Source organism: Panulirus ornatus, chromosome 50 (genome assembly GCF_036320965.1).
Source record: "Panulirus ornatus isolate Po-2019 chromosome 50, ASM3632096v1, whole genome shotgun sequence".
Lineage (NCBI taxonomy): Eukaryota > Metazoa > Arthropoda > Malacostraca > Decapoda > Palinuridae > Panulirus > Panulirus ornatus.
The window spans coordinates 3,627,734-3,867,252 of record NC_092273.1 but is presented as its reverse complement, the minus strand read 5'-3'; the positions used below and the strand labels follow the sequence as shown (position 1 = coordinate 3,867,252).

Sequence of the window (239,519 nt, the reverse complement as noted above, 5' to 3'; positions counted from 1 at the left end):
CCTTCCCTTTAGGTGCAATTTCTCTATACTGTATAAATGTTTATGGAGTACCAGATTCGTTTGGGTTGGTTGACTAACTGTATTATGTTGAGCGCTATTCGAAGTGACGGACGCGTAGTCACTTTAGTGAGATCATCCAATACTATATAACAGGAAGAAAGTGGCAGGCGAGTTAACGAAAGCTAACCATGGCTAGCCAGTATTATATTAATGTATAACGTTTTAATAAGAGGGTTCTAGCAGTACTTCACGAGGGTAGCAATATGCAAGGATAATGCAAGGCATTTACATAATGGAAGTTTGTTAGAGTCCTTAGATGGCTCTAAAGGAGGATGTTTACAATGGTCATAAACTACATTAATCCAATTTAATGGACTTTAATACTAGACCATTTCATTGCCAGTACCGCAAGCGTAGCCGATATGACAATGTGGGCTTTTCAAGCCTTACTTATATGACTAGATGATTACTTCATTATCCGCATGTATGACTCAAGCCTTGCCAGTGAACGAAGTCGATATAGTTTCCTCAACGTTTGCAGCAGAAGCACTGAGAGTGACATCCAAAATATGTACTCTTGCCAATATTTACGGGTCCAATGAATTAACAAGAGTTGGCCATACAACTGAATTGGGATCATTCTAATTCAGAGGTAAATTACATAATCTACTGAATATTATTAGCCGTCTAAAACTACCTGCGTTAATTTGTTGTGTAATATTTTTTAACATATTCCCGATGAATGCAGCTTCACTGTATTTGTTGGACAATGGCCCAGTTCTAAGAGGTAACATTTCATGGTCAAGGAGTAACACTTTTTCTCCGAGTTGATAAGCATGACGAACTATTGAGTATTTGATAACGTTGTGGGTCATCGTGATTACGATATATTATGAAAAAGAAATTAATACGTTAATTTCTCTTGTGTAATGAAAATCTAGCACACCCTTGTAAAATTATTTCAAAGTTATCCTGGGTGACAGAGATGAGAAGACCTTTGATGTAGATAACCTGCCTCATACCTTCTTAATTTCGCTATATTGAATGATTGATTGATGTACTTCTATCGAAGCTTCATAAGTCAATATTAGGTTAGATGACATACTCTAAGTTAGGTTACAAACAAATATCCCGAGCGTGCTATACGTCACATTGCCTTGAAAACGAGCGAAATCATTATTAGTATAATAGTCTCAAAAGACTATTATTAGACAAGTCGCGGTTCGTACATATAATTATCAAACTGTATGATATCCCTGGAAGATTTCAGATCGCCAGTGTAATGATAGTGTAACAAGAACAAAAACAAAATAGGGAGAAAATATCAGAAGCATAATTATATAGAATCATGGGTGTACACGCTAAAGATCAGCAGCCTTCAAGCGGTTTAACAGAAAGAAAAAGTAGAACTTTACCGAATGAGAGAAATTTAATAGTGGGAGAAGGATGCTTAATCAATGCCAACATCTGTGGCAAAACTGTCACTTTCCTTTCCGTTTCAATCATTTTATGACAGCTGCTCCTGTGCATCTGTCAAGTTCATAACCCGAACATCGTCTGGCTGCGTCATAGTTCCTGGTGGGTTTTCGTTGAGGGGGGGGGGGGGGGGGGGACAAAGTGGTTAATGCAAGGGAGCATTATCTCCGCATTACTCACAACAACATCCTGGTGTTTACATTGAACAATAAAATATCAGTATCACAGACAGTTCACTTCACATACCTTTGGAACTCAGCATTACTAAGCAATATACATCATCATGCCTTATAATCTAAGCATATATACCCACTCATCTTTGGTCAGGTATTATTTCTTGAAGTTTAATTTCCTTACTGATCTCTGCGGAACAACCCCGTAAATCCTGTGGCCTTAAAATCGTATGTGGGCATCGAAGCCGTCATGTTAGCATTTATACTTAAGGTGATGTGTCCCTGGTAGGCTAAGGTGTGCGCTCCACCACGCAGCCACGGCCTGCTCGTCAACCCCATAAAGCTCAGTTGCAACCACCTTAACGACAACGCCTTAAGTCTTTCAACTCCGAGATGAGTGTTCCTATTCTGGTAAGAGATATGGCCAATATACAGATTTTCATAGACGAACAGCTGATGAAGCCCAACCTGACAAAATGCAAAGTGACCATGTGAGGCAAATGTAAGAAAACCTGGATATCAGCACCACGTTGCAAGGAACGAATTACAGGTGATGGACACCTCACAGGAAACCCTTCTGCGGAAAGTAACGAATACCAATTCTGGAGGATATGAAATTTCCTTTCTTCATTGGTTACCATCTGTTTGAAGGTGTCGCTGGTGAATTATGAGTAACGGGCTAATCGAAGTACCTGACGTATTCCAAACCATAATTTCAAATCACGCTTATTTCTAACCAGTGGCTCAACCCAAAATCCACCTAAGACTGGTATTCGAACGCCCAAGAGTAGACCATAAAAGCTAACAGAATTTCATGTAGTTCCGTGCCACTTGAAAGCACCCAGATCAGCCATAAAGACTCCACTGCAAAGGTCATACAAACACCAACACGAACACAGCTACGTAGTTAGAGAGGCCTCAAACAGCTTAAAGCTCTCTTCCCGTGCTGTACAAATAATTATTCAACTGTTAAATATAGACAAACACACTCATTTAGAAACAATAATAACAAAACCATAGCCAGGACATTATTACTGACAACCACAGTGGTGAAATCATCCATACGGACACATACATGAAAAAGGATGATCCACATGCATAATGCAAAGAAGCATACAGATGGCCAAAGACATATCGCCAGAACTGAATATTTTGAAAACCATGTTGCAACAGACAGCTATACAAACTAAAATCTGCATGAATAGCCACGCAAAGTTTCTTGCAGTTGTCCAGCCATACAGACAGGATAGCCTACGGCTTAGACAAGATAAAAATATCCTGGCATGGTGGCGATTCGTAACCGTTGGTGGGTCTTCCGCCTGTACCCAACACTACCCGGCGTGGTCCACCGAGTGCCCGGCCAGCATCATCTGCCAAACCTCCTCCCCCTACCTGCTAACCAGTTACCTTGCTACCGCCAACCCCAAAGATGTACCCACTGTACTCAACTCTCCACACCATCCCACGCTGGAAGACGCCCTCTATCTTCATATTCCTAGGCACATTTCATCCCAGAACTTTCTCCTAATTTCATCAAGGGCCTTCTCGACGTAAACCCTCCATTTTTAAAGGTCTCCCATACTTGCCCAGTTTATCCCTGTTTATCGAGAACTGCAGTGTAAACGTCCGAAAGTTAAAACTAAAAAAGTTCGTCGGTAAAACTGTTCTCCCTATTTAAACGTTGATGTAACAAATCGGGTCAGTAGCCTACAATGTGTGGCCTCCAACAAGGAAGTGGGTTTTGGAAGGCCGCCTGCCTACCCACCCGCTTAGCCTGATGACTCACCTCGCTGCCACGTTCGCCTAGACATGTTCTTTACTTGCCTTCTGTTTACTCACAAAGTACAACTATATTACAGATATTAAATAATTCTGTTGAGAATGTACGATACACCGTACAACGTTGTTGTCACTCACCAGATAAGACAGCATTACGACTGAGTCCAGTAGAAATGTGTGATACCTTTTGTTCTGAATGGTTCTTTTGCTCTTTAACTCTTGAGGGTAGTTAAGAAGAGGACATATTGTAGCTTATATGATAATGGACGCCAATTAGAGGTTGTTAAAAAATCAAATTTCTACATATTAGTCACAGGCTCTGCGGAAAAAATGTTTGAAAAACTTGAAATGCTGGGGAATGTTTACATGGGAATGTTTTTAGATCTTTTGATAACAAGTGAGACTTTGAGCAAAGTTGGTAATACGAAAACGGGGATACTAAGTGTCCTTGTTTCACTGTTACACGCACCAGAGCTATTCTGTTATTTCTTGCTAATTTCCTTCATATAACACAAATCAAAAAGCGAGCGAAGCGAGCAACGTTAACACGGCAGGCCTTCGTTAAGACAGCATCGCAAACAGAAGTTAAGTCGGGTACTTAATGTTGGATTTATCGTATGCTAGGTGTTAGTTTAGGTGCATAGAAGGTTACATAGGATCAGGCTTAACATATGGTTTGTCAATAGACATTACAAAAATTTAGAACCTGTATAATATCACTATAAAGAGGAAACCAACATCTGATCACACGAGAAGAAAGGTAAAATAACTATTACTGATTTCCGATGATAAACAACGATTTCCTGAACTGTGGGTATTGATTCTGATGAAAAGCTATGCATATTTGACTCTGACATTCTTAAAATATATTAACGTCTATGAACCTGATTTTCGCACAGGATATGTCGACTATCTGAGAAACCAAACTACATGTGCTACCTCCTGCCAGCCAAGATTACCGGCCTTCCATTAGCACCTCCATGTCCTTAGTGTAGCCATGATCTTGCCTGGAGCCACGATGAAGTCCATGGATCTACATAAAGGAATTATGAACCCCTTACACAATCAGATAAGCCTTGAATCATTTAGCTTAAGTAAGCGTGATTTGGCGTATAGTGATTAAGAAATCTGAATATGCTGTTGGGTGATGCTCATTCATCCACGTCTGACGTAGGGTGGACCTTTAACGTCAGAGAATCAGATGACGTCTATTGACGTACTGTGGAGAGTGGGTTCGCGTCTGTCATCGTATTTATCATCTTTCAGCTGTTACCCGCAGGCAGAGAAGCATTTTTCTCATACCTTCGGTTATGGCCCACCTTCAGTAAACAGGCAACACTCCATTATGATACGCTAATATTCAGTGGGGCATGGAAATCACAGTTGAACGCAAAGATTACTGTGGGACAAGAACTTAAGGATATTCTACAGATGGATCTAGCAACCCTTTCCTGTTGGCAGCTAGAACCATTCCCCGCGACGCTGCAACAAAAAAATCCAAACAAAAATGAACACAGCAAACAAACTTATATGACAAATAGCAGTCCTCTAATGGCCGTAAAAATGCATTTTCTTATGGCATAATAAAGGTAAATTCCATCAGGGTGCGCTGGAAGATAAGTGGTGTTTAGATTGTTCCTTCCTACACGTAAACATGTTCAGTTTGTAGTTACAGCGAAAACAATTTGTATAGTATACAGGCGTAAGTAAGGTGGGGAGGAGAAAACTTTTCCCACCAAACAAGATGATTTATACCAACACATATGTACACCACTATCTAGACGGACAGAGGGTTGACACAAATTGGAAAACTACTGGAGAACGGAAGCATGAAACGCATTTTTTAATGGTCAGTCACACCACGGGTACAAAAACTATGAATGTCATGTTGTTTACTACTGAGGCGTAAGCGCTACAAATAAGATTTTCCATCATTCAGCACTCTTAACACAAGAATTCGCACAAAGGAGTAAGTTTTTCCTAGTGTGGAAATTAATGCAGGTACAAGTTCCAATACTTGATCTGCAAGTCACCTCCACTGGGGTTATAAAAGGTGTATTAAGTTTGTATCGTCTACTGTTCTTGAGTTCTCGTCCTGACAAGAATGTCCATAAACAGACGGGGGCATGGTGACGTCCCAAATGCACTTATGTAGAGGCGGGACATTAATGAGCGTTTTAGATCCCGATTCTCAAGTAACTAGTGTTTAGAGTTTATTTCTATATCGTAAATAATGCTATGGGTTCGATCTTAATCATGCAGTACCTGTATTAGCCAACAGTATTATAGGTACCCTGGAAAACGATAATAAGAGACGAAACCCTTTTCGAAGGACTGTGTCACGCTCAGTAACGATATATATATATATATATATATATATATACATATATATATATATATATATATATATATATATATATATATATATATATATATATATATATATATATATATATTTTTTTTTTTTTTTTTTTTTATACTTTGTCGCTGTCTCCCGCGTTTGCAAGGTAGCGCAAGGAAACAGACGAAAGAAATGGCCCAACCCCCCCCCCCCATACACATGTACATACACACGTCCACACACGCAAATATACATACCTACACAGCTTTCCATGGTTTACCCCAGACGCTTCACATGCCTTGATTCAATCCACTGACAGCACGTCAACCCCTGTATACCACATCGCTCCAATTCACTCTATTCCTTGCCCTCCTTTCACCCTCCTGCATGTTCAGGCCCCGATCACACAAAATCTTTTTCACTCCATCTTTCCACCTCCAATTTGGTCTCCCTCTTCTCCTCGTTCCCTCCACCTCCGACACATATATCCTCTTGGTCAATCTTTCCTCACTCATTCTCTCCATGTGCCCAAACCATTTCAAAACACCCTCTTCTGCTCTCTCAACCACGCTCTTTTTATTTCCACACATCTCTCTTACCCTTACGTTACTTACTCGATCAAACCACCTCACACCACACATTTTCCTCAAACATCTCATTTCCAGCACATCCATCCTCCTGCGCACATCTCTATCCATAGCCCACGCCTCGCAACCATACAACATTGTTGGTACCACTATTCCTTCAAACATACCCATTTTTGCTTTCCGAGATAATGTTCTCGACTTCCACACATTTTTCAAGGCTCCCAAAATTTTCGCCCCCTCCCCCACCCTATGATCCACTTCCGCTTCCATGGTTCCATCCGCTGACAGATCCACTCCCAGATATCTAAAACACTTCACTTCCTCCAGTTTTTCTCCATTCAAACTCACCTCCCAATTGACTTGACCCTCACCCCTACTGTACCTAATAACCTTGCTCTTATTCACATTTACTCTTAACTTTCTTCTTCCACACACTTTACCAAACTCAGTCACCAGCTTCTGCAGTTTCTCACATGAATCAGCCACCAGCGCTGTATCATCAGCGAACAACAACTGACTCACTTCCCAAGCTCTCTCATCCCCAACAGACTTCATACTTGCCCCTCTTTCCAGGACTCTTGCATTTACCTCCCTAACAACCCCATCCATAAACAAATTAAACAACCATGGAGACATCACACACCCCTGCCGCAAACCTACATTCACTGAGAACCAATCACTTTCCTCTCTTCCTACACGTACACATGCCTTACATCCTCGATAAAAACTTTTCACTGCTTCTAACAACTTGCCTCCCACACCATATATTCTTAATACCTTCCACAGAGCATCTCTATCAACTCTATCATATGCCTTCTCCAGATCCATAAATGCTACATACAAATCCATTTGCTTTTCTAAGTATTTCTCACATACATTCTTCAAAGCAAACACCTGATCCACACATCCTCTACCACTTCTGAAACCGCACTGCTCTTCCCCAATCTGATGCTCTGTACATGCCTTCACCCTCTCAATCAATACCCTCCCATATAATTTACCATATATATATATATACTGACAAGATGAGTACTCTAAACCGCTAAACCCTAGGTCTTGTAGTAACCTAAAAAGTAATTGGTATCTATCATTAATAGACTACTGTTGGTATGGTTTGAAACATACTGGACTAGTGTATTTTCATTTCTTTGATAGCTTTTTCCATTTAGCAATTTTTTCCACTGAAAATATACAACAATAAATGCACTACATATATCATTTCGTGTTGAGACATGATTTTAAAAAAATCTTACGAATAGGTCATATAGGTCTAGGGTTAAACACTTATTGTCTTTGTTAATGCAATCTTAATCTTAACGAATCCAATTTCATGAGTCAATATAATGTTCGTCCTCATATGAACAGAAAAAAAATCATATGGCAACTGGTGCGCTAACGAAACCATGAACGTCATCGCCAAGGACGAACAAAGTCCATACGACTTAAAAGAAAAAAAAAATGGAAGTATTCATGTGTATTTTACGAAAAACTCTCTTGGGTGGAAAAGACCCATTATACCGAGATACAACTTGTTTCATATTTTACTTTTGTTCTTTCATGAATAACATTTTCACCATTTCCAGATATGAAAAATCTATTAAAAGATCAAAAAAATTTCATCGGAGTATATATAATCATGAAAATGTGCGTCGTCTCTGTTCAAATATTAAAGGTAACATAAGATATTACATCAACATGAGGATAGCCATGTTTCTCAAACAACTACAGATAAAATCTAACATTACAACCTCTGAAAACACACCACTCAAAACTTTATACATCACATTTTTCTCTCTTGGGACATGAAAAAAAGTGATATATGTAATGGTAACGGGGGTGCAGTACATCCGCACCAGGACCCGTTCCTTCCACAGCCTAGATCACCACCAGCCTAGCTACTAGGGTCTACAGACACGTATCCATGAACAAAAGTCACATATAGAAGTGACAAACATAACTGAAAACAAAAAAAATAATGAACTCTGCACAGAATACAAAAATCAGTTCATATCAAATTTCAAATGAAAAAGTCCTATACTAGGAACAGGTTATCTAGAATTATCAAATCGGTATCTAAAGCAAAATCGAGGAAGGTAAACAGTGGTTGCAAACTTACAATGAATCTCCCTATGTGGAAGACCCACTGTTAAACAATACAAGAATATATTTACCAGTATGAAATATTACGCAATGGATGTTGCCTAACCTTGACCAGAGACAGGTGTATGTACCGGTGGCCAGGTGAATCGATGCACAACACCTGTGTATGTATGTATACTGTGTTGTGGAGATGTGTGTGTGTGTGTGATTACTTATTTCATCAAAAAGCAGGTTAACGCTTGCAGGGACCATACCCACCATTAGAATACATTAATAAATTCCTTGGGAGGGGGGCTCCACATGACGTCACCACAAGCCATTTGTAGGAAATCCATAACAACTATAGAACCTAAGGCCACACTTCGAGGCTGGACACTGAACACGGGCATAACAGGAGGCGAAGCACGGAAAAGCTCCAGCAACAGAAAAGAGGGTATAATGTTTGGTCAACAATGGAAGTACAGTTCGCTCTGGGAATTTCAAAGGTCAACATGACAGATGAAGTTAGGTTAGAAGTGGCCACCAGTGTAGGCCTCCTTTCCACGTACGTGAAAAATGAAAACAAAAACAAAACACGCTCACAAATACATATGTAAAGCACCCTACAATATATATATAAACATATGCAAATGATAAGTCCATATACATACGCAGCGCAAACGCCTCTAATGAGATACTTCAAAATACGTTTAGACCCAAACTCGGATTCCATAAATTTGCCTTTTATTATGAGGAGCGTCAGCTGTAACATTCACATATCTGACACTATTGAATCATAAACCCATATCAAAACTAAACTTCGTATCCCATACAGTACACAGTATATAGTACGAGTTTCTCAAAAAAAAATTTATTCCCAACAAGTGACTTAAGTGAAGTTGGATCTAATGGCTAGCAATGGCTGAAGATACTACCCATCAAGCAAAAAGCACAAGTTTGTAATGACGAGTCAGAATGAGTCATAAGTATCAGTGAATAGGTTACTGTGCTCCTGGCGACACCTGGCATTCGCTCTGACCTTGACAGCTTGGTTGTTGTTGATATGCTTACGACATGCTGCTATTGGCGGCAACCAAATAATTTTCCGACCCCCCCTTTTTGAAGCAATCGGGCATCAACCATCTCGCTGCTTCTCCACTTAGTTTCAACGATGTTTATCACTGTCTCGTGTTTAACTGAAGAACTCTAGCCTGAATTTTTTCTAACGAATTTCGTGGCCGCAAGTGATATTCTACATGTTTGATGTGGCACTTTTTTTGGGATCGCACATCACTGTTGGCCCTATATAACACTGTTGCTCCATCTTTTCAACATATGTGGTTCATGCCGACGACAAAAACTAAGAGACGCGTTGTGGAAAGATACAAAAATGTCGTGTGGATGGAAAGCCCTTAAAAGCGCTGAGGAGATTTAACAGCAGAGGAAGGAATGTGTGCAAGTAGGTAGAGGTTCGGAATGATGAGCGGTTCCAGATGAAGATGGGTTTGTGGCAAGGGTGTAGGATGTCACCATGGCTGTTTAGTTTGTTTATCGATGGGGTGGCGAGGGAGTTAAATGCAAAGGTTTTGGAGAGCGGAGCAGATATGCAATCTGCAGGGAGAGAGGAGATATGGAAAGTGAGTCAGAAATTGCTTGTGATGATGACACGGCAAGGACGCATTTAAGTGAAAAACTGCAAAGGTTGATGTCTGAGTTTGGGAGTGTGTAAAACGACGCCGAAGAGAGTAAATGTAAATAATACAAGCAAGCTTCTTTCTTGTTTTGAAGTGCAAAGAGACAGGTTAGTTGGAGGTGGAGTTCGAACGTAGAAAAGTTGAGTGGTTTTGTATATCTGGGAGAGAACATAACAGCGAATGGAAACATGGGTGGGTGGGGGAATGAAGGTTCTGGGAGCACTGATGAATATGTGGAGTTCACAATCTAGGGGAGCGAAAATGAGTATTTTTGAATGGTCAAACGATCTTTTTTTATGGGTGCGAGGCATGGACTATACAGATGAAAATGTATAGAAGAGGGTAAATGTGTTGAAAATGAAACGTTAAGGACAATATGAGGGTCGATCCAGTATTTAATGACAAGGTAAGGGAAGTGTGGTAATAAGAATAGTGTGGTTGAGAAAATTGAAAAGGGTTTGCTGAAATGACTTGGAAATATGGAGACAATGAGTGCGGAGAATTTGACAAAGAGAATATATGTATCAGAAGTGGAGGTGTCAAGGGGAAGGGGGAAACCAAATTGGAGATGGAAGGATGGAGTGAAAAAGCTTTTGAGACCCTCAGGCCTCAACAAAGAGAAGGGCGAAAGGCGCGCAAGGGACAGAGTGAACTGGAGCGATGTGATATTCAAAGGGAGACGTGCTGTCAGTGGACTGAACAAGGGGATATGAAGCAATTGGGATTAACACGGAAAGATCTATGAGGCCTGGTTGTGGACAGAAAGCTGTGGTTTCAGAGCATTGCACATGATTGGTAGAAAACAGTTGCGAGTGAATGCTGCCTTTTCGTCTGTTCCTCGCAAACGCGAGAAACAGCGAACTATGAAAGAAAAAGATCAAAATCCCAATATTCTCTCAATCAACGCCCAACACCATGGGACTTGTTTCTGTACATTATCTGTAAACATCGTCAGACGGCACTTGTATTAGGTAACACACTAGGATATTTTGATGTCACCAGAGCAAGGTCGGCCACATCGGCGCGTGTTAACCCCAGTGGTGATAACGAACGACCCGTCAGGGGGTAAGAACGATTCTTTGGAGTGACAGTGTGACCTTGAAAATAACCCCTTTGGATGAAGTTGAAATCCAGGGTTCAAGGGTTTTCCGTCGTTCTCATGGGAGCCCTAAGAGTGTATAACTTCCTCTCCGTCCTATGCAAATACGTAATTCCAAGGGACGTAACCCACCGCTGACTACTCTCATGAAGGACTGGTTCATGCACTGCCTCAGGAAACTTCCTCAACATCCATAGTCACATTAAAGAATTGGAGCACGACGGTCTTTCCTGCATACCTCTAAAGCACTGGATCTTTTTTATATTAACACAAGCGCATGTGTATTTTGCCACGTATTCTGAATTTAGAATTTGAGGTAGGAGTTGGTAGGATAATCGGGTTTTTCCATATGACAATCCACAATGTAACTTTTCTCTTTGTATAGCAAGATGCAGCACAAATATCTACATAGCATCCGTCAATGTATTACCTAATGTTACAAGGCTTAGTCTTCAAGTCAAGGGCGTGGTATCCAGCAAGATAATCAATGAACCTATAAAGATATAAATGAAAATACACAAGCAAATCTGGGGGTCATTATTTTACTGAAAATTAAATGACGAAATTCTGCTCGTTGTTAAACCATATTACTAGTTCACCTAAGTTGAAAGAGGGAAAAGTCATATATATTCCTCTTAGTATAAGTCATCAGATAGAAGTAATAGCATAGCCTACACGTCAGCCGATGTGTACATTAAGGAGTCTGAAGCCATACCCATACTCTATATAGAGAACAACAGTTCCAACAAACCTGAGAGAACGGTTTCTCGGTAGGCTATCCAGGACTGTGGTGCAATGTCTGCTTTCTGTTGTATGATGTACTAGTCACTTGAAATCAAAGTTTAAAAAGTGGTACGTCTCAGGTGTTTGAAAGGCAAGGCTTTTAAGAGTCTCGATATACAACTGTTGATGGGGATACGAAGAACAGGCCGTAGGTGTCTCGAACGAGATGCTCCCAACCTGAGTTAGGATGTGTTACCTTGTCTATGGTTAGACCTGGTGAATATCTTACTGTCACAATATTAAACAAGAAAAATCACGTTTCTCACGGGTTACTCTTACAACACAAGATCAGCCAGTGGGCAACAAGTTTGTCTGCTTATTTCTGACACCAGATGCCGTTTAACATATCGAGAGACAAGGTAATCGAACCTGACATAATCTAGGTCAAGTGCATCTGGAGGAACTATATCACCCTAAATAGCATACTCTATTAACAATGGTTGAAAATCCTCCACCCATGATCTTGGAAAGTCATTAGTGAGAATAAGCGATGGTTTTTGTTCGTACGTTTTCCACTACGAGCGGTGAAAAAGGACGAATAGAGAGATCGGGACATTCTTTTGCAATTAAATAAACCTTAACCAACCTCATGTAACTTAACGTGCATGACAGAAAATCTAGATGGCGCTTTACATAACATTAACTACTTCGATAACAAATAACGTTTTCGTTTAATCCTAGAATTAGGACACAATTGTGAAATATGTTCAGTGCAGTATATTTTCCCGCAGTTCAGTTTAACAATATCACGGGTAAAACAAACCTTTATTTTCTGTATCTCACTTACATAGCAATCAAGCTACACGTAAATCGTTAAATAACTATGTTTACTTAAAAGATTTATAAAATTAACTGCAGCTCAATGTTTCGGCATTTCTAGCACGAACTTCGATACACTTGTATACGTGATAGCCAAAGTTAACATGACGCCTAATCATTTTTTTTTTTTTTTTTTTTGTATTTACTGCAGATCACTTAAATACCTACCTGTGAGGTGCTGCTATTCCCAGGTTTACTAAGATCCGTGAATTTACCTACACAACACGAAGGGTACATCTCTACAATCACTTTTACATAAAAATATACGATCCCGCTTTGACAGACAACACGTCCAACGCCATCTTGATCACTTTCAGATTTACCGGGTTGGGAAGTAGGTACCAGCCCATGCGCACTTGATACCTAGTATTGACATTTGCAATTGCACTTTATATTCATAATGAAAAAATATTACGTCGTTAACTGTGAAAAAATCACATTATCAAATAACAGCAAAGAGCATAAACTTATTGTGCACATCGGGTACTCTGTGAAAAATATGCTTTTGTGTACGTACAATACTTCCAGAGAACAACATTCATTTACTATTGTGTGTCCTTGTACAGAATATTATGCATTTCAGTTATTTAAGAACATAGTTAATACCAAGTACTTAATATTGTAAATGAAATATTTGTTCGTACCTGTTCATGCAGTGCCGTATATTTGAATATTGTGCATTTAAAGCGTACATAAAGTACCTAAGCGAACACCATAATCTTACTGTGCATTAGTACTTAATTATGTACTTATGGTGGATATGGAATTCTTTAGAGAAAGTGTCCTCCACTTGTAGGGTACCCTATAAGTTTACTAAATGTACAAATTCTGGTAAAAAACTATTACTTATAAGTGTGACACATTAAACTCTCCCCTTCCACACATTCTTCCATACTCGCAACCAGATTCAAGAGTTTTTCTTTCTAGTATGCCACTATAGATATGTCATCAACAAACAAGAAATGACACATTTCAAGCCCCCTAATCCTCAGCATATGATTCACTTCCGTTTCCTTTGTTCCATTCCCTGTTATGTCAACTCCCAGATATCCAGACCATCCCACTTTCTCTATTTCCTTAATTCAAACACATATCCCAGCTAAACTGCTAAACCTAATACCTTTGCTTTTATTCACATTTACCCTCAACTTCTTCCTATCACACACGTAAATTAAAGCACCAACTTCCGCAATTTCTCTATCGAATCTACCCCCTTTTCTCCAAGACCCCTCACATTTATCTTTATCACCACCCTGTCCATAAACAGATAAAACAGTCATGGCGATCTCACAACCTTGACCCATACCCATACATGCCCTCCTCTCCTGATAAAAACTCATTGCATCAAGTAGCCTTCCACATTGTGTATTCATAGCACCTTCCACAAAGTATCTCTATCAACTATATTTTGTTTTCTCCAAGTCTATAAATCCTACATTCTCTTCCTAAGAGTATGCATTACTTATAGTAATTTTTCAAAGCTAACACCTGAGCCACACAACCTCTTCCAGTTCTGAAGCAGTAATGCTCCTCCTCAGCCTGATGCCCTGTGTGCACTACCATCCTCTCAAAACACCTTACTATAATTAATCAGCACACCCGTACAAGTAGTCACATGTATACTCCTTGCCTTTACATAATGGCACTACACCGGCATTCTGCTAGCACTTAGGTACCTCACCTTGGGTGACATGTACCAAAAAGCCTGACTATTCAGTCAACTTTATGGTCACAACCTTTCTTGAGAAACTCACCCACAATACCATCCACTCTGCCACACTACATCTTACACAAGGCATTCATTCCCTCTTCTTACCCCACTTCCCACCTTGTCCCAAACACTCTTCTTTGCCTATTAATACTATGCCATCTGCTGCTCTTACTGATGCTCCTACTCATTCTTTTTTCAAACACTGTTCATTTCCTTATTTTTCCTGAAGTTCACCAATACCCCTCACCCCATCTCTCATTTATTCTCTTTTTCAGTTCCTGCACCTTCCTCTTGACCTCCTGCTACTTTCTCTTGAACACCTTCCAATCACTCAAACGCCTTCCCTAAAGGTACCTCTTTCATTAGCAAGTTAATTTTCTCATCCCATTACTCATCAGCCTTTCTCATATGTCCACACCCCACCTTCTGCCTACCACATAATTCACCCACTAAAGTAAGCAGTGCTTCTATAAATACCTTCAACTTCTTGTCTACTCCATTTGTTTCATTTATTTTCACTTTCCTACTCTTGAGTCAATGCTCTTGGTATCTCTACACACAAGCCTCTTTCTAAGCTCGCTCACTTTTACTAACTTCTTCCCAACCATGTTATTTCCTTTTTCCCTAAAGCTGCTACAAACTTTTACATTCCCCTCAACCAAAAAATGATAAAACATCCCACCTGCTGCTCTGTTCAGCACATTCCTATCCAACAGCCTCTCAATTATTATTTATCCACACGTTAGCCATTTCCTGCATGAGCGACATAGCATCATGAACAAATGACAAAACCTTATGAGGGAAAATTCCTCACTAGGCTCCTTGTTCTATTCCTTCTTTTGAAAAGTATTAAAGGAAGGGAGGATTTCCAGCCAACCACTCCTGCCCTGCTTAGTCATCTCCTACGACATGCCAGAAACATTTGGGCAGTATTCTTTCTCCCCTATTCTCTACGATTCAATAATCCACAATTGTTAACCCCCAACCCCACTCATCCAGATATACTTTTTCTGTGCCTTTTTTAAGACAGGCTCTCCCAGTCACCAATCCTTTTTCAGCACAGAACTCTGCCAGCCGTTACTCATATTCATGTACTGGAATTAAAAACATCATGTATATGAATTAACAGTAATCAGATCTCGGCATTCCTGAGAATACAATAAAATAATACCAAATAAAGTGCAATAATGTCTGCAATGAAAATGGAGAAGCCATTACATGTTTTACCTCAGGAAATAAGGAATACTATACTCGTGAAGTAAGCATCAAAACCTTGTAAAGAAAAGTTGAGATGCTTAAGTAAAGAAACAGATCAACCAAGAACTGATGTTTTCAAAGGAACAGATGTATTGGAAGAAAACAGAATAACAACGGAAGCAAGATATGTGATCATTTTAGGTAAAATACTTGCAGGTACATAGGTTCCATTCACATTATACCTCCTTTTTGTACTGGAACATCATACATATGCTGGTGAAGTTTTTCTTAGGAATAATTTACTTAAAACTCTCCTTTGTCATGATCCTGTTTAATACCATGAACAATTACACGGACAATAATAAATGACATGTGAGAGGATGCATGATTAAGTAAGTCATTCAGATGTTCCAAAAAGAATATTTTCAATTCTACATTAAATTTAAATATGCATTTTTTCTTTTTAATTCTATTGTCAAGTAATAACATATCCTTTGGCTAAAAAAAAAATGCACCCTAATTCTTTATTAAAATAAAAAACTTTGCTAGTATACTTTATGATCAAAATCATCAATCTCTTCACATGCATTCTGTGCAGCTGTCAAGAGTATTCTCCTTCCTTAAAATTACATACAAATGTTGACTACAGTACATACAGCATTTTGGCCCAGATTCCAAACAACATTCATGGCTAGTTAAGCAATTCCTAACAAAATATCTTTGGGATAATTATTGTTACCTGCTCTGTAAACATAGCTCACCAACATGTGATGCTGAAGGACCTGATAATTGAGCACTTGCCAGTGTCACTGATGTTCAGGTAGTATAAGCATGTACAATAAATTCTTATATATATGTTACACAACACACTGATATAAACCTGACTTCACATACATATTATGGATGTTTTCAAGACAGTGAATGTTAATGTCAGCTAATATCGTAATTCAATATCCAGTAAAACATTTATTGTACATATGAAATCTTTGTAACTTTTCTGAATGACTAATTTTATTTCCATAAACATTCATCAGTAATTGTGGACACAAAAAAGGATAAATATCCCATTCATCATTATTGTTCCTAAGTGCTGCTTTGGAATATGGGCTACTGTTTCAGTACATACCTCCAAGATTGGTGATTACATGTTACTGTAGTTCTGGTTTAGAGGTAGTTGCATATTCTCATGAATACCAATCCCAATTAATGGGATCTAATTAGCTTATGATACTTATAAAGTGAAAAAGTAGCATTTTCAGCACTGCAGAATTTTTTAATCCCACTATATGGGAAGGCACCAACGATGAGTTTGTGAAAAGTGAAGATCTTCATGTGCAAAAGTATTTATTCCCCTCCCATTCTAAATCATTGGAAAAGTCTGATAGAACATTATCAAAAATGGTGTAAGGAATAAAGCTATATCTTAAAGAGAATAAACATCAATTCAACATTACAAAAGCATCAAACATTAAAGTAAAAAACAATGCTCAACTGTACAACTTTGGAAATGCTGAGAATATCTTAAGTGTTAAACATATATTTCAGTTTATGAGTAGTTACTTATAATAATTTATAAATCATCTATTTGTTCATCTGATAAAAAAACCTCCAAGATACAAAGAAAAATACAGTGTAAATAGGCATTTACTATTCATGCATCATTATATAACTACTGTAGTGTAAATGGCACCTTTTCAAAAGGGTGGTGTATGTACTAAAGTAGTAAATATCAACCATCAATATACTGTACTGAAATAACATCATAACATTGAAGTGTTACACATTATAGGAATACTGGCAAGTAACTATAGTTTGGAAATATGTAAAAAGCAGCAGTGATAATAATGTTGGCTCATTATAAAACCATATAATGGAACTTGCACAGGCACTGTTGGGATTTGTCAGAATAGATATTCCATTCTTCTTCCACTAGTCCATGGAATAAAAAGTTGAAAATACCTGCCTACTTCATCCAATAACCCTAATTCAAACGAACATTTTGTTTTATTACCCAAAATCTTTAAAGCTTCTTTTCTTTTATTTTATTAACCCCCAAAATAAGGCTAGTCTGTGGATAGCTTCTTTACAAAAATCTAGAAAGACATTTCGGCAACTAACTTGTGTGGTGCACTACACAGTAGTGATGATGCTATTAACTCTTGTGGTAAAGTCATAACAGACAATACGTTCTTGCAGATTCTTCTGCTTTAATTGTAAACAAAAACATATAATTCTTAAATCATAATCTCATCTACTCAAAAACTTTAATTGTTAACAAAAAAACATATAATTATTTCACCATAATCTCATCTACTCAAAAAACCTATCTGATAAAGTTTACCATAGATTTCTCACCTAATGATGATCATGTGCTTTGACGATTCTAGATGTAAACTAACTTTTGAGACAAAGCGTCATCTCAGTATAGTAATTAGGCTCATCTTAATCATCTTGTGACCTACATTTAGAAAATCAAGTTATACCAAAATCTGAACTTTTGTTTAAAATGTGAGTTTGGAAGTACTGCCCCTGCCAATCAGACCATGAATTATCAAATATCCCGATAAAAGAATTTTTGTTTTGTTACAATACAAATACTGTACTCATCCTAGTATTTACATGGAGAGCTAATGATCAGAATAATCATATATTGTGGAAGTAGAGGAATATTCTTAATTTTACACAAATAAAAGAGAGTAGCTGTGTTTCAAAATCTGAAATTATATATCTATGCACTATAGGCAAATACTATAATCTCCATGATACAAAAGTTACAGAAAATAATCTAAAAAAAATATATGCATAACCACTGTATCTTTTTAACAAAAAAGTACATTCTATCCTATAATCCAATGAAGTCAAGTGATTTGTATGGGCAGGAGATTTATGAATCTGTTAACACTTCAATAAATCTTACAATATATAATAAAAAGTGCACCAGATATAATTCTTTTTTCAAATTAACGTCTGAATGCAATTACTTTTAACACTTCTTGATTGGATGGTGTCATAACTTTTCCCCAATACCTAACTGATGAGAGCTTCATTCACAGCATACTATAGGATATACATCATTCATGACATCAGTTGATGCAGAGTACACCAGTGATCAAAATCCTATGTAAAAAAAAAAGTAAAATTTATGATACTTGTTGGATAAATGATGAACCATATTCAAGATCTACTAACTCTGAACACTTTAACAAAAAGGGAACAAATCAGAGTGGCTGATTTTCGATAAATGGGTTAATGATGCTATGAATATCTCAAGCTGTCATAATAAACTCTTAACCTATTTTAGTGCCAAAATTCTGTATCAGAGATTTTTGAGTCATCTTTTCATATGATATCTTCCCTAGGAACAGTTAGTTCAAATCACTTTCACCACGGACTATGTCATCAACACTTAATTATGAAACAATGAAGTTAATCTTCATGTAATGGCACTAAGTATAAATAAACATGCAGTCAAAGTCTTTTAACTTCATTTAAGGTTTCAAAAGGAAGGAAAATGCTTAAATTGCACAAGCATGGAGTAAATAATTAAAAATCAGCTAAAGTTTTAATCTCAAGAAACTTAACTAATATGTTTTAACTTATTCAATTCACAGCAGGATCATTTGTTTCTATAAACCATAACTAATATCTCTTATGGCCCGCAATAAAATTAAAAAAAGAGTAAATACTGGTCTCTAACATCATTTTAACACAAAAATACATGCACAACATTAACAAAATCTATCAATTATACAGTGACACTAACAGAGTCTAATAATTACATATTGTGTACAGGTATATAAAAACACACTACAGTTGGCAGTGATGGCCAAGTATCCTCTTGGCTAAACAAATATGTGTAGTACACCATTGGCAATGGGTGAACTGGGAAAACAGCTTAGAATAGATGGCTATCCATAAGATGACACAGTTACTACATCAGTAATAACTTCAATACATACACTAGTCAGTGACTGACTAAACTTCTTTGAGGATAAATGAACAAAGGTTATAGATTGATATTTTTTTTCATAATGAAGCAGTTAGACTGATCAGTCATCTGCTAGCACTATGAAACTAGTCAGTGAGTGATCAAATTGCTTTTTGAAATACAGCTGAGGTAGTTTCATTCTCCATCTTTCTCATCAAATGAGGCAGTCAGACTATCAATCATCTGCTAGCACTATCACACTAGTCAGTGACTGATCAAACTGCTTGTTGAAAAACAGCTGAAATAGGGGGTTCAATTTAATTCCTTTTTCTTAATAAATGAAGCAGTCAGATTGACCAATCATTTGCTAATGCTTCAAAGCTTATATTACTGACATTAGTAATGATGTTACCTATCACAAGATGGATAGTCCAATATTCGAAGGTTCTATTTTCTGGATCACCCATGATGATTGTATTATCTTCTCTTACTTCACCTGTTAATCACATTCAAGATTAGGCTATAACATTCCAATCATCAAATCACATATACATCTAACAATCTACAAAATCTGATCAATAATAGTAAATGCATTTACGTAAATTTACCTTGAATAATTTCAAGGGCATAGCCAGGGGTTTATCAAGTTCCCTGGAAACCCTCACTAGAATAGTTAAGATGGTTATATTAATAAAAAAAATTAACTATAATAATATATAAAAGAAAGCAAAAACTAAATAGAAAACAGTAAATTTCACTTAAATCTACAAAGAGGTCACCAAGAAAAAGGTCAAGAATGAGGTCCACACTCTGAGATGGACTCACGGTCATTTCATGAAGCAGAGGCCCCTTGTTAACTTAATGATGGTGGCATTAAAAGGAAGATACAGTGACTATATAAGGTCACTTAAACTGGAGATTATTGGTAGTTTGTCAAATGTTTCCTCATCCACTGATTCCAAGTCATCTTACATACACTCAAGGAGGAACCTTACTAACTGTCATATCAGATAATGTGGCAATGGCCTCTATGATATTGAACTAATCAATGCAGCTGCATTAATGATATGAAGTGATAAGATTACTAAAGTCACTGACTAGTGGCAATTTGATGTTTGTTCCCTTAAAAAGACTTCAATAATAGTTATGAATCTTATGAAATCTATCCCAAAGATCTCCCTTTCCTTAGAGAATCAATCATCAGTGAAAATACAGGACTAGCTGTCAATGAGAGTCCCATTATGCAATCAGTAACTATTAACTGAAAGCATGGCTATGTGCCCTTTGGATTTATATCAAACTAAACAAATGCTAAAATAATTCCAAAAGTAAAATTCTTTTTTCTAAAAGCCACAGTATCATTCCCATGTAAAATGCACTGTTCTGTACTGTAGTGATAACACTACTCTGCTGCCATCAATCATTATGCTGACATCAATATAAGATGACTGTCTGATACTCACTAATCTAACATAGTTCTTCAAACCTACCTTAAACTACAAAAGGAGCCTGCTTTTTATGGCTTATGTACATCACAGAGACCATTTCAAGTTTCATCACTAGCTTCCTTCTGCTTGTTACTGCTAAAAATGGAATGATGCTAATCATAACCAGAAGTCCCTCACTCTCTTCAACAAAGAGTTACTGAATTCACAGTGCAATCACAAAAGCCATCTCAACGTGCCAATGTAAAACACAAAAATCATGCAGATGATGGAAGGACAACACTTGAGCAGTCATCAACACCTCAATCACAGTATGGGAAACTGTGGCATCAAACCATATGCTTGCATCTGTTATCAAGGTCACTTTCACAAATGACAGACCAAACTAAGAACACCAATTTAGAAAAATGCTAAGGAACCCATAAATCATGATGCTGACAAAAAAAAAAAAAAAAAAAAAAAATCTGTGCTTCCCTAGACATTACAGTAGAAACTGGTGGTAGTTCTTGATAAGCACCTAAAAAACTGCAGCCAGCAATGTGACACATATATTGCAAATGTCTTAAACTTTTCTATTTGTTGGCTACTAAAGCATGGCATGGCAAATCTCCCTACACCATCTGACTTGGCCCTACAACACATATCCAAGTTTATCCACGTATCTGTACTTTCCTCACAATTTTATGTGTAGTCCAAGACACATTCTGCTTTCTGTGGAGATAATACAATAAGACCAATTGCTTCAAATCTCCATTCTGATCACCTGTCTTACTGACCTAGCACTGGCAAATTCTCATTGGGAAATCCAATCAACCCCTGTGTCAATCACCATAAATATAAGATGAAGTCTTTTGGTATCTATACAGATAACACACTGAAAGTGTAGCATACAATGAATTCACGAAATGGAATAAAAGCCTCTTGGTGGCAATGACAAATACTCATGAATAATTTGCTGAGTTTACTGACTGATGAGAACCTTAATATCAATATATGTCATTTTCTAAGCAAGAAAATGGTCTTCCGTTATCCATGTAACTACAAGAAATGGATGAGATAAATGATATTTCTCTAGAAACTCAATGAACTGTGATAATACCTATTAAGAGATTTGTAATGCTTTGCAGAGCTGTGGATAACATTCACATTATCAAATCAGAACAGATAACATCACGTACATATTTCTCCAGTACATGACAAAATGCTAAAATTATTTTGAACAAAGCCCCCGAGACCCTAGCTGTACAATGAAATAAAATAAAATGCACAGCTTGAATGTCTCAGCAAAAATACCTTGTAACTGACTTCACTAAAATAATACCCTAAAAAGAAAAAACTGCTCTGATTCAAACTAGATACACAAATCTTCCCTTGGTTTAGGGGGGAGGGTCAAGTAGTCTTTGCTGCAATTCAAAAATTTAGTAAATTCCCCGAACTTAATCCTGGCTATGCCCATGATTTTATCATAAGGACAGAAGTATGTTTCATTATACTTTCAAAATATGAAAAAAAAAAATGGATATTTTTTAAGAAACAAAATGTGTGCCTTCAACAATTCTTGACCTGAATTGCATAACATGATTTTCCCAAAAGTATAAAACTTGGCCTGAAGTGTAGTGGCAATGAGAACAATATAGTCTTGTGTACATTTACAATACAAAGAAATCCTCCATGAAAAATTATTCTAAATTCATACACTCAACGAGGGTGCAATCTTCAATGTATTGCACAAAAAAAGATGCTCGTGAATTTATCTCTGCAAATGAGTTCAAATCTATCTCCAGGTATTCTCAAGAATGACAAAAATGCTTGGTCATTGGAACTAAATAGATTTCTCAAAGACAAACAATCATCTTAGATATACTAATGAAAATGAAAAAGTAAATCTAAAATATAAAACTTAACACCCATATCAGAAGTTGGAACTTGGATTTTACAAAAAACATAATGGTTATGGTTCCTCTGTGATATCATGGCGAGTGGAGCAAGGAGAGTGGAATAAGACAAGCTTCCAAAGCTAGGAAAATATTTACAAAACCTCCTCAAACTTCACTCTCTCTGTATGTGAAATGAAGAATACAACAGTTCCATTAGCTGAGAATACAATAATCCTGAAAGTAATGTAACACTAAAGTCCATTTCCTGACAGTTGAAAACTTTAAAACTTTGAAAATAGCTTTGCATCAAAATTGCTTATCTCCTAAACTGAATTCACCTCATGCAAGTGACCTTATTTTCTTCTAAATTGATGAATAAAAAACAAGAGGAAATTTATCATCTAAGGTTTAAACGACTTTCATGAGGACCCAAATCATCATAAAAACTGAACTTCCTTAAAAAGTTTATTTTCTCTAACTGTATTACACATATGAGAAGATCTTATAAAAATGTGAGATACTCATCAAGCATTTTCATCACAAGTAGCCCAAAAACACATAAGAGATAATTAACAAGCTTGCATTCAAGTGAATTATTCAGTATTGCACAAAAAGATTTCAAAACGTCCTTAACTGAAGCATTTAGATACATGAGTTTTCAATGAAAATATTAATGTAGCTGGTTATCATGATTCATCTCATTTCTGAATAAATGTGATAGTAAAGAAAAAATCGGATGTCCTCGAAAATGTCCCTCACAACATCTTGCCTTTTCTTATATCATTACTGTCTTTCAACCTTGATTCAAGCTTTTATACGGCTGTAGGAGCAACTCGTGGTGCACCAGGTGTCTGAGTCACTGAAGCTCCTGGGACCTTTCCTAGGACCTGCAAATGAAGAGAGTGAAGTTGAATCTACTCAAAAATGTATAAAATATTCTACTCTTCCTACAAAAGGTTCAACAATGGAAATTGCATCAACAATTTCTCCTCTTATGAAAATGTGCCACATAAATTTCAATCTTTTCTGAGTTAAAAACGTCCAAATCAAAAGCCATCTCAGTTGAAACAAAAAAGAAAAAAGATGTGAGAACATACGAAGTCTTAAAGGTAAAAACATGGAGAGATGAGAGAAGGAAGAAGATTCAACAGCTTAGTTGTTTGAGTGAAGAAGGAGGTATCACACATTCCTTAAGTAGTTAGTCCTGAAAGAGAAACAGTGTAAAGTAGCAGCCTAATGCATTCCTCCAATGCAAGCCCAGGTGGCTGGGGCATTTGTTGACAATTCATAACAACAGTGGACCAAAATAATACATATACTTACAGAACATAGAGACAGCAGCAACATCATATCATACAGAGAACAATTGAAGAAAGAAGATACTAGGAGACTTAATGAGGCTGAAGGTATTTATACCACTTTTGTTAGCAGAAAGACAAAGGAATAACCATCCTATTCATAAGAAAAAACAATCACAGTATCTGCACATCACCCGTAGCTTTGGGAAAGCAGACTTTGTAACACTGATTATACAGGGTTTTCAAGACAAAATGGAGGTTATTCATGCCCAGCATGTTAGGCCATTGCAGGGGCGAGCAGCAGTGTTTTGAAAGTTAAAAGAGGAAAACAAGTGATGCTTGGAAAAAGGTATAAGGAAAAATTACATTACTTTTGTAACAGTGGCTTTACTGTGTAAATATATCCTAATACCCTCAGACCTTCCTTCCATCACCACATAGATCAAGCATTCTATACATTAATTTTTTCTATACTGTTTTACAAATGCTTACACACATTTTATACTGGTGATAGTGGTTACATGTAAAATTGGCCAACTTGGGTCTTGAGTTATTGATTTGATCATGTCTGGGAAGAATGAAAACATGTCTACCCTCCCATTTCACCCCTAAGGTGAGGCCTGTGCATATTATCACAAGTGATATATGTTACTTACTGTTTCATAGTTGTTTAGGTGTTTTATATTTTCAAATGATTATTTAACTAAAATTTCTCTCTGCACCATAATAGCACTGATGGAAGTATGAGTTGTATCTGCTGTTGCACAAAATAGGTTCATCCAATCAATCAGGCTACCACTATTCTGACAAATGGCATGTTATGATCTTTGATATAATCCAAATTTTCAATTGCCAAATCATACAGAGGAGTCCATACACAATACCCTTTTGATATCAGTTTATGATATATCTGGTTGAAAAGATTCTCACCTATATCTAAAATCTCACCATGTTCAATCATTTCTTGTTTAGTCGCTGCCAAAAATTATACTTGTATGTCAATCTCATATTTCTATCAACAACTTTTCCAACTCCTCCTTTGACTTTGAATCCTTTATGTGCTTGGGAGGGTTAAAAAAAAAAGTAACCAGTTTGGGCAAAATTAGCAAAATTTGAAATGCTATTGTAGATACAGATACACACATACACATGGAAAGTATGAGTGAAGAAAGGATGACTAAGGGAATATATATATAATGCATGTGGAGGAAACAAAGAAAACAGGGAAACCAATGATGAGATAGAAGGATGAGTGAAAGATGCTTTAAAAGTTCAGAGGATGAACACGCAGGTGTGAGGCACGCAAGGGGTAGAGCAAATTAGAGCAATGCATTTACAGGGTACTATATACTGTCAGTGGCCTGAAACATGGCATATAAGGAGGTCAGAGGAAACCAGACAGAGAATGAACACATGGCCTCATTATCTAAAATCCACTCCATACCTGTTAAATATACTGAATGAAAAATAACAGCCCCCTGTCTATACCTAGACCCTACAGACCTTTCCATGGTTCCCTCAGCTTCCTGTTACACATGCCCTGGCTCACTCCACTGACAGTACATCGCCCACTGTATACCTCATCATTCCAATTCACTCTATCCTGTGCAAGCCTTACACCTTCCTACATGTTCTGGCCCAAATCACTCTAACCTTTTTCATTCCATTTTTCCATCTCCGATTCAGTATCCCTCTTTTTCTTGTACTCTCCATTTGACATATATATCCACTCTGTCAATCTCTCCTCAGTTATCCTTTCAATATGTCCAGACAATTTCAGGACACCCTCTTCAGCTTTCTCAACCAAACTTTTTTACCTACCTTACCTATCTCTTACCCTATCATTTCTTAATCACACAATCCTCTTCACACCACATACAGTCCTCAAGCATTTCATATCCAACAAATTCCTCCTCCAAAATTTCTCATAAAAAGTGTACACCTCACATCCACAAAACATTGAAGGGACTACTATTCCATCAAAGATGCCAGTCTTTACCCTAACAAACAATGACCTCTCTTACCACGCTCTCCTGGAACCTTAGCCCCCTCACCCACCCTATGGATCACTTTAACTTCCACAGTTCCAATTGCTGCCCTGTCTACTCCCATGTATCTAAATCATCCCACTTCCTCTAGGTTCTCTCCATTCAAAAGCAAACCCCTGTCTCTCCCCAGTTCTATATTCATACACAAGTACAATACAAACTTTATAGTTACTTTTTCAGGTGCTAATCTATACTACACATACTAAACAAACTACACAAATACCAATTTTCTGTATTTACACCAATGTATTCACAAGAAGTTTATTTCACACAAATGAGCAACTTACATTAACAGCATTCTTATCAAATCATGGCATCAATACTACAGTAAGAGTTCTTTATTCTAAAACTAATGAAATTTTCATTAATTAGTTTATGATCTAGAGAGAGAGAGAGAGAGGGGGGGGGGGGGGTGAAGGAGGCGAATGCTTGTGATAACTATGGATAAATGTAGTCATATATTAGGTGACAATCTAAATGAGTGCAGGAACTGATAAACTGTCAACTGACAATGCTAGCAGTGAACTGTGCAATGTCCATTAATTATCATAGGTGTTTAACTGTTTAAAAGTTAACATAAATCCAGTACTCGGTTCCACTTAATGAAATTTGAGATCTTGAAGAACATACCTTGGTGAGGTCAACACCTGTAAGGGCATGGACAGCTGGTGGAAGTTCACCACACATCTTTGTGATGGCATTACTCATGGTGTCACCTCCACCAACCATTACGATCTCATCAGTCTTGGCCAGTGGAGCAGCAATTTCAGCAGCGATCTGCAAAGGGTAATGATAAGTGTTATATAATCTTTTTTCCAATTCATCTTTTAAAAGTGAACTTGTGACACACATACACACACAAACACAGTCTCAAAAAAATTGGATTCATCCTAAACATATCACAATATGATGTTACTATTTTGTACATGCAATGGAAATGAATATATGTTTAAAGAATAAACTCATTATCAATAAAACCTATGATACCACAAATAATAAGATACTAAATTACAATGACCCATATACCCTGTCAAAGGCTTTCAATACATCATGGGCTACAAAACAGGATTCTCCAAAGTCTTGCAAAGAGGATGATTTGTTATAAGTAACATATGAATATCACCCATAAATCTTGCCAATGTGAAAGCCACAGTGATGATCAGAAAGAAGGCTGTGAGATTCAATATGCTTAAGGAAATGGGAAAAAAGATTCAGACTCTGGAAATAGTATTAATCAGAATACCACATCAGTTGGAAGGGTTAGAATTGTTACAATTCTTTGGAAGAGGTTGTACCAATACAGACAACCCAGAAGAAGAAAAACTCTTGGTTATGCAGAAGCATAACAAACAAGCAGGTAAGTGCATAAGTTCAGAGGCAAACCCCTTAAACACAAAACAGGATGCCATTTTGATTCATACTACTTACTCGTATACTGGAAAAGAGATGCTTTCTGGACAGTCTAGTAAGATATTACATGGATGGGGAATAAGATTAGTAAAGGTATGTCAGGGGAATAGTGGGTGTTAAGTCACTCAAGATAACAGCGTAATACAGAGGTAAATGGACACAATCTGTCATTAAAAAAGACAGCTAGTGTATCAATGAAGTGGAATTGTGAAAGACTGGAAGTTATATGATGCACTATTGGAAAAAAAAAGTCAGTGGACTAAGAAGAAAGGTTACCATACATCCTCTGGATAAAGGTAACCTTTTGAACCTCATGAATAATACATCTGTAATGATCTCAAACAGAAATGAAAGTTTAATGAAAATTGAAGAAAAGAGATGTTCCCCAGGTCTAATATATGATGTCCCTTGCCCACTGCTTTCAGTACATCATAATGACAGCTAAAGAATGGATGTAAGTAAATGTGGCCACTGTCCACCTATTCCTGATGTTACCTTATACAACAGGAGAGGCAGATAGGTTAGAAATAAAAATAATCCAATTTTTTTCTTTCTCTCCCCACTTCCCTTCTCTTTTTCTTCATCAAATGACTGTAAGGAAAAGTATGAGAAATTCCTATCTTGAATCACTTTGAACAGATCTAAACAATCACCATACCTGAGGTAAGCTATCCAAAACCATGGACATAATTGCAGCTTCTCCATATTGTTTATATGCTATGGCCTTCAACTTCATGCTCTCTGCCTCAGCTTTACCAACAGCCTCCACACTATAGGCTTCAGCCTCACCAATTCGCCTAATTCTTTCAGCTTCAGCCCTGGCTGCCTCCACAGTCTGTAAGAAAAGTTCAAACAACATAGCATGAAAAACAAATGTAATGTACAAAGTAAATCAACAAGAAAATAGTACATAACAGTAAAAATCATAGAACACAGGCTTTTAATGCTGAAAAGAAAATAACTTGACATTAGAAAAGGAGTCGGCTAAAGTCCTGAAGGAGCTTGTGGAAAGAAAGGTCATTGTCTATTAGGGCAATGATGGGAACACTTGAAGGTATAATAACCCTAATAATGTTAAATGGATGAGTCTTGGGCCTTAAATGAAAAGGAAAGAAGAGGGTGAACAGCTGCAAACAGAATGTCTGAAAAATGATAAGTGGTGTAAAGTAAGTTGATTGTGTAAGGCATAAAAGTGTAAGAGAGCAATTCTGACTGGGAGGACCAACCAAAATATATCACAAATATATCACGGTGGTTCTGATATATAAAGATGATGAGTGAAGGAAGACTGACTTCGAGGATCTATGAGTCAGAAGTAGAAGGAGAAAATGGGATATGGAATCCTAGAAGGAGATGGAATGATGGAGATAAGAGGGTTTTGAGGTACCAAGGCCTGAACATTCATCAAGGTGAGAGTTAGGAATGATATATAATAAATTGACTGATGTGCTTTGGGAGAAGTACATGCTGCCAATGGGCTAAACTACAGTATATGAAATGGTCAAGGTATACAATGGAATAGTGTATGTAGCCTGACTGCATACAGTAAGCTCTGGTTTTGGTACATTATACAGAACAGCTGAAGTGTGGATGTGTGAAAATGAGGCCACTCCTATTTGCTCATTCCTAAAACTACCTCATTATGGTGGGAAAGGCATTTATGAAGATGAGAATCAAGTAGGATAGCTAAATAAATGAAAATACATTAAACATGGGTCGTCCTTTGTCTGTTTCCTGGCACTAACTTGCTGACATGGGAAACGGTTATCAAGTACAATAAAAAAAAATCAAATAAATATTAAATATAATACTAAATGACTAACAGTAAGAAAAATGCAAGTTATCAACGGTAAAATGCATTTGTGCAATATGGTCAATTAGGTATGTGGTATCTAGAGTTTACATTACCAAAAAGGACTTAAGGAGAAAATAAGGTATAGCCCATATATATGCTATTTCATGTGTGGCAGGGTGGCGACAGGAATGGATGAAGGCAGCAAGTATGAATATTTACATGTGTATATATGCATATGTCTGATATGTATATGTATACTTTGAAATGTATATGTGTGTTTAAGTGCATGTGTGGGCATTTATGTATATACATGTGTATCAGGGTGGGTTGGGCCATCCCTTCTCTGTTTCCCTGCGCTACCTCACTGACGTGGGAGACAGCGGTTAGGTATAATAAATAAAGTGTGGCAGGATGGCGACGGGAACGGATGAAGGCAGCAAGTATGAATATTTACATGTATATATATGCATATGTCTATGTATATGTATGTATACTTTGAAATGTATATGTGTGTTTCTGTGCATGTGTGGGCATTTATGTATATACATGTGTAGGAGGGTGGGTTGGGCCATCCCTTGTCTGTTTCCTTGCGGTAACTCACTAACGCGGGAGACAGCGTTAGGTATAATAAATGAATGTGGAAAGGGAGCTGTGGTTTCGGTGCATTACACATGACAATTAGAGACTGAGTGTGAACGAATGTGGCCTAAGTTGTCATAACCATATATCTTACTTCTGAATCACATCAAAGGCCTGATCTGGTAAAACAGAACTTACTTGTGTACGTCTGCCCTGCGCGATAGTCTCTACACGGTAACTCTCTGCTTCAGCTGGTAAGCGCACTGTGGCCATCAATTCTTTCTCCTTCCGCTTGATTTCTTGCTCCTCAACCTGATATCAAGAAAATATTAAAAGAAATTACATCAACAATAGTATAGAAAGAAACAATGCAAAGTTTCACGGATTATCTGATTACAAAGTCCTTATGACTCCTTCACGGTAATTAGACCTAAAAAGTGTTATGGAGAGGAAAGCAAAGCAGAACACCCCCTCTGCTTTGATCATCATAACACTTATTTACAGCCTGTCTGTACAGGTTTAACAACTCAGATTTTCCTAGTAGGCCTTCACTAATGTTCTGCATTACAAAAAATTCAAAACTTACAATTCCTAAAAGTTTAGTTTATAGTGGGAATTCTCATACAGAGAACAGGCTATTTCTTATGCTAAACTGGACCTAACTACTATGAGTTATGGGGTCTCCTTCCATTTTCCTCTAATTTTCATTGTCTAACATTTGCATTAAATCAAAATTTCCCTAAAATTACCTCAATCTGCTTTCTCCTTTCTACGACTTCAATAGCGATTTCCTCATTTCGGATCTTCTGTCGCGTTTTTGCTGCTTGGAGTTCGTATGCTAGTTGAGCCTCTGCTTTCTGAAATAAGGAAGTTTTACCAAATCAGAATGAACTATCAATAAAAGCAACCAAAGAGAATCACATACATAACATATAACTTATCAATGGTCAAAAAGATCTGTCTGTAGTACTGTACAGAGACTTCTCTTTGCTTAAGTAATGTGCCAAAAGAGATGAGCAGTAGCTTATGCAAGGCTGCAAGAAATCAGGGCTAGTTAAGATCTTCCTGCTACAAAAGCTGCCAACCTACTAAAAGTGATATATAGCAAATAGGTAATCTTCACCATTTTATCCATTCTTGGATTGTTTCATGGCATGAAATTTATCATGCATTCCACCAAATACTATGCAGGGGGTACCTGGGTAGTCCCAGGAGTCTTTAATCTATTTCCATAAGACTACAACACTTTCCAACTCAAGAACAGTAAAACCATTTCTCAGAAAACATATCTTATGATCAAGTATCAACTGATTCTTAACTCAAACTAATGCAGACATCACCACTTTATAGTTGGCTAAAACTTAGTTTAAATCTTCAGCAATCTGAGCAGGAAAAATATTGATAAAAAGTACATTACAGAAGTCATCACTAACAGCAAAATAAAAGGTTTCAAACTTACCGCAGTGTTGATCTCTTGGTCAAACTGGGCCTTTTGAAGTTTAAACTGTCTGGCATTGTCTTCAATCTTTGTGTCTGTATTATACTTCACATCCATTGCTGTTTTCTCGCATTCAGCTTCCTAAGGGTATAATAAGAATTATTCAAATAAAAAATAAGCAAGTACATAAGCCTAAATCTAAAAGATGAAAAAATGAGAAAAATATAGTAACACAAATATCCTCTCCATTCACATTTTACCACAAAATAGTACACAAACAGTACCATACTAGGAATTCAACACGCTCTAACAAAGCTTAGGAACAGAAACTAGTGTATGACACTACGCCCTCTCTTCATCTAAACACCTAATATGCGACTGATATCATTGGTTATCTCATCAAATTTGGTCAATATCCTACACAATGTAACAAAGCTCTTTGAGACCAAAAAAATAATACTAAGCATAAACACATGAACTGGCAAAGCTTTCCATATCTTTATATCTATTTGTACAGCATGGGGAGGGAGTTTTACAATCATGGGAGCCCCATCTCTTGAACATTTTTTTAATAGTATACAACCTCTAAAATTTATTAACGCTATCCACTTTGGGCCCTAGGGTTTTGGAATGCTTTATAGCAGCATCACACATCTACTTTTTTCAATAAAATATTTTCTAACTAAAAGAGAAATGCTATTGTTTTAACAAAATGACCCGGCAAAGTTTTTCTTGAATTTTTCTTTGATCATTATTTATAGAAATTAGATGTGTCTTTATGAAATCGTGTGAAGAAGTAAGTAATATGTTTTAATGTACAGAGGTAAAAACTTTATCATCTCTATTATTTTGTGGATTATCTTTGTCAATTCCTGGCACTGCCTTACTGCCATTAGAAACTGTGGACTAGTATGAAAGAAAGAAGGATCAGTTTCTGTAAAAGACTCCTGGTGTTGCCCAGGAGTTTTGTAAAGGCTCATGCAGTCCAAGGCTGCATTCCAGTGGCAGGGAAATGCGGACTCTTTGGAGTGAGAAATTCTCTGATGAGACTGTACTCCCAAAGATACAGCCTTGCCAAAGATGAATTTTCACTTACAGTGTAACCTCATGCAGGTGGAGCCTCAAAATACGAGGACCACTTTCACTTAAGCATACAAGACACAAGTTGAGGATGTGTATTAATGAGCCGAAATGCTATATGCACACAAATGGAAATGGAGTAGAACAGGTTCATGAATGTTTTCATTTGATGTTGAATTTGAATGGGCGGAACAAAAAATAATGTAACTTATAGTCTTGGTGATTCTACAAGCCCCATGTATAATACCATAGTCTGCAGAATCTGAAATAAGTATTGTGAATATTGTACATTTGTTAGTGTTTTATAATGAACTATCATTTATAAACAAGAAAATATTGTTACCATGTTTATGAATTTCCTATTACCAAATCCTGAATTTCAATCCACTTGATATACATCCATCAAAACCTACACTGATGAGACAGACATAAGAAACACTGGCATAATTGTGCTCTGGAAACCATTCATCTACTCAACATGAAAAATGCAGATTCAATACAACACAGCACCCTTCATACCCATGATGAAAGTTCTACAATGAGGGCAATGAACATCAGCTCATCAGATGCCCAGCTTTTACTATGAACACATAGGTATACATCATCACACTTAATGACCTATGGTCCTCATCAGATGTGTCTGATTTCAAGAGATCTGCAGAACCCCCATAAAAAGGGTCCTGGGGGTTGCAAGGTTCAAAACTCATGGTAATGCACTTACAAACAAAGGTAACACCATATAATCCCTGAAATTGTTGAAGTATGGATAATAAAGCCAAAAAAGAAACATATCCTACCCTGAAGATACTCAGTAAAGGTAAAACTCTTATAAATATCAAGTGTAACATGCAAGATGTGAAGAAGGTACATATCTTTTACACATGAAAACAATACCCTTTCCAACTTTTACTCAAATCCAAATCAACAACTCTAACACCTTCTCTTAAACTATCATACTGATTGCATACCATCAGTCAAATAAAATAAATCAAAAGACTTAAACAGGAAAGATCATCTAGCATAATAAAAGCTTCAGATATTGAAAAATACACTACATGATACAGTATCAGTGAATCAATTCATATCCTTTATCAGCTTTAAAGAGTCTCATCTACCTTGATGCCAGCATCCCTATTTGCCTGAGCGACACCAATGTCAGCATCTCTTTTGACTGCAGCTGTCTGGGACTTGCCCAAGGATGAGAGGTACTCCACACGATCATACACATCCTGCAAAAGTCAAGAAAAAGAATACATTATAGAACAAGATGAGGGAAAAAACATAAAAGCAAAGTGACCATATTATTTTGGATAACTTAATCATTAAAAGTTCATCATTTCCTTCTGCTATCTAGTTGTGGCAGGAAATGGCAACGAATATGAAAAAGAAAAAATTCATTATAAATATAGAGTATGATCTTGCTCCCAAGGAATCCATCAAATAACAGCTTCTGCATGGACTGTGGCCTCAAAGCTGTAGAAGCACCATAAAAGGAGTCCTCAGGCTTTATCATAATAAAAGAAAGCTGCAAACTATGCAAAGCTTAGCACTCAAGACAATCACCAGCAGCATACCCATCAAATGCATTTTACACCTGCAAAAAGAAATGAATATAATTCCAATTCAATCTCACGGCAACAAACTAGGCACCAAGTTATTCACAAAAGCATGAAAACACTCTAATCCAAACCACTTCTTAATCAACTAACAACTATCAATCCAGAAGTAAAAACAGAGCTTACCATTGCTTCACACTTCAACAGGTATAAGTTTGAGTAGTTTTTCATGAATATTCAGTTTAAGGGTATAGTTATTTTGTGGCAAATTTTTGAGAACTGTTTCATTAATATGTTTGTATATCCTTTGGGAGGGAAAACATTATCTTGGGTTAGAAGTGCTTTAGAAGTGCTTCATGTGTTAGGGCTGATGTAGGATGTATGGAATTTCTCTCCTGTTCTCCACAGTTAGTTGCTGTTGGTTTTGTGATCCACAGCGCAAAGGGAGTTGTGCCAGTTTGTTGTTTCTTTTCTACAGATTAGGTCGAATCTGCTCTATGGTCTCTTAGCTGAATGTTTTCAGTGCAAGCGAATGACCTATATATAATTTATATACAGGTCAAAGCAATTGTCTTTATCAGAAAGAAAATTGCGACAAAAATTCATAGCAGAAATAAAAATAAATAAGAAAAGAAATTACAAAGAACCAACATTCAAAATTCAAGGTTTGTTATATTACAACAGTATCTAAAGCAAGAAATTTTTGGTAAAAGCAATGGGTTGTTAAAGCCTGGTAGGATTGAGGTGTTAACATTTCCTCTTGGCAGGCTTCAGAAAATAGTTCTGTAATTTGGCAATACTTCTGATATAAGCGAAATAAGTACGAACATAGTCTACAAAATGTCAAAGTTTCATGTGTGCCAACAGCCTTTGTACTGTTTTCTTAATTACTGACTATCTGACCACGAGGTCACTGTCTTATGCTGGAAGGAAAAGCAAAGGTGCTATTGAGAAGTCCCTACTCCAATGAAATTTCGTTGAACTCTATATGATATCTTACCTTGATAGTAAAGGACAAGATTTCAATACCCATTCTGCCAACATCCATGCCAGCAACTTCTCGTACTAGCTGAGCAAATTGGTCTCGATCCTGGTACACTTCCTCCACCGTCAATGTGGCTATGGAAAAGCAAAGATTGTAAACATATTGGTGATTACTAAGAAAAGGGCTGGATTACCGGAACTTCATTTTTCAAAAAGTGAGAGATCAATATTTTCTCTGTCATCTAAACCAATGACTTACTGGCAGCATACTTATTTATAACTTATAATCTAATAAGACCCCAACTAGCTACTGCATATACATCAGGCATGTTACCAATCAATCATAAACTCTTTACCAAATTGGATCATTCACATTCTTTTCTCCTATGTTGCCTATACTCACTACACTTAAAGACACCCACAAACTGAAATTATATATCTGGAATCTCATATCTGCTGGTGCTTGTACTTCATTCAACCTACCTTTCACTATCATCAATTCACCCATAATCCCACAACATATATCACTACTACTGCATATCATATTCATTTAGTCTTGTCACCCTTATATTCATTTCATCCTGCCATCCATAAGATATGCTTCTGCCATTTAGTACCTTCCTCATCTAAATTTGCAAGCTGTCTCTAAAACATCTCTGTAACTCCATCTCCTTCACTTCTCTGTGCATATGCAACCATTGCAATCTATAAGGTATCATATGATAATCAGTGGTTTTGTGAAAAAATATTTGCATGTCAAATTTTTACATTATATTAGTCAAAGGTTCTATGGAAAATTGGGTTTAAAAATCTTGAAGTACTGAGATGTATGATGATATGGCATATGTTTTCAGATCTTTTGATATCTATATGAAAAGTAAGATCTTTGGCAAAGGTGGCAAAGAGAAAGCAGGGTTACTTGGAGTTCTTATACTTTACAAGAAAACAAGGATATTAAGAATTCTTATATTTCACTGTTACAGTTAACAAACCCAATCTTTAACATTACTTGTTCGTTTCCTTCATATAACCGAGGAAAGCTTGTATGTATATGTATGTATGTATACGTTGAAATCCATAGGTATGTATGTGTGTGTGTATGGGCGTTTATGTATATACATATGTATGTGGGTGGGTTGGGCCATGCTTTTGTGTTTCCTTGCGCAACCTCGCTAATGCCGGAGACAGCTCCTAAGTATAATAAATAAAATAAATAACTAAGGAAAGCAAAAAGTAAGAGAAGTAAACTAAATCAGTGCCACAGGTTTTATGGTGGTGCCAAAGCCACCAGCTAGCTTAGCCTAAAAGGCCTATATGACTTTTGCAAGGCTAGTCTTCTTAACTGATCACATTTGAATTTTCAAAGTTTATTCCTTGCTTTCACTTACAGCAATATCATCAAGAGCTAAACCCTTTTAAATCTCAGATTTTACCTGATATCAACATTCATAAGCATACTATATCATCATACTCCTTAGAGGCATATCAAACTTTCCAAAAGAGATGTTCCAAAGATTTTAACAGATAATGGCAGCATAAGTTTTGATATCCAGTTCACGCAATGCTCCAAAACAAACCTTACCTAGGATAGCCCTGAGGTGACCCTCAAGTGTCATGAGAATGGTGCCTTTGATTTCATCTGGGCTCATGCCAAGGAACTGCTCGGAGGCAATCTTGAGTACTTTGTCCTCCTTCATGACCTTGACTTGGGCAACACCTGTGACTGTCACCTGTACACCCAAAGAGGTCTCCACATTTTCACATCGTGGGTTCAGGGTAATCACCTGACAAGAAAACAACAAATGAAGTTCCTTTGTACAGTATACATCTATAACAGCAATAATTTAAGGCAAGCATTCCCAAACTTGGTACAGGTTGAGTATTCTTTATCCAAAATGCCTGGAACCAGAAGTGCTTTGGGTTTTGGATTTTTTTTTATGGATTTCGGAATATTTGCACATACATAATGAGATATCTTGGGGATGGGACCCAACTCTAAACATAAAATCCATTTATGTTTCATATACACCTTATATATATAGCCTGAAGGTAATCTATACCCTCATGAAATACACCACATCATACATTCAAACCCTCATTATGTGCCCACATCACACAGTAATATGCCCACATCATAAACTAATGACCATACACCCTCATGATGTGGCAAAATTATACACTTCTACCTTCATATCCTCATGACATGTCCACATCACACATTTCTATTACTCACACATGTGTGCCCATATCATACACTATAACTCTAATACCCTCAATATACCCCTATATCATACACTGCTACCCTCACGATGCACCCATGTCATACAGTAGACTACTACCCTCATAACTATATCATACACAACAACCCTCAAACATCATGATGTACCTAAATCACACACTATTACCATCATAACTCTCCCTGCATCAAACATTATCATTCTCATACCCTCACGATGCACCCATGTCATACAGTAGACTACTACCCTCATAACTATATCATACATAACAACCTTCACAACATCATGATGTACCTAAATCACACACTATTACCATCATAACTCTCCCTGCATCAAACATTACCATTCTCATATCTTCATGATGTGCCCATATCATGCACTCACTGTCCCTACACCCTTATGATGTGCCCATGTACACTCCTATCCTCATGACGTTCCCATATTATATATCATTACCCTCATACCCTCATGACGTGCCCTCATTATACACTATTACCCTTAACTTGTGCTAACACTCTTTCCCTAACACTCACATTAAACATCTCTACCACAAACCAATAAATCCAAAACCCAGAGACCTTTACAAGCAACACTACACGATTCTACAAAGAAGGATACACCCTTAAAAATAATGACTTATCACAATCATATTCTGTGCAACAATCCGAACTCTTGCTCAGCAGTTGGTACTACTGGTCATAACCACTAAGCCATGGGCCAAGCATTTGGCATTTGCCCCAGTGGCCATTCCTACTAGACGAAGCCTCAACCTGCAGTGCTCTCAACACGTCAGGAGGCACCGTGTGAAGGCCGCCATCGTAGGAGTATCCAACACGCACCTCTAAGGAGAGCCTCTGGACGTCAGTGACGAACCACCATGCCCACGCCCACCCGCCCACGATGGTCTTCTTGGATGTGGCGCCGCAACAGCCACCTGCAAAGGTAGAAAGAAAGATTAATCAGGTCTCATTTCGACGACTGCTCTCGTGAGGTATGTGTGAGTGACGACCACCGTGGTGAGCGCTTGACTACTGTTTCCCTCAATTTCTTTGATAAGACCGGCCACAAGAGGATTGATACGTTTTGTATATAATATTCATACGTATATCCTTTCCTCGAAAAGCGAAGCAGTGGAATTCCTCTCTCTCTCTCTCTCTCTCTCTCTCTCTCTCTCTCTCTCTCTCTCTCTCTCTACATATAAGATAAATATTCATACTTGATCACTGTGTCCCGCGTCAGTGCCAGGAAACAGACGAAGAAAGGCCGCAGCCGCTCATATCCATTCTCCAGCTGTCATGTGTGATGCACCGAAACCACAGCTCCCTATCTACAACCAGGCCCCACACACCTTTCCATGGTTTACCCCGGAAGTTTCACGTGCCCTAGTTCATTCTGTTGATAGCAAGTCGACCCTAGTATACCACATCGTTCCAATTCACTATATCCCAAGCACACCTTTCACCCTCCTGAATTTTCAAGCCTTGATCGCGCAAAATCTTTTTCAATCCTTCCATCTCCAATTTGGTCTCCCGCTTATCCTTGTTCCCTCCACTTGTGACACAAATCCTCTTCGTCAACCTCTCCTCACTCATTTTCCCCCATGTCCACATCATTTCAGCACATCCTCTTTTGCTCTCTCAACCAAACTTTTAATTACCACATCTCTCTTAACCTTTCGTTACTTGATCAAAACACATTACACCACATATAATAATAATAATAATAATATAATAATAATAATAATAATAATAATATTATTATTATTATTATTATTATTATTATTATTATTATTTATTGTTATAACTATCATCAGCTACATTATTGTTCATAAAGTATGACGAATAATGTGTATTAATGAATCAGGATGATCTATAAATAAAATACCGAAGTAAAGGATAGTACACATGACGTTCAAATGACAGTACGTGAACATTTACTGCGTTGCTGTAAGCGTCCTCAGACGGTGGTGGGCCTACACTCAGCTGCTTCAGCATGATAAACCAGGCAGACAAATAAAGTCGGAGGGGAACTTCGCAAACGTCGAAGATATTCCTAGAATTTGGGCTGGCTCGCTGAGCCGTGGTAATGAAAATAAGACGGAAAAAAGTAGGATTTCGCCATTATAAAGAACAACAAAATCCTAATAATATGTAACCCGAAAATTAAGCGGTGACAATGAGACTAAACTTCTCCCCAAGAACCATTTACACAGCACGAGACAGGCATGGCCCAAAAATGACCGTCAATGAATTCTCCGTTAAGAAATCCATTATGGACACAAGTGTTGCACTAAATTCACTCAAACAGGAGCAAGGACTGATTGTGTCTGTGTGCTGAAAGCCAAGTCATCGTGGTGCTATTCTACGCAAATACCATATTTAGTTTTTGTATATAGTGACATCCAACTACCCAAATCTTATTCAACTTAATCCTCGAGCAAAATGGTGCGACCCTGAGTATGAGCACGTTGGGTTGGACCTAACCCTTAAGGGTCAGGTCTAATGCCATATGATCATACCTTAGGTCCCTACCATTATGCTCAAGGGTCGTACTGTCGTGCACAAGAAGTTAATATTGTGCACGTGTCCTAACGACGTGTTGGTCCTAACATTAGGCTCCAAATGCTGAACCAAAATAACACTACTATGAACAAGTTTTATCAAACAATGAAATAAAAACGTACAAGAATCAATACTCGAAAATACCATCTCAGTTCTACAACTTACGTAACAGTAACTGAGTTGTCAGTGAGTCATCGGTATATTTGAATGGTGTCAATCTCTTGACCAATGAAAAATAATAAGCATATAATATTGAATAATCTTCATCTTTGTATAAGTAGAATACATTCCTCCACTCTTGTCCTAAAGAGTTATTTCACAATGTACTAAATTGCGTGATGAAAGAATACGCAAATTTACAACCATTTTTTTGTAATTTCAGGATCTAGATACGTTCTGGCACAATGTGCATCTCGTCCCACTATCAAATTATCCAGGCAACTCCACTTCCGTCTTCGGAGGTACAACTTTATCATTCCAATCACAAGATAACTACCCATTCTTTCCCTCCCAAACGTGAATATAATTCTGTACCCTTCCAGTTTGTCTGCCAATTCCATATCTACCCTCCCAAACACCAACATAACACCCCCCCCCCCCCGACTAATCACTAAGCTTTTCTCCCTGCTTATCACCAAGCTTACTCCCCTCTCGATCACCAACCTAACTCCCGTCCTCCCCTTCCAATCACCGACCCATTCAGCACCCTTCGTAACCCAACAACCCCCTCGCACCACCATGCGAAGCCCCTGACCTACCACGACATTGCTTCACCACTCTCCTCCACTACAGCAGCACGCCAGCTCTCGCACCCTCGGCCACCATCCCCACACCCCCCACAACTCCCTCACCCCACCACACACACCCGCTACACAAAACTACAGCCCCGCCCTAGGCGGGGATGGGGGAAGGGGAGGGCGCCGCAAAGTCTACACATCGACTCAGGAGGGACCTGCCGACCGATGTTGCCACTTGGTCTTTTCTCCCATACTCATCAAACAAATTTTCCACCACGGATATCCGGTCCGATATAGAACAATCCGTAGCACGTCACAAATGAACACACTGCCAATCCTCATTCTTCAATGTTTTAAAGGAAACGAAAACAAGATTTAGTTTACTGGTTCCTCGTGTTGGCTGTCACCTTACGAGGGAAACTACTAAACGATTCGTCTCAGTAAATCATCAACGAACAATATTTCTTACTCCTCAAAACAATGAAAAGAATTTGTACTAACAGATGTGAACTGAATTCTTCGATCTAAGAGAAAAAAACATATTACCAAAAACTAATCTGTCTTCAGCAGGTACATTTAACAATAAACTGTTCGTGTGAAAAATATCAATATAATTCAGGCTACCGAGTAATGCGTTATAACAGGAACTGTTGGCGTGAAACAGCCAGCCTTGGTGTGAATGATGAAACAGCTAGGCTTGGTGGGAATGATGAAACAGCTAGGCTTGGTGGGAATGATGAAACAGCTAGGCTTGGTGGGAATGATGAAATACTAGGCTTGGTGGAACTTATCGCTGAGCTTTCAATAAGCCACATGGTGCGTTGCCATGTTCGCTGACATTCCAGGCTTCAGGAAATCCGACGCACATAATATAAAAAATATAAAATACCTTAACTATTCTTAGACGAGACTTCTTGAATTATCGTATCCCATAAACATCATTAAATTCATGGTATACTTCAAATAGCCTCATCCCATAACGAAAATTTTTTGAAGCACACAACTCATACACCATATAGAAATATCTTGAAGGGTAATATATAATACATTATTTATTCCTAAAGAAACAAATTAAGCGACTGAGTTGTAAAAGATGATAAATGTTCTACAACTTATCTTTAACCAGTCCTCTGCAAACAACCTTGCTGGGACAATGACAACCAATTCAGATATAAGTTACCGTGATGACCTGGTCATGATAATTAAAATGTTCACAACAAACGGTAAGCGCTAACTCCCTGACACGTGACTGTTATCTATATGTTCCATGACAGTAAATACATCATCATATAAATGCAAAAACCCTTTCTCAGCGTGAAAATCGTTATCTCCGCTACTCTTCATCCGGCCGGAATTTCACTTTTAGCGAGCTAAATATTTCTGCGAAGCTGACGAACTTTCCAAATTTCGGTGGCAGAGCAGAATGGATGGTTGTGTGTAAATTACTACTATGACACAGGGTCATCGGTACTGCGCTGCCGCTTATCCTCAGAAAGTTGGTCATCTGTGTGTGTGTGTGTGTGTGTGTGTGTGTCGCTCCAGCACTCACTCGCTAAGAACATAAAACAAAAAACAGGCATACGTGCAGAGAGAGAGAGAGAGAGAGAGAGAGAGAGAGAGAGAGAGAGAGAGAGATCCTACAATAAAGCGTGAATTACTCGGTTCTTAAACATTGATCTCTCCCTCCTCAAGACTGGATGGCTGCCAATGCTGCAAATTCCGCGGACTATGCCAGGGCCAGTCGGTACCCCCTCTCTCCCTGCCTGGCCTGGCATGTCAGTGACCCTTCGGGTACACACGTAACAAGACTAACAATACCAAGAGTCACATCATGGCACTGAGGGAGTCACTTCCACCTTTCCGGGGATCCACATCATCTCACCAGAGATACTTTACAGATATGTGTGACGGTGTCGCTCCAGAGAGCGTTCTCTCTTGGATCACTCACAGCCGGCATGAAACACCCGTTATCACCTCATCAAGCATGTGACATTAACCTCGTATGACCCTATGTGACTCAAGTAGGTCACACACCAGGTACAATTACACCGAGAAGTTTACCCGCGTCAGACCTCCGCCAATAAATACTCTTCTATGATTCTCCTGGGGCCCAACGTAGTGGGATGCGGCTACGCACAAACATTTAACGCTATAAGCGTGGCCGACTCATCTCGTCCCGTCTGTGCCCGGGCATCAGTGCAATGCTGTGCATTCAGTCAGTCAGTCAACAAGGCAATTCGACTCAGATCACAAGCACGCCGCTCTGGTGCCTAAACAAGTCTCGGCCATAGGACTGAAGGCGCTCACCCCCCCCCCCCCCCCCTCAACTCAGAGTTCGGTGGGTCATCTCCTTCGGCATCTGCTTCAGCATACTATGGCTCCTGTAACTTCGGCAGGACACCTATGACCACACCAAAAGTATGTCCTAAGGCCGTTCGAACTTGGGTACCTGCGGCTATGCCTCCTGCAATACATTGTGATAGGGATTAAGAGAGTGCGGATAGAAAGAATGAGGAGGGTAGGATTAATGAGGATAGTGTTTCGGAGTAGGGATAATGAGGATGGTAAGCAAACAAGACAACTGCCCACTAACTCAGAATCTAGTCGGTAAAGCCTCCCTTCTACAGCAGTTCTGTGAGACCCGTCATCAACGCAACTCCCACCTCCCACCTCCTGCACCTACACCAGTGCTAAACACATCTCAACACGCCTCATCTTCATACCTAACGCTGCATCATCTGCACCAACCATCTGAGCTACATCAATCAACTCTGTACTTAATAAAAACAGTGTTTTATTACCCGTGTGTCCGTACTCCTCTCTGTCCTCATCATCACATAAGCACCAAGACACGTATATGAACATCAGTTGAAATATCAATGAAGTTTAATCAATGGATTAACCTACTGTGCTTACGGTTGTTACTAGCAGATTCTGGCCCTCCGAGCCCTCTTCTCCTTGCTTCTGCTCAGATACCACAATCTCCCTAACGACTGCCATGCCCTCCTATCTTGGCTTGCACACCTTCCCTGAACACCATCATGCCCTTCCACCCTAAGCACCACACCCTCCCTTACCACTACCACTTCCTCCCTGGTCAAAACATTCACATCGCCTGACAACAGGGTTCGGAGTTCCAAACACTCTCCCCTCCATTTTCTCGCTTCAAACCTCCCACATTGCCGGCACAGCCTTCCCGCTCAACAAAATATCTTCCCCAAAATATTTCTTCCCAGCTGCCAGTAATATTCATCCTGCTCAGGAAGTGGATAAAATATGAGCAACTGTGTACAGTGTTTAAAGTCGTACGTCTGGCAACTTCCTCGCAGTGTCTTTTAACGACGGACGGATGGACAGACAAGAGCGCCTTTTATTACATAAAAGTTGTCTTACTCAAAGGGTTAGGACAGCATACTCAAGAGGTGCTGTCATGTTCTACGGACTGTCATTGTGGGTTGTCACTGGAGTCATTAGGTTGTTGCAATTAAAGAGTTAAATCAATGGGCTGACTCATGACTCAAAGGGGATTAAGATATCAGATTTCACAGATTAAATCATCCGACTGCGGGTTAACTTTCAGAAAAGTTAAGGCATCCGACTCGTCAAAAAATCTAGTACATCATTAGACTAGTTAGGTCAGCTGTCACAATAATGGGTTTCTCATCGTACTCAAGAGTACACACCCGGACTCAAGGGGTTACGTAACAGCTGGGATGGTGATCTCCCGGAGTTAGACTAGAGCAGCGGCTGGTTTCTCTCCTTACACTTCCTGGGTTAAGCCACCGTACTCAACAATTCCAGCCAGCGTGTTCAACGTAAACAATTATCGCAACTCTGGGAGTCCAGTAATTGTGTTCGGGTCCAGGCATCATGTCAAACGAGTCTCGTAAATGTAATTAATAAGTGAAATCATTGTGCTCAACTTGCGTTCAGTAACTATGTTGAACAAGTGCAGTAATTGTGCTCAAGGTCATAGTGAACGAATCCTGTCGTGTTTCACAAGTCGCGTTCAACGAGATCAGTCATCACGCTCGTGGAATAAAGTTACGTTGATATGAAATTTACTAAATATAATCTATATAGATAGATAGATAGATAGATAGATAAAGAGGAAATGGATTAGCAATATCATAATAGTGGAAATGAGACGGTGTAAAACCAACAGGATATGGTGACATTAAAATGAGACATGTAATGTTAATCAAATTTGTTAAGACTGGATGGTCTATGATCTGAACCTTAAGCGCTAGCTCTTGTTACCTAATCGTCGTACGGCGGTACCACCCTCATGGGATGAAGCAAAGTCCCTGAAAATTTCGTGGAGTACAACGAGGATTAATACGAACCAACAAACTAAACTACAATGATAAAATGAGATAATGAATTCTCTTAAGTTGCTAAATCGTAAGAAATGTCTCCAGCCTGGAGTGGGAACTGCGTTACTAACATCAGCACCTCCCAAACCAGCGACGTTCTCACATCTACTCAGCACCTCCAAACCAGCGACGTTCTCACATCTACTCATCACAACAACTTAAAGCTACTTTATCATTAAAAGACTGATTACGTAACATTTCGTTTCTTATTGCCTTTTGTTCAAGTATCAAAGCAACGTTAATAGTTAGCATAACAATATATCAACACACCTTCTTTACGATTCCAATGACGTATACGAATTTACAGTGTTCATTACAGAACATGTCAACAGAAACTACACGCTTTAAAGAGGCAGCGGTATTCCCCACTGGTAGCGTGCGATGCGCGTACTTGCTGACCTTTTCCTACTTCAAATAACAAAGTCATCACGTTGTACCTTTAAAATTTAGTTATGCAAACATCTATACAATTGTAATATCGGGAATCAGGTATCTCTGTCTTTCCAGAGAATAATTGCGAACAATGTACAGGATGTGTGCCACAGCATGTCCACATGGTCCTACGCAGTGGGTTATGGGTTAGGTTGGGAAGGCGCGCACACAGTCCCGCCTTCAAGCCCGCTGGCCTTGGATACTGGCTAGCTGGCAACTACCCCTCCACACTCCTATAATTTGTTGAATTATGGTAATAATTACAGCTTGACGATGACTTGGCGACCTTCTTCTCTGGCAGGACACACGTCTACCATCCTATATCCGTACTGATCCAACTTACTGAATGGGGTTTACTTTTTATGAAAGCTGAAGGGCAGGGTGTAAATATGGCATACGACTTGCAGGATTGGCCACTACGCCATCATTCTACCCCTCGCTCAAAATCGATACATCGCAGAAAACTAGTAATACCTTTAGTTTTATGACGGCATAGTCAGTACACATTATTTTCAGTTACTAAAAACGATTCATCACTCATGACGCTAAAAATTTTTACTGAAATCTTACAAGTGTAAAGTTTAGGTAAACTACTTACTGGCAACTGTATGCGCTAGAACGCATTCCAAGATGCACACAGCGTTACCGCTCAATAGAACTTTCTTTTTTATATATAAATAAAAAAAACGCGTATGGTACAGCTCCTAGGTTTATGATTCATCTAGCAGTCGATGTTCGAAAAAATAGACAGTCTGGGGAACAATGGAGGACATGATATATTTTTGTATCTATTCAAACGATAACCCCCCCCCCCCCCACTCCACAGCCCCATCTAAGCGTAAATACTGGCACCTCAACAAAGATGAGTGGAATGACTTATGTAACTTCTTTTCTGACTTTCCTTGAGTAAATTAGCCTCTTATGTGTGATGCTTCTGTCTCCGCCAAACGCACAACAGAGGTTATTCTTGCAGGAATGCAAGCATTTATCCCCTCTTCCTCTAAGACGACTTCATCCAGTCCATGTTTCAACCGTTCCTGTTCTGAGGCCATTCACGAAAGGGACAAGGCATATCGGGCTTGAAAAAAATCGTCTTCCTCTGGCTCCCATTCAGCTTTTATCACTGCAATCACGTTATCCGGGAGGCGAGGCGTTCCTTTATTGAAATGCAGTGCGATAACCTCTCCTCGTCATCCACTGATGGGTCTTTCTGGTCTTTAGCTAAGGGCATCTCTAACAACTTCTGTCGGTCTGCCTTCCCTTCACTTTTCCGTTCTGACGGTACTATAGCTGTCTCTCCCGTAGAAAGAGCAACTTCCCGTTTCTCATCTAACTCCACCTTGGATGACAAACATTATTTCACCCCCTGATGATCCTCTTTCTAATCCTATGCCTCTTCCCGTAATCTCTTTATGGACTGTCCGTAAAGTGCTTTTCTCTGGACACAAGCAAGGCTTATGGTCCTGATGGAATCCATCCCCGTCTAGTGAGTGTGCCTCTGAACTTGAACCTGTGCTTGCTCGTCTGTTCAATTTCTTAAAAAAAAAAATCTTTCTTGGAAGCATGCACTGATACATCCCATCCCTAAGAAGGGTGACCGTTCTAACCCCTGTAACTATCGTCCTACTGCTTTGACATCACCATTTCTAAAGTAATTGAATCCCTCCTCAACTCCGACATCTTAAATATCTCGAAAATCACTCTTCTCTCTGATCACGTTTGACTTACGTAAGGCGGGAGCTACTAGTGATATTCTTTCCAATCTTACTAATGTCTGGTCATCATCCCTGAAAGATTTTGGAGAGTCATGCGTATTTGCCCGTGACATATCTTAAGGCTTTTGACAGGGTATGGCATCGGGGTCTCATCTCTAAGCTCCCTTCTTTTGGCTTCCCTCTTCCACTTTGCTCCTTCACATCTAGCTTCCTTTCTGGCCGATCTATCTCCGTGGCTGTTCATGGATCAGCCTCCCCACTTTTCTTCATCAACAGCGGTGTTCCTCAAAGTTCTGTCCTGTCCCTACACTTTTTCTCCTTTTTACAACGATTTCCTCTCCTCCACAAATAATCCGATGTGATGCACTCACACGCTGACGAATCAACGCTGCATTCATGTACAACCTTCAATTCTGCTTCTTCTTCTCTCACTCGATCTACATCTCGTCTTAACACAGCTTCCTCAATAAACTCAGACTTGGATAGGATATCTCAATGGAGTACACAAAATCTTGTTTAGTTCAATGCCTCTAAGACCCAGTTTCTAGCCATCTCTCTATCGCAAACTCACAATTTTCGTCTCTCAGACGGGCTACCTTCCAAACCTGCCCCCCTTGCCCTACACCGCAATGTTTTTTTCACTTTCCCTCTTCTATAGGTATTACTTTGGTTTTTGCTCCGGAGAGCTGGCTGCTTGTGATCCCAAACCACTAGCTAGACCACGCAATACTCGGCAAGCTGCTGCGTCACATGATTATTGAATGGCCGTCAGCAATTCAAGGGTGGGCCGTTTTGATACCTTCTTTCCCTACACGTCGAAGCTTTGGAACTCTACCCTCTCGTGTCTTTCCCAATAACAATGACCTGCCACATTTCAAAAGACAAGTTTTTCACTTTCTCAAAAATTCGTAATACATTCCCTTGTCTTCTTTTCCGTTTCATAATTCCCTCTATATTTTCATTAAGGCCCGGCCTTGATGTGGACTTTAGACCGTTACTGGAGCCTCCAACATAAAAAAAAAAAAGATGACAAACATATCATCTTAAGCCTTACCACTGACATGACGGTAAGACTCTGGAGCACAAGGCCGGTACGTCCCGGAGTGATGTTTTAACCTGACCCCTTTAGGATTTGGTCAAGGCAAAGCACATCATGGTCGTACCCAGACCCCTGCTTACAAATCGCACCATTAAGTTCAAAGGCCGTACCGTCGTGCTCAAGAACTTATCGTATGTATATAATGTGGTCTACCACTAGACAACTCATTGTAGTAACAGCCTGGCAACTGACATTACCCTCTCAGGGCTCTGTGGCACATATTTCCATTTTCTTAGCGTTACTTTCTCCCATCTTGCCACATTTCATCGAGATAATATCATTTAACTCCCAGCAGGTAGGGTTACTGAAAGTAGGTAATTGCAGTAATAGAAGCATAGAGAGTTAAGGAAGTTACGAATTAATAACTACTGAAATAAAGGAAAATGCTCACGTAAGTAGATGAATTAAAATAAAAGACCAAACACTTGTGGCTCAGCGACGCTCACAAATGACTCGTCGACGTGCCAAGTGTTGCCAGAGCGAGATGGTGAGGACCTTGAGCAAGACGTGAGCCAGACCAATGATAACCAATTACAGATAAATGTAAAGATAAACAACTGGGCATCTACTCTACAACATGGACTGTCTGCCATACTCCTCGATCTTGAGCTGGTAGAAATTACTACCACAGACGATTTAAATATCTATGAGTCTTCACCACTTGTCCTTGATCACGACGATACGACCCTTGACCAGGACGACACGACCCTTGACCAGGATGATACGACCCTTGACCTGGACGATACTACCCTTAACCAGGGCGATACAACTCTTGACCTGGACGATACGACCCTTAACCAGGACGATACGACCCTCGAGAAAGACGACTCACTGAGATTCGTAAGGTCGTAAAAACTGGAGCTTACTGTGGCCTGCGATAACCCACAGTCTGCTCAGATGATGTCAGAAGTGAAGGGTTCCGGCGCAGCATGTTCCAGGCTCCTCCTGACAGGGTTCGAGTGCAATATATTCCAGACTCCTCTTGCCAAGGTTCCAGCGCAGCATGTTCCAGTCTCCTCCTGACAGGGTTCCAGTGTAGTATATACCAGGCTCCTCTTGCCAAGGTTCCAGTGCAGCATGTTCCAGGCTCCTCTTGCCACAATGTAATAAACTGACGGTTTTCATGAGTGATCCAGTTGTCAGTCGCCGGTAATGATGCATCTTCAGGTACGCGGCAGAAGACACCGCACCACACGGATCTTGCTGACCTTGGAGGCTCCATAAGGAGCTGAATGACTGTATCACACTATATCTTGGGTCAGGATGACGATTGAGCCCTCACTACCGAAAGAACATACGTATCTGCCTAGTACAATGAGATGACACAATATATTTGAATAATAAAAACTGCCTCAGCCATCATAAGAATAAGCATAATGACCAAACATAATGACCTCTGACACATGAAAGGCTGACCGAAAGACAATAATTACACGACAGACGTAAGCTGATGGTTTATTCTGGGTACAAGCATATGAAATCATCGTACAACTGGTCACACAGACTGGTCTTTCGAAAGGTGTGAGAACCAGCAACCCGCCTCAGCGTGCCACAAGCTATCTTGAGGGAATGATGTACTATCTTTACTCTTTCAATTGAAAGCTGCCACTTCATTTTGGGAATTTCGCTTCTAGGCGCCGTGTTTCTTCCACCTGTGCTTCAAGATGGTTGGCTCTTAACTTTCTAACGAGTAAGACAGAATTTTCGCCTTGAAGGAAGAAAATGGGCGTGCACGTGAGATTTCTAGACGCACTGAGCGCTCACAGCGCACGATAAAGCAGTTGCTTCCTGCAACACTCAAGGACTTCGTTCTATTCAAGAGATCAAGGCCTTATGGATCCAAAACATGGACCTAAAATACTTTAGGAACCTTACCACTTCCATGCTCAGACGTCTGCAGATAGTAATGAAGGGCAAAAGGAGAGATGGCAAAGTTTTTAATAAAATGTAAGTGTGACATCGCCTTTAAAAATGAGAGAGAGAGAGAGAGAGAGAGAGAGAGAGAGAGAGAGAGAGAGAGAGAGAGAGAGAGAGAGAGAGAGAGAGAGGTGGCCAAGGTTTTTTGCAGACACCGTAGTGTTGGGAGGGAGCAGGATGTCGCAGTCATGGTGGAAACAAGGAGCGATCATGGAAGAAGCGGCACCTAGTATGGCGACTGCCCACGCTTTCACCCAACACATGGGGTCACACAGATGTGTAGGCAGGCAAGCTTGAGAGAGAGAGAGAGAGAGAGAGAGAGAGAGAGAGAGAGAGAGAGAGAGAGAGAGAGAGAGAGAGAGCTCTGGCTGGTCCGGCAGGTGAGCCTCGGCACACCAGCCATCACGCTCCATACATCAGTAAACACCAATCACACTACCACAAGAGTCCAACGTCCCTTCAGCCACATCACTCGAGGTCATATATCGCGCTGAGTGTAAGCTCCAGCCTCCACCTAACCGTACCCTTCACCCTGGCTATCAATGAAATCTTTTGTCCGTTTACACAAATATCTGAAAAGGTAAAATTAAAAATAATCTATGGCAAGAGTAGTGACACGGGCCTACGACTAATCCCTCGGGGGTTGAAACACGGCCCCTACCCCAACACCCGAGGGAGGGAGGGAGGGAGAGGATAATGACACGAACCCACGACTAACCCCGCGAGGTTTGTTACAAATGACACCCTGTACTTCTCCATGGGGGAGGTGGGACCAATATACCACCAACCCTCACCCTGCACTCACGAGGTGCAACACACGCCCTCTGACGTCACTTGTGTGGGGAGGGGTGACACGCCCACTATCATCCGGGGAGGAGGGGCTTTGGCACACCCCCCCCCCCACCTCTGGGCGAGATGGGCCAGGTCCGACCCAGAGCCGGTGGACATGGCTCTGCTCCAACTGATGCAAGTGGGGACACACGCACCGTACGTTGTCGCCTTGTACTGTCGGGCCTCCACTAACCTCACAGAGGAGGCACCCGGCGTCGACCAACCTCACGGAAGGAGGACATGGCGTCGACCAACCTCACGGAGGGAGGGCATGGCTTCGACCAGCCTCACGGAAGGAGAATATGGCGTCAGCCAACCTCACGGCAGGAGAATATGGCGTCGACCAACCTCACGGAGGGAGGACATGGCGTCGACCAGCCTCACGGAAGGAGAATATGGCGTCAACCAACCTCACGGAAGGAGAATATGGCGTCAGCCAACCTCACGGAAGGAGAATATGGCGTCGACCAACCTCACGGAGGGAGGACATGGCGTCGACCAGCCTCACGGAAGGAGAATACGGCGTCGACCAGCCTCACGGAGGGTGGACATGGCGTCGACCACCTTCACAATTCGAGGTGTGTGTGCCACCACCCAGAAAATGGGAGGTACCTCCCTGAACCCACCATCATACGGTGAATCTTTCAAAAAGGCGGGCTTCGTGGCCGTGAGGGGGCGTGGCCGTATGGTTCGTGGCCATGAGGAGGCGTGGCCGAGAGGGTCATGGTCAAGAGAGCCAATAGTGGGTGAGGTTCACATGAGCGAGCACCACCACAGCAGGAGGGACGTCCGCCACACAAGGAACACTGATCAAGGGGAAACATGGCCCGCCTAGCTGCCTGATCGCCCCTGCCGGATAACAGTGTGGCCCGGCAGGTTAGGCCCGTGTAACAAACCTGGCAGGGTATGGACGGGTAGTGGCTGAGGCTGGAAACAGTACTAAGTACGGCAGGGTGTGGGAGGTGGCAGGTGGTGGTCGAGGAAGGCTGGCGTCAGGGGTACTGCTTCAAAACTAACCCCATAAATATCACCTGACTACCTGCGACCCACTGGCCACACATCTGGCTACTAGAGCCGCTCTGGACATGCATCTGGCCACAAGCGGCCAATGGGCCACTCACCTGGACACCAGTACCTAATGACCACACTGGCAATAACGAAACATGAGAAATATCATGAAAAACAAAATATACATATATTCATAAACCATGTATGCAATAAACAAAGGAGCCACCATGTAATTACAGAAGAAAGTAATAAAGTACAGAGATACTGTAGTTATCATTTTATAACGTCGACAGCGTGAAGTGGAGGAGCTAGAGAAAGTACGTATTACTTGGACATTCCACAGCCAACAAACTCAATAATTCATTCGCGTTATTTTGAGTTTTGTTGTCAACCGTGACGCCCCTGTGACGCCCACATGTTGGGCCACGGAGTATGGTAGTGCGGGTGATGGCGGAGCGGTGATGGTGAGGGAAGGGAGTCATGCAGAGTGTTGCAACCAACACAAGATCTACTCACCACGATCATAACCCACCACCACAACGTACCATGTTAGTGAAGACAGACGGTACGATCCCAGGGTACGACAGTCTGGCCTACCACCTGACCCTGAGAGGCCAGGTCAACATTATCATACATGTCTGTATCACGTACTGCCATGAAGGTATGAGATATGAGGCGGAGTAATGAGTGAAAAGAAGAGTATAGTGTGAGAACTGTGAGGCAGGAGGGTGGTTGTGAGGGGAGGAGACCAAGTATGCGGGAAGGCTGGCCTCCTGCTTCCCAAGGTCTGCCACTCTACCACAAGGACACCCATCTGTGGTACAGTACACCCACTACACTATACCAGGATATACTACACACCCTCCACCACACCACTTCACTATACCAGGATATACTACACTACCCACCACCACATCACTACACTATACCAGGGTATGCTACACTATAACATGGTTATAATACACCAGGGTACACTATACTACCCTAAATCACACCAATACACCTATCAGGGTATGATATATCACCTTAAACTACACCTATGCACTGTACCAAGGTACACAACACCATACTACACTGTACTACACCATATTACCACACTATACCAAGGTATACTAAACCATACTACACCACATTACCACACTATACCAAGGTATACTACACCATACTACACCACATTACCACACTATACCAAGGTATACTACACCATACTATACTACACTACTATGCTAGACCAAGGTATACTACACCATACACCACATCACCACGCTATACCAAGGTATACTACACCATATCACAACACCCTACACCACCTTATAAGACACATAACTGTACTACATGAAACCAGACTACATGACAACAGATTTAGCATCCATCTGCACATGATCAATGTGGTACACCCTACTACGTACACCCTAAGGGGACGTGAGATACACTCAAGATAAACCTTCGTATTTAACACCACTACACACCTCATATCTGCCATCAGGGATTACAGTATCATTGACTACACACACACACACACACACACACACACACACAGGAGAGATAACAGGGAGATACGACAAACATGATGAAATATTCCGCGGAATCCCCAGCAATGTTGCCGCTCTCTCCGAAATCACTGTCACAATACATAAAAATCTTAGCTACGAAAAAAAAAAAATTCCATTCTACTTCAAAACCCTACCATGCCACAAAACCCCACCACATCATGTAACGCTTCCATACCACAAAACCCTACCACACCATGTAACGCTACCATACCACAAAACTCCACCACACCGTGTAACGCTACCATACCACAAAACTCCACCACACCATGTAACGCTACCATACCACAAAATCCTACCACACCATGTAACGCAACCATATCACAAAACCCCATCATACACACACCATATAACGCCTCACAAACCCCACCCGACATCAAAACTCATATCCAACAGCCTTGATCTTACCCCAGCAAAAGTTTCCCAGAAAGCAGTGGTTCGTGGAAGGCGGCTCAGGTAACAGACGATGCGTCACCCTTGACCAACATTCTTCAAACATTCAACAGATAACAATTGTTTCCCATTAAGAGTTATTAACATATACTGCAATTCATTCAGGCAAACTGACTTTTTCATCTATCTTATGTTTACATGTAATACACTAACGTATTATATTGTATTCATTTTGTCACTATTTATCATTTCTAAAATTAACCTTTATACAATTTAATCACAGTGTAAACTTATTCTTCTATTTATATAATTCTATAATTAATACCTCTCCATCTCGACGTACATGAGCCGGCAGGAGACACAGTGACTGTGTGTGATTCAAGGATCGTCTGTCTGTCTGTCTGTAAACCTGACGACGATGATGATAATCGGAAAGTTGGTTGGCAGGAATGGCGTGACACTGACGTCCTTGATCAGCCTGGCATGTGACACACACACACACACACACACACACACACACACAGCCTCACACAACCAACCAACATTATCTATTCAGTAAATCTAACTGCTTTACTTGTTTACAACTCACAATTTACTCAAAGAGTGATGTCATTTACAAAATTTTTTATACAAATATTTTAGCCCCAGCAGCGTCTCCTATATCCCCACCTCCTCTACCTTTTTTGAGCTACAGAGACGCTATAATAAAGATTAGTTCATTCATCCGTGACGAGAGAGCACAATTTCATGCCGAAAGGACTTCTTGGTTGATGTATTTACGAGTCTGTACTGTTCGAGGAGGGTCAATACTCGTGGGGCTCCATCTCTTGTACTGTCCGGGCAGGAAGTTCTACACTGTGAGGCCCCGTCTCTTGTACCATAACATACATCAGCTGGATGAAGAATTTAAGATTATGTATCACTTAAGGATTATCTTTCCATAAACCTGTCTGTTTCCTGTAAGAGAATGTTTACAATCTCTGTCGTTCGTCTTACTAAAACACTGCCCTTGCCAACCGCCCCTCCCTACAACCACCTGATAGCCATCCACCCCGCAACCCCCCAACAATGTACCACGCCAGGGACCATGCCAGCAGAGCAGTGCCCACCCAGCCATACTCAGGAACCTTATCGAAACGTGAACATTTCCTCGACGACTTACTGCGCCCTGGCTTCCCCCTGGTCTATATTTACTACAGTGTATTTATGGTTAGGTCTGGAGCGTACAGGGCGCGGGGCCTATACTGGGGGCCCCTTTAGTGATGGTACAAGGACGCCTCTAGTGATGAGACCGGGACGCCTCTAGATATAGGACCGAGACCACTCTAGTAATTGGAACGGGACTATACTCCTCTCCAGGCACCCCCTTCCAAATCTATCATCGTACCAATCTCTGCCACCTCCCCCTGTCAGGCCTGCCAATGGTGGGCACTCATGTCAACCAACCCAAGACCTACATGCACCCTACCTGCCCCTGGTCAGGCAGGTGAGCCAGTGGAGTGGCACCCAAGGTCCGATCCTTACCGGATATAGTTACCAGGCCATACATCTCTTCCACCATCCTCCCCTGTTGTTACATAACCCTATCTCCCCCACCACCACCACACGACTCTGCAAAGTCCTCCACAACCCCTTGAACACAACGGTCTGTCTCCCAAGCACTACAGTTCTATCCTAGAGCACAACGGTACGACCCTTGAGCATGGCGGTACGACTCCCAAGCACTAAAGAGCGACTCCTGAGCACGACACCTGACCACTACGGTACAATCCCTGGCCATTATCTGTCGTTCCCTGGGTATGATGGCCAGGCCTCTGACCCGATTCGTGAAGTTAAGGCCACAAGCTAGACAATCATTAACCAGCGTTGAACCGTCGTGCTCGAGTGTTATCACTGGACTTCCTGTCAGTACACTGTGCATCCTCCTCTAGTGTGCCACCGCCGCATGATGAGCTGGAGGGATACCATAATTACCATGTTCTCTCGCGGGAATAACAAACAATCAGTTCCAGCAACCGTTGCCATGCACAAATGAGGAAAGGAACAACTGTATCAGCTTCCACGGCCAATGGTGTCATTTTCTTCAACTTTTGAGCCAGGTTAAGTTCTAGGTGAAAAAAAATTTATAAATGGCATAAATTCGAGCAGAGTCCCAACACGTGAGAACGTAGAGGGAGAAGGGAGGCCATCATGAGAGAGGAGGTAGCGGCAGGAGGAGAGGGCTTGTCGTCCGCGCAAGAGGGAGGGAGGGCCCGCGGACATCTGGCCTTCCTAGGCTGACGGGTTACGTGGGTCGAGGGGCTGTGTCTGACAAGCTTCCTCATACCACGGGAGTCGAATGTATGCTGGGGTGTGGGGAGGTGTCCCGGGGAGGCTGTGGGGATTAGAGGTACACGGCGGACCTCCATAAGTTGTGATTACAACCCGAGGGTAATTGTGGTAGGCTTACCCGGCTGGTTCACCGGCACCTCCCAACCACCAGCCCGGCGGCCTCCACACCCCACACCCTGGGTGACACATATGACACTGACACCACCCGGGCAAGGTGTACGTACGTGCGACCAAACAGCACAGTGTGCTAGCACACCACCCACCCAGCGGGGGCAGAAACCTACTAGTAAAGACATCTTAAGATACCGTGATCTAGAAAAACAAAACGTACCTCTAACTTGGGGCGAGTGAGGGCGGGATAAGGGGTATAATATCTGACGCTATCTCTGGCTGGAGATAAGGTAGTCGAGAGAGTCGTGGTGCCGGACATGTGATGCAATAAACATGTGATAATATGGTCAACACTGAGATCATGTGATCTCGACAAACGGACACACCGCTTCCAGTCCTCACATAACTCACAAGTCAGGCGTCTTCCAGTCCTCATATTACATGGTTAACTTCACCTCTTCCTCTGACTATATGTATACAACTATGTGTACGTCTGTGTCTACGTATCCGAGTCTGTGTCTGCCTGTCTACCACTATGCCAGGTTGGCTGTGGTCTACAAGTCCAACGTCTCAACTCCCCCAGATGTTGTGGAGGGTGCAGTAGTTCGCTGTCAACCACCGCTCCCGCCACTATCGCGCTTCAGGGAGACACTACGCGCTGTCATCGATCTCCAGGATTCCCTCCGTCGATGTCACACCTGGTAATCCCCACACCTCTAGGTGTCCCGTCCCTGGCACTACGACAGATTACCACTATCCTGCCGCACGGTGTCTCAGCCAGCCTACACCAAGATAAGTGTTTCCCGTCAAGTTAAGCGTAGCCGGGGGAGGGGGGGGGGGGGGCGTCCAGCTGCCTCAAGCAGCTTTCTGTACCGTGCTGGACACGGTACCACCCACATCCCCTCCTGGTGTGAACGCTGCCCTTCTCTGTGGAGAGAAGGTACAACCCGCAAGCACGACGGTACGACTCGTGAGCAACACAGTACGACCCCTGGTTACTTATGATGGCCCAATCTTTGACCTGACCATTAACGATCAGGTCAAACTCCAAACCATTATATCCACTAGTCATGGCCAAGGGTCGTACCGTGTTCAAGGGCCAAGGGTCGAACCGTGCTGCTCGAGGGTCGTAAGTAGTGGTTCATGAGTGGCATGGCTGTGTTCATGGGTAGGTGGAGTGAGTCGTGCTTCACAACAGACTGTGGACATTATAAAGCCAATGTTTGGTGGTGGTGGTGGGGGGGGGGGGGGAGGGTTAAGAAGCTGCATCAATAAAGAAGCCGGGAAGGGAAGGGGGAGGGGGGGGGGGGGTGATACAGAATGGAAAGGTCATCGATCACCCCCACTGTGTACTATCCTGAGGTGCGGACCGATGGAGGGGTGTGTGTGTGTGTGCGTGTGTGTGTGTGTGTGTGTGGGGGGGGGGGGGCTCACCACCCTCACACCTGAAGGGTCCCACTCCTCCTCACTCCCTCATTGCTCGGCCCACCATTCACTCGGACGCCTCGCCACACACCTGCTTATTCCCTGGGTCCTCAGCACCCAACACTACAGGTTAGAGCCTACACAACCATTAGTTCTGACAGTTGCTCCCTGACCAGACAACAACTGCCCACACGTATCATTCTCATTACTTAAATAATTATAATCAGTATCATCATTATTATAATGATAATAATTACCATTATTCTCATTATCATTATTTCTACAACACAACCTCAGGATGCAGCTTGGAGCTACACTTCCCTCCGAAGATGACGGAAAGTCTTGGCACATCTGGACGAGGAGACCAAATTAGAGATGGAAGGATGAAATGAAAAAAATGGGCCTGAACATGCAGGAAAGTGACTGGCGTGCACGGGATAAAGTGAACTGGAACGTCGTGGTATACTGAGGTCGACCTGCTGCCTACGGACCGAACTAGAGCATGTGGAGTGTGGCCACTACTGGCTGTAATGGCCATGAACGAGGTGCAGAGCGAACCATGAGGTGAAGGGATACGAGGGATGAGGGGGTTGGGGGAGGAGGGGCCGTGTCAACACTGGAAGGGCGTGGCGGATTGTGTTTTGCCAAACGAGGAATGGAAGGGTGGAACAGTTCCCAGAACGCTACACGTCAACCATTACCCAGGACTCTCCCTCCACTGCTTGTATCGACACAAATGTCTGCTGGTCTAACACGTGTTCATTTTTTATAACGGTGCCCGAGGGGCAGGAGCTGCCTGAGGCACAAGAGGCAGCAGCAGCGGCAGGAGGAGGAGGTCCAGTCAATAAATCAATCATCATTAAGCGATAGTGTCAGGTCCCTCCCTCAACACATGACACCAACTCTCTCTGTCTTTTCCCCGAGTCTTGTCATTCCCCTCTCCTTAGGTTGTGCACCGCCGCCCACCACTACTCCCCTCTCGCCAATGGTAGCCATGACTGGTCCCCCCAGCCAATGGTAGCCACGACTGGTCCCCCTGGCTAATGGTAGCCACGACTGGTCTCTCTGGCCAATAGTAACCACGACCGCTCCCTCTGGCCAATAGTAACCACGATTGGTCCATGTTGCAACTGAATTAGTTATACGGTAGCAGTGGGGAGGTATCAAAATGCAATGATGCCACACATTACCGCTCTAATGATCACACTGGTATGTTTGTGGTGCATGACCTGATAACACCAACACGGGCAAGACTTTATGTATTTATTCTTTAGTTAAGAACGAAAAGATGAGGCTCTCAGGAAGCTGCGAGCGACACACTCAGACTAATGCACTTGCACTTAGTCTAAATCCGAGGCAAACAGGGAAGCCACTGCTTTACATCATCATTGTGTGGCCGTTGACAACTCGAGGATGGACCGTTGTCAGGGGTTTCTGCACCATACCCACTTTCTCCATACTTCTTGGATTGTTTTTCTTGTCTCTTTACCTTCCGACCTTTTAAGCCCTTTTCATATTCAATTTAAGGCCAGGGCCTTTTACGTATAAAACACACTTACCCTGCATTTGCGGCAGATGTGTGTGTGTGTGTGTGTGTGTGTGTGTGAATAAAGTTAATGAATAAAAAAGGATTTATTGAATTAATGCAGCTGAAAATATACAACTGAGTACTTGCATGACTTGGGGATCATAGGAGTAAATAGTTAATTAAAAAACAGCTTGATATCAAGTTGGGGATGGTCACTTTTACGCTCGTGTGACTGTGTGTGTGTGTGTGTGTTTACAACTTGCTCAGTATGCTGGAGCAACACATGTTGGGAGGAAGGTGGACATACGGGAGGTTCGGGGAATGTACAAAGTAAGGGTGAAAACCGTGTACATGTGCTGCAGGGCTGGAGCCGTCATGGGAGGGGAGGACTGGCCCAGAGTCCCACTATAAGAGTCGGGTCGATGGCAACCACTACACCACCACCCTAACAACTCCTTGAGCACCACTGTACCATGCCCTCCTGCTCCGGGGTCGTATCATCCACGCTCAAAGGTCGTGCCATCCATCCTGCGTGAGGGCCGTAAGGTAGTGCCCGAATGATATCTTGTCCAGCCTGGCTGAGGGCGAAGAGGGAGGTGGCTCTCCCCTGACGTGACGTGACGTAGGAGGGATGATGACGTGTGTGAGGCTTGCACCCAATCAACCAACGCTACAGACACAACCAACGTCTGATGGGCCAACTGGTAGTATCGACAGATCTAATGATTCCCGGTGTGTTGTTCAGTTAATCCTGCACTCCTGCTTTGGATGGGCGGTTAAACTACAAAACAGTTATGAAGGAGAGGTGGGGTGGGTTAAATCATGTTATTTACAGGGTAAGTCATGTATTGCAGGTCTGTAGGAGGCATGGTTACAGAACCAGGGTACTACACAGTGCAGTGGCTATTGCATGAGAAGGAGGTGAAGACGTGACAGAGTCATGGGAGATGAGCGGATGCCTGTTCAGGACCTCTCTCAAGAGTGGAGGTATTGTCCACATGAGTGTGTGGGGTTTGTTCTTACCGAGAGAACACTCGTCATATAAAGAATGTGGGTAGGGGCATGAGGAGGAGGAGGGAGGGATGGGGGTATCAATGGGAGGAGAGGCGGGACGATCTGTTCTATTGAGAACAACTGACTGAATGTGATCCATCGATCTGTGCGGTGATGGAGATAAGAGAAACGTGAAGGCCATAACACAGACAATGCGAGGGGAACTTGCTGCCCCACTGTCATTAACTACTGATACATCCAGCACAATGGCATACGATTTGGGAAATATCTATCAAACGAAAAATCGTATGCGATTGTGTGGATATCATGTGTGGCACTTCAGCCACCATCAAACTGTTCACGTTTTACCGGGTTACGAAAAATAATGAAAATTTGCATACTTTCAAAAGTCATTCTGGCTACGTCTTTTGGTCTGTTGTGTCACGAGAGGGATGATAATCATGTGGGCCGGGTGCTGAAGATGGTGACACCATCCACCCGTCACTGTACTGAAGCATCGATCTATATTTCAGCAAGATCATCCACCCTCTGGAGCAGCATCTGTGTCGGCATCTTCGTCTTGGTGAGCAGGAAGAATAATGCGGACCAGAAATTTACAGGTTAGCACTGGGGAGGGCAGAGGTGGGGAGAATCTCCCTCCATCATACTGTAAGTAGCAGCAAACATCAAGCCGATCTGTCGTGTGTCGAGCTACAGTTGGTATATTAAGACCGCAGCCTGTGTACGGTGGTCGGCTGAGGCTGAAGTTATCAGTATAGCGCATCAGGAACCACTTATGGTGCATCACCGCTGGAGGATGAAAAGGCCAGCTCTGGCATTTAATGGCATCATATACGAGTCTATCACAAATGTCGGCACAGAGACCCTTTGTAACCATTGTCATCACAGCGCCAGTGATAACCCGATGAGCACGGCGGCCGCCACAATAATCAGCGGGTGACGAGGGGGTGGAACTGGCCACGAGAGGCAGTCACACCAGGCAGTGTCCATCATGTGGCAGCTGGTGAGGGGATGTGGCTCCCCTGAGAACACTCATGACATGGTGAGGGACAAAGCTGAGGGGTCAGGCCTGTGACCAACTGCCACCTGATTCGTGACATCGGGTTCTTCTGGGCCGCAACAGTAAACGTCCTTCCCCAATGCTGCCCTGGTCTACAGGATGGAGCAGGCCCCCGTCCTAGGGAACACCCAACCCTTCCACCGGACAATGGTAGGGACTTCATCCGGTGGTGGGGAGCCTTTGTCCTTGTGTACGTCTTTAGTTCACGTGACTATCACTAGGGTCTCTGCCATAATGACACATGTCGTACAATGGGAAATCAAAAACTTGCGGTGTCATCAGACACTTGAGCACGAGGGGAGGATATGACCATTGGGTATAATAGCCTGGTCTTTGCGATGACCCTTACGTGCAGGTCAATACACCCACGGGTGGTACCGTGGTGCTCACAAGGGTAGGCACATGCTGGAGGCAGGATAATAATACTCACAACAAAACATGACCTAAACTGAGGTCATGTCACTCCTTGACCGCGAAGGTTGACACCGTCGCCCTCCGCCCTAGTTACCATCTTATACACATACACACCACATCATGCCCTCCAATAGTAAGGATCCGAACTGCAGCAGGCCAGTACAGGTTCCCTCTCCTACAACGTCTCTTTAAGTCTATTTCTTGACAGCCAGTTTACAGCTCACCAACGTCGGTCCCTCGTCCAATGAACACCTCCTTCTCTCATCCCCTGTAAACACCATTTCACTGATTGGATGAGGCCGTACGTCCCCAGAGCACCGTGATGACAGCAAAACTTCCCCAGACCCATCTTAATGTCCATACGAGAAACATGGCCTTCACAATACAACGTACCTCCATGAGTGTGAACGATAAGTACACGCTTACTCATATGTGAGTCGACACATGTACATGTTTCCTAACAGATATTTCACACCCAAAACATTGCAACATGAGGAAGATAGGGCAGGACGTGACGAGTGCCACACCCACCCACTGCGGCACTCCCCTGGGGCGGGGTGCCACACCTGGCCACGGTGGTAGCAGACCCCTGGTGCAGGGTGCCACACCTGGCCCCTGTGACAGTAGACCCCCTGGTGCAGGGTGCCACACCTGGCCACTGTGACCGCAGACCCCTGGGGCAAGGTGCCACACCTGGCCACTGTGACAGCAGACCCCTGGGGCAAGGTGCCACACCTGGCCACTGTGGTAGCAGACCCCCGGGGGAACTCGTTCCGACCTTCCTGACCTTCACAGGGGAAGTCAAGGGTGATTTCCGCCTGAGGGCCGGGAGAGCCGGGCCTGGAAGTAGTGTGATTTCCTGTCTGTCTTGTGTGCCACCCGGCATGTTCCCACCTCACCAGAAGAAGGAGAGCCCCCTTCCCTACTGCCAACCTCGCCCCCCCCCCCCCTCTAACCCTACCACACAACCAGTGCACATCTCTCCTACGCCTCCACACTATCGCTAATACAGTACTGTACAGTAAGGTACTGGTCTATCTCTTGAGGAAAGTACAGTACTGTACGGTAAGGTACTGGTCTATCTCTTGAGGAAAGTACAGTACTGTACAGTAAGGTACTGGTCTATCTCTTGAGGAAAGTACAGTACTGTACGGTAAGGTACTGGTCTATCTCTTGAGGAAAGTACAGTACTGTACAGTAAGGTACTGGTCTATCTCTTGAGGAAAGTACAGTACTGTACAGTAAGGTACTGGTCTATCTCTTGAGGAAAGTACAGTACTGTACAGTAAGGTAGTGGTCTATCTCTTGAGGAAAGTACAGTACTGTACAGTAAGGTACTGGTCTATCTCTTGAGGAAAGTACAGTACTGTACAGTAAGGTACTGGTCTATCTCTTGAGGAAAGTACAGTACTGTACAGTAAGGTACTGGTCTATCTCTTGAGGAAAGTACAGTACTGTACAGTAAGGTACTGGTCTATCTCTTGAGGAAAGTACAGTACTGTACAGTAAGGTACTGGTCTATCTCTTGAGGAAAGTACAGTACTGTACAGTAAGGTACTGGTCTATCTCTTGAGGAAAGTACAGTACTGTACAGTAAGGTACTGGTCTATCTCTTGAGGAAAGTACAGTACTGTACAGTAAGGTACTGGTCTATCTCTTGAGAAAGTACAGTACTGTACAGTAAGGTACTGGTCTATCTCTTGAGGAAAGTACAGTACTGTACAGTAAGGTACTGGTCTATCTCTTGAGGAAAGTACAGTACTGTACAGTAAGGTACTGGTCTATCTCTTGAGGAAAGTACAGTACTGTACAGTAAGGTACTGGTCTATCTCTTGAGGAAAGTACAGTACTGTACAGTAAGGTACTGGTCTATCTCTTGAGGAAAGTACAGTACTGTACAGTAAGGTACTGGTCTATCTCTTGAGGAAAGTACAGTACTGTACAGTAAGGTAGTGGTCTATCTCTTGAGGAAAGTACAGTACTGTACAGTAAGGTAGTGGTCTATCTCTTGAGAAAGTACAGTACTGTACAGTAAGGTACTGGTCTATCTCTTGAGGAAAGTACAGTACTGTACAGTAAGGTACTGGTCTATCTCTTGAGGAAAGTACAGTACTGTACAGTAAGGTACTGGTCTATCTCTTGAGGAAAGTACAGTACTGTACAGTAAGGTACTGGTCTATCTCTTGAGGAAAGTACAGTACTGTACAGTAAGGTACTGGTCTATCTCTTGAGGAAAGTACAGTACTGTACAGTAAGGTACTGGTCTATCTCTTGAGGAAAGTACAGTACTGTACAGTAAGGTACTGGTCTATCTCTTGAGGAAAGTACAGTACTGTACAGTAAGGTACTGGTCTATCTCTTGAGGAAAGTACAGTACTGTACAGTAAGGTACTGGTCTATCTCTTGAGGAAAGTACAGTACTGTACAGTAAGGTACTGGTCTATCTCTTGAGGAAAGTACAGTACTGTACAGTAAGGTACTGGTCTATCTCTTGAGGAAAGTACAGTACTGTACAGTAAGGTACTGGTCTATCTCTTGAGGAAAGTACAGTACTGTACAGTAAGGTACTGGTCTATCTCTTGAGGAAAGTACAGTACTGTACAGTAAGGTACTGGTCTATCTCTTGAGGAAAGTACAGTACTGTACAGTAAGGTACTGGTCTATCTCTTGAGGAAAGTACAGTACTGTACAGTAAGGTACTGGTCTATCTCTTGAGGAAAGTACAGTACTGTACGGTAAGGTACTGGTCTATCTCTTGAGGAAAGTACAGTACTGTACAGTAAGGTACTGGTCTATCTCTTGAGGAAAGTACAGTACTGTACAGTAAGGTACTGGTCTATCTCTTGAGGAAAGTACAGTACTGTACGGTAAGGTACTGGTCTATCTCTTGAGGAAAGTACAGTACTGTACAGTAAGGTACTGGTCTATCTCTTGAGGAAAGTACAGTACTGTACAGTAAGGTACTGGTCTATCTCTTGAGGAAAGTACAGTACTGTACAGTAAGGTACTGGTCTATCTCTTGAGGAAAGTACAGTACTGTACAGTAAGGTACTGGTCTATCTCTTGAGGAAAGTACAGTACTGTACAGTAAGGTACTGGTCTATCTCTTGAGGAAAGTACAGTACTGTACAGTAAGGTACTGGTCTATCTCTTGAGGAAAGTACAGTACTGTACGGTAAGGTACTGGTCTATCTCTTGAGGAAAGTACAGTACTGTACGGTAAGGTACTGGTCTATCTCTTGAGGAAAGTACAGTACTGTACAGTAAGGTACTGGTCTATCTCTTGAGGAAAGTACAGTACTGTACAGTAAGGTACTGGTCTATCTCTTGAGAAAGTACAGTACTGTACAGTAAGGTACTGGTCTATCTCTTGAGGAAAGTACAGTACTGTACAGTAAGGTACTGGTCTATCTCTTGAGGAAAGTACAGTACTGTACAGTAAGGTACTGGTCTATCTCTTGAGGAAAGTACAGTACTGTACAGTAAGGTACTGGTCTATCTCTTGAGGAAAGTACAGTACTGTACAGTAAGGTACTGGTCTATCTCTTGAGGAAAGTACAGTACTGTACGGTAAGGTACTGGTCTATCTCTTGAGGAAAGTACAGTACTGTACAGTAAGGTACTGGTCTATCTCTTGAGGAAAGTACAGTACTGTACAGTAAGGTACTGGTCTATCTCTTGAGGAAAGTACAGTACTGTACAGTAAGGTACTGGTCTATCTCTTGAGGAAAGTACAGTACTGTACAGTAAGGTACTGGTCTATCTCTTGAGGAAAGTACAGTACTGTACGGTAAGGTACTGGTCTATCTCTTGAGGAAAGTACAGTACTGTACAGTAAGGTACTGGTCTATCTCTTGAGGAAAGTACAGTACTGTACAGTAAGGTACTGGTCTATCTCTTGAGGAAAGTACAGTACTGTACAGTAAGGTACTGGTCTATCTCTTGAGGAAAGTACAGTACTGTACAGTAAGGTACTGGTCTATCTCTTGAGGAAAGTACAGTACTGTACAGTAAGGTACTGGTCTATCTCTTGAGGAAAGTACAGTACTGTACAGTAAGGTACTGGTCTATCTCTTGAGGAAAGTACAGTACTGTACAGTAAGGTACTGGTCTATCTCTTGAGGAAAGTACAGTACTGTACAGTAAGGTACTGGTCTATCTCTTGAGGAAAGTACAGTACTGTACAGTAAGGTACTGGTCTATCTCTTGAGGAAAGTACAGTACTGTACAGTAAGGTACTGGTCTATCTCTTGAGGAAAGTACAGTACTGTACAGTAAGGTACTGGTCTATCTCTTGAGGAAAGTACAGTACTGTACAGTAAGGTACTGGTCTATCTCTTGAGGAAAGTACAGTACTGTACAGTAAGGTAGTGGTCTATCTCTTGAGGAAAGTACAGTACTGTACAGTAAGGTACTGGTCTATCTCTTGAGGAAAGTACAGTACTGTACAGTAAGGTACTGGTCTATCTCTTGAGGAAAGTACAGTACTGTACAGTAAGGTAGTGGTCTATCTCTTGAGGAAAGTACAGTACTGTACAGTAAGGTACTGGTCTATCTCTTGAGGAAAGTACAGTACTGTACAGTAAGGTACTGGTCTATCTCTTGAGGAAAGTACAGTACTGTACAGTAAGGTAGTGGTCTATCTCTTGAGGAAAGTACAGTACTGTACAGTAAGGTACTGGTCTATCTCTTGAGGAAAGTACAGTACTGTACAGTAAGGTACTGGTCTATCTCTTGAGGAAAGTACAGTACTGTACAGTAAGGTACTGGTCTATCTCTTGAGGAAAGTACAGTACTGTACAGTAAGGTAGTGGTCTATCTCTTGAGGAAAGTACAGTACTGTACAGTAAGGTACTGGTCTATCTCTTGAGGAAAGTACAGTACTGTACAGTAAGGTACTGGTCTATCTCTTGAGGAAAGTACAGTACTGTACAGTAAGGTACTGGTCTATCTCTTGAGGAAAGTACAGTACTGTACAGTAAGGTACTGGTCTATCTCTTGAGGAAAGTACAGTACTGTACAGTAAGGTACTGGTCTATCTCTTGAGGAAAGTACAGTACTGTACAGTAAGGTACTGGTCTATCTCTTGAGGAAAGTACAGTACTGTACAGTAAGGTACTGGTCTATCTCTTGAGGAAAGTACAGTACTGTACAGTAAGGTACTGGTCTATCTCTTGAGGAAAGTACAGTACTGTACAGTAAGGTACTGGTCTATCTCTTGAGGAAAGTACAGTACTGTACAGTAAGGTACTGGTCTATCTCTTGAGGAAAGTACAGTACTGTACAGTAAGGTACTGGTCTATCTCTTGAGGAAAGTACAGTACTGTACAGTAAGGTACTGGTCTATCTCTTGAGGAAAGTACAGTACTGTACAGTAAGGTACTGGTCTATCTCTTGAGGAAAGTACAGTACTGTACAGTAAGGTACTGGTCTATCTCTTGAGGAAAGTACAGTACTGTACAGTAAGGTACTGGTCTATCTCTTGAGGAAAGTACAGTACTGTACAGTAAGGTACTGGTCTATCTCTTGAGGAAAGTACAGTACTGTACAGTAAGGTACTGGTCTATCTCTTGAGGAAAGTACAGTACTGTACAGTAAGGTACTGGTCTATCTCTTGAGGAAAGTACAGTACTGTACAGTAAGGTACTGGTCTATCTCTTGAGGAAAGTACAGTACTGTACAGTAAGGTACTGGTCTATCTCTTGAGGAAAGTACAGTACTGTACAGTAAGGTACTGGTCTATCTCTTGAGGAAAGTACAGTACTGTACAGTAAGGTACTGGTCTATCTCTTGAGGAAAGTACAGTACTGTACAGTAAGGTACTGGTCTATCTCTTGAGGAAAGTACAGTACTGTACGGTAAGGTACTGGTCTATCTCTTGAGGAAAGTACAGTACTGTACAGTAAGGTAGTGGTCTATCTCTTGAGGAAAGTACAGTACTGTACAGTAAGGTACTGGTCTATCTCTTGAGGAAAGTACAGTACTGTACAGTAAGGTACTGGTCTATCTCTTGAGGAAAGTACAGTACTGTACGGTAAGGTACTGGTCTATCTCTTGTATATGTGGTACGACACAAAGCGTAATACATGTGCATGAATGTGTATACCTTGTACTGTCTCACTTTGTACTCTATGAACACCATCAACGTTGACTGGCTTCTCATGTGAGGTGAACCCTCTGCACCCCAAAGCCCTCCTGCCACTCACTTGTTATGCACAGACACATGTACACACACACACACTGTGTGTGCTTGCTTCCACCTGTCTGCCGGTAAGAGACAGCCATCCACACTATCATTGACTTAATTTGTTTGTGTGTGTATTAAAAAAGTCAAAATCATAATGTTGCTGTTCTCACGCCACAGTCAATATCACTTTGTATCCTGTTTAATATGCACCATGTAATTGATGTACCCCAGACCCTGTATATTGTATATTCAGTATGGGGGTGTGTGTTCTCGCTCGCCAGTGTAATGCTTGAAATTTTACCCAGCCGAACCCTGCCACTCTGTACATGTATGGCCTATGTTACCTTGCTTAGTGTTACACCGAGGACGTTAGTGCCAGACCTCCTGTGCTGACGAGACAAGGACCCTCTGGGTTGGGTCCCTGGACCCTACTCGGGCCCACGTGTCACCCGCACCCAGCCATGTCTGGCGATATGTTGTACCCAATGTATACTAATCACTTGCCTTCACTTCCCCCCAGGCGTGGAAGCAATGGCACGCTCCCTCTGTGTATATATCCCCTCCCCCCCCCGCCCACATACACACACACACACATTTCAAAACATTAATATCATTAATATCATAAATATTAATATCATGCAGTAGGAAGTACCGAACTTCAGTAGGGCCCCAGCGCTCCTGGTCACTACCCTCCCACAGGGGAACATCCCCTCCTACCCCCGACCCACCAAATGAATGAGTGACACAAACACCGTCAATGAACGACACAGAGAGTGAACACCTGCTGGGATGAGAGAGAGAGAGAGAGAGCAGGAAAGCGCGACCGCAAGCGAAGAAAAGGGAGTAAGTGTGAGACTGAATGAATGAGAATGGAGGAGTGAATGACCTGGAGAGAGTATATGAATAAACGGGCAAGAGCGTGAGGAAGGTCCTTACTGTGTGTGTGTGTGTGTGTGTGTCTGAGGAGCAAGTGGGCCAGTCCATGGCTAACGTCTACCCCATCCCCCATGACTGACCCCCGGCCTGGCCTGCACCCCATAATACCCTCACAAATAAAGTCTTAGATGTCCTTCTTACTCCCAGTGACATTCTCTCTCTCTCTCTCTCTCTCTCTCTCTCTCTCTCTCTCTCTCTCTCTCTGCCTATCTATCTATCAATTTGCCTCTGCTTGTTTGTCTGTCTATCTATCTATCTATCTCACCTGCAATAGATCTTCATTTCTACTCATTCGAATTCCTTCCAATGTTTCTTGTGTCTCCTTTTCTATTCAGGACTCTTTCCTTTATTTTCTTGCCAACAGTTTTCAGTCACCACCATAACTACAACCAGTCACCACCACAACTACCAACCAGTCACCACCACATCTACCAACCAGCCACCACCACAACTACCAATCAGTCACCACCACAACTACCAACCAGTCACCACCACAACTACCAATCAGTCACCACCACAACTACCAACCAGTCACCACCACATCTACCAACCAGCCACCACCACAACTACCAATCAGTCACCACCACAACTACCAATCAGTCACCACCACAACTACCAATCAGTCATCACCACAACTACCAACCAGTCACCACCACAACTACCAATCAGTCACCACCACAACTACCAACCACCCACCACCACAACTACCAACCAGCCACCACCACAACTACCAACCAGTCACCACCACAACTACCAATCAGTCATCACCACAACTACCAACCAGTCACCACCACAACTACCAATCAGTCATCACCACAACTACCAACCACCCACCACCACAACTACCAACCAGCCACCACCACAACTACCAATCAGTCACCACCACAACTACCAACCAGTCATTACTGATACTCCAGAAAGTCAGTATCTCCCAGACCATCTCTACTGCCTCCTTTTCGCTACAATAAGCCACAGGTCACAGGCCAGGAGGGCATATCCAAGGGGTAGTACCGTCCTGTTCAAGGATCGTACCGTCGTGTTCGAGCGCTCGTACCGTAGTGTTCAAGGGTTATAGCGTGGTGCTCAAAGGGTTCATGATTCCTGTGAGCGCGAAGCCGAGGAGCCTTGGCCAACTAGGCCATGACGTCATCTATGTCAACAAGAACGTGGCCACTGAGCGAGCATGATGGAACGCCCGACCAGCCACGCCCGTCCTTCCTCATATTATCAGTTACACTAAAGTACTGTGCCAATTTCAGCCAACCTAGCATCAACCACTATCCCCGTCTATCCCTGGCTTCTTTCTCCTGCTAAACAAGAAGAAACAAAACTACCTTTAATATAAAAATAATTTCAGAGTTTTATTCAGTATATTTCATATGTTACCTCTCACTAGTCGAGATAAACTGCTATGTTTCCTCTATTTTGTGACGCTTCTTAAGCTCTCCACAGTAGATTTCCCTTACTTTAAGACACCTATTTCCCCTACCTGATTCTAAGATAGACATCTTCCCCAGCAAGCAGCATCCTCCGACACCACAATGTTTACCTAACCGCAACAAGATGGTAATGTGCCAGTAAAGATGACAGAGATGCACTTCCATCTCCCGTCCCACACCTGCCTTACTTCGACCCGAGGAAATGTGGTACAAACAAAACTGATACAAAATAATCAAGAAGCAAAGCTGGTAACCCATCACTGAGGAGAATTTCGAGAAGTCAACTTTTCCCTCACCCGCTTGCCCTTAAAACTTCCATGACAGAATATTTCCTCCATATTTCAGGGTCTCTTGTTATACCTTATGTTCCTGCAGACTTGATAAGCCGGAGGGGTGGGTAGATGCCTTTTGCTTTACTGTTATATTTCTACCACAAATAAGATCACGACAGCAGATAATCTCATCATGGACCATCACTTTTGTATCTGTCCATCCCATGTGCTACGACGCTAACCCTTTCCCCAATCTAACCCAAAAGAGAGCCACTTCCTCTAATCAACACTTTTAAGATAACAGTTCCCCTACCTGACGAGGATAACCAGTCATCATACTTCTCTATAAAGATAACCATATGCCTTAGGATATACTAAGTCATCATACTGGTCCATGAAGATAACCACATGCCTTACGTTACAGTAAGCTCAGCACAGGTGTTATGCACTGAGCCATGACTGAGGCAGACGGCAGGGGGGGTATGCACGTCTGGAGCGTGCCATGTCTGGCTTCCCTGTAGTGGAGGGGCTGATGGTGACGCCCTGCATCCACCGATCCCACCGCGTCAACCTGCGTCACCCCGTCACCTTATCAACCCGATCCCGGGAGCGTGACGGTACAACCCTTGGGTACGACGGCCTGGCCTCTGACCTGACCATGAAGGGTAAGGTCAAAGGCCAGGGTATCACACCTCAGGGTCGTCCCGTCGTACTCAAAGAGTCGTACCGTCGTGCCCTGACGGTTAACCTTCGTCCACCCAGAATCACTTCCCCGACCGACACACACACACACACACACACACACACACACACACACTTGACCACGACACAATAATCAACTAAGCCATTTGGTCATCAAAATAACGTCAGTCACAACCATATCAGCAGACGTCAGCGGCCATGAACATGTATGGCCGAGCCATTGAGCGTCACGTCGGTGGACCAGCTGAGACGCAACTGTCATGACCACAGATGCCCCAGGCGCGTTACACCTCCCCTGGGTGAGGGTTCTTCCCCTCACCCCTTCCACGACCAGGGTCTTCCCTATACATCCCCCCCACCCGCTCACACACACACACCACCCTCAACTCAAGCCTCAGGAAGGCCACCCCGCGCCCTTCCCTACCCAAATCTTGGAGGCTTCCCTAGCCCGTCCCCCACCCTCCCCTCCAGGGGGAACACTACCCTCTGCCAAGTATCATATTTCAGTTTGTCCTCCAGCGGTGCCGTCCGTAGGCCCGGGCCCTGCCCCGCACCACCCTCACGCACGACTCAACACGTACACACACACACACCTGCCTGCATGATGACTTCAACGTTACCTGTCTACGGCGGCTCGACAACCTCACTCATGTGTCTGTCACACCAACCAACCCCTCTCTCTCTCTCTCTCTCTCTCTCTCTCTCTCTCTCTCTCTCTATCTATCTATCTATCTATCTATATATATATATATATATATATATATATATATATATATATATATATATATATATATATATATATCTCGGCTGCTGACGACGTACCAAGGTTTTCATTCACTCTTGCTCAGCCGTGGTACCGTCCGCAGCCTTTATCACACCTCGCCCTCCACACGTCCCGTAACATTCCCCACATTCAAATGACCCTTAACATTCCTCCCCTTCAGACAACCCTCACCATTCCTCTCTCCCCTGGTCTTCCAAATGTTCCGCCCCTCACCCCAACCCTCTCCCCTTAAATCTGTGGTTGCAGCGAGCGCCTGGCTGAGGGGCGTAACCCGAAGGTGACCCACCCCCACATAAACACACCAGCTCACATCACTATAGTCTAACCTACAACATCTATACGTAGGTTTCAATGGTCATTATTACACTTTGTAACGTTGCGTTCTCCTGGTCATCACAGCAGTTTGTAATGATGGTTTCTACAGGTCATCACAGAAGTTTGTAAAGACGGTTTATGTGAACCAAGGCAGCAACAGCTTTTTATCCCACGTTAACATGTTGTAAGCTCGACGGTACACTCTTGAGCATGACGGTACAGTCTTGAGCACGACGGTGCAGTCTTGAGCACGACGGTACAGTCTTGAGCACGACGGTACACTCTTGAGCACGACGGTACACTCTTGAGCACGACGGTACAGTCTTGAGCACGACGGTACAGTCTTGAGCACGACGGTACAGTCTTGAGCACGACGGTGCAGTCTTGAGCATGACGGTACAGTCTTGAGCACGACGGTACACTCTTGAGCACGACGGTACACTCTTGAGCACGACGGTGCAGTCTTGAGCACGACGGTACAGTCTTGAGCACGACGGTGCAGTCTTGAGCACGACGGTACAGTCTTGAGCACGACGGTACACTCTTGAGCATGACGGTACAGTCTTGAGCACGACGGTGCAGTCTTGAGCACGACGGTACAGTCTTGAGCACGACGGTACACTCTTGAGCATGACGGTACAGTCTTGAGCACGACGGTGCAGTCTTGAGCACGACGGTACACTCTTGAGCACGACGGTACACTCTTGAGCACGACGGTACACTCTTGAGCACGACGGTGCAGTCTTGAGCACGACGGTACACTCTTGAGCACGACGGTGCAGTCTTGAGCACGACGGTACAGTCTTGAGCATGACGGTGCACTCTTGAGCACGACGGTACAGTCTTGAGCACGACGGTACAGTCTTGAGCACGACGGTACACTCTTGAGCACGACGGTGCAGTCTTGAGCACGACGGTACAGTCTTGAGCACGACGGTACAGTCTTGAGCATGACGGTGCACTCTTGAAAGCGACGGTACGAGCCTCGGATATGACGACCTCCTCTTTAACCAGACACTTATCGGTTCGTTTGAAGGCCACACCATTATACTCAGGGGTCGCAACAACGTCCCTAAGGGTCGTGCCCTCGCGCTGAAGGGGTTAATTACCTCCAAATGGAAGGGTTGCTCAGCAGTTGCTGACGTCAGCGGCAGAGGGACGCTCAGGATTACAAGTAAATGTAAACAAGGTGACGTCACAGAGTAAAAGCCAAGTAAACAGTGTTCTTAATATGGCAACTGAGGACGGCCCGTTTACTGAAGCTGTAAATCTCCCAACAACAACCCAATACACCTAAGTTCAACCTGTAAAAAAAAAATTCGCAGTATACTCCTTCCACCCTGTAAATGACGGAAAAAAATCCTCTACAGTGCTGCTAGTTCGTATAGAAAAAATACAATAAAAAAACACCAGAAAAAGTCTTAACTCATTTCCGTTCAGTAAAAAAAATCGTTCTTGCTCCTCCAAACTGGGGTAAAAATCCATATACTGCCACCATACTGCACAAAGGACTGGGAGAGGGTTCCATTAAGGACTTGGGTCGCGTGCAGTGTTAACACGGTTACTGGCAGGGAAGTACGAATGGTCGGAATGATTGTTGGGAAAGTATCTCAAAACCATCAGTGTAAGGTTCCTTAGCCAAGGTTGGAATATTCCTAAAGATACAAGTCAAGATTCAGGTTAAACATTATCATAAGTATCCTAAGTAAGTTCCAGGTTAAACACTTTTATAAGTACCCTAACTCAAGTGTAGTCCAGGCTTACGTTCTGGGACTTGTACCATTAAATTCCGTAGATGATAGAAAACATCAGCTGTGATATGATTTACGATGACCAAATAATGACCCCAAGTTATGTTACAGGTTACAGTGTGACTGGCAGGCCCCAGAGACAACGATTACATCACACAACCACACAACACTAAAAGCAATCAATCACAACCCACACAAACTTTACCCAACACCAAATGTAATCAATTACAACCTTTACAAACTTTACACCACACCAAAAGTAATCACAACTCACACAAACTTTACACCCCACCATAAGTAATCTTTCTATAAACAGACAGTAACGACAATATAAAAATAACAACAAAATTCTTGTTATAAGCTACAAAGAGAGGGTGTGAAGTGTAAACATCTGCCACACAGGGAGATGTGACAGGTGTCAGAGAATGACACACAAACTTTGATGTTGCTACCAGTACTTGTACAGTGATGGGTATGTGTGTGTGTGTGTGGGGGGGGGGGGGGTGCAAAGAGAGCCGGTAGCAGGGGTCTATGAATCCTTTCCTCCTGTATTATTACCTCTACAGATTACCCCCCCCCCCCCAACTTTCCCCGAAAAGAAAGATAACTTAAGAGAACGTCCGAGTTTTCTGGATCAACCCCCCCCCCCCACAAGCAAGTCTACAATTCGAGAGCACCCGGCCCCCTCCTCTATGTCTGCACAAGCCCTAATTACAGGACATCGCTCCCCTCCCCTCCATACAGGCGTAAACAACATAGGGGCGTCAACAGTGTGCCATACGGGTCGACCAGGTCACTACAGACCAGACCAGCTTGGTCTACAGTATACAACAGTTTCCAGCAGTAGTCTCTTCTTGATAGCAGTAAAAAAAAGAAATGGTTCACCGTTTACATCAGTTACAGACGTCTACACAGTATACTGTTTACAACAGTTATAGCAACAGGTTACGTATATTGTTTACAACAGTTATAGCAACTGGTTACGGTATACTATTTACAAGTTATAGCAATAGGTTACAGTATATTGTTTACAACAGTTATAGCAATAGGTTACTGCATATTGTTTAAAAGTTATAGCAATAGGTCACAGCATACTGTTTACAATTTATAGCAACAGGTTACAGTATATTGTTTACAATACTTATAGCAATAGGTTACAGCATATTGTTTACAAGTTATAGCAACAGGTTACAGTATATTGTTTACAAGTTATAGCAATAGGTCACAGCATATTGTTTACAATAGTTATAGCAGCAGGTCAATGTCTCCAACAGTAAAAAAAAAATTCTGAACGCATTTAATTTCGTTTTCCTACTTCACCTACAATGAATATGACCTAAAAGAATACTATTCGTTTGTTGGATACATGCCTCAGTAAAATAAATAACGAGAAAATTTCGTTTGTTTATAATGGCTGTGTATACACTCACTGAGGAAACTGGACTGACTGAATACAACTACTGCCAGTAAAAATGTTTGTTTTCACTTCCTCAATCCATCTGGAGTCAGTGAAGATATATTTTCTACATTCACTAACTACAACTATAACCGGTGGAAATGTATACTAACGTCAAAAACAGCCACTGATTTCTATTCAACAGCCAGTAAATACATCTATTAGCTCGTGGAAATGTCTACATACGCTTGGTAAATACGGTAGCAAAACTAGTGAAAAACGTTTCTAATTTGCTTAATAAATAAAACTGTAACTAGTGAAAATACACGTCTGCACCCACTGAATACAACTGTAGTTGCTGGGAACGTGGGCGACCTAGGCATCATGGGCGTGCCGGGAACGTGGGCGTGCCAGCCTCCATGGGCATCCCGGGAGCGCGGGCTCGCCAGCCTCCATGGGCGTACGATACATAACAGTGTGGCGCCACTTGGCAAAAATCAATATAGCCAGGAGGGAAGACGCCGCTCTACCACCAGTAACACCACTATTGTAACCACCATGTTACATCACCACTGAAACATCACTATCATTACGCCATCATATTATACCACTGCTGTTAACACCATCCTATACCGACAACCCAGTAAAATCAGATTGGAACACCACTGTAACAAGACCATGTTACATTACCACTGGAATACCACTGTTATTCAACCAATTCATTAAACCACTGTAACACCACCATTATGTACCATTCAAGGTCATGGCAGAGAGCGAGACTATCGCACCACAACTCAAAATTGCATTAACAGTTCACAAATCAGAAAGTATTGCCAGACGAAGAACCCGGGCAAATGTTGGCAAGGAGTGGGTTCACATGACCGACACCATCCCAGGGTATTTTTTTTAGCTTAAAAAAAGTTTTGTTTTAAAACTGAAAGATAAGTCTTCAAACATATCTATACTTGAAATAATCATGGGGGGCGCCACTCAACAGGTTTTTTTTTTTTTTACCTATGCTACCCGATTGACATTTTCAACGGTTTGCTTTTGTGAGATAAAAAAGAAACTCGTCTACTTTTCAATTATAGTAGTATTTTGCTACTCCCAGTTGTATTATCGCTTCTACGTTACAATTTTGATCAAATAAGTCTTTAAGGCGCTAAGAGTTTATACAAATTTAAGTTTGGCCTAACTCTTAAACAATTTATAATTACACTGTATATATTTTCATATAAATCCACTGTATGTACATTTCTAATCAAGCCAGGAACGCAATTTCAGTGCTTGCCACAGGCGCTATTTCCCCTAGACACGCCCCTGCCCCCACTCCGCCCCCCCCCCCCCCCACTTCAACATCCTTAAATTCCTTGCACGCCTTTCTGATGTCCCAATGCCATTCTCTCTCTCTCTCTCTCTCTCTCTCTCTCTCTCTCTCTCTCTCTCTCTCTCTCTCTCTCTCAAAAACCGTTTATGAAACATGAAACTATCTTTTAATTGTTAACCTTCCATACCAATTCCTCCGTGTTATCTTGATACATTGTTATCAACTTACTTATGATACATAATTACAGAATACTAAGTGATAATGGTGGTAAAATACGTTAAGAGAGTTTAACAATCACACATGGCATTAGCATAATACTTGTCAAGTTGATGTAGGACATACACAATATCAGGGCTCGTATGTGGAATTGTACAGACATTACAATGGGCAGTCAGATTACATCACATTACATATGTACAGTTGTTAACACTGACTCATACAAAGAGGTCAAAATACTTCATATATAGGACAAATTAAAATAAAAAATGCACTATGCAATTACATCACATGTCTATAAGCTCTGTGCATGGTAACTTCAGGATGTAGTGTCAGAATGTCTACGAAAATAGTACAATCTGTAACGTAATGAAAAAAAAAATCGAAATTGTAGGCCTGGAAGCATGCAGCAGTCACTGGTTTGGGGACGCGGAGTGAAAGCGAAAGTAGTCATGGGCTGGGCACAGCAGCGGGGCTGGCCCAGCCCGGACAAGCACTGCCCTTGGGGGAGGTTGTGTGTGTGTGTGTGTGTGTGTGGGGGGGGGGGGGGGGTCGCATCCAATCCTTGATTTGTACATTGTTTCTCAAGTGTTAATGTATCTTCGTCTTGCGTATTCTGTATTACTGTGACCACATTAACAATTACCATCCATACTGGGTGTGGTTGTGATCGTATTTTGACTATCTTCTGATCTAACCGTTGAGGAACAAGACCCAGGCCATCACTGTCAAAGATCGTAGCGTCGTGCTCATAGGTCGTACCGTCCAACACATGGGTCGTGCTGGAAGGGTTTACGGCTCAGGCTGCGCCAGGGCAATACTGTACACACTAGCAACTGCTCCTCTTTATGTTCTGCACCGACCGTCCGTCCGACCGACCGAGCCGACAGATATTGCTCACTGGATTAGATTCCCGGCAAAATACAGAGCCTTCCAGATATGCTGTCGTGACAATATTTCAGACAACTTCGTGGTATAAGCTTTATCATTATCATTATTATTATTATCATTATCATTATTATTATCATTATTATTATCATATTTACAACTTAAAATCATGACTATCATTACTATGTTATATTTATCATTATCATTTTTCAAACTAAAACAAGTATCACTATCATTATCGTTACTATCATTACTATCATCATCCCGGCCTAGCCTGCCCCCACCATCAGTGTGGTGCAAGAACCTCCGGGTCGTTCCTCAAGTGACGGAGGACCAGGCTCTTGTAGGAAGACGGATGGTAGGGGCCGAGGGAGACATGTAGGGGCTGAGGCTTTTACAGTCTGGCTGTGGGAGGGGAGCACACACAGCATCGACCACTCCTCCAGTTGCCAACGCTCACCCTATAAACTGTGAGCAGTGCTGGCCCGTCGGGTGCTGCGTGACCCAGGACGTGGCGGCCCGTCGGGTGCTGCGTGACCCAGGACGTGGTGGCCCGTCGGGTGTTGCGTGACCTCAGATATACTGGAGTACCGGGTGCTAAGTGACTTAGCTAAAGGAGTAGGAGGGAAGACAGCAGCCATAAATCGAGACCTCAAGTCGAAGTAATAGCTGCAAAATAGAGAGAGAGAGAGAGAGAGAGAGAGAGAGAGAGAGAGAGAGAGAGAGAGAGAGAGAGAGAGAGAGAGAGAGAGAGAGGGGGGGGGGGGGGAGGGGGAGCAACAATACGGTAAGCGATATTATCAACAAAAAGTTAAAAAGATGACGTCAAACTGATTCATGTGGACAGCTTCTGACGGAACCATATGTGAGGGAGCTGCTGTGTGACGGCTTCTGAGTGATGTGTGTGGTGCAGCAAGGTAGATGACCCGACCAGTACTCCCTAACAGAAGAGGATCAAACTCTCTCAGTAACAGGAGACCAACCAGTACTCCCTAACAGGAGAGCATCAAATCCTCTCAGTAACAGGAGACCAACCAGTACTCCCTAACAGAAGAGGATCAAACTCTCTCAGTAACAGGAGACCTACCAGTACTCCCCAACAGGAGAGCATCAAATCCTCTCAGTAACCGGAGAGGTCGCCAGACATATAAATACATACCAGACGCACCAACTCTCCCTAGCCTTTTATGTCAAGGCAGCCGAATCGGTGCCTCTATGTGGGCTTGACAAGAGGAATTACGTTACATTAGTCGTCATTATACACTTCGGTTCCTACTGATCGACCGATCAACTACTGAGAAATCTTAGGACATGAAAAAAAAAGTCCTTCGTGCAATACACTAAGCTTCTGAGGTGAGGAGATGAGTAGTGGCACAGCTGGTGTGTTACTATGTTACTGCTGCTGCTGCTGCTGGTGCATCAACCCACACGTAAATATGTCCGTCGGTCATTCTTGCCAACATTCTTCCTTAGGGTTCAATGTGCAGTGTCTGCTGGTTATATAAGACTTCCCCTCCCACCACCATCACCAGACATACTGCAGGTTATCCTCTCATGTGAAGTACGAGCGTGCCTCTGTGTGTGTGTGTGTGTGTGTGTGTGTGTACATACACACAAGCTAAATATGTGTTAGCATGTAGTTCTTGTACATGTAAATGCTCCCTGCCACCAACAACGTCATCCAACTCGTTGCCACACCAGTTCACACTGGCTCTTCTTACGCTAGAGGCTCCAGTCACGGACAAAAGTCCACATCAAGGCCGGGCCCTTACTGTCACATAGAAGAGTTAATGAAAGGGAAAAAGAAGAGCCAAGAAAAAAGATTTACGACTTGGGGGAAGTGAAAAAAATCTCTTTTAAAATGTGCCAGAAAACATTTACCGGGAAAAACATGAAAGGGTTAGTTCCAAAGCTTCGACGTGTAGGAAAAGTAAGTTATCAAAATAGCCCATCCTAGAGTTGCCAACGACCACACAGTAATCATGCGATGCAGCAGCTTGCCGAGTATTGCATGGTCTCGCTAGTGATGGGGGCAAACATGCAGCCAGCTCTCGGGAGCAAAACTCAAAATAATGCCTATTTCAAAGAAGGAAAGTGACCCAACATTGCGGGATGATGACCATACATTAGTAAGTTGGGGAAGAATATCACTTACGGAAGCCATACTGGTTGATCAGAAAAAAGACTGTGGGATTCAAGATGTTTGAGGATATGGGAGCCGAGGAGGAATCCAAACATTTTGGAAATGGTAGATGTCAAAGCGACAGGACGATAGTTAGAGGGGTTAGAACGGGTCACCGGTCTTTGGGATGGGAAGTACCCACGCATGCTTCCAAGAACGAAAAGTTCTGTTTTTTAAACAGAAAACGGAACAGACGACCAGCACAAGTGCAGGTTCAGAGGCACACACTTTCAGGATAAACATTCAACGGTAGTAGTAGTAATCAATAGTAGTAGTATAGTAGTAGTAGTAGTAGTAGTAGTAGTAGTAGTAGCTGTTGTTGTTGTTGTTGTTGTACCCTGGAGCTAGCAAAGAACTCACCAGCGTCATGATCCAGCCTGGGCCAGTATCAGGCATTAGGAGCAGCTCCTGATCCCTCTCAGGAGACCAAACACTACCTCAAAGACTGTAAGAAAAATGTCCAATATACCCAAGATTAAATGGCCGAGATAACCAGGGTTAAATGGCCAAGGAAGTCATGGTTAAATGAACTGCTTGGCAGAACCCCAATGTGGTCTGAAGGTCGAGTCACTACCCCAGGGTGAGTGTGAGGGTCGAGTCACTACCCCAGTGTGGGTCTGATGGTCGAATCACTAACCCAGGGTGGGTCTGAGGGTCGAATCACCACCCCAGGATGGGTGTGAGGGTCGAGTCACTACCCCAGTGTGGGTCTGACGGTCGAATCACTACCCCAGGATGGGTGTGAGGGTCGAGTCACTACCCCAGTGTGGGTGCGAGGGTCTGGTCTGGGTGCCGAGGTTACCACCAGATTGTGGGTCTAGGACGCCGGGACGAGTTGTCTGCGGCGGGTCGGGCTGGGCAGGGTGGCGCCCGTCTGGTGCCACGCCCCACCCAGCTATGACGCCCCCAACAACCACTCACGGCCTAACCCTTCCCAGCAATGAAGGCACCTAACAACCTCTCACGCCCCACCCCTACCCGGCTATGACGCCCTCAACAACCCCTCATCCCCCCCCCCCCACCACCAAGCAATGATGCCCCCAACAACCTCTCACGTCCTCCCCCAACCCAGCTATGACGCCCCCAACAACTTCTAATTCACCACAGTCTGGCAGAAGGCAACGCGCCACGCCCACTCCTCCCGTGAAGGACGACCATCATCCCTGCGGTTGTCGTCCAGGCAGAGACGAGGCTCCTCTGGCCACCACATGGGTCGTCTACCCCGCCCCCGCCTCCGTGAAAGCACGACACAATCCCACACAGAACCCCACCTATGACGTCATTCATCTCACTTCCTACGTCACAACTTTTCCTCTGACGTAAAAATTTTTCTGACGTCAACAATGAAACTCCAGCACAGCAAAGACATTCCTGAGGCGACAGGCACTGCTGAGGCATCGGAGGGGGAGGGAGGGGACTGTGACGTAACAGTGACATCAGCACATGGACCTTCCCTTCCCATAACCACCTCTCCCGTCTCATGGCCACCCCTCCCGTCCCGTGGCCACCCCACCACCACCTCTCGCGTACCATAGCCACCCTTCCTCTTGACTGTTCCTTCCCGTAGCCACCGTTTCGTCCCCGTTGCCCCGCGCTGTGATGGCCGGTACCCATGTTGCCCTCCCTCCCGCCCCCCATCCCAACCCCCACTTCCTCCCTTCCCACGGTCACTTACTTTCCATGACGCAGCATCTTGTGGTGGGACGCGGGGCCCCCCTCACCATCCCGCAGTCTTACACCTCACACACTCTCCTCTCTCACAACCTCAAAACTGACTCACTCATTCTAACAACTCGTCATTCACTCCCAAAATGAACCCATGACTGACAATTATGTAATGTGAGTAGCGGTAGAGACAGTATTATTCGTGAAGACGTGCAGTAAGCGCTACGCGCCAAATATTCCTTTCGCAAAATTTCGTTGTAGGTACCAGCGAGCAGGCTGCCTCACTCCTCTGTCACCCTCGCACAACTTTACTCATTCTATCACAGACTTTTGACTCACTCTCCTACAACTCTCTCTCTCTCTCTCTCTCTCTCTCTCTCTCTCTCTCTCTCTCTCTCTCTCTCTCTCTCTTAGCATCACACAATTCATCCCACCTCATGTCCCAATCAGCAGCAACAGATGGGTCTATCCTCCGAGCCTCAGGAAGTCACTCTGTCGTGCGAACGGCGGAGTCCAACTATCCCCCCCCAACCCCTCACACTATCCCTCCAGACCCCATCCACCACTGCAAGTCAAGCATCACCCCCCCCCCTTCATCCACCACTGCAAGTCAAGCATCACCCCCCCCCCTTCATCCACCACTGCAAGTCAAACATCAACCCCCCCCCACTCTCTATCCACCACTACAAGTCAAGCATCATCGCCCCATCCGGCACAAAACGAAAGCAATATGTACGATACACGTTCACCTGTTGCAAAATGAATGAGTCATTTACCATACTATATCAACAAATGTAATGCTATACATCATCAGCTCTAATTATTCACATAATTAGCCGACTTGATGAGTTCAATTAAGATATATCATCAAACGTTTTAGTATATCTATTCCCAATATTATTAACCTCTTTAGTGTTATCAATTAATAAGTATCAGCAGGCCAATCTAATTATTCATTATATCATCAACACCTTAAATATATTCAATTACGACAATGATTACCACTTTAATATCATTAATTACAGTTCAGTATCACCGCCTTTAGAATAATCAATTCCGTTGTAGTATCAACCCCTTTAATATAATCAATTCCGCCACAGTAACAACGCCTTTATTAAGAGTTTTTACGATAAAGAATCAAACTCTTTATCCGTTACAAATTACACAACATTAAGCTCTTTTGTTCAACGGTTTACGAGATAACAAGCAACGCTATAGCACGTTTTATGAACCGTCTAGCATAACCGAGTCACACATAATTTGATACAGAACATGGGAAGATGCAACAACGCGTTGAAACCCCCAAGCCTACCCTATATATATATATATATATATATATATATATATATATATATATATATATATATATATATATATATTTATTTATTCATTTATCTTGCTTTGTCGCTGTCTCCCGCGTTTGCGAGGTAGCGCAAGGAAACAGACGAAAGAAATGGCCCAACCCACCCCCATACACAATGTATAGACATACACGTCCACACACGCAAATATACATACCTATACATCTCAATGTACACATATATATACACACACAGACACATACATATATACCCATGCTCACAATTCACCCTCTCTCCCTCTATTCATTCCCATCACCACCTCGCCACACATGGAATACCATCCCCCTCCCCCCTCATGTGTGCGAGGTAGCACTAGGAAAAGACAACAAAGGCCCCATTCGTTCACACTCAGTCTCTAGCTGTCATGCAATAATGCCCGAAACCACAGCTCCCTTTCCCCATCCAGGCCCCACACAACTTTCCATGGTTTACCCCAGACGCTTCACATGCCCTGATTCAATCCAGACAGCACGTCAACCCCGGTATACCACATCGATCCAATTCACTCTATTCCTTGCCCTCCTTTCACCCTCCTGCATGTTCAGGTCCCGATCACACAAAACCTTTTTCACTCCATCTTTCCACCTCCAATTTGGTCTCCCACTTCTCCTCGTTCCCTCCACCTCCGACACATATATCCTCTTGGTCAATCTTTCCTCACTCATTCTCTCCACGTGCCCAAACCATTTCAAAACACCCTCTTCTGCTCTCTCAACCACGCTCTTACCCTTACGTTACTTACTCGATCAAACCACCTCACACCACACATTGTCCTCAAACATCTCAATTCCAGCACATCCATCCTCCTGCGCACAACTCTATCCATAGCCCACGCCTCGCAACCATACAACATTGTTGGAACCACTATTCCTTAAAACATACCCATATATCATATATATATATAATGATGTGTCGCCTCACGAAGATCAGGGACAGCCAACCAGTGCCTATTTCGCACTAAATTGAGTCAAGGTACTCTAGAGACATCCACTTAAATCTACAGCAAGTACTGACACATGAAATCAATGTAAAAGAATTTCACCTTTATTGGCGGGAAACATCATCGTTGGTGAAGGAAAAGACGGCTATGTCTGATGGTACAATATGTATGTGTGTGAGGCACGACCAGGGCACGTGAAGCGTCCGTGGTAAACCATACAGAGGTCTGTGGGGCCTGGATGTAAATAGGGAGCTGTGGTTTCGGTGCATTACGCATAACAGCTGGAGAATGAATGTGAGCGGATGCGACCTTTCTTCGTCTGTTCCTGGCGCTACCTCCCTAACCCGGGAACGGCGATCATGGATATATATATATATATATATATATATATATATATATATATATATATATATATATATATATATATATATATGTATGTATGTATATACAGGGTTCTTTCTATTAAGGTCCGAGTAATGTGAGACTGAGGGAAACGGTACACCATGGAACCAGTCTAAGCTTTAGATTAAAGCATAGATGCCAAAGCTTGAGGAGAAGAGCAGGTCAGCTTTAGTCAGGCAACTCTTACCACCTGCTGGGCCGAAGGTCTCAAGGAGCGATTTAAATTTTCTGTTAAAAGGAAATACTACATTGATATTTTCTTTTCGAGAGAAAACAATAACTCAATCTTCCGTCAAAGATCTAAATTTGTTCCATAGAATCTCAGTAACTATATTTTTATTAGAGGAAAATGAATAAATGAAAAAAAATATCAAAAAACGGAGTTATTACACGTCAACCACACGAATATCTTCCTCTGCAACTTTCCCGTGAAATATGAATATCCTAAAACATAAAATGAAAGACTACTATTGTGTTTGTAAAGTTACCAGCTGCATGATTATGGAAATCCTGCTTCCGCATGGAATGCTAACGCTGAGGGGGAAAATGGCATCATACACAATCATCATAAATTGAAACTGTTATTCCCATCACACTTCCACACGTCTGTATGGAATGCTAATTGGTACGTATGGAGTAATAACCTTTTCTTTAGCAAACATTTTGAGTTTCCAGTTGAATCTTCAACGTTTACGAAAACTTCCAACAGAGCAAAGCGACATCGGCCGGCAGTTTTAACATCCGTGGAGGAATACTACACGTCATAGGGGATAGGATAGGGGATTAAGAATACTTCCCACGTATTCCCTGCGTGTCGTAGAAAGCGACTAAAAGGGGAGGGAACGGGGGGCTGGAAATCCTCCCCTCTCGTTTTTTTTTAATTTTCCAAGAGAAGGAACAGAGGGGGCCAGGTGAGGATATTCCAAAAAAGGCCCAGTCCTCTGTTCTTAACGCTACCTCGCTAACGCGGGAAATGGCGAATAGTTTAAAAGAAAAAAAAAAAAAAAATATATATATATATATATATATATATATATATATTTTATTTTTTTTTATTATACTTTGTCGCTGTCTCCCGCGTTTGCGAGGTAGCGCAAGGAAACAGACGAAAGAAATGGCCCAACCCCCCCCCCCCATACACATGTATATACATACGTCCACACACGCAAATATACATACCTACACAGCTTTCCAATGGTTTACCCCAGACGCTTCACCTGCCTTGATTCAATCCACTGACAGCACGTCAACCCCGGTATACCACATCGCTCCAATTCACTCTATTCCTTGCCCTCCTTTCACCCTCCTGCATGTTCAGGCCCCGATCACACAAAATCTTTTTCACTCCATCTTTCCACCTCCAATTTGGTCTCCCTCTTCTCCTCGTTCCCTCCACCTCCGACACATATATCCTCTTGGTCAATCTTTCCTCACTCATCCTCTCCATGTGCCCAAACCACTTCAAAACACCCTCTTCTGCTCTCTCAACCACGCTCTTTTTATTTCCACACATCTCTCTTACCCTTACGTTACTCACTCGATCAAACCACCTCACACCACACATTGTCCTCAAACATCTCATTTCCAGCACATCCATCCTCCTGCGCACAACTCTATCCATAGCCCACGCCTCGCAACCATACAACATTGTCGGAACCACTATTCCTTCAAACATACCCATTTTTGCTTTCCGAGATAATGTTCTCGACTTCCACGCATTCTTCAAAGCCCCCAGAATTTTCGCCCCCTCCCCCACCCTATGATCCACTTCCGCTTCCATGGTTCCATCCGCTGCCAGATCCACTCCCAGATATCTAAAACACTTCACTTCCTCCAGTTTTTCTCCATTCAAACTCACCTCCCAATTGACTTGACCCTCAACCCTACTGTACCTAATAACCTTGCTCTTATTCACATTTACTCTTAACTTTCTTCTTCCACACACTTTACCAAACTCAGTCACCATATATATATATATATATATATATATATATATATATATATATATATATATATATATATATATATATATAATGTGTGTGTGTGTAAATCTAAACTGAGCCACCATGAACATCACGACTCTACACTTAAAACGAATTCCCAAAAAATTTACAGAAAGATGGGAGTGATTTCATGGTGTGCTACTTAAGGAACTGAGCTGCCTGAAGTCAATGATCCCTATCCCTAATTTCCCACTAAACATCCCAAAGCTGACATTCAAAATAACGTTCCTTTATGTCAGGAATTGCTAAAGGTATGTGCAACCCACAAATAAATTTGAATTAGAATTTCTGGAACCAAAGCACCACTAACGTAAATCATAAACGTTTTAAAACTGAAAAACTATAACAATGAGGAGGCACGAAGCAAGTCCAGTCTGGTACCGGAGACGGTAATGCCAAATACTCGTTTATCTCACAGAAAATGGTGTATGATAGAAAAACAAAGTGTGGAGTATATTTACTCTCTAGTCTGCCAAGTCCAATCGCCCACTTGTTGGACACACAACACTACCCACACATCTGTAACACATCACCATTACCCATACACCTGTTGGACATTTAACACTACCCACATATCTGTAACACAACAACATAACCCACACACCTGTTGATTACAGAGCACTTCTCACCGACCTATTGGACACAGCATTTCTCGCCCACCTGTTGGACATACAGCACTTCTCACCCACCTGTTGGACATACAGCACTTCTCATCCACCTGTGGGACATACAGCACTTCTCACCCACCTGTTGGACATACAGCACTTCTCATCCACCTGTTGGACATACAGCACTTCTCATCCACCTGTTGGACATACAGCACTTCTCACCCACCTGTTGGACATACAACGCAGAATACCCACCTGACGGACATACAAAACTACCCACCCACCTGTTGGATATACAACACGACGCACCCACCTGTGGCACAACACTACTACCCACACAAGATTACCCACCTACTTGTTTAACATACAAAACTATCCATCCACTTGTTGAACATACCTCACTACACATCCAATAGCCGTACATACAAGACTACCCATCCACCAGTAACACACCAACATTACCAACACACCTGTTGTGCATGTAACACTATCCACAAACCTGTGGGATATACATCACCACACATTTACCTGTTGCACATACAACGGTGCCTATCCACCTGTAACTTTCCCTTACCCATCCACCTGTTGGACATGACAAACTTTCTTCCCCCCCCCAAAAAAAAGTATACAAACACTACCCGCCAAACTGCTAGAAAAACAATACCCACCCACCTGGTGAATATACAACGCTACCCATCCAGCTGTTGGATATGCACCACCCACCCACCCACCTGTTGAACATACACCACCACCCATCCACCCACCTGTTAAACACACAACGCTATTCACCCACGTGATGAACATACAACACTACTAATCCATCTCTTGGACATACAACAGTACTCATCCACCCGTTGGACACAGAATACTACGCATCCACCTTTTGGGCACACAGCACTAACCACACACCTGATGATCCTACAACACTTGATACCCAACTGAAGCATACCAACACTATCCATCCCCATGTTAGACATACGATACTAACCATACACCTGTTGGACATACAACACTATCCATCCCCATGTTAGACACGATACTAACCATACACCTGTTGGACATACAACACTATCCATCCCCATGTTAGACACGATACTAACCATACACCTGTTGGACATACAACATTATCCATCCACATGTTAGACACGATACTAACCATACACCTGTTGGCCATACAACTCTATCCATCCACATGTTAGACATACGATACTAACCATACACCTGTTGGGCATACAACACTACCCACCCATCATACCCAACAGCTGTGCTCAAGAGGCACATTCTGTATATCACATTTACTATGCCAGTGAGAATATAGGAAGCATCTGCCAGACCGGTTTTCAGGACTTTCATTTCCTCCAGACTCACTCGGCAGGTCTGGCTGCTGAGTCGGCCTCTCGATGGGAAGGAACCCGTTTGACAGCCGCTCTTTGGCCGAGTAATATAATACTGATCTTGTGATCAGGGCTGGTAAGTTCGAACCTCACAGAAGTACAAGGATGGATTAACTTCATCATAATTCTTGTGAACATTATCATCACCATCAGTACGCCTTCGCTGAACTAGGTTAGGTGACGCCCATAGCAATACAGTCCAACCTTATCATGTCATATTATAAATTCTTAACCTCATCGACCACCTTGAACTCATAATAATATAATGTAAATCAGCATCTGCCGAGTTTAAAATCACATTCATTCATTCGCTTGGGTGCTTCGAATGACTACTGAAAAGGCGCGTCTCCTGGAGTTGTATAAAAGGTTGACACCGTAGCGGTATTTTCGCTGATCACCAGCACTACTGACAGATCCAAGATGTTCCAGTTATTAGGCTATTTGCATCTCAGAGGTGATAATGGTGGAATAGGTCACAAGCATTATAATCCAGCGAACTTAGACTAAGAATGTTCTTGTCACAAGTGCTTGACAGTACATCTAACCAGTACAACGTGTGTACATTCCGATGTCACCATGGCTGTTTAATTTGCTTATGGATGGGGCGGTGAGAGAGGTAAATGCATGAATCTTGGAGAGGTGAGTAATGCAGTCCATAGGAGATGAGGGGGAAGGTGGGGAGGCTGACAAGTGAGTCAGTTGTTGTCAACTGATGATACAGCATTGGTGGCAGATTCGTTGCAGATTCAAGTGAGAAACTGTAGAATTTGAGGGTAACTGTGAACAAAAACAAGGTTATTAGGTTTAGCAAAAAAAGAAAGACAGGTATGATAAGGCATCTGAATGATAAGGCATGGCATCTGAAAACAATTACATTCGAAGGCAAATTATATATCTATACACTAGCATATCCACGTCATAAACCAGTGTGTGGTGGCGCGTGACAGCTGTAAACCACATGATTATAAGAAGAAAATGAAGCTCAGTCCAAGATAGCATTTCCGGAGCAGTAAAAACCCTACTTAAGTATTCCCACAGATCATAGTAATTGCAATTTGAGAATTCATTAATTGCGCATGATAGTGGAATTTGCTGTCTGCTATCTGATCAGAAACCTAAAGTCGTGAGTTCAACAACCTAAACCTTTCCTATCAGAGATACTCTAGCTTATAGAAAAAAAAAAAAACTCCGAAATTGTAGTAAACCAAAGAACACATAAGCACGATCCTCAAGTCTGACAGCCTGATCTTTCAAGAGTCAGGTCAAAAATCAGACCATTATACCCATGGATTGCACAATTCTACTTAAGGGGTCAACCTAGTATAGGTTAACAACCTAACACAGCATATGAATCCTAGGCTGATATATAACCCATGATATAACAAAATAGAATGACCACGAAACGCGGCGAATTTAACAAGAAAATCGATGAGAACCATATCAATGGAATCATTACAAACAGCAGTAAAACTCTACGCTATGTGCTTGTCTCTACTCCAGACTACGAGTCCACACACTCACACACGATGAGTAAATGTTTACTTATAACCCTAAAACTAAAATTATCTCTATTCTACATGGAGCTAACACTTAGAGAAAGTTAGGTTCGCTTTTTTTGTGGGGTACTTTAAGCACTGTTGCTTGTGTAACCCTCCCCCTCCCAAACACTTGATTGCCGTTTCCCGAGTTAGCTTGGTAGCGTTAGGAACAGACGAAAAAAAGCTGCATTCTCTCACATACATTCTCGAGCTGTTATGTGCAACGTACATAAACCACAGCTCCTTATCCACATTCTCTTGTAATACAAGAAAAACAAAAAGTCAACCCATATTGGCACTAATGGAATAAAGTTCTACTAGCGACATCAATTACAATATGATTTTCGTCGGTTTCCGCAAGTTAAATTTGCCACGTCTCTGAAGTCAATAATAATCCTAAGTTACGATACGGTGGCACTGCAAAAGTTTGCAGATTAGTGAGGATGGGTAATGCGTATGCGCGCCCAACCCGACAGCACGGTCATCGTGCACACTGACATGCTCGTGGCCCACTACAACCAACCATTACAAAACATCATAAACTATGTCTTGCCTGATATCATTCATGCTCATTTTCACAAACAAATTATGTATACATTCTTCTTTATCTATTCCTATAACATTCACCCATACGGCGTAAAACATTCATAAATGTGTTCTTAAGTAATCTACCATTCGCTCCCGAAAAGGGGCGTGGTCATGTACTGCTCAACGATCTTGCAAAATGTTTCGCATAAACTATAGGCATAAACAATTTTAAGTCTTAAGGAGGTAATACTAGTATCTTTACTAGGTCATCATTACTTACTAGGGCATCATTACTATCTTCAACACTACCTTTCAAGTAACGGTTGTAATAATGGCTCCTACTGTAACAGTTACATACTGTTACCCAACATCATTCATAAAAAGAGGTAATTAATAGAATCAAAGTAAAGTCATGCAAATTCACTTACTCCAAGTGAGCGTCAACTGGATTCCCTTACGCTATTCAAAATGTCAACTACCAATATCGACTTACCAGAAACGACAAGCGCCTCGTTGGGTCCAACCGTATGTATATTCCCCATCTTGACAGACTGAAGCTCCTGTACTACTCGCTAGCGATCTGTGATCACAAGCACTGACACAAATTCTTGTATGGGTAGCGGCCTCAGTACTGCGCTACGTAAACATGCAGACGACGCCCTGCGTCTCCCCACTGCGCTCCGATCTCATAAATGTGATCTACGCTCTATCTCTCACAACTTGCTACCCATAATAATGCTGCACCAGTTACTATAGTAACACAGGGATACTTCAGACTTCGTGTAAAATGTACCGAATCTACTTCTTATCTTAAGGATTTATAGATCTCACAACACTGTCGGCCTCAATGGTACCACTCACGACGACCCCAAGCCAGCTACTGAGTGCGGCGGCACAGCTTTCGTATCCCTCTGGCGCGGGAGACATCTTCACCCAATATTTACTCATATATATTTGGACGATAATTATCCAACGTTTTCAGATTAGAGTGACAACACACCCTAAAGGAAATTCTGAAGAAAAACATAATCAAATTTCAGTATCATAAGATATATTTCTCAAGCAACAACGAAAAGTTCCTTATTGGAATGTCTAATCCAAACTTTATAGGTCTCACTTTGGGAAAAAAGTGGTCAATAGCGGCGGGAACGTATTGCATTAGCTATGACCAAGTAGGAAGAAATGGGCATTCCAAACGGGAAGGCTCAACTAATAATGATACAGAAGATAAATAAAAGCAAATGGCATAGCCTGTAAAAACGTTAATTAGCTTTTCAAGGACGAAAACTTATTTTTTCAAGAACTAATTTGCTTACATATTAGATTAAATTCAGTATATTTGAACAGTGATAAGTGATTGACGAATAATGATCGCATGTAATCAGTGACGATTTATGCCAAACACTGCAACATATCTCTACTAAGGCACAAGAAAAGTCAACATTCTTTGATTACTCCATACCAATGACGACTTTAGCATACAAATATTAAGGTTACAAAATTATGTTATCGCTCTCCTCTAACTTGTACAAATTACTCTGGAGTGAACTGCAAATTTATGAATTCTAGAATATCACTGTACGTCCAGATTTACTATTACAGCATTTTCACGGCCTTCAGATCAATAATCTAAATAAGTACGTTGGATGACTCCTGGTATCAGGTGATATCAAGATATATGTGTAGAAAAATTAAATAGACAAGAAAGGAGATCCACAAGATCCAAAACACATACTATAGCATCACCTCTCAGGCTTATTCTTTTCTATTTGAATATATCTGCTCATGACTCTGGATGACCCAAAAAGGAAAGCATGAAAGCACGACATTGTACTGACAGAACAAACGGAACCGAAAAACAAGAATAATAATAATTATTTCTTTTGACAGCAGCCTTGGCAAGGTTGTTTTGTAGCAGGGTTGACAAGGTTGTTTTGTATCAGCCTTAACAGGGTTGTGTTGAAGCAGCCTTGACAATGTTATGCTGTGGCAGCTGTAACTAGGCTATGTAGAACGTTTTTGAAAAATGCAACAGTAAAGATTTAATGGAGGAATATTTTCTTTTCTTTGGTGTCGTGAAGGTGGAGTAAGTAGTTTGAGTTAGGTTGAGTTTTGTGTAAGAGGTTATAATGATGATAGATAGTCTTTATGAAGCACAACACATTTATTTGTTTTAAAAAATATAAGATAATGCAACATTGATTTGCAGTAATTCTAATTCTACGTAATTTGCCACGTCATGCTTTTTAATGTTTAATCAAGTCTGGTCATCTTATGTAATATTTCCACAAAGAAAATATATCATCTTTCAGACATATATTATTCGCAATCAATTAGGTATCTTTTCATATCCGAGAGTTACTGGAACCCACATGCGAATGAAGTCACTTATGATGAGGAAGTATCAGTGGGAGTAGTCTTGTGAAGAACTTCTCGCTTCAGAGAAGTCCATTATTTCCTTGCTTTTTGGAAGTGGTGCGTCCCTGGGCTGCAGGGGCGTCTGAAAAGGAGGCTCTAAAGTACACCAAGATCCGTTTTCAGGAAAGGGATCTGGAGCAATTGTAACAAAATAAATACATGAGATCTGAGGGTATGTCTACAGCAGGGTTACGAAATCTTTTTGCTTTTGGGGCCACATCAGTAGACTGAATCATTATATGCCGTATTTGTTTCTCTGGTTATGATGTATTAATCTAATCTTTAATTCTTGGTGGAAATGGAGCTACAGTTTATAGTGTACATTGCCTATTTTAGAATTTTGAAACATTATATTATTGGTTATGCTTAAACGATGCAGCGAAGTAAATCATATTCATTCTTCGTATGAATTACATCTTCCAACTATAATTAAACTTCGTAGTCTCGGTACGGAGTGGGGACTGTCATCACTCAGTCTATTTCGAAACTTTGAATTAAGATTCATGAAGTTTCTCAGCGTCGCAAGTCAACGATAGTCTAATGATTTTCTGCTCCATCTTACACAGTGCATCACGGGTGCGACGCGCATCATGTAGTCAAGGACCGCAGGTTGTTCATCCACGACCTTAAGTTTATGTCTCTATTAAGATACCTTCCCAGGAAGTAGCACGAGAGATATGCAGAGCTGTGTGGCCAGTTGATGAACGGTGATCCCAGCCTTGCCCATTAGTACCTAGGAAGCAGGACTACACCTGGCCCATTAGTTCTGAGAAGCAGGGCTCTATACCTGGCCACCATTACCTGTGGAGCAGGATTCTACATCTGATCCATTAGTACCTGGAGAACAGGCTCTACACCTGGTCTGCCAAAACCTGGTGACTGCTAATCGATATGGAATGAAGAGTTTGAAGGCAGAAGCTGAATGGGCTAGGCTACAGCAGCTATTGTCCGTATTATGCAGGGACAATTTTTCAGATGTTTGGGAGGGCTGAGTTAGATTGGGTTGCTTTCTACAAATCGAAAGGAATGTGATTCACGGAGACCAAAGTGATTAGAATAAAGCGTTAGGAAACAATACTAGAAATGCTTCATAAGTGCACAAACTTAGAAACGGAGGAAACGGCACAATGGAGACGGAGTCCCGTTGGTTAGATAAGGAAATGAGGAAATACGTGAAGACTATAATGGTAAGTATGTATTGTTTGAGAGGAATCAGGAGGAGGAGAGTAGATGCATCATTAAACACAAAAATGCTCTTGTGCAGGCGCTGTGGAGTGGTACTTTATTTCATTTGGGTGGTTAGGATTGGGGGCGTGAGAAGTGTTTATCCAAGATTATTCCTCATCAGTCCCTCAACACAACTCTGTTGCTTTTCCAACACACATTCAACATTTCTGCAAAAGCTCAGCAACTCGCTCAACAACTCTCCAACGTTCGTACTACAAAATTTCCCCACCACTGCCGCAACTCTCGAACAGCCCTTCACATGTCCCACACGACTGTTTTCCAACATATTTCCCGACATTATTTCAGCGCCAGCTCCTCCACATTAAATCTTGGAGCGTGTCCCTAAACTTCAGCATCTTCCCATCACGTCTCCAACGTTGTGTCAACACTTTGACGCCTCATATCAAACCGCAAACATCTATAAAATTGTCCTTTACACCAGCAGCTTCCCATTTGGTCTCCAGCATATCTACAGCACTTTCCCAAACGCTTCAAGTTTCTGACATGACATTACTCAAACACCAGTGCTATTCATTAAAGCTCCCTGAATCCAAATTCCATTGAATAACAGCTCCATCACACCTTAACCCATTTTTAGCAAAGGAACCTTCAGTTTTCCCTATAATCCATGACTGAAGACTGCAGACGCAAATCCATGGGAAAATTAGAAAGAAAAAAATGTGACCAAATGGGCCAAGATCCTCAAGCCCTAAATTCACTAAGTTAATGCATAAAGTGAGGCGAAATGTTAACATAGACTTTTGGATGACATATAAATACATAACACAACGCCTACATGATCCAGTATTGATTTCGTTTTCATTAGATCTGATTAGTTTGTGTAAATAAAAAAAAATAAAAGAGATTACGCAGGAACGTAAGTAGGACTTTATGAAGAATACGATTTTTTCATTACTTTCAAGTACATGGCAGATTAGTTCCTGACTCTCTTATATAAATTCTTTATATATTTTTCAAACTATTCTTTGCTGCGGGAGTTAAACATCTCTTGAAGATAAGAAGAGTAGGATCTCATACAAAAACTACATTGGTTTGAATCATTTTTTCGTCCTTGAACTTAGCTTCCCTTTTTTCAGGGAGTTGCAATACATTTCAGCATATACGAAGAATATCTTACCTTCTAGTTTCTTCCTGTGTCCCCAGGGGTACAATATTCATAGGAATTATCCTCTTTAATTTTCACGAAGATTTATTTATACGCACGAAAATGTCGTCTTTCGAAAGATGTATCTCTCACATAGGTAATGAGGATCTATAGTCATTGGTAGAAATAAAATGGATAATTTTATGAAATGAGAAATGTTTTTATTAGATAAGCATATTTAGATTGTATCATTAATTGGTGATAAGTTACAAATCAATGATGAATCATTATTGACATAAATTTTCAATTTAGACTTTCATTAAATGTTTTGACAGAAAAGCCTTGCCAAGCCAGAAGGGAAACCTACGGGTGGAAAACAGTGAAGGTTTATCTTAAGGCGAGTCTTTTTACCCCTTTGCATGTTTCACTTATAAAACCAATATTAACTTCTTGAAATGCTACTGCATCACTTCGTCACGTGACGAAGTAGTTGCGTAAGTCTCATATGAATCACGCTATGACTAGAGCAATCTTATCAGAACGTCCTTAGTGATGGAATCGTTAGTTATAAAGGAACAGTCTTCCGGGAGTGTAAGAACGTGAAATTGTATCAGAACTAAATACTTCTTATTAAGTGAAGACTGCCAGTCAAGAAGAGTTTGGGTAGCAACTCAAAGGTTATAGTAAGAGCATGATCGTTTTTCATATGTTTTTAAGTATCTGTGAAGAAATTGTACGGTATTATAAGCCAGTGGATTACCAGTGGAAGCAAAATTGTTGTGCTTATGGGGTGAGCAATAGTGGCCCAAAATTTTTTTAATGGCAAAAGATGAGAAGTCTGTCGGATCCTAAAGGGCTGCTATAGCTTTAGTGTATCACTGAATTTGTGTTAATACATTTGTGTCCAGGATTTGACTGCTCTGAGTTACATCTGAGAATCTATTACGAGCCATTTCTCAACTTTCAGACTGGAAAACTGTTTGAGCACATCTTATCATAAGTTTCAAAAATTTGATGTTAAGTATGTAGTTAATGGCACCAATGAAATACAGGTAACTCAAGGAAGTTAAAGAAAATCATATCAATGTACTCTTAACATATGGTAGAAATGATGTAGAAGGGCACTGGAGGTGTAATTCGTTTCTTAATGATTAATATATTCACAGTGGGGAGGGTTATGGCAATCATAGAAAGTATAGGAATAATTTCTGAAAAATGTGAAAATATCTTAGAAATCAGTAGAATGGATGAAGACATCATTTGATTTCGCCTTATAATTGTGTTATCTTTTTTGATGCTATGGGTTAAAATCTACTAGATACACTTGGGATTTCAACACTGCACAAGCTATCAAGAAAAGTGTGATTAAAGCTCATTCAAGTTTCACATCAAAATTAGCTTCTGAAGGTGGCTATTGGTATGTTTTACTTTACTTCATGGTGCTGATAGCAGGCATTAAACCTAAGTGGTTAATATATTGTGATCTTACTAGAGACCCTGGCTCTGGTGCTCCAAAATGATGGAGTGTCCGCTTTCCACTCCATCAGTAATCCAAGCATTTCGTAAAACTGTCCAGGGATGGAACCTTGCTCATTGACTTTGGTGACTTATTCCACATTTATGTTTAGGTTCCACTGGTTCCAAAGCCCGGATAAGTCCAGGACCAGAACCAGTTTGGGAGACACCCAGCACATATTGTCATGGGTTAAAGATAATACTCCAAATAAAATAGTTTTTGTTTATTCTCTTGTGCTTTACATATGGAGATCATTGATCAATAAGTCATTGATATGGTGTCCCTAAACTAGTCCTGCTATGGTAACCTTTTTTTATCTGTTGATAATAAGTTGCTAGTGGCCAGAGTTGTGAAAACCATGGAAAATGAGTCAGTTATTGTGAAGAAATGTAAAGGAAATGATGAAACACACTCCTGATTTCCCAAGCAGATGAAATTTATGTTAATTTTGATGTTGTTTGATAATTTCATTTTATTTTACTATTCATTAGTGCAGAGACATCGAAGAATTCAGGATTTATCGTCAACCAGGATATATCTTGTTTCATTCCTATACAAAAGTTAACATGACTATGAATGGATTATATCACACTGACACTGTCTGTCTCTCTGAGGACAAAGCTTGGGATTATGAAGATGCTGGGATTACCTTACATTCCCAGATCTTAATGTCTGAACTTCATGTGGAGCAGATCCTGGAAATATTCAGTTTTTGAGTCCTGTGCAGGGACATTATCAGACTGTAGGCCATAAAGATTTCTTAGGTAAAGTTTACCTATTCCTTGGAGCTCTCCTACAACTTTTTTTAAGTGTAGTTGGACACGTCACATCAAATGTGGCTTCCATTCAACAGAAGGTTGTGTATCTGCAGGCTGTAGCTTACGCATAGAGAAATCCCACCTTATCAACATAAAAGAGTTGTTATTCCCATGGTTCTTATCTCTTAGAATGCTCTGATGAACAGAAGCTCTTGCAAATCCCTATCCATCTAAGAGTTAACCAAAAAAATCCTTTGGCTCTGTCCATGAACCTTTTTCCCAAGCCCCTTGTTTGAAATTAGTTTGCAGTACTGGGGCAGATGCCCTTTCAAGGTTAATCCCATTGGCAACTGGAGTATCATTGGGATTGAGGCTTTCAAGTGGATATCTTCCTTAGAATGGCACTTCAAGTGGATCTCTTTGCCATAAGCACCAGTACTTTACTCCCGGCATATGTTTCTCTAATTTTGGATGTAAGGGCAATTGCAACATATGCTCTTGGACTGGAATCACTTTAATCAGATTTATATCTATCCCACAATTCATCTTGTGGGCCAGGTTCTTCTCGGACAAACTGTGGTTGTTCTGGACCATCTCTGTCTTTTTGTTGGTCCTTAGACTTGAAGTCCTGGATTCTGGGATTTACGTATATGGATTTTTCAAACTTGTCTACAGACTGAAGTTTGGAGGTTTTTCTAACAGGTGACCTCTTACTCAACATTTGGACTTCATGTCAAGCTCTCTTAGATACAGTAAGCCTAAACCCAGTTTTTTCATCAAGAATGAAACCATTAAATTCAGAAATTATCACTCACTCTTGAATGACATCAATTGCATCATGCTGTATGTCCAGTTAACGTGCTTCAAGATTTTTTAGACCACCAGAGATTACCAAGAGAATCGTTTATTTTTGCACCCTGAAACCTTGAAGCCTCTTTTGGCAGGAATTATCTCTACAGGGACCAAGAAATTCATCTTGTTGCTCACCCTGGGCTTTGTGCTATAGCACAGTATGTGAGGAAAGTTGCTTGTACTTCGTCTTCCTCAGAAACCTTTCTTTTGAGGAAATCACAAAAAGAGGCCTTAGACATTCTTCTTCCACTTTTGCAATATCTTATCTTAGTTCAACCATGGTGGATCTACCTAGGGAGGCTGTGAGAATTTCTCCTCCCATAGAACTGGGTCCAGTAGTCCTTCGATTCACTAGTGAAAGTATTTGATTTTATTTAATCAGGTGAAATTTTTTCTAACCCTCCTCTTTCTTATGCTATCATTGCACATGGGACAACAGAGGAGATAAATGTAGGTTCTGAAAGCTTACATACTTTTTCTCTTTGAGGTAGTGCTCAGTGAGCAGTTTCTCTTGTTATTCTTTCCCTGCCTGGTCTCATCTTTTTTGAAAAACCATTTCTCTCTTCTTTCTATGACCATCTTAGGTTGGTGCCACAATCTGCAGAATATGAGCTTTGAATGGTAAGGAACAAACGTTTCGGTGACATTGTTGTGATGGCAATCATACATCGATTAAGAGTGAGCCTTTTTGTTGTGCATAAGGCTGTAGTAATTTGAGGATTGACTGAATAATGTGAGTGAATGAGAGTCTGAGTAACAATGTTAGTGTTGAAATGATCCAGACCTCACTGTTCCTGAAGAAATAAACAATTGCCCTGGGAACTCTGCCTTGCAGAGAAAAGGCTTTCCAACTCTCAAACTGTGCATTTTTCTTTTGTGAAAAGAAAGAAAATCATGTAAGAAAATAACAGAGAAACAACTTTCCCATGGAGAAACAAAAAAGACATAAGAACTTATGTGGGGAACATATTGCTCAGACAACAATAAGCACTATACACCTTGTTGTTGATATATCTTAATTATCACCACCTCATCTTTTTAGTGTTTTTTGATGCATATGGTCCTTTTTGTCATCACTAGATAGTTTTAATTATCATATAGATTATTGTATGCATTGCTAGGCTCCCTTTCGCTACTTGCCACGTACCGATTGATGTCATCTACATATTGCAGTCTGCTGTAGCATCTTCCCAATGCCATAGCTCAGGGTAACTGTTGTAATTGGAGGTCTTAGGCAACTTATGTCACCATTATAGATCAGCTAATATTCATTTGTTATAAAAACTTGAATTATAGATGTACATGAGTTCCCCTGTACATGGCAGTGTAGAATGACATGAGGTTTGGTTGTAGGGAAAATGCCAAAGACTTGGTAAGAAATCCTAATGTAATTTTACATATATCAATGCATATGATTTTTTTTTTAATCACAGGTGAAACACAAAATACTGAGCTGTTGGTGGAAAGAACACAATGGGAGATAGTAGTGACCTTGACCGACAGATTGAACAGTTGCGTCGATGTGAGGTCATCAAAGAAGCAGAGGTTAAAGCTCTCTGTGCCAAGGCTAGGGAAATACTTGTAGAAGAGAGCAATGTACAAAGAGTTGACTCACCTGTTACAGTAAGTAAAAATAGCAAAAATATTGTCAATATTTTGACTTTGCCTATTGATCCTTGTGACTTGGTCAAAATTAATAAATACTTTGAGATTTTTTTTTTTTTACTGAACTTATAAGAGAAATATTCTAATATTTTTACCTTGCCTATTGATCCTCATGATAAGGGTATTGTCTTGAATACATGCTGTAACAGCTTTAAGGATTTTCTTTATTTCTAATGGAATGCATTTTATACTTCAGGTATGTGGGGATATTCATGGCCAATTTTATGACCTTAAAGAACTGTTTAAGGTTGGAGGAGATGTTCCAGATACAAATTACCTCTTTATGGGAGACTTCGTTGATAGAGGCTTCTATAGTGTAGAAACATTTCTTCTTCTTTTAGCGTTAAAGGTAGGACTAAGGTATAGCATTAACATTGCTGTCAGATTTAGCACCTTTATATTAGTTGTGCATTGTATGCCTGTGAAGCATCTTTTGTCAACCAGGCATCTATTTCCCTTAACCATGGTATATTGGATGTGGGATATGGGTGATATATTGGTGTAAAAGATCAGATTAATTGTACAGAGAAAAATTATTAGATTGACATGGGATGAATGTAGGATATCCATTATTAATGAAAGAAGAAATTTAGGGAGAATCTTTATGTCTCTCCATAAGCTTTATGAGTTCATGTTGTGTGGGGGGATAACCACTCATTACCTGGATATTTATTCATATTTTGGCTTTTGTGATACCATTACTTGTATTATTGATCCATTCAGAAGGAAGAGTATATGTTCTGGCATTCAGGAAGCCATAAATGTGTAATAATACCATAATAAGTAATGTGTTCCAAGCTCTCCAATATAAAATTTTAAATGTGGGTAATAAACATTCATTACCTGGATTTAAGATACACTTTGTTTCTGGTAATATCATTACAGGTATATTTGCTCCCCTCTAGGAGTAATATATTTATCTTGGTATTGATAGAACTTGTAAGTTTAGTTAAACCTCAAAAGGTATTGAATCCTAAAGCCCACTTACATTAAGTGAATGATGTTATTCTAACTCCTGTCATTTATGAAATATAATTTGCACATTTTCTCATTCTTTGGCTATTTCAACAGGATTTTGATGTAGGCAGGGGATTTTAGGTGTCTGAAGATTAAGACTTTATCATCAAACCTTCTTTAGTATTGTTATCCTTTAAGTTTCACTTTCATGATGGCTACTTTGGTATAACAAAAGAAAAAATCTATTTTGTAACCTCCATTGCATATTACAGTGTGAAATGTTATGTTCATATTGTATTTGTATGATTCACCAGACTCTCTTGGATGAAGAGATGATAGGGTATGAGAAAAAATTTAGAAATGAATTGGAGCTCCTCTTGTGTTTATAGACCTGACTCTTAAGGTAAAGAGTTTATAGGCATAGATGAAAGAAGGAAGAGAATTCTGCAGCTTCACCTTTCAAGGAAAGGAGGTATCATAATGATCAATCCTTGTGTGGCAATGCTTATCTTTCCTGTTTATTTTATGCAGGTAAATTAGGCTTTCTCTGTCAGTAACTCCATTTGCAGTTGTGCATCACTTGTGCTACTAATTTTCATTGCTTGTATCCATAATGACACCCTTTTTTAGTAGAATCCAGTTTGTGCTTGCTCTTGTTACTCAACATTTTTTGTACCCAGGTTTCTCATGGTAAAGTTTTTTCATGCAGCTTTAGCCTTTATAGTCCAAAATTATTCTTCCATTTCAATACACTGGAATATGCCTGCCTCCACATTACATACCACATTGCAAAAACTGTCCAAATATTTCATCTTTTGAAACCCTATAATGTGTGTCAGTATTCAAGTTGAATTTTGCACTCTTGCCTTTTAAAACACAATGACCTTTACTTGATATGCCTTTGCATTCAGCATTAGCCTTCATGCTCCAGTAATATGCTTCCTTATCAATTTTTTATTTATTTATGAGGCTGTAAGGCATGTGTATGAGTAGGAAGAGAGGAAAATGATTGGTTCTCAGTGAATGTTGGTTTGTGGCAGGGGTGAGTGATGTCTCCAGGGTTGTTTAATTTGTTTATGGATGAGGTTGTTAAGGAGGTGAATGCAAGAGTGTTGGAGAGAGGGGCAAGTATGCAGTCTGTTGTGGATGAGAGGGCTTGAAAAGTGAGTCAGTTGTTGTTTGCTGATGATACAGCACTGGTGGCTGATTCTGATGAGAAACTGCAGAAGCTGGTGACTGATTTTGGTAAAGTGTGTGAAAGAAGAAACCTGAGAGTAAATGTGAATAAGAGTAAGGTTATTAGGTACAGTAGTGTTGAGAGACAAGTCAGTTGGGAGGTAAGTTTGATTGGAGAAAAACTGGAGGAAGTGAAATGTTTTAGATATCTGGGAGTGGATTTGGCATTGGATGGAACCATGGAAGCTGAAGTGAGTCACGGGTGGGGGAGAGGGTGAAAATTCTGGGAGCATTGAAAAATGTGTGGAAGGCGAGAACGTTATCTCGGAAAGCGAAAATGGGTACGTTTGAAGGAATAGTGGTTCCAACAATGTTATATGGATTTGAGGCATGGGCTATAGATAGGGTTGTGCGGAGGAGGGTAGATGTGTTGGAATTGAGATGTTTGAGGACAATATGTGGTGTGAGGTGGTTTGATTGAGTAAGTAATGAAAGGGTAAGAGAGATGTGTGATAATAAAGATAATAAAAAGAGTGTGGTTGAGAGAGCAGAAGAGGGTGTATTGAAATGGTTTGGTCACATGGAGAGAATGAGTGAGGAAAGATTGACAAAGAGGATATGTGTCAGAGGTGGAGGGAACAAGAAGTGGGAGAGCAAATTGGAGGTGGAGGGATGGAGTGAAAAGATTTTGAGCGATCGGGGCCTGAACATGCAGGAGGGTGAAAGGCATGCAAGGAATAGAGTGAATTGAAACGATGTGGTATACTGGGATGGATGTGTTGTCAATGGATTGAACCAGGGCATGTGAAGCATCTGGGATAAACCATGGAAAGTTTTGTGGGGCCTGGATGTGAAAAGCGAACTGTGGTTTCAGTGCATTATACATGACAGCTAGAGACTGAGTGTGAACAAATGTGGCCTTTGTTGTCTTTACCTGCGCTACCTCGCGCATGTGCGGGGGGAGGGGGTTTTCATTTCATGTATGGTATTTTTGGCAACAGGAATGAATAAAGGCAGCAAGTATGAATTATGTATATGTTTATATATGTATATGTCTGTGTATGTATATATATGTATACGTTGAGATGTATAGGTATGTATATGTGCGTGTGTGGACGTGTATGTATATACATGTGTATGTAGGTGGGTTGGGCCATTCTTTTGTCTGTTTCCTTGTGCCACCTCACTAATGCGGGAGACAGCAACAAAGTATAATGAAATAAATAGTAATATGATTACCCCAGGACCAATTTCTTTGAAAGAGTCTTGGTATTACCCAAGACCTTTCTAAAAGCTCCTGCAAACTAAGTCCCCTTTAGAGTGGGAAGTTCTTTGATGAGGGTGTTCTCCCAATGTTACACTCTTGCCAAAGGTGAATTCTTGCTCACATTGTAAGCTTGAACAAGCAGAGTCTGGGAATGCCTCCTTATCAATACACCACAGTATGTATGCCTCTAAAGTACGTACCAATATTGCACTTCTAACTCTGTCCAAATACTTTTTTCTTCTTTCTTTCTTTCTACCACTGTTTTTTTATTGTATTAAGCTCAGTTGTGAAGTCCAGGAACTGGGCAACAACTTTGCTGTTTCTATATTTTGGATCAAGTGCTTAGTCTTTCAGCTGCTGTTTCTATATTTTGGATCAAGTGCTTAGTCTTTCAGCTTGCTCATATATTCTCAGCAAGTCAGTTTTTCCATATTTTAGCTTTTGATGATCATCTTAACATTGAGTGTACATCAGTTATATACACATAATGCATTAATTCTCTCCTAACATTTTTTCTTTGAACTATCATGCTTCAAGCTGTAGGTTGACCTTTTCAGTATTTTTGCATTTTGTTTTGTAATTGTGAATTTCCTTTTCCTTTATTTTAGGTGCGATACCCTGATAGAATAACCTTGATTAGAGGAAACCATGAATCAAGGCAGATCACTCAAGTTTATGGTTTTTATGATGAATGTTTAAGAAAATATGGCTCCATCACAGTATGGCGATATTGCACAGAAATTTTTGATTACCTATCCCTGTCAGCTATTATTGATGGAAAGGTGAGTTTATTATTTAAACTACTTTGAGCTTTACATAATTTATGGAAACTTTTACCTTTTACTTTATTGCCTCAGGAGCCACTTTTATAGATTACTCGCAGTACTCAGGAATCCAGTTATGTCTAGTGGGTGGGAGTATAGGTCAAGGAATGTGGTAATGTGTGAGTAAGTATAGGACGTATTAGGAATATGTGTATAGTGTCTTCAATATAAAAGCTACATCCTCAGTATGAGTTTCTTATTATGTTGCAGTAGATGTGTTAATTGCTGTAGAGAATGGTGGCATCCAGATTGCAGGTGAGAAGACATTGCTTTAGAGTTACTCTAAGCAAGTGGCCTGTTTAGGGTGAGGCACTAAAACTAAGCAGAAGCACTGGAGTTCACCAGTTATGGAAACTTCTGCTGTGGCTACCCCTTTAAGGGAGTCTTTGAAAGGAATGGGTCTCAGAGATATAGATAGATAAGTAGATAATGGTGTCCAGAATGCAGATGAGAAAGGGTAAGTTATATATGTGTGGGGAGTTAGGTCTCAGATGGAAGGATGTCTAGTGAGGTGGAGTTCAGGATTGGGTTGTAAATGTTTTGTCAGCGTTGTTTTTACTGGGGGAGGGGAATCTATGAGTATAGGTTGTATAAGGGTGATGCAGGGGTAAGCTTTTTATTTCTACCTTGGTTTTGTTGGTCAGTTATGAAGTGATTTGACTGGGAGGAGTGTAGTGCTTTTGCAAAAAACTGCCCTAAAGACAGTGACCTCTCCTCACTTTCATCAGCGTGCCTAGGATCTTTGCCCCTTCACCTGTCCTGTATTTCACTGTCATCTCCCTTGGTTCCAGTCACTATGATATTCATTTCCACGTATCTTAAAACACTCCACTTCCAACAAGTTCTACTCAATCACACTCACTTCAAGTGGTCTGTCTCTCTTCACTTCCTAACCTAATAACCTTGCTTTTATTTACATTTATTCTAAACTTTCCTCTTTCACGGAATCTCCCAAAATCATACACTAGCTTCTGTAGTGTCTTATTAAGAATTGCCACCCATGCCATGTCATCTGCTAACAGTAACTGAATCACCTCCCAAACCCCACCCCCTACCCCTTACATACAGTCTGCATACCTGCTTGTATCTTCAAGCTGTTTTTATTCACTTACCTCACCAATCAGTCCACAAATATATGAAACAGCCATGGTGACATCAAAGACTATTGCTGTAGACCTATCTTCACCTAGAACAAATCACCCCCCACTTTACTTACTTGCACACATGCCTTACTCTCTTGATAAAATCTCCTCAATTTTTCTAATAGCTTTCCACAAAGTATCCCTATCACATCTGTCATTCTTCTTTCTTCACATCCCTAAATGCTGCATACAAATCTTCCCTCCCCATATTTATGAATCCTGCCATTTGTCATCTTGTTCTCATCGCAGTATTCACTTTTTTTTTTTTAATCTATAAGTACTGTCTCATCTCTCAATTGCTCTCTTTTTCAGCTTTTTTTTCCTTTCACTTTTACCTCCCATTGTTCTTTCATACTTTCCTATTTACCTCTGCTCATATGGTAGTTGCCATCTCGTCTCTGGGACACATATAACATGAATACAAGACTGCTCTTGTTCCTTTTTGACAAAGTTGACAGCCACATATGTAGATTATCCCACCTTTTTAACATGTGGTCTCCATTGTATTGGCAGTATAGGTCAATAGTAAGCATAACTGGTGTATTTGTTTTTAACCTGTCATATAATTACCATTCCTCATCATTTTAGTATTTTTAATCCTTAATAAACAGCTTTAGGAAGCTTGTGATCAGTTCACTGCTTGCCAGAAAACTAATATCATTGTCATAACATAAGAAAAGAAATCTTATTCTTTAATGTAGATTTTCATCTTTTATTTGATTTTCTCTTTTTTGATATTCAACAGATATTTTGTGTACATGGTGGGTTATCTCCAAGTATCCAAACCCTAGACCAAATTCGTACCATTGATCGAAAGCAAGAGGTGCCTCATGATGGGCCCATGTGTGATCTCTTGTGGTCTGACCCTGAAGGTATTTATTTTTTCTTACTGTTATTGCTTTCATCTGTTATATATGAACTTTCATAAAATGAGAAAAGATATTTCATCATGAAAATGGTATTTCAGTATTGCTGCACAGCTTTTTATATTTTTGAGTGTCATCTTGCAGTTTTTCCTCCGTAATCCTTTTGACGTTCTCACCTTAGAGTTGGGTTTCATCTAGTGTGATATGTGAAGATTTAAAGGAAACTAATATGATATTCTCAAATAAAAAATGTACACTGTAAGGGCCTCATAAAACTCTGTGGTCTTGCATTGCTGTATGCACATTTCTTGAGTCCCTTAGTTAGTCCCTTAACCTTAGGTTGTCACATATTTAAGAGTATATTGCCTTAAATGTATTATAATCAGATTAGCATAACTAGTTAATGTCAGTACACCAGTCATAGTGAATGGATTATCAGATTAATGTTATCTGTTGTGTTGCTCTTCATGCTAACATTACTTACATTGCAGATAGGGTGGTACTAATTATGATTTCTTCTAACCAACCAGCCAAAGATTTTTAGCACTAACCTAGACCCAAGTTAATTTTACATTGTACATTGCATTATTTGACATATTTCTAAAATGTAATTTTATTAAAAAGAGCCCTCCCAGACATTCTATGGTTGTTATAACTTTTTTTATATATAAATCACAAAGGTAATGATCAACATTGACAACTTTTTATAGAAATCAAATGAGTGAAGCAGTTGCAGTCTAATTGTTATGTGAATAGTGGAAATTCATAAGTACTTTTGTGTAATTGTTGATGATGATGGATACCCATGTGTGAGTGTGAAACAGGAATATTCATATCACCTAAGATGTGATGGAAAGATTATTAAGTAATAGATTTTTACTTTCTCCCTTGCCAGATGCACAAGGTTGGGGTGTTAGTCCACGAGGTGCTGGCTATCTCTTTGGTTCTGATGTCGTAGCACAGTTTAATGACACCAATGGCATTGACATGATATGCCGTGCACATCAATTAGTCATGGAGGGATACAAGTGGCATTTTAACAACACAGTTTTAACTGTCTGGTCTGCACCAAATTATTGTTACAGGTGCGTTAAGCTTTTATCAAGGTAGTGTGCCTGTTTTTGTGTGTTCTTGAGGTTTAACCCATCTTCTTTGGAGGGCAGACTGCTGTCAGTTTCAGCAAATGGAGCAGTCAAGGTAAACCTTGGGATAGTCTGTGGGGCATGGCTGTGGATGATAGGCTTTGATTTCATAACATTATACATGTAATGTGTGTGTGTTCATAAAGCATCCAGGGTAAACCATGGAAAGGTCTGTGGGGCTTGTGTGTGAATAGGGAGCTGTATTTTTGGTGCATTGCACATGATAGCTAGGGGAAGGATGTGAGCAATTGTGGCCTTTCTTTGTCTGTTCCTGATGCTACCTCACTAATGCAGAAAATGGCAATCAAGTGTGTGAAAAACAATAATAGAATTACATTTTCCACAGTGTGTGAAAAACAATATTAGAATTACATTTTCTACTCTTACATTTTTACATAAAGCATGGTTACAAAATATAAAACCCTTTGTGATGGAAGTACTTATCCCTTGTAGAGAACATTGCAGGAAATGATTGAGATATTTTTTGAAAATTATATGCTTTTCAGTGCATAGGTGAGAGTACATCTGTCAGAAGTTCTTTTATTATATATTGAAATTTGAATGTAGTATAGCCAGCCAGTTCTTGTAAAAGATAAGTTCCTTATGGGTTGAGATCATTTTACTACTTTTGGTGTGAGTTTTACTAGGATACCTCTTAGCTTTTCTTTAGCTTCTTTATAAAATGTGCTTTGTAACTAAAGTTATACTCTTTTCAAAGATGTGGGAACGTAGCAGCAATATTGGAACTGGATGAGAACCTGAAACGAGACTTCACTATTTTTGAGGCAGCACCACAAGAGAGTAGAGGCATCCCAGCAAAGAAACCTCAGGCAGACTATTTTCTCTAGGATGTTATTTGATTTTTCAATCTTGTGATTTACCACTCAAGATTTTGTATACATGAGTCAGCATGTGGTCATTGTAACCCTTAGGTGAACCTCAGTTTTCAGCACAGAGTGCTAAAGAACTGGATTCCCAGTATGTGCCAGTTTAACTTACTTGGACAGTGAACCAAAATACACCTAAGAGTTTGTTATATTTCATGATTTATTAACTTCTTTAATGTGGAATATTGATTGAAATATGAATCTATGGTTGTCATGTACTGTACTGAATTTTGGTTAACTGTATCATGTGCAATAAATGCATTGGTGTATTTACATCAGATGAACTCCTCTCTAAAAGAAGTCAAGAATATCAGTATATGCCATGATGCATTTCTTTATGAAGCAGAATGAAGATTTCCCAGTTTGTTTCATCAGATTCTTTGTTATGAATTAATGATACATTATTCATTAATGTATTAGAATTGATAGCTTCAATCTGACTGAAATTTGTCTTTATTTTTGTAGAGTTGTTATGAAGATATCATTTCACTTCAGATCTTATAGGTAAAACAGAAATTAAAATCACCTATTGAAATAAGTGAAAACTGTCACAGTTATATTACTTGTGATTATAATTATTGGTATATAGAGTGTAAATGGGTAATACCTATCCTTGAAATTGCTGGTGGTATGATGAAATTATTTCGTGGCTCATAAAACTGTCTGAGCCTAACCCCAGAAAGATAAAACATATGGACCGAAGGCTTAAGGCAGCCTGGTTAGAGGGTGACTGTTTTTTATAAAAAACGTTTATTATTCTTTTGTGTCACTCCTTATATATATGACAAACTGAAAGGATTATTTTATGAATTAAGTATTGATCACTGTAACTCTCAAATGATATTAAAAACTACTGTGTATAGAGGGGCAACTACCTTGCTTACAACTCCATGGATAAACGAACTTGCTGGACAAGTAATATAGGTATTATTGTCTATAGTAATTAGCAGGAGGATCCAGTGTCTTAGAATTTCAGTTTTGCTTCCATTGTAGGCCATTCTCACAATACATCAAGAGAGAAATGAAGTTAGAGGAAATGTTGTCCAAAGACCAAATGTAGACCTCATGTAATGGGAACATATTATAAAAGTTCCCTTGTATGTTTACTGTATAATTGTCTGGGAATATTTATCTGCTGTAATCACTTCATTGTTAAATTTCATCTGTAAATGAAACATGCTCATTGTTCATCATGCTCAGTATCCATTATCCTGTCAACAATGTGCTGCAAAAGCCTAAGGCAGTGAAGCACTTGCAACTGAATCATTCCAGTCGTCAGTCAGTGATGTTAGAATTCTGCCAGTGAGAATGATTGTGATGAAAGCACTTATGTGGGAGGAATGTGCACAGTTAAGTAATCAAATCACCTTTTTGTATAACAGAGATGAATATGGAAGAATAAAAACTAGGATAAATGTAATTCATGAATATGTGATAAACACCCATGATAATCTGAAATGGTTATAAGATATTTAGGTGGGCATCAGTGTCCCATTTTACTGTTCTTCAGGTTTGAAGTTTTGTGTGCCTGCACTATTTTTTTATTTTTTTTAAGGTATTATGGGTATTAATGATTTAAGAATGTCATGTTATTGAATTTAGTATTCAGTACTAGACAAGTGAAAATACCCTGCATTAAACTTCAAAACCTAAAGTCTTCATGTGTTTCAGAGAAAGTTTTACTTATTAATTTGATGAATAGACTTTAGTCTGTGGTAAGTCAAAATGTGTTGGAATGAAATAGCTGAAGACCCATATCATATTATGCTATTTTTATAGTAATCAAAGAATGTAAGGTTCACAAAGTAATTTTCTTTTCTTCTGCCTTAGTTGAAATTTGTTATTAATGTTAATGTATTCTACTTGATTTTAGTGATTCTTGCTTGAATGTGGGTGCCACCCTTGACATATACAAGTTTATATATATAAGATCAGGACCTGTTTTGTAAGGTTTCTGTTACAGGAAAATAATGAATTCCTTTGGAGTGAGAAGTTCCTTGACAAGATTGTATTTCTCTTTCTCCATGGATGATGATACAACTTTCCACTTGCAGTGTTACCTCATATAAGCAGTGTCCAATAACACCATATATATACTTTACTTTTCTGACCCAGGAACCCCTTTTGTGCAGTAACCACAGCACACAGGAAACTGGCTTTAGCCAGTGGTTGGGACCACAGTTTAAGAAGCGTGGTAGTTTGGTATGCCTATCTGTTTGAGGTGAAGTGATGAAATTTACAGCTGTTCACATGCTGGTAATGGGCTGAAACAGGTGTGGGAAACCATTGAAAGGTCTCTGGAGACTGCAATGTCAGTACATTACACATGAGAGAATCTGTAGGAGTGAATGAGGCTGTTTCTTTGTCTGTTCTTGGCACAACCTCACTAACACAGGAAATGGTGAAAAGCATGAAAAAAATGTGTATGCATAATGTGTGCAATTATTACTAACTCCACCTGCATGTGGTTTCACTGTGATTGAAAAGTCAGCAATGGCAAGGTTATAATGTGGATGGATGAAAGGAGTACAATCTCGTTGAAGAACTTTTTACTACAAAGGAGTCTGTCATTTCCCAGCTGTTGATTGTAGAACAGTCATGGAGCTGCAGAAACCCCTTGAAGTGGGTTCTTGGGTTATTTGATTAAAATGAATGTAATGTATATACATACATTTTTAAGCCCAGACATTGGGCCAGGGACTAGGGATGGATGCCATTGACCCTATCCTTGGCTTATTTAAGGGCTCAGGAATGTCTCTCATAGTAAAAATTTTAAATGAACATTAAATAATTTTGCCAGTTTTTGGCCAGGAGCAATTCATATGACAGTATTAAACTATAATTGTTAAAAATGGAATCAAGAAAATAGCATCTGGCAGATTTCAGAATTGCTTGACTCATTGGGCCATAACCTGCATTGCATCATTTACATTTTATACATTTTGCCACACCAGCAGACATATGTGCTGTTCAGTTCATTTAAATATCCAAGCCACTTACAACACAGGATGAGTGCTGAAGCAATATCTACTTTTTTTTTCTTAATACATTGAGAGAAGTTTATGTATGATAATTGCAAAAATTTTTATCATAGATCTTCATAGATTTTGTTCATAGTGCCCAAATTTTTCCTCTAATTTTTCAAGAATGTGCAGAAAAGTAAGAAAAGAATTGCCGACCAATAGTTGACATTGGCTTCATATGGAGCTGCTGCTACTGAAATAAGTTATCATATTGATGACATTTCATGTGATTTACTTTGCTGAATATTCATGTATGCTTCTATACACTGGTGGTTATTTGATTATGCAGCCTGGATGGGACTTACAAACCATTTCCACTTAATGGCCAGGTATTTGTAGTATAAATAAGGCATAATGTGTCCACCTATCAAAAGTTAATCATTAGCCTGGTGACGATATTGAGTGTTGATTTGGATTTATGAATTCTAGGTGATTCTGTGCTTTTGAACTTTACTACCCTAAACATATGTAAATAAGGTTGATCTCTGTACATTACATCTCTTTCCATCTGTCATTAATCCTGTCCCCAAATCTCATTGGACAGATCAAACACAGCCACTCAGAATACTTACACATCCTTATCTCATGCCGAGTGAGTTGAAGTGAAGCAAACTTCCAATCTAGAATTTCTAAAGTGCTTTTAATTTTTTTTTTATTGTTTACTCTACCTTCATAAGTGTTTTTATTTTTTGATTTGGAGATTAAATTGGATGTTTCACAGTGGAACTACCAGCTTGGTCTTCCATCCTTTTATTCATATATTTGATCATTTACGATATTTATGGTTTTATGTGGTATGGTATAGCAGGGTTACTGTCACACCATTATCAAACTGATGTAAGTGACAGATTAGACCTTCAATAAAATCAGCTAAATGATATTTTGAAGGACTATACTAATATTGGGAAAGTGAATAATGATACATTACAAAATAGTTCTCATTAGTAGTGTTATACAGCTTACAGTATTTATGATTCAAGTGGACATCATATAACACTGACATGATAATCTCATCTGCAGGTTTGAATAAAATTTGCTTGTCATTTATAGATATATTAGCAGATTTGGGCTCAAGACTTCTTGCTTCTTGTCTGCTTGGACAGACAAGAGTAGAATGGCATTTCTGAGTGCTGAGGACTTGAAATATACAGGAGGGTGAAAGGGTTGCACAGGAAAGAGTGAATTGGAGTGATGTGTGCATATAAAGCAACTGGAAGAAACCATGGAAAGGTGTGAAGGCCTTAGTTGTGGATAAGGGGCTGTGATTTTGGTGCAATACATATGACAGCTAGAGAACAGTTGAGAACAAGGCTTTTTCTTTGACTCTAGCTTTGCCTTGCTAACACATGAAACTGCAAATAAGTATGAGAAAATAGAAATATTCCCCTCATATATCCCATATTTTTTTCCATAATCTTTTCACTCAACACCAACCCATTTTTCTGAAATACATTTTCCTAGCAGCTGGAAATATCTATCCTGCTGAGGAAATGGATGAATTATTGGGAGTTCTGTTTGGGGTTAGTCATCATGTGTCTGGCAATTTTCTTGGCATGTCCACAGAGAGAAGACAGACAGGACTGGCTTTCTGTGGTTTGAAATATAGTATGTTTTCCCATCATCCAGAAATTTCTACCCTACTATAGAAATGTGTGAATTATTGAGAGCTGTGTATGGGGTTTAGTCATTGTACTTCTTACCATAATTACAGACCACTTGGTATGACTACAGATAGAAAATAGGACTGCCTTTTGTATGAATAAGTATTTTATTAAACAAATTTCATTTTTTCCTTATAATTGAAAGGAAAACTTTACAATTAGCACTCTTGAAATAACATTGTTAAAAAGTGATTATGCATGGCAGTGACTGAAAGTCATACAACTTTATTTAATTAATGCATTAGCATTGACAAGAAATGATAAATTTGATAGGTACACTTCACACCTGGTAAGGAGAATATGTAGACATTTTCCCTTGAAACACTGTAAACAGATAAGAGTTTGAATGGCCCTCCCATCCTTAGTGCCAGGCCTAGTACATAATTAGATGAGGGCACAAGTCTGCAGATACTTTAATACAAGTATCATGTACATATCTTAGACTTCTCAGCATAATAGTAATGACTGGCTTTTTTGTTTTTTGCATATAACCAAAAAATTTTGTAAAGCAAGTGTACTTTTAGGATACTCTTGTATGGGCGACCAAGTTTCTTGATTATCATATTTTCGAACTTTTGTTACCGTGCTGATAACTTTAGACAACACCTATGATCTACATAGAGAATTTGATGTTGGCTAGGCTAATTTCACCACCTCTTTTACCAGGCTTCTGCAGCTTCAAGGCTGCATTGAAGAGAGTAGCGGGGAAATTATGGATTCCCTTGTAGTAAGCCAAGTTCCTTGTTAAGATTGTACTTTTATTTATCCATTGATGATACAGCCTTGCTAAAGATGACTGTCCACTCACAGAATTGCCTCATGCATCCATAATCCAGTAACACTGCCAGTCTAGTTAATCCAGGAATATTGATATATGGAATCTGGATCTGGGGAAAGGATGATAGAAATGCTGTATGAAAGGTGTTACAATTGTATGGGTTGGGAAGAAGCTACAAGATGCAGTGGGGAGTTTTTAATCAAGAGAGTAAATCATGAATACAAGTACAAAGGAAGGTTATTGGATCCAGATGAAGGTTCATGATGGGGGTGTGTAAGGTTGTCATGGCTGTTTGATCTGTTTGTGGATGAAGTTGTAAGTGAGGTGAATTTGAGGGTCGTGGAAAGAGGGACATTGTTTGCAGTCTGTCAGGTTGGGGAGGGGGGAGTAAATTATTTGCTGATAATGTTGTTTAGAGTTTGTTAATGCTTTTTTTTTTTTTTTTTTTTTTTTTTTTTTTTTTAGCTGGTTACATGTTCTTAAGTGGTGTGTAACTTTAGGGGAGAATCTTAAGATTTATTTCTATGTCCTTATGCTTTTGCACAAGGACACAGTTTAGGGATGGGAAGGCACCTATATTGAAATTTTTGAGCTTCCTTCCCATAAACTTTGTGAATGCCATTCAGCCTGCTTTCCTGTGGTTATGTGGGTCAGGTGGAGTGTTATCAGGATGGGTAAGTGGTCAGAGCACCGTTCATGTTACATGATTTAGTTGGTCTTTCTGTGTTGTGCAGGTAGGCAGGTGATGTTTGGCAAGGTTGTCCAATAGAACTGGTGAATTGGGAGTGTATTTGGCTGATTGTGTAGAATGAGCTGGGAATAACACCTGGAGGGGCATATGATGGGCATAGGTATATAGGTGCTATAGTTAGCACTGAAATGTTCTTCTTATTAGATTGTATTTGTAGGTGTTTAACTTGTCTGTGAGCTGTTTTGTAGTGTCATTGGTATTGGAGAATGTTATGGTATCGTGGATAAGTGCTATGAGTTCTCCTTGTCCTTGTTGTCTGTCATCTCTAGATTGTGCAGTTGTAGAAAGGAGGGATAGTTGATCTGGATGTGAATCTGATTTGCATGGATAGATGCTGTGTGGATGTTGTGTTATTCTAGTTGGTTGAGAATTTGTTTGTTTCTGATGTCACTTATGTTGAGCTGCAGGGTGTTTATTTTCTTGCCTGGGTTCTGAAGGGTAGTAGGGTTTGTTTGTGAATGTTTCGTAATGTTGTGTAAAGTGTTTGTGTCAGAGGTGAGGGGGGTTTTGGATTTGCTCTATAAGTGGTTGCTGCTTTTTCAGTGTTCTGAGGAGTTCACACACTACCTTTAATGTATAATGTATTGAAATTGTAACCTACCATGCAGATCCAGGTGCCATAGACTACTTTGCACTTTAAATTAAACACTTCACAACCCTTGGTTGAACCCAGTGACAGCATGTTGCCTCTACCACATTAATCCACTTCAGTCTCTCCCATGCACACCTCTCACTCCCCTTAATGTTCAAGCTTCATACCCCAAAGCCTCATTCATCTCAACTTTCCATCTTTTTGGTCTCCTGACCTCTCCATCCTCCCTCCACTTGACTTTTTTGTATAGATGTATAATTGCTTCATGTTGAGTGAAGTACATAACTGCTCATCTTCCTTTATATAAAACACAAACATATGTTGCTGTAGGCCATGTTTAATGAAAAAAATCATGATTGGTTATTATATTTTAGTCATGATCAGCTGCAGTATTGTGGTAAGAGAATATTTTTATTTTGTGAGGTGGTTGGTTGATAGGTGGCAATGAAACAATGTCAGCACAAAAATTTTTACATTTTGATAATGTCAGCGAATTTTATTCCGCAAAGTGTGACAGATAACAAAAAACTTAATTTCAATATGTTAGTTTTATTATTAGTATGTTCAGTCTTTTATGATATGCCTCTAACTGACTGTCCTCCAGTGGGGAGGGATTAGATGTCAAAGTGCAAGAGAATTGAGATTAGACAGCTTGTTGCATATAGTCTCTGTTAGTACCATATGTTTTACAGATCTTCAATATTTATTACACATGGAAACACTGTTGAATTATATCTCTGATATAAGTGTCAGTATACTGCCTGGGATATAGATATGTACAGTCATCTGAATGCTTGTAATTCTTAAGAGTTTGCTGTAGGAGGTTCAGTTGTTGGATCTTCATTAATGCCACAGGAACAGCTAGCACACCATTTGCCCCAACTCCCTATGACTGGATGTCCAGGGTATATTATCCTAGGTCATTCTGTAATATGACCTAGTATTTGGATGTTATGTACTGTACAAAGAAAATGAATGCTCAAATGCCCCAATTATGAAAAGACTTTTGGCTGTCACTACAAAGAATATTAGATGAAACATTACTGCATCAAGCATTTTTTACATTATGCAAGTATATTCTATGTTCATCAAAGGTAGAGTTTTTAGATATGTCAAAAACGTGTATCTGCCATTGATTCATGATATGGGCTCATGTGCATATTCAAATTGTCAAACTTGAACCTCTATGTCATCTGAGATGTACATTTCTCAGATTCATATTATTGAACTGAAAAGTTGATAAAATATAAGATTCCTTGTGAAAGATTTTAAGTACAGTTTATTCTCTTACAGGAATCATCAATATTTGCATTGTGTAGATTGAATAAACATTTATTTTCCAGAAGAATATAATTTGTCCTTTTAATAAAACATAGTAAGGATTTTTTAGGGATTTTTCTTCCTTGAGTATTCAAGATTTTTAGAATGGGGATTTTCTCAAATTTCAGATTCATCCTAGCAAATCTAAAAATGTATCGTGATTTAACATGGTAACCTTCCAAAGAGAAGGCATGGAATATGTATGCAGTATTGCAGGGTATATTTTTACTCTAGATGGTTATCTCAAAGTGAAAAACCTGAGAAACTAAATGTATAGCAGTAAAAGTTGAGGTTGTACAGACGAAGTTTAAGAGATGATAAAAAGCTGCTACAGAGTAGTGTGCCACAGTGTTTAGAGAAAAGGAAGTTAATGGAATGAAAAAATTAAAAAGGTGCAAGAGAAATAGTTTAGAAGCCAAAATTGCGATGAGTGGAAAACAAGGGGTGTAGAATATAGTCCTAATTGAAAAGTTGAAAGGATAGTATATAGATGACTAACAAACAGAAATTGAGGATTTCAAAAGCGAAAATTCACTCCCATCCACGTAATCATGTCCCTCATCATCCATGGTTTCATTTTTGGATCCACACCCACAAAATCAATGTTTAAAAACATAGGAATTAGTGTTATGCTGAACATCATAATATTACAGTTTGGCCAGGTGAGGAAGAAAAAAAAACATGTTGATCAGTTCAAAGAAACCGGTCTTAGTGTATGGCCAAAAAGATGTCCAAGAATGTATTTGAAATGTCTCCTCAACCTTTGGCGAAATGTGCAGCATTTTCTTGGTCTGAATATCAAGGAATAAAACTTGGACTTATGGAACGCAGTCAGCATAACACCAGCATTATGTGAAATGAGTTATAAAAAAAGAAGTCTTCGTACTTGACATATCAGGGTAATAATGATAATAATGATACTACTACTAATAATAAATGATAATGATGAATATTAATGGTAATGATAATAATATACCAATAATTTAAGAAACAAAGCAAAACAGTTTTCATTCTAAGGAAAAACACGAATATTAATTTTATAACTGTATATAAACAGTAGAGACTGTATAACACTAATAACTCGAAAACTTGTTTTTTGTCTTTATTTAAATTACGAGCAATTTTATATACTCCCGCCTATTGTTAGCAGATGTGTGTAAAACATTGACTTCAAATCAATTGTTAGCAAGTTGATAAACATCCTTTACGTACTTAATGAATAGATAAGATTAGCTATGAATTTAGATATATCTTTAATCGGTCCAGTTTATATGAATGTCATTAAAGGTAAATTTGATGTGTAGTGAGGCTTTATGTCGAGGGTTGGCAGAAGTGTCAACACAACCAGTGGGTCATTATGGTAGGTATCAACTCTTCTTCACGCTTTGCTTGTATCGTTATATATGGTGAGCCTTTGAGGGAGTAGAGTTGTAATAAGTATATAGAAGTGTACTTTACACAGATTATTTCATAGTTAATTTATATTCTGAGCCGATAGTGTACTTGTAACCTTGAGTGAAGTGATACATCCCAGGCGGTGTCCGTTTCCAGTAATATACATAATAAAATTTTGAGATACAGCACATGGACTTGTGTATTTAGATGAAGAAGGTACAGATTTATTGTAAAGTAACCCAGATATGTGCGAGAGAGTGTGACTCAGTAATCAGATTTACTTTACTAATCATTTTGATTATTTCTTTTGTGACATGATTGGGTAGACTACAACTCGGGATTATTTTGAGATAAAGTTTGTGTTCAGGAATACTGCATCTTTTTCTCCTACCCTAAGGAATGATGTTAGAGTGGGATTTTGCTTTCTCGCCTCTTAGATTATTTTCTAGTATTAATGAGCTTATTGGTAGTAGGGTTGTGAGTGGCAGGGAAAATGTGGGATTGAATAATATTATTGTAAACAGCGGATATCAAATAATGTGCTCTATTATTGGATAAAACTACATATGTGAAAAATATTTTTGAATAACGTACAGTACTTTACTAAGGAAACATGGTAATTGATGAAACAGACCACCCTTTGTTTGAATTGGCACAGGAACTTTAATGAAGTAGGTGTATGTCGCTCACACAAGCGTTCCCCCTTATGGAGACATTAAGCATTGCCATATGCAGCCAGTGGCTTAATCTACTTGCATTATACCAGACCAAACCGAGTAAAGGTAACATCTTAAGTTTATTTGAACGAGCTTTGCTGTTTTTACGCAATCTACAATCCCATTTTCTTCCATTTTTCCTTTCGTGTATTTTTGTTTGTCTGCTTGTTTGTTTATTGGGTATTTCTTTACAGGGTCAGAGCCAGAGTAGTGGTTCAGGGGGAGGGGGACAGGGGGGAGATGACAAAAAAGACAAGAAGAAAAAGTATGAACCTCCAGTGCCCACCCGTGTTGGAAAGAAGAAGAGGAAAATGAAGGGACCCGATGCTGCGAATAAGTTACCCCTGGGTAAGTTGATTCCATGTAATCAGGATTTTTACATTGATTTTTAAGATCTACTCTCATTTAAGGAACACTTAGTTGGCAGAGAGTTGGGAAAACTTTCTTGCATATTTACAGATTTAAAAGATTTGTACAAGTGTGATTTGTTGAGAATCTGTAAGGGGAGATGGCATAAGATGGTTGAATCATCAGGTTTAGAGAAAGTTTCAGTTCAGAAAACGTTTCATTGAAGAGAATATCATGCTATGTAGATTAATATTTATTGTAGCCTTTCATTTTTTATTGATACTAAAATGATTTTATCCATAATCTACTGCATGTATTTATGAGTGGAGTGAGGTTGATATAATGAAATTAAATTAGACATTGATGGCTTTGAGGAAAATATATTGATGTATTTGTTGATTATACAAATTTATGATATTTTTACTTTAGTAACACCACACACACGCTGCCGCTTGAAGATGTTGAAGCTAGAGCGAATTAAGGATTACCTACTGATGGAAGAAGAGTTCATTCGTAATCAGGAGACTTTGAGACCACAAGAGGAGAAACAGGAGGTAAGTTACATCAAGTATTACTGTATTTTGTAATGTTGATTTTAGTCACATGAAATGTATATCAGTAATTGAAATATGAAATAGCAGATGATTGATACTGCAACCTTTTAATGTGAATGTTTATGGTGATTCAGACTCCCAAGAAGCTGGAATAGATTTTACAAAAGTAAAAGTTTCAGAGTATTGGGAAACTGGCTGAAGTTGGATTCCTATTCATAAGCTTCAAAGATTAGTTTTGTATCTTCATTTGTTAGATGTAACTCGCTTTTTATCATTATCATTATTGTTATTGTTGCTATCTGCACTAGACCTTAGATAAAAAAAATATAGTACTATTGTGAAAATAGAAGATTTGCTAGACAAATAACTAGCTGGTCTTCCATAGAGGTAGACTGCATATATGTTTACATGCAGTTATAAGAAAAAGACTTTGAACTTCCACATTTATTCGTATGTCTTTCCATTTACATGGTCATTGAAATTTGTCTTAAACCATTTCATTCTTGCATAGGTAGTAGTCATCCCAGTGTTACCTTGTATTTACTTTTAGCAAGTGTTTACTCAACTACATTCTTTATTATTAAAATCACAATCAGTCACCTGTGTAGTCTTCCTCAGACCCTCAGCTGTTCATTCATAAATCTGTCTTTCTCTCCAGTCATATTGGACTATGTTTACCCATATCATACTTAGTAGGTCTTTGCAATTGTTATTGACTTTCTTACCCCACAATCTTTTTCACCTCATTAATCTTAAACCTTGTTTTTTCTCAGTTGGATCTTATACCTTTTAGATGCATCATTTCTTCTTGATATTTCTTTTACATATGTATGTAACAAAGAAACATGATAAATATCCCTATATATCGGGTTATCATTATGTGTTTGGGTACCATCTGCGTTAACCTGCCTTAATATTCATATGATTTCTCTACAAAGTTGGTTTGACACCATGTTTCTTGAAATATGTGATTATATCATGAATGTTCAGAAAAGGGACTATTGAAATTCTTTATGATATTCTTATGTTGAAGATGATAGTCTCATTGATAAGTTTAGTATATGGAGCATATATTATTTGTAAGAAAGTATTTTGACTGTTCAGCGCATGATATTTGTGAAGTGACTGTTTTTTAAAGATTTATCATGGGTATCCTGTCCTTCCTACAGGAAGCCCCTAATTTGATGGAGGTGGATGAACTGCTTTATCTTTTTTTGTCTGAACTGTGTAACAAGAAAGTAATGTAATGACTAATTTGTTGGTTTGTAGTGAACTTTCAAAGTTTAACAGACAGCTTGTTTAAGAGGTTTGTCAAATTACAGGTTAGAACTGATTGAGCATCTTTTTTTTAATGTGATAAATGGTATTACCAGTTTGCACGTGAATGGTGTGATTTGATGTATTAAATTTTGTGTATGGTTTTAGGAGGAGAGGAGCAAGGTGGATGATCTGCGAGGGACACCTATGAGTGTAGGAACCTTGGAGGAGATTATTGATGACAACCATGCCATTGTCTCCACAAGTGTAGGCTCAGAACACTATGTTTCTATTCTCTCCTTTGTTGATAAAGATCAGTTAGAGCCTGGATGCTCAGTGCTTCTCAATCACAAGGTGAGTAACACTATGAAAGTGGAATATAGAAAGGAGACTTTTTAACATTATTTACTTCTTTGAGATAATAAGAGATTATTTCAATTTCAAGCTAAGAATCATAATTTTAGGTTTTATGAAATGTTGATAGTTGAAATAACTGTAAAACTTAGCAGCCATAATATGTATGGTGGTGATTTTTCCTTGCAGGTACATGCAGTTGTTGGAGTTTTGAGTGATGATACAGATCCTATGGTTACTGTTATGAAGTTAGAGAAGGCACCACAAGAAACATATGCAGATATTGGAGGTAAGATTTTACTTGAAATGTATTACTGTAATTAGAAATGTACTAGGAAAGTACATGGCCTGCATTGAAATGGCCTAAGATGAAATCTGTGGAAAAACTGATATCATGTAGACGTGAGTCCATGCATTGTATTAAGAGTTATTTCCAACACATCCACCCTTTTCCGTACAACCCTATCTTTAGCCCATGCCTTGCAACCATATAATATTGTTGGAACTACTATTCCTTCAGACATACCCATTTTTACCCTCCAAGATGACGTGCTCTCCTTCCATACATTCTTCATCACTCACAGAACCTTCACCTCCTCCCTCACCCTGTGACTGAGTTCCACTTCCATGGTTCCATTCGCTGCTAAGTCCTCTTATAGAAATTGAAATACAAAGAGGGAAGGGTTTCCAGCCCCGCCACTCCCTACCTCAGGGATCTTTCTTCATCTGTCTCCTGGCGCTACCTTGCTATTGTGGGAAACTGTGATCAAGTATGTATGATAGATAATAACAATGATAGTATATATTCTGCGTCACACAAGAAATATGTGGACAGTGTCAAGAACAGAGGACTGAGCCTTAGATGGAAAATCCTCACTTGGCCCCCTTTCTCTGTTCCTTTTTTAGAAAAGTAAAAACGAGGGAAGGATATATTTAACCATACGTGGAATGTAAACAGCTTTCTAAATATTTCTCAAACTACATTAATGAAAGCTATTCTAATATTTGATATATTGTTTCATTAAAAGCCAAAGGACAGCTTATGGTGTGAGGAGAGTTGATTGTTGAAGGAATGACAAAGCAATAAGGATGTGGTAGTGAGAGGAGTATGATTGAGAGAGCTGAAGATGGCATGCTGAAATTGTTTAGACATAGAGATAGATTTAGTGAAGGAACACTAAGTGAAGAGGATATATTTGACAGAAGTTGAGGGAGCAAAGGTTACGGGAAAACTGGGAAGTAGATTGAAAGCTGGAGTGACAGAGGCTTTGAATTTGGGCCGAGACATGAAGGACAAGCCTTGCAGACCTTTCTTTGGTTCCCCTGACAGCTTCATTTGTCCATGTTCAGCCTGTTAACAGCACTTCTTCTGTGTACCACGTAACTCCAATTCCCTCATTCCCTTGCATGCCTTCCTGATCATGCAAAGCATCTTTCACTCCATCCTTCCATTTTTGATTTGGCTTCTCCCATCTCTTTATCCCCTCCACTTCTGAGGTGTATTCTCTCTTAGCCTCATCCTCTCCCTCTGTCCAAACCATTTCAGCACACCCCCTTTGGTTCTCATAGCCATGCTTTTCTTAACGTCACACCTTTTGTTTAAGCTACCTTTTTTTAATCAACCCTCCTCACAGCACATATTGTCCTAAAGCATTTCATTTCCAAACATTTAGTATGGAAATATGCATTTACCAAACCCACACAATGTCCTTGGTCATGGTCATCCAGGCTTCAGTGGGTACAAAGGCATGTGAGCCACATAAAGTTTGACTGATCAAAAGAGCAACAGTACAGCTTGGTACCTAACTAAGCTGTGGATGTAGAGATGAGCTTCTGAAAGCTCAATATATACTTTTTTATTCATAATTATTAACTTAGATATAGATGAAGTCATAGTGTTTCTCTATGCTTAGTCTAGGAGTATGTTCCAATATGTAGTTCTCAGTCATTAACTTTGATTTAGATGAAACAGTCAAATTGCCTGTCTGGTTTGAAGATTGTTTTAAGTCTTGTATAGTAATTGAATCCCAAATTTTTGTCTGATCACTTAAATGTTACCAGTAGTTTTGATCAAACTTGGTGAGACATGCTGTACTTTGGTTAGGGATTATTTGGAATGTGACTTTTCAGAAGAGTACAAGTGGTAATATGATAATTGATAATTTGCAGGTTTGGATACACAGATTCAGGAGATAAAAGAATCTGTTGAGCTTCCTCTCACTCACCCTGAGTACTATGAAGAAATGGGCATCAAACCCCCTAAGGGTGTTATTCTTTATGGCCAGCCAGGCACTGGCAAAACTCTTTTAGCCAAGGCTGTTGCCAACCAAACCAGTGCCACATTCCTAAGGGTTGTAGGATCAGAGCTTATTCAGAAATACTTGGTAGGTATTTTTTGCATTTTTTTTCTCAGTCTGTTTATTTAGTACACTCATGAACTTGCAGGCAACATTATACAATTATTGCATGGATGTAAAGTACTTTTCATGACAAGATTTTCTTATGCTCTGTAAGTAATTCTAATTCTTACTGAAACCCTCTTTTGGTCATTTAATTTGTAGTTAATATGCATTTGATATGATAAATTTGTAAAAGATTTAATATATTTCAAGTGTTTTGAATGTCAAAACTATTTGTCTGTCCATTTCACTTTTAATGTGGAAAGTAATTTTGATGATAAGGATTATCATGGGATAGGTGAGAATGAATTCTGCCTCCGTATTCCCTGTATGTCATTGAAGGTGTCAAAAGGGGGAGGGAGCAGGGGAGCTAGGGACTCCTCCTCTTGTATTTCAATTATGTAGTGCATTCATCTGTTCATCATTTTTACTTTGTATGTGATTTCTTTCCCAGGGTGATGGTCCTAAATTAGTTCGTGAATTATTCCGAGTTGCAGAAGAACATGCTCCCAGCATTGTTTTCATTGATGAAATTGATGCTATAGGAACTAAGCGATATGATTCCAATTCTGGGGGTGAGAGGGAGATTCAGCGAACCATGTTGGAACTTCTTAACCAGCTAGATGGATTTGACTCCAGGGGAGATGTCAAGGTAATAGTATGCATGCATTTGCTTATGACAGCTGATGTTAATTATTTGTTCAGCTGTAAGCTGATTGTTACCTCATGACCATCAGCTTCACATTAATTGTTTGTAAATGACTGAACTTATTTACCTCACTAATGCGGGAAATGGCAAATATGCTTGAAAAAAAATATTTTCATGGTAAATGGCATTACTGGACTCCACCTGTTAATGGTTTTTCTGCTAATGAGTTTGTATTATTGGATTACAATCTCATTGAAGAACTCACTCCATAGGAGTTTATCCTTTCCCCACTGCTGATTGCAGCCCAGCCTTGAAGCTGCAGGAAGGGTTCCTTAGGGCTGTATAATGATGATCATTATTTTTTCATTCTTGATCACCATTTCTTGTTTTAGCATGGTAGCGCAGGGAACAGTTGAAGAAAGGCCACATTCACTCACATTCATTCTGTAGCTGTGGTGTAATGCGCTGAAACCACAGCTCCTCATCCACTGCCAGGCTCCACAGACCTTTCCATGGTTTGCCCTGGATGCTTCATATACCCTAGTTCAGTCCATTGACAGCAAGTTCAGCCCCAGTATACCACATCTTTCCATTTCACTCTATCCCGTGCATGCCATTCAGGCCTTGATTGCAAAAATTGAGAGAGGGTCTACATGTCTGGAGTGGAAGAAGCAAGGAAAAGGGGGAAACTAGGAGGTGGAAAGATGGAATGAAAGATTCTTTGAAAGCTTGAGGCCTGTACATGCAGTAGGGTGCAAGGGATAGAGCAAATTGGAGCTATGTCGTTTACAGGGAATGACCTGTTTTCAGTGGGATGAATCAGGGCATATGAAGCAGCTGAGGGAAGCCACGGAAAGGACAATGGGTCCTGATTGTAGATAGTTGGCTAAGGTTTTGGTGCATTATACATGACTTCTATAGACTGTGAGTGAATGAGACAATTTCATCATCTGTTCTCAGTGCTACCTTGCTAATGCAGGAGATGGCAAACATGTATGAAAGAAAAATATCTGTAATAATCATGATATTTTTCTTTTCATACTTGATCACCATTTCCCACTTTAGCTAGGTATTACCAGGAACAGATGAAGAAAAGACATTTGCTCTTATCCATTCTTTAGTTGTCATGTCCAGTGCACCAAAACCATGAGCTTTCTCTCCAAAATCAGGCCCCATAGACCTTTCCATGGTTTACCCCGGTTGCTTCACATGCCCTGGTTCAGTCCATTGACAATGTCAACCCTTAAATACCATGTCATTCCAGTTCACTGTATCCAGAGCACATCCTACACTGTCCTGCATATTTATTCCCTGATCACTCAAGATCCTTTTTGTTCCAACCTTCCATCTCCACTTTAATCATCCCCTTCTCATTTCTCCCTCCACTTCTCATAAATACATCCTCTTTGTTAACCTCAATTTGGTAAATATTGAGCTGCTCATAAGAAGTAGAAGTGCCAGGTTAGCAATAGGACATAGCAGGGTACTGAATAAGAAATTCTAAGGAGCTGAGAGAAGAAAGTGTAAATGCAGGTGGTATGATGGGAATAGATTACCTCTTGCACAGATACTTGTAGTTACCTGACACAAGCACTGATGTTCAAATCAAGGTAAATGTTGTTTGGAATTGTACCCATGTATCTCAGGAGCTTTTATAATTGAAATATTCATATTATGTTTGCATTTTGTTTCATTCATAGGTGATCATGGCAACAAATCGTATTGAGACTTTAGATCCAGCCCTTATTCGGCCTGGCAGAATTGATCGGAAGATAGAATTCCCACTGCCTGACGAGAAGACCAAAAGGCGTATTTTCCAGATCCACACATCACGAATGACCTTAGCTGGTGACGTTAACTTGGATGAACTCATAATGGCCAAGGATGACTTATCAGGAGCAGATATTAAGGTACACAACTCGTGATTGCATGATGTCTTAAAAGATTGCATTATGGGTTATGATTTTTGCAAAAAACATAGCTGTGTATATATATTGATTTTTTTTTACTTCAAAAGTAGAATTTTGGTATTGTCAAGTATACTATTGAACAGTCAGATAGTTTTTTGCAGTCACTGAATATTTTGAAGTTCTACTTTACCAATGTTGCACACTTTAGTAGGGTTGTTTTATAGAAGTTTGTGGAGGGTATTATCTTCTGCAGGTGTGATGATATTCTGATTTTAAATGAAATTAACTCCTGTCTAGGCTATGTATTTTATAGACTGTCTTTCTCTCTGATAATTTATTTCCTTACAGTGATAATTCAGTTGTAAAGGCTGTAATTTTCTTTATTTGTAGATGACAGCAAGTTTTTGTATTTGTATTTTTTTATTGTTTTACTTAACTGCTGTCTTTCGCATTAGTGAGGTACCACAAGGAAACAGATGAGGAATGGCCCAGCCCACCCACAAGTATGTACATAAATGCACACATTTGCACATAGACATACATATACATTTCAACATATGCATACATACATATACATACACACATATTCAGAATACCCATGTACATGTCCATACTTGCTGCCTTCATCCATTCCCATCGTCACCCAGCCACACACAAAATAGCACACATATACACCAGTGAGGCAGTGCCAGGAACAAACAAAAAAGGCCACATTCATTCACACTCAGTCTCTAGCTCTCATGTGTAATGCACCAAAACCACAGCTCCCTTTTCACATCCAGGCCTCAGATTTTTCTATGGTTTACCCCAGATGCTTCACATGCTCTGGTTCAGTCCATTGACAGCACATGGACCCTGGTATACCACATTGTTCCAATTCACGCTATTCCTTGCACTCCTTTCACCCTCTTGAATGTTCAATCCCCGATCGCTGGCAGCACTCGTAAAACCCATGGGTATGGAAACAAAAGTTTAAGTGAGTAAAAGAAGTTTATACTTGATGTAAAGAAAAGTAATGAGATGCATTGGGGGATGAAACAGGATAATGAGATGCATTGGGGGGATGAAACAGGAGAGTCTCATTATGAGTCTAATGGGGAGATCATGGAAGAAATGGGTAGCTTTAGGTACTTGGGAGTGGACATGGCAGCAAATGGAGCCTCTGAATTTGAAGTAAGTCAGAGGATGGAAGAGTTGGTTAAAGTCAAGGTTGCATTACATTTTGCCTTTGAATTTATGTTGTGATGTGAGGAAGTTTATCAGTTATGAAATCATAAGGTAAGAGAGCATTGTGGTGATAAGAAGAGTATGAATGAGAGACCTGAATATGGTGGGCTTTGGTTTGGACTTATAGAGAGGATGATTGAGAAGATTTTGGCAAAGTGGAAGTACCCAGGAGAAGGGGAAGACCGGAAGACAGTGAAAAATGTTTTCAGCACTTAGGGCCTTAATATGGAAGAGGGTGAGGTATACATGAGAAAAAGTGAATAGAGCTGTGGGATGTACAGGAGGTGATATGCATTCAGTGGACCGAACTAGTGCATACGATGTGGTAAGAAGAAACTGTGAAAAGTGTTGTGGTGCCTGGTTGTGGATGGGGTACTCTGGTTTTGGTGCATTTTCCATGACAACAGGAGAGTTGATGTGAACAAATAAGACTGTTCTTGGCACTTCCTTACAAATGTGAGAATGGTGAACAATTACAAAAAAATATATGTGAAAATGCTTGGGAATGCAAAAAAAAAAAAAAAAGTCATGGTATCTTCCACTAGCAGAAAATGGCTTCCTCGAACAAAAATGGTAAGGCTAGCATGGCACTTTAATCTTTTATTAAGCACGGGAGATGACACCTACACCTTTCCAGGTTTCATCATGAAATTTAGGTCTTTTGGTTTAACACTAAAATTACAAAATTAGTTCCTTTGATAAAGTCTTTTTCATCAAAACTATTGTTTTCATTCACAGGCTATATGCACAGAAGCTGGGTTAATGGCTTTGAGAGAACGACGAATGAAGGTAACAAGTGAGGACTTCAAGAAGTCTAAGGAGAATGTTTTATATAGAAAGAAAGAAGGAACGCCAGAAGGGTTGTACCTCTAAGGTTTGTAGAAAATGGGTGTACACAATGTGTATCATTACCTTTAGATGTAAGCAGGCATCTATGTAATGTCATTTTTGAATTAGATAATTTATTTAAGGATCTTGCCTATTTTTATTAATTTTGTATAAATCTTTAGTTCAGTAATGTACCTCATACTCTACTGAACTGATCATAAATTGTGAAAGATATTTTGAGAACTCACTTGTATGAAATGAATGATGTTATTTATGATAGAAATAAAATGGTGTTACACATAATTTTTGTATTTATATCCATACTGAGTGCAGATACTGAATATGATAAATCAGTACATTTACAAGCATTTCGGCACAACTTTGTATGGATTATTTGGCAAAACAGAATTGTTTACTAAATAATAAAGGCAGATTAATGTCTTCTTGTACTATGCTGAACTATATGTAGAACCACCTCCACATTTCATTTTACATGATGCATATTTCCATTAGACATCAGTCCCACTTTCATTTCCTGTAACCCTTGGTTTACTTCAGTTTTCAGTTGGATTCTAAAGGATTTTTCCTATTTGTGTATTTTGTCATTCTCTGAGGAAGTCATTGATAGTCTGGCTTGTACTTTAAGGAGAAGAGACTTTTTGGGAAATCTCATTTTGACATCCTTAGTATCTCCAGTAGACTTTTTTTCCCAAGTGGATTCCAAATTTACTTGAACTTGGGTACCAGTTCTACTGTTATAAAATCATTTTTATGAATATCATGCCCAAGATTCAGCTTCCACTCTGGAAATCCTCCCCTCCAGTCTTTACTTTTCCAAAAGAAGGAACAGGAGGGGGCTAAGTGAGGATTTCACCCTTTCACTTCACACACCACCTCTACCAAAACACCCCATATCTGACACTCTTTCATCAAACACATTAAACAAACCTTCAAAATACTCACTCCATCTCGTTCTTACTTCATCACTTCTTGTTATTACCTCTCCACTTGCCCCCTTCACTGATGGTCCCAATTGTTCTCGTCTTACATACGTTATTTACCTCCTTCCAAAACATCTTTAAATTCTCCCTAGAATTTAATGATACTCTCTCACCCCAACTCTTTTGCCCTTTTTTTCAACTCTTGCACCTTTCTCTTGACCTCCTGCCTCTTTCTTTTATACATCTCCCGATCATTTGCACTACTTCCCAGCAAGTGTCGTTCAAACGCCTCTTTTCTCTTTTACTAAGAGCTTTATCTCTTCATCCCACCACTTACTACACTCTCTAATCTGCTCACCTCCCACCTTTCTCGTACCACATGCATCTTTTACACAAGCCATCCCTGCCTCCGTAAACAATTCCCATTCCTCACCCACCCCTCACATCATTTGCTCTCACCTTTTGCCATTCTACACTCAATCTCTCCTGGTACTTCTTCACTTAAGTCTCCTTTCCAAGCTTGCTTACTTTAAACACTCTCTTCTCCCCAACATTCTCTCATTTTCAGAAAACCTCTGCAAATCTTCACTTTTGCCTCCACAAGAGTGATCAGACATCCCTCCAGCTGCCCCTCTCAGCACATTAACATCCAAAAGTCTCTTTTACACTCCTATCAATTAACACGTAATCCAATAATACCCCTTTACCACCTCTCCTACTCACATACATATGTATTTTTCTCTTTTTAAACCAGGTATTCCCAATCACCAGTCTTTTTTCAGCATACAAATCCACTAGCTCTTCATTTCCATTTACAACACTGAACACCCCATGTACACCAATTATACCCTCAACTACTCACCTTCACATATAAATCACCCATCACTATGACCCAGTCTCATGCATCAAAGCTCCCAACGCACTCACTCAGCTGCTCCCAAAACAATTTCCTCTCATGATTCTTCTAATGACCAGGTGCATAAGCACCAATAATCACCCATCTCTCCATCCACTTTTAGTTTTCCCCACATCAATCTAGAATTTATTTTCTTACACTTAATCACATACTCCCACAACTGCTTCAGGAGTATTGCTACTCCTTCGTTAGCTCTTTTCCTCTCACCAACCCCTGACTTTACTCCCAAGACTCTCAAACCCTTGAGCATCTCACTCAGAGCCAGAATATCCAGGTTTCTTTCCTAAAACATACTACCTATCTCTCCGTTCTTCTCATCTTGGTTACATTCAGACACTCCAATCTGAGCCTTCGAGAAGGATGAACACTCCCTGCTTGACACATTCTGTTTCCCTTTTTAGAAATCTGAATATAAGGAAGTGGGGGGTCCAGCCCCTCCACCCCTGCTCTCTTTAGTCGCCTTCTATAGGGTTGTACGGAGGAGGGTAGTTTTGTTGGAAATGAAATGTTTGAGGACAGTATGTGGTGCGAGGGGGGTTTGATTGATTAAGTAATGGAAGGTAAGAGATATGTGTGCAAATAAAAAGAGTGTGGTTGAGAGAGCAGAAGATGGTGTGTTGAAAGGTTTGGACACGGAGAAAATGAATGAGGAAGTGGGGGGTCCAGCCCCTCCACCCCTGCTCTCTTTAGTCGCCTTCTATAGGGTTGTACGGAGGAGGGTAGTTTTGTTGGAAATGAAATGTTTGAGGACAGTATGTGGTGCGAGGGGGGTTTGATTGATTAAGTAATGGAAGGTAAGAGATATGTGTGCAAATAAAAAGAGTGTGGTTGAGAGAGCAGAAGAGGGTGTGTTGAAAGGGTTTGGACACATGGAGAAAATGAATGAGGAAAGACTGACAGAGAATATATGTGTCAGAGGTAGAGGGAACAAGGAGAATCGGGAAACCAAATTGGAGGTGGAAGGATGGAGTGAATTGGAATGATTTGGTATACTGGGGTCGATGTGCTGTCAGTGGACTAATCCAGGGCATGTGAAATGTCTGTGGTAAACCATGGAAAGGTTTGTGGGGCCTGGATGTGGATAGGGAGCTGTGCTTTTGGTGCATTACAAATAACAGCTAGAGAACAAATGTGGCCTTTTTGTCTGTTTTTTTTGGTGCTGCCTCGCTGAAGCGGAGGGCAGCAATGCTGTTTCCTGTGGGACGGGGTAATGCCAGGAGTGGATGAAGGCAGGCATGAATATGTACATGTGTATATATGTATATGTGCATTTATTTATAAATTTTTTCGTACAATTAGTGAAGTAATGCAAAGAAACAGACGAGGAATGGCCCAATCCACCCACATAACACACAAACATATATTTTTTCTTTTCTTTCAAACTATTCGCCATTTCCCGCATTAGCAAGGTAGCGTTAAGAACAGAGGACTGGGCCTCTGAGGGAATATCCTCACCTGGCCCCTTTCTATGTTCCTTCTTTTGGAAAATTAAAAAAAACCGAGAGGGGAGGATTTCCAGCCCCCCGCTCCCTTCCCTTTTAGTCGCCTTCTACGACACGCAGGGAATACGTGGGAAGTATTCTTTCTCTCCTATCCCCAGGGATATATATATATATATAGTAAAAGGCGACTAAAAGAGGGAAGGGGTGCTGGAAATCCTCCCCTCCCATTTTTGATTTTCCAAAAGAAGGAACAGAGAAGGGGGCCAAGTGAGGATATACTCTCTAAGGCTCAGTCCTCTGTTCTTAACGCGGGAAATGGCGAATATGTATAAAAAACATAGATGTGGAAAGGAAGCTGTGGTTTCGGTGCATTATACATGACAGCTAGAGACTGAGTGTGAACAAATGTGGCCTTTGTTCTCTCTTCCTAGCGCTACCCCACGCACATGCGGGGGAAGGGGGTTGTCATTTCACGTGTTGCCGGGTGGCGACGGGAATGAATAAAGGCAGCAAGTATGAATTATGTACCTGTATATATTTGTATATGTCTGCATAAGTATATATATATATGTATACATTGAAATGTATAGGTATGTATATGTGCGTGTGTGGATGTGTATGTATATGCATGTGTATTCGGGTGGGTTGGTCCATTCTTTCGTCTGTTTCCTTGCGCTACCTCGCTAACGCGGGAGACAGTGACAAAGTATAATAAATAATATATATATATATATATATATATATATTTTTTTTTTTTTTTCTGTCTCCCGCGTTTGCGAGGTAGCGCAAGGAAACAGACGAAAGAAATGGCCCAACCCACCCCCATACACATGCCTTGATTCAATCCACTGACAGCACGTCAACCCCGGTATACCACATCGCTCCAATTCACTCTATTCTTTGCCCTCCTTTCACCCTCCTGCATGTTCAGGCCCCGATCACAAAATCTTTTTCACTCCATCTTTCCACCTCCAATTTGGTCTCCCTCTTCTCCTCGTTCCCTCCACCTCCGACACATATATCCTCTTGGTAAATCTTTCCTCACTCATTCTCTCCATGTGACCAAACCATTTCAAAACACCCTCTTCTGCTCTCTCAACCACGCTCTTTTTATTTCCACACATCTCTCTTACCCTTACGTTACTTACTCGATCAAACCACCTCACACCACACATTGTCCTCAAACATCTCATTTCCAGCACATCCATCCTCCTGCGCACAACTCTATCCATAGTCCACGCCTCGCAACCATACAACATTGTTGGAACCACTATTCCTTCAAACATACCCATTTTTGCTTTCCGAGATAATGTTCTCGACTTCCACACATTCTTCAAGGCTCCCAGAATTTTCGCCCCCTCCCCCACCCTATGATCCACTTTCGCTTCCATGGTTCCATCCGCTGCCAGATCCACTCCCAGATATCTAAAACACTTCACTTCCTCCAGTTTTTCTCCATTCAAACTCACCTCCCAATTGAATTGACCCTCAACCCTACTGTACCTAATAACCTTGCTCTTATTCACATTTACTCTTAACTATCTTCTTTCACATACTTTACCAAACTCAGTCACCAGCTTCTGCAGTTTCTCACATGAATCAGCCACCAGCGCTGTATCATCAGCGAACAACAACTGACTCACTTCCCAAGCTCTCTCATCCCCAACAGACTTCATACTTGCCCCTCTTTCCAAAACTCTTGCATTCACCTCCCTAACAACCCCATCCATAAACAAATTAAACAACCATGGAGACATCACACACCCCTGCCGCAAACCTACATTCACTGAGAACCAATCACTTTCCTCTCTTCCTACACGTACACATGCCTTACATCCTCGATAAAAACTTTTCACTGCTTCTAACAACTTGCCTCCCACACCATATATTCTTAATACCTTCCACAGAGCATCTCTATCAACTCTATCATATGCCTTCTCCAGATCCATAAATGCTACATACAAATCCATTTGCTTTTCTAAGTGTTTCTCACATACATTCTTCAAAGCAAACACCTGATCCACACATCCTCTACCACTTCTGAAACGACACTGCTCTTCCCCAATCTGATGCTCTGTACATGCCTTCACCATCTCAATCAATACCCTCCCATATAATTTGCCAGGAATACTCAACAAACTTATACCTCTGTAATTTGAGCACTCACTCTTATCCCCTTTGCCTTTGTTCATATATATATATATATATATATATATATATATATATGCACAATTGCAGTCTCCCGCTTCAGCGAGGTAGTGCAAGGAAGCAGACGAGGAATGGCCCAACCCACTCACATTCACATCTATATACTTAAACGCCCATACACACATATATACATTTCAACGTATACATACATATACATACACAGACATTTACATATATAAACGTGCACATATTTATACTTGCTGCCTTCATCCATTTTGGTCGCCAACTCGCCACTCATGGCAATAACCTTGCTGATAACAAGTAGTGGTGATGTGAGAAGGAGATGGAGTGAGTATTTTGAAGGTTTGTTGAATGTGTTTGATGATAGAGTGGCAGATATAGGGTGTTTTGGTCGAGGTGGTGTGCAAAGTGAGAGGGTTAGGGAAAATGATTTGGTAAACAGAGAAGACGTAGTAAAAGCTTTGCAGAAGATGAAAGCTGGCAAGGCAGCAGGTTTGGATGGTATTGCAGTGGAATTTATTAAAAAAGGGGGTGACTGTATTATTGACTGGTTGGTAAGGTTATTTAATGTATGTATGACTCATGGTGAGGTGCCTGAGGATTGGCGGAATGCGTGCATAGTGCCATTGTACAAAGGCAAAGGGGATAAGAGTGAGTGCTCAAATTACAGAGGTATAAGTTTGTTGAGTATTCCTGGTAAATTATATGGGAGGGTATTGATTGAGAGGGTGAAGGCATGTACAGAGCATCAGATTGGGGAAGAGCAGTGTGGTTTCAGAAGTGGTAGAGGATGTGTGGATCAGGTGTTTGCTTTGAAGAATGTATGTGAGAAATACTTAGAAAAGCAAATGGATTTGTATGTAGCATTTATGGATCTGGAGAAGGCATATGATACAGAGTTGATAGAGATGCTCTGTGGAAGGTATTGAGAATATATGGTGTGGGAGGCAAGTTGTTAGAAGCAGTGAAAAGTTTTTATCGAGGATGTAAGGCATGTGTACATGTAGGAAGAGAGGAAAGTGATTGGTTCTCAGTGAATGTAGGTTTGCGGCAGGGGTGTGTGATGTCTCCATGGTTGTTTAATTTGTTTATGGATGGGGTTGTTAGGGAGGTGAATGCAAGTTTTGGAAAGAGGGGCAAGTATGAAGTCTGTTGGGGATGAGAGAGCTTGGGAAGTGAGTCAGTTGTTGTTCGCTGATGATACAGCGCTGGTGGCTGATTCATGTGAGAAACTGCAGAAGCTGGTGACTGAGTTTGGTAAAGTGTGTGAAAGAAGAAAGTTAAGAGTAAATGTGAATAAGAGCAAGGTAATTAGGTACAGTAGGGGTGAGGGTCAAGTCAATTGGGAGGTAAGTTTGAATGGAGAAAAACTGGAGGAAGTAAAGTGTTTTAGATATCTGGGAGTGGATCTGGCAGCGGATGGAACCATGGAAGCGGAAGTGGATCATAGGGTGGGGGAGGGGGCGAAAATCCTGGGAGCCTTGAGGAATGTGTGGAAGTCGAGAACATTATCTCGGAAAGCAAAAATGGGTATGTTTGAAGGAATAGTGGTTCCAACAATGTTGTATGGTTGCGAGGCGTGGGCTATGGATAGAGTTGTGCGCAGGAGGATGGATGTGCTGGAAATGAGATGTTTGAGGACAATGTGTGGTGTGAGGTGGTTTGATCGAGTAAGTAACGTAAGGGTAAGAGAGATGTGTGGAAATAAAAAGAGCGTGGTTGATAGAGCAGAAGAGGGTGTTTTGAAATGGTTTGGGCACATGGAGAGAATGAGTGAGGAAAGATTGACCAAGAGGATATATGTGTCGAAGGTGGAGGGAACGAGGAGAAGAGGGAGACCAAATTGGAGGTGGAAAGATGGAGTGAAAAAGATTTTGTGTGATCGGGGCCTGAACATGCAGGAGGGTGAAAGGAGGGCAAGGAATATAGTGAATTGGATCGATGTGGTATACCGGGGTTGACGTGCTGTCAGTGGATTGAATCAAGGCATGTGAAGCGTCTGGGGTAAACCATGGAAAGCTGTGTAGGTATGTATACTTGCGTGTGTGGACGTATGTATATACATGTGTATGGGGGTGGGTTGGGCCATTTCTTTCGTCTGTTTCCTTGCGCTACCTCGCAAACGCGGGAGACAGCGACAAATTATATATATATATATATATATATATATATATATATATATATATATATATATATATATATATATATATATATATCCCTGGGGATAGGGGAGAAAGAATACTTCCCACGTATTCCCTGCGTGTCGTAGAAGGCGACTCAAAGGGGAGGGAGCGGGGGGGCTGGAAATCCTCCCCTCTCAATTTTTTTTTAATTTTCCAAAAGAAGGAACAGAGAAGGGGGCCAGGTGAGGATATTCCCTCAGTGGCCCAGTTCTCTGTTCTTAACGCTACCTCGCTAACGCGGGAAATGGCGAATAGTTTGAAAAAAAAAAAAAAAAAAAAAAAAAAATATATATATATATATATATATATATATATATATATATATATATATATATATAGTCTATTGTTCACTTCTTCGTAAAGTTGATATTTTTTGTCTGTTTCAAAGACTAAATAATTATTGTTATTAGGTGTTCTGAATGAGAAATGGAATTCACATCTCCAAGGATGTTTATGAAATGGTTTATTTAGAGAATCGTCTTAAAGCAAGTGCAATTTAAAAAAATGTAGATGATCTTGCAATTCATTTGAGTCATTTAATAAAACGAATTCTTATTAAATGTCCATTGTCGCGATGTCCATTTAATTTTCGCGTAAATCATTTACTTGTGTTGAAAGTGCTTTCCAGTTTACATCTGTAGTAAAGGATTTTTATTTTTTTTTTTTTTAGATAATTGACCTGCAAATAGATTATCAAATACATGTTCTAAATGTACATTTTACCTTTGCTCATTTGAACACGGGAGGAAAAGGGAGTTGTGATTGGTCGTCACCAGACTCGCCTGGCGAATCAGCGTCGAGTCGGAGTTAGCGTCACCAAATTTGAAGTGTTGGTGTCCTGATGATTTTAATATTTTAAAAAGATACTAACTAGTAAGTGCTCTCATGCGATAAACTAGGATAGAAGTATGTATCAAGGTATAGTACATCTTTGGAAGTACGTAAATTTCAGATAAACCTTGTGTTTTCTTCAGTATTTATATAAAACTGTTGGTGTCTTGTGGGTATACGTGTTTGTTTACTGTGGCAGCTGAACCTCGCAATTCCTGCGATATACATATATCTTTTCCTCTTGGGATTAGGTGAATACTGATACCCAGTGGAGTGGACTGATGTGAGAGTAAACATGCTCTCATTTTATTTGAAACACTAACAAGGTAATGATTGTAAGTTTAGGGAATTTCCGGATTATAAAGCAGTGTGGTTGTGGTTTTCATCTTGACAGTAAAACCGATTTGGGATTTTCAAATGTTTTATGGTGAAGGTGCATGATGATGTTATTTTGCTTATGTGTAGTTATACAATGAATTATATTTTACTTCTATATATATATTTATATATATTCTAGATATGAGAAGATAATGTGCGGAAACCATAAAACTTGTAGATCGAGTTTATCATGGCCTTCCTGGTACACCATGGTTGAGAACTTAAAGATGATTCTCTAAATAAACCATTTCATAAACATCCTCAGAGATATGAATTCCATTTCTCATTCAGAACACCTAATAATAATAATTTAGTCCTTGAAACAAAAAATATTAACTATGAACAACTGAGCAATAGACTATATATATATATATATATATATATATATATATATATATATATATATATATATATATGCAGTGTGAGGACTGCATTTTATTGTCATACTTGGCACAAGTTTTCATAAAAATACTCTCAAAGAACATGAGTGACAAAACTTGGGTCATGCATTACTGTGTATCTTTAGCTATAATGTGTTTGACATATCTTATTTTTACTCAGTAGTATTCATTATTTGTCAAGTCTTTTCACAATGAGGTAGTTAGATGATCTGATGGGTCCAGGAGGAGAATAAAATACCAGTGGATGTGCTTACATGAGAGAGCAGAAGAGGGTGTTTTGAAATGGTTTGGTCACATGGAGAGAATGAGTGAGGAAAGATTGACCAAAAGGATATGTGTGTCAGAGATAGAGGGAACGAGGAGAATTGGGAGGCCAAATTGGAGGTGGAAAGATGGAATGAAAAAGATTTTGAGCGATCGGGGCCTGAACATGCAGGAGGGTGAAAGGCATGTAAGGAATAGAGTGAATTGGAACGATGTGGTATATCAGGGTCAACATGCTGTCAGTGTTTTGAACCAGGGCATGTGAAGTGTCTGGGGTAAACCATGGAAAGTTTTGTGGGGCCTGGAAAGGGAGCTGTGGTTTTGGTGCATTATACATGACAGCTAGAGACTGAGTGTGAACGCATGTGGCCTTTGCTGTCTTTTCCTAGCGCTACCTCACACGCGTGCGGGGGGAGGTTGTCTTTTCATGTGTGGCAGGGTGGCGACGGGAATGAATGAAGATAGCAAGTATGAGTTATGTGAATGTGTATATAAGTGTATGTATATATATGTATATGTTGAAATGTATAGGTATGTATATGTGCGTGTGTGGTCGTGTATTCACCCTTATACATGTGTTTGTGGGTGAATTGGGCCGTTCTTTTGTCAGTTTCATTGTGCTACCTTGCTGACACGGGAGGCAGCCACAAATTATAAAAAAAATAAAATGTTTGTATCATACTTTATTGCCATTTCCCACATTATTGAGGTAGCACTAAGAAACAGAAGAAAGACACATCCACTCACATACATGTACATATACATATATATGCATGTATATATATATACACATGTACATATTCAAACTTATTGCCTTCATCCATTCCTGGCACTACACTGCCCCATAGGAAACAGCATCGTCACCCCCTGCATCAACGAGGTAGCACCAGGAAACAGACAAAGAAAGGCCATATCTATACTTGAATCTGTCATGTGTAATGCACAGAAACCACAGCTCCCTATCCATGTCCAAGCTTCTCAGACTTTTCCTTGGTTTACCCCAGATGTTGACTCCATTGTTTCATTTTCCTCTGTTCTGTGTATGTCCTTTACCCTCTTCCATGTTCAGGCTCTGATTGCTCAAAATCTTTTTCAGTCCATCCTTCCATCTCCAGTTTATTCTCCCAATTCTCCTTGTTCCCTCCACTTCTGACACATATATCCTCTGTCAACCTTTCCTCACTGATTCTCTCCATATGTCCAAACCATTTCAACTCACCCTCTTCTGCTTTCTCATGTCAACACATCCACTGGTTGCTGTTTTGCTAACAGATGGCAGCATACATGAAGAAGTCATAGGGGTTTCAAGGATGTGAAGGTATTCCCATTTGATACAGAGGAAAATTTTTTTTATAACCATGAGGTAAATCTGCATGTCATACCAAACATCTTTTAATATTAAAGTTGAAATATCCACTTCTCATATTGCAAGGGTTAATGATAACTTCCTTGCTTTTTTTTTTTTTTATATATATATATAGATTCTATTTGGGGTGAATGTGCATGGTTAGTCTTTAAGAGGAATGTTACCTGTAAACTGCATAACATATGTCTTCTTAAGGTTTTAAGATGGCCTCACGTCCAAACACTCAAGGATTAGTAAATAAACAAGGCAACAAGATTACATCAGGCTTGAAGATTCACAATGAAAACTCAAATTGTCCACCATTGCCAAGGAAGAATAACTCCACAAGCTTTCTTCGTGATACCACAAACAAAGTGTTGGGACTGAAACGCAAGGCTGATGTGGCTCCTGAGGATGAAAAGGCAACAAAAAAGAGATCTGCTTTTGGTGATCTTACAAATGTAAGTATATTTTTTCTGTACTTTGGTAACTGATATACTGTACCAGATATTGTCTGTTAAGTCTAATAATACGCTCAGAAATTTATTAATTTGTGTCACGGATGACTGCAGCATCAGCTGTGAAATGAAATTTATTTATTGAGCACAAGATGTGGTGTGCATCAGAAAGGTTGGTGTTCAAAGCAAGAGAATCTTCTTAAGTGGTTTTGTGAAAAGAAAGGAGGTAGTGAAACCTTTCATGAAAAAATACTTAATATTAAGTTGGGCAAAGTGGTAGGGGTAGATGGGACTGCAGTTGCATTTTTTTAAAATAGTGAGTATGCCTTTTTTTTTTTTATTAGCCAGGCTGCTCCTTATTTGTATAGCCCAAGGTGAGGTGCCTGAGGACTGGTAGAATGCAAGGGGACACAAGGAATGCTCAGTTACAGAGGTAGTACACTTAGTAAGATAGGTGTATGAGGGAATGGTGACATAGGTTATGGTGGCATGTATAGACCATCTGATTAGGGAGTAGCAGTGTGGCTTCTGGTAAGGTAAAAGATGTTTACTCTAAGAGATTTAAGTGAGATGTTCTTTGAGAAAGAGAATGAACTGTATATTGTTTAATTGATTTGGAGAAAGTATATGATAGGCTTGAAAGAAAGACCATGTGGAAGGTGCTACTAGTCTTTAACCTGTTAACTTCTCATATGGGTATTCTTTCCAACCCTTTCAATCTGCTTACAAACATACAGTCCTTCTTTGTCTAGCGTAACACTTAACAACATTTAACTTACACAACTCATTCTTTGTAACTCTAGATTTTCCCACAGTTAGTGCTATGCTCTAGCCCTACCTTTTAGCAGTAAGTGGTAGTTGGGAACATTAGCCAGGAGCATTAGGTAGAAACATTAGGTAGACGTATTATGTAGAAACACTAGGTAGGAGTATTTGGTAGAAGTAGTAGGTTGAAAGGTAGTAGTGGTTGGCAGGAACGTTAGATAGGAACCTCTGGAAGCACTGCACTAGAATTGCCTTCTGCCAGTGGCCTGGAAAGGGAAAGCTACTTGAGTTTACCAGTTATGGAGACACTTTTGTCATGGTCACCCCCTTAAGAGAGAGTTTCCAAAGGAAAGGGGCATCAGAAATATTGATAGATAGAAGCTTGCATGGGAAAGGGCTTTTCCCAGCTTCATCGTATGGGTTTGAAAACTTAGTTTCATAGGTCCTGGTAACTAACAAAATATTCAAAGAACTGGGATGTGACATGGATTTTTAGTGGGGAGACATCAGAAAGAGGTATGGATGAAAGCCTGTTAAAGTGGTAGGGCTATGTAGAACTCAGATGTTTGGTGAAAATGTTGCCTGAAGTGTAGCTGAAGTTACAGGATGATGTATACTGCAAAAGACAAAAACAGCTGCATTGAATGAATTGTGTAGGGCTAGATTTTTTTGTGATGAAGATCCCTGAAAAATTAATTTTCATCGTGTGCTGTGGAAATACGTGTGAGGGTTGGAGATGTTTTAATGGGCTTTTAGAAAGATTATGAAGGATTTTTATCATTGTAAAGGCTTCTGTTTCTTCTAGCTCACTGGACATAAGCTGAGGATTACTGTGAGTGAACTATGAAGTTGTATGTACTTGATTTTCCACATACAAATGGGAATGGAGTTAATAATCTGTATAATAGAGTAGTATCAATTTATTATGGATATTTTTCTAACTTGATATTCTTAACCACAGGCAATTGAAAAGAAAGTAAATGATGGTAAAAAGGTTGCAACTCAGAGAGGAAGATTGGTGCGTAGTGGATCTACAAAGTCCTTACTCAAGACAGTGAAACCCCCCAATAAAAGTACTGTCCAGGCTATATCCTTGAAGGTTATAGCACCAGAGCCAGCTGCAGTGACAAAGACAGAAGAAGCAAATGAAGTATCATTCTGTGACTCTCTTCCCAGTTCTCAAGATACCATTGTTTCCCAAGAATTGAACAAAGCAGATCTAGATGACTCTGCTGCATATGTGACTGCCTCTGAGGGAAGGTATTATGTCCAAAGCCTCTATACAGTGTAATGATGTTGGATGTAATAGTGTGTAAGTTTTAGACTGGTTCTCCCTCCATTACTAATAATTCTGCAGCCTCATCCCACCAATCACAACCCTTTCTTGCATCCCACATTCCACAAGCCACACACTTCTACACATTAAAGCACAGCTTCTTTAAATACCCTCCGTTCCTTACAAGCCCTTAGTTCCATCTACTCTCACCTTTTGGTGAACAGCTGGTGAAGTTGTGCTGAGAAAGGACAAGTGATAGGGAATACCTGGTTAAAATAAGAGTGGCATACATATGTGGATGAGTGGGGTTTATGGTTGGCAGGCATGAAGAGAAGCAGTGGCTGGAGGATTTACTATGTAGAAAGTTAGTTTGGCTAAAATTTTTGAGAGCAAGCATGGTTGAAAGTAGAGGTGATGAATAAGGAACTTGGTCGGAAAAACTGTACAGTTTAACAATAGGAATGTTCAGTAGCAGTAGATAGTGAACAGAATGGTATAGGCAAATGGGAAAGGCAGTTGAATTTTAAAAGGAATCCAGTTATAAGATGGAATAGCATTGTGAATGAGTTTATGGAAGGTGTAATTACAAGTGAGTATAACAAATTTTGTATAGAGATGAAACATTGGTCAAGAATGAAATCTGTAGCACTCATAAACATTGGTTGAAAGTCATGTGCATCCTATATGTAAGCACGAACCAGTGAAGGGATTCTTGCTCAAAAAATAAATTATGCAAGTAGAGGAGCACTGGAGGGAGAGAAATGGTGAAAGAATGCACGGAATTGTGTATGCAAGAGAGACATGTAAGGATAGGCATAAGTAGAAACTTTAGCAATAGCCACCTCTTTTATGGGAGTTCCCAGAGGGAATGGAGACCAGAGATATCGATAGTTTGATAGGTAGAAAGATAGAATTAAATTATTTTCAGAGGGTAATGTTATCCATTTGAAACCTATTACATTATAATTTTATATTTGATTAATCGCAGTTTTATTGGTCTTCTTAGCCCTCTAATACCGAAGCCTTCAGTCAAACCAGTGGTGGATGCTTTGCCTCAAATACCAGAAGGAGTGGATGACTATGACAAAGAGATGGAAAATGACCCTTTTGCAGTTTCCATTTACGCTTCAGACATTTTCAGTTATTACAGGGAAAGAGAGGTAAGTAACCTTATATATATATTTTGGAATAGAGAGATTAGTAAAAGAATTGAAATCGCATTCAGGTGAATGTATTAATCTTACTTTCTTGGTATCTATTATAGTTATTCTTAGTGAAATTTTGGCTATCAAGTGGGCATGGCTTGCTTGTACATATGAGTATATTTGAAGGTATAGTAGTTCCAGCAATGTTTTATGGATGTGAGTTGTGAGCCTTGAACACAAAAGGAAGGAAGAAGGTGGACCTGCTGTAAACAAAATGACAGAGGGTGCTATGTGGTGTGAGGCTGATTGATTATGTAAGGAATGATGTAAGGGATGTGTGGTGGAATGCACAGTCTCCCTTAGAAAGTTGACCAGGACATGCTGAAATGTTTCTGATATATGGAAAGGTTGATTGGGGGAAAAAAAGATTGACTAAGAGGACATGCATGTCAGAGGAGGAGGGGGCAGGAGGGTGGGGGAAACTGTGATGGAAATGTAAGGATGGAGTGAAGTAAGCTTTGGAGCATTAGGACCTGAACATTATGGAGAGGATTCATGCAGGATAGAATAAATTGGATGGCTGTGGTTTATGGGAGGCTGAACCAGGGCATTCGAAACAGTCAAGATAGACCATACAACAGTATGTGTGATTTGGCTATGGATGATAAACTATTGTTTCGAAGTTATACATGACACATATACATATGCCTTACTCTCCTTTTAAGACTTCCTTGCTGCACGTAGTATATATTCTCAGTGGATATAGGAGAAAGAATACCGTTCATATATTTTCTGTGTTTTAAAAGAAGATTAAGAGGGGTAGAATGGGGGGGTGTCTGGAAATCCCTCCATCCAGTATTATCATTTAGAAAAAGAAAATAGAGGAACATAGCAGGGATCTTTCCTCGTAAGCTTAGTTCTTTTATGCAACCTTAGCAGTATAATGCTATTAAGATTTGTGAAAGAATTCTTCATGTTGATACTGTCATAAAGCAAGTGCTACTTCCTAGTACATTGTTAAGAAATGAGACTATGAAAAGTGAGAGTTGCTTTGTGACAGGTAGGAATAAAGTAAAAGACAGAGAAATGGCAACAGTTATGTCTGTCAATCTATATCTCTGAAGTCTAATCCAGTTGGAACTCCTTCAAGGGGATGGCCTAGGCAAGTTTCCATAACTTGTGATCTCCATTGCTGCTCATTAGCATTTAGTTCCTCACCTTTAACAGGCCACTGGCAGAGGGCAACTCTAGCACAGTGTTTGCAGAGGCTCCTACCTATTGTTTCTGCTGACTACTACCTGATGCTCCTACAGTTATTTATAAAGGATAGTACAGAATTTTAAGTGTGACTGACTATTCATATATCACCAGGGCATGTGAAATGTCTGGGGTAAGCCATGGAAAGGTCTGTGGGGGTCTGGTTGTGGATAGGGAGCTGTGGTTTTGGTGCATTACATGTGACAACTAGAGACTGAGTGTAAACAAATGTGGTCATTTTTATGTTTTCATGGTGCTACCTCACTGAAGCAGGGGTTAGTAATGCTGTTTCTTGTGGGGTGGGGAAGCGCCAGAAATGGATGAAGGCAAGCAAGTATGAATATGTATATGTATGCTGTTATACTTGGTTGCTGTCTCCTGCGTTAGAGGTGTAGCACAAGGAAACTGATGAAAGAATGGTCCAACGCACCCACATACACGTGTATATACATACCTATACATTTCAACGTATGCATACATATACATACACAGACATATACATATATACACATGTACATATTCATACTTGCTGCCTTCATCCATTTCTGTTGCCACCCTGCCACACATGAAATGGCATCCCCTGTGCAAATGCAAGGTAGTGCCAGGAAAGACAACATATATATCTTTCTTTCAAACTACTCACCATTTCCCGCATTAGCAAGGTAGCGTTAAGAACAGAGGACTGGGCCTCTGAGGGAATATCCTCACCTGGCCCCCTTCTCTGTTCCTTCTCTTGGAAAGTTAAAAAAAAGAAAACAAGAGGGGAGGATTTCCAGCCCCCCGCTCCCTCCCCTTTTAGTTGCCTTCCACGACACGCAGGGAATACGTAGGAAGTATTCTTTCTCCCCAATCCCCTGGGATATATATATATATATCAGATTGGGGAAGAGCAGTGTGGTTTCAGAAGTGGTAGAGGATGTGTGGATCAGGTGTTTGCTTTGAAGAATGTATGTGAGAAATACTTAGAAAAGCAAATGGATTTGTACGTAGCATTTATGGATCTGGAGAAGGCATATGATAGAGTTGATAGAGATGCTCTGTGGAAGGTATTAAGAATATATGGTGTGGGAGGCAAGTTCTTAGAAGCAGTGAAAAGTTTTTATCAAGGATGTAAGGCATGTGTACGTGTAGGAAGAGAGGAGAGTGATTGGTTCTCAGTGAATGTAGGTTTGCGGCAGGGGTGTGTGATGTCTCCATGGTTGTTTAATTTGTTTATGGATGGGGTTGTTAGGGAGGTGAATGCAAGAGTTTTGGAAAGAGGGGCAAGTATGAAGTCTGTTGGGGATGAGAGAGCTTGGGAAGTGAGTCAGTTGTTGTTCGCTGATGATACAGCGCTGGTGGCTGATTCATGTGAGAAACTGCAGAAGCTGGTGACTGAGTTTGGTAAAGTGTGTGAAAGAAGAAAGTTAAGAGTAAATGTGAATAAGAGCAAGGTTATTAGGTACAGTAGGGTTGAGGGTCAAGTCAGTTGGGAGGTAAGTTTGAATGGAGAAAAACTGGAGGAAGTAAAGTGTTTTAGATATCTGGGAGTGGATCTGGCAGCGGATGGAGCCATGGAAGCGGAAGTGGATCATAGGGTGGGGGAGGGGGCGAAAATTCTGGGAGCCTTGAAGAATGTGTGGAAGTCGAGAGCATTATCTCGGAAAGAAAAAAATGGGTATGTTTGAAGGAATAGTGGTTCCAACAATGTTGTGTGGTTGCGAGGCTTGGGCTATGGATAGAGTTGTGCGCAGGAGGATGGATGTACTGGAAATGAGATGTTTGAGGAAAATGTGTGGTGTGAGGTGGTTTGATCGAGTAAGTAACGTAAGGGTAAGAGAGATGTGTGGAAATAAAAAGAGCGTGGTTGAGAGAGCAGAAGAGGGTGTTTTGAAATGGTTTGGGCACATGGAGAGAATGAGTGAGGAAAGATTGACCAAGAGGATATATGTGTCGGAGGTGGAGGGAACGAGAAGAGGGAGACCAAATTGGAGGTGGAAAGATGGAGTGAAAAAGATTTTGTGTGATCGGGGTCTGAACATGCAGGAGGGTGAAAGGAGGGCAAGGAATAGAGTGAATTGGAGCGATGTGGTATACAGGGGTTGACGTGCTGTCAGTGGATTGAGTCGGGGCATGTGAAGCGTCTGGGGTAAACCATGGAAAGCTGTGTAGGTATGTATATTTGCGTGTGTGGACGTGTGTATGTACATGTGTATGGGGGGGGGGGGTTGGGCCATTTCTTTCGTCTGTTTCCTTGCGCTACCTCGCAAACGCGGGGGAGAGCGACAAAGTATAAAAAAAAAAATATATATATATATATATATTATCCCTGGGGATAGGGGATTAAGAATACTTCCCACGTATTCCCTGCGTGTCGTAGAAGGCGACTAAAAGGGGAGGGAGCGGGGGGCTGGAAATCCTCCCCTCTCGTTTTTTTTTTTTTTTTTTTTTTTTTTTTTTTTTTTTTTTTTTTTCAAAAGAAGGAACAGAGAATTGGGCCAGGTGAGGGTATTCCCTCAAAGGCCCAGTCCTCTGTTCTTAACGCTACCTCGCTAATGCGGGAAATGGCGAATAGTTTGAAAGAAAGAAAGAATATATATATATATATATATATATATCCCTGGGGATAGGGGAGAAAGAATACTTCCCACGTATTCCCTGCGTGTTGTAGAAGGCGACTAAAAGGGAAGGGAGTGGGGTGGGCTGGAAATTTTCCCCTCTTTTTTTTTTTTTTTTTTTTTTTTTTTTTTTTTTTTTTTTTTTCAAAGGAAGGAACAGGGAAGGGGGCCGGGTGAGGATGTTTCCTCAGAGGCCCAGTCCTCTGTTCTTAACGCTACCTCGCTGAGGCGGGAAATGGCGAACAGTATGAAAGAAAGAAAAAATATATACAGAGGTATAAGTTTGTTGAGTATTCCTGGTAAATTATATGGGGGGGTATTGATTGAGAGGGTGAAGGCATGTACAGAGCATCAGATTGGGAAGAGCAGTGTGGTTTCAGAAGTGGTAGAGGATGTGTGGATCAGGTGTTTGCTTTGAAGAATGTATGTGAGAAATACTTAGAAAAGCAAATGGATTTGTATGTAGCATTTATGGATCTGGAGAAGGCATATAATAGAGTTGATAGAGATGCTCTGTGAGAGGTATTAAGAATATATGGTGTGGGAGGCAAGTTGTTAGAAGCAGTGAAAAGTTTTTATTGAGGATGTAAGGCATGTGTACATGTAGGAAGAGAGGAAAGTGATTGGTTCTCAGTGAATGTAGGTTTGCAGCAGGGGTGTGTGATGTCTCCATGGTTGTTTAATTTGTTTATGGATGGGGTTGTTAGGGAGGTGAATGCAAGAGTTTTCGAAAGAGGGGCAAGTATGAAGTCTGTTGGGGATGAGAGAGCTTGGGAAGTGAGTCAGTTGTTGTTCGCTGATGATACAGCTCTGGTGGCTGATTCATGTGAGAAATTGCTGAAGCTGGTGACTGAGTTTGGTAAAGTGTGTGAAAGAAGAAAGTTAAGAGTAAATGTGAACAAGAGCAAGGTTATTAGGTACAGTAGGGGTGAGGGTCAAGTCAATTGGGAGGTGAGTTTGAATGGAGAAAAACTGGAGGAAGTGAAGTGTTTTAGATATCTGGGAGTGGATCTGGCAGCGGATGGAACCATGGAAGCGGAAGTGGATCATAGGGTGGGGGAGGGGGCGAAAATTTTGGGAGCCTTGAAAAATGTGTGGAAGTCGAGAACATTATCTCGGAAAGCAAAAATGGGTATGTTTGAAGGAATAGTGGTACCAACAATGTTGTATGGTTGCGAGGCGTGGGCTATGGATAGAGATGTGCGCAGGAGGATGGATGTGCTGGAAATGAGATGTTTGAGGAAAATGTGTGGTGTGAGGTGGTTTGATCGAGTAAGTAACGTAAGGGTAAGAGAGATGTGTGGAAATAAAAAGAGCGTGGTTGAGAGAGCAGAAGAGGGTGTTTTGAAATGGTTTGGGCACATGGAGAGAATGAGTGAGGAAAGATTGACCAAGAGGATATATGTGTCGGAGGTGGAGGGAACGAGGAGAAGAGGGAGACCAAATTGGAGGTGGAAAGATGGAGTGAAAAAGATTTTGTGTGATCGGGGCCTGAACATGCAGGAGGGTGAAAGGAGGGCAAGGAATAGAGTGAATTGGAGCGATGTGGTATACAGGGGTTGACGTGCTGTCAGTGGATTGAATCAAGGCATGTGAAGCGTCTGGGGTAAACCATGGAAAGCTGTGTAGGTATGTATATTTGCGTGTGTGGACGTGTGTATGTACATGTGTATGGGGGGGGGTTGGGCCATTTCTTTCGTCTGTTTCCTTGCGCTACCTCGCAAACGCGGGAGACAGCGACAAAGTATAAAAAAAAAAAAAAAAAAAAAAAAAAAATATATATATATATATATATATATATATATATATATATATATATATATATATATATATATATATATATATATAAGAGCAAGGTTATTAGGTACAGTAGGGTTGAGGGTCAAGTCAATTGGGAGGTGAGTTTGAATGGAGAAAAACTGGAGGAAGTGAAGTGTTTTAGATATCTGGGAGTGGATCTGTCAGCGGATGGAACCATGGAAGCGGAAGTGGATCATAGGGTGGGGGAGGGGGCGAAAATTTTGGGAGCCTTGAAAAATGTGTGGAAGTCGAGAACATTATCCCGGAAAGCAAAAATGGGTATGTTTGAAGGAATAGTAGTTCCAACAATGTTGTATGGATGCGAGGCGTGGGATATGGATAGAGTTGTGCGCAGGAGGATGGATGTGCTGGAAATGAGATGTTTGAGGACAATGTGTGGTGTGAGGTGGTTTGATCGAGTAAGTAACGTAAGGGTAAGAGAGATGTGTGGAAATAAAAAGAGCGTGGTTGAGAGAGCAGAAGAGGGTGTTTTGAAATGGTTTGGGCACATGGAGAGAATGAGTGAGGAAAGATTGACCAAGAGGATATATGTGTCGGAGGTGGAGGGAACGAGGAGAAGAGGGAGACCAAATTGGAGGTGGAAAGATGGAGTGAAAAGGATTTTGTGTGATCGGGGCCTGAACATGCAGGAGGGTGAAAGGAGGGCAAGGAATAGAGTGAATTGGAGCGATGTGGTATACAGGGGTTGACGTGCTGTCAGTGGATTGAATCAAGGCATGTGAAGCGTCTGGGGTAAACCATGGAAAGCTGTGTAGGTATGTATATTTGCGTGTGTGGACGTGTGTATGTACATGTGTATGGGGGGGGGTTGGGCCATTTCTTTCGTCTGTTTCCTTGCGCTACCTCGCAAACGCGGGAGACAGCGACAAAGTAAAAAAAAAATATATATATATATATATATATATATATATATATATATATATATATATATATATATATATATATATATATATATATATATATATATATATCTTATCCCTGGAGATAGGGGAGAAAGAATACTTCCCACGTATTCCCTGCATGTCGTAGAAGGCAACTAAAAGGGAAGGGAGCGGGGGGGCTGGAAATCCTCCCCCCTTTAAATTTTTTTTTTTTTTTTTTTTTTTTTTTTTTTTTTCACAAAAGAAGGAACAGAGAAGGGGGCCAAGTGAGGATATTCCCTCAAAGGTCCAGTCCTCTGTTCTTAACGCTACCTTTCTAATGCGGGAAATGGCTAATAGTATGAAAGAAAGAAAGAAAGAATATATGTCTGTGTATGTATGTGTTGATATGTATATGTGCATGTATGGGCATTTATGTATATATGTGTGTATTTGAGTGGATGTGCCATTCCTCATCTGTTTCCTGGAGCTAACTCTTTGATGCAGGAAACAGTGATTAAGTATAATGGAAAAAAAATATTCTTGAAAACATTTCCTGATGGCATTATTAACACACAATCTTCAAATCTTCACACTCAATTACTCAACATTATTTTTCACTCCAAAGTGTGACTGTAATCTTGTGACAACTGTGAATTCTATACTGTGCTGTTGTCCTCACCTTCAGCCTGAATAATGTTAGAACTACAAACCTTAGGAATGTCCACTAACCACATATAAATTGCCTTCTTTTTCTTTTTAGAAAGTTTTCCCCATTGACAAGTACATTGACCGACAACCAGATGTATCCAGAAGCATGAGAGCTATTTTGATTGATTGGATGGTTGAAGTACAGGTAAGATGATTAACTTCTAAATAGTTTCATTGTTTGTCTCAAAGAAATGCCTGTTCTTAGTCATGTAGATGCTGTATTAGTCAATAAGTAGAAACAAGATTGTCAGACTAAATTCACTCAATAAGTAATTTGCCCAATTCCAGATGCAGCAGTCTTCTTAAGTTTCTTTTAAACGATGTAATGCCCTTAGGATACCTGATGTGAGTTTTTGGCACTTTTTTATATACTTGTTTGCTCTTTCTTCAGTTGGTCAGGCAGTGCTAAGAAAAGAAGAAGAAAAGGTTTCATTTGCCCACATCCTCTGTATGTCGTGTGTAATTCACCGAAACCACATCCCATTATACACATTCGCACCCCACAGACATATCTGTGGTTTCCTCTGACTGCCACATATTCCCTGGTTCAGTCTATTGACAGTATGTCACCTCCTTAATACCACATCACCCTAATTCACTCTGTCTCATGCATGTCTCATTCTCCTGGTCAGATTGCTAACACTCAAAACCTTATTCATTCCATCCTTCCATCTCCAATATGCTTTCTCCTTCTCTTGGCCCACTCCAGTTCTGAAACATTTATCCTCTTTGTCATATGCTAGTACATATGCTGAAGAATTTTATGTATTGATTTAATTCTTTGGGTGCAGCATAAAATTTCAAGGTCATTCTTTAAAGGAATAAATTTGTAACCAAAACGAAATTGCTATTCTTAACGGTTTTATTACATTATTATCATAAGAAAAGCATTGTTTCCAAATCTTGCCTTTGAATTTTTGGCTGTCATACTAAACGGGGAAAATATGATTTTATAAAACTAAAAACAATCATTTTCAAAACTATCATAGTTGCCTAGTAAAATTACAGTCATGACAAAACTAGTTCAGAAGCATGTTTATATCAAAATAGTTCATTCCTGACTTTGTAATTCAGAATATCAGCCACTTTTGTATGTTTCCATTTATGTGAAAATTCATCATAAAATAAGGGTTATGAATTAAGTTAGGTTGGTTCAGATTAGATTAGGGTTGTTTTAACATGATACAAAGTAAAAAAAAAAATCTGTACAAATTAACTGTATGTAATATGGTTCTAACCTTATATAATCTATTTCCAATTTTATGTTTCATTATATGCAAAGTGAATGAAACAGCTCTTATCTCTTCTTTTACAAATAGTCTCAAAACCTAGAGAAAGTGACACAGTGTGAATCAGAAAAATAAGATGCCAAGGAAGGATTGTGCACCAATTCCATTCCTATCCCAGCTGCTTAACATTAATCATGGTTCATGATGTTCTGTAAAGAATGTGGGGGTTGAGGGATAAAGTGACAGACAGCTGTACACCAATACCACAAAACATCAAGAAATAATCGGAAGTATTGTAAGAATAATTCCATATTTTGTTGCTTAGAGCATTCCTATATACAGTAAACATTCAGTGATGTATTGTCCATGTCATGCATTCCTGTATACAATAAACATTCACAATGATGTTGTATTGTCCATGTCATGACTAATATGTGGCACACGAAAAAGAATCTTTCATGTTAGGTTATTGAGGTGAGAGTATTCTGAGAAAACAACTCATTGTTGATGTGACAGGAAACATATTTAAAAATTAGGTCGCACCTCAGGGTACCATTCCTGACTGCAAAAATGCAGTAAAATGCAATCATTGCATCCAAAGGGTTACATCATTGCAGTACCTTTCTTTAAAGGGTCAATCCATGAGAGAAAGTTTTTTTGTGCTTCAAAACCTAAATTTGTCAGTTTTCATGTTTGTATTTATAAGATATTTTCTTTCCTTTTGCAGGAATCATTTGAACTGAATCATGAGACAATGTACCTTGGTGTAAAAATTGTAGATCTATATCTTTCAAAAGTTATAATCAAGCGCGATGTCCTTCAGCTAATTGGATCCACAGCAATGTTTATTGCCTGCAAATTTGATGTAAGTTGTTATGCACCAAGTGAAGTTTCAACTGTATTTTATATAAATGGCAGCATTATATATTCTTTAAAATTTGTTTGAATCTAAGTCATGTGAGTTAAGAGTATATATGTAAGAGTATTTCTGGGAGTTACAGTTTTGAAATTTGTATACTTGACAGGAAAGGACCCCACCCTATGTTGACGACTTCCTGTACATATGTGATGATGCCTATAAGAGGAAGGAACTGCTTTCAATGGAGATTAAGATTCTTCAAGTAATAGGTTATGATTTGGGTATTCCCCTTTCCTATAGATTCCTACGGAGATATGCCAGGGTATGTATTTTTTACTCAAATTGCTGTCTCATTCATGAATTTGAGCTGGGTATTATTTTCTAACTGAATGTATGTTGAATCAGTGTGCATGGAAAGCACAGAGTGTGTAGATAGTGCTGGATATATAGATGATGAGTTAGGACTAATACAACTTCTGCATCATCGGTCATAACTTTTTTAGCTGGTTCATATGTTACCAAATTAACCAGGTACATGTTCTTTCATGCAGTTCCTTCAATCACAGCTAACTTGTTACTGCCAGCAGTAGTCAAGCAGTCTACCAAGTACAGTAAAAAACATCAAAATCTTCAACAGATATATAGATTTTTGAGTTTTTGGAGTTGGGGAAAATATATGAGGAGGGCTGGGCCACTTTTTAGCATTACTGTCATGATCATGTCATCTGCCATTAGTGTTTTCTTCAATATTAGTTCTTGTTTCTGATTCCGTCTTTAATCATTACTCCATCTTTATTTATTTGTTTATTTTCAAGAACAGAGGACTGAGTATTATAGGTAAAATTTTCACTTGGCTCTTCTCTTTTCATTCTTTTAAAGTATTTCTTTTTTTTTTTTTTGTGCCATGTGTGTGTGTCAGGTACATACATCCTCCACATCACTTCCATGCATCCTTAATCTTTGACCAGTGTGTTAAAGTGAAACTTTGACTTTGCACTTATTAAAGCTTCCTTCTTTTTCACTTTACACGGTGATTCATCAAGAGAAGCCAACATCTCCATTCACACCAACTCCCTGTCTCTCATAAATTCTCTTAGTACATCTATCCATCTCTTCTGTGATCCAACCTTTCTTCCTTGTACTTTGTTAAATGTACAGGTGTTTATCTTTTTTAACCTGCTTTTCCTCTACCATACATTCTATATGATCATACTACCATATGTGACTTATCTGTACACCTTCCTTATGACTTCACATCACATAATCTCTATATCTTCCTAATTACTTCTATAATTGGGTTTTGGAGGGCATTGGAGATAAATCACTTAATATATGCAAATGACAAAGGTTGGTTGGCAGACACCATATACATAGGAAAGTGGTAACACAGCATAGTGGGAATCAGGAGGAGAAACAAAGAATGAAGTTCATAGGATATTTGGTGAGAAGAAATGATTTAACATGTACATACATTATGTTTCAAAAAGATGGGATTTAAGTGGTACTTTGGAATAAGAAGCTGTTAGATCATGTGTAATAAAATAACCATATTTAAAAGGGCGCCAAGTAGCAACATGCTAGCTAATTAGCACCCATCAATAACATTGGATGTTATGAAAATATATCTATATTCATTCATGATAAAGCTTAACAGACACGCTTAAGATGATTAAACTGAAAAGAGCATAACAAAATTAAAGTGCTATATTTGCATGTATGCTTGGCAACTCTGTGTTGCTAACTTAAACTCGCATCATAAATGCTATGTAGTATCATTAGCATTATTTAGTATTATTTATGCATTGTAATATATGTATAACATACACTTATATAACGTATCATGATATCATAATGCCCATAAATCACATAAATATCAGTGAAAACAAAGTTAAAAGAGAAACACATATGAGTCACTGTGTGGATGGCAGATTTAGGATGAGTCATTGTTTATGAGTGAAGTTTCAGCAAACCACTGCATTGAAGTAGCACCTTATGGAACCATGGTGCCATTTCCTGGTTGGGAGATGCCGCAAACTGTGCAGGATGTAAAAATGTTTTTTGACAGCTTCTGAGTATTATATTTTATGGTGCTATATAACTTCATTCATGTTCTCATGACCAAAGAATTAAACTGAATAGATGGTGTAGTGGTTAGCGTTCCTGACTGTAATGCATTCATGGGCCACCCAGGGTTGAGTGCTTAGGTTCAAATCCTAGTTGCAGCCATCGGTCCACAGTCAACCCAGCTATTCATCCACCCCTAGGGGGTTGGTTGATAAAATGGTTACCTGGATCAGCCTCGGGTGTATATTTATTTATTTATATATATAATTCTCAGTGAATGTAGGTTTGCGGCAGGGGTGTGTGATGTCTCCTTGGTTGTTTAATTTGTTTATGGATGAGGTTGTTAGGGAGGTGAATGCAAGAGTTTTGGAAAGAGGGGCAAGTATGAAGTCTGTTGTGGATGAGAGAGCTTGGGAAGTGAGTCAGTTGTTGTTCGCTGATGATACAGCGCTGGTGGCTGATTCATGTGAGAAACTGCAGAAGCTGGTGACTGAGTTTGGTAAAGTGTGTGAAAGAAAGTTAAGAGTAAATGTGAATAAGAGCAAGGTTATTAGGTACAGTAGGGTTGAGGGTCAAGTCAATTGGGAGGTAAGTTTGAATGGAGAAAAACTGGAGGAAGTAAAGTGTTTTAGATATCTGGGAGTGGATCTGGCAGCGGATGGAACCATGGAAGCGGAAGTGGATCATAGGGTGGGGGAGGGGGTGAAAATCCTGGGAGCCTTGAAGAATGTGTGGAAGTCGAGAACATTATCTCGGAAAGCAAAAATGGGTATGTTTGAAGGAATAGTGGTTCCAACAATGTTGTATGGTTGCGAGGTGTGGGCTATGGATAGAGTTGTGCTCAGGAGGGTGGATGTGCTGGAAATGAGATGTTTGAGGACAATGTGTGGTGTGAGGTGGTTTGATCGAGTAAGTAACGTAAGGGTAAGAGAGATGTGTGGAAATAAAAAGAGCATGGTTGAGAGAGCAGAAGAGGGTGTTTTGAAATGGTTTGGGCACATGGAGAGAATGAGTGAGGAAAGATTGACCAAGAGGATATATGTGTCGGAGGTGGAGGGAACGAGAAGTGGGAGACCAAATTGGAGGTGGAAAGATGGAGTGAAAAAGATTTTGTGTGATCGGGGCCTGAACATGCAGGAGGGTGAAAGGAGGGCAAGGAATAGAGTGAATTGGATCGATGTGGTATACTGGGGTTGACGTGCTGTCAGTGGATTGAATCAGGGCATGTGAAGCGTCTGGGGTGAACCATGGAAAGCTGTGTAGGTATGTATATTTGCGAGTGTGGACGTATGTATATACATGTGTATGGGGGGGGGGGGCCATTTCTTTCATCTGTTTCCTTGCGCTACCTCGCAAACACGGGAGACAGCGACAAAGTATAATAAAAAAAAATAATATATATAGCATTAATGTGATGTCCTTGATTAGGACCTCAGCTGCCCATGCTGTCTCAGCTAACTTTAAAAGAAAATCAAATCACCCATCAATTAAGTGACTGTCTTTGATTCAACTACAGTGTGCCAAGATGAGCATGGAGGACCTCACCTTTACCCGCTACATCCTAGAGATGAGCCTCATGGATTATGAAATGATAGATTTGCCAGATTCTGCTCTTGCTGCTGCAGCTCTCTTTTTGACTAGAATAATTAGAGGGGAATCTGCTTGGAACCCTACACTACAATATTACTCAGGTAAGTCTATAACTGTTGGAGAATTATGTATAAACATATTTTGGGATGTTATGCAATGGGAATAGTTGCAGTTATGATGTTTGTGGTAAAAATCAAGTCATATGAAATTTCTCTTGAAGAGCTTTTTAAACAACAAGGATGAATTATTTGAGGCTGTTATGCTGAAAAGACAAAGGTATGCATGTACTACTAAAAATTCAGGTATTCTAAATTATATGGCATGAAGAAGAGTAAGAGGATTATTAGAGTTCTTAACAAATACGAGACAGGTGCTTCGTGGCTGTGTGTGTGTGAGGTGAAGGTTTATAGTTATTGATGGTAGCTGAATTTAATTTTGAGGACAATGGAGATATGGGAGTGGTGCACACCCCGTATCTTCTGTGTTAAGGTAATATATGAAGTGAGAAAATTTTAATGCTCTAAAAAGATTTCTCAGTACTAGTTGGTTTCTGAGTTTGGGAGATTGTACAAAGTTGAGAGTATGTGTGAATAAAATCAATGTTATTAGGTTCAGCAGTTGTGAAGAGGCAGGTTAGTTGTTTGAGGACAGTATATGGTGGAAGGAGAGTTCATCAAATAAGTAATGCTGTGATAAGAAGCATGTGGTTGAGAGAGCTGAAGGTTTGCAGAAATAGTTTGGACATGTGAAGAGAATGAGTGAAGAGAGGTTGACATAGAGGATATATGTGTCAGATGTGAAGGGAACAAGGGGGCAACCAAATTGGAGATGAAAGATTTTGAGAGCTCTGGGCTTGAACACAGGAGGATAAAAAGCATGCATGGGATAAAGTGAATTGGAGAGGTATGGTAGAGAGGGGGTGACATGCTTTTAGTAGACTGAACTGGGGCATATGAAGCAGTAAGTTTGTGTGGCCTATTTCTGGATAGGGTGGTATGATTTCAGTGCATTACACATGACAACTAGAAAATAGATGTTAGCAAATGACGCCCTCTTTTTAGCTTGTTCGTGGTGCCACCTCATTAAAATAGGAAACAGCAAACAAGTATGAAAGAAGAGTGACTTTATTAAAAAGTGTAAGTTTTCTTTATCACAGAAGAGTTCTGTTAACAGAAAAACAATAAAACAGTCTGAACCCATACCGTATCTACACTTTTATTCTTCTAATTTTATGGAAAAATAACATTAATGTACCCACCTTGAAAGTCCCTGACCCCATTTACATATAGATAACATAACATTTACCATACTGTTTTATGCCTGCAGCTTGTACACAGTGTTATGTAGTGTCATTATCCTTGTCTATCCACTCATTGACATTTGACTTTTGACTCAATAGCTACAGTCTGTTATGTGAATTTTTCTTAGGGTATGTTACTCATTCCAAAATACCATTGGTCTAACATCTCAGTGTATGAGAAATATGGTTCATTTGAGGGCATATCAGTGTACTCATGCTGTAATTCATATGTTTCTCCAGGTTATCAAATGGAAGACCTTTACCCAATAGTTCACATGCTGCATAGTATGATCTGTCAACCACCCAAAGAACATCTTAAGACTATTCGAAATAAATACTCTCACAAGTAAGTACCAGGTGATGGTGGGTATTCAAAATATACTATTTTCTCTACGCTCATTGTGAGCTTCCTCTTGAGCCAAAATCATACATTTAGGGCTTTACACATATGACAGATATCATTGCTTATCCTGCCTGATATCCTCTCTCTCTCTCTCTCTCTCTCTCTCTCTCTCTCTCTCTCTCTTGAGTGTATGTTACACCATCAGTATCACACATTCCTTATAACTTTTTATAGAGTATTTTAGTATACAGCCTACTTTTATAATGCTTAGAATTTTGTATGGAGTATTATAGTGGAAAGTTTTGTGGGGCCTGGATGTGGAAAGGGAGCTGTGGTTTCGGTGCATCATACATGACAGCTAGAGACTGAGTGTGAATGAATGTGGCCTTTGTTGTCTTTTCCTAGCGCTACCTCGCGCACATGTGGGGGAGGGGGTTTTCATTTCATGTGTGGCGGAGTGGCGACAGGAATGAATAAGGTTAGGTTAGGCAGTATGAATTGTGTGTGTGTATATATATATATATATATATATATATATATATATATATATATATATATATATATATATATATATATGTCTGTGTGTATATAAATGTATATGTTGAGATGTATAGGTATGTATATGTGCGTGTGTAGATGTGTATATATATGCATGTGTATGTGGGTGGGTTCGGCCATTTTTTCGTCTATTTCCTTGCGCTACCTCGCTAACGCGGGAGACAGCAACAAAGTATAATAAATATAAATAAATATTTTATATGCAGAAATAACATATTCTGTCTCTTCACCCCCAAGCATAGATATTGGGGGGGGGGGGGGGATCCCAAGAAATGGGTTTATGAAAAATTAAGAAAATATTTAATCTTATCATTGAGAAACAGCTGGTAAATTATCCACTTTTGTTTCCTTACCAACATCTAAATTTTGCAAGCCATTTGAGTTTGTCCTACTACGTGTTTGTTGACTTTTGCTAACTCATGCATCTTTGTCTCCTTTCCCAATTCCAGCAGTTCAACATTCACTGAATCATATCATCATAATTAGTGCCCCAAAGTCCAAATTAGCTACTAATTGATGTTGGATATTCACTAGAGCTGTACTCATTGTAAAAAAAAAAATTATCCTCCAAGGTGGGTACGATGAATTTCAAAATGTTCAGTATGACTTGTGTCATGTTGTGCTTGAACACAGCAGAGATTGTCATGGTTGAAATTAAATTTTATATCCCATCTTTTATATTTTTCTTCCCAAAGTCATGGTTTGATTGCTCCTGCTTTGATGCCTGTTGCATCAGGGACATGAAACTTCCTTTCCCCTGACACCCACTTTGCTTTCATTTCTGCTCAGAATTACTGTAATGCTGTTCTTTGTAGAACTGAGCACACGCCTACAAAAAGTGGGCTGATATGACTTGCAAACAGATCTTTTTTTTCCTTAACCAAAAACATTCCCAGTACCTTCTCTAATTTAGCCTTTCTCCCAACATGATGTACCTTATGTTCCTCTTATTCAACTTTGGGTGATTTTTCATCTAATCTACCATTATATCCTCCCATTGAACTAATGCCATTTGTTAAAGTACAACCCCTACCCAACATGCCTCCGAGTTCCGTTCTGACTGCCAGTCAAATCTCAAAATGGACATATGTCAGCATGGCATGTAGAATTCCTATACATGTACAGCATTCTTTTATCCAACTCAATTTCTATCATGATTATCTCATTTCTTATTATCCAGCTTATGATTCTGTAGTTTCATTTTACCTTTTATTTAAGATCCTTTAGTTCATATTTCATCATTTTAATTTCTTCTGGTCATGTGTACGGAAGGTCATAAGTCGCATAAGTCATAAGTAGGGGAGAGCTTGTATTATATCACCCTATGGTGGTTAAGGTATATGGCTCAGATGGCATAACTACTTGAGTCCTAAAGGAGTGTGCATTTGAGCAAGCTCTGATCCATGCAGATTTCTATTTCGCCTTGTCTAGAATGCCTTGATACAGCCTACCCTAAGGAGACCACTCTAATCCCTCTGATTCTTGCCCTATTGCTCTTTAAAGTCTTTGAAGCTCGCCTTAACACTCACTTTCGTAAACATTTAGGATCCCATTCCCTTTTCTCATATCACAAGTATGGATTTTGCAGTGCTAATTCTACTTGTGATGTTTTCTCTTATGTGACTCTTCTAGCCTTCCTTTTCTCTGGGATGTTGGTGCAACTTTTGTTGTAGCCTTTGACATTTTCAAAGCATTTAGGGTATGGCATAAATCTGAGCTGTGTTGACTTCCTTCCTTTGGTTTTACTTTTTGATTATGTTTTCCTGCACTTTACTTGCCAACCTTGACAAAGAGACCGGTTTGTAATTCACAACATCCTTCCAGTCTCTCTTTCATGCCCTTGGCATTCTACCTCCTCCTAGTGACATAATGAACAATATTTAAAGTGGTTTGCCATGTGTGTGTTTGGAAATTTTTTGTCTCATTTATATTGTTTACTTTCAGAGTCTTCTATGAAGTGGCAAAGATTCCCGTTCCAGAAAATTTAGATTTCTAGTATGAAGTACTGAAGCTTCTCGTGATTTTTTTTGTACAAATAATTATAGTCGGAACAGAACTCATGACTGTTACATTTCTCATTGTATTGTAGTAAATGTAGTGACTAACACTTGAGCCAAAAAGACAAAGTGGTATCCTGGATATAGATCTTGTTTTACATGCTCCTTATAAAGCATGCTCTGACAACTTTTAACTTAAGCTATTATATGATTACGCAAGATGCGAATCATTTCTTTTAATACTTTATTTCCTGTACCTATAATTGGTACACTATTCTCTTTTATGTGCATATTTGCAACTGTGAATGAATATTGTAGATATAATGTACAGATAACAGATTTAGTGGAGCTATAATATTATAAGGAATTTTTTTTAACAGATATTCATTTCTTTCCCTAGTTAAGTCTGTTAATGTGCTATTAAATTGTGTATCCAATTTCTTAGTATAAAACTAATCTGAAAGATTACTGCAGCAGTGTATTTTTCACATTCTCAGCATATGGATTAAAAATCTATTAAAAAGGTTAGCACATTAAAAGCATTTTTATTCACCTAATCTTGATTATCAGGTAGTGTTTGAAGGCTAGACTGTGATGGAGTTTTTCCTATATGTGTTTGCCATTTCCAGCATTAGTGAAGTATTGCCGCAACAAAGAAATAACCTCTTTTGTTCACACTGACTCTAGCTGTCATGTGTAGTGCACTGAAACCACAGCCCCTTATCCACAACTAAGCCTAACAGGACACTTCATGGTTTCCCTTGATTGCTTCATATATCCTGGTTCAGTCCACTAACAGCACTTTACCCCTTTTATACCACACTGCTCCAATTCACTGTATCTTGTATACACCTTAAATCCTTATGCACATTCAAGGCCTGAGTACTCAAAAACTTTTCCACCCCATTCTTCCATCTCCAATTTGGTCTTCCTCTTCTCTTCTACACTGACACATGTACCCTATGGTTGACTTCATACTAATTTTCTCCATATGTCCAAACCACTGCAGCAGACGCTCTTCAGCTCAACCATACTTTCCTTTTTACTACACCTTTTAAAACCTATCAATTCTTGCCTAATCAGCATCACATATTGTCCTCAACATTTCATTTTCAACACTCATCCACTTCAAAACATGCCTATTTGGGTCTATCAGATAGTGCCCTCTTTTGATACATTCAAGGTACCCAGAACTTTTGCCTCCTTATCCATCCTACAGCTTACTTAAGCTCCCATGGTCCCCCTTGTTGCCATGTTTACCCCCAGATAATAATTTAACCATGTTTACTCCTTTCTTCTCATTGTGGATGTAACCAAAATGAGAAGAAAAAAGAGAAAGGTAGTAAGTTTGAGCAAAGGAACGTGGATGTTCTAGCCCTGAGTGAAACAGCTCTAAGCTAAAGGGGGGATGGAGAATGGTTTAGAAAGGTCTTGGGGTAAAGTCAGGAGTTAGAGTGAGAGAGAGCTAAAGACGAGGTTGCATTACTGTTAAAGCAGGAGTGTTGGGAATGTGTGAAAGAGTGTAATGAGGTGAGCTCCAGACCGATGTGTACAAAACTGAAAATGGATTAGAGATGGGTCACTATAAGTGCTTATGCACCCAGCCATAAGAGGCAACTGTTTTGGGACCAGCTGAATGAGTGCATCAGCAAGAGAGTGGGTATCTGTGATGGATGATTTAAATGTGAAGGTTAGTCATAAGGCAGTTGTGGGGGCATGGGGTCTTCAGTAATGTGAATGGAAATGGTGAACAGAGTTGTGTGCTGAAAAAGGAATGTATGACTGGGAATACCTGGTTTAAAAAGGGGACATATACAAGTATAAATATGCGAGTAGGAGAGATGGTTAGCAAGCATTATTGGAGTACATGAAAACTGATGGGCGTGCAAAAGAGTGACTTCTGGATATGAATGTGCTGAGAGGAGCAGCTGGTGGGATGTCTGATCATTACCTGATAGAGACAAGGGTGAAGATTTGTAAAGGTTTTCAGGAAAGAGAAAAGAATGCGAGATTGAGCTTGGAAAAAGACTTGTGTGAAGAAATGTCAGGAGAGATTGAGTGTAGAATGGAAAAAGAATTGTGTGAAATGTCAGGAGAGATTGAGTGCAGAATGGAAAAAGGTGAGTCAATGAAGCTAGAGGTATTTGGGGAAACTGTTTTGGGATGTGAGAGATGTGCCTGTGGCATGCAAAAGGTAGGTGGTTAGATTAGAAAAGGCAACAAATTGTGGTATGGGATGAAGTAAAGTTGCTAGTGAAAGAAAAAATATGGGTATATGGGCAGTACTTACAGGGAAGGAGAGCAAATGAATAGGTGTATCAGAAAACAGCAGGGATTGAAAAAGAGGGCAATTGAGAGTTGGAGTGAGAGTGTACCAGTAAACTTGAGGTAGAATAAGATGTTTTGGGCGGATTAAATAGAAAAACAAGAAAACAAATGGGGACATGGTGAAAGAGGCAAATGGGTAAGTGGTAGAAGGTAGAGATGGAGTGAACATTTTGAAGGAATATTAAATGCATCTAATGATAGAATGGTAGATATAGGGTGTTTGGGTCAGTGTGGTATGCGAAGTGAAAGTCATGAAGAGTAGGTTTTAGGTTGGTGAAGAGAAGAGATGGTGAAAGTCTTGCATAAGATGAAATGTGGCAAGGCAGCTGGAGTGGGTTGTAATGCAGTTGAATTTCTAAAGATATTGTGTTAATATGTAAAAATGTGAATGAAAAATATATTTATGTAAAAAATATGCAAATGATGCACAGGGGATGTGTGCAATCTTGCCAGATAAAAATCATAAAGTGAGTAATGTGTTGAAGTGTATGTAAAGAGAAATTACCCCAAGAGAAAAACTGTAATCATTATATCCTCATGTAAATGAGGAGGATCTGCGCTACCAGTCAGGGTCTATCCTGTCCAACGAACACACTCCCATACCTATACAGAGGAAGATATACTATTTCTTTTTTCCGTTCAATAATGAGATAGAGATATGTCATTTCAGGATGAATGTACAATGAAAAGGTTATAATCAAACTAAAGATAACAATAATACGCCATTCATTATTCAATTTTAAACAAATTTTACATGTCACAGAAACAAATGAAGATTAACTCAAGTATAACCAAATACAATTTACTATTTACTTTGTTGTAAACTCCCACAGACAGAGTAAATTGTCGTAAAAGGATGCAGAAGCAATGACACTTGTTGAATCATTGGCACCTGACCACCAGTCCACCCCATATGCTAGGCTTTTGTGCTCCATGAAAGATGCTACTATATGCATTTCAGAAGTGGAATTATCTGTAACATGGTAACCATTGTGCATACAAGCTGCTAGCAACAGGTTTCTCCCCTGTGGCTCCCATTTTAAACGCCATATCCCACCACCAAGCTTTACAGATGAGTATGGTAATTTCAACTTTCTTGTGTCCCACAAATTAACAGTTTCATCATAGCTGCCACTTGCCAAAAGGTATTCAGAGTTTGCATTACTATGGATGCTTGTCACTCCCGCATTGTGTATCTTGTTTGTGAACATAGGGCTGGCTGGACTATCTCTTGCATCAAATCCCCGAAACTTACAATCATCACCTCCAGTATATATGATGTTTGGATTCCAGTAATCAAAAGCTGTGATCCACGCTTCAAATTCATGAGCTAGAAACCTTTCTCTTAAGTTTATTTCTTGATAACTAAGACACAAAAGATTTATTTTTCCTTTGGAATCACTTATTACAACCAATGGACTTTCATTTTCAGCTTTCCCAGTTGACCAATCAAGTGACAAAGCCAGGGTGTCTTTCTCATCTATTTCATACTTGCACCAAAATTCTAATTTTACTTTTACATTAGTAATTGTTTCTAATTTGTACAAAAGTAATTGCCCAGAAGCATTAGTAATGGCAAGAGCTGGATTCCCATGTATCTTGTGATGACACCACTTCATATCCAAAATAGCTGGCATATCAATTTGTTGTACTAACACAAGATCCTTCTCTTCAGTCATCCTCATCAGATACAAGCGACCAAGTCTTATTTTTGGTATATCACTGGTCTCCAAACTTGACTTCACTCCCTCAGCTGCAGTCCCATGAAAATCTTGGCCATGTGTCTCTGCTGTTTGTTCTGGGTCTGCTAGCTGATAAGTGCCCACTGCCAGATAGTCTTGATATGATTCAACAGGACAAAATTCAGCAGAGTCAGCACTGAACTGCGTATCCCAGGAGAACAAACACTTTACTTCACAATCCATAATTATCCCTGAAAGAAACGACATTTAAAATCTGAGAGAACAGTTTTAATCATTTGTTGTCAACAAGCAAGGAGGGGTATGCAGTCCGTGTGTTGCCTTCTCTGATTGATTTCTAAGTTAATAAATTCCAGCCTATTAGAAAAAATAGGCTATCAATCCCTATATACATGATTTAACCAAGAAAGAGGTGTTATCAGACTCTACCTGCTTGAGTTTACACAACCAGCAAAAAGTCATCTTTGATAATGCTGTAATGTCTAAAGTCTCATCAAGGATAATCTCATGAGTTTCAATTTTCTTGCAACTGAAAGAAGTGCAGCCTTAGGCTGTAAAGGCCTTTAGAAGGGTCTAGAGTAGCACCAGGACTCTCATAGAAATTGGTCCTGTAGTAGTAATAAACAAATAAACCAGGAGCTAAGTTAAAATGTATTTTCAGGTCTTCATTATGTCATCACAAAGGAATGCAACATAAGACATGCATCTCTGCTACATAAAGGGTACTAGAAAACACACATGCAAGGAACATGATCTGATTTCTACCTCTTGGTATTCAATCAGTGAAGATCAAACATGAAAATGTGGAAACATTAGGCAACAGAAGGGCTGGAGACTTTGAGAGCTTTATACATATTATGAAAAAGTAAACCAAACAGAAGGTGCACTTCTAATTTACCCATCCATCTCTTTGTATAACATGGGTTTCCTCCTAATATAGAGAAGAAATGCTTATGTAGAACCTTTTACATGCACCATGATCTCAAAGTATTTCATATAATTCTTCCATGAAGACAGACCACAAACTTCATCCTTCAACCTCACTTTTCCTCTAATTCTATTTCCACTGACCTCGTTCATAAATACATTTGGTAATTTCCTACATACCCAATCTTTAGACAAGTCCATACCACCTATTCCCTTACTAAACTACCACCCTCCACTCATTTCATTCCTTACTCTGTTTACTGTTTTTACCTTATACCAGCTTCTCAGGAAAATCAGCTTTACTGCTTACATTCGTTTTTGCCTGCATAAGCATGTAATGCTGTGGGTTACATCACTACAAAACTTTGTGTATCTGATGGCTTCTATCTTACTTTTTATCCTTATTCCAAGTAATATGTGTATATCATGTATTTAAAATTCTAGGTGGCATGGTTCAGATAGATCAAAGTATGAATAACCTGCAGAGTAAAGTGGGGATTAATAGAATAGCATAAAGAATAAAATGTGTGAAAGATGTACAGTGTAAATCATTAAAAAAGGGCATGTACTATAAATGAAAGCCTATGCTGATATGACCATGCAGAATGGATGACAAATAAGAAACTTGTAAAGATTTACAACAGTGCAACTGACATTATATGGTGAAGAAGACAAAAGTACAAACTAAAATCCGGTATTAAACATAAGGCTCTGGGTATTCTGGATAATAATATTTGGGAACCAACTGCTGATCACATGTGGAGGCAATTTTGTTTGTGATGCTTGAGGAGTGAATGGAAACATAAGTATCACCTGACTGTGTGTACATGTGAATGCTATAAACCACTCTGATAGCATGAATGACTCTGTCCCCATAAGCTGAGAATATGCATGAGCAATGTGACTACAAGTGCTAAATTCACCTCAGATAAACGGGAACAGAATTAAAAAAATGACTGGTGAACATATCTACTTTTGAAATTTCTCCCTAGTATCTCTACTTCTAGTCTTCCATCTCTGCTAAAATCATTGCTGACAGTGTATTAATCAATATTTTTTCCACACAACCACATGTTTTTAAGTCTGTCATTTCATTATATAGAAAATAAGCAACACACCATCACAAATATTTGCACATTTTGCTACTCATTTTCCCAAAATATGTATGTATTAAAAAAATTGGAAACAATGCATCATATTCCTATCTTCCTCTAACCTTACCACTCACTCACTTCACTGCTGTACCTTAAACTTGCTCTGGTCTTTACTAGAATTTATCTGCTTGAAGCAACTTTTTTTTCCACAATGTAAAGAAGCACCTTTCCATGATCCCATGGATAGCAAAGGTAACAGGATGTACCAGAAATCAGGTTAGGGAGAATGGAGAGCATCCCTTGAGGAACATAAGTCCTATAATGACACTTAAAGTGATATTCTTTCCTATCTTTCTAACGTCTGTTCACCATCCCTGAAAGATTCTGAGGAATCCTCTGTAGTTGCCCTTGACGTATTCAAAGCTTTTGACAGGGTGTGGCATCGGGTTTCATCTCTTTAGTTTCACTTTTCTGCCTTCCCTCTCTCACTTTGCTCCCTCATATCTAGCTTCCTCTCTAGCTGATCTATCTCCATGGCTGTTGATGGATTAGCCTCTCCCCTTTCTCCATGAACAGTTGTGTCCCTCCAGGTTCTGTTCTCTCTCACATGCTTTTTTTCCTTTTTATCGATGATTATCTTTCTTTTGCAAATAACCAAATGCACTTATATGGTGAAGATTCAACATTGCATTCATCCACATCCTACTATTCTGCTCATTCTTCTCTTACTTGACCTGCATCGTCTCAAAAAAATTCCTCAATAAACTTTTACAAGAAATCTCAGTGAGGTAAACAATACCTAGTTAAGTTTAATACCTCAAGGTCCCAGTTGCTGCCCATCTCTCTATCAAAATTCCTCATGATGTTCCTTTTTCCTTTGACAGTTCTATGATTCCACCTCTTAAATCAATGAACATAACTGATATCACTATAACATCCTCTCTACTTTACAAACCTCATATTACAAATATAGCAAGTGTGCCTCTTCCATTCCTTTTAAAATAATGTATCTGTATCAGACATGAAGACATCACAACCTAAATGTGTCAAAATCCATCTGAAAGGTATCAAAATATCTCCACAGAGATGTCAATTATTCTTACGTTTTCGCAGAACGCTGATGGGGGTCACCTGTGTGCCTGTCTTCCTCTTCAACTTAATGATGCATCAAGCATGGTGCCAGCTTTTGATGGTGTTTGTCCTGTGAAACAAGAAATCAGCTAATATTAGACTACACATTGAATCTTCATGGCCCAAAATGGGAGTTGTATTGTAAATATTTCACCAGATTTTGCATTTTATACCATTTCTTAACTTCACATTATCTTTCTCCCTCATAGCTCTATCAATATCAAGTTATGCATTATCAAAAGAATGAATAAACTAGTGCTGATGAAAAACTCCCACATATAATTCATTACTTTTAAGCAAAGCAACAAATTCAAAGGGGTGTCATGAAGATACTAAAGCTGAACCACAAGTCTGTCTTTTAATAAATTCCTTATTTCTGACAAAGTCAACTTTTACACATATTTCATTTCATAATACCAAATATATGTAAACCGTTCCTTTACTCACATGGTGGCAAGCTTCTAAATTCACAATGCAATTAGGGGCTAATGTTACTCAGTAATAAATAATGTTCCCAATCATTCTCTAGCTATCATATTCACTTCGCTATAATATTTTAGAACAAATTCACCCAATATTTAGAGCCAGTTTGATCAACTTTTATAATACAGACGCCAGTTTTCTCGATGGCTTCAGTTAAGCGACATAACATTATGGAGCTTCAATTTTCATTCTTCACACTGAAACCTGGACACTAAATAAACCTACAGTGGTAACTTAGGAGGTAAGAGGAAACTGTTATTTAAATTACATATGTAACGTAATGTAACCATATTTATAAATAAATAAATAGGTAACTTGCCTAATTTAGTGCATCAGATGTCTTGTGGATTCCATTATTATTATTAAGATTTTATTATGAACAAGAACAGGACTTCACAGGGCCATGATGTATATGGTTGACAATGTAAACAGTGAGTTCAGATGTGTGTGTGTGGAGGTACAGGAACCTGGCCCACCCTCCCTGGCCTCAGACCCGGGCTTCGAGCAGCCATGTGAACTAACCCAACACCATATTTACAACACTTGATATAGGAGGATTTAAACGTTACTCTACTGAGTGACATTCATTGAAATGCATAAATATAAGAAAGTGGGCATTTCTAGACCCTACAGGCAAGTTTTCTTGTTAATACACAACTTTATTGGGTTTATATATCAATCTACGGACTTGGAAAAGCTCTTCTGAAATCTGAGTACATGCACAACATGATGTCGGGCGTTCGCATAACATGATGTCAGGCGTTCGCATAACATGATGTCGGGGCGTTCACATAACATAATGGGGGCGTTCACATAACATGATGGGCGTTCGCACAACATAATGGGGGCGTTCGCATAACATGATGACGGGCGTTCACATAACATGATGTCGGGGCGTTCGCATAACATGATGTCGTGGCGTTCGCATAACATGACGTCGGGCGTTCGCATAACATAATGGGGGCGTTCGCATAACATGATGTCAGGGCGTTCGCATAATTTGGATCTCACTTGGTTGATTCTTGTCTTGTCATTATAAGAGATACTCGAAATCATGTTAATGATTACAAGATATCCGCGTATTTCAAGAGCGCTTTAATCGTGTCTCATGATGGATTCTAAAACCTTGCTGAAGTTAACAGGTGTCTACATCAGGAAGATGTTCACAGTATTTGCATAACCTCACAACTCCGGTGTTACTTAAGTGAGGTCATCCAGGAGTTGTCAGGTCAAGGTTAGGATGAGGATTGGTCACATAGGACCTCGCTCTTGCCTCGACTCTCAGTTAGTACAAGGTTACTTGACCCCGTTCCATGTTTCCTCCTGTTCCGTATACATAATCTGCACTGTGTCTATTTCACAATTAACTAGTCCTCTGAAGATGAGTTAATACACGAAAGCGCTTTGCATTTTTGTGTTTCCTTTCCATTGTGGTGCTTTTGTATATATATATATATATATATATATATATATATATATATATATATATATATATATATATAGAGAGAGAGAGAGAGAGAGAGAGAGAGAGAGAGAGAGAGAGAGAGAGAGAGATGCTGTTTTCCATGGGACGGAATAGCGACAGAATGGATGAAGGCAAGCAAGTATAAGTGTGTGTGTGTGTGTGTGTGTATATATATATATATATATATATATATATATATATATATATATATATATATATATCCCTGGGGATAGGGGAGAAAGAATACTTCCCACGTATTCCCTGCATGTCGTAGAAGGCGACTAAAAGGGGAGGGAGCGGGTGGCTGGAAATCCTCCCCTCTCTTTTTTTTTTTAATTTTCCAAAAGAAGGAACAGAGAAGGGGGCCAGGTGAGGATTTTCCCTCTAAGGCCCAGTCCTCTGTTCTTAACGCTACCTCGCAAACGCGGGAAATGGCGAATAGTATAAAAAAAGAACAAAAACAAAAAAAAAAAAAATATATATATATATATATATATATATATATATATATATATATATATATATATATATATATATATAAATTATCCCTGGGGATAGGGGAGAAAGAATACTTCCCACGTATTCCCTGCGTGTCGTAGAAGGCGACTAAAAGGGGAGGGAGCGGGGGGCTGGAAATCCTCCCCTCTCTTTTTTTTTTCTTTTTCCAAAAAAAGGGACAGAGAAGGGGGCCAGGTGAGGATATTCCCTCAACGGCCCAGTCCTCTGTTCTTAACGCTACCTCGCTATCGCGGGAAATGGCGAATAGTATGAAAAAAAAAATATATATATATATATATATATATATATATATATATATATATATATATATATATATATATATATATATATATATATACTCAGTGTCTTTCTATCCAAAAATATGGGTATCTCTATTTATGCTAATGCATATTACCATGAACCTGCACATGTACACATCAAATACAAACATTAAATAATAATGATTTGTTGTGACAAACGAAAGAAAAAATAATTACTTAAGAGAATCTAATATTAAACATATTGTAGAGAAACAAAGATAGAACTCTGCATTAAGAACATGAAGTTGTTGTTATTGATGTTCTTATGTTCATAAGGTGGCGGGACGCGCGCGCCACCTGCGGTGCAGCCGTCGAAGGGCAGCCTCAACCAGTCGCCATTGTGCAGTTGTGGTGTGTATAGGTATTTAACTTTGCTTGCCTTTCCCTTCATTTTATACTTTTACCTTTGGGACTGACCGGGCAAACATATATATTGGTTTTTAGGTACTTATAATGGAAGTGAGGCTTTCGTGAGTAGTTGGTGTGTGGGGAGGGCGAGTGTAGTGTTACAGGGGTTTGTTGTGTGTGTGTGTGTGATTCTGCGAGCTGTGGTTCCTGCCGCCTAGCCAGCCAGAACTCGTTTGTCATTAAGTTTCGTGACCTGTGCCACCATTCCTAGCAAAGGTCATATGTTAAGATAGGTGGGTTTTGTTATGTGATAAGGTAACATTATTTAGTACCCGTTGTTGCAGTAATAGTCATGGAAGCAAGCGAAGAGATGGTGTGTTATATGTGTGGCCTGGGTGGGTGGTAGACTTAGTGTGGCTATATCATTACCCTTAGGGCGGTATTTGTGTTGGTATCGACTGTGGCCGTCCATGAGACGATTTAGGTAACCTCTGGCAGAGGAAGTAACAAGTATTTGTGATGGTTATTGTATATTGACAAGGGAAAAGTATACAATTAGATTATTCTTTTTTGTCGTACGCATAAGAGAGTTGAGAAAGGTGATTAACAGTGAAAATTATATTAGGTTTTATGAATTTGAAATAAATTTATATGTGAATGGTTATTTGTTTATATGTGTACAAGTGCAAAATTAGAAGTCGTAAAGATGAAGATTAGGGGAACCACAAACAATGTGGATTTGGAAGAGAGCTCACTTTCATACTGCAAATGCTGGGAATCTGGAGTGTCGTGTTTACCTTTGCCACAGCTTTTTTTCATTGACATTTATTAATGAATCACTCTTCCTTCGCTGGAGGCACCTGCAGTCCTGCTTCATTGTAAATTACACTGAGCCTTTAACCTCATCACTCAGGTTCCAGGCTAGTAAACTTCAATACTCAATTATTTTGTCATAAAAATTGGTTGTTTTGTGTACGGTTTCCATGCTTATAAGCCTTGTCTTGTTTCATCTCTGCTTTTTAAACTTCCTCCTGCTTGACAGGTATGAACAGCACATGATGACTTTTTCCGACTGGTGTAACAAATATGATATTCTCAATATCTCTGCAGTTTCTGAGTGACGGTAGGATGCAATGACTATGTATCAGATCCTTTCAGGTCAGGTTGTTCACTGACATTATGGTGTAAGAAATTTTACTGTACATACTGTAAGAAGAACTTTGAAAAGAGTTTGTTTTACATTTCATACACCATCCTAAGTTCCCCTCCATTGCTCTCATAGCACAGTTGTTCTCGATTTTTAAAGTTCTTTGGGGCAATATATGATATTAGTATCACTGTGCATTTCTTTCCCACATCTACATGTTTTAGTAGGTATTGTCTTAATGGGCCATTTACAACTATATCCTGAAACCTAAGGTTTTCTCTTCAGAGGGGCCAATACACCCCCTGCTGTCTTTTTTTTTCTGTAGATATTGGTCTTATGCCTATATGGACAGAAAAGTTAAGATCTTATTACTTCATTAAGCTTTATTTTAACAACTAACAATATCAGGTGTGTTTTGAAAAATACTGGCCATAAGTTCTAGATCTCTACTGTTCGGTTAGTAATTCATCAGCATTTGTATTCATTACCTTCACCAAACAATTCTGACTTTTCTGTGGTGTTGAAGTGTTCCATGTGTTTACACATCTAGCACTGCATGCATTTGATTCCTCCTCACTTATTCTATTTAAGGCTCTTCCTGTATCTTCTTGACCTTCCGTGACCAGGATGGCCCTTTCAGACTGTATTGACCTTTTCCTGTTTGTGTACATTGATATTACCATCATGAAACCATTCTGGTCTCTCTGTGTTGCTGATGGGGGTTTTCCTTGTATTTACATTCCTAAAACTCAGTCTATGTAGTTGATTCCTCACCTGTTCCCTCTTGGGCTCTTCCTGTATCCTCTTGGCCTTCTGTGGATAAGGTGGCCCTCTTATTCTGTGGTGATCATTCCTTGCAGGCTGCAAATTTTTTGCCCTTGTCCTTGAAGTGGTGAGTCACAGGGTAGGGAGCGATAAAGAATGTGTGGTAGGAGAGAACGTTATCTCAGAGACCAAAAATGGGCCTGTTTGAAGGAATAGTAGTTTCAACAATATTACATGGTTGCTAGGCATTTGCTACAGATAGGGTTGTATGGAGGATGTTTGATGTGTTGGAAATGAAATGTTTGACAACGTTCATTCTCTATCTGTCATGCACCAAAACCACAGCTACCGATCCACATCCAGGCCCTACAAACCTTTCCATGGTTTACCCCATATGTTTATTGATGATGAGTTTGAGAAGATATATTCTATTGGATCGAAGTTAAAGTACCCTATATCTTTCATTGAAAATCCCTTAAATTAGCAAAGAAATCATTTAATAGAGTTGAACCCAAACCTCCCATTGACACCAAGAATCTTTTAGTTCTTCCTTTTAATGATAATTTTACTTCACATGTTGCTTAAATCCTTTAATGTAAATGTTGCCTTCAGCAACAATGATACTATAAAGAATATCTTAATCAGGAACTCGCCAGAAAATTCTCCTGGATGCATCTATAAAGTGCCTTGTAGAAATTGACTGACTTTTATTTCTTTCTTGTGTCTCCCCTGATGATATGATTATTAAACGAAAATGCACTTGGGAACATATCGTGTTTCATTTTCCCGGTGGACTCGTAGGAATACACTTGATCACGTGCAAAATTATGATCCCTTTCAATATATATATTTATGTTTATTTATTATACTTTGTCGCTGTCTCCCATGTTAGCGAAGTAGCACAAGGAAACAGATGAAAGAATGGCTCAACCCATCCACATACACATGTATTTACATACACGTCCACACACGCACATATACATACCTATACATTTCAATGTATACATATGAATAGATACACAGACATATACATATATACACATGTATATAATTCATACTTGCTTCATTTATTCATCCCGTCGCCACCCCGCCACACATGAAATGACAACCCCCCCTTCCATGGCACATTCGCGAGGTAGCGCTAGGAGAAAACAACAAGGGCCACATTTGTTCACACTCAATCTCTAGCTGCCATGTATAATGCACCGAAACCATAGCTCCCTTTCCATATCCAGGCCCCTCAAAACTTTTCATGGTTTACCCGACGCTTCACATGCCCTGGTTCAATCCATTGACAGCACGTTGACCCCGGTATACCACATCATTCTAATTCACTCTATTCCTTGCACGCCTTTCACCCTCCAGCGAAAACTGACAAAAAAGGCCACATTTGTTCACACTCAATCTCTATCTGTGATGTGTAATACACCGAAACCACAGCTTCCTATCCACATCCAGGCCTCACACACCTTACCATGGTTTACCCCAGACTCTTTATATGCCTTGGCTCATACCATTGACAGCACATATCATTCCAATTCACAATATTCCTTGCATGCCTCACACCCTCCTGTATGTTCAGGCCACAATCACTCAAAATCTTTTTCACTCCATTCTTCCACCTCTAATTTGGTATCCCGCTTTTCCTTTTTCCCTTCACCTCTGACACATATATCCTCTTTGTCAACCTTTTCTCACTCATTCTCTCCATATGTCCAAACCATTTCAACACACCCTCTTCTGCTCTCTCAACCACTTTCTTTTTATTTCCACACATCTCTCTTACCCTTTCATTACTTAATCAAACCACCTCACACCACATATTGTCCTCAAATGTTTAATTTCCAGCACTTCCACCCTTCTCCGTACAAACCTATCTACATCCCATGCCTCGCAACCATATAACACTGTTGGAAGTACTATTCCTTCACATTTACCCATTTTAGCTCCAAGATAATGTTCTCTCCTTCCACACATTCTTCATCGCTCCCATCATCTACACCCTCTCCCCCCCCCTTGACACTTCCACTTCCATGGTTCCATCTGCTGCTAAGTCCACTCCCAGATATCTAAAACACTTCACTTCCTCCAGTTTATATATATTCTGTTTGATTGCAAGATGTTTACTTCTATCGGAAAGTCAATAGATGCTCCAATGAAGTGGCACTAAGAAATTTGATGATTACCAAGGCCTGTAAGGATGGGCCAACACCCTATTTTTCCCTTTGCTAGTGGATGTGCTTTGTAGTGGTTTCTCAGTTGAGTGTACAATTGTACTGTTATGTATTAATTGGTCATTTAATTTTTCATTAACCAGGTTGGGAGGCTGAACCTTCAGGATGTGGTCGGGTGCACCACAGTGGGCATCATGGGCCCTCCAGCCCCAGCACTACCAGAATATGAAGCCAGAGGAAGGTCAGAGAACCACATCTAACTCTTACTTTATATACTACATTGCATCATTGTAATTATACAATTTCCTGTATCATAGCTACTCCATGCTTTATATGGAATATAGAAGTGAGTTTGGTAATAAACTTCATGTTCTGGCATGTCGAACAAAGCTCACCAGATTGCTTACCATAGAAACAAGATGAGTCATGCAATATTTCTTCTGTTTGTTAACCCATTATGTATGCTCATTAGTGAAAATTTGAGTTTTTGTGCTTCATTTTAAACTTTTGGGTTTTTAAGGCATCAGACATCAACTTGGAGTTTCACTCAGCCTTACAAGATTAAATGAGAGTTTCAGGATATGTTTCGGATGCGTAAAGGCAGAGAGACAGTGTTTTTTTTAAGTTTTTGGTTTTAGTATGAAGGTAGAGAACACTGTTTTGCTTTTTCCTAGTGAATTATGTAATATTTAAAGACAGGCAGGCATACAGCAGTGACAGACATAATGTTTTATATTTAGTCTTTTGTATGAGATAGAATACTTTTCCTTTTTTTAAGGAATTAATAAACTGTTTTGCATTTAGATATGAAATGATTTTGTGGCTCTCCTGGAAATTTAGCTAAAGAAATAGTTGTACAATGTATAATTTTCTATTACTGGTTAAAACATGCATAATTTCATGATTTTTTTTGTTCAGGGAAGTAGGTAACCTATTTGGCAAGTTAGATTTTTTTTTAAATGTTAAGAGATAATGCATTATGTAAGCTTTTCTGGACATGTTCCTCATGCAGCACAAGGTGTTCTTTTTTGGGATTGAGTTGTCAGCACAAGGTGTTCTGGGTAATGTGATGGTCATGTCATCATGACTTAGCATGTGTCTTTGGCTAGTGAAAGGGTCAACATTTGTGTTTTGTTCTTGAGCATATTATTGGAAATATTATCTGAAGAAACTATCAATAGGATGTCTTTTTCTTATATCCCAGGTCTGTGCTTAGAATATTTGATTAACTGATGTGTTAGTTGACACATGAGTAGTTTTCTTGTGGCTGAAGTTAATGAATGTGGAAGTATGATATTTATTTTTTTATTTTATTTTATTTACTTTGTCGCTGTCTCCCGTGTTAGCGAGGTAGCGCAAGGAAACAGACGAAAGAATGGCCCAACCCACCCACATACACATGTATATACATACACATCCACACACGCACATATACATACCTATACATCTCAACGTATACATATATATACACACAGACATATACATATATACACATGTACATAATTCATATTGTCTGCCCTTTATTCATTCCCGTCGCCACCCCGCCACACATGAAATGACAACCCCCACCCCCCAGCATGTGCATGACTTAGCGCTAGGAGAAGACAGCAAAGGCCACATTCATTCACACTGTCTCTAGCTATCATGTATAATGCACCCAAACCACAGCTCCCTTTCCACATCCAGGCCCCACAAAACTTTCCATGGTTTACCCCAGACGCTTCACATGCCCTGGTTCAATCAATTGACAGCATGTTGACCCCGGTATGCCACACCATTCCAATTCACTCTATTCCTTGCATGCCTTTCACCCTCCTGCATGTTCAGGCCCGATCACTCAAAATCTTTTTCACTCCATCTTTCCACCTCCAATTTGGTCTCCTGCATCTCCCCTTTGTCAGTCTTTCCGCACTTATTCTGTCCATGTGACCAAACCATTTCAAAACACCCTCTTCTGCTCTCTCAACCACACTCTTTTTAATTACCACACTTCTCTCGTACCCTTTCATTACTTACTCGATCAAACCACCTCACACCACATATTGTCCTCAAACATCTCATTTCCAGCACATCCACCCTCCTCCGCACAACTCTATCTGTAGCTCACGCCTCACAACCATATAACATTGTTGGAACCACTATTCCTTCAAACATACCCATTTTTGCTTTCCAAGATAACGTTCTCAGCTTCCACACATTTTTCAACGCTCTCAGGACCTTCGCCCCCTCCCCTACCCTATGATTTACTTCTGCTTCCATGGTTCCATCCGCTACCAAATCAACTCCCAGATATCTAAAACACTTCACTTCCTTCAGTTTTTCTCCATTCAAACTTACCTCCCAGTTGACTTGTCCCTCAGCCCTACTGTACCTAATAACCTTGCTCTTATTCGCATTTCCTCTCAGCTTCCTTCTTTCACACACTTTACCAAACTCAGTCACCAACTTCTGCAGTTTCTCACCCGAATCAGCCACCAGCGCTGTATCATCATCGAACAACAACTGACTCACTTCCCAAGCTCTCTCATCCACAACAGACTGTATACTTGCCCCTCTTTCCAAAACTCTTGCATTCACCTCCCTAACAATTCCATCCATAAACAAATTAAACAACCATGGAGACATCACACACCCCTGCCACAAACTAACATTCACTGAGAACCAGTCACTTTCCTCTCTTCCAACTCTTACACATGCCTTACATCCTCGATAAAAACTTTCACTGCTTCTAACAACTTGCCTCCCATACCACATATTCTTAATACCTTCTACAGAGCATCTCTGTCAACTTCATCATATGCCTTCTCCAGATCCATAAATGCTACATACAAGTCCATTTGCTTTCTAAGTATTTCTCACATACATTCTTCAAAGCAAACACTTGATCCACACATCCTTTACCACTTCTGAAACCACACTGCGCTTCCCCAATCTGATGCTCTGTATATTCCTTCACCCTCTCAATCATTACCCTCCCATATGATTTCCCAGGAATACTCAACAAACTTATACCTCTGTAATTTGAGCACTCACTTTTATCCCCTTTGCCTTTGTACACTGGCACTATGCAAGTTTTCTGCCAATCCTCATGCACCTTACTGTGAGTCATACATACATTGAATATCCTTACCAGCCAGTCCACAATACAGTCACCCCCTTTTTTTTCTTTAATAAATTCCACTGCACTACCATCCAAACCTGCTGCCTTGCTGGCTTTCATCTTCCACAAAGCTTTTACTACCTCTTCTCTGTTTACCAAATCATTCTCCCTAACCCTCTCACTTTGCACACCACCTCGACCAAAACACTCTATATCTGCCACTCTTATCATCAAACGCATTCAACAAACCTTCAAAATACTCACTCCATCTCCTTCTCACATCACCACTACTTGTTATCACCTCCCCGTTTGCCACCTTCACTGATGTTCCCATTTGTTCCCTTGTCTTGTGCACTTTACCTTCTTCCAAAACATCTTTTTATTCTCCCTGAAATTTAATGATACTCTCATCCCAACTCTCATTTGCCCTCTTTTTCACCTCTTGCTTCTTTCTCTTGACCTCCTGCTTCTTTCTTTTATACATCTCCAAGTCATTTGCATTATTTCCGTGCAAAAATCGTCCAAATGCCTCTCTTCTCTTTTAGTAATAATCTTACTTCTTCATCCCACCACTCACTACCCTTTCTGATCTGCCCACATCCCACGCTTCTCATGCCACGAGCATCTTTTGCGCAAGCCATCACTGCTTCTCTAAATACATCCCATTCCTCCCCCACCCCCCTTATGTCCTTTGTTCTCACCTTTTTCCATTCTGTACTCAGTCTCTCCTGGTACTTCCTCACACAAGTCTCCTTCCCAAGCTCACTTACTCTCACCACTCTCTTCATTCCAACATTCTCTCTTCTGAAAACCTCTACAAATCTTCACCTTTGCTTCCACAAGATAATGATCAGACATCCCTCCAGTTGCACCTCTCAGCACATTAACATCCAAAGGTCTATCTTTCATGCGCCTATCAATTAACACGTAATCCAATAATGCTCTCTGGCCATCTCTCCTACTAACATATGTATACTTATGTATATCTCTCTTTTTAAACCAAGTATTCCCAATCACCAGTCCTTTTTCAGCACACAAATCTACAAGCTCTTTACCATTTCGATTTACAACACTGAACACCCCATGTACACCAATTATTCCCTCAACTGCCACATTACTCACTTTTGCATTCAGATTATCCATCACTATAACCCGGTCTCATGCATCAAAGCTACTAACACACTCACTCACTGCTTCCAAAACACTTGCCTCATGATTTTTTTCTCATGCCCAGGTGCATATGCACCAATAATCACCCACCTCTCTCCACCCACTTTCAGTTTTACCCATATCAATCTAGTTTACTTTCTTACACTCTGTCACATACTTAAGAGTGATTATGGAGGTAAGGGGCAGGAGAATGTGAAGATGTAGGAAGGAATGGGTTTCTTGTATTATAAACAGTATATTATGCCTATTTGTTGTTTTATAGACAATTTTGGACTTGGGAAGGCAGTTTTATTTCCCTCTTTTCTGGATGTATGTGGAGAGTTTATTAGCCGTATTGCTATTTTTAAGATGGTAAAGACTGAAACATAGATATGTGCAATTTTTTTTTATGTTGAATATGATTCATGTACATCATGTACACAAAAGAAAATGCCATTAAGCAAAAGTGAAGATCTGATCAATAATCGGAATCCAGTGTGTAATATCTGAATCCAGTCCATAACCGGTTAGCATAATGCGTATTAACATATATTTTTTTTTTGTACGTGTATAGCATTGATGATGAATTCTTATTCCTTCTCAACCAGCCCACTATGTAACCAGTCACTATCATGCTTATTAACATGTAAGCTCATAGTCATCCTGTCATCCTGAGCTCTTACACCTACTCTCTTAGTTTAGTGTATAACCAATCACCATCATGCATATTAACATGTATTCTTCCATTTATTTCTAGCTCTTATGTCAGCCCACCCAGATCAATACATAACCAGTCACTATCATCCCTATTAACATTTTTTTTATGTGCATCCCAAGTTTTAGTGTCTTTTCCCTGGCTTGCTAGATTTTATAAAATTTTTGTCACTACATGTCAGTGAGAAAGAATTCATTAAATATGTCTTCATCTATGGCTGTATACACTTACATGATTTTAAGTGTTAAGGTAAATCATACTGATTTTGAATCGGCTTTTGTGAGAAATTTAATATAGTTCATTACTTAGTTCCAGAGATAGGGCCAAATCATTCATCTAAATACATGTTTGAACACCAGATCTGAGCTTGTTTGTGATCATTAGCTTTGCTAAACCATAGTGGCTTATGATATATCTTGGAGAGACGACTTAGTTTTTAATAACAAGTTTGCCACTAAAAACATTATTAAATAGCTCTCTGGCCATCTCTCCTACTAACATATGCATAGTTATGTATATCTCTCCAGAATGTATGTTTATGATTGCAGGAAACCCTTCACAGTGTGTAATCGTACAGGATGATGATATTCATTTCATTTATGCTTTGAGAGATGACTTAGTTGATAATAATGAGGTTGTCATTAAAAACGTTATTGAATAGCACACCAAATAATATGTTTGTGCTTGCATCAAATCCTTCAAAGTTTGTAAAGTTTCTGCTTTGCCTGAGTTCAAACTTGGAGGCAAGTTACTCATATGGATGGCTTTACATTATCATCTCCAACTTAATTTTACTTCTGGGGTTTGCCATGTTCTTGCATATATATCCATCTTGAGATTACTGATTATAATGATTATCTTGGGAAGTGTAAGGATGGATTATATTCATGTATCTACAAATGCTGTTCTTTTATCTCATACTTTTCAAATCATTCTCCTCACTGGATCATGCTTGATTTTCAGTTAGACTTGGTGAGACTACTCATTTTATCAATCCTATGATCAAGTTAGAAGATGGAGCTGAATCATGCAATGGTACATATGTTGGTAAGTGTGTTGGAAAGTTAAGATCACATTCCTTCCTAACTATTTTGGACTTTGGATGTGATAGGGTTACTAGTTTTGTTGATACTTGAATCGAATTGAGGATGGAGGATGAGTACCATGTGTTTGTACTGAACCTTATGATATTCAAATTAGGTTATATCTCCTGATCACTATCATTGCCATGTCATGTTGGATTTTGATTTGGCAAAGTGAGATTACTCATTTTATAATTCTGCAGCAGAGACTTATAAGGTGAATTATTCATTCCATGTACTTTATAACATTTTTATGGAACCGTGTGGGATCTTTTAACTGGCTTTGTTAGATCGTAGACTTTTGTATTTGATTCAGTGAGGTTTCACACTTCATAAGATGATGGCTTCATGTTGAGGGAGATGATTCGTGTATTTGTAAAGACATCCATATGTGTATCCTCAGACAGTGTTTTCTGATCTCCAGTTTAGGAAGTTATGGATTTAGATAAAAGTTTTTTATTTTTGTAATGGGAATTAGGTGATGATCATTTATATCTCTCCAGAATAGCTCTGGTGATGTTTTATATTTTATCATTTATACTTTATCATAACTCTGTCTAATAGCATCAACAGTGGACTGGGCAGCTCTAGCTAAACAATGGATTCAGATGAAGGAGACAACTCCTGAGGATCATGTGCAGCCAATACAGCAGTCTCCAGCCCCTGTCACCAGTACACCAAGTCAGGCAGCAGAAGATTCTACTGCTGGTGGAGGGGAGATGGATATGGAGATTGAAGATGACAAAGGACCCACTACCAACTGTACAGAACAGCAGAATGGTGGGTTGCAACTTTTCTGGATGGGGTCAGATCCTAGTGTAACTTGATAGTGGTACTTTATTTTAATGATGGTATTTTGAAGTTCTTCATTAGTAATGATTATGGTTAAATCATGCTGATTTTTGTCCATATATTTGATAAGACATTTGAGACATGCATTGAGCCTGGTTATGTGTAGATTATGATATAAAGTGTATGGAAATTCACAGAGTAACCTCACTTATCAACTGATTTTCCAACCTGTGCCTCTTTTAAGAAAGTTACAGGAGTTTCTGGAAATACTGAAGAATATGTGGAAAGAGAGAACATTATGTGTAGGGTCAAAAATAGGTATTTTTGAAAGTATAGCATCCTCAACAATATTATATGGATGTGAGTCATGGGCTGCAGATAAGGCTGTGTGGAGGAGGGAGGATGTGTTTTATATGAAATATTTTAGTACAGTATGTAGTGTAAGGTGGTTTGATCACATAACTAATGAAAGGGTAAGAGTGGTGATGGAAAGAGTGTGGTTGAAAGAGCTGAAGACAGTGTACTGGAATGGTTTGGACATATAGAGAGAATGAATGAGGGAACAAGAAAGGGGAGAACAAATTGGTGATGGAAGTATGGAGTGAAAAAGATTTTGAGCAGTTGGGGCCTGGACAAGCAGAAGGCTGAAAGACATGCAAGGGATAGAGTGATTTGGAAATATGTGGTACAGTATACTGGAGTCATCTTGCTGTTAGCGGACTGAACCAGGGTATGTGAAGCATTTTGGCTAGACCATGGAAAGGTGTACGGGGCCTGATTGTGGTTAGGGAGCTGTGTTTTTAGTGCATCACACATGATGGCTAGAGAATGAATGTGGGTGGATTTTGCCTTTCTTTTCTGTTCCTGGCATTATCTTGCTAATGCGTGTGACGGTGATGAAGTATGAAAAAATATTACTTCTTTATTGTGAGTGATGACAAAAATGTGCTTGCATTTTATTGTCTCTTTCAATTGGGGAATAGTAATCATATATCATTGTTGTAATAGGTTAGTGTGATTTTCATTTTATTTTTTTATTGTACTTAGTCGCTGTCTCCTGCGTTAGCAAGGCAGCGCAAGGGAACAGACGTGTATATACATAAACGCCCACACACGCACATATACATACCTATACATTTCAGTGTATACATACATACACATACACAAACATATACATACATACATATTCATACTTGCTCCCTTCATTGATTCCTGTTGCCACCCTGCCACACATGAAATAGCCCCCCCCCCCCCCCCCCCCCCCCCCCTTCATGTGATGTAGAGCTAGGAAAAGACAACAAAGGCTACATTCGTTCACACCCAGTCTCTAGCTGTCATGCATGATGCACCGAAGCCAGAGATCCCTTTCCACATCCAGGTCCCACAAAACTTTCCATGGTTTACTTCAGACGCTTCACATGCACTGGTTCAATCCATTGACAACACGTTGACCCCGGTATACCACATTGTTCCAATTCATTCTATTCCTTGCATGCCTTTCACCCACCTGTATGTTCAGGCCCCGATCTCTCAAAATCTTTTTCACTCCATCCTTCCCCCTCCAATTTGGTCTCCCACTTCTCGTTCCCTTCACCTCTGACACATATATCCTCTTTGTCAATCTTTCCACGCTCATTCTCTCCATGTGACTAAACCATTTCAATACACCCTCTTCTGCTCTCTCAACCACACTCATTTTAGTTCCACACATCTCTCTTACCCTTTCATTACTTACTCGATCAAACCACCTTACACCACATATTATCCACAGACATTTCATTTCCAACATATCCACCCTCCTCTGCACAATCCTATCTATAGCCCATGCCTCGCAACCATATAACGTTGTTGGAACCACTATTCCTTCAAACGTACCCATTTTTGCTCTGAGATAATGTCCTCACCTTCCACATATTCTTCAGCTCTCCCAGAACCTTTGCCCCCTCCCCCACCCTGTCACTCACTTCCACTTCCATGGTTCCATCCACTGCTAAATCCACTCCCAGATATCTAAAACACTTCACTTCCTACAGTTTTTCTCCATTCAAACTTACCTCCCAGTTAACTTATCCCTGAGCCCTACCAAACCTAATACCCATGCTCTTATTCACATGTACTCTCAGCTTTCTTCTTTCACATGCATTATCAAACTCGGTCACCAACTTCTGCAGTTTCTCACCTGAATCAGCCACCAGTGCTGTATCATCCGTGAACAACAACTGACTCACTTCCCAAGCCCTGTCATTCATAACAGACTGCATACCTGCCCCTCTCGCCAAAACTCTTGCATTCACCTCCCTAACTGCCCCATCCCTAAACAAATTAAACAACCATGGAGACATCATGCACCCCTGCTGCAAACCGACATTTACTGGGAACCACTCACTTCCTATTCATACACATGCCTTACATCCTTGATAAAGACTCTTCACTGCTTCTAGCTACTTACCTCCCACACCATATACTCTAATTAATACCTTCCATAAAGCATCTCTATTGACCCTATCATATGCCTTCTCCAGATCCATAAATGCTACATACAAATCCATCTGTTTTTCTAAGTATTTCTCACATTCATTCTTCAAAGCAAACACCTGATCCACATATCCTCTACCACTTTTGAAACCACACTGCTCTTCCCCAATTTGATGTTCTGTACATGCCTTTACCCTCACAACCAATTCCTTCCCATATAATTTCCCAGGAATACTCAACATATGTATACCTCTGTAAGTTGAACATTCACCTTTATCCCCTTTGCCTTTGTACAGTGGCACTGTGCATGCATTCTGCCAGTCCTCAGGCACTACACCATGAACCATGCATACATTGAATATCCTTACCAACCAATCAACAACACAGTCTTTCCCTTTTTCAATAAGTTCCACTGCAATACCATCCAAACCCACTGCCTTACTGGCTTTCATCTTCTGCAAATCTTCCACTACCTCTTCTTTGTTTACCAAACCATTCTCTTTGACCCTCTCACTAGTCATATGAAGAATGAATAATTGTTTCACTGATTTTTTTTCTGTTGCAGGAGACGCTTGGGCAGGTTGGAGTGGAGATTGGGCACCAACTCAGTCTGGGATGGGCTGGGGTTGGGGCTGGCCAGTAGATTCGTATTCCCAAAATGCGTCAGCCAGCCAAGATGTCGTTACTCATCAGTATAGCGGCAAAGACGTAAGCCAGGCAGGATATACCGTGTATGGTAATGAGTTTTCAGCCACCCAGGGCATAGCAATGCAGGTGCGTATTGGATGCTGTTCCTCGTATCCAGCACTGCGCTTTAGGTGTTCGTATCTCAGCTGTTGTCTCATTGATGATGAAAAGGAACATTGATGTGTTTTAGAATTTTTTTAATGGTTTGTACACAATGAAGAAAGTGAAAGTCAAGGTTCTTAGACATCAGATGAGCAAGCTGAATGGGATGTTGATTAATGCATTATATATATGGAGATTTTGGAAGATGATCATATGCTGCAACCATGTTGAGATGGTCTAGCCCATGCCATTCCAATTTTAATGCTGTTGGATGTATGATCATATCAACTTGCTTTAGCTAAGTAGATGTATGCTTCAGTGCTAAACTTGAAGTCAAAGTTTTACTCTACTTATGGTTGCAAGAAGGTGTTCAAGGTGTATTTACCTGGTCTTAGTGTCGGAAATGAAAGGCAGTTAAACATAATGCTAGGCACATTACTTTTTTTGTACTATTGGTTAAGAAAACAGTGCGCTTTCATATTTTCATACCATTGCTAGATTGTTGTATGGGAACTTTTATTAGCTGGGGGACTTTGCCATATGTTTATTGCAATACTCATGAAGGCAGAGTTACTTAGAGGGTCATTGCATTGTTGTCTTAGATACAAACAGGCATGTTTTTGTCTTGTTTCATTTAGTATATTATATGAAACCTTCATAAAGCTGTCTTACTCTTTAGCTGTAGATTATTCAGGATATGAGAAATATCAAATAGGCATATATTTCAAGGCATTATTAAGTGGTATTTAGTGGTAAGGTGAGAGAGATGTTTGTTCATTGAAGGAATGTTTGGTAAGACTTTGAGAGGTGTGTACAGAAGAAATGGTGAGGGATATTATGGGTAGAGTTGGAATATGGATATATTTATGGACTCCCGTGGTGTAGCAGTTAGCGTTCCAATCTGTAACGCATTCACAGGCCACCCAGGGTGAAGCTCTAGGTTTGAATTCTTGTTATGGCAGTCTGTTTACAGTCAACCCAGCTCTTCATCCACCCCAAGGAGTTGGTTGATAGAATGGGTACCTGGCTCAGGCTAGGGTATATATTTATATGTATTTATTATGCAAAATTTACAGCAGTGCTGTTTCCTGTGGGGTGAGGTGGTGCCAGGAATGCATGAAGGCAAGAAGTATGAATATGTACATGAATATATATATATATATTATTTTTTTTATTATATTTTGCTTTGTCGCTGTCTCCCACGTTAGCGAAGTAGCGCAAGGAAACAGACGAAAGAATGGCCCAACCCACCCACATACACATGCATATACATACACGTCCACACACGCAAATATACATACCTATACATCTCAACATATACATGTATACACACACACACAGACTTTTTTTTTTTTTTTTGCTGTCTCCCGCGTTTGCGAGGTAGCGCAAGGAAACAGACGAAAGAAATGGCCCAACCCACCCCCATACACATGTATATACATACGTCCACACACGCAAATATACATACCTACACAGCTTTCCGTGGTTTACCCCAGACGCTTCACATGCCCTGATTCAATCCACTGACGGCACGTCAACCCCGGTATACCACATCGATCCAATTCACTCTATTCCTTGCCCTCCTTTCACCCTCCTGCATGTTCAGGCCCCGATCACACAAAATCTTTTTCATTCCATCTTTCCACCTCCAATTTGGTCTCCCACTTCTCCTCGTTCCCTCCACCTCCGACACTTATATCCTCTTGGTCAATCTTTCCTCACTCATTCTCTCCATGTGCCCAAACCATTTCAAAACACCCTCTTCTGCTCTCTCAACCACGCTCTTTTTATTTCCACACATCTCTCTTACCCTTACGTTACTTACTCGATCAAACCACCTCACACCACACATTGTCCTCAAACATCTCATATCCAGCACATCCATCCTCCTGCGCACATCTCTATCCATAGCCCACGCCTCGCAACCATACAACATTGTTCGAACCACTATTCCTTCAAACATACCCATTTTTGCTTTCCGAGATAATGCTCTCGACTTCCACACATTCTTCAAGGCTCCCAGGATTTTCGCCCCCTCCCCCACCCTATGATCCACTTCCGCTTCCGTGGTTCCATCCGCTGCCAGATCCACACCCAGATATCTAAAACACTTTACTTCCTCCAGTTTTTCTCCATTCAAACTTACCTTAATTGACTTGACCCTCAACCCTACTGTACCTAATAACCTTGCTCTTATTCACATTTACTCTTAACTTTCTTCTTTCACACACTTTACCAAACTCAGTCACCAGCTTCTGCAGTTTCTCACATGAATCACCACAGACATATACATATATATACATATATATGTAAGGCATGTGTACGTGTAGGAAGAGAGGAAAGTGATTGGTTCTCAGTGAATGTAGGTTTGCGGCAGGGGTGTGTGAGGTCTCCATGGTCGTTTAATTTGTTTATGGATGGGGTTGTTAGGGAGGTAAATGCAAGAGTTTTGGAAAGAGGGGCAAGTATGAAGTCTGTTGGGGATGAGAGAGCTTGGGAAGTGAGTCAGTTGTTGTTCGCTGATGACACAGCGCTGGTGGCTGATTCATGTGTGAAACTGCAGAAGCTGGTGACTGAGTTTGGTAAAGTGTGTGGAAGAAGAAAGTTAAGAGTAAATGTGAATAAGAGCAAGGTTATTAGGTACAGTAGGGTTGAGGGTCAAGTCAATTGGGAGGTGAGTTTGAATGGAGAAAAACTGGAGGAAGTGAAGTGTTTTAGATATCTGGGAGTGGATCTGGCAGCGGATGGAACCATGGAAGCGGAAGTGGATCATAGGGTGGGGGAGGGGGCGAAAATTCTGGGGGCCTTGAAGGATGTGTGGAAGTCGAGAACATTATCTCGGAAAGCAAAAATGGGTATGTTTGAAGGAATAGTGGTTCGAACAATGTTGTATGGTTGCGAGGCGTGGGCTATGGATAGAGTTGTGCGCAGGAGGATGGATGTGCTGGAAATGAGATGATTGAGGACAATGTGTGGTGTGAGGTGGTTTGATCGAGTGAGTAACGTAAGGGTAAGAGAGATGTGTGGAAATAAAAAGAGCGTGGTTGAGAGAGCAGAAGAGGGTGTTTTGAAATGGTTTGGGCAAATGGAGAGAATGAGTGAGGAAAGATTGACCAAGAGGATATATGTGTCGGAGGTGGAGGGAACGAGGAGAAGAGGGAGACCAAATTGGAGGTGGAAAGATGGAGTGAAAAAGATTTTGTGTGATCGGGGCCTGAACATGCAGGAGGGTGAAAGGAGGGCAAGGAATAGAGTGAATTGGAGCAATGTGGTATACAGGGGTTGACGTGCTGTCAGTGGAGTGAATCAAGGCATGTGAAGCGTCTGGGGTAAACCATGGAAAGCTGTGTAGGTATGTATATTTGCGTGTGTGGACGTGTGTATGTACATGTGTATGGGGGGGGGGCCATTTCTTTCGTCTGTTTCCTTGCGCTACCTCGCAAACGCGGGAGACAGCGACAAAGTATAAAAAAAAAATATATATATATATATATATATATATATATATATATATATATATATATTATCCCTGGGGATAGGGGATTAAGAATACTTCCCATGTATTCCCTGCGTGTCGTAGAAGGCGACTAAAAGGGGAGGGAGTGGGTGGCTGGAAATCCTCCCCTTTCGTTTTTTTTTTTTTTTTTTTTTAATTTTACAAAAGAAGGAACAGAGGGGGCCAGGTGAGGGTATTCCAAAAAAGGCCCAGTCCTCTGTTCTCAACAGTACCTCGCTAACGCGGGAAATGGCGAATAGTTTAAAAGAAAGAAAAGAATATATATATATATATATATATATATATATATATATATATATATATATATGCTCATCCTCCTCGAAGGCTCAGAGTGGGGTGCCTAAATGTGTGTGGATGTAACCAAGATGTGAAAAAAGGAGAGATAGGTAGTATGTTTGAGGAAAGGAACCTGGATGTTTTGGCTCTGAGTGAAACGAAGCTCAAGGGTAAAGGGGAAGAGTGGTTTGGGAATGTCTGGGGAGTAAAAGTCAGGGGTTAGTGAGAGGGCAAGAGCAAGGGAAGGAGTAGCAATACTCCTGAAACAGGAGTTGTGGGAGTATGTGATAGAATGTAAGAAAGTAAATTCTCGATTTATATGGGTAAAACTGAAAGTTGATGGAGAGAGGTGGGTGATTATTGGTGCATATGCACCTGGGCATGAGAAGAAAGATCATGAGAAGCAAGTGTTTTGGGAGCAGCTGAATGAGTGTGTTAGTGGTTTTGATGCACGAGACCGGGTTATAGTGATGGGTGATTTGAATGCAAAGGTGAGTAATGTGGCAGTTGAGGGAATAATTGGTATACATGGGGTGTTCAGTGTTGTAAATGGAAATGGTGAAGAGCTTGTAGATTTATGTGCTGAAAAAGGACTGATGATTGGGAATACCTGGTTTAAAAAGCGAGATATACATAAGTATACTTATGTAAGTAGGAGAGATGGCCAGAGAGCGTTATTGGATTACGTGTTAATTGACAGGCGTGCGAAAGAGAGACTTTTGGATGTTAATGTGCTGAGAGGTGCAACTGGAGGGATGTCTGATCATTATCTTGTGGAGGCTAAGGTGAAGATTTGTATGGGTTTTCAGAAAAGAAGAGTGACTGTTGGGGTGAAGAGGGTGGTGAGAGTAAGTGAGCTTGGGAAGGAGACCTGTGTGAGGAAGTACCAGGAGAGACTGAGTACAGAATGGAAAAAGGTGAGAACAATGGAAGTAAGGGGAGTGGGGGAGGAATGGGATGTATTTAGGGAATCAATGATGGATTGCACAAAAGATGCTTGTGGCATGAGAAGAGTGGGAGGTGGGTTGATTAGAAAGGGTAGTGAGTGGTGGGATGAAGAAGTAAGAGTATTAGTGAAAGAGAAGAGAGAGGCATTTGGACGATTTTTGCAGGAAAAAATGCAAGTGAGTGGGAGATGTATAAAAGAAAGAGACAGGAGGTCAAGAGAAAGGTGCAAGAGGTGAAAAAAAGGGCAAATGAGAGTTGGGGTGAGAGAGTATCATTAAATTTTAGGGAGAATAAAAAGATGTTCTGGAAGGAGGTAAATAAAGTGCGTAAGACAAGGGAGCAAATGGGAACTTCAGTGAAGGGCGCAAATGGGGAGGTGATAACAAGTAGTGGTGATGTGAGAAGGAGATGGAGTGAGTATTTTGGAGGTTTGTTAAATGTGTTTGATGATAGAGTGGCAGATATAGGGTGTTTTGGTCGAGGTGGTGTGCAAAGTGAGAGGGTTAGGGAAAATGATTTGGTAAACAGAGAAGAGGTAGTGAAAGCTTTGCGGAAGATGAAAGCCGGCAAGGCAGCAGGTTTGGATGGTATTGCAGTGGAATTTATTAAAAAAGGGGGTGACTGTATTGTTGACTGGTTGGTAAGGTTATTTAATGTATGTATGACTCATGGTGAGGTGCCTGAGGATTGGCGGAATGCGTGCATAGTGCCATTGTACAAAGGCAAAGGGGATAAGAGTGAGTGCTCAAATTACAGAGGTATAAGTTTGTTGAGTATTCCTGGTAAATTATATGGGAGGGTATTGATTGAGAGGGTGAAGGCATGTACAGAGCATCAGATTGGGGAAGAGCAGTGTGGTTTCAGAAGTGGTAGAGGATGTGTGGATCAGGTGTTTGCTTTGAAGAATGTATGTGAGAAATACTTAGAAAAGCAAATGGATTTGTATGTAGCATTTATGGATCTGGAGAAGGCATATGATAGAGTTGATAGAGATGCTCTGTGGAAGGTATTAAGAATATATGGTGTGGGAGGCAAGTAGTTAGAAGCAGTGAAAAGTTTTTATCGAGGATGTAAGGCATGTGTACGTGTAGGAAGAGAGGAAAGTGATTGGTTCTCAGTGAATGTAGGTTTGCGGCAGGGGTGTGTGATGTCTCCATGGTTGTTTAATTTGTTTATGGATGGGGTTGTTAGGGAAGTGAATGCAAGAGTTTTGGAAAGAGGGGCAAGTATGAAGTCTGTTGTGGATGAGAGAGCTTGGGAAGTGAGTCAGTTGTTGTTCGCTGATGATACAGTGCTGGTGGCTGATTCATGTGAGAAACTGCAGAAGCTGGTGACTGAGTTTGGTAAAGTGTGTGAAAGAAGAAAGTTAAGAGTAATGTGAATAAGAGCAAGGTTATTAGGTACAGTAGGGTTGAGGGTCAAGTCAATTGGGAGGTAAGTTTGAATGGAGAAAAACTGGAGGAAGTAAAGTGTTTTAGATATCTGGGAGTGGATCTGGCCTTGCTCTTATTCACATTTACTCTTAACTTTCTTCTTTCACACACTTTACCAAACTCAGTCACCAGCTTCTGCAGTTTCTCACATGAATCAGCCACCAGCGCTGTATCATCAGCGAACAACAACTGACTTACAGAAGTGATCACATAAAACTCAGTTGTGTGTATGTGTGCAAAGAGCCTTTAGAGAAAACCTTTTGATTTGTTTATATATTAAGTAATGGACAGAGATTTCAAGTGCTGATAGAACTAAAGGGTATGAATGCAGAGTTTATAAGATTTCTGAGGAAGCATTGTGAGTTTCTGTTTTATGAGTGAGAAATTATCTAAAAGGTAAACAAACAAATGTATGTCTTAAGTTTGATTTGCCCACCTTGGAAGAGAGAAGAGTAAGGTGTGACCTTACAAGAGATGCAAGAGTAGAGCAGCCAGAGGAAATAACAAAATTAAGCAAGAAACTTGTCAAAGAATATGAAAAGAACAACTTTTATAGCATAAGAGTGGTCCACGAATGGAAAATAATGGCAGAAGACATGGTTAATACAAAAAGCATACATAATTTTGAGAATTATGATGGGATTTTATGATAGAAATTGTTCAGGAGATGGGATCCTACAAGTGTAAAACTCCCTCTCGCACCTTCATCGTTACATTCCAAGGCCATTGATAACTTAGACACATTCTGCTCTAGAAATCTGGGCTGACTGGTTCTAGTATGTGATCATATAAAAACTGTGCCTGTTTGAAGTGCCTATGATTTCTTAATTCTTTAGCTGAGTTGCACTAGGCTCAGAAAAGTCACTCTTATCTAGCATATAAAAGGTAAAGGTAACACTTCTGATGAACACCCCCCTTTTTTTTTTCAAATGAATGTGAGATTTCTATTAGACATAATATTGGTAGGAAAGATTCTTCTAAACATGTCAGAATATTAGTAAAAATTGAAACATTTCCAAAATGGTTATGAGCCATTTAAAAAAAACCAGTCGTATAAACCTAGCACATTTTAGATATTTCAATCTTGGCGTGATGCTGAGGCATTTACATTTTTGCACGCTGCCACCATTTAAACTGAACACATACCCAGCAAGTGTTCCTTCCTTTCATTTGAATTTGCATTGTTTGGAGATCCAGTTTTGCTGTAATATTACATTTAGAATCACTGTTCATGATGTCTTTATATGTGCAAATATGATAGTTATCTGTCTTTGCTATGCAAGTCTTACCAAAAGTTTTATCTTGTTATACTTATGTGGTGCTGAGACGAGAGTGCATGATGAGTCTTCCCACCTCGAGTGATTTTTATGTAACTGAACTTCGAAGGTTCTTATAGGCTCATTAAAGTTATGTGTGATATAAGGCATATTAACTCATTGTGCCTTTAGTGGGAATCATTGATTTCTATATGTGGGAAGGAAAATTGTAAAAGTGGTTTATTTACTCATATTCTTGAATGACTTTCGTATGTTGTATATAGTTGAACCTTGAAGGGCTAATCTGCAACCCAAGTTGAAGGTTTATCTTTTACATTAAGATGTAATTATTGTGCTCGCACATGATTCCTTTCATAGTTATGTTTAAGAAGACTCGATTTGATTGTATAGTTATGCTGACATCAGTTAATTATTATTTTCGTTTGATTTTCTCCATTTATTAAGGTTGTGTATGTGGTCTCTGGAAGAATTTTGGTAGTAATTGATGCAGTCAGTTCTTTCACATATTGCATGATTTAAGATTAGGGGATATCTTCTGACTATTCCTGCTTTGAAATGAATTTTGTGCTTCTCCATTATATTGACTACTTGTATTGACACATGGTGTGAATGGAGACTTTAGGTATTCTTTGGTAGATCAGCAAGGATGCGCAGAGTGAAAATGTACAATGTACTTATGCAGGTGGTAAGTACATTGTTCGCTTTAAAGCACTAGGCTTGTGTTATTGCTGTGTATGAAAGGTTTTTAGAGGCTTTTGCACTGTACCTGATCCACCCTTTGAAAATTTAGAAAAGAGTTAATGATCATGATAAATAGGTAGGTAGGAGATAGGCATGTAAGAAAGGGTAGTTAGTTGTCCGATGATGAGGTTCATTAGCCAGTGAAAGAGAAAAGAAGTTAATGGTCATTATTGGTCTGGATGGGGGTGATGGAAGATGCATAAGAGATAGTGGAAGAAGGTAAAGTGGAAGTGTAGGGGCTGAAAAAAGAGGGCAAATAAGAGTTGGGTTGAATCAAGATTAGCAGACTTAAGAGAGAAAGGTTAATAGTGTAAGGAAAACAATAGAACAGAGTGGAACATCAGTAAATGGGGAAGTCATGACAGGCAAAGATGAGGTGAAAGGGAGAGGAATGAGTAGTAAGAAGGACTGTTGAAAGTGATTGATGATACAGTGGCAGATCTTGGATGTTAGGTTGGGGAGTTCAGTGAAGTAAGAGAGTCTTGGCAAGTAATTTGGTGAAAAGAGGTGGTGAAAGCCTTTTGTAAGATGAAATGGGGCAAGGCACATGGATTGGATGGTATTGATGCTGAATTTCTTAAGAAAGGGGATAACTGTATTGTTGACTGGTTGGTTAGGATTTTCAGTGTACAGTATGTGTGGATCACTGTGAGTTGTGTGAAAATTGGTGGAATGCTAATGGGATAAAGTTTGATTTTCAAATTACAGAGGTACAAGGTTGTTTAGTTCACCTTGGAGAATGGTGATTGAGAGGGTGGTGGAATGCACAGAGCATCATATCAGGGAGGAACATTGTGGTTTCAGGAGTGGTAGAGGATATGTGAATCAGGTGTTTGTATATTTTTTTTTTTCATACTTGACCACAGTTTCTCATATTAGTGAGGTAATGCCAGGGACAGATGAAAGAAGACTGCATCCCCCACCATCCATTCTCCAGATGTTATGTTTAATGCACTGAAACCACAGTTCCTATCCACAACCAGCCCCACAGACCTTTCCATGGTTTACCTTAGACACTACACAGGCCATTGAAGAATGTGTGTGAGAATTACAGAGAAGCAGAGGGATTTGTATGTGGCATTAATACATCTGGAAAAAGTATATGATAGGGTTGATAGAAATCCTTTTTTGAGAGATGTTACAGATATGTGGGGGTTGAAAAGCTGTTAAAAGCAGTGAAGAGTTGTTATGGGAGTAAGGCATGTATGCAAGTAGATAGAGACAAGGATGAATAGTTCCAGATGAAGATGGGTCTGCATCAGAGATGTGATGTCACTTTGGTTGTTAAGTCTGTTTATTGATGGTGTGGTGAGGGAAGTGAATGCAAGGGTTATAAGGCAATAAGTAGGTCTGCAGTCTAGCAGGGATATTGGTGCATGAGATGAGTCAGTTAATTTTTACTGACTACCCAGTGCAGTTGGCAGATTTGAGTAAAGAAATGCAAAACTTCATGTCTAAGGTTAGATGGTGTATGAATTGAGGAAGTTTAGGGTAAATGTGAAGAAAACCAAGGTTATTGTGTTTTGCAATGGAGGGACAGAGGATAGTTTGGGGGTGTGAGTTTGAATGGGGAAATTTTGTAGGAAGTAAAGTGTTCTGGATACCTTGGAGTGGACATTTCAGTGAATGAAACCATGGGAGCTGAAGTGCAACATGCGATTGATGAGGGGCCAAAGTCCTGGGAGTAGCAAGGAATTTGTGGAAAGATGGGTGTGATTGAAGTAGTCCCAACAGTGTTGTATGGATGCACAAGTGAACTTCAAAGATAAAATGCAGAAAAAGTTGAATATATTGGAAATTATGTGTATGAAGACAATATGTGGTGTGTGGAGGGTTGAATGAGTAAGAAATTATAGGGTAAGAGAGTTTTGATGGTAAGATGAGTATATTTGACAAGACTGAAGAGGATGTGCTAAAATGGTTTGGATGTATGGAGTGAAAGAGTATGTATGCATCATAAGTGGAGGGGACAAGGACAAGGGGGGAAAGCAAATTGGAGATGGAAGTATGGAGAGAAGGTTTTGAGTGCTAGGGGGTGTGAACATGCTAAAGGATGTATGGTGTGCAAGGGCTAGAGCGAATTGATGATTTATAGGGGATGATGTGTTGTTAGTGGACTGGACCACGGCAAGTGAAGTGGCTAGGAGAAATCATTGAAACATCTGTAGGGGATGTTATGGAGAGGGGGCCATGGTTTTGGATAACAACACATGCTAGCTAGAAAATGGATATGAGCATATTAGGACTTTTCTTTTAATGTTTCTGGTGCTTCCATGCCAGTGTGGGAAATGATGAACAAGTATGGAAAAACTTCCAGAATCTTTAGTTTTTTACGTTTTGTGTAAAGTTGCATTGTAGCATAACATGCTTTTCCTTTATCGTAATCTTGGTTTGCTTTTTTTTACTTACTATGATATATTTTTGAGTCAGTCGCAAATATATGTTTAAAGTGAAATTAGATATAATTTTTGTAACTTGAGGGATGACTGATTTTTATTCTCTCATCATACAATGTTCTATAGTCTTTTTATATCCATTGCTATAAACATGAAAAAAGACCAAATCTGAATAATAAGGCTTGAATGTGGATTTTTTTTTTTTTCAAATAGGGTGAATATGGATGGCCTGTAATGGGAGGTGATGCTAGCCAAGGTGACTATGTAGTGAATGATGCGAGGGACAGACGAGGAAGGGAGTTTCAAGTTGGTTCTGCGGATCAGGATCGAATGGGTACCAAAGAGGCAGACTTTCAACTGGATGCTGCACAGAGGAAAAAACTTCCAGCTTGGATCCGTGAAGGTCTTGAAAAAATGGAGAGGGAAAAGCAGAGGAAGGTACGTTTGGAATTTAACAGAAATTTTTGTTTTGTTCTGTAATTGGATCACTGCTTTTCAGAATGTATTTTGGGTTCCTAGCATGTAAGACAGTGAGAAAGAGACCACCTTCAAGGAGATTTTGTGATACTTGGGGACTAGTTCCAAGCACTCATCAAGTAGTTCTTTTTTTTCACAATATTGTTTTTTGCTACTACATGCTTTGCATATCTGTCTGTCTTATGTATCTATGTATGAAGACAAAGGGGATAAAGGTGAATGTTCAAGTTAGAGAGGTATAAGTTTGTTGCGTATTCCTGGGAAATTATATGGGAGGGTATTGTTTGAGAGGGCAAAGGCATGTACAGCACATCAGATTGGGGAAGAGCTGTGAGGTTTCAGAAGTAGTAGAGGATGTGTGAATCAGGTGTTTGCTTTGAAGAATGTATGTGAGAAATACTTAGAAGAACAGATGGATTTGTATGTAGCATTTATGGATCTGATGAAGGCATATGATAGAGTTTATGGAGATGCTTTATGGAAGGTATTAATTAGAGTATATGGTGTGGGAGATAAGTTGTGAGAAGCAGTGAAAAGTTTTTACCAAGGATGTAAGGCATGTGTACGAGTAGGAAGAAAGGAAAGTGATTGGTTCCCAGTGAATGTCGGTTTGCAGCAGGGGTGTGTGATGTTTCCATGGTCGTTTAACTTGTTTATGGATGGGGATGTTAGGGAGGTGAATGCAAGAGTTTTGGAGAGAGTGGCTAGTATGCAGTCTGTTGTGGATGAGAGGGCTTGGGAAGTGAGTCAGTTGTTGTTCGCTGATGATACAGTGCTGTTGGCTGATTCGGGTGAGAAACTGCAGAAGCTGGTGACTGAGTTTGGTAAAGTGTGTGAAAGATGAAAGCTGAGAGTAAATGTGAATAAGAACAAGGTTATTAGGTTCAGTAGGGTTGAGGAACAAGTTAATTGGGAGGGGGCCAAGTGAGGATATCCCCTCTAAGGCTTAGTCCTCTGTTCTTAATGCTACCTCGCTAACATGGGAAATGGCGAATATGTATGAAAAAAAGAATATATGTATATATTTGTATGTGTTTGATCGAGTAAGTAATGTAAGGGTGAGAGAGATGTGTGGAAATAAAAAGAGCATGGTTGAGAGAGCAGAAGAGGGTGTTTTGAAATGGTTTGGGCACATGGAGAGAATGAGTGAGGAAAGATTGACCAAGAGGATATTTGTGTCGGAGGTGGAGGGAACGAGGAGAAGTGGGAGACCAAATTGGAGGTGGAAAGATGGAGTGAAAAAGATTTTGAGTGATCGGGGCCTGAACATGCAGGAGGGTGAAAGGCGGGCAAGGAATAGAGTGAATTGGATCGATGTGGTATACCGGGGTCGACATGCTGTCAATGGATTGAATCAGGGCATGTGAAGCGTCGGGTAAACCATGGAAAGTTCTGTGGGGCCTGGATGTGGAAAGGGAGCTGTGATTCGGGCATTACTGCATGACAGCTAGAGACTGAGTGTGAACAAAAGGGGCCTTTGTTGTCTTTTCCTAGCGCTACCTCGCACACATGAGGGGGGAGGGGGATGTTATTCCATGTATGGCGAGGTGGCGTTGGGAATGAATAAAGGCAGACAGTGTGAATTGTGTGCATGTGCCTGTGTGTGTATATATATGTGTACATTGAGATGTATAGGTATGTATATTTGCGTGTGTGGACGTGTATGTATATTCATGTGTATGGGGGTGGGTTGGGCCATTTCTTTCGTCTGTTTCCTTGCGCTACTTTGCAAACGCGGGAAACAGCGACAAAGCAAATAAAAAAAATATATATATATATATATATAATTTGTATGTGTTTGTGTGTATGTATATGTGTATATATATGTATATGTGCTTGTATGGGTGTTTATGTATATATATGTGTGTATATGAGTGGATGGGTCATTCTTTATCTGTTTCCTGGTGCTACCTTGCTGAAGCGGGAAATGGCAATCAAGCATAATAATGATAAATGATAAGTTTGAATGGAGAAAAACTGGAGGAAGCGAAGTGTTTTAGATATCTGGGCGTGGATTTAGCAGCAGATTGAAGTGGAAGTGATTCACAGGGTGGGGGAGGGGGCAAAGGTTCTGGGAGCTTTGGAGAATGTGTGGAAGGCGAGAACATTATCTCAGAGAGCAAAATTGGGTATGTTTGAAGGAATAGTGGTTCCAGCAATGTTATATGGTTTGCAAGGCATGGGCTATAGATAAGATTGTGCGGAGGAGGGTGGATGTGTAGGAAATGAGATGTTTGAAGACAATATGTGGTGTGAGGTGGTTTGATTGAGTAAGTAATGAAAGGGTAAGAGAGGTGTATGGTAATAATAGGAGTGTGGTTGAGAGAGCAGAAGAGGGTGTATTGAAATGGTTTGGCCACATGGAGAGAATGAGTGAGGAAAGATTGACAAAGAGGATATGTGTGTCAGAGATGGAGGGAATGAGAAGTGGGAGACCAAATTGGAGGTGGAAGGATGGAGTGAAAAAGATTTTGAGCAATCTGGGTCTGAACATGCAGGAGGGTAAAAGGCATGCAAGGAGTAGAGTGGTATACTGGGGTCAACATGCTGTCAATGGATTGAAGCAGGGCCTGGATGTGGAAAGGGAGCTGTGGTTTCAGTGCATTACATATGACAGCTAGAGACTGAGTGTGAATGAATGTGGCCTTTGTTGTCTTTTCCTAACTCTCCCTAGCGCACACGTGGCAGGGTGGCGGTGGGAATGGATGAAGACAGCATGTATGAATATGTACATGTGTATATATGTATATGTCTGTGTATGTATATGTTGAAATGTATAGGTTGTATATGCGTGTGTGTGGACGTGTATGTATATACATGTGTATGTGGGTGGGTTGGGCCATTCTTTTGTCTGTATCCTTGCGCTACCTAGCTAATGAGGGAGATAGCGACAAAGTATGATAAATAGATATATATATTCATATGTGTTTGTGTGTGTGGAAGGGGTGTGTGTGATGTCACCATACATGTTGAATTTGTTTGTGGATGGGGTTGGGGAAGTAAATGCAAGAGTCTTGGAGAGAAGGGAGAGTATGCAGTCTATGGGGGATAAGAAGACCTAGGAAGTGAGTCAGTTGTTGTTTGCTTATGATACAGCACTGTTGGTGGATTCAAGTGAGAAACTGCCTAAGTTGGTGATTCAATTTGGAAAACTGTATGAAAGGTGAATGTTTAGAGTGAATATGAATAAAAGCAAGGTCATTAGGTTTAGCAGTGTTGAGTGATGGGTTAGTTGGGATATGAGTTTGAATGTAGAAAATTGGAGGAATTGAATTGTTTTGGATACCAGGGAGTGGATATGGCAATGAATAGAATCATGGAAGCAGAAGTAATTCATAGTGTGGGGGAGGGAGCGAAGGTTCTGGGAACTCTGAAGAATGTGTGGAAAGAGAGAATGTTGTCTGGGTATGGTTGAGGGAATAATAGTCCCAACAATATTATGTGAATGCAAGGCATAGGCTATAGATATTGCTTTGTGGATGAGGATGGATGTGTTGGAAATGAAATGTTTGAGGACAGTGTGTAGTGTGAGGTGGTTTGATTAAGTAATGAAAGGGTAAGAGAGATGTGTGGTAATAAGAAGATTGAATAGGGTGTGCTGAAATGGTTTGGAGATATGAAGAGGATGAGTAAGGAAAGGTTGACAAAGAGGATATATGTGTCAAGTGGAGGAAACAAAGAGAACTGGGTGACCAAGTTTGGGATGGAAGGGTGGAGTCAAAAAGATGTTGAGTGATCAGCAGCTGAACATGCAAGAGGATGAAATGTGTGCAAGGGATGGAGTGTATTGGAATGATCTAGTATGCTGTGGTCAACATGTTGTCATTTGACTGAACCAGGGCATGTGAAGCATCCAGGTAATCCATGGAAAGGTCTGTTTAGCATAGTTGTAGATAGGGAGCTTTGGTTTTAGTGCATTACACATGAAAGATGGCAAAAGTGAAGGCAGTGCTGCCAGTGCTTGCTTGATCTTTAACAACACTGCATCAGCCTGGTGTGGTTGGTAATTTTACAAACATAATTTTGCTGTTCTGAGAAAAATATCTGTGAATCGCGTTGACTGTAACAAGAATGGTTTATTATATAAGATAAAACCTGATGATAATTGGCATTCATGTTTTTGATGTAGTTCAGAGGTAAGATGTGCATTGGTGATTCACTTGACTCTTGGGCTTTACTTCTGCAATTTTTACCTTCTGCCAAAACATCTAGAAATCTTTGACACAACGAAATTAGTGTACAAAATATACTTTTGATTTTTTTTTTTCTAGGAATAAGAATATGTTTGAAATTCTAAAATTAGATGCATTTTTTAAGCAGCTTGAAAAATGGGTGATTCCATGGTAGGAAAGGTAACCAATAGTTAAGAATTAAGTCCTTAAGACTAGAGAGTCATAATGATACGTTATTGAGTGTTTAGTGTCAGATGGCTATGAGTTTGTGGACTAAATGCCAGCAGCCCACATGTATGTGTGTTAGTAAAGAAAGACCGGCTTAGGTTAGAGAGAGTAACTTGACAGCCACTGTTGTGTGGCTGTGTTGGCTCTGTGCCACCATCACTCACTCTCCTGTTACCTAGTAGTAGTAGTAGTGCCTCCTTGATTGATGGTTGCCTGCCCCTAAATACCTAAGTAAAGCGGGAATGGTGATTGAGAGGGAAACGTTTCATGCAGAGAATCTGATATGGGAGGAGCGGCATGGTTTCAGAAGAGATAGAGGTTACACATGTAGGCCAGGTGTTTACTGAAGAATGTGTGAGGAATACTTTAAGAAAGAGAATAACCTAATTGACAAATATGGATCTGAAGAAAGCATTAGAATAGTTACTTTATGAAGGCTCTCTCAATGCTTGGGATAAATGGAAAGTTACTGATTACAATGAGAGATTTTTATTGGGAAAGTAAGACAAGTGCAATTAGGAAGGTAGGAGGTGAGTAGTTCTCCCTGAAGAAGTGTCTGTCTTAAGGATGTGTAATTTAAGCATGGCTTAGACTGTCTTAAAGCTGTAGTAGAGAAATATCAGGAATTGTATAGTTTTATTAGTATTTTTATGTTTATGACATATAGAATTTCATTGTAGTTAGAAAAGGAGCGTCAGATGTCTGAAAAAGAAGAAATGTTGAGGCGAAAGAGAGAAGAGGAAGCCCGAGCAAGGCGCATCCTTGAAGAAGACTTGGCTAATGATGGTAAACCTCGCATACCAAGAAAAAGCAAATTTGTAAGTATTGAATAAACATTTTTCTTTTTCTTTCATACTATTCGCCATTTCCCGCATTAGCGAGGTAGCGTTGAGAACAGAGGACTGGGCCCTTGAGGGAATATCCTCATATAACATATGCTTTAGTTATATGTTTGAATCCTGGCAATGGCAGTTGGTCTGCAGGCAACCCAACTGTTCATTCTCTTCAGGCTAGTCTGTAAATTGATTGGGTTAGGCTAAGGTTGAGACCATACTTCATGAAACGTAGCTATGTGTTTGTCTAGTGCAGAGAGTGCCGGGCAATTGTAAAGTACATGGATGGTGTCTTTGTTGTGGTAGTTGCATCATGGCATGAAGGGTCGTGGGATGTGCTTGTCATGTTGTAGGGATGGATGATGTTCAGAGTTAAGAGGGAAAAGTGTGACATGTTTGTTTGGGGAGTGTAGCTTCCAATTGTTGTTGTATGTGGAGTGTAACAATGAGTTGAAAGCGTGGTTGCTTAATGCTAATTGGGGTATTTGTGTGTATTTGTTTTGTTGTTATGCTTAGTGTTTTATCCCTGGGGATAGGGGAGAAAGATTACTTCCCATGTATTCCTTTCATATCGTAGAAGGTGACTAAAAGGGGAGGGAGCAGGTGGCTGGAAATCCTCCCCTCTTGTTTTGTTTTGTTTTTTTGATTTTCCAAAAGAAGGAGCAGAGAAGGGGGCCAGATGAGGATATTCCCTCAAAGGCCCAGTCCTCTGTTCTTAGCACTACCTCGTTAATGCAGGAAATGGCGAATAGTATAAGAGAGAACTTTACAGTTTATGTGTTTTGTTGGTGTTTTACTGTTTGTAGATAGTAGCATATGTAAGCCCTCCGTTGCCTGTCATCACTACATAAAGCGACGCCTTCGCAAAGTGAAGAGAGTGTTGAATCAGCACCAGGCGCTCGAGAACGTTACCACCGCTCTCAACGCCATAGCTGATGACGGCATCAAACTTGTCAACATAGGAAGCGTCTTCCAGAGAACCTCCCAACTCTTAACGTCTTAAGGAATATATATATATATATGAATGAATATATATATATATATGATGAAGGCCTGCACTGTGGCTGAGAGATTGACTTGAGGAGGCAGAAGTGATATTGTGACAGTGATTGTGTCAGCGTCGCGTCGCCTCGCCGCAGTGTATCGAGACAGACTTCCCCAGAACTTTTAAAGGGGAAGTAAATGTTTATAGTTGTGTTAATGGAGTGATAGTTTTCATGCATGGTGTTTTTGACAAGAAAATAGTGAAGTTGGAGAAAAATGTAGCTTAGACATTGAAGCTTATTGATACAGTGGTGAAATTGATGAGAACTGCTATTTACGTTTGTGTGAATAAATTGTACATTTCCTTTTCCATAGCCAGAGGTTGAACCATTATGTGACATTCATTTTTTTTCATTCATTTCAAGCTAAAAGTTTGTTTCTAAATTGTTTCTTACATTTTTCATATGTATGTATATGTATGTGTGTGTGTGTGTGGGTATGTGCGTATGTGTGTGTATGTGTGTGTGTGTGTATATGTGTATATATATGTATATTATCCCTGGGGATAGGGGTGAAAGAATACTTCCCACGTATTCCTCGCGTGTCGTAGAAAGCGACTAGAGGGGACGGGAGCGGGGGGCCGGAAATCCTCCCCTCCTTGTATTAACTTTCTAAAATGGGAAACAGAAGAAGGAGTCACGCGGGGAGTGATCATCCTCCTCGAAGGCTCAGAGTGGGGTGCCTAAATGTGTGTGGATGTAACCAAGATGTGAAAAAAGGAGAGATAGGTAGTATGTTTGAGGAAAGGAACCTGGATGTTTTGGCTCTGAGTGAAACGAAGCTCAAGGGTAAAGGGGAAGAGTGGTTTGGAAATGTCTGGGGAGTGAAGTCAGGGGTTAGTGAGAGGACAAGAGCAAGGGAAGGAGTAGCAATACTCCTTAAACAGGAGTTGTGGGAGTATGTGATAGAATGTAAGAAAGTAAATTCTCGATTAATATGGGTAAAATTGAAAGTTGATGGAGAGAGGTGGGTGATTATTGGTGCATATGCACCTGGGCATGAGAAGAAAGATCATGAGAGGCAAGTGTTTTGGGAGCAGCTGAATGAGTGTGTTAGCGGTTTTGATGCACGAGACCGGGTTATAGTGATGGGTGATTTGAATGCAAAGGTGAGTAATGTGGCAGTTGAGGGAATAATTGGTATGCATGGGGTGTTCAGTGTTGTAAATGGAAATGGTGAAGAGCTTGTAGATTTATGTGCTGAAAAAGGACTGATGATTGGGAATACCTGGTTTAAAAAGCGAGATATACATAAGTATACTTATGTAAGTAGGAGAGATGGCCAGAGAGCGTTATTGGATTACGTGTTAATTGACAGGCGTGCGAAAGAGAGACTTTTGGATGTTAATGTGCTGAGAGGTGCAACTGGAGGGTTGTCTGATCATTATCTTGTGGAGGCTAAGGTGAAGATTAGTATGGGTTTTCAGAAAAGAGGAGTGAATGTTGGGGTGAAGAAGGTGGTGAGAATAAGTGAGCTTGGGAAGGAGACCTGTGTGGGGAAGTACCAGGAGAGACTGTGTACAGAATGGAAAAAGGTGAGAACAATGGAAGTAAGGGGAGTGGGGGAGGAATGGGATGTATTTAGGGAATCAGTGATGGATTGCGCAAAAGATGCTTGTGGCATGAGAAGAGTGGGAGGTGGGCTGTTTAGAAAGGGTAGTGAGTGGTGGGATGAAGAAGTAAGAGTATTAGTGAAAGAGAAGAGAGAGGCATTTGGACGATTTTTGCAGGGAAAAAATGCAATTGAGTGGGAGAAGTATAAAAGAAAGAGACAGGAGGTCAAGAGAAAGGTGCAAGAGGTGAAAAAAAGGGCAAATGAGAGTTGGGGTGAGAGACTATCAGTAAATTTTAGGGAGAATAAAAAGATGTTCTGGAAGGAGGTAAATAGGGTGCGTAAGACAAGGGAGCAAATGGGAACTTCAGTGAAGGGCGTAAATGGGGAGGTGATAACAAGTAGTGGTGATGTGAGAAGGAGATGGAATGAGTATTTTGAAGGTTTGTTGAATGTGTCTGATGACAGAGTGGCAGATATAGGGTGTTTTGGTCGAGGTGGTGTGCAAAGTGAGAGGGTTAGGGAAAATGATTTGGTAAACAGAGAAGAGGTAGTAAAAGCTTTGCGGAAGATGAAAGCCGGCAAGGCAGCAGGTTTGGATGGTATTGCAGTGGAATTTATTAAAAAAGGGGGTGACTGTATTGTTGACTGGTTGGTAAGGTTATTTAATGTATGTATGACTCATGGTGAGGTGCCTGAGGATTGGCGGAATGCGTGCATAGTGCCATTGTACAAAGGCAAAGGGGATAAGAGTGAGTGCTCAAATTACAGAGGTATAAGTTTGTTGAGTATTCCTGGTAAATTATATGGGAGGGTATTGATTGAGAGGGTGAAGGCATGTACAGAGCATCAGATTGGGGAAGAGCAGTGCGGTTTCAGAAGTGGTAGAGGATGTGTGGATCAGGTGTTTGCTTTGAAGAATGTATGTGAGAAATACTTAGAAAAGCAAATGGATTTGTATGTAGCATTTATGGATCTGGAGAAGGCATATGATAGAGTTGATAGAGATGCTCTGTGGAAGGTATTAAGAATATATGGTGTGGGAGGCAAGTTGTTAGAAGCAGTGAAAAGTTTTTATCGAGGATGTAAGGCATGTGTACGTGTAGGAAGAGAGGAAAGTGATTGGTTCTCAGTGAATGTAGGTTTGCGGCAGGGGTGTGTGATGTCTCCATGGTTGTTTAATCTGTTTATGGATGGGGTTGTTAGGGAGGTGAATGCAAGAGTCCTGGAAAGAGGGGCAAGTATGAAGTCTGTTGGGGATGAGAGAGCCTGGGAAGTGAGTCAGTTGTTGTTCGCTGATGATACAGCGCTGGTGGCTGATTCATGTGAGAAACTGCAGAAGCTGGTGACTGAGTTTGGTAAAGTGTGTGGAAGAAGAAAGTTAAGAGTAAATGTGAATAAGAGCAAGGTTATTAGGTACAGTAGGGTTGAGGGTCAAGTCAATTGGGAGGTAAGTTTGAATGGAGAAAAACTGGAGGAAGTGAAGTGTTTTAGATATCTGGGAGTGGATCTGTCAGCGGATGGAACCATGGAAGCGGAAGTGGATCATAGGGTGGGGGAGGGGGCGAAAATTTTGGGAGCCTTGAAAAATGTGTGGAAGTCGAGAACATTATCTCGGAAAGCAAAAATGGGTATGTTTGAAGGAATAGTGGTTCCAACAATGTTGTATGGTTGCGAGGCGTGGGCTATGGATAGAGTTGTGCGCAGGAGGATGGATGTGCTGGAAATGAGATGTTTGAGGACAATGTGTGGTGTGAGGTGGTTTGATCGAGTAAGTAACGTAAGGGTAAGAGAGATGTGTGGAAATAAAAAGAGCGTGGTTGAGAGAGCAGAAGAGGGTGTTTTGAAATGGTTTGGGCACATGGAGAGAATGAGTGAGGAAAGATTGACCAAGAGGATATATGTGTCGGAGGTGGAGGGAACGAGGAGAAGAGGGAGACCAAATTGGAGGTGGAAAGATGGAGTGAAAAAGATTTTGTGTGATCGGGGCCTGAACATGCAGGAGGGTGTAAGGAGGGCAAGGAATAGAGTGAATTGGAGCGATGTGGTATACAGGGGTTGACGTGCTGTCAGTGGAGTGAATCAGGGCATGTGAGGCGTCTGGGGTGGACCATGGAAAGCTGTGTAGGTATGTATACACGTGTGTGGACATGTGTATGTACATGTGTATGGGGGGGGGGGGTTGGGCCATTTCTTTCGTCTGTTTCCTTGCGCTACCTCGCAGACGCGGGAGACAGCGACAAAGTATAAAAAAAAAAAAAAAAAAAAAAAAGATAGTAGTTGGTAGGCAGCTAACAATCAGGGAGGTATATTATCAGTACTACCTGCCTGATTATTGGGAGGATTAGTAACGCCTGCAAAGTCAGTGGTTGTCAAGGTGCACTCCCTTGACCAGGTAGCTGTCTTTTCTTTCTGCCTCACCCACATATGGACTACTGGCATTCTGTCCACAAAAGTACAATATCTCCTTGCCATACATAAGACTTGAAAAAAATATCTCCATGCCATACATAAGACCTGACAATACTTAACTCACACAGCTCATTCTTTGTAACTTTAGATTTTGCTGTGGTGAGCACAATGCACCAGTCCTGTCTTTTGGCAAAACGATAGGAGCAATTTATAGAATATTAGGACAGAGTATTAATTAGGAACATTAGGTAGTAGTAGTCAGTATGAACTTTAGGTAGGAGTCTGCAAACACTGCACTAGAGTTGCCCTTTGTTAGTGTCCTGTTAAAGGCAAGGCATTAAAGGCTAAGGAGCGGCAATAGTGGTTGCTAGTTATGTAGAATAGTTGATGTTTTGTTCAATGGGGATGGTTGTCCATTCAAGGTGACTGGAGGGTTTGAGCTCGATTCTTGTCCCTGGAGTATAATAATTGATTGAACACTACTATGTTGTATAGATAATTAATTGTAGCTGGCTATAATTGGTCAGCCATTTTTTACCATTGTTTTGGAAAGTAATGACAAGTTTCTTACAAAATTCCACAGTGTAAAAAAACATCATTTATTCAGGACAGCTTTAATTGGAGAATTATAAGAGATGAGTCTTGCCTTTAATAACAATTTAGAAATTTTGCCTTAATGTTCTAATTTTGATATAAGTTACCCGTTGATTGGGGAATTTGTTAGATAGGAAGATTTTATATGACATCCTACTTACAGAGTTAGACTTATCTCTTCCTGGCACTACCACAGTATTTTGTGGGATTTGGCAAAAATATCTGACAAAATGATGCTTTTTATTATAGACTGATACTTGTGTATTTTTGCCCCTTTTCTCAGGATAGTGACAGTGATATATCTGAACACAGTCGATCCCCAAGTCCTGAAAGTGCTACACCAGGATTGGGAATGTCACGGAAACGTCGATCAAGGTTTGAACCTCGAACTGGCCAAGGAGAAATACAAGATGAGGATGGGGTAAAAGAAGAGGAGGAGGAGGAGGAGGGAGAAAAGGGGGAAGAAGAAGAAAAATGCTTGAAAAAAATACCATCACCTGAACCTGTCAAGACAGAGGAAGAGAGGATGCAGGAGATGGTGAGTGGGTTATTTTAAGGTGTATTACTGTTTAACGATTACTAATTTCTGTTCAACGTTACCTCACCCATTGTTTTTTGTTTTTTACCGAGTTATTTTGAGGTGTTTTACTGTATGAATACTACTACTTTCTGTTCAACATTTCTTCACCAATTGGAAAAACTTTCTTGATTGCATAAATCCTTGTTCAATTTAAAAATTTTTAGATGAGTTTGAAGGTAATGGGATCAGCTTGGGGAAGATTAGTGTGGTTTCAGAAGTGTTGGAGGATGTATGGATAAGGTGTTTGCTTTGAAGAATGTATGTGAAAAATACATAGAAAAACAGATGGATTTGTATGTAGTATTTATGGATCTAGGGAAGGCATATGATAGGGTTGATAAAGTTGCTTTGTGGAAGATATTAAGAGTATATGGTGTGGGAGGTAAGTTGCTAGAAGCAGTGAAAAGTTTTTTACCAAGTATGTAAGGCATGTGTACGTGTAGGAAGAGAGGAGAGTGATTGGTTCCCAGTGAATGTCGGTTTGCGGCAGGGGTGCGTTATGTCTCCATGGTTGTTTGATTTGTTTAGGGATGGGGATGTTAGGGAGGTGAATGCAAGAGTTTTGGAGAGAGGCAAGTATGCAGTATGCAGTCTGTTGTGGATGAGAGGGCTTGGGAAGTGAGTCAGTTGTTGTTTGCAGATGATACAGCGCTGGTGGCTAATTCAGGTGAGAAACAGCAAAAGTTGGTGACTGAGTTTGGTAAAGTGTGTGAAAGAAGAAAGCTGGGAGTAGATGTGAATAAGAGCAAGGTTATCAGGTTCAGTAGGGTTGAGAGACATGGTAATTGGGAGGTAAGTTTGAATGGAGAAAAACTAGAGGAAGTGAAGTGTTTTGATATCTGGGAATGGATTTAGCAGTGGTTGGAACCATGGAAGCGAAAGTGAGTCACAGGGTGGGGGAAGGGGTGAAGGTTTAGGGAGCGTCGAAGAATGTGTGGAAGGCAAGAACATTATCTCGGAGAGCAAAGATGGGTATGTTTGAAGGAATAGTGGTTCCAACAATGTTATATGGTTGCGAGGCATGGGCTATGGATAGGGTTGTGCGGATGAGGGTGGATGTGTTGGAAATGAGATGTTTGAGGACATTATGTGGTGTGAGGTGGTTTGATAGAGTAAGTGATGAAAGGGTAAGAGAGAGGTGTGGTAATAAAAAGAATGTGGTTAAGGGAGCAGAAGAGGGTGTGTTGAAATGGTTTGGTCACATGGAGAGAATGAGTGAGGAAAGAATGACAAAGAGGATATATGTGTCAGAGGTGGAGGGAACGAGGAGAAGCGGGGACCAAATTGGAGGTAGAAGGATGGAGTGAAAGATTTTGAGTGATCAGGGCCTGAACATACAGGAGGGCGAAAGGTGTGCAAGGAATAGAGTGAATTAGAACAGTGTGGTATACTGGCGTCGATGCGCTGTCAGTGGATTGAACCAGGGCATGTGAAGCGTCTCGGGTAATCCATGGAAAGTTTTTTTGGGGCCTGGATGTGAAAAGGGAGCTGTGGTTTTGGTGCATTACACATGACAGCTAGTGACTGAGTGTGAATGAATGTGTCCTGTCTATATGAGTAGATTGGTTGTTCTTCATCTGTTTCCTTGCGGCACCTTGATGATGTGGGAAACAGTGATCAAACATAATAGATAAAAAAATACAGGAAGATAATTAATCTAGGATGAAAATATATACTCATTAATAGTACAACAGTTCTCCCTGAACTTTGATGTATTGTTTTCAGTGCTACTTTATTTTCAGATGTTGAAGCTGAGACGTTGGATGACAGAAATTCTTTTAGATGTGACGACAGACATGATGGAAGAAGTGTGTGCAGAGGTGCTAAATCGTGCCCGTATGAAAGGTATAACAGAACCTGAGCCATGTTTATGGTTAGGAAAGCATCTCAGTATTTTTAACAAAGCAGCTGTCACATTATACTGGAATAATTTTTATATTCCGTTCTGTTCAGTCATTCATTGTTTTCTAGGTAGGTCTATAAATATTGAAAGCAAAATATTTCTTTTACTGAACCTTAGCTGTCAATTTTTCCCCAATTAGTTTTTATTTTTATTTTATATGATAACCTCCATGGTTTCTTAGGTAACCTAGATCCAAAACTAATGAGGCCAAAACCTTGTTTAATGAAATTTTAAAGCTTTTTCTTTGTTCAGCCTTGAGAAAACTACTTTGTGTCATGGTAAAGGATAGTAACTTTTAAGAGACATAATATTGACCTTTGGATTGTTGACTAATATTTAGTTTTTTATTTGTTGAATGATTTTTACTGAGCTACGATGAAAAGAAAATTAGGGAAGAGGTTTCAGTGAGAGATCTGCATTGCCATCTGTGTCCAGATGCATAGTGGCTTGTGAACTATGTACTGAACTACATAGAAAGATTTGTGATTGGTTTCATCAGTTTCATCTTCAAAGAAGTTGAGATAAGTTAAAACAAGTGAGTAAGAACCTTTAAGACTACCCATAAATTGTGGAAAGGACATCAAGTAGTAAGTGTTGTGGAGGCCTCTTCCCTCTCAATAAACAGTCAATTCCCTTATAGAGGTGAGCTTGTCTCTGCTTAGTGTGGTAAGGCTGGTCTGCCGGGGTCTCCCGCAACACACTAAACTTCCCGTGTTTGTCTATAGCTCCGGCAGTTCAGGTCAAGAAGAGCTCGGCCCTTGCCTCTTTGTCGGGCGGCATTGGTAAGTTGAAACTAACCTTTTCTTTTGTGTAACATAGTGGCTTTATTTTTTATTTATTTTTTAACTGCAGAGTCCTTGGGCACTGCTAACACAATCTGGTGTAGAACTGATTGTGATGAAGTGGCATTGGCTCAGTGATCATAATTTGGCTTCTCCTTTTGAATTGAGAAATGCTGTCTTCTCCTGTTTGAGAGATAATGTAAGAAATATATATTGTGGAATTCCTATTGTTCTGAGCATTTTGAAATGTTCTGCCAATGTTGAGGAAGTTTTAAGGAAGAGGAATGATATTTTTGATGTAATAGTAATAATGAAAATTATATGATTTGATTTACTTTTAAAGGTGTATATCTTAATTTTGTACCTTTACTATTGAATACCATACAGAATTATTCTATATATCATTACCATATTCTTCTGCCCATGTCGTGGGACTTCTAATTGCGTTTCTCAAACACCTTCATTTTATCTTGAAACTTGGCAGTTTACACTCACACACACACACACACACACACACACACACCCACACCCACATATATTTTTTTATTTTCACACATATTCGCCATTTCCCAAGTTAGCAAGGTAGCATCAAGAACAGAGGACTGAACCTTAGAGGAAAATATCCTCCATGGCCCTTTTCTCTGTTCCCTCTTTTGGAAAAGTAAAAACTGGAGAGGAAGATGTAGCTTTGAATGGAGAAAAATTGGAGGAAGTGAAGTGTCTTATATATCTGGGAGTGGACTTAGCAGCGAATGGAACCATGGAAGCAGAAGTGTGTCACAGGGTGGGGGAAGGGGTGAAGGTTCTGGCTATGATGAAGAATGTGTGGGAGAGAATGTTATCTCAGAGAGCAAAAGTGGGGATGTTTGAAGGAATAGTAATTCCAACAATGTTATATGGTTGCAAGGCATGGGCTATGGATAGGGTTGTACGGAGGAGGGTGGATGTGTTGGAAATTAAATGTTTGAGGACAATATGTAAGTTTAGTGTGAGGTGGTTTGATCGAGTAAGTAATGAAAGGGTAAGAGAGAGATATGGAAATAAAAAGAGTGTGGTGGAGTGGGCAGAGAGGGTGTGTTGAAATGGTTTGGATATATGGAGAGAATGCATGAGGAAAGATGGATAAAGAGGATATATGCGTCAGAGTTGGAGGGAATAAGAAGTGGGAGACCAAATTGGAGGTGAAAGGATGGAATGAATAAGATTTTGAGCAATTGGGGCTGGAACATACAGGAGGGTGAGTGATGTGGTATACTGGGGTCGACTTGCTGTCAGTGGGCTGAACCAGGGCATGTGGAATGTCTGGGGTGAATCTTGGAAAGGTCTGTGGGGATTGTATGTGGATAGGGAGCTGTGGTTTCGATGCATTACACATGACAGCTAGAGACGGAGTGTGAACGAATGTGGTCTTTTTTGTATGTTTTCCTGGTGCCTGTAAGGTGAGGTAGCGCCGGGAATGGATGAAGGCAAGCAGGTATGAATATGTGCATGTGTATATATGTATATGTCTATGTGTATGTATTTTTTTTTTTTTTTTTGTCGCTGTCTCCCGCGTTTGCGAGGTAGCGCAAGGAAACAGACGAAAGAAATGGCCCAACCCACCCCCATACACATGTATATACATACGTCCACACACGCAGATATACATACCTACACAACTTTCCATGGTTTACCCCAGACGCTTCACATGCCTTGATTCAATCCACTGACAGCACGTCAACCCCGGTATACCACATCGCTCCAATTCACTCTATTCCTTGCCCTCCTTTCACCCTCCTGCATGTTCAGGCCCCGACCACACAAAATCTTTTTCACTCCATCTTTCCACCTCCAATTTGGTCTCCCTCTTCTCCTCGTTCCCTCCACCTCCGACACATATATTCTCTTGGTCAATCTTTCCTCACTCATTCTCTCCATGTGCCCGAACCATTTCAAAACACCCTCTTCTGCTCTCTCAACCACGCTCTTTTTATTTCCACACATCTCTCTTACCCTTACGTTACTTACTCGATCAAACCACCTTACACCACACATTGTCCTCAAACATCACATTTCCAGCACATCCATCCTCCTGCGCACAACTCTATCCATAGCCCACGCCTCGCAACCATACAACATTGTTGGAACCACTATTCCTTCAAACATACCCATTTTTGCTTTCCGAGATAATGTTCTCAACTTCCACACATTCTTCAAGGCTCCCAGAATTTTCGCCCCCTCCCCCACCCTATGATCCACTTCCGCCTCCATGGTTCCATCCGCTGCCAGATCCACTCCCAGATATCTAAAACACTTCACTTCCTCCAGTTTTTCTCCATTCAAACTCACCTCCCAATTGACTTGACCCTCAGCCCTACTGTACCTAATAACCTTGCTCTTATTCACATTTACTCTTTATATGGGCATTCATGTATATATAAGTGGATGGGCCACTCTTCGTCTGTTTCCTGGCACAACCTCACTGACTCTGGAAGCAGCGATTAAGTATGTTAGAGTAATGAATAAAATATATACTATATATATTCCCTCTAAGGGTTAGTGCTCTGTTGCTAACATGGGAAATGGTGAATATGTATGAAAGAAATTATTCATTCATTTATATATGTATATACAGGAACACTAAACCTGTTTTCACAACAACTTTATGGTGTCATTGTTGTTGCAGAACATGAATATACATCTAAAGTGTTAAGTATAAGTATTTCGTCACAGCACAGTTGAAGTAGGTGAAAGAGTATGTATCATCAGCCTCCTGGAGTAGGAATGTAAAGGGAGGTGAGGGATTCTGTGTTTAGCTACTCCAAAGTATCTAGGAGGAGGATTTTGTATGAAATTGAGCTTGGTCCAAAATGAAGGATGATTTTTTTTTACTACCATAGATATTTCAAAATATGGAAATTTTTGAAATAGATAATGCAGATTTTAGGAATACCACTGTTTGATATACTGCTTTTTCTTATGTAGCAATTGTTTTGCAAGATTTCAAATATCTGAGAGAAGGCAGCATAGCTTTTCTGTGAGCATTTAGAAATGAAAATTTTAGATTCACATTGTTATAAGTGACACGTTAGATCAAGTACAGATTTCAGCTTCCGAATATGACATGAAGGAAATTTATAGATTTTTTTTTTCTTATTTTTTTTATCAGCCTCTTTATATTGAGTTTAGATTATAGGTCACCAGGGTTTCGTTAAGTGTTGGTATATGTGGTGATCATACACGTAAAAAAGTGATCAGGTGTTCTCGGTTATGTAGCTGCTATTGATTTATTTTTTAATTTTTCATATTTTCGTATCCTCACTATATGAGAAAGTGTGTCTGTGACTGTCCATATTTTTTCTTTCTTTGTCTCTATCTTTCTAAAATTTTGTCATATATACACTCCTTTTCCTGCCTATGCTCACCTGGCTCTTACCAGCAGGAGGCTTGTTTACTGATCCTTGGAACATTGTCATTCATTGTCCTACCGAACACCTTGCCAACAATGCTAAGGAGACTAATTCCTACATAATTTTTACATATTCTTATACTCCCTCTATGTAATTATCTATCTATATATCTATATCTCTAATGCTTGTTCCCTTCAGGAACTCCTGTAAGGGGGTGGCCATGGCAAAAGTCAACATAGATTATCAACTTTAGTGCCACTTTGTAGCCTTTAGTGCCTAACCCTTAAACAGGCCACTGGCAGAGGGTAACTGTAGTGCATTGTTTTCAGAGGTTCCCGCCAAATGTTCCTGTGACTAATACTACCAAATTTTTCTACTAAATGTTTCAACCTATTACTTTTACCCAACACTCCCACCTAATATTCCTACCTACTACTGCTACCCACTGCTCCTTTCTAATGTTCCTACTTGTATATATTCCTCATAAAATTTTGCCTAAAGGCAGGGTCAGTTCATAGTGCCCAGCACAGGAAAAAGAGTTACAAAGAATGAGTTGTGTGAGTTAGGTGTTTTCAAGTGTTATTTGTGACAAGAAGAGGTTGTATGTTTGTGGACAGATTGCTTGACAACCATTGAAGTACTGGCTCACCATGTAGCCATCATCAACCCTCCCAATACTCGGGCAGGTAGCAATGGTGATATACTTCCCTGGTCGGTGGCTGTTTACCAATTATTACCTGCTTCCCGTTATCTTTACATAAAATGGTTAATACCTTTACCCAGTCATCAGGAAGTTGACCACTTTTCCATGTTTGCATTCACACTTTCCTCATCCATTCCTGAGTAGATCACTTTCATTCTTCTTACACTTTACCTATTTCCTCTCTCTCCCAACAAATCTCTTTTGCCATGATCTTACATCACTCCTTTAAGATATCTCTTCATCACTTAAAAATATTATCCTATATTTTCAGCATTCTTCCAGACCTTTCTAATATACTGTGTCCTTACATGTACCTCTCTCCTTCTCTTACTTGCATCCTTCCTGAAACTCTCTTCACTTCTTTTTATTGATGTATACCATCATTTTAATTCTTGGAATTTATACTATACAGTGTCCTCCATCATTATTTTGTGGCAGATACAGCTTCTCCTACAGTTTGTTTTCCTATACCAGCTTCCATGAATTTTCACTCCACCTCTCCATAATCTTGGTACTATGTATCGCACATATCCCTGGCAGCCTCTGTTTCTGATGGCAGATTTCATTTTAGATTTCTTAACCATATTCATTGGATTGAAGAAATCTGTTAAGTAGGTTTCTTTTGTCAGACTATTTGTCTGATACTGTTGCTTCAGTATGATTATTTTTACATCACAGACTTTCAACAGACTTAAGGGGTTACCACCTAGCTCAGAAAAACTACAAATTTTGTCATAAGAAAGTGATTTTATAGTTAACTTATTTTATGAACTGCAGTGATGACGTTCGATCAGGACTTTATTACAGCATTTTGGGGATAATTTGCTTTTTTAGTTCTCTTTGTATAATGTTCTGTGAGTTAAAAGCTAAGAACAGTTACCATCCTTGATAATTTTAATTTTCTGTGATGCAGGGAGGATAAAGAAGTGAGGTTTTAATTTTGATAAGAACTTGTGCATATGAAGTGCTATTCCGAGTGGATGATGATGATTATGCAAATAGTGGAAGGCTTTTAGTGCTCCAAACAGAAATTAGTTAAAAGCAAATGAGTACTGCATATGAATTATTAATTTGGAAATAAGTCAACATAGAAGTTTGGTGTCTCTATATGTTCAGCTTGAAATTTCTTGCACTCTTTCAACATAAAAACTGTTTACTTGAAATCACTTGTTTCATTTATAATGTCACTTATGATGATGTGGTTCTAAGGTAACTCGCTTAAAAGTAAATGAAATTTAGAAGGAAAACTTCATTCTAGAATTCATGTATATGAAAAATTCTAGGAGAGATATTTGATTTTGTATCCATAAGGAATAGAATTAGGGGAGAGGCTAAAATTTCTATGATAGATGGGATGATTTAGGAAGATATATAATGGCCATAATTTGACGTTGTCTTATATTGCAGGGCTGGGCATCTACAGTGACAGTGACAGTGATGGCGAGGGTTCAGGTGGTGAAGGTAGTGACCGAGGTGACACTGACAGTGATGAGGAGTTACGGCAAACCATCAAACGCAAACGCAGAGATTTTCAAGCCACTGAGAGAGATATACTGCTGAGGTTGCAAGAAGAAGAAATGGCAGAACGGAGTAGGAAGTATGGTACTCAGGATGTGGAATCTGAAGATGAAGATGAAACAGAGGCAAGGGAGGGAGAACAAGAGGGGATAGAGGAGAGGAGGGCTAGCAAAGATGGGGAAGGGGACAGACTTGGGGAACAACAACAGACACAAGGAGACACTGAAGAAGACATCAGTCCACATTCAACTTCAGGTAAGTTAGATATGAGTCAGAATATAAAGGAATGTGTTTTGAAGCTATGGTTATGAAGTATTAGCCCTGAATATTGTTTTATCATTTGTCCTGGAAAGTGACTAGTATAACATGAGGCATTTCAATAAAGATCGTTGAATGATGGTTTTATGGAAGATGCTTAATCCACATTTTGAAAACTAAATATATGTTATTAGTTGTAAGTGTTGTGTGTAGAACCAAATTTTAGTGTTTTGATATGTGAAACATAATTTCAGTCTGACACATACTAATTGAACATGGACATTTTTGTGACAAAGCAATGGTTACTCTTTTTTTCTAGAATTAAGAATTGACAGTACTTCTATATCATGTTGGTTTATAACTAACCTCTTTCTCCTGTCTACTGGTAAATTCATTTACTATTTGAGTTTCATGCTTGCTGTTATAAGCATTAAATGTATTGGACTATTGCTTTAATGAAATATGTTTGGTTATCAGATTTTTTTTACACATTAGTATGACTTCTCTATTCTGTACTGTTATACTTTTTTTAGGGCACTAGTGCCTTGCTTGACTTTCGCTTCTCATCTTTTTTAAAAAAATTTATTTGTAGAAAGATTATGAAGTACAAGTTCTGCCTATCTGTATTTCTGATGCATGTTCCAATTAGAACTCCCTCAAAGGGGTGGCCACAGCAGTACAGGCTCCATATTTAAAGAACTCTGCTGCTGCTTCTTAGTCTTTAGTGCCTCACCCTTAACAGGCCACTGGCAGAGGGCAAGTCTAGCACAGTGTTTGCTGAGGCTCCTGTCTAATGTTCCTAATGACTACTTCTATCTAATGCTCATACCTAATGTTTCTACCTACAAAAACGTTCCTACTTAGGACTTCTATCTACTGCTACTACCATTTTGCCAAAAGGCAGTGGTAGCGCATAGTGCTTGCCGCGGGAAAATATAGAATTACGAAGAATTAAATGCATGAGTTAAGTGTGATATGACAAGGAGAGATTGTATGTTTGTGGACAGAATGCCAGTAGTCCACATGTTAGGCAGAAAGAAAAGACAACCACTAAAGTACTAGCTCACTAAGCAGATGTCACTAACCCTCCTGATACCCAGGCAGGAAGTACTGGTACTATACCTCCTTATCGTTGGCTGCCTACCAACTACTGTTTACAATGCAGGCGAATCAAATGGATAATGTTTTTCCAAAAAGAGTTGTGGTTAAATCTTCATTCCTCTGAATTTGATGTATGTATGTGTGTCTTATTATGAATGAAAAAAGAATACTGATTTTGCTTTTTATGAGCACTGAGGTAGGACAAAGAAAAATATTTTGCACCACTGAGGTAGGTCAAAAAATTTTTTTGTGTACATATACAGTTAATTTGCCAGTTATTCCAATAGCGTTGTATGGATGTAAGATAAGGGCATTAGTAGAAAAGAATGGAAAGGGGGGGATGTAATGGAAGTATTATGCTTGACAGCAGCTTGTGTGTGGAAGTCTGATTGAATGACAAGGTAAGAGAGAGTTATTGATAAGTGTGTTTATGAGATAACTGGAAAGGGTATGCTGAAATGGTTTGGACAAATGGAGATGATTGGAGGTGGAGGAAATAAGAAGGGGGAAACCAAGGATGAGGTGGAAGATGTGGTGAGCAAACTTTGAGTGCTCAGGGTCAGAATATGCACAATGATGTAAGTTGTGCCTGGGATAGAGTGCATTGGAGCAATGTGGTATACAGGGGTAGCGTGCAGTCTTTGAACTGAACTGTTGATAGGGGGGTTATAGTTATTGTGCATTATATATGACATTTAGAATGGATGTGAGCAAATGATATTTCTTCATCTGCTTATGACTCTACCTTGGGAAAAGGCAAACAGAAATGAAAAAATTTACTTCATTTTACAAAAAGGAAAAAAAAAAATTTTTCTTAAGAATAAAAATTTAATTATTTCCTCTTTCATTTTTCATACTTGTTAGTATGGTAGCACTAGCAAAAGGCAGAATTGGCCTCGTGCTCACAACTGCTCTCTGTCTGTCATTTGTAATGAACCAAAATTGGAGTCACCCACATACAACCAGGCCCCACAGACCTTTCCATTGTTTCCCAAATTCCCTGGTTCAGTTCATTTGCCAGCACATTGCTTCCTGTAAATGTCACTCCTGTCCACTCCAACCCATGTATGCCTTACATCCTTCCTTCAGACTCTTGAGTACCCATAACTTTATTACTCCATCCTTCTATTTCCAGTTTGCTAACCATATCCTTCCACTTCTAACACATATTCCCTCTTTGTCAAACCTATCCTCACTCATCCTTTCAAAATGTCAAAACCATTGCAGAACACCATCTTCAGCTCTCTGTACTCTTATTACCACATCCCTTTTTTTTATCCTATTGTTTCTTACTTATTCACCCCTCTTATGGTCCTCAGTCATTTTACTTTTAACATATTCACCCTCTTCGATACATTATCTTAAGCTGAAGCCTCTTGTCCATGTAACACTGTTGGGACTAATGTACCTTCAAGCTTACCCATACTTGTCCTCACAGATAATATCCTTTATTTCCACACATTCCTCAGTGTGCCCAGGACCTTCACTTTCTCACCCATCATATGACTTACTGTGGTTCCCATTTGCTGCTGTATCCACTCCTAGGAATCTAAAACACTTCTGTCCCTCCAAATTTTCTCTCCTCAAGCTCACACCCCGACTAACATGTCTCCCTGCACTGCTAAATTTAATAGCCATGCTTTTATTCACATTAACACTTGACTCTCCTTTCACACACACTTCCAAATGCAAACACCAGCTTTTATATATTTTCACTCTAATTTACCCCCAGCAGTGTCATTAGCAAACAGTAAGTGGCTCACCTCCCTCACCCCTGACAGGCAGCAGAGTTGCCTCTCCCCAAAACTCTCACATTCACTTTCCTTCCATAAACAGATAAAATAGCCATGATGGCATTACACATCCTTGCCACAGACCCACTTTCACCTGGAACAATGCATTCTACTCTTGCCTTAAGCACACTTATTATCTTGATAAAAACTTGGTGCTTTTAGTATAGCTTTTCTTCTGCACTTTGTATTCATAACACCTTCCTAAAAGCATTTCTGTCAACCTTATCATCATATACTTTCTCAGATTCAGGAAAATTATGATATATCAGATTGCCTTGAGTTCAGGAAAAGTATTATCTGCTAGACTAGCCATTCCTATGCATGTTCTAGCTCAGGTAAATTGTAAGAGAATGGCCTGCCCTACTTATAATACACTTGAACTTACATTTCATAACTTCAGTTTAGTTGCATTCACTTACATGCAGACACCCAGGCCACAGTCATTGGGGAGAATGAGCACTCTTCCTGTGTTCATATCAGAACCATTATTTTTTATATGTATTGATATCAGTATTGAGTATATATTAATGTGGGTGCAGCAGGAATGCAGCCAGTGATGGGTGCTCTAAATTGGGGTGAATGACAATCTCAGTTAGTCCCAAGAAAAGGCACACACAGCACTTACCATGGTCACCAATGGGAATACCTGAGGCTACCAGGCAGCTCCAGTGACTCATCCTTTGTATTGGCTGCCATGGATGACCAGTCAGCAAAGCCCTCAGTGAACAGAATTCACATTTTAGTGGGAAGTTATGTGTTAACTGGTGTTTATTGCTCTGTGTTATGTAACAGAAAATTGAAATCCGTAGAACCAGGAGGGATTAATACAGGTACCCTAGGACTGACATAGTCTGAGTTGTTACGATTCTTCATTCTTTGTCGCCTTTATTTGTTATTTGTGGTGAATAGGCAAATACTTGCATATGTTTGGGTATTAATAGTAGTATGAGCATATATGTAGTGTCAGATTTTGTATTTATGATTATGAATTTTGTTCCCTTATAGGTAACGTGAATCCTACAAAGTTTGTACCACCACAGGACCCAGAAGTTGATTCCACACAGCCAGACAGTGTCACTCCAAATGGTTCTGTAAAAGGGGACAATTACTCAAAAGACTCTGAACAAAGTATAGACTCAGAGGAAGATTCAAAATCTTCTTTGAGCGATCACTCACATTCAAGTGAGGAAAAGAAAAAGAAGAGAAGGAAATCAAAAAAAGAAAAGAAAAGAAAGGAAGGAAGAAAGAGGAGTAGGTCAGGAAGTAGGGTAAGGGAGGAGAGGAGGGAGCATAAGAAGAAGAAAAAACGAAAAGAGGTTAGCAGGAGCAGAAGCCGAAGTTCTGACGAATATTGTAGATATAGAAGTAGGAGTAGGAGTAGAGAGAGTTATAAGAGGAGGAGAGATGTAAGCCGGAGCCCAAGTGATGAAAAGAGTTCTCATAGACGATACAGCCGGGATCGTTCTAGGTCTAGAGGCAGAGATAAGTCACGGGGTAGAAACGAAACTAGGGATTGGTCAAGAGATAGATCTAAGGATAGGCACAGAAGTAGGTCCCGTGGTAGGAAAAGTAGCAAGTCCAGGGACAGGAAACGGTACAGAGATAGGAGTAATGAGAGTAGATCAGGGCATCGTCATAGGAGTAGGTCCAGGGGAAAAGATCATAGACGAAGTTATAGAGATGGTAGCGAGGAGAGTAGGTCAGGAAGAAGTAGTAGACGACGTTCTCACACATATAGTAGAAGCAGAAGTCGCAGCAGAGGCTATTCACGCAAGAGAGATCGTTATCAGTCCAGATCTCGATCCAGGTCAAGAACCCCAAAGAGGTCCAAGAAACGTCATCGATCTCGGTCCATGAGTTCCACCATGTCATATCCTAAGAAGTCTAGAAGAAGATCCCGATCGTCATCGTAGGCAAGTGAAGGTCCTATCGTGAGTGCTGTGGTAAGACCACAACAAGGTAAGTTGTCCGTGTTCTGCAAAGGTATCTGTGTACAGTTTATTTTCAGGTCATCAACAGCTTTCGCCCATCCATGTAGATTTTTCTTCGTTGTGTAAGAGGAAATACTTTAATCATATGGAGAGAAAGAAAGCAGGCAGTTTGTTTGTTTGGTATGAATTTTGGTCATGTAACTTGGGAAAAGTGAGGAATGAGTTATTTCATGAGATAATTTTTGTATTGAAGCATTACATTTATATTTCATATAATATTGCCATTGTCTTGAAGCTCCACCATCCAAACTTAGGTTAAATATTTTTCATAGTTTGTTCTTTTTTTTCAGCACCTGCCTTGCACTGCCCATCGTTTGAAGTTGCAACCAATTTGTCATATTCTGACTTGTGTATCCAAAGATCGGTCAATTGTGTACATAGTACCTTTTAATGCAAATAGTGATGTAATTATCATTTTTCAATACAAGTCTCTTATTCCAGGACAGAAAAAACAATGTATTCTCTTGTGAACATGAAATTGGATTGTATGAGAATAGAAATTTTTGTATATAAAATTAAGTGATATATCATTCTCATATCATCGGTAACTCATGTTCAAGAGATTGGTCTCATTTTACTTTTCAGGTTCTGTGATTGAAAAGCTTGCTCATGTAGTTTAGAATAAAATACTAAGACTGAATATTTAGTATTATGACTCCTCTGTGTAGATAATTTTAAAGAATCACGGAATCAATCTTCTGTATATAATGTCATTTACAGATGTCAACAAGAATAATATTCATACAGGTGTAAGAAAATGATACATATTGTATTGTGTTATATTTCTTGTATCAGCATAATTTTGCTTGGAGAAGAAGACCTTTATGCTTATGTTCATAGAGCTTAGAAACTTAAGCATTACAATCATTGGATAATTTTATCATTGCAGACTGCAGGATCACAAATTGCCACAATAACTTCACAAAATGCCCACAACATAGCATGCGTGCTACCGAATGTAGCTAGCTTAAGTGATTTTGTTTGAACCTCAGAGCACTGCTGATCCAGTTACCAGCTTTGTCAGACTCCATAGGAGATACAAGGTATGAGATAAGCATTTGAATGATGTGAAGCCAACTTTGTGTCCTAAACCTTCCATGAAACTGGTCTTTAGGTGACAACTTTACCAGCTTTTACACCAATGTTAATCACAGTCATGGAAAGATTGTCTGTTGTGTTGAGCTTTTAGGGAGTGAAAATGTACAGAAGTTGTATCTATAAGACCTGCCTCTTTTAATTAATGAAATCGTAGTAAATTTCAGGTGTAATTTTTTCTTATTTGATACCCACTACAGCATCATTTGCAATCAAATGGCAATCCCATCCATCTCAGCCAGTTTACCACACTTACACTTATACAAGGCTTTCACTGCTTATCTTTTCACCAAACCACCTGCCATGACTCGCACTGCATACCTCTGAATCAAAAATATCTCTTTACTACCTATCATTGAACACATTCAAGTCATTAGAAATGAATACTCATTCCATTTTTGCTAGTTTCTCTTCCCCATTTTCCCCTTTATATGTTTGTTTTCTCTCTATTAACTTCCTTGCAAAACATTTTCTTGTTCTTTCTGAATTTGTTGATACCCCTGAAGTTTGTTGATACCCCAACTCTCATTTGCCCTCTTTTTTGGCCCTTATACCTTCTTAACCTTCTGCTACTTTCTTTTGTACATCTTTCCTGCAAATAATGCTCACACTTTTGTAGTTTTTCTTTTACTGGCAACTTCACTCCTTACCCTACCACTGTCGTCTTTTTCATATCTGCAACTTTCCACCATCTGCACAGCACAGACATCTCTTGCACATGTAAGCTTTGCTTCTCTGAAAATCTCCCATTTATCACTCACTCTGTTTGCTTCATTTACTCTAACATTGTCATTGATATCTAGGAGTGGATTTGTCTGCGGATGGAACCATGGAAGCGGAAGTGAATCATAGGGTGAGGGAAGGGGTGAAAGTTTTTGGAACTTTGAAAAGTGTGTGGAAGTCGAGAACGTTATCTTGGAAAGCATAAATGGGTATGTTTGAAGGAACAGTGGTTCCAACAATATTATATGGTTGCGAGGTGTGGCCTATAGATAGAGTTGTGCAGAGGAGGGTGAATGTGCTGGAAATGAGATGTTTGAGGACAATATGTGGTTTGAGGTGGTTTGATCAAGTATGTAATATTTATTATATTTATTTATTTTGCTTTGTTGCTGTCTCCCGCGTTTGCGAGGTAACGCAAGCAAACAGACGAAAGAAATGGCCCAACCCACCCCCATACACATGTATATACATACACGTCCACACACGCAAATATACATACCTATACATCTCAATGTACACATATATATACATACACAGACATATACATATATACACATGGACAACACTCAGTCTCTAGCTGTCATGTAATAATGCCCGAAACCACAGCTCCCTTTCCACATCCAGGCCCCACAGAACTTTCCATGGTTTACCTCAGTCGCTTCACATGCCCTGATTCAATCCATTGACAGCACGTCGACCCCGTTATACCACATCGATCCAATTCACTCTATTCCTTGCCCGCCTTTCACCCTCCTGCATGTTCAGGCCCCGATCACTCAAAATCTTTTTCACTCCATCTTTCCACCTCCAATTTGGTCTCCCACTTCTCGTTCCCTCCACCTCCGACACATATATCCTCTTGGTCAATCTTTCCTCACTCATTCTGTCCATGTGCCCAAATCATTTCAGAACACCCTCCTCTGCTCTCTCAACCATGCTCTTTTTATTTCTACACATCTCTCTTACCCTTACATTACATACTCGATCAAACCACCTTACACCACGTATTGTCTTCAAACATCTCATTTCCAGCACATCCACCCTCCTGGGCACAATTCTGTCCATATCCCACGCCTCGCAACCATACAACATTGTTGGAACCACTATTCCTTCAAACATACCCATTTTTGCTTTCCGAGATAATGTTCTCGACTTCCAAACATTATTCAAGGCTCCCAGGATTTTCGCCCCCTCCCCCACCCTATGATTCACCTCCGCTTCCACGGTTCCATCCGCTACCAGATCCACTCCCAGATATCTAAAACACTTTACTTCCTCCAGTTTTTCTCCATTCAAACTTACCTCCCAATTGACTTGACCTTCAACCCTACTGTACCTAATAACCTTGCTCTTATTCACATTTACTCTTAACTTTCTTCTTTCACACACTCTACCAAACTCAGTCACTAGCTTCTGCAGCTTCTCACATGAATCAGCCACCAGCGCTGTATCATCAGCGAACAACAACTGACTCACTTCCCAAGTTCTCTCATCCCCAACAGAATGCATACTTGCCCCTCTTTCCAAAACTCTTGCATTCACCTCCCTAACAACCCCATCCATAAACAAATTAAACAACCATGGAGACATCACACACCCCTGCCGCAAACCTACATTCTACGAGAACCAATCACTTTCATCTCTTCTTACACGTACACATGCCTTACATCCTCTATAAAAACTTTACACTGCTTCTAACAACTTGCCTTCCACACCATATATTCTTAGTACCTTCCATAGAGCATCTCTATCATATGCCTTCTCCAGATCCATAAATGCTACATACAAATCCATTTGCTTCTCTAAGTATTTCTGGACCTGATAGTATCATCCTCTAGATTTGTATAGGTCCCCATTTAATAATTTCCTGCTTAGCTGTCCTCCTGTATCTTTGACTGTGCTCATGTTTCTTAACAGTTCTGTAACACTTGCATATACCTTCACCAGTTAGGTATAGAAGTTTGTACCAAAACATAGTTAAAAGTTTTGTAGGGAAGCATAAAAGCCAATTTAAAAAGAAGTAATGGTACTATTTAACATTTATTCAATTTTGTCACATTTTGTGCAAGTGATGTTGCGTGTTCTTTTGGGATGGATTGAAAGATGTGTGATGTTGGTCTTGGAACGGGAATTGTTGGCATGACTGACTAGCTGTTGTTTCATGTGGCGTGACTGGGGTGAAATCCCCAGACGGGCTCCAATTATTTTTGTGGTGGTGACTTTGTATTTGAAGTGAATCTTGCAGTGTATGCTAAGTTCACACTCATGTTCGCGTTGTTTTTGGCATGTGCATGTTGGCATCGGTCTTGGGATGTTTGGGGGAGGATGAATGGTGAAGGAATATACAGATTGTGCATATTAACATCAGTCTTAGGGCAAGTGAAAACAAAGAATATATGTATAGTTTGGGAAATGCTGTTTTGATCACAGATGTGTGGAGTAAGCGTTCATAGTGCATTGTGAATTCGGTTGCCAAATTTATGATATTTTCTAGGAAGATATTGTAAGATAGTGCACTACATTCAGTTATGGAGTTGATGAGGTTTCAATTTTGCAACACCATTACTTAATCTCAGATGATGCTTGCCAGAATGAAACAGATAAGCAAAAATCTGATGCAAACATAGTGTCACAATGGCAGCTGGATTCGCGATGTGGTGTGAATGCTTATTTCGTGTGTCTGTGATCAAAGCAGTAATCCCTAACATTACATATATTCTTATATATATAGTAGCCTGATGTTACTGACACTACCAAAACCAGAGGCTACCATCCATGGCAAAGTCACAAAGACATTACATGTTACTAGCTGTGGCTTAATTGTCATCACTATTTTTTTTTATTTGATATTAAGGTGAGTAATGTGGCAGTTGAGGGAATAATTGGTATACATGGGGTGTTCAGTGTTGTAAATGGAAATGGTGAAGAGCTTGTAGATTTATGTGCTGAAAAAGGACTGATGATTGGGAATACCTGGTTTAAAAAGCGAGATATACATAAGTATACTTATGTAAGTAGGAGAGATGGCCAGAGAGCGTTATTGGATTACGTGTTAATTGACAGGCGTGCGAAAGAGAGACTTTTGGATGTTAATGTGCTGAGAGGTGCAACTGGAGGGATGTCTGATCATTATCTTGTGGAGGCTAAGGTGAAGATTTGTATGGGTTTTCAGAAAAGAAGAGTGAATGTTGGGGTGAAGAGGGTGGTGAGAGTAAGTGAGCTTGAGGAGACCTGTGTGAGGAAGTACCAGGAGAGACTGAGTACAGAATGGAAAAAGGTGAGAACAATGGAAGTAAGGGGAGTGGGGAAGGAATGGGATGTATTTAGGGAATCAGTGATGGATTGCGCAAAAGATGCTTGTGGCATGAGAAGAGTGGGAGGTGGGTTGATTAGAAAGGGTAGTGAGTGGTGGGATGAAGAAGTAAGAGTATTAGTGAAAGAGAAGAGAGAGGCATTTGGACGATTTTTGCAGGGAAAAAATGCAATTGAGTGGGAGATGTATAAAAGAAAGAGACAGGAGGTCAAGAGAAAGGTGCAAGAGGTGAAAAAAAGGGCAAATGAGAGTTGGGGTGAGAGAGTATCATTAAATTTTAGGGAGAATAAAAAGATGTTCTGGAAGGAGGTAAATAAAGTGCGTAAGATAAGGGAGCAAATGGGAACTTCAGTGAAGGGCGCAAATGGGGAGGTGATAACAAGTAGTGGTGATGTGAGAAGGAGATGGAGTGAGTATTTTGAAGGTTTGTTGAATGTGTTTGATGATAAGAGTGGCAGATATAGGGTGTTTTGGTCGAGGTGGTGTGCAAAGTGAGAGGGTTAGGGAAAATGATTTGGTAAACAGAGAAGAGGTAGTGAAAGCTTTGCGGAAGATGAAAGCTGGCAAGGCAGCAGGTTTGGATGGTATTGCAGTGGAATTTATAAAAAAAGGGGGTGACTGTATTGTTGACTGGTTGGTAAGGTTATTTAATGTATGTATGACTCATGGTGAGGTGCCTGAGGATTGGCGGAATGCGTGCATATTGCCATTGTACAAAGGCAAAGGGGATAAGAGTGAGTGCTCAAATTACAGAGGTATAAGTTTGTTGAGTATTCCTGGTAAATTATATGGGAGGGTATTGATTGAGAGGGTGAAGGCATGTACAGAGCATCAGATTGGGGAAGAGCAGTGTGGTTTCAGAAGTGGTAGAGGATGTGTGGATCAGGTGTTTGCTTTGAAGAATGTATGTGAGAAATACTTAGAAAAGCAAATGGATTTGTATGTAGCATTTATGGATCTGGAGAAGGCATATGATAGAGTTGATAGAGATGCTCTGTGGAAGGTATTAAGAATATATGGTGTGGGAGGAAAGTTGTTAGAAGCAGTGAAAAGTTTTTATCGAGGATGTAAGGCATGTGTGCGTGTAGGAAGAGAGGAAAGTGATTGGTTCTCAGTGAATGTAGGTTTGCGGCAGGGGTGTGTGATGTCTCCATGGTTGTTTAATTTGTTTATGGATGGGGTTGTTAGGGAGGTAAATGCAAGAGTTTTGGAAAGAGGGGCAAGTATGAAGTCTGTTGGGGATGAGAGAGCTTGGGAAGTGAGTCAGTTGTTGTTCGCTGATGATACAGCGCTGGTGGCTGATTCATGTGAGAAACTGCAGAAGCTGGTGACTGAGTTTGGAAAAGTGTGTGGAAGAAGAAAATTAAGAGTAAATGTGAATAAGAGCAAGGTTATTAGGTACAGTAGGGTTGAGGGTCAAGTCAATTGGGAGGTGAGTTTGAATGGAGAAAAACTGGAGGAAGTGAAGTGTTTTAGATATCTGGGAGTGGATCTGGCAGCGGATGGAACCATGGAAGCGGAAGTGGATCATATGGTGGGGGAGGGGGCAAAAATCCTGGGGGCCTTGAAGAATGTGTGGAAGTCGAGAACATTATCTCGGAAAGCAAAAATGGGTATGTTTGAGGGAATAGTGGTTCGAACAATGTTGTATGGTTGCGAGCCGTGGGCTATGGATAGAGTTGTGCGCAGGAGGATGGATGTGCTGGAAATGAGATGTTTGAGGACAATGTGTGGTGTGAGGTGGTTTGATCGAGTGAGTAACGTAAGGGTAAGAGAGATGTGTGGAAATAAAAAGAGCGTGGTTGAGAAAGCAGAAGAGGGTGTTTTGAAGTGGTTTGGGCACATGGAGAGGATGAGTGAGGAAAGATTGACCAAGAGGATATATGTGTCGGAGGTGGAGGGAACAAGGAGAAGAGGGAGACCAAATTGGAGGTGGAAAGATGGAGTGAAAAAGATTTTGTGTGATCGGGGCCTGAACATGCAGGAGGGTGAAAGGAGGGCAAGGAATAGAGTGAATTGGAGCGATGTGGTATACCGGGGTTGACGTGCTGTCAGTGGATTGAAGCAAGGCATGTGAAGCGTCTGGGGTAAACCATGGAAAGCTGTGTAGGTATGTATATTTGCGTGTGTGGACGTATGTATATACATGTGTATGGGGGGGGGGGCCATTTCTTTCGTCTGTTTCCTTGCACTACCTCGCAAACGCGGGAGACAGCGACAAAGTATAATAAATAATAAATAAAAATTAAGAGAAGAGGTAGTAGGGGCTTTGCGGGGGGTGAGAGCTGGCAGGGCAGCGGGTTTGGATGGTGTTGAAGTGGAGTTTGTTAAGGAGGGGGGTGGCTGTGTTGTTGGCTGGTTGGTGGGGTTGTTTGATGTGTGTATGATTCGTGATGGGGTGCCTGAGGATTGGCGGAGTGCTTGCATGGTGCCGTTGTGCAGGGGCAAAGGGGATAAGGGGATTAAGAATACTTCTCACGTATTCCCTGCATGTCGTAGAAGGCGACTAAAAGGGGAGGGAGCGGGGGGCTGGAAATCCTCCCCTCTTGTGTGTGTGTGTGTGTGTGTGTGTGTCCCCCCCCCCCCCCCCCCAAAAAAAAAAAAGAAGGAACAGAGGGGGCCAGGTGAGGATATTCCAAAAAAGGCCCAGTCCTCTGTTCCTAACGCTACCTCGCTAACGCGGGAAATGGCGAATAGTTTAAAAAAAAAAAAAAAAAAAAAAAAGTATTTCTCATACATTCTTCAAAGCAAACACCTGATCCACACATCCTCTACCACTTCTGAAACCACACTGCTCTTCCCCAAACTGATGCTCTGTACATGCCTTCACCGTCTCAATCAATACTCTCCCATAGAATTTACCAGGAATACTCAACAAACTTATACTTCTGTAATTTGAGCACTCACTCTTATCACCTTTGCCTTTGTACAATGGCACTATGCACGCATCCCGCCAATCCTCAGGCACCTCACCATGAATCATACATACATTAAATAACCTTACCAACCAGTCAACAATACAGTCACCCCCTTTTTTAATAATTATTATTCCACTGCAATACCATCCAAACCTGCTGCCTTGCTGGCTTTCATCTTCCGCAAAGCTTTTACTACCTCTTATCTGTTTACCAAATCATTTTCCCTAACCCTCTCACTTTGCACACCACCTCAACCAAAACACCCTATATCTGCCACTCTATCATCAAACACATTCAACAAACCTTCAAAATACTCACTCCATCTCCTTCTCACATCACCACTACTTGTTATCACCTCCCCATTAGCCCCCTTCACTGAAGTTCCCATTTGCTCCCTTGTCTTATGCACTTTATTTACCTCCTTCCAGAACATCTTTTTATTCTCCCTAAAATTTAATGATACTCTCTCACCCCAACTCTCATTTGCCCTCTTTTTCACCTCTTGCACCTTTCTCTTGACCTCCTGCCTCTTTCTTTTATACATCTCCCACTCATTTGCATTTTTTCCCTGTAAAAATCGTCCAAATGCCTCTCTCTTCTCTTTCACTAATAATCTTACTTCCTTCATCCCACCACTCGCTACCCTTTCTAATCAACCCACTTCCCATGCTTCTCATGCCACAAGCAATAAAAAGTAATAAAAAGAGTGTGGTTGAGTGAGCAGAGGAGGGTGTTTTGAAATGGTTTGGTCACATGGAGAGAATGAGTGAGGAAATATTGACCAAGAGGATATATGTGTCAGAGGTGGAGGGAATGAGAAGTAGGAGACCAAATTGGAGGTGGAAAGATGGGGTGAAAAAGATTTTGAGTGATCGGGGCCTGAACATGCAGGATGGTGAAAGACATGCAAGGAATAGAGTGAATTGGAATGATGTGGTATACCGGGGATGATGTGCTGTTAATGGATTGAACCAGGGCTTGTGAGGCATCTGGGGTAAACCATGGAAAGTTTTGTGGGGCCTGGATGTGGAAAGGGAGCTGTGGTTTTGGTGCATTATACATGACAGCTAGAGACTGAGAGTGAACGAATGTGGCCTTTGGTGGCTTTTCCTAGTGCTACCTCGCGCATATGCAGGGGAAGGGTGTTGTTATTTCATGTGTGGCGGGGTGGTGATGGGAATGAATAAAGGCAGACTATGAATTATGTACATGTGTATGTATATGTCTGTGTGTGTGTATATATATATATATGTATACGTTGAGATGTATAGGTATGTATATTTGTGTGTGTGGACGTGTATGTATATACATGTGTATGTGGGTGGGTTGGGCCATTCTTTCGTCTGTTTCCTTGCGCTACCTCGCTAATGCGGGAGACTGCGACAAAGCAAAACAAATAAAATATATATTATATTTTTTCATTATTGTGCTTGATTACCTACTTATCAATACAGTCTTTTCAAGAACCCATACTTTGTGGCTTATATCTTGAATAAATCATGCAGGTGAGAAGAATTGTTCCCTGTGGATTTGAGCAGATTGGACATGTTACTGGTTTAAATGTACAACTGATGGTCTATTCTCATGCTTGAATTACAAGATGTAAGATATTGTTTCCTTACGTGAACAAATCAGCACATTTACCACAGCAACACTAAATGACTAACCCACCAACACTCACAGGAAAAGGTATACAAATGTTGGTAGAAAGATAAATACATTTAGGATAGTGAAAGTCATATGACAGGCAAGGATCTATTATATAATTTGAATAATTTCAAGTTAGCCATTGAAAATGATAAAAAAAAATTAAAAGGCACACTCGTGCTGTTATCAAAAAGAGCCATCATAAGGAAGGAACATGATTAATGCCCAACTGCCAGTGGCCCAATGTTCCAAATAAAGTTTGTTTCTGGTAACTATGAGTATCACTGTCCAGGGTTTATGGTCAAACCAGATATTTAAATTTCTGATGAAAACAGGTATAATCCTCTTGCAAATACAGTAACTTAGCATTATATTTGGTTATAGGTTAAACAAAACACTGACCACATGCAGATAGTGCATGTGCTCTCACATAGATAGCTAATTACACACAAACACACAAGTGGCTCAGTCATTCCAGCTCTTTATAAATCTTTAAGACTTCAACAGACGGGTACCTAGTATGACCTGGGTTGTGTGTATGCATAAAATTAAAGTATGGTCTGTATGGTAAAGAGAAAGGGAAATGAGTGTTACATTCCCCGAAACATGCAAAAATCACACAATACTTACACTGATAACACTGGCTTCCTTTACATTAAGCACATAAAAACAAAAAATTTATGTTCTGAACACATTGCATGATTTCCTTCTTAAAACTAAACTTGTATCCTTCAAGTTATTTGCCAAATTAAACTGATTAAATGAATAACTGAAAAAAAACAAAAACAACTTGGAATTAAGATCAAATTGTTGGTCTTAAATGTTGCAAATGTTAAGCATTACCCATGTACCTTCAGGGGTCCTTGGAGAATATATTATGCAACTGTGAGCTTTTGATATATATTATGGAAACTTTTTGAATTTTTTAGACAAAAGGGGACAGCGATGCTATTTCCCATGGGGCAGGGTGGCACCGGGAATTGATGAAGGCGAGCAAGTGTGAATATGTACATAGTATATATGTTGATATGTATATGTTCATGTATGTACATACCATACCTTGCTGATGCAGGAAATGGCAATCAAGTATTATTATTATTATAATAATAATAATTATATACAGGGTGTCCCAAAGAAATGTACTCACTTTTTGACACCTTATAACTCAGATTTTTTTTTTTTCAGATTGAAAAAAAATTCTGATTTATAGGGTGTCAAAAAGTGAGTACATTTTTAGGGATATCTGGGAGTGGATTTAGCAGTGGATGGAACCACGGAAGCAGAAGTGAGTCACAGGGCTGGGGAGGGGGCAAAGGTTCTGCGAGCACTGAAGAATGTGTGGAAGGCGAGAACGTTATCTCAGAGCAAAAAATGGGTATGTCTGAAGGAGCAGTGGTTCCAACAATGTTATATGGTTGCGTGGCGTGGGCTATAAATAGAGTTGTGCGGAGGAGGGTGGATGTGCTGGAAATGAGATGTTTGAGGACAATATGTGGTGTGAGGTGGTTTGAGTAAGTAATGAAAGGGTAAGAGAGATGTATAGTAATAAAAAAGAGTGTGGTTGTGAGCACAGAAGAGGGTGTTTTGAAATGGTTTGGTCACATGGAGAGAATGAGTGAGGAATGATTGACAAAGAGGATATATGTTTCAGAGGTGGAGGGAATGAAGAGAAGTGGGAGGCCAAATTGGAGGGGGAAAGATGGAGTGAAAAAGATTTTGAGTGATAGAGGCCTGAACATGCAGGAAGGTAAAAGGCATGCAAGGAATAGAGTGAATTGGAATGATGTGGTATATTATTCCTGGGGATAGGGTAGGAAGAATACTTCCCATGTATTCCCTGCATGTTTTAAAGGGCGACTAAATGGGGAGGGAGGTGGGGCTGGAAATCTTCCCCTCTCGTTTTCAAATTTTCCAAAGAAGGAACAGAGAAGGGGGCCAAGTGAGGATATTCCCTCTAAGGCTCAGTCCTCTGTTCTTAACACTACCTCGCTAGTGCAGGAAATGGCGAATAAGTATGAAAAAGAATATATATGTATAAATAAACATGTTACTGGACTTTGCTTACTTGATGTTTCACCGCAAGTGAAAAGTCACATTTGGCATGACTGTATCATTCCAAAGGAGTCTACATTTCCCTGCTGCGAGATGTAGTGCTACCTTGATCTGAAGGAGCCTTAAGAAAGGTCCAGGGTAATACCAGAACTTTTTCATAGATAATGGTCTTGGGGTCGTTATAAATAAATAAATAAACTGGCTACATGGTACATGTACATGTAATTTATGATTTTGGTGCTAAGAATAATGCCTGTGTTTTGGCCTTTGGTTTAGTTATTTGGTTAAGAGATGAGTTGAGCAATGGTAATGAAATAATGTTATACCAGCAGAATGAGTACATAGCAAGAAGGGACTTTAGTGCCTTGCCATAAAATGACAAATATTTAACACCTACAGTTAGTTTTAATTCTTGCTGTTAAAAATGCTAGTCTACAAAACATTAATGACTACTGGTACTTTGAACTAGCTTGCCATTAAGAAATACGATTACAAAACTCAAAACGTGAAAAATAAAAATACATTAGTGGACAAGATTCTTGACAATGAAAAATAAAAATATATAGATGATAATATTCTAATCTGAGTAGTAGTGATAATGAACATGATATTTTTATATGACAAAGTAGCTCATAACCAAACCTCAGGAAGGCAACCTCTGACTTAACTTTTAATACAAAAGTACATTAAAACATTTTTATCACAGTTTTCACTTCATACCTTAAGAAGTAATGAATCATGAAACCTCTGGTTCTATTGCCTTTCCATAACCACTAGTCAACTGTGAAGTCTTTAGTTTCTTTAAATAGTCCAATAAAATCAATACTTTCCTAACATGCATCTTTTGGACAGTAATTATGTATATGTCATACAGTGTTAATTAAAAGGCTTCACTTTTCCATTACAGACTTCAAGACAAATATCTGCAGTGTAGAGTTTTTATCACTAATAGCTTCAAGTCCATCATAAAATTTTAGACTACATACATATGCACGTTGCATTTATCTATAGTTAAAGTCTGGTTATCTAACCATGGTGGGATCTATGGCAAGCTTGATATTATAAGAATTCGGATACCTGGATATTTTTACAGTATTGTACTACAGAAATACTGTACAGCTGAAAAAAATCAAAATGAATCTGTTTAGCAGTATTGTATAGCATATACATTCATATACATGTTAAACTTCCACTTAAGACCTTGTAACATAGATGCTGACAGAGCTGTCTTAAAGTTTTCCTACCTACACTTAACTTGAGGCATGGTCTATAACACTAGCTAGATTCACCTTTTTCACTATTTTATAATATCAATTTTCTGCAGAATATCTCACACCACATAATTCTGTCTTTGCACAGCTTCTTGATGTACCTATTGACACAACTGCAATGTTGTAAGCTGTCATTAAAGAGATAACTTCTCTTTTTGAAAGGTCCAATACCAACAAGCATCCATCAAGAAACATAGTGATAGACTCTTAGAATGTATAGAAAAGTAATTACAGATGCCAGTAGTGGCAAATCTGTGAAAAACCAGTTCTATACAGGTGTCCCATGTTTGAATATCTGACTTCTGACAAAGCTGGTACTTATCAGATTGGGATGAATCCTGACACATAATTAGATTAGATGGAAATCCAGTCATCAGATAACTGGACTTGACTGTATCTTGCATTTACATATTATTACATGATTTTTTGTACATAGATTTACACATCAAAAACTTAAAATAGTGAATTACATTGACTTTTTTGACATCAATATGATTACTGATGAAAAACAAGTGTTGATTTTACAAATACATCAGAAAATAACATCTTTAGCGGAATTATCCACTTTATTTTAAAGGTACAGTGTTCCTAGGAATTTAATTTTGCTGAATACTAAATGAAGATCTGTTATCACCTCTAAACCTCTTTTATGCTTATGAAAGAGATATTTGGAGATTTCATTTAATTTTGATCATATCTTGTCAACACAACATAAAAATGGGGCAATCTTAAAAACACCGTTTTAATGATTACGAAAGGACAAAAATCCAGAGCAAAATGAGAAATGAACAGAAAGGCCCACAGTGAAAAGACATTACCAAACATTAAGAATTCTTAATTATTGGTATAATTCAAGCTGGGATGTTAAATTTGTTTATTTGCATTTTTTTTTTGTTAAAAATTTCTGTTATTTCCTTCTGGAACAAGAGGCATCAAAACAAATTTTCCAGATTATTATGTAAATGTATCTTTCAAGTTTGTAATTTACATATTAAAAAATAAATCCTTGGTGTTTCTGTTCTATTCTTTTAATATTTTTCCTTTAAACTTCTTGATTTTTTGTCACTCTAAAAGAAATTTTGAGTGAAACCTTTCTGGATACGTCTATTAATCTTGTTTTCATTAACATCAGCCATTAAATAACACCATATACAGTCCCCTTAAATTAAGTCTAACATCTGTCTTGTCTCAAGGCATACAAAACATTTAAGATACTTTCTAAATAGAATTATTTCTAACTACTTAATGTAAGGAACTGCAAGGAGAGGCACTGTTAATAATTCTATATCTAATTCCTCTATGGGTTGCCTCCCACGAAAAGCTGCAACCTTAGCAGAAAATATGAACTACCCATGAACTATATAAAGAACTGGAGAATAATTTGTGCAAACCATTCACACAATAATGAAATTACTTGAGATTTATATATGGTATCTTCAGCAGTGCTTTATGGTCATTACGTTAGTCCAATAAATGTTTTCCAGTATGCAAAATCACATTCTCAGAAAGGAATATTCTCCATATCTTTCAGCTACCATTTCCTAATAGCAGTAACATTTCACATATTGACTTCAAAATTTTGCCCAGTTACTTTTAGGAACTCCCATCTTCATCTTGTTTCAGCCACTTGCAAAGAACTGTAAGGGAAGTGGTGAAGGTAAACTGTATGTGAACTGCAACTATCACATAACAAAAATAAGAATTGTAAAAGTATCTTGTGTAGCATTTGTGTAGTAGTTGTAATTTGTTTAATTTGTTCAAATTCTTCTGACATACACTGAGGAGCTTAATAAATTTGTTTATGAACAAAATTAAATCTCTCCAGTTACCACACACATTCTGAATCATAGCAGGTGCTCCAAATCCTTTCTAGGTAGTTCACTGCTCTCACTGCATATGTCTATCAGCTTTCAGTCTGATGAATTTTTTTTAGGATAAAATTTGTTGTCATTCTCGATGAGACAAAACTTTAACATGTGGATAGGGAGCTGTGGTTTCGGTGCATTACACATGACAGATAGAGACAGTGTGAACAAATGTGGCCTTATTTTGTCTGTTTTCCAGGCACTAACTCGCTGAAGCAGGGGGGTAGCAATGCTGTTTCCTGTGAGGCGAGGTAGTGAAGGCAAGCAAGTATGAATATGTACATGTGTATATATGTATATGTCTAAGTATGTATGTATATGTTGTTATGTATATGTATGTATATGGGCATTTTTGTATATGTGTATAATGAGTGGATGGGCCATTCTGTCTGTTTCCTGCTCTACCTCACTGACGCGGGAAACGGCAATCAAGTATGGATGTGGAAAGGGAGCTGTGGTTTCGGGGCATTACACATGACAGCTAGAGACTGAGGGTGAACAAAGGTGACCTTTGTTGTCTTTTCCTAGTGCTACCTCACATGTGCGTGGAAGGAGGGGGAAGCCATTTCATGTGTGGCAGTGTGGCAACTGGAATGAATGATGGCAGCAAGTATGAATATGTACATGTGTACATATGTATATGTCTAAGTATGTATATGTTGAAATGTATAGGAATGTATATGTGTGTGTATGTATATACATGTGTATGTGGGTGGGTTGGGCCATTCTTTCATCTGTTTCCTTGCACTACCTCGCTAATGCAGGAGACAGCGATAAAGTATAATAAATACATAAAATAATAATAATAGTATGCCTGGGGATAGGGGAGAAAGAATACTTCCCACGTATTCCTGCATGTCGTATAAGGTGACTAAAATGGGTGGGAGCGGGGGGCTGGAAATCCTCCCCTCTCATTTTTAATTTTCCAAAAGAAAGAAAAGAGAAGAGGCAAGTGAAGATATTTCTTCAAAGGCTCACTCCTTTTCCAAAGCCAGAATCAGTAAGCGTACTGAGCACTTAGCTTGTTTAAGGCCCCTATGTTGATGTTTGTGGTGTGGTAAGGGAATGGTGTGTGTCAGAAGTGTTGCTTAGTAGGGCTGGAGTTCTGTTGTGTGAGAGTGGTTGGCCAGAGATAGTTAAAACGGTGCAGACTGGGTTCACAATTTGTTTGGGGTTAAAAGTGACTGTATATCTGTGGAGATATCGACATTCTGGTTTGGGTGAGCCAAACATTCTAGCTGTGTGATGTCGTGCTGTCTGTTTGCTGCTGTTTAGATGTGAGGTAATATACATACAGGAAGACTTTCTCAGTGTGTTTTGTAGTAGGTTATGGAAGATTGTTTAGGAGATTAAAAGAGGGTTGGGAAAAGTACTACTCCTTGAGGAACATAATGTAAAGCTACTCCTTGAGGAACATAATGTAAAGCTACTCCTTGAGGAACATATTGTAAAGCTACTCCTTGGGGAACACATTGTAAAGCTTAAAATTTTTGGTGGTGAAACCTTTATGAGTGACTGGTTTGGCAGATGGCTATGAAGCTAGGCAGCCACTTTTTATCACTTGCGGAGGATGGTGTTCAGGACCTTTTGTGTTAGGTTGTCAGGGGACAGTGTCAAATGCTTTGTTGATATCTTTTACTGTTAATGTTGTACAGGAAAGACGGTGTAGTTGGTTGAGGTCTGGTGCTGTGTGGTGGTAGAATGACTGACTCTAAAGCCATGCTATTTTGGAGAGGGAGATATTCAGGTTGATTCTATTGTGCATTGGTTTTTCGAGGAGTCTGAATGCTGAAAACAGCAGTGGTACGAGTGGGATTTGAGTGATTTGGAGGGTTTTCAGGATGGAAATTATGATGTTAATCTCTATATCTTTCTTTTTTTGTATGTAGCCTGGAGTGGTTTAAAATATCTTGTCCAAGAGCTTGAATTGCAATAATGCCAAATTGTTTTATGTGAAAGTCTAAAGTGTTTCTTGGGCCTGATGCACAGGAGTTCTTCACGGTCTTAATTATATTGCTAATATCAGGTGGTGTGAAGGGTGGATCAGCAGGGTTAGAACAGTTTTTGTGCAGGTTTTTCATGAAACTGATGGGATAGTGTGGGAGATGTAATGACAGATTTTATTACTCATTTCCACAGTTTGACACAGCAGATTTTGTGGTTCATGTTAAAGCAGAATGCCCTAAAAGTATAGATAAGGGTGGATGTGTTGGAAATTACATATCTGAGGACATTGTGGTCTGAAGAGGACTGATAGAAAAAAAAAGACAAGGGAAGGGAGTGGTGTGGTAAAAAGAGCTTAAAAGGGTGAGCTGAAATGTTTTTGGACATATGGAAAGATGAGTGAAGAGAAGCTGACAAAGAGGGGATATGTATCAGAAGTGGATGGAAGTGGGGATCATCCAAACTGAAGATGGAAGGATGGATATGCAGGAGGGTAAAAGGTTGGTGAGGGATCAAGAGATGTGTTAAATAAGGGACAACATGCTGTTAATGGACTGAACCTGAGCATACAAAGTGATAAGGGGAAACCATGAAAAGGTCTGTGGGGCCTGGTTGTGGATAGAAGGCTACAATTTTGGTGCATTGCATATGACAGCTAGAGAAAGAGTATGAACAAATGTGGCCTCTTTTTTTCCTGTTCCTTTCACTACCTCCAGTGGAAAATGGCAAACAAGTATGAAAATAAATATATACACATTTAAGCTAAAAATGAATTAAGTTAGCAAAGAAATTAACAATTAAGGAACTAAGTTTTTCCTTAAACAAGTGATTACTCTTGGAGAACCTCACAACATTTATTGCAATGCATGGTGGCTTACTTCATGCGTGCAAAGTTCATCATTTTGACATGTAATACACCTGTACTTTGGGGACTATTCTCTCTGCCTACAAAAGAGCAATGATGTCAAAGCCAAAAAATATCTGAATTAACTTTCTTCTATATACTGTGTAAAGGTTTAGACAACCCATTATCTATAGCATAAAGCTTTTTGTAGAAACATCTAAAGTTGATAGTTGCATAAATCATACTTCTATTCAAATACTGGTCTTCAACCATAGTTATCATAAAAAAGATACAAGCTACTTTCTCAGATATAAGCTACTTTCTTAACTACTACAGCTATTGATAAGTTGGGTACAAATTATAATTCAACCCAACATAGAGAGTTTGGAATTGCTACATACCACAGCCAATTGATGCTCAAATGGAAAAGATTTATAATGTATACTGCTACAAAAATTCACACAATACATATTCATATTTTTTTGTGCGCATTCCTAGCAGAACACCTCTAAAAGCTAAAAAGTTCCCTTCAAAGCAGAACATCTGAACATGAATGACATGTGCCATAATTTACTAAATGACAAACCAAGGCTGTCCTTTCCAAATGCTTTTATGAAAATATTTTTTGCACTAAATGAATTCCTTTTTACTTCTTGTAATTCATTAAGATTAAAACAGCTTATACATAACATGCAATGAGAGCTTCTGCAATATTCTAATGGCACAGCATGTAATTTTCTTACAGAAGAAAAAGTGATTTCTCATCACTCTCCACCACAATATCACTGGATTCTTATTCAAACTGGCTTTCACTAAAATCTATACCATATTACCATTTTGTTAAAATATGTATACTTGTGGTGAGATGTGAACTTACTCATGGTGGATATGGAAGTTAAATTCCTTGTGAGAGAACAGTGTTATGTGGACGGTATATGCAAGGGAAAGAAGTATGAGGAAGAGTACAAGAGAAAGGAGTTAGAGGTTAAGGAAAAGTTATGAGATCTGAAAAAAGGCAGATGAGCAACATAGTGAGAGAATACTCAAGAGCTTTAGAGAGAGTAAGAAAATGCTTTAGATGTAGGTGAACAGTGTCAAAAACAAAAGCTCAAATGAGGTGAAAAATGAGGAGTGGATGGATAGTGGGTAAAGATGTGAAAAAGAGATAGTCAATATTTTGAGGGGCTGCTATATGTTTTACATACAAGAGAGGCAGAAAAGCATAGAAGAACTACAAGTGTCACAGCATTGTAGAAGCAAAGTCATAAAATCCACAAGATTTCCTTGAAATAAGAGAGAGAGAGAGAGAGAGAGAGAGAGAGAGAGAGAGAGAGAGAGAGAGAGAGAGAGAGAGAGAGAGAGAGAGAGAGAGAGAGACAGACAGACAGACAGACAGAGAGAGAGAGAGAGAGACAGAGAGAGAGACAGAGAGAGA

The 239,519-nt window shown here is 40.1% G+C and overlaps 6 protein-coding genes across 20 annotated transcripts; 4 read left to right on the top strand and 2 right to left on the bottom strand.

The window, feature by feature from the left end:
* Positions 1-23,440: 23,440 nt before the first annotated feature.
* Positions 23,441-91,674, bottom strand: Flo2 (flotillin-2). Its single transcript, XM_071691137.1, has 11 exons — positions 91,243-91,674; positions 38,253-38,347; positions 36,759-36,960; positions 35,193-35,311; positions 33,752-33,865; positions 31,578-31,697; positions 30,868-30,975; positions 30,317-30,430; positions 28,403-28,579; positions 26,965-27,111; positions 23,441-23,875 (listed from the first exon to the last, which is right to left on the bottom strand). The coding sequence occupies exons 1-11, from the start codon at positions 91,289-91,291 to the stop codon at positions 23,801-23,803; spliced, it is 1,320 nt and encodes a 439-aa protein (XP_071547238.1). The 5' UTR covers positions 91,292-91,674; the 3' UTR covers positions 23,441-23,800.
* Positions 91,675-95,831: 4,157 nt separating this feature from the next.
* Positions 95,832-110,360, top strand: Pp4-19C (protein phosphatase 19C). 3 transcript variants are annotated; one of them, XM_071691134.1, is made up of 7 exons: positions 95,832-95,896; positions 100,059-100,248; positions 100,487-100,639; positions 104,299-104,472; positions 106,402-106,528; positions 107,418-107,607; positions 108,383-110,360. In XM_071691134.1, exons 2-7 carry the CDS (start codon positions 100,099-100,101, stop codon positions 108,510-108,512), a joined length of 924 nt encoding a protein of 307 aa, XP_071547235.1. In that variant the 5' UTR covers positions 95,832-95,896; positions 100,059-100,098; the 3' UTR covers positions 108,513-110,360. The 3 variants fall into 3 exon arrangements, with proteins under 3 accessions (XP_071547235.1, XP_071547237.1, XP_071547236.1); XM_071691136.1 differs by lacking the exon at positions 95,832-95,896 and adding an exon at positions 96,028-96,176; XM_071691135.1 differs by lacking the exon at positions 95,832-95,896 and adding an exon at positions 96,028-96,182.
* A 7,538-nt stretch (positions 110,361-117,898) lies between these two features.
* Rpt2 (26S proteasome regulatory subunit Rpt2) lies at positions 117,899-128,616 on the top strand. 3 transcript variants are annotated; one of them, XM_071691132.1, is made up of 9 exons: positions 117,899-118,036; positions 118,982-119,135; positions 119,565-119,689; positions 121,115-121,300; positions 121,490-121,589; positions 123,470-123,684; positions 124,154-124,351; positions 126,049-126,258; positions 128,224-128,616. In XM_071691132.1, the coding sequence occupies exons 1-9, from the start codon at positions 118,034-118,036 to the stop codon at positions 128,356-128,358; spliced, it is 1,326 nt and encodes a 441-aa protein (XP_071547233.1). In that variant the 5' UTR covers positions 117,899-118,033; the 3' UTR covers positions 128,359-128,616. The 3 variants fall into 3 exon arrangements, with proteins under 3 accessions (XP_071547233.1, XP_071547234.1, XP_071547232.1); XM_071691133.1 differs by lacking the exon at positions 117,899-118,036 and adding an exon at positions 118,065-118,082; XM_071691131.1 differs by lacking the exon at positions 117,899-118,036 and adding an exon at positions 118,264-118,287.
* Positions 128,617-136,699: 8,083 nt separating this feature from the next.
* On the top strand, positions 136,700-160,552 carry LOC139764504 (G2/mitotic-specific cyclin-B3-like). 4 transcript variants are annotated; one of them, XM_071691125.1, is made up of 10 exons: positions 136,700-136,837; positions 139,400-139,644; positions 141,368-141,666; positions 142,689-142,842; positions 150,126-150,218; positions 152,030-152,167; positions 152,328-152,483; positions 155,742-155,916; positions 157,356-157,461; positions 159,961-160,552. In XM_071691125.1, exons 2-10 carry the CDS (start codon positions 139,408-139,410, stop codon positions 160,010-160,012), a joined length of 1,410 nt encoding a protein of 469 aa, XP_071547226.1. In that variant the 5' UTR covers positions 136,700-136,837; positions 139,400-139,407; the 3' UTR covers positions 160,013-160,552. The 4 variants fall into 4 exon arrangements, with proteins under 4 accessions (XP_071547226.1, XP_071547225.1, XP_071547229.1 ...); XM_071691124.1 differs by having other exon boundaries at positions 136,760-136,882; XM_071691128.1 differs by lacking the exon at positions 136,700-136,837 and adding an exon at positions 136,883-136,901.
* A 2,498-nt stretch (positions 160,553-163,050) lies between these two features.
* Positions 163,051-168,194, bottom strand: LOC139764505 (diphthine methyltransferase). Of its 2 annotated transcripts, none has more exons than XM_071691129.1 (3): positions 167,996-168,194; positions 167,166-167,263; positions 163,051-164,274 (listed from the first exon to the last, which is right to left on the bottom strand). In XM_071691129.1, the coding sequence occupies exon 3, from the start codon at positions 164,264-164,266 to the stop codon at positions 163,151-163,153; it is 1,116 nt and encodes a 371-aa protein (XP_071547230.1). In that variant the 5' UTR covers positions 164,267-164,274; positions 167,166-167,263; positions 167,996-168,194; the 3' UTR covers positions 163,051-163,150. The 2 variants fall into 2 exon arrangements, with proteins under 2 accessions (XP_071547230.1, XP_071547231.1); XM_071691130.1 differs by lacking the exon at positions 167,996-168,194 and adding an exon at positions 167,641-167,793.
* A 2,061-nt stretch (positions 168,195-170,255) lies between these two features.
* On the top strand, positions 170,256-221,052 carry LOC139764502 (uncharacterized). Of its 7 annotated transcripts, none has more exons than XM_071691117.1 (13): positions 170,269-170,310; positions 174,537-174,634; positions 180,321-180,404; positions 181,004-181,219; positions 184,272-184,480; positions 195,297-195,521; positions 200,641-200,778; positions 206,678-206,932; positions 208,717-208,819; positions 209,603-209,659; positions 215,159-215,524; positions 219,427-220,380; positions 220,703-221,052. In XM_071691117.1, the coding sequence occupies exons 2-12, from the start codon at positions 174,559-174,561 to the stop codon at positions 220,332-220,334; spliced, it is 2,637 nt and encodes an 878-aa protein (XP_071547218.1). In that variant the 5' UTR covers positions 170,269-170,310; positions 174,537-174,558; the 3' UTR covers positions 220,335-220,380; positions 220,703-221,052. The 7 variants fall into 7 exon arrangements, with proteins under 7 accessions (XP_071547222.1, XP_071547224.1, XP_071547218.1 ...); XM_071691119.1 differs by having other exon boundaries at positions 170,273-170,310; positions 184,272-184,414; XM_071691120.1 differs by having other exon boundaries at positions 170,295-170,320; positions 184,272-184,414.
* The last annotated feature ends 18,467 nt before the right edge of the window (positions 221,053-239,519 follow it).

Coding starts and splice junctions, on each gene's coding strand:
- Flo2 (XM_071691137.1), bottom strand. CDS start 91,291: ATGGGGAATATACATACGGTTGGACCCAACGAGGCGCTTGTCGTTTCT. Junction 38,348..91,242: donor CGAGGCGCTTGTCGTTTCTG/GTAAGTCGATAT, acceptor CTACCTTTGCAG/GTGGCTGTTGCGGCGCCACA. Junction 33,866..35,192: donor TCTTGTCCTTTACTATCAAG/GTAAGATATCAT, acceptor TGACTTTTGCAG/GATGTGTATGATCGTGTGGA.
- Pp4-19C (XM_071691134.1), top strand. CDS start 100,099: ATGGGAGATAGTAGTGACCTTGACCGACAGATTGAACAGTTGCGTCGA. Junction 100,249..100,486: donor GAGTTGACTCACCTGTTACA/GTAAGTAAAAAT, acceptor TTTATACTTCAG/GTATGTGGGGATATTCATGG. Junction 104,473..106,401: donor CAGCTATTATTGATGGAAAG/GTGAGTTTATTA, acceptor GATATTCAACAG/ATATTTTGTGTACATGGTGG.
- Rpt2 (XM_071691131.1), top strand. Junction 121,590..123,469: donor AACATATGCAGATATTGGAG/GTAAGATTTTAC, acceptor GATAATTTGCAG/GTTTGGATACACAGATTCAG. Junction 124,352..126,048: donor ACTCCAGGGGAGATGTCAAG/GTAATAGTATGC, acceptor TTTCATTCATAG/GTGATCATGGCAACAAATCG.
- LOC139764504 (XM_071691124.1), top strand. Junction 141,667..142,688: donor GTGACTGCCTCTGAGGGAAG/GTATTATGTCCA, acceptor TGGTCTTCTTAG/CCCTCTAATACCGAAGCCTT. Junction 152,484..155,741: donor TCCTACGGAGATATGCCAGG/GTATGTATTTTT, acceptor ATTCAACTACAG/TGTGCCAAGATGAGCATGGA.
- LOC139764505 (XM_071691129.1), bottom strand. CDS start 164,266: ATGGATTGTGAAGTAAAGTGTTTGTTCTCCTGGGATACGCAGTTCAGT.
- LOC139764502 (XM_071691117.1), top strand. CDS start 174,559: ATGTGGTCGGGTGCACCACAGTGGGCATCATGGGCCCTCCAGCCCCAG. Junction 208,820..209,602: donor AAATCGTGCCCGTATGAAAG/GTATAACAGAAC, acceptor GTTTGTCTATAG/CTCCGGCAGTTCAGGTCAAG. Junction 215,525..219,426: donor CAGTCCACATTCAACTTCAG/GTAAGTTAGATA, acceptor GTTCCCTTATAG/GTAACGTGAATCCTACAAAG.